The 288,358-nt window shown below is 39.9% G+C and overlaps 12 protein-coding genes and 3 long non-coding RNA genes across 64 annotated transcripts in view; 8 read left to right on the top strand and 7 right to left on the bottom strand.

The window, feature by feature from the left end:
* The window catches only part of LOC111252060 (tRNA methyltransferase 10 homolog B-like), a 3,384-nt gene extending 55 nt beyond the window's left edge, over positions 1-3,329 (top strand). Inside the window, exons 1-3 of the mRNA XM_022809423.2 lie at positions 1-955; positions 1,171-1,453; positions 2,387-3,329. The exon at positions 1-955 is cut by the window's left edge and continues 55 nt beyond it. Of these exons, the coding sequence (XP_022665158.1) occupies positions 561-955; positions 1,171-1,453; positions 2,387-2,911 (1,203 nt within the window). The 5' untranslated portion in view covers positions 1-560 and the 3' untranslated portion in view covers positions 2,912-3,329. The remainder of the gene's footprint in view (positions 956-1,170; positions 1,454-2,386) is intronic.
* A 15,050-nt stretch (positions 3,330-18,379) lies between these two features.
* On the top strand, positions 18,380-54,123 carry ChT (choline transporter). 8 transcript variants are annotated; one of them, XM_086990708.1, is made up of 11 exons: positions 18,381-18,509; positions 19,032-19,130; positions 37,171-38,179; positions 41,100-41,237; positions 42,995-43,150; positions 46,773-46,841; positions 49,181-49,329; positions 51,128-51,619; positions 52,116-52,314; positions 52,872-53,168; positions 53,315-54,123. In XM_086990708.1, exons 3-11 carry the CDS (start codon positions 38,032-38,034, stop codon positions 53,545-53,547), a joined length of 1,881 nt encoding a protein of 626 aa, XP_086846834.1. In that variant the 5' UTR covers positions 18,381-18,509; positions 19,032-19,130; positions 37,171-38,031; the 3' UTR covers positions 53,548-54,123. The 8 variants fall into 8 exon arrangements, with proteins under 8 accessions (XP_086846874.1, XP_086846834.1, XP_086847007.1 ...); XM_086990773.1 differs by lacking the exon at positions 18,381-18,509 and adding an exon at positions 18,667-18,684; XM_086990748.1 differs by lacking the exon at positions 19,032-19,130 and having other exon boundaries at positions 18,380-18,509.
* A 1,691-nt stretch (positions 54,124-55,814) lies between these two features.
* LOC111245199 (uncharacterized) lies at positions 55,815-97,221 on the bottom strand. 8 transcript variants are annotated; one of them, XM_086990959.1, is made up of 6 exons: positions 96,562-97,217; positions 78,427-78,475; positions 66,175-67,382; positions 64,942-65,079; positions 63,237-63,462; positions 55,815-62,991 (listed from the first exon to the last, which is right to left on the bottom strand). In XM_086990959.1, the coding sequence occupies exons 5-6, from the start codon at positions 63,460-63,462 to the stop codon at positions 62,102-62,104; spliced, it is 1,116 nt and encodes a 371-aa protein (XP_086847085.1). In that variant the 5' UTR covers positions 64,942-65,079; positions 66,175-67,382; positions 78,427-78,475; positions 96,562-97,217; the 3' UTR covers positions 55,815-62,101. The 8 variants fall into 8 exon arrangements, with proteins under 8 accessions (XP_086847085.1, XP_022648975.1, XP_022648954.1 ...); XM_022793240.2 differs by having other exon boundaries at positions 66,175-66,249; XM_022793219.2 differs by having other exon boundaries at positions 66,175-66,232.
* A 253-nt stretch (positions 97,222-97,474) lies between these two features.
* LOC147759004 (uncharacterized) lies at positions 97,475-100,458 on the top strand. Its single transcript, XR_015329270.1, has 2 exons — positions 97,475-98,958; positions 99,068-100,458. It is a non-coding gene; the product is annotated as an uncharacterized LOC147759004 (long non-coding RNA).
* A 1,381-nt stretch (positions 100,459-101,839) lies between these two features.
* On the bottom strand, positions 101,840-179,671 carry LOC111247163 (uncharacterized). 10 transcript variants are annotated; one of them, XM_022797835.2, is made up of 15 exons: positions 122,011-122,125; positions 121,426-121,520; positions 116,718-117,283; positions 116,045-116,277; positions 114,074-114,274; positions 112,555-112,717; positions 111,780-111,950; positions 110,352-110,599; positions 109,353-109,641; positions 107,902-108,155; positions 107,459-107,657; positions 106,755-106,901; positions 106,198-106,365; positions 105,566-105,728; positions 101,840-103,675 (listed from the first exon to the last, which is right to left on the bottom strand). In XM_022797835.2, the coding sequence occupies exons 3-15, from the start codon at positions 117,271-117,273 to the stop codon at positions 103,486-103,488; spliced, it is 2,982 nt and encodes a 993-aa protein (XP_022653570.1). In that variant the 5' UTR covers positions 117,274-117,283; positions 121,426-121,520; positions 122,011-122,125; the 3' UTR covers positions 101,840-103,485. The 10 variants fall into 10 exon arrangements, with proteins under 10 accessions (XP_022653570.1, XP_086840107.1, XP_086840106.1 ...); XM_086983981.1 differs by having other exon boundaries at positions 121,963-122,102; XM_086983980.1 differs by lacking the exon at positions 122,011-122,125 and adding an exon at positions 121,837-121,974.
* Positions 135,077-163,393, top strand: LOC147759003 (uncharacterized). Of its 2 annotated transcripts, none has more exons than XR_015324026.1 (5): positions 135,077-135,898; positions 136,731-136,868; positions 151,504-151,795; positions 158,520-158,782; positions 159,050-163,393. It is a non-coding gene; the product is annotated as an uncharacterized LOC147759003 (long non-coding RNA). The 2 variants fall into 2 exon arrangements; XR_015324027.1 differs by having other exon boundaries at positions 158,517-158,782.
* A 4,892-nt stretch (positions 179,672-184,563) lies between the features above and the next one.
* On the top strand, positions 184,564-194,157 carry LOC111250194 (armadillo-like helical domain-containing protein 3). Of its 3 annotated transcripts, none has more exons than XM_086977482.1 (19): positions 184,564-184,773; positions 185,374-185,648; positions 186,107-186,172; positions 186,608-186,746; positions 187,036-187,124; positions 187,349-187,396; positions 187,559-187,678; positions 187,820-187,918; positions 188,238-188,474; positions 189,010-189,102; positions 189,410-189,547; positions 189,730-189,844; positions 190,042-190,148; positions 190,535-190,686; positions 190,920-191,046; positions 191,478-191,652; positions 191,907-192,136; positions 192,455-192,528; positions 192,649-194,157. In XM_086977482.1, exons 2-19 carry the CDS (start codon positions 185,520-185,522, stop codon positions 192,782-192,784), a joined length of 2,274 nt encoding a protein of 757 aa, XP_086833608.1. In that variant the 5' UTR covers positions 184,564-184,773; positions 185,374-185,519; the 3' UTR covers positions 192,785-194,157. The 3 variants fall into 3 exon arrangements, with proteins under 3 accessions (XP_086833608.1, XP_022660788.1, XP_022660779.1); XM_022805053.2 differs by having other exon boundaries at positions 187,349-187,408; positions 191,907-192,150; positions 192,649-192,839; XM_022805044.2 differs by having other exon boundaries at positions 184,565-184,773; positions 187,349-187,408.
* A 214-nt stretch (positions 194,158-194,371) lies between these two features.
* RpL10Ab (ribosomal protein L10Ab) lies at positions 194,372-197,084 on the bottom strand. Its single transcript, XM_022805066.2, has 5 exons — positions 196,925-197,084; positions 196,248-196,406; positions 195,510-195,658; positions 195,093-195,265; positions 194,372-194,625 (listed from the first exon to the last, which is right to left on the bottom strand). Exons 1-5 carry the CDS (start codon positions 196,927-196,929, stop codon positions 194,455-194,457), a joined length of 657 nt encoding a protein of 218 aa, XP_022660801.1. The 5' UTR covers positions 196,930-197,084; the 3' UTR covers positions 194,372-194,454.
* Positions 197,085-199,562: 2,478 nt separating this feature from the next.
* Positions 199,563-203,813, bottom strand: Stip1 (Stress-induced phosphoprotein 1). Of its 2 annotated transcripts, none has more exons than XM_086977495.1 (4): positions 203,577-203,813; positions 201,254-201,400; positions 200,778-201,000; positions 199,563-200,388 (listed from the first exon to the last, which is right to left on the bottom strand). In XM_086977495.1, exons 2-4 carry the CDS (start codon positions 201,395-201,397, stop codon positions 199,799-199,801), a joined length of 957 nt encoding a protein of 318 aa, XP_086833621.1. In that variant the 5' UTR covers positions 201,398-201,400; positions 203,577-203,813; the 3' UTR covers positions 199,563-199,798. The 2 variants fall into 2 exon arrangements, with proteins under 2 accessions (XP_086833621.1, XP_022644280.1); XM_022788545.2 differs by having other exon boundaries at positions 203,612-203,808.
* A 615-nt stretch (positions 203,814-204,428) lies between these two features.
* On the top strand, positions 204,429-211,900 carry LOC111243271 (ankyrin repeat and SOCS box protein 8-like). 10 transcript variants are annotated; one of them, XM_086977505.1, is made up of 6 exons: positions 204,429-204,643; positions 206,927-207,021; positions 207,477-207,625; positions 207,998-208,409; positions 208,833-208,971; positions 209,147-211,900. In XM_086977505.1, the coding sequence occupies exons 2-6, from the start codon at positions 206,928-206,930 to the stop codon at positions 209,247-209,249; spliced, it is 897 nt and encodes a 298-aa protein (XP_086833631.1). In that variant the 5' UTR covers positions 204,429-204,643; position 206,927; the 3' UTR covers positions 209,250-211,900. The 10 variants fall into 10 exon arrangements, with proteins under 10 accessions (XP_086833631.1, XP_086833630.1, XP_022644286.1 ...); XM_086977504.1 differs by having other exon boundaries at positions 206,899-207,021; XM_022788551.2 differs by having other exon boundaries at positions 204,429-204,787; positions 206,912-207,021.
* LOC111245286 (1,5-anhydro-D-fructose reductase-like) lies at positions 210,313-217,966 on the bottom strand. Of its 4 annotated transcripts, none has more exons than XM_086977487.1 (8): positions 217,828-217,966; positions 216,761-217,076; positions 215,353-215,514; positions 214,280-214,480; positions 213,385-213,596; positions 212,892-213,054; positions 212,416-212,483; positions 210,313-212,082 (listed from the first exon to the last, which is right to left on the bottom strand). In XM_086977487.1, exons 2-8 carry the CDS (start codon positions 216,830-216,832, stop codon positions 211,845-211,847), a joined length of 1,116 nt encoding a protein of 371 aa, XP_086833613.1. In that variant the 5' UTR covers positions 216,833-217,076; positions 217,828-217,966; the 3' UTR covers positions 210,313-211,844. The 4 variants fall into 4 exon arrangements, with proteins under 4 accessions (XP_086833613.1, XP_086833614.1, XP_086833615.1 ...); XM_086977488.1 differs by having other exon boundaries at positions 216,761-216,896; positions 217,128-217,929; XM_086977489.1 differs by having other exon boundaries at positions 216,761-216,896; positions 217,828-217,846.
* Positions 217,967-224,077: 6,111 nt separating this feature from the next.
* LOC147759002 (aldo-keto reductase family 1 member B1-like) lies at positions 224,078-228,257 on the bottom strand. Of its 6 annotated transcripts, none has more exons than XM_086977496.1 (7): positions 228,135-228,257; positions 226,647-226,731; positions 226,357-226,412; positions 225,972-226,083; positions 225,325-225,531; positions 224,779-224,990; positions 224,078-224,558 (listed from the first exon to the last, which is right to left on the bottom strand). In XM_086977496.1, exons 2-7 carry the CDS (start codon positions 226,722-226,724, stop codon positions 224,267-224,269), a joined length of 957 nt encoding a protein of 318 aa, XP_086833622.1. In that variant the 5' UTR covers positions 226,725-226,731; positions 228,135-228,257; the 3' UTR covers positions 224,078-224,266. The 6 variants fall into 6 exon arrangements, with proteins under 6 accessions (XP_086833622.1, XP_086833624.1, XP_086833625.1 ...); XM_086977498.1 differs by lacking the exon at positions 228,135-228,257 and adding an exon at positions 227,830-227,985; XM_086977499.1 differs by lacking the exon at positions 228,135-228,257 and adding an exon at positions 227,563-227,618.
* Positions 228,258-239,462: 11,205 nt separating this feature from the next.
* Positions 239,463-241,163, top strand: LOC111255480 (uncharacterized). 2 transcript variants are annotated; one of them, XR_015328634.1, is made up of 3 exons: positions 239,463-239,697; positions 240,541-240,694; positions 241,082-241,163. It is a non-coding gene; the product is annotated as an uncharacterized LOC111255480 (long non-coding RNA). The 2 variants fall into 2 exon arrangements; XR_002675504.2 differs by having other exon boundaries at positions 240,947-241,161.
* Positions 241,164-248,271: 7,108 nt separating this feature from the next.
* LOC111243197 (uncharacterized) overlaps positions 248,272-288,358 on the top strand; it is a 144,160-nt gene continuing 104,073 nt past the window's right edge. The window contains exon 1 of the mRNA XM_086977492.1: positions 248,272-248,497. The gene's annotated coding sequence lies outside the window, so the exon portion shown is untranslated. The remainder of the gene's footprint in view (positions 248,498-288,358) is intronic.
* TkR99D (Tachykinin-like receptor at 99D) overlaps positions 272,133-288,358 on the bottom strand; it is a 63,261-nt gene continuing 47,035 nt past the window's right edge. For all 5 annotated transcript variants that reach the window (XM_086977484.1, XM_086977486.1, XM_022817782.2 and 2 more), the window contains 3 exons: positions 287,432-287,582; positions 276,191-276,387; positions 272,133-274,121 (listed from right to left, as the gene is read on the bottom strand). In XM_086977484.1, the coding sequence (XP_086833610.1) occupies positions 273,776-274,121; positions 276,191-276,387; positions 287,432-287,582 (694 nt within the window). In that variant the 3' untranslated portion in view covers positions 272,133-273,775. The remainder of the gene's footprint in view (positions 274,122-276,190; positions 276,388-287,431; positions 287,583-288,358) is intronic.

The raw sequence follows: 288,358 nt of genomic DNA, 5'->3' as shown, positions 1-288,358 counted from the left end.
ATGGTTTTTTTGTACTTAGTTCCAGCTCTAGAGGCTCACGGTGCACCAGACGATCTAACAGGTCTTTCAATAATGAACGACTTACTAAAGTGTCTTTGTTTTTGAAATTCAACTTTTGTGTCATTCAATGAAACTCAAAAATAGATAAAAGTGAAAAAAAAAGAAAGACGTTTATCTTCGTTCAACAACATTGCCGTCGCGTTGGCATACATTTATAATGAGTGTCTTTTACATTTTGATGTCTGTGTAACTATCACACGTTTGATTGACACTGAAAACAAACGATCTTCGTTGCCAAGTGCCAAGCCTAATACGCTCCTGCAGTTATTTGAATAGCTCCTACGAGTACGCCGAAAGAATTGCGTGTGCATGTCAGATCACCGTTACGCCAGTGCGTAGACAGAACATTCATTCTATCTAAACGTAGAAATTAATAGAAATTTAGTACCGTGTACTGTATACTTGTCTATTTGATTAGAAAAAAATTGCAAGTTATTATAACAGCTACTCTCGCGGGTGTACACCTAAGAAGATCTCTCGTTCGAATACCAACAGCATTAATGTTATCCGTAACGCAGTCGTTTATGGAAATCGTGCTCCGTGAGGTGCATCTTTTCGCACGTCAAAGTAGGTTCTTGTCAGCGTCAGCAGCACTATCACAGCCAGCGCAAAAACGCACACCGGACAGTCATCGGGAAAAACAACAACCGCAGAAACTACACAGTGACATTGAACAGATAGAAACTAAATACAGACTTCAACCTGTAACTTATGCCGTGGATGATTTTCGATCGATAATCAACACCGAAAAAGACGCAAAGAAAGTCCACATTATCCTCCTCGAGCTCGAATCACTGCGCATAAATGGGGACCTTGCACCCTGCTACCTAAATAAAAAGGATATGCTTATTCTCATGGATGAAGCATCCCTTTCGAACAGAGTAAAATACTTGAAGTGAGTTGTTACATAGTTGTTGCATGATCGAGTTTTAGAATTAGATATAATAGAATCTTTCTTTGAGTCGTTGAATAAATGACTCATTAATAAGGTGTTAAATTTTATACTCGCAAGCAGAGGCTCTCATAAGTTTGTTCTGTAGTTGTTAGAAATACAAGCACAACTTAATTAAGCAGGTGAGTTCTATATATATATATTTCTTGTCGTTACAGCTATATGTATAAGGCAGAGAAGAGAAAGTTTCGTATGAAAGTTGAAAAGGAGATAAACCGCTTGAAGCGCGACGCAAATCCGGCGAAGCCCATATTGATGGATCGTGGTATTTATCCGATTATCAGACCTCAACAAGAAGCCTTATTCTTCAATAGCCGATTAGCGACGGCGGCTCAATTTGGACAGAAACTCGTTCTTGACTGCTCCTTTGAAGCAAATATGAACCGAAAACAAATTGCATCCCTCGGCACGCTGTTACGGAACACCTATTCGTCGAATAGGGTTGGGAACATATGTCAAACTATCTGTGTGCTTTCGTATTAGGGGACCTAAGTCAAACAGAAATACAACCGACGGGCTTTCTCTTGTAGGGATTTACTTGAATGCGTTTGAGCGTCGTGTGATGTAGTCGCATGTACAAGATAGAGGAGATGGATGTATTGGGACCGATGGTAACTGTCGATAAAAACCAAAAGACTACTTTTCCAGTTACATATTATAGTTCTGTTAGAAATGTTGTTACCGAGAGGTTCTTCACTAAGAATAAATCCACCCAATCACTGCAAGCCACCCTCCACAACTGGACCATAAAACATGTTGATTCATAGAGAGCCTCAATGATAAGCAATATAGCGTATGGCTCTGAAGATTATTGAAGAAATCTGGCTTAAGGACACTTTTTATGTTGAGATGTTCAAACTTTAGAAAATTTGTTGAAATGTGTTTTCGTTTCGACGTAACAATTTCAAGTCTCAACAATGCTTCAGTGTTTTTATACTGTTTAGGTTGTTTGTATACCTTAATGGTGGAAATATTTTCAGTTACTCAAACAAACACAGAAACACTCAGGGGTTAATTCGGAGAGATGGACATAAAGCGCTCTCTTATAGTGATCCATTTAGGAAAAGTTATTATTTCTATCCAAGTTGCCCGGTGTTTCGGATTAAACCGTCTCAGAATTGCGGGAGCTCAATAGTTAACTTAATACATTAGACAGATGTTATTTGAAAAGGCCTCCTCCTTAGCTTTGTGTTCACAGGATTTCTGATACCTGGCATTGTCATTTACTATATTGGGGATATTATATTATGCCAAACTTGACCAGTTTCAAGACAGGCGTTTATAGTGAAGTATGCCGTTACATATATATAACAATCGTTTACATATATCCGAACGCATTTTATCCATATTTACGCTTAGTATTTCGTACTTCAGATTTCGCGAGAACCATTCGATATAATCCTGTCGGATATTCAACGAGGAGACGTGTTGGACAAAGTCCTCGACATGTGTCTGCCAAATCTGAACAGTCACAGCTGCCTCATCACGAAAAGCTACGCTACATATCTCGAGATGTTTCCGAAGGAACGGATCCTTTATCTGACACCTAATTCGAACAACGTAATTATGAAATGGGATCCGGAAGCGGTGATTGTCATCGGTGCACTGGTCGACAATGCAAGCGGAAGACCCCTCACATTCGCAAAAGCTTTACGACAGGGTGTTAGACATGGCAAACTGCCGGTCGGGCATTATCTGCCGATGTTTCGGATAAATACCTCAGTATCCTTGACGTTCCATGCCGTTGTCGATATCTTATTGGAGTTAAAGCAATCGAACGACTGGAAGCAAGCTTTCACCAAGATACCCAAGCGAATCATAACTAGTGTTGAGAAGGTGCGAGCTAGCCAGCATCCAATATCGCATAGGCCTGGTTGGAGTCTAAAAGAATATAATTAGTAATTTGTATATGATCCGAGTATAAATGAATAGACTTCAATTACAATGTTTTGGTGATAAAACTATTGTAGAGTTTTGCGTGCTGACTATCAGGGACATAACGGCTGGTATCTTCTTTTTATTAAATTGAATGTAGAGCATATTGATGAGCGAGATGAGACGCTGTGCATAATTTGTATAGTTGTTTATGTCACGTTTTGCATTAGGAGGTCGCTAAATGGGTAAAAGAAAAATGGTAGAAAATTTTAAGATAGTTGAACAAAGACAACTTTTAGAGAATGAAAAACATTGCAGGGCATTGCCAAATAGGATAAATTTGTGGAAGTGGATTGGCTTTTTTGTACTGTAGAATGAAGAAGGTAGATGGTAAGGTAAGCGTGTTGTGTTCTTAATAAAGATTTTGTTTTCCATTAAACAAGTTTGTGCGTTTTGATTCTATCTAGAGCTATTGTTTTATGTAAAGCCTCATAAATCCAAGATAAATTCATGAATTCAAGGCAATGGTCAAGAATTTTCTTGCTTTATGTTGTATCTTAATGAGGTAATCTCGGTTAATGTCGTCAATTCCAGGCTTGTACAGCCAGTATGACTGAATGGTATCTTAATTGTTTGTGAGTATATGCACCGATATGCAAAGCTATGATCTTCTACAAACAACCCGACTTTTGTTCCTTCATAGATCAAATAATAATTTGTCAGTGGGCGAAGTCCGTTACAGAAAACATCGTTAACTAGCGCGAAATGACGCGCAAAGTTGAGGTTTCTTATGCAGAGGGCTTAGTAATTAATTTACTTCCATAGCATACATTTTTGCTATGAATATATTGTCAGATTTGAAATAAGTTCTTGCTATAAATTGTGGTCTGAATATATGAAATTCAGAAATATCAATCGGTGCGTCCGAAAGCTTTTTTGACGCCTGCAAAGGTTGCAGATGTTGAGTGATAATACTGAGATAACTACAACGAATGATACAATAAGGGAAAATGGCAACAAAAGGCTTTGCGTTGTCAACGCAATTGTACACAGTAAAAGTCGATGATGATGAATGCGATTCGCGTTTGTCTACTTGACAGTTGGACAGTATCAGAGAAATTAACGAGAATGATGGAATTTAAGCGTCTATTCGGTACGTATTCTAAGCTTTAGTCCATTTGGCGGAATAGATCAGGGGAACGGTATGGGAAAGAGTAGAGAAGATCGTTTAAGCGAATAGTGTGATTGGATCAGAGACTATGTTTAGCGTGAACTGATTCACCAAGAATAGACAGCAGTCATCAAACTTGTCGTACATGTTATTTTTTTCATTTCTTATTTTTTGACGTCTTGGGTTATTTTTTCTATCTAAATAAGTTTTCGGAATCGCCGCTTGTCTATGGGATCAAAAACTTGCCCCCACCAGAATGCCCAGTTCGGATGAGTCTTGTTGGACTTATCTGGAATTGTTCTAGCAGACCTATAAAACGGTATGATAACCTTTTGTCTACGTTGAAATATAAACCAGCCTGATTGTATATTCATCGCTAATATGGCAATACACTTAAAAAGATGTGCATCAGCCACTCAGACAACGCCGTTTCAATGTATATTCCGTTTGCTTTATCACAAGTTTCGAAGAAAATTTTCTAAACATTTAGGTTCAAATGACCCGCAATTCTTTTTATATGAGACGGTCAGGTAGAAATAAATAGGTTGTACTTTGCAACAATACATCAAATATTCTGGGTTTATGATAAATTCGGAGGGTTAACAAATGATAAATTATCGATGAGATCCGAATCACATTACAATAAGGATCTATATATGTGTGACAACTGCTATTAATTGAAACAGATTGTTAAAGAAACGGCAGATTTTTTTAGAAGAAACCTTTAGAAAGAAAGATTAACTGAAACAGATTGTTAAAGAAATGGCGGTTTTTTTTGGAAGAAACCTTTAGAAAAAAAGGCAGAACGTTTCGTTCAGAATATCGTCCGTGTTTTTGGCATCAGGTAAATATTAACATTTTTAGCAAAAGATAAATCGTATTTTATTTTAGGGGGTTATAGGGTCAATTACGGTATATGCCCCGGGCAGGCTAATGTTTACTTCAACTACTCTCAGTTCCTGTCAACTAGAGCCCCGATTATTTAAAAAGCACCATAACTATTATGACGCGATAGCGCAACTACCTGTACCGTTCTGTCAAACTAGCCTTCTTATATGAATTAGTAAGTCAGTGTTGTTAAGAAAACAGTACCCATGAATGGAGCCTAGAGCACTCAGGTTAGCGGTGTATACCTTTTAGTTGTCGACGACCATTGTGAATATAAAACCGTTTGGAGCAGGTATGTTTTCGATGTAGTCTGAACACTTCCGTCATCAACATCCATACAAAATTTATGTAGTACTTTACAGAATTCGAGGGTAACCGTCCGAGCGATAGTTTGACAATAGTCAAGCATTCTCAAAGCGACTCAAGCATTGAAATCTAATGCAGTCCTCGTAACTGACAAATAGGCAAAACGATGGATAATTATCATGTTGTGCATAAAGCCGCTACACCGGCGTTGGAAGTTGTTTCAGCTCGAATCTTACAATTATATGTAGGTCAAATGCGTCGAAATTAGTGAAAGCACGTTTTTTTAGAATTCGTACGACTGCACGCAAGAAATCAGAACTATCAACAGCTTTTCCAATCATGGCTGAACAACTTGCTAACTGCTGCTTCGTTCTCGCCTTGATGAGCCCGATGAAGCTCGAACAGAGCCTTCATCAACACTGGACTTTGAATAAGGTCGACACTGTCCGGAGCGAAGAGATCCATCTATGCGAATAAACTACGAATAAACTACTGAAAGAACTAAAATAACTAATACTGAACTATATATATAAATATGCATCTAAATCGAATATGGTTCTACATTGATATTATGTAAAGAAAACGAAAATAGCCATCTTTATGCCAGTCTTTTGCTGCTTAGATTTGCCAGGGGGTAGTTTGCTTTTCACAGATGTCAAATCTCACCCTTGACATTGATCCCACATTAGCGATAACAATTGTATATATTTCTTTGATGATGATAATTTGAGACGAATAATGAAATGATATATTTACAAGAATGATAATAGTAATTGAACTAAGTTGAACAGAATAGTCACTACAGGAAAAACAACTTGCAGTAACAGTTAATCTACAAAAGCTATTATCCTCTCTCAAGATTGTTCTGCACCTTTATAAGCTCCGTTACAAATCCGGCTCGGTGTGATGCATCGTAAGGGCGTTGATCAGATCGAATGTTTACTTTACTAACGACTCAAATCTCACCTGAACATTTCAATGGTTCGCGCACGCCGAGATTTTAAGCTGTTGAAGAAAGATCGTGCCTCTGTATCTTAACTTCTTTGACTGCCAGCTCTTTTAGACGGACATCTTCGATGAAATTGAACTTACATCGAAATAGATTGCGCCGTAAATGACAAGCTTTCTTCGTAAATGATATGAAGATAGCCGAATAGGCGCGGCGGAAAGGTTTTGGCTGGAAATTCTTCTGGATTAGGGTAGCACTTGTTAAGAACGCCACGAACGTGTCTAAGTTCCGTGCCGTATGTGTCTAGCAACAGGAACTGCGGGGGATGCTGCAATGACACCTGGGCGTTGTTCAGCTTGGTAACGTGGATCATGCCCAATTCACATAGGCTGATCTGCAAATAAAATCAGACTAATAATCTTTAGTGTCAAATTGTTGTAATGATCGACAATATCTCCCCATGGTTTATCTTCATGGACCTCTGCGATCTTTAGCGTACTCTGCGGAAACACCGCCGCCAGTGAAAAACATCACCCAAAGTCTCAGACATGTATTCTATATAACGCGTATAACATCTTATAAGAGGTCACGTCTCTTCGTACTCCAAGACTCTTTGACGATTCTATGTTCACTAATTTCTTTATCACTTGTATAAAGATGACCAAATATCTCGATGATCACCCCGAAAAATATTAAAGTACCTCGGCTGATTGGCCGATCAAAAGCAACCCACGTTGCTGTAAGCATACAACTTAGACACTAAATAACTGAAATAGCTGGTAGAAGCTTATTTCTTTCAAGCTCTTTAAAGGAAAGATAGTACGGAGTCCGTAACAGTACATTTGAAGTAGCGTGAACAAATCGGGTAGGGTACCAAATTTTTAGGTGTTCTGCGAGGTGGCGCTGCAGTGGCAGCACCATGAGTGCCATCTTTTCGAGTTACAATGAAGATTTTCCTTCGCATAATACCGGTATTCGTCAACTGTGTGAACGAATCGCTTTAGTAATCCTTCTCGGGCTAGATATTGACTATTAGAAGAGATACCAACGGAAACAAAAAGAACTGAAAAATTAAAATGCAAAGGTTTCTATAAACACTTCAATCCAAGATGACTGGTTTCGAAACGGTGTTGGAAATATCCGATGATTCAAACGTTTCTTCCGCCACTTTTTCGAAATATTCTTGATTATTAACGTGTCTACAAGCTGGAACGTTCCTGATCGGTGTGAGTTGGTTTTCTAAACGCTCAAAAGAAAAAGGTTTTTAGATTTATATGTCTACTTAATCACGCATTTTGCTATTAAGTATTTAGAAGCGATACTGGCAAGTCTAGTGCGGTCAGTTAATTCATTTTACACGTTTTACTTAGTTTGTAGAACGCTTCGCTTTTGAAACGGCTTTTTGTGTCTGTCTCTTAGGTAGAGGCAATTTTAACAAGAGATTTACGTAGAAGAACGAGTGTCATCTTGAAGAGGCTCTGTGGATTAACAGACTTCGTCGGATCGGTCAATACAGTTGTAACGGTATCATGGACACACCTATCGTGCCCTCGAGCTAAGATTTACATATCGCTCCCTTACGCTTGGAACTCTCAATTTTAGTAGCAAATGAACGAGAAAGGCAAAACATCAACGGACACTCGCGTGTCACCTGTACGACTTATTTTTTCTAAGTGCTTTGACAGTCCGCGGCGAGGGATTGATCTTTATGTGGCGTGTTGACTTCGCTAAAAGCAGAAAAAGGCAGCCAAGTAGTTAGCAGCTACATAGAATTATATATCATACCCAATGAGTAACGCTCTAACTTTCTATGAAATATAGATTTTTTGAATGTCAAGTGAGGAGGTTCAGTGTCTAAAGGCTAAGTACACAGACGAACGAGCAGGTTTCTCTAGCTCAGTTTATAGTCGAGCTAATTTTTGATTGCACTATTCGTACTCCCCATATCTCTGTTAGTTCTTACATTCACAGTCTGTTCGCACATTCAGTCAGCTATTATTGTTTCTATCTGGCATATTTATTTATTGTGCTTCTGATTATACAAGGTATACAGGAGGTAGCTTATGCTTGTTTATAATTAATACACTTGGATCTGAGAGCGGTACGGCTGTGAGGTACCTGTTTTGTCCACATGGCTTAAAAAGTCCTGCAGAAACATCTTTCTTACATAACCTTACTGAAATCTTTATACAGTTCTGGAGCTGGGTGACCATTTTCAAAGTGTTAGCTTGTCTTGTATTGTGCTCTTATAAGAGGCCTCATCAGACGCACTACATAGGACGCTCATTACTGCAATAATTCCCTAATAATGCGCTATCAGGTACTTCACACTCAGTGAATGGGGTTTGTGCACCAAGAATTATTTTTCATTAAACAAATTAAATTGCTGTGAACTCATAGTCGGGCACGAGTATCTCCCACACTCGTTATTACTTTGTCTTTCACGTATTCCTGTATAAATTTTATCTCTGCTTGTATCTTATTTTAATGGTTCGCTCTCGTTTAAGCAATTATTATCTGTATTCTAACATATTTAAAAACAGAGGGCCAAGGAAGGTTTATTCTTAAAACCAACCTCTGATTTATGCTCATTAGCAGCTATGTTTATCAGCTCTGCAGAAAACTCGCCCGCGCGAGGTTGTGCACTTTTTTGAATCCGTTAACAATTGACTTACGTTGTGTGCATTTCTCGGCCTGTTTCAGAGCCTGTTTTAAAACGTTTCCTTTTCTGTGAATACACGTGCCGCATTAACATCATTCTTAGTGTGGTTAGCCTAACCCTCACCAATGGCTATTTTATGCGCGTCCATATTGTCAGGCAGCCGTTGTTGCACGTGCAAAGCGGCATTACTCCTCGCAGATATTTGCTGACAGTTGTTCGAATCCGTTTTTATTCAAATTCTAATCTTTAGTAGTGGCTGGGATCGAACCAACAGGTATCTTTGCTCCTTAACTACCTGTAATAGTCTGTGCATCTGTTTTTTATTTTGCCATCAGACCGTTTTCAGGTGCTATTGGATCTATTTATAACACTATGGAGGGCGATTCGGCGGATGAGCTACTATAAAATTGGTCGTTCATTTGCTGTCTGCCTCTAAACGTTCGTCCTCTACAATAACCCACTGAAGCATCCGGACGCAGTATAACACAAATTAGCAAACTAAATGTGGTATTTGTGCCTTACAAAATTGTCTTCATATTAAATAATTTTATTAAATAAAATAATAATTATTCATTGATATTAAGCTATGACGATATTCGTCACTTAGCAAGCTCTGCATGCGCTTAATACACAGTCGAAAAACTAAGTCTATCTGGCCTTGTTTAGTATCGAGTTCCTATTGGAAACGGATGGCTAAGAGCTCTCGGCATCATTCAATTACAATCATTCAACTCTCAATAGTCTTTGATCTTCGTCGTTCAAAATCTAAATACGTCTCTAGTTGAAGGACGTGTGTTCGGTGCTTCAAATCATGCCAACGATATTATATATATTCGCACCCTATATGTATATGTACATATAGGGTGCGAAACCTACTTTTTCCTATGCTTTGCTTTTAAGATTTAAAATAAAATGAATGAAATAAGATAAAGTAAAAATAGATATTTCAACGATTTTTTTATGTATGCTAAAAATGTCATCTTCAATAGCCATGCTTGTTCGATACAACCACTATTCACCGCAAGTACAGCTTCGATTCGAGATCTAAAGTTCAAAACGTAAAAAAAAAAGTGGAAGTTTCAAAAAGATTAATTGTGGCAGCTTATCTATTTGCGTAGCTTATTTTTGTGGACAATCCGATCGCCTAATGAAATTTGCCTTTCCGAAACGGCCGTTAATTTCTATACCTAGAATCCAGGTATTAAATATGGATTTCGAGCCATTTTGATGAATTTTATTGAGTTCGTTAAATCTAAGGCTTATTAGGATTTTCCTGAAAATCTTTTTTTTTTTTTATTTTTCAGCAACGTAGATTTTTCATTTCGAGGAAAAAATCAAGTTTTTTATTATGGTGGGGATTTCTCGGTGGGCATATGGTACGGAATACGTTATTCTCGCTGAGGAAACGACGCGTCGTTATGTACAATGACAAGTTTGTTGTCTTGTTAGAGAAAAAGTGGACTTTTTTTTTCCAACACTGACAATGATGGATGAATGTATAAACGGGTCGCCAAAGTTTAAGCACTATATATTTATCTATAACTCTGAATGAAAATTTTATTCTGGAAAAACTCGTTATCGTGCTTAAAGTTTAAGAGAACTCTTCGGTGCATCCGTGACACGCGTGCGCTGAAGGTCATAGCGCATTACGAAAAAATAAAAAAAAAAAAAAACGTCCGTTTGAATGGTTAAGATGTCATTTGGCCACTAAGATTAGTTGAGAGTCGGACTGCTAACAGGTATGTTACAAGGTGACTGCCATGATATACTCGTATATCGATGTAAGGTTTTTACCCTAGGCTTCATTCGAGGGTTCGACAAATAATTTCTTCCCGGCTTTCAGGAAGGGTGTAGCTAAAATGGTTACGCTCTAACGAAGTGTATATGTATACGCTTCTTTTTTTGACAACCCCTGGATTAAGGCTTTATCTGAAAGAGTCACAAAAATCATAGCTTGACTGTGTTGACAGATTGTAAAACAAAAGCAATTATTATTAAAATTGCTTCTCCAATGCGGTATTCAGACCTACTGGAAAACGATTGGGATATAACGTGATAATGCAGATATTATTTGCGTTCCTATTCTTTTCATAGTCAATTAAGTACTTAATCCTGTCAACAATCGGGAGTAGCTTTTACAAAACGTAATGTAAACACAAAGCAATATATAGCATTTATTTTTAGAAGGTATCTTTATACATTTAGTATCTCGTTGGGAGCGTAGCTAGCCATATTGTAAACGCCACACTCAAAGCCTTCGATCGAGAGTGTTCGATTATAATTGAATCAAATAACAATATGTTGTACATGTAATATTTTTTGGCACTTTGTTCTATGAAAGTTGCCCAGCCTATATCCAGGACTAGAAAAGGAACTGAAAAGCATTATTATAAATATCCTATAGAGAAAACGACAGGACACCTGAATGTACCTAGTGGTAAAGTGAAATCCCGGCTATAGCTTAGTGAAGAACGTATTTGCCTACTGCTCTTAGAGCTGAGAACACGTTGCTGTCTAGATTCGAACTCATCGGGCATAGACACACTTCGTTTCGTGCTGGGAGCCAGCCGTCTGATGGGATGGCTAACGGCGATTACCGGACTTATAACTCGAACAATAATACTTTTCCAATGCTTTTTTGGTCGGGCTTCGAGGGTCATATACTAAAAATGAATTTAGTTATATTGGCTTGTGCGGCTCCTTTTCCAAAGATGCGAAAAGTTAGGGTTATAACCAGAATGCTGTTTAAAAGTTGAACGTAAAAATGTGCAGGATAGGTGTACTATACATAGTTTGGCCGTAAGCATTGGATAGTGATATCATACTTTAGAATGTATCTGCTGAATTTTAGGCTAACATTAGGAGAAATATAAGATCGCAATCGTTGTTAGCAAGCCAAGTGTCATTGCACACGATGTACGACGTTAAGAAACACATGACGATGTTTGGAAACTGGTCATTGATACTGTCGCTTAGAAGTGTATGTTTTATTCAATAGCCCTTTATGCATAGTAAGATATTGGCAATTCAGTGGAAACATTTAAAGTCTAATGTTATCACTGCGTGTTGCTAAGATACCTGAAAAGTGGCGACGTTGGTAAAAAAAACTGGTGGCATCAAATTCGGTTCGATAATCTTTTGCTGTGGGAGTCCCTCTCGCGTAGCTCAAACGCAGCCCCAACGAGTACAGCGGCTGTAAACATATAAGGTACGCTTGCAGTTTAAATTGCATAAACTATAATGCAGCACTGCCGAGCTGGATATGATATCATTTTCACATGACTTTTATGTGCGACCGTCAAGCGAAGGTTTTACTTGTGGAAAAATATCGCCTCAAGTCGTCAGAACGACGAGCTATTCATCACGAAAAGCCTTCGTTGTCAACATCGACGAAGGGAAATTCCATGCTGCATAGTTAAGCCACCGCTGCATAAATTATCCGATTGTAAAAAAAAATCATTCGATGGTTCTCCCGATCTTCACTAAGCTGCTTCAGTGTTCCGTCACCGAGGCTATGCATAAACGCAGTATATCAGTAGCATATACACGACCCTAAAGGCATCTCGTTATTTTGAATTAAAAACGTTCAGAGAACAAGATTACGAAGATTTGACGTAACTCACGTAAGTGAACTTCCCTTCGATTACAGTCAGTGAACAGACTATGTTTTTTGTATGCGTTTCTAATACTTCGATACGAATTGTTGCAATCTTTTGATTGTAATGCACCTGCAGCGCGAAATGCAGCCTGTCCCTTCTCAAGCCTACGGATCTATGCATGAAGATGTAGGCATATTTCTTATATGAAACTTGCTCGCAATATAGCCCTTAGCATGACCTATTTCGATTAGTCCATAAAGTTGAAGTTTATCTTCTCAGAACTTTTCAAAGATAATAATGCAATTGGAGCTTTTTCCCAGTATATGACTGAAGGAAACTTTTGCTCTGAAATTTATAAATCGTGCTAAGTTATAGATGAACGAAAGTGTCGGAAGAACTCATCGACAGACTATAACTAGGTGTGTCTTATTCCGCTTGGTAGGTATTTATGTCGATTGTCTATTACTAGTGGTTCTGCTTTCAGATCTCGAAATTGTAGCTTTTACAGTAGAAGCGTGAGTTTAATCGAATTTAGCCTCTATGTATATATATAAACATATATACATGTTACAGAATGACTGATATAATAAACGAGCACATAAATCATTGACATTGATCTTTGTTACAACAACGTTGAACTGAATTTTTCATGGACAAAGGGGAAGAGAACAACCACGCCTGTCGTATAGTTTATCCGGAAACCAATCAATAGGTTATATCCGGCCAGTGCTTGACTTATCAATACGACGGAGTAATCTTATATTTTTTGTTGTGTGCAAATTATTAGTTGATTCGCATTTATATTTTAGTGGATCGATGAAAAAAGAACACTTATATATAGGCACACCAGAACCCTCACACGATTTAGTCAAGCTCAAGTAACCGTACAATGCGGCTTTTGGGCAAGAGATGTCACGGACGCTTCACTTACCCAAGCGTTGTTGGTTATTGTTACAAGGACATCTAAGACTTCCTGTCGCCGGGGCTGGATAAGTCTGACTAGGAGAATATCAGTACGTGGTTCCAAGAAACCGTCACTTTCTGCCGTTCCGTATTCGAAGCGGCCAAGTTAGCATTCTAATTATAACTAAACATTTTGCAGTTGTATCGGACGTAAAATTTGGACTTCCGCTATATGTAAACAGGCTATAATCATTGCGGTTTCGTCCTCTAAAAAAATCTAAGGTGATTGCTTTTGTGGTAAAGTACTTAAATTTGATGGAGAGGTGTTGTTATTTCCGATCTAATCTGAAAGTATTTAACGAACAGGTATGATATATTAACACTTGAAGTTGATACATTACCAATGGATGAATTTTTAGGACCTAATAATTAATCGTGTCCAAATTTCATGATTGGTATAGCGGGATAGGCCGGACCGTATTTTTTTGTTTTTCTTTCACAAAAATGTCTTAAAAAAAGTTAAAGTAACGGGAAGGAAACTAGATTCAACAGGTAAAAAAAAAGAAAAAATAAAGGGGTTCCACGTTAGGGACAGTAGAAAGTAACCAGAAACAATAGCATGAAAAAGTGACCGATTAGACGAAAAAGTCTGAAACATTTATTATAAGGTTTTAGCCATCCCCGGAAATGCTCTACAAAAAGAAAATGTCAAAAACTTCAAGATGACATCCTTCAGGTTACAAAAAGATAACCAAATGGCGCAATTCAAAATGTCGCAAGTTGCCAGATCGACCCAAGTGGGATGTTTCGACAACAAAATTTTAGGACCTAATAATTAATCGTGTCCAAATTTCATGATTGGTATAGGCAAAAAAAAAACAAAATCTTCACACTGCTGAAGCAACAATAAAGTGTGTCGCTTTTAGCAGCCTTCTTGATACCTATAGAAAACTAACCAAGCATTTGATGTGGCAACCGGAGAACCGTAGTACCATCTAGAAATAAAGTATTCTTAGCTAAGCCTCATTAGTTTGTCCGAATCTGTTAAAAGAAAAAAGCAAACCTGCCCGTTGTCCTATCAACCGCACAACTGCCTCTGAGAAGCTAAATAAAGCCATAAACTGACAACTAAATTTTTGTGGAAAGTGGATCACCTGTTTACACCGTTCTAAGTTTCGAGTTAATATGTCTGACACGCTTCTTTATATAGCTGATTTAATAATCGGTCAAACGGACGTGGACCAATAGATACCCAACTCTAAGTAAAAAGAACGTTGATTGACTGATCGAGTGGGCAGCTAATGCTACATTCCCGTTGTGTTTATGAATACCGATCAAAGTTTTGAACATCATTTGTGAAACATAGCGGTGAGTCTTGGGCACGATTCTCCAGTTCTATCGAGCAGATTAACTTCATGAAGATTCATACCTTTTTCGTTGTACTTAGCCTGAGGGCAAAATTAGGCCTTGCTTTTTCTTATTTCAAAGCAGCTTTTTTTTGTTGACGTAGCTTTAATTTCGGACATCGAAGTTTTCCGTCAAACATATTACGACAGAGTTAGAAGTAGTAGAAAAAAGTAAGAAGGGAGTGAAAAGTAATTGACGAAGGATTACATCAGTACTTTACGCATAGAGCGTAAACGAGCTTCCACTCCTTAGGGACTCTGTTTATCTTTGAGGGGCATGTACTTGTGCCTTTGTTATCATAGCTGATAGGTCTCGGCCCATCTGTAACTTGCGGAAAATATCAAATATAATCCCGGATCATTCATATACAATCACTATGCTTTTATATTTGCATAGGAAAACAAGTATCGTAGACGAAGTAAGAGGGTAGACGATATGCATCCTAATCGATGAGGAATTGTAGGAATGTTTATGACTTTGTCGAGCACGATTACGAAACTAAGGTGAAATTAGATAGCTTTTCTCTTTAGTGCGACGAACGTACGCTGATTTAAGTAAACGATTAATGTAGACATCTGTATAAAAATATCTAGTTACGTGTTACTCTATACTAAGCGAAGGCGCACATACAACACTTACACGTTTTACCATCTTCTTTTTAGAACAAATAGGTCAACACAGCAAGATTTTTAGTGGCCTTCAGTGTGTACATCCACTTGTTATATTAAGTGTGCAGATACGTAAAAGACACGCAGTCATCAGAAGCATGTCCAGCTTGTATAGTGCTAATAACGGGCCTGTTAAATCGTTTAAAAAGGAATTCGTTATTTGCACAATAACGAATAACTTGAGTAAGTGATGCGACTCCACAGAGATTGCTAGCCTTGAAAATAACTTTTCGTACAATTAAGTTTCTTTTTTTGTTTCGAGAAAAGGCAACGTCCAATTTAATTAAAATTCCGCTAACGTTTTCAAATTTCAAGTGACTTTTGACGTTCTTCTCAAGCTACTACCATTTTTAATTAGTTCCCCATAACAATGCAAATATTTCGATAGTAGGTAACAGATACTTGTCTTTTATATCGAATATCGTCAATGAAAAATATCTGTAACAGATTGCACATATAGATTTGTGAAGCCTAATAAAGCTTACGAAGATTTTTGGTAGTCTCTCAAGAGCTTTTCCGTAATAATGTACGCATCAGTTAAGATTTACGTGACTTATCAGCTTCCATAAGAATAGCTAAGGCTCAATCTGAGTTGGTCTTGATCACAATCGTAATAACTGCCCATTGCATTTCTAAACAAGCACAGTTCTTAGAACCAACTTTGTTCATTTCTTCAAAGTTTCATTATGAAACGAGAACGGACAAACGCTGTGACCTAGCATTGAAAAATCTCCCTAGATTTAGTTACGATTAGCATCGTTGATCCTGATACGAAAAATATGTAAGCTAAAGCATATATTTAGCATATATGTATACATTATTAGTAAAAGAGAAAAAAATAGCCACTAAGTAGGGTTGAAAAGGAAGAATTGACGAAACGTTATGTTTGCACGGCATGTATACTTGTGAAGGAACAACAACACGAGTTCAAGTAAGTAGTCTAATAAAGCAGGCAATATTGCTCTGAGCGAACGTTTTTTGCTAAACGCACCCTTGAAGAAATGGTAATTTGTAGCAAAGGATTGTAATAAAAAAAGGCAATAAGCTAAGCATCATCTAGTAGATAACCATGACTATGGCTCGGTATTGCAAATCCTACTCGAATAAAAGCACTTTATTGTGACCGACGATGAATACTCGTCACCTGTTTAATACAACAAACGTTCGAATGCAGATTGCCTATAGTGAATGTTCTAGAAGGGTTTTTTGATAAATCGATGAACTTAAGGGATCTTAAGGAACTTAAGGGGTAATTTTTTCAGTAAGAGACTCACGTTTTCAGCGGGATTTCCTTATTGTATTCCCTTATCGTGTTAAAATGAACCCACCAGCGCAATAAGAAAGGGGTCTGATTTTTAGTAACGCAAAAGTGCGGCAGATGTGCGTAATAACGTCAGTTCGCAGGTCTATAATGAAAAGAAATGATAGAACTTTAATGTTAGCTGAGTGTTACTCAAAATACTCGACCGTAACGCGAAGCAAAGCGCATGTGTTTGATATTGATTTTTCCCCCATTTTGTTTCGTTTTGAGCGCGTTAAGATTACGACGACTGGGGACTAGGTAGAGAATGTTCTTAAGCTCTTTATAGTTTACAGAATTTTTTAACAGAGCTAATACCTAATTGTAAAATTTAAATCAATGTAATTCTATATATTTTGAGACAAGCAGTGCAAAGCAATTGTCCTAATGGAGTTAGTAGTGCAACGAGTTCAATTTTCTTCCACCTTGAAAAGAGTGCGGCCATATCACTTTACTACTTCTGAGTGCCTATTCCTTCAGGAAGACAAAAATGTACCTTTAGATTATGAGAGGTACCTATAAAGTCGTAAATTGGGCTGCTGATGATGAAGGCTTCTTGTTGCATACTGTGAAGGGTGTGACATGGTAAGGAAAAGAAAAACGACACTTTCGTTAAATTTTGAAAATTATATCCATTGACCCAGACTAATCTTATTACGATGTATAACAAAAAATCGAGTAAAAATTAGCTAAACGGCTTAGGAAATCCGCTCTTTGGCGTTAGATTATTTGGGTCTTAATTAACTATATCAGAAGGTACCGGTAGTATTAGAGAAGAAACATAATTAAATATTGAACATAACGGCGCGGTTCCTACAAAGTTTGCCCTCGGAGAGAAAGGTCGAGAACAAGATTTATCTTATTGAGCATTCAGTAAACACCTATAGTCATAAATTGCCGCAGTTTGAGTTTAAGCTTTAGTAACAGCCTACTTTAATCTATTAGCTAAGCCAGAGCATCTTACAGTTATATTTCACAAAGTGGAATGCATTGCTGGGCAAGAAACTCGAAATCCAAAGATTTAAATTAAAAAGTAAGCGGCTGGAACATCCGTACATAGACCACATTAATTTCTTGAAATAAACTCGTCCTAATCTATTTCGCAATAGTGGAAGTTAACGTTTGAGGTACCCTAGAGTGTGTCCCACAGATGAACCCAACTAGAAATTAAATTTATGTCTAACTAATTGTTTTTTTTATATCCCATCCATAGCTGGCTTTGATATTTCATGGGTCATTATCCAACAGCACGAATATATATGGAAGGAACTGCTTGCCTCGTACCTGTCAACACACCTATGCTGTCAACCTTCATTTAAGATTATTAAAAGCAGATACCATACGTTCAATAAGCTTTATTTCCTTTCCTTGATTAGGTTGCGCAAACATTTCGGGTGCTTTCTTTCCCTAATTTATTCTACTATCCATATTTGAAATGCGCATACGTCAGAAACGCCCATTAAATTTGCTATTGAAGTCGAGAGCAGTGAGACCAGGACGTTAGTGGTAGGCTGGGGAATCCAGCGGGGCAATGCAAGTAAACCCTGGGGGTAATATTACTCTTCGTTGGCGTCTGCTGTAACGCCAAACCTCACGAACTAGCGGGTGCAAAAGCTGTCTGCTACGAACGCTCAGCGCCCCCTACATCAAAATGGACTCCTTCTCACTCCTGAGTGCAGTGGTGGCCGTGATTTTCATCTGACCTATATCCTCCTGAGCAACATGTGAGGCATTGCGTGAAGAAATGACTTCGGGCAACGCATGAGCCGGTGAGTAGAGGATACGACAAGTAGAGACTCTGACTGAATGTCCAACTATACGAAGCGATAAGAATTTTGATATGAATATTTCTCCATTGAGGAAACACTATGAAAGGACGGCGAATGAAACGTTGTTTCCGAAACGACAGCGGGGGAAATGGAGTACGTGTTTTGCGCTCGCCTGGTAGGTAAAGTTGCCAAAGGTTTTATTGTTTTATCAAGCACTTGAGATTTATGCGCGTTGAAGAGATGGTAAGGGAATATTATGTAGAGCCTTTAGACGCATAGATCTAGCCGGAAAAAGTTACGACTATTTCAAAACTAGAGTTCCACAAAAATTAAGTGTAGAAGCAGGGACATGTGTTGATGAATACAAATTTTTGTCGAAGCTGTAGGAGAATCGGGCAAAATCGGGACATCGCTGAGATGGTCGAAAGCGGTGCGGAATGGCGATTCGATATGAAATTAAAAATAAAAATATGAAATTATGATTACTTTGAGAATTAAGAAAAGATTATTTTTTTTTTACAGATGATGAACTTTGTTTAAATTCAAAGATCAGGCTCGAAAGACCAAAGAAACAATAAGAAAAATCGCCATTCACAAGTAAATCGAGTGAAATAGACGTGGGTAAGTTTGCGTGACAGCTAATGATACAGGCGTACGGAGATAACATACAATGGAAAACTTGTTATACGATCTGTTTCACTTATGACAATGGTTAGAGTGCGTCAAAGCAGTTCTTATGGGGACCCTCATCAGCAAAGATCAGAACGGGATTAAGTAAAAAGGGCCAGCATCGAAAGTTAGATTTTTTTTATGTGAAAAGCCTTTCTGGTAGACAGTAACTTCCGTTACATTCTTAACATAAGCAAGAGGATAAAATGTGCGATCACTTTCGAGCAACTGACTGTGAAACGAATTCATTCGTATACTTGCATACGTCGATCAATGGTAAAGTTGTATACAGTACAGTATATAGCATTTTCCTAGAATTTCGTAGAGTTATTTTAATACGTTCAAGTTGTACGCTTTTTAGAAAAAGAACACTGAAGTTGGCGCCATATCCGTTTTGAACCTGGTTGACCATAGTGCATTTATTATCTATTCAGCATTGCCTAAATTCATGTAGCCAAACACTGCCTACACTAAAATACTAGTACTGATTTATCATTTACGTACATTTTTTACATACGGGGCTAGTTCGTACATTGGGAGTTATAGCTCATCTTTCCACAGTGATAATTGCTACATAGCTACACTGCAAAGATCGAACAAAACATACGCAGGTGTCAAATGCTAATTTAGCTAAAACTTACGTATCATGTTATAGCCGGGAAGATAGTAGCAAAGCAGTGCTTTTCAGTAAGAAGCTTAGCCTAGCTTTCGCTAGAACACTTCGAGTTCGGTAAAGCTCTATAGAATCGTCGACTGTGCTTCATAAAGTATTATCAGCAGTTTCTACTCATATCAGCACTTGGACAATTTTCGCTACGGAAATTGTCAACCAGTATTTTATAAGTAAGGTGGTGCCAAACATAAAACCTTAAAAAATGTATTTAGACCGATAGTCTATTGATCATTCCTTCCGCAGGCTTTAAAACTATAATAAAAAAAAAGACTGGCTACGTGCCATAGCGCTTTATTTTGGTAACGCAAAATCAGATGTATCACTAATGCTTCTATTGGCTAATCGATTCCCCAGTATCTTGTTGTTTTTTCCGGGTCAGCAAGACCTTCGTAACCTGATGTAGCGCGGCAGGTTTCGCCGATCGCTAAGATCATACAATGTGCTTGGCTAATTTATGGTGGAATCTAAGGAGTGCGATGTTCTATATAAAACTGCTTCTAGTAAAAAAGGACGAAAGGTCAACGGATTCTCTTTATTAGTCTTGCCTTACGTACTCTAATATTGCATTTACGATTTTAGACATACTGTTTTTTTCGCCACTTTATTCATGCATTGTTATTACGAGTGTTTTGTTGTTCCACCTCAGAAAGAGCGACATGATTTATGCCTGTTTCTAAAACCAATTTTTGATCATGTTCCTTCAGTCGGGATCTGTGCAGTAGTGGTGAATTTTTGTCCTTCTAAGTGTTTGCCGATTTTCAAGAGCGAATAGGTTTGGAGCTGCCATGCGTGTAATTATATTACATTGGAACAGTTTCATATCAGTCGCTACCTATGGACACTAGGGTAACAGACGAGAAAATATTAAATACGTGGGTTTGGTTTGCTACAGCTGGAAAGCTGGACAGAGTCTACATGGTGACGGCTATCATTCACGGTATAAAACATGGCAACATACACAACGACTGGTTGGGCATATGCTCTAATAGTCCTATAATAAAATGTAGAATATTTAATAAGCGGTAGAAATCCATACGATGAATTAGTTAGATATATAATTGAAAGCATAAACCCTGGACGAAGGTTTCGACCAAAATGCAACCATCTCGCTGTTGAGTTCTAGAGGTACATAGTTCTAGAGGTAGAGAGAACATAAAAATGAAGAAGATTTACTTTATTATTATTAATCGTATTATTAATTATTCGTAGCCATGCATATTGTTGAAAGATCACTAGGAAAAAAATTCAACAAGCGTGCATGTGAATTTGTGGTCATAAATAAGAAACGTCATAGAAGCCAATGCAATATACAATGCTTGAACTTGTCATAGTATTCCCTATAGACCTAAGCATTGCATAGAAAAAAGCGCACTCATATTTGAATGCATCATATGTATCGTGGCGTTATACCTTGCTGATCTGGTTTTGTATAGACGTTGCACCAACATGGACTCGCTCTGGTCAATAAAGGCGAACAACATGGCCGTATCGTCGGCAGCACAAGTCCTACCGCGTACATTGTGGCTGGCTCGTGTCGTACTGGATTCGAAAGGAACCAAACAATGACAAAGTGCATCTCTTTTAACGTATGCAAACAATCGAAATGGGACTTGATCTTCTTCAATTTGCTCCTACAAGTGAATATCCGGGAACACAATAAGAGCGCCTCAAGGAGCTGCTGGCATTGTACGTTGCCTGAACATGACAAAAAAACGAATTTTCATTTTAAAGAATTGCATTGGTGCTGTTAGGCCTTGAGGTCACTTTTATCGACAGTAGACTCTTCAGCCTAACGAAAGCGCATAATGAGAACTAATAACAGCTGTCTTTCTGTTTTATGGTCTAACCTGGATGTCTGCCGAACGCAGATTGTAATTAAGTATATAGACCGACGGCAGACTGGAGAACTACTAGCACCGATTTATGTTGGTACGTTTTAACTAATTCGTAATAAGAGAGAGAGCAAAGAGATAAAGGAAGACAAATTTGCGCAAGTTTTGAAAATGACGTATTGTTGTTCGTACTGGTAAATGAGTTGTTCTATTCCAGAAAAAAAAAAGGGCCTTTCGCATAATATAAGAAGTAGCGCATGAACACATGACCCTTAAAACAAACAAAGTGTATCCTAAATTAGGCGCCGTCTATTTACCAATAATTGGTGTGCTAAAATTGTTGGGATGCTTTCATTCAGGCTTTAGATAGAGCATTTTGAACCTATGTGGAATTTCCAAAAAATTGCTTTCTATCTTATTGTGATAGAGACATAAATGTTGTCCAGGCCCATAAGGCATTGTGTAATTTCCATGCGAAAGATGTTCCTCGTTGACCAATTACGGAAAGAGTTGATGAAACTATTACGGCTCTTGATTAAAGACGACACGTGAGTAGCCGTGACATCTCCAGGGAACTAAATATAAACCACCAAACAGTTTTAAATGATTTGAAGGAAGCCAGATACAAAAAAAGCTCGATGTTTAAAGGCCCTATAAATTTATGCCACCTGCGAAACTTCATAGAAACACAATGAAATCGAGCCATTTTTAAAGCGGTTGATCACATGCGATGAAAACTGGGTAACATACGATAAAATATGCAAATAAAGAAAAACTAAGAAAAACCATGCTTTTATACGTTGTATGAAACACCAAACTGACGCCAGAGAAGGTGATGCCATGTTTGGTGGTATTGAAAGAGAATTGTGTGTTACTAGTTGGTGCCGCTTGTCGAAACGACTTAGTGTCCGGAACTCTAATGTCAACGATTGACAAGATTAAAACAAACCATTGGAAAAATAGACCAAAACGGAGAGGGCGTCATCTTCTGCTACGGCAATGCCGGACCATATACATCATTAGCTACCCGAAAAAAAACTCGGAGAATTCGGTAGGAAATTTTAACGCATCCAACGTATAGTCCAGATCTTGCGCCATCCAACTATCACATATTTCGGTGCCTGCAGAACTTCCTTAATCGTGTTCACTTAGTTTCAATAGAGGGACTGATGCAAAAATCACTTGTCACAATTTTTGCTAAAAAATTCTAGAGATTTCAGAGTGATGGCATTATAGTGTTACCAGAAAAGTCGCAAAAGACCATCGATTAAAATAGTCCATCTATATATCATTTTAAGTATAAAAAATATCTGTTTTAGTATTTTTCTATTTTATTTTAAGTATAAAAATTTTAGTTTAGAACGGTGAGTACTTTCTGACAGCCCTTTATATATAAATGTGGGTATTTGAGTATGTGTGTGTGTGTGTGTGTGTGTGGGTATGTAATTATATGTAGTATAGTAATAGGTCTGTGGGCAATTTATCGGCGGATCCCATGCAAATCGCTTAAAGCGTGGCCACCCATTCCATTACGCCACAGGTTCGTTCCAAATGCAAACTGTTAACTGTGTATAGGGTCGAAACAATTTTTGTCAAATATGTCGTATTTTTACTGGCAAACTTCAATCATTATTATTCAATCATTTGAGCCTTCCAATTCGATACTTACAATAAGTACTTACAAAAATATTCGGCTGACAATATGGATCTTTATTTGTGAATCTTTATTAGAGAGCATTGAAAATCAAAACAACTCTGATAATTTAATTTTGATTCCGTAATTATCGCCCTCAGCTTTGGTAAGCACATCGTATTGCCAAATTTTACCTTATAAGAATGGATTTCAGTTTGACTTTGCATTGCTTACATTAAAAACAGCCTTTCTTTGAAAGGACCTGTGTGCTACCTTATGCATAAATTGGAAGTATGTGACTTAATATGTGGCTAGATAGATATCGATTAGCTTGTAAGGTTTCTGGTATATAGCTACCCAAAAACTGATCCACTGACATAACTATCCAAAGAGGAGCGATATGCTCTATTCCCGGCGGCTGTGTCATCGTAATTCTGTCAGGAATATAATTACTTCACGGAAAAGCTCACATATCCCCAAAATATTCCTGAGAAAGCATATCGTTTCCTTTACGGCATGAAAAACCATTACGTGGGCATCATTCATTGCGTGAACGCCGAATTGCAGCAGTCGCACTTAGTGCGCAAACTAGCGTGAAGATTGAAGCTAATGATCTTTTCCAGATCCTGACAAACATGTATAGATAAAAAGTCTGTTGTTAAAGTTTGTTATTATATTGCGACTTGATACTTGGTATGTTTGCGGCATTAGTCGTTAGTCCCATCAGACTTGTGTTGTTCCTTCCACCAACATACTCCAATTATGGAACCGACAAAATGGAGGGGTGGGCTAAGCCTTTCCTTTGTACGTTGCAAATCAGAAGGTATACATCAAATAGATAGCATACTCTTACGAAGACTCAGAAAACGCATGAGTTTTCTGCTAACGAGTATTCTTTGCGAACCATGTCTGTTCATGTAGAGTATAACAGAAATAGTGTACTCATGTTTGTTGAAGGGCAAAACAACCGAGAAAGAATTACTTCATTTATGCCTGGGACGTGCGTTCTATTGCCCGAGTACGAAAAGGTTCGATAGGCAACTAATTTAAGCGTTTCCGTAAACCCATCTAGTAAGAGTACATAGCTAGTTTTGTTGGCAAAATCAATTCCAGAATAGATCGATAATCAAATACAATGATTGAAATAGAACGAATCTATCCGAAAGAGCTGAATCACGAGTCAGTCACGAGTGTTTCAGATGCATGAATGAAAATAACCGAAAAAACGTTTGCTCTTTCACCGGAGCTGACGCTCACCACCTGAAAATAACGCTGCCTCCCGTTACAGCTCTGGTTACAGCGGGGTACCCTTTAGAAATATGCCATTCTCCGTTGTTATAAAGGTTTCTCCATTTTATTCTGCCTTGACAGCTGAAAGGAAAAGTTTATGGGGCTGTGTGTCTAAAATTTCTTATACCTTCTGGATGGACGCACTTTTATGCTGATAGTTACAAACAGCGGTAGGCAACAGCTATTCAATCTAGTTATTTACATATCCCTTATGCGTAGTTTTATTGGCATTTTTAATTAGTGATGCACTTTAAGGACTTGAATGATCCATGGAACAATAGTTTATCAAAAATGATATTGCACACGGAATATTTCAATAAAAATAGCTTAGAGTTTATTTTTCTGGAAAAATACTGTAACCCTATCGGCGCCGATATCGGATGTCGATTTGGCTTTCCCTCGAAAAAACTCATCTTGTAGGTTCTTTTTGGTGCACTGACTGACTGACTTGCTTGATCTCAGCGGATCAGCAGATCCGTTGGGGGCCTATTCAAGTCGTCTTCTATTTCGAGATGGCATGACCGTACAGTATCTCCAGTGTACAAATATAATACGCATAGGGATGATATTCACGGTGCTTTTCCCCGACCATGATGAGAAAGACCTATAGTCCCTTATACCAGATTTGTGATATTCGTTGATCATTCGCAGTCATTTATTTTCGAAGGCCGTCGTTGTATCGGAGCAACAGTAGTCAATGTAAAGATATAGACGCAAATGTACGGACTCCGCGTGATTCTACAAGTTTAAAGAGGATGTAGATATTATCATATAGGAAAAGTAAGTTAATTGTCTCAATTTTTCATTCAGTCACGCGTGTCCTGTCGTTCGAGAGGCTCGAACCAGCGGTCGTTGGCTTTTTTCAGCAATAGTTCACAACGACTTACGCATTTTCCCTGGTCCTAATTATTCGACACGCCGATGTGGGATTGCAATGGCCCATAGATGCAGTAGAGCGCGATATATTACAAATAGAACTGCATCCTACTGATTCTGTGTAGCTCGCCTTAATTACATTACTAGATAAAATTCAACTATCCCCGTAAGAACCGTCTCAGCATCGGCTTAGATCTAGTGCTTTATATTGTTGCTTGCAATGAAAAATTGGCACAAATAGAACAACACTCGATCGATTAGTCCTGTTAGTTAGTTCTAGTTCACATAATTGTGCTGCTGAAAATTACGTAGCACTAACGTAAAACGTTGTGCGTTATACCATCGCTTGCCGTATATCGAAACTCAGGCTAGAAACTAGCTAGCTAGCTAGCTAGTGGATGCTATCTAGTATGCCATCTTTGTAGATAACACGAAATGCTGATAAATAATTCTAGAAGTATCAATTTGTTTCGAAACATACCATGATTCACTTTAATGGAATATTATATCTTATTTATTTAGCTATTTTCGGTTTGCGCGTTTCAATTTTCTAGTTCCCAAATGAATCTGCATATTTATTTTCCTCATGTTCCCACATTTTGAGGCTTCTCATTTTCGAAGTGATCTAAATAAAAAAAATTAGACTTGTATTTTCACGTACCGACCCATTAGCTCTATAAGAACTTTTGGCTGTGGTGCGCGTAAATGCTGTGATAAGAAAACGATCATGTTCTCTAGTGTGCTAAGTGTTATTTATCGACTTGACAAACTTTGTTGAGTTTGAAAAAACTTATTAGACAAGTTATTGTTTGTGATTCTGGCTACAGCACGGCCGTAGTCTCCGTTAGAAGATCAGCCAGAACGCAATTTCATTTGAATTTCACTCGAGCTAAACCGGCAGATGACAGTATTGCTTCTTGTATTTGAAGGGTTAGATCTCAAAGGCTGGATAAACGGGAGTCAAAAATAAAAAAATTTTAGAGTATTCAAATGAACCTACAAAGAGTGTTGCACGAGTGCTGAACGATACTTGATAACTTCCAAGACATAAAGGAGATTCACTATTCTCAATCTGTTATAACAGTTATTGTTATTATTATTACTGGCGATAACATTTTCATTAATGGCGATCGACGCCACTCCAAACTGCTCGTACGCGACTATTCAAGACTAAGGCAGACTATTTGCATTCACCGTGGCAGAGCTCATTTGTTTTCGTAGGTCATGAAACGCTGACCCTCTAGGTTAAAGGCTAAAAGGGTTAATAAGAATTTCTTCAAATGCTAACCTTGCCACCATACTAGAATATAGTACAAGGATAGTTAGTCATTAAAATTTGTTACGAGTTTATAGAGATTCTTCTAATGATCAGTATCTCGTACCTGGCAGCTCAACGCTTTCATGCCGTTTACCAGGCTAAGTCGAGACAAATTAACAAAGCACGACTCTGTAAGCTATTAACTCGCAACCTCATAGTAAAAAAAAACAACAGGCTAAGTCTATATGGTTAGAATATGTTGCTTTTGACAATGTCAGCTGTTAAATTTAACACAATATGTAGCATCTCACTCGAATCGTGATTCCAAATTAAAATATTGTGTATCGCTTGTTAAGAACGTCTCAATAAATTCAGTCGGCCAGAGACATCCAGATTTAACGCTGAAAGGCTCGTTCAGCGGATTGTTAAAGCCTCCTATATTGTCAGTATAATATTACGAACTATATTTTTCAACGACCGCAAAGGGTGGGATTCCGTTTACACAAGGTCTGGAAATTATAATGAATATAAAACAATTTCCCATGTAAATCGATTTTATCAACCTTTGTAATGTAGGCTATCGTCCTGCAGAATAGTGACTGCTTTGTCAAGAGGGTCTTTTTCGTCGAATAAGCTCGTTCACTTGGTGCAGCTGAGCCATATGCAGATCCTCGTAGGTTGTCCTGTTGGTTTGGGCATTGTTTAGAATGTAAGACTCAACTAAAACGAATCTTGGTCTTACTAGAATAGATATCTTTGGGCCTAGGCGTATCTTCGTCCATTGCTTTATGTGCTTCATAACGACGTAGAGACACCATTTCTAGTCGGTCAAAACGATTCTGTGTGTGAATCTGTCATTGAGGCAGCGTTTTGCTCGCCGGCCGTGTTCATTTAAAAAACCCTAGGGCGTTTCTCATTGACGTGCTATGTCCTATCGGGACGGACAAACAATTTTCCAGGGGTACCTTGAAGTAGGGAGTTCGCACCATATACAAAACGATTATCTCGGGCTGCTTCGACAACCTTTTAGTCGCGGCAAAAACGAAATAGAGAGTACATCTTTCTTACAAAGGCCACTGACTTTTGGAGCCAGAAATGGTCACTGACATTGCAAAGGCTATCAGAACGACAGCGTTTCCAAACGGTATACAGAGCTAAAGAAAAAACAAACATTAAAAAAATAGGTCTACCAATATTACAGCCTAATTAAGGAGATTTGAATTAGTTCCCTATCATTACAATCTGTGTACTCCATAGATTCACAAAACGAACCAGATAAAATGTTCAATTTTCTCCAGTTTAATGTAAATAGATTATTATAGTCTACGAACCCGATTACGCTATAAATAGTTTATAGTCTAGCTACAGAGACGCGAATCCTTTGAATCCTTGGCTATAAAAAGGCGATTTCAGCATGTGAATGTCCGTAGAAAGTACCAACTACTAAAATGATAATCAAGGACAATGGGTATTCAATAAATCGTTCAATAATGCATTGACACTTCCCCAGTGGATACTGTTTGATTTTAAAAGCGAATCCTGGCAATATTGTCAGGATTTATTGGCACAAATCCCAGCTTTAGGTTTGCGTCGTACTGTCAATGGGACTTTGTCAATGGGTGTGCGGTGCCTATCCGATTTCTCATTGGCCCGTAAGCATATGTAGATAGAGCGCAAACAAGACAAATCCTGTGGCTAGGATTTCTACGGAGGACACGAACAGCAGCCTATAGCTTTCCGTCGAGTCCCTCAACAGGGGATTCGCTCACTTGAAAAATAACAAACGTGGTAAGATTTATCAGCAAGACATTACGTTTCCTTAAGGTGTTACGCAGCGGGGAAGTCAGAAAAGTTATTTCGTTTATTAAAAATAGGTTTGAAATCGGCTGATGTCCATAAGTGAATATTTGCAAAAGTAACCCCTCATAAGGGCCGCATGGGACTTCATTTATCTTCCAGTTCTGGATTGAGTTTCGCCTTCATTCAAGAGTCACAAATACTAAAAGTATACAAGCAAATAAAGACATTTACGAAAATCTATCTAATGTCTGTCATTTGTGACAAATAAAGATCTTCTTCTATTTGCACAACTGTACCTATTTATTTTTTAAGACCAGTCACGGCACGGTATGTATTGGGCTATCTATTCGTCTCTAATGGCAGGCTGGGGACCTTTAGAATTTGCTCGCGTACAGTTTCTATTAAAAAATGGCCAATTGAAACGTTAAAGGGCGGGTTATGTTCTTTTTTGCTTGGAGACTTCACTTAATCACGAATAAAGATATATTGGCATCAATGCCATTGGCTACAATCAGCTATCGATTAACATGTAATATTTAGCTTTATTACCAATAATATTTAACTAGTTTGTTTAATTAGATGCCCCTAACATATACACCATGTATATATTGTCGTGCCGATAGTGTTAGGTGGACCTTAAAGTTAACATGGATAATTGTAAGGAGATGTAATGCTTTTCCTATATAACTAACAATGACTAGCCATGTGCCTTCCTGTCCCGTTTCTCTGTTTGTGCTCGAATTATCCCAGCGTAAATGGCAGTCAATAGCTTTACAAAAGACGATTGTTGCGGTCATCTGATGGCTTTGCTTAACAAACAATTATCTACTATATGTTATTTTGTGCTAGCGTAAAATAAAGTATTTACTGTAATTATTTACTGGCGAGCTTCGGTTGTTGCTGCTTAATTCAAAATGTTTCGTATGACACGCCCATCAATAAACTTTTTTAGACCTGCGATTCCGTCTGCTTGTCCTGCCGTTTTCGTGTACGTTTTTGTCAACTTCAGCGCCAGCGTTGCCTTCTAATCTCTCGGGTAAAAGTTTTATTGCATCGTTCCTTGGCTACGTCGGGCATAGAGAACCCGCATTACAGAATGCCCCTTCTATGGTTAAGGTATGCGTACTTCCTTGAATAGACAGGTTAAATGTTGTTTCCATTATAAACGACTCGATTATACTAGAGTGAACTATCCGTCGTCGCTTCATGCCCGCTCCGCCCGTACGTCCGTCCATTATGATAGAAAACGTATTATTCAGTCAAGCTATAACGCTGATTATCATTTACCGTTGGTCAAGCAGACTAATCTAGGTGTGGGTATAGTAACAGCTGAATATAAAATTAGTTTATAGAGCAAATAGATATGGAAATGCGTATATATAAAATGGTTTCGATTCAGATGTTACCAGCAATTGAATGCCAACAAATGGCCCATCCATTGAGGATTATAAAAGCAATGAACAACTATTTTCTGATGTGTTTAAATATATTATTATACTTTTAACGGTTTAAATATATATATATATATATATATATATATTATTCTTATAAATAAGTTGAATAATAGTAACAATCGATTATAATTTATTGATTAACTTATCCTATGGCGCTCGATAATTCTCCAGCTAGTTTCGGTCTAATTAGACTGAGATCTTTTTCTTCCATTACCAAGGTAAAATATGGGCGAAAAAAGAACTTATACATTAAAAGTTCAAGTAAAAAAGCATGAAGTTCTACTCAAGTTGATGTGCTGGATAACTAATAATAAGCTAATGTAAGCCCTAGCGGCGGTAGAGTTGAACACTAACGTAGGTGGTTGATGGAAGTAAGCTTTTTACGTTGCTCGCTGACTTACCGTAAATAGTTGGAAATATTAATGCAGTACACGAAGACATAATTGTGCGAAATATAAGCCTACATTTCGGCCTATATAATTCAAATTCGTTCTAAATCCGCCAATTAAAACCAGTTTGGGAAATATATAGCCTCCGATCATGTGTATAGATTTTCGCCTTTCTTGTGACTATGTACCACGAAACGAATAGAAAGTGAGAATCCATACATTAGTATATTAGAAATCTCGCAAGGGAAATATGTCCTTGTAAATGTGTAGCAATAGTGTCCTACTTAGAAAAATTAAGGTCCATTGAAAGAAGGATCACGACTGTTCGGCAGAGTTGCGCAACGGTAATGCCTTTCCGTGTTTCTCTTCTCTGAAGCGTTTTGTAGAATCGTTCAATCATCGCTTCTATAACTGCATAATACTCGTTTTGTACGTTAGCTTTGTAGAGCCAATCATGACTTTGGGGACAGACATACGACAGCAGCAGACATAATATTCGGGTCTGAAATGCGCGTAAATCGAATCATTGGGGCTCGTTATTGTCTGGAACTTTCTGTAGTTGAATTTATGATAATAATGTCGTATGATTACTACCTGGCAATGAGGCTACTTCAAAAAAAGGTAATCACGGTATCCCTCACATTCAGTCCATATATTAAGGAGATCTGAAGTTCGTTTAAATAAAAACTTTTTCTAGGGAGAAGGTTTACTCGCCTGTGCAAATTGCGCATCTCATGCCTTGTGCAGCTGCACGGTTTTGCACGAACCTGGAAAAGGCAGGAAAGTAGAAGCCATATGATAAAAAATTCCAGTAGCTTCTGTTGAAACTTCGGCCACCGAAGAGATTCCCTACTGCTTTAAATTGAGTAATCTTACTCAATACATAATTAATTATGCCATTTAGAAAAACTAAGAAAAATCACAAAATTCAATTATTTCGAAGAAAAATCTTGTGATCTTCTGTCGAAGCTGGAAACCTCGAATGAGGTTCAATAGAAACGGTTCTATAGAAAGAAATAAAGTTCAATAAATGTAGATGTGTAAAAACGAAGCCAGCTTCGTTTTCCCTCAAAGAAAGATTAAGGTAAGGTTTGTTATTGTAGTTATTCGCACTGAGATACGTTACACGCGGCTTAAGTCTTATGGCCTATATAAAAACACCTACTCTTGCTTAATAAAGGTTTGCGTTCCACTAGCCTTCTCATAAAAACAACACTCTGTCCAAACATGAGAACAACAGGATTTCGTCATCTTATCGAAGCCTCTAATTAATAAGGCGAGATGTTTTTAGCCGGCTAACCGTTTTTAACGTGTAAATCAATTCAACTGTGACGTGCTTCGTCAAAGCAGCAGATGTTGTTCTACAGTGATTTCGATCGCCGCTTGAGATATGACATATTAGTCAATTGCCTTAGCCATCGAAGAGTCTCTGCACACTATTTACATCGCACTTCACACTACCAATGACCCATAGCATAGACGCAAGCTGTACCACTGAAGCACGCTTGGACTACACTCGCTGCTCAAAACTCCTACGTTTCCTTTTTTTTTTTTTTACCTATAACCACCTAGGCATTGCTCGGGCTAAGGACGATCATTTGTCGAAGACAGATGGATCAGCATTTGCGCAAAGGGATTGGCAGTAAAAGGAAAGGGAGTAGGAAGGCACTGAGTAATTCTTTCATTTCGTCCGTCCTAAATATAGAGCTATTTTTCGCCAAACTGGTATTGCCTACGCTATGGTATACTATGGTGGCCTTCTTGACTCTGCAGAGGAAAGTTGGAAGAAAATGCCTGTAGTGAATCTACCAGGATAGAGAAAGGACGAAAAGGACATGGATGATGTCTGTTCAAGTTTATGTCCGCGGCTGCGCGTTTGTGCGTCTGCGCGCCGGCAGTTCGCCCCGTACCTCTCCAAGGGTTCTAGCAGTAAGAGCTGCAGCAAGAGTAGCAGCAGCACGCTACCCGTCCTTGCCCTCGTCTGAATTTCGACGACAGCCGCGGCCTGCGATACTCCATCCCTCTCCCACTCTCGCGCAACCGTGGTCGCCGTAATGTTCTAGCTGCGTCGTTACTGACAGGCGAACAGCAGTGGAGTAACTGTGAGGCAATCGACCTCTGTCTTGCTATCTTGCTCCGACTCTCTCCCTCGAAAAGTATTGATTGGGATCTTGGCCTTTCCATCGTGGCGGCGCCACCGTCCGCCTCCTGCGTCTTGCCACTTCTGTTACAACGGTCGGAGCTATGGACTGACAAGGACTCATTGTCCGATCCCCGGCCCCAATGACACCGTCATCGCTGCCACTACAAGCGGCAATTGAAGCATCCTACTTTGTCGCCAGTGCGGCAGCCCATGAACGCAAGGCGAATACAGAGGTCAACAGCCGCTGATTGCGGGTGGCTCCGGTTGAGGGGCCTTCGGGCAGCGCAAAAATTTTGTAAATGTTCAAATACCTGGCGTTGGGCTGTAATCGCGTTTCGCAATTGTGCCATGCTCAAACTTCATTATTGTAGATTGGCAGCGGTGGTCGACTGCCGGGCAGTGTAAATTGGATCGAACAATCAATGCTCGTCGTAAAGTGCTGTGGTTACAGAACAGTGCGTTAGTGCGTTGCATCCAAGCATGACGAATATTCTAGAGACAACAATTATTACCTGGAGATAATAGAAAGAACAAGAACGAACGAACAGTTATCGTTGTTATTATCGAAGTTTACGCCGAATATCCTGCCTCATTGGCCCGGACTCAAGTACCCGGCAAAAACACAATTGTCAGCAATCATCGGTAGAGGTATTCGGAGCTGTACTGCCCCCAAACGAGTGGTGAGGGCTTTTCCTGTCTCAATTGGAGGCGGGGTCTCGTTATCGAGGGCGACACATAACGCTGAAATAATCGGCGTCATTACTTTATCGGCTGTCTCGTCCGGGAGGTGTAACCATCGTATGCCATACATGAGTCCGGGCCAGAAAAGCAACGGCAATAACCTGGTTCGCCACCGGAACTTCCCTTCGAAGCGCACAAGCCTCAGATGGGGAGACAGTTGCCCCTCGGCTTATCCACAGCTGCCACCGCTGCACTGTGCCGCTAGCCTCCTCGGCCCCTTTCACTAATTGCGAGTGGGCTCTGAAGGCTGTTGCACACAAACCAGCAGTTAGCACTGATCAGCAAGCTCTAGTGCAGATTTTAATAACGGTATCGACAACTTACCGCAATAATAGCGACAAAAACTTCATAACAACGGCATTATACTTCAACACCCTCGGACTTTCGACATTTTTAGCGATTCACAATTGTTGTAGCTTTAAAGCAAAAAGAACGTTAGATGACAGCATTGATTTCCGTTGGAACAACTCCCCAAGCGACTGACAGTAAGTATCCCTCAAACACAACCAAATGAACCTCACGTGACGTATTCCGAGTATTTCATACGTGATCATTTCTGTATTGGGTATATGTCGCAGTATTATGTGTATATACGAATCTGTGTAAGAAAATGGGTTTCCAGTGCGAGATAGATTATGTAAATTCAATTAGAATTATTACTCATAATGTAAGCTCAAGCTTATATAGCTCCCGAAACTTGAATAGACACTTATTGTAGTGTCAAGTATCAGCAAACTTAAGTAGAATGACGCAAATCGTAACATTTCGATGAGAACAGCTTTGCTTTCTTACTGGGATAAACAAGCAAGGCTGTTCAAAAGGGATATGATTAGTGTTCGTAGTAGATTGATTACTTTGGTAAAACGTTTGCGCTCTTACTAAGGTCGTACGTATGTACACTGTATATTTTCGAACCGCAAAGATTTGATGCTCCGAGACTATCTGTCGAGGTGCTCAGGCACCTTCTGTGCGTGCAAGCCGACGCACTCTTTAGGGACACTCAGCTCATCTCTTTTCCCGCAATTCCCAATTAGCAGTCCCGTTAATTGGCTGGCCGTTGGAGGTAGTTATCTTTTTGCACTCTTGAATTCTTAGCGGGTGGCCCCTTTAGCGAATGAGCCTGTCCGTGGCTGAGACTCCCAGAATTGTTTCTTATGCGTCTAGAGAGAGTTTTCTCTCCCCCTTTCGTGTCCTCTATCGGTTTGGTTTAGATAAATTCCACGAATACACGAAGGAGCGTTATGACCCTTAGTTAGCAGCACTCGTTGAAGACAGCTTTCGTCAGATTAAACGGAGTTCCTATCAGAAGCAGTTCTTAATTGCTCAAATTAAGAGATTATAAAGTCCGCAAATCCGACTTTTTTCCAAAAAAAAAAAGCATGAAAATATAGGCCGGGGTTACGTAGCTCATTTTTACTTCTATAATGGCTATATTTGCTATTATTATTACACTGTATGTATTCAGTGGAGTATTCTATATTTCTTGTCCAATGTGTTCCTGAGATACAACAAATGTGCCGTAGATCACAAGGCTTAATTTTCCTTCAGTGACACCTACTGCAGCCATTTCTATACTATAAAATGCAAGTGAGACAGACATAGTTTCGGATATTGCAGCATGATACGTTTCCCTTTTAGGACAACGACAATGAGCTCCTGTAGAGATAGTTGTTAGTTGAATGGAGAGACATACAAACAGAAGATAAGCAAATCCCAAGGTTCTGCGAATCTTAGCAATCGTACGATAATTAGGGTCGCCTTTAGTAACTGACTTCGCGCAAAGCGAAGCACGGCCTTAATGCTAGCGTAGGGAGAAATAAAGGAAAGATCAGTAAATGTTCCTGCTTCAGGCTAGATTCTAGGTCTTGACGTTAAAAAATTAGATGGTTTGTATTCTCCCAGAGAAGGTACGCAGCCAGACGGATATCGGAGCAGGATGGGGGAAGCAGGATGAAAGAGAAGGTCAGCGCAGCTCTCATAGCAAAAACCCCTCTGCATTACCTTCATATACAGGGACGAATTAGAGCATTAATGATATAGCTTGTTCGCATTTGTATGACAAACTTTATCTAAACAGATGTTTAAACAAAGCTTTTGACATGTACCAACGAAGACATCTTTCATGGACGTCTTTATACAATACAACCGCTGCTCCCTGTAAATCGGAATGTAAACAGCTTAGAAATTATTTTTCAGAATTAATTTTTAAACTTGTGAATACTTTTAATAATAACTGTAAGCAAAAGAACATTAAGACTTGTTAACATATCGTTTGAACATGAAAAATCCGGAGCGGCCGAAAGGCTTTAAGGGTCTAAAGAGGCCCTTTACGCTTTTTTTTAGATATTAATTGTTAAAATTCACGGATTATCACGGATGATAGATATATTTTGCTCGAATGTAGCCGTAGTTTTGCATAAAGATTTCGGGATTTTTAGGCTTTTCGCTTTACGTTGATGAACTTTAGAGCTTTTTCTATCAAATATCTATTATGGATTTATCTCGTTCCGTTGTGAAAACCTTTCTTGAATTCTTTGCAATGAAGGCCGTCGAGATAAATCCGAAGTAAAATCTCGGTGGGGCTTCGTCCGATATGGAAACGTTGAGCAGTAGCTGATGTTGGCCAATATTCCGAGCGCAAGCCATCTGTTTTGGCTTTGATGAAGAGGTGCTGGTGTTCAAGACCGGTCCGGCAATTATGGTGGACAAAAACATAACTGCTATCACGCCTAATTTCCAGCCACCCGATATTTTATCGTGTATCAGCTTCATAGCTGGTTTTGTTCGAAAAACGTGTCCTCCGTTGCCCTTATTTGTTAGCCTAAAGCTAAGCTTTTTTCTGCCAGCACCCCTCTACTCAACGCGAAAAGATGACGGAAAGAAGAAACGATCCGCCAAAATTACAGACATGTGCTTCGGAAAATAACTTGGATAGACAGGCAAATGTGCAAGTCTTACTGCATGCATAATGTGCCACGTTGGCTGGTGCTTTCTCGAAAAAAAAAGGCCAGTTTATACTATCAACCTGATTTTATATGAAAAACACCACGGTAATCGTGCTGCCGTAATGTAGACATTATATATTTTCATCAGCGGTCACTACGGTTTCAAGTAAATCTGCCTGTGGTAACTTAGAAATGCTCTTAATAGACATATCGGTCTAAAAGGTTACCGTGTGGACGTGTGGTTTCATAGAAATCTACGAAGGCAGTAACGAGAAAGTTAGGCATAATTATTGAATGCTCTTTTTTACTAAAGCGGCCAAACAATATAAAGCTCGTTAATCTAGTGAGGTGCAACAAGTGCTTCGGTGCCCTAGTTACGAGCATCTATGGAACACTCTATTAGAATGAACAACCTTATTTCTGTATACCAGTAGGCAGTACAGGCCCATCATTTGGGTGTGCTTATTATAGCTGGGGGTTTATTCATTGAATTTCTTGGTTTGCCACTAATCACCCGGCCGTGTAAATTACTAATCGGCAGTACCCACTAGCAGATTACCTTGTTTTGCCCTAGCACAATTTCGAAATGCGTTTTTAGTTTGGAGTATGTAACAACATAGCACTAAATAACACACGAACGTACAGCAATATATCCCTTACCCTGGAATTGCCTGTCGATATTCATAGGTTTAGCAACTTTTTGCAGTTATTACTAGAAATGAGAGAAAAGGAAAAACATTGTTTTTTTGCTTTTCAAAAATAGCAAACGAGAAAGAAAACATCATAATTAAGTGTTAATGCTCCTTTACTTAAATATCCCTATGAATCTAGAATAATCATGTAAACATCATTGTCTCTCTATGTGAATTAGGTCAGCTTTAATACGGACGAGGATTGAGAGGAAAAAAAAATGTTAATTTCAATAAGTATGTTGTCAACTCTACTTGTTGGCTTTCAGGCTTGGTTAAATTCAACGTGGATGTATACGGCTGAGCGTTGAGCGAGCTCGACTCGGGTGACCTACTCTTGAGGGTGCCGATCTGCAAGTCTCCATACTATGCCCACACACACATATACCTATATAAACATACAAATGACGATTCCCTAAAAGCGACAATAATACTGTAACCGTAGCACGAAACAGAAGAAATAAAAGCGCGTTATAAAACAATTCATAGTCCAGTAGACAGGCATCTCTTTAGCATTTTATTAGGCAAAACGGAAGAACAACGATCTCGACCGCTATAGTCTTCTCTCCGCATTCCCTTCGCTCGTATCGGACTACCTAATAGCAAATGCACCGCTATTACACTTCTCTCTACTGTTCAGTATTTCGTTCGACGCTGTCCTTCTCTGAAATCTGATAAAAATAGAAGGCCGTCACAGTCCACTTGTGAATCGTGTCCTCATGCCAACAGGCCAACCATACGTGAACGGAGCAAACGAACAAAATAGGTAGAATCCGTTCACTTGCGTAGCAACACGCTGAGTGAGTAGACCGGTTTCAATTGCAGCTTGGAATCTTCAAACGATATTGTTCGGGATACGACTGGTAGAATCTACAACAAAAGAAGAGTATATCTCTATTGACCCTACCTAAGACGACATGCTAGGTGAGAAGTGGGAGCTTGCATTTGCTGTAACTGAAATCGCTTCTGGCACAATTTTGCCCTAAAATTACCACAGACAGAAAAAGCTCTTGGATTGAAAAGTTTTACGAGCGTAGAACGGCAGACGGAGGACGGAATAGCTAGAATACGAATACGATTAACAGAAGAAGACACAGTGTGAGACTGCAGCAGCACACGAAGACTGAACCATGACGGTGAACTTCGCTGGCATCATTTCGGTGGTGCTGTTCTATATCCTGATCCTTGCGGTTGGCATTTGGGCGGGCCGAAAGAGCGGCAAACGGACCGGCGAGGAAGGCGAGGCCGACGAAGTGATGCTCGCCGGGAGAAACATAGGTGTGTATCAAGTGTTATATACGCACGATATTTGCATTTCAAGCCTAGGCTCCATTTGAGACGTACATATGTTGATGGTCATGTTGCAGTTCCCATAAATGCTTTGCGAGTTACAATTAGTTGATTTCAAATATGGTGAGATAAGAGCCATATGAATGGATACAAGGTCAGGGTTTTGGCAATAGTTGGTTTGCAACGCTGCCTATTCGGCGCCACCGATTCACAGAGTTACGAGAATTCTAGTAGGTCTAGATTATTCTTTTCGCGCAGAGTATCCTCTCGTTAAACGATCTGGCTATAATAGGCCCGAACCACAGGTTGTAAGTGGGGGTACACGAAAGTTGCTACATCATAATAAACCCTCCCTCCTCCTCTTCCGCCACATTCTCTACCCCGCCCCCACCAGCACGTTTCTGCAACCGAACTCGTCCTTCTAAATATAGCGACTGTTGCGCTACTAATATTAAGTGCCCACTAGAATGTACCCATGTACAGCGTCGATGCGGAACTGTGTTCATTCGATGCACACGTGAGATTAATCGTAACGCCCGAACGCCGCTTCATAAGACTAACGGCTGACTAGAGCTACAGTTGAAGCGGCTGATGGTGCCCTTGGTGAGAAAAATTCAATAATAACTCAGTTTTCAAATGGGTAGTTGTATTTCTTAAAAGAGATGTAAAACCTATAAATTACTTGTGGCATTTGCCTATAATAACGGTCATATGGAATGTGTGGTACTTCATTTAGAAAAGTACCACACTATTCGTTATTATAAGCTGTTCTATCCTTTAGGACTACTACTATTGTTAAAAGTAGCCATTTCGGCTACTTATCAAAGTTGTTTTCGTTTTAAGCAAGGAACCTTACAAATTGGTTTCATCATCGTTACGCGTAGATACGGCTTCTGTTTGAACCAACTATACAGATTGCTAAGAGTGAAAAATTATCTACATCGAGCTGAGTGCACAACGAAACAGGCAGGCGAAATCGTTCGATCAATGAGCTTTCGACTCTTCGAAAAGTTACCAAGGAATCACTTTGTATTTTTTGAATTTTCACTGGATATATATTTGAAGTTGACTCTCTTTCGTTCGCCTTCTAAGCCTGTTTTGTTTTTGAGGCAACTGAAGTCACACGTCATTTTATAGACACATTCAAAGTCATGTGTATAATATGACAAATTATGTAAAATTATTAGAATGACAATGGCCTTTCACGTGGCGTACGAATCACAACGAATCAAAAAAAAAAAAACAAAAAAACAAAAGACATCGTGAAGAGTATTGTCGTAGTCAAGGGGGCAGCATAACTATGTGCTCATTGATTTTTCTTATACTGCAACCGTGAAAGCAGCCAAAAATTGCTACGAAAGTGTGATATTAGTATATTATATGTGCCACGGTGAATTTGCTGGTAGAAGGCTAAATGAGGTCCTTTAGTCCCTTCGCCTTCCCAGCCTGTCTCGATCAAGGTATTAGAAAACTGAGGCTATGCTTGGGCCTACGTAATCTATTGACATTGATTATTGCGACGACATAATTAAGCAACTGGGTGGCCATCGAGATTATCAGCCCAAATATCGTCCATTGCAGTAAATCGTTTTTCTCCGTTACTATCTCTCAACGAATCAGGCACGCCTTAAGTAGGTGAAATGAGAAGTGTTCTTAGCTTGTGAATAGAATATAGGTAGGGAGTCATCACCTAAAGAATATCATTTCCTCCTGTTCGAAACGTCTCGGATAGGTATGAATCGATAATATTATAATATTGTTACAAAGAATGTCACCTATATTGAATCCGTTTGAAGGCACGTCGCGCAAATATGTGAAATTTACTTAAATCTAAAGTTGAGCTTTAAATTAGGTCGCATTTTGGACACGTTCAATAAACCCCACGGGTAATGTTTCGAAAAAATGTTACCCTGTCTCCAGTATCAGTTCGGGTCATTCAGCCAGCCATACTCTACCAACGAGGTCCGTGCGTTTGTATTATTCTTGTATAAACTAAAATTTGAATTTATAACTAAAAATTCGAAGTTCCGCTCTGCTAGGATCGACTCCATTGCACAGTGGCGAATAAGACATTTTTGCGTTAACATCAAGCAGAAACCGCTTATTTTTTTATCGACGTGTATTCATACATGTGCCTCTACGCATATACACGTATAGGGGTGCGCGAACACGTAATTTAATAATGCAGATGGCAAACATTTTACGTAATGAGTGAAATTTCTTCCTTTGAAATAGATGTATATTTTCTACGTGAACATGCATAATGGAAGGCATTGTGGCAGACGTTTCCTAGGCATAACGTCGTTTTATATCGGTCTCTGAGTCACGTATATTGTCAAAATATATGTGCGAGCCGAAACTTGCATATATAAGAACACACACATGAACATATGTTTTTTTTATAGGCTTGCTTGTAATTCAGCTCGTTTTGGCTAAGTCCGTGTTTGTCGATATTACGACACGTGTCGAGTTGAGGAAAGTTACACAGTATAGTCATAGAAAAAGTTCTTTCAAGTATAAAGCTCAAAAAAAAACATAATTCATATTAAAAATGTTCGAATCTACAATCGCATACACCTATGCTTATATAATTTAGCTGTTTTTCATTATTATAGTAAAAATTAGTTATCAGTTCATAGTCGTTAGTTCATCGTTCGTTAGGCGTAACTGCAGAACAAAATTCGCTATAGAAATACTTATAAATAGGAATACTATATAATAACATAGCGAATTACTAAAAAAGGGAAAAGAGCATATTACGGTGATATTTTTGTGTGGCAAAGATAGTATAATGGGGCTTAATCTCAATGTGTATCGAGTAAGTGAGCTCTAAAGACACATACTGAAAGACCAACAACACTAGCGACGCTAATTTTCTGATTGTGGGCTTTGTGGGTTGCCATTTCAGGTTTATTCGTCGGAATTTTTACAATGACGGCAACATGGGTAGGCGGCGGTTACATCAACGGAACGGCCGAGTCCGTTTTCAAGGACGGCATTTTATGGACTCAGGCCCCCCTTGGATACGCGCTTTCTCTTGTATTTGGTTAGTTCACAATCAGTCTAGCAGAAAAAAGTGGCCCCGTTTTCTTTTTGTTTACTATTAAGGCAAAACGGTAGTATCGATTATTAATTAGGCAAAGAGAACAGCTGACTAATATGTCTTAAAGAGAAATACAGGATGACTGTATCGATGACGAGCAGATGGCCATCTTATTGCTCGCAAGGTCCCGCTCCTCTATCTTCGCTAAGTACAACTGAATTGTCCATATTCGCTCACGGTGCCCGATCGAATAACGTCCAGTGCTAGCATAGCTCAGACGGCTGGCAAGAAATATCATGTCTACGCCTGGTGTTCAACCCTGATTAGTTCATGTCTGTCTTGCATAGGTAGCAAAATCGTAGTCCTACCATGATCAAACTGGCAGCCTAAATGTGGTGAGGTCAGACCTGAACAGCTCCGAAACTTTGAGAATCTTTGGGAGATGCTGTCACTAGACACTTAAATACATAACTTGTCAAGGACCAACTACATAGGCAAAGTAACTTTGAGTTCCCCAGAACGGTAATCTGACAGCAAAACGAAATACTTTCTACTTGCTCAAAACATACTGGCAACCTCTAAAGCAACAACATTGACTTTACCTCTCAGAATGACTTTCGGCTAAACGATATAACCCTTTTAATTCTCTTGAATTACACTAGGGGGCGCTTTGAGAATTATTATACATTGTTCATTAGTTGCACCCAAATAACAGAATAACATTTACTCGAAACGTCGAATATGGTAATGTTATCATTGCTGCTGAAGTATACTGGATGATCTTATGTGGCAGACTGCCACACGAAATCATTCAGTATATGAACCTTTTCTTGAAAAATATGCAAAAAAAAATCCTGCATATACTATTTGGCTTAAAGATCGGCTTGACTGACTAAGTTCAACGTTAGTGCCGTCGCCAGTATATCGTAGGTAACTAAAGCCATTTTTTAGGATTCAATTAAATTAATCATTAATTTAATGCTCCTCGTGAAGGAAGGCTTTCCAATAAATGTTTCGAAAAATTGCAGTCGTGCGAGCTATTCGTGGGAGCGCTCCCTATATCATTGTTGAAATACTTTTTTTGACTCTTCTAACCGTTTTTCAAGACAAGGTGTTATCTTCGACAGTGGATGTTGAAAGAGCACTGTATATTTTCACTGGTACATATAATAGTCACTTACGTATCAAACGCATAACTAACTAATTAGAGTTTTGCTAACGGCTAGGTTTAATGCGTTTGAAACACACGCGATCATATTTAATAGTTACAGAGAAATATATGAGTTGCAGCGTTATTCGGATGATTGTTGACATAATTTAACAGGAACAACCTAGTAACTTGATAAGAATTTAGATTACAAAAAGGTTACTGAGGTGATATTCCGTCTGTGTTCCTATTAGGGCTGGTGCTGCAGACAGCTGACGCCAAATTAATGGAAATAAGGGCCAACTTCAAAGAGTGTAACACTACCCGTATAGTACAGATATACGTGCTTTGCTCTTCAGGATGTGAGCTGTCATTTGTGCGTCTAATTGTTTCATTGAGGTTTGGATCGAGGCTAAACTGTACATCCGGTGTTAGTTACCCTAACATTTTGAACAGAGTTTGTCTTCTCAGAAACTAACAAGGTTGAAGCTTTGACCGAGCGTTAATAGGATCTGCTTGAACTGGCGTAGCGAATACATCAAGTTAACTTGCACTTTTGTAGTTGATTCAATCAAGCTACGGTCTGACTGGGGTGTTTTTCTTCATTCATCAGGTGGGTACTTCTTCGCAAATAAAATGCGTGCGGAAGGCTACGTCACGATGTTGGATCCATTCCAGGAACTTTTTGGAGGTCGTATGGGCGGTCTGCTTTTTATACCAGCCCTGTGCGGGGAGGTCTTCTGGTCTGCAGCTATCCTTGCGGCACTTGGTAAGTCCGACAAGGTCGTTTTAAATCATTCGTAACTAACCGTACTTGATGCCTCGATGTATTCGATTTATCTATTTCATTTCCGTTTTGTTGTATATCACTGCTCTACAACAAGATCCATCCGCTAATTTTAGCGGGTAGCCAGGCTGTACATATGATTTGTATCATAGATTATTTCATACCTTTCAATCTACTGGCTTTGTTATATATGAGGCAAACAACGACACACTAAGTTTACAATTCATTGTTGACACTTAGCATAGTAACCTACATTCACTCAATATGAGCTGAAGCTCGCCACAGATTGTGGCTGTTGTCTACGCGTAAACGTTCCTAGAACGTTTCCGATTTGAGCACTTATGATATTATCGCGGACCTACAACATCTTGCTATGATATGATTTGCTTCACTGCTATCTGTTCAGACAGATCTTATTTAGTTTTCCGCTTGCCCCACTCGGTATCGTCGTCTGCGTTCGAATAGGTATCACTGCACAAAGCCGTTGCGGTGATCTGAGCTGGCCTATATACCATGGACTTGCTCGAAGCTGCTGTCTAACTACGACTATTAAAAATTAGCCAATTCAATCCAACGCAACGAGACAATTCCTGGAACACGTAAATAGAAAATAACTGCAAAAGAACAAAGTACTTACAAGAATGACCATGCTTCAGAGAATATTAGTGGTGAGCACGTCTTGCTTATGATACAATAGACGATCGGCCTTCCCGCGATCCTACTCTATACCAATAGGTCGTTTTTGCTTTTTATCGATAAAGCAGAGAACAAAGACGGGCATCCTTCTCATGGGAAAACTGTTTTCCAGACAAACTAACCCTATATTAGAAAAACATAATTAAACGTAAAAAGTAATGTCATAGCATAGAGATGCTTTGAAATAATATAACAGCCATGCCTCCGCTAAATATCCGCTCATTTAGTTTAGAAGCACCGATTTTTACATAGACACCATCCTGTGGGGTATTGCAACAATCATGTATTTTTTTATCCTTTATGGACGCTTTCAACGCAATGCAATGACGGTGCTGTGTTTTTTTTATCGATCCGTAAATTCATTATCTCTATGTATCAGGTATTATTCAGAATATGATTATTATGAACGGCGCTTAGCGTCGATTGTCGCAAAGGCTGTGTAGATCTGGTCAAATAGACGGTACCGCTCTTTATTTTGACCTTGATTGTAGAATGGGCACGCCCCGTTAAGAGCCAACTACTCAACTTAGTTTTTATAACTTCAACACATCTATAAACATCCCTGGTAGAGTAAAGAGAGAGAGATACTGTTAATAACATTGCTGACTCGTCTATTGCTAGAACCCGCTGGAGGGAATTTATTTACAGTAAATGTTTTTACTCAAGAACGAGCAACTAAAGGAGTGTGAAGTTTCTTATAAGAATTCGTAAATACGGTTCATGGAAATGAAAAACTTTTGCCCATGAACAAGTTACGTACTGAGACAGCTCCCGGTACGTAACGCAATTGCGTTTCATGCTGGGGGCTGTCTCGGTTGCGTGCTATACTTAATGATGCAATAACATTTGTAGCCTAAAAAAACTGTTCGGGACCGTATAATTTATAAAATAAATGACGAAAATAAACATTTCTTCTAGCAGATGCCTGTATACAACCCCCAAAGCTTTGTTTGACTACTATTAATAATAATATTAATGGTAATATACATTTATATATATTCTTTTAAAGGATAATTGCTAAGGCTCACAACTCAAATTGAGTAAGAAAAAAATCGTGTCAGACGTCGAAGACATCTAAATCTTCGTGTCTTTCAGCACTCGATTAATCACTTTCAACTTTTTTTTCCTATGATAATGATATGATGACGAATGATCCTGGAGAGCTCTGACTAAAGTTGCAGACACTTTAGCACAAATACGTCGTGTTATAACTCATCCTATAGACAAACAGTATGTTCTCTTATATTAAGCATTGTACATAAATGATGAAATTGGGGAATGAGGAAGCTTTTTCTATCCTTAGCCACTTTCTGTTTTCTGTGTGCAGTGACCCTTTACTGTTTTATGTGATTCAGGTCTCTTGTCATGTACCTTTTTAGCCTCTTCCAAGTCCACCCTATACAACTTGGGTCCCATAGCATTGTCATCTCAGTTCTGGTAGGTAAATAACCGGCTTAAAAACAGGCTTATGACACGACATTCTTTCTGACCCATTTAACACTAGCACACTGCTCAGTGGCGGTAATGGTAATAGAAATTACCTTTCTTTGTACGACACAACAGGATATCTATGTTTTTCTATCGACCACCTTCTTTGCTGCGCCTTCCTTCGTACCGTGTTGTGTTGGGCCTCACTTGTCGTAGACATACTAAGCTTTCTCAGTCGGCTTGTGGTATTCATATTGAATGGTAAAGATTTTTTCGATTTTGCCGCTCCTTCATTCTTCCCATAATACAAAATGACTCACCAACGGCGTCCGTCTCTATTGGCCGCCCACAAATATCGCTCAGTTGGTTGTTGTTATTGTTATACTTATCTTGTACCGCCGCTCCCAGGAGAACTGTCGATGTCTGACCAGTATATCCTAACGCCTGTCTTACTTTGTTCGATTCGTCTGTTTGAAACCAGAACACGTTGTTTTTATTTGTATCTCTACTTTCAAGCAAGCTTTTCTCTTAGTTTATGATAGTGGTGTTATGAACTGGTGTCTCCCATGGGTGCAGAGCCTCGCAGGATTGATCTCTAATGCACACAAACGATAGGCCCTTGTAGAATGACTGAGATTCACTGTTACTGTTGTTAGTTAACAGCAGATCGATTCAAACTAATATAATTAATGCTGGTGAAATGAAAAAATTAGTTCCTATCAAAAGAACATATATATTCTATTTTTTTCTTTTTAGATATATATATATATATATATATAAGTTTCTTATGATGAGAGGGAAGCTAAGGCGTCTAAGGCTGTGGATGATTTGAATAATCATTTCTATTGATAGACGGCAAGATTTTTTAAGCCTTTGCGTACTGAGGCCAAGGAGAGAAATAGGCTGTGCCTATTATACAGTTACTTCGTGATTGACTCCTGAGCTACCAAGTACTTCGCTCATTATATTCAAAATGTAACAGCGAAAACACTAGGTGAGGAGAATTTGCTCAGATGAGGAAAGTTGTGGCTTATTCGTTCCTATTCAGTTTCTATATTTGGAGTATTACGTCCGCCATTGCTGTCAGGCCTTCCATTAGATAGTTAGATCCCAGAACGAAACGAACCGTGTGTTTTTATGCCTATAGCCAATTTATAGCGAGACAGGTAATCTATTGAACCAAAGCATATTGATGTTTCATGGCGTAAGCTAAGCAATCTGGTATGAGCTATTTCTTATAAACAAAGCCACTATATGTAGCTGCAACTCGTCTTCCCTATTCTACATACGATTGACCGTCGCGACGCTTACTGCTTTGGAATTGTAAAATATCCGTTACGTTAAGGTAAATTATTAGCCACTTTCGATAGCCACTATATCGGATCTAAGGCTTGAGACGTAAAAGAAAATGGGTGGGCGTTTATTTCTGTGTGAGCTAATTCTTTTCTGTTCCCGTAATCATTGTACGTCCCCTGCACAGGTCGCCGTCCAGGTACACGAGAGAATCCGCGAAAAGGCCAATACAGGATTAACGACCTACATTTATCGGGTGGGCCTAAAGCTATAATACCGAATCGAAGAAAAATCTACTTAAAATTGATACCTTTTTTTGCATTCGTTTAAGGTTTAGATCGAATAAAAGCGTTCTTTAACTCTAAACTTTAAATAATAAAATATTCGGGTTGACTTCCAGCTAACTGTAAACGACATTAGATCAATTAAATAGAACATTTACATCAATTCAGTCAATGTAAGGATCACTTATTAAAGCTGTTTCACTTTTACTTAAACCTGATTAATTACCTACATATATAAGATTGCTGCAGTATATATGATTTAAGTAATTCTCATCGATAATTAAGTTTTGTTCTTTTCGGCAATTTTTAGCGACAACGTTTAGAGGCCTCTGGACATGAGTTTGACTGTTCCGTCTCTTCGACTGACTATATTTACAAATGGGTATATTGATTTGGTATGCCGCAGGTCTGTCACTGATTAGAAGAGCAAATCGAGCATAGACATGCTTTGTTTCGTGCTGGGAGTCCTAGCCGTCTGATAAAATGCCTAACGGCTACACCGGATGTAAAAATCGTGCTTTTCAGCCTGGGTCTGCTTTATTCTTCTCATTTCGCTTCACTTCGAGTAAGGGGCTGACCTCGCTTGCCCAGCCAGCATCCAAAACGAAATATTGTGCAGCTGGCGGTCAGCTCAGTATTCCTGGGCTTTCAACCTGCTTCACACGGTACCGTACTGTGATTGCTTTCATGGAACAGGACCATAAAAGGCCCCGAACTCACTCCTACCGCTTAATAGAAACGTCTGCACGAAAAGCCTTTGTGAATGTCAAATCGATGATGAATGTTGCTACCGTAATAGGTAGTATTCGTAGTCGATAGGTATTTTCGCAGAAAATAGCACGATATCTGATACTGATATTTTATTGATGCTTTTAAGTTCTATGGTTCCGATCGATTTTTAGCTTTGGCATGGCATGACAGTCAGCTGCTTAGAATGTAAGGAGCGTTTGTAAACTGGATATTGAAAATTATGCCAAACAACAGCTCTGTATAGTACGTACTACGGGTCTAGCCACTAGTCACCAGTCATCAGTCCCGAGCAGCTTTGAATTCGCCAAATGAAGAGCGCAATAATTTTAAATGTATCCGACTTATTTAACCTGGTCCGAGTTAGTCGATCTATTTTAGTAATTACCATCGAAGTGTATACTATCCTCAAATACATAAAACGGTCCGTTCTAAACTCGCCTCTAAATCTAATGTTCGAGTCGTGTTTTTGTGACAGCTCCCTCTCGATACGATGGATTGATTAGTGATTCAGTTTACCATCCATTAGTATGCCAGCTGAAACGATGGATCAAGTTTTCGAAAAGGTACAATGCACCAATCCTTTCCAAGACCAGCTAACGCACAGCGTCACCTTCCTTGGCGACAGTTCAGGTCTTGCCACAAATTGGAGAGCACTTTTTCCTTTTTTTTTTTTATCTGCTTGCACATTATTGTATTGTTCTGTTTTAGTCTTCTACCGCTGTTATCCTCCACTTTAGAACTGGTTCAGTTTCGTTGCCTCTGCAAAATTTCGCAGATTATATAGATTATCTCGCGTCAAATCATCTTAACTCTAGTAAAAAAAAAAATCAAGGCTTTTTCATAGCCAGCTTTCGTCGAGTGGTTTAAAACGGTTCAGTAGTGGTTATTTAGACCCTTGGAGTCTACTCACATATCGATCTTCCGCAGTGATTTCATAGTTGATCGATGACTATGAAGAGTATTGCCAAAATTTCCAGGACGTAATTGATTGGTTTTGGGTAGCGTTTTTGTATTTTTATCGTAACAAAATTGCAGCAAATTTACTGCTGTCAAAGGTCAACTTTTAATTGAGACCAACGCCATTCCGATATTTGTGACTCATACTAGTACATAACTTTATGGCCTAGTTATCTAACTAGAAAAAGGGTTAATATTATTTCGAAAACTCAATATATAAATTTAAGCTGAACGCCATGGGTGCGTGCGAATCGACACAGAATAGAGCAAGGCTTATTATTTTCTAGCGTCAATCATCGAAAGGTATCATATCGTCACGGCTATCTCCGCGGTGGCAACACTGCTGTTACAGTTATCACTGTTATAATTATCATTGTATTACGATCGATCGGCAGCTTGCAACGGGTACTAAGCCGATTCGTAAACTCGAAAATTGTCCCGCTGAAGCTTTCCAGTATTTGTATGAGCGAAATCCCTACATTTGAAACCCTATATGAACGAAGCTGATAACAAATAAAGATAACAAATTTAAGCAAGCATATTGCATAATTTAATAAGCAGTGATGTAGTTTATAGATGAACGTTTCGATGGTGACGCTTACAGGCGCGACGGTGGGCGTCATCATGGATCTCGATAACAACACCTCGATTATCTCGTCCGCGTGTATCGCTTTAATTTACACCCTTTTCGGAGGACTCTATTCTGTTGCGTACACGGATGTCATCCAGTTGTTCTGTATCTTCCTCGGACTGGTAAGTTCTAAGCCACGTGGCGCACCGTCGTCTGCTCAAGCTATCTTTATAAGTTCCTCGTATTCAGAGATGTAAAACGCAAAAAAACTACATACATTCAGTTTTACGCCTGTATTTTTTTTTTCTTGTGAAAAGTTAGCTTCATCGATATATCGTATTTAAATCGAACAGCTTCGGCATCTATAATTAGGAACCGTAGTAAACCGTACATTTTCAAGTTTTTGCTGTAAGTTAACATCCTCTATCTCTGAAGGATGAAGTTCGTCCACTACTTTGAAGGACTGCATATAAATTCGACGGCGAAGTATTGTGTTTTTCTAGTGCTGGTTTTGATATGCGTCTTAAATAATTGTATGACGATTTATTGCTGACGCGGTAGCTTTTACAGCCTTTCGTTGGAAAGAAGAAACTAGAGGAATTATCGCTCTAAGTTCTGCCAACGATACATACGTGACCCCAAACTTGTATTGAGAAAGAAAGTTGGTTTTCAGTTTTTTCCTCGTTCGAACGCCATTTGTATTTTTACTTAGAAGCATCCATTCAAATGAAAGCAACTTTCTTGCTTTTTTTTTGTTTGTACTAGAACATTTGTATTCTGATAAAGCGTTCCGAATTAATACTGACTCAACGTTGGTTGTAACTAGTCATTAGTTTTGATAACGATTGAACCTATGTGCGGGACCGGCGAAAGCAAGGTCCTTTCCTCGTCGTTACAACACTTTCAACCGAAGCTGGGAAGTCCTCAAATCCCGTCTGACCATTTTGATTTTGACTGTGATTTTCTTCATTGACAATAGTGACAAAATTTCCTATTAGCCCAATTTGATATCTTTTCGTGGTTCTTCAGCTGTTTTTTTGTCGTTTTTCGTTGATGCCCAAGCATCATGTGAGCAGCATTTGCACGTAGTGGATCATCGCACACAACGCTGTATTCTTACGTGTCTAGTACACACACTATTATTATAAATGTGTTATTAAATTAATATTTATTATATAAATATATATATATATAAAATAAAAAAAATACTAAAAATACGATGCTGTACTTATCTGAGAGCCGTGTTTAACTAACAAGACAACATAGAAGCGCCTATAGCCACCGTTATTTTCGACGATTGTAGCGCCGTACAAGTTTTTGCCGTAGGAGATCTAGTCATAAGAGATTTTACATGGACAGGTGGGTGTATATGGGAATGTGTGCAGCTATAAGCTTCCTAGCCAACTTTTAATGTCGATATTTTTTACGGATTGGGTTTTGACGAACGGAACGTGATTGACCATTGACAGTTTTGGTACTGCAGTTATCTAGTTGTGCCTGCTAGACTCACTGGCGTTAATGTTTCAAGAAAAACATCTCTTTACATTGTTAGGCGAGGCATAGGCAGCGAGATTTAGGACGACGAGAAACAACACACATAGTAAGCTGTTTGTAACAGGTTCATGAATTCAATTTCATATTTCTGCAAAAATATATTTTGTAGTAGTTTCGACTATGAGATAGAAGCATTTAAAATCACGCGGCGCTATTTTTATACTGGGTGAGTTCTTTATCAAAGGGTGAAGCGAATTTGTTAGCCAACATGTTCCCGCGTAGAAGCAGCCGTTAAATACTTCGAACACCATACCCTTCATCAAACGCAGTCTATTCCTTTTGGCTTTCATTGAGACTAGAAAAAAATTAAGCTGATAAATTTTAGTGGTAACTGTCTCAATGTAGGCTTTAACTTAGATCATTTGGAAGATGTGTATTTACCTTTGGTTCCCTCTGTTCTGCCTTTCTCGCCGTCTTCCATTCCAGTGGGTTTGCATCCCATTCTGTATACGTAATGAGGCTGTAGGTCCACTGACCTTCCCTGTCAACGATTGGGTTGGTACGGTCGACAGCAAATACTTTGGCCAGTGGATTGACTGCGGCCTGTTGCTCATGCTGGGCGGCATCCCATGGCAGGTATACTTCCAGCGGGTGCTTTCCTGCAGGAGCGCATTCAAAGCGCAGGTCCTAAGCTACGTGGCAGCGGTGGGCTGCATTGTCATGGCCATACCCGCGATGATTATGGGGGCAGTCGCAAAAGCGACTCATTGGAATGAGACCGCGCTCGAAAGGCCGCTCAAAGAGTCAGAGTCGGCTCTTGTCCTTCCGCTGGTGCTGCAGTACCTCACGCCGGGTTTCGTGTCCTGCTTGGGTCTGGGCGCCGTTTCGGCCGCCGTCATGTCGTCCTCTGACTCCTCTATACTTTCTGCCGCGTCCATGTTTGCTCGAAATGTCTATAAACTCATCTTTAGACAAAACGTAAGTACAGATATGTTACTGGGTGGACAGTAGAAGTAGCTGGTGGTAATTAACATTACTATTGTAAAAGCATTAAAGAAATCAGTATACTTCTGTCAGCTATCAGTCATCAGTCTCCGAAGTATTACAGATCACATCCTAAAAAGCTGCAATATTATATCTAATATATCATCTAAATTACAGTATTGAACTACATTATTATTATTATTATTATTATTATTATTATTATCATTATTATTGTCGTTGCTATTATTATTTTCATATTAAATTTTAACCTTACTGTTTTGGGATATGCTTACGCTGAAACACCTTTTATTAAGAAAATTGCATGTACAGCAGATACGGCGAAACATCTATCTACTGTGGGTCAGAATGGAATACATTTATCTATTAAATCATAACAGAAAATTTTCGATCGGGCGATTCCTGACTCGAAAATGATTGGAACGCTTGTTATTTTGTATATCTGCTCTGTATCTGCCCGCTGTATGCTCAGGCCTCTGAAAATGAAGTAATTTGGGTGATGAAAGTCTCGATTCTATTAGTTGGGATTATGGCCACTGCGATGGCACTCACGGTGAAGTCCGTCTACGGTCTCTGGTACCTCTCTTCGGACTTGGTTTACGTTATTCTGTTCCCGCAGCTCGTTTCGGTTGTTTACCTCAAAAAGACAGTCAACACGTATGGATCCTTAGGTGAGCATGGGCATAGATAGTTAGATAGATAGATAGAGAGATAGACGCGCAACAGTGATTTTAATAGATGTAAAGTTGGAAACAATATGTGATATACGTATAATTGCAAACCTTTAAGAAATTTTATATGATAAATTTATATTGACAGTGCCCTATCTACGTAGGTGAAGCAAAGGTCTTTCAAAAAGATTCAGCTTATTCGTGCGAAGGGCGTATTCCCTATAGTAGGAGACCGCTTTACCAATAAGGTCTCTTGCGATTTTCTATTGATTTTTCAAATAATCCTACCTCAAGTTTGTTGATATTAAAGTAACGGAGAGGTTGTTTTGCGCGAAATGCTCCTTTCACCTACATACTAGGTAGGATACATGTCCTTTAGTTATAGATACATAACTGGCTAGGGCTACCAAGGCTGAATTATGTTGATTCTATATCTAGATATTATATCTAGGTAGAATTATTATATCTACATGTATATGGAAAGGTTCCATAATACCTAGCACCGCCTTTGCCAGTACTGCGGTTTCAAATATTTTTTTTTTTCATTTTGTTTTTAGCCGCCTATATTGTGGGCCTTCTGTTACGGGGCCTTGGCGGCGAATCTATTCTAGGTCTCCCCGCTGTAATTAAGTACCCGTACTATTCCGAAGAGGACGGCCAGCTATTTCCTTTTCGAACATTGGCAATGCTGTGCAGCTTCGGCACTCTCGTCGCCGTTTCGAAGTTTTCGAAGGTCTTGTTTGAGGCAGGCCACCTCCCGCCGCATCTAGACGTGTTCAACTGCGTCGTCAATATACCAGAGGACATCGTCAAGGTTCAGGAACCTCAAGAGGAGCTTACTGTGCTCAACTCAAGTGAGTGCATATCGCTGAAGGTTGCGTATTTCGGATTCGGTACAAATCTAGTGAAACCAACTCGACTTGTTTGTGTCGGTGTGCGCTTCGCTTTTAGCTTCGAGTCACGTTCTGGATCTGTCTTTCTCATCTGTCTGTCATTACAGGCCTACATGGAGTCAAAACGTACCAGACCGAGATGAACGGTCGTGTAAACCCGGCGCTCAACCTCCACCCAGAGTTAATCGATAGGGGAGATCCCCAACTGGCGTCGAGCTGCATTTCTTCCTCCGCGGATCTTTCTGCTTCACAGGGTAGGAGTAGCCACTGTAATGCCACAGCAGTTCCCTTGCCCCACACTAGAGCTTCGACCGCAGAACAGGGCACAACTCACCTTTAGAAAACAACGCAGACAGGTGTCTACCTGAAAATCAAGTTACCAAATAACAGTTCTACGAATACTATTACAGCAAAGATGAGTACGACAATAAGAATCTCTACAGAACTTTCATCACGCTCATTGTCGGTGTACGCCGCTACTGCTTCCGCTGCTGCTGACGCTAGCGTTGACCGGTTAACTTCGCGAACTTCATCATCTTCAATGGTGATAGCAACAACGGAAGTAGCGACAATGACGGGCGGGACATATGAACAATCAGCTCGACGCGCCACCCGGAACTGTCCCGTGTTGCGTCGCGCAGCCAGGCGACTGCGAGGCACAACCTCAAACGTAAACTCAACAACGCCAGAAATCGCTCAATTGGAATCTTCCCTCTAGCTTCCTATTTCTGCTCGAGGGAATGCTGTAACAGAGACGAAACGAAGTACACTAACAACTGATCAATTATGACGACTGACAGCGGTAATGATGGTTGATGACGAAAATGATTGCGACATCTAAGCGGCAAACCCGAATGCTGAAGTGAGCTGCGACTGGGGACGGATCTAACTTCAATAATGTCGACTGGTCAATGCTACGAGAAAAGCGAAAGGTTACAGGCGGTGAAAGGAGATGCAGGAACGATTTAGCAACACCAACATGTACTGATGACGACAACAACAATAAGAATAAGAGTAATCGGACAATCGCAGCGAACCTAATAACGTAACCATCGGCCAGCAGCGAAACGCTCCTGGCCGATGGTTACTTGTAAAATGCTCACTAGGGGAGAGTCCAGCCGGCATCTCAGAATAGGAACCTATAACGAAACAGGGTGACACACTTCGTTAAACGTGAGGAATGCGAAGTCTATTACTGCACAACGGTTCATACTATAATAATGATAGCAATGCGTTTAAAAGGATTATTTATCAACCACGCCGACTATGACTTATGTCGTAAGCTTATGAATTAAAACAAATTACCATTTTATTCGTTTAATGTGGGTAAAATCGTACCCAGAATATTGGTCATGGTATAGATGACGCGACGAGAGCTGACTGGGCCGGACTGGCAAAGAAGTTCATAACTATACAAACAACATACAGTTATACCATCTTGCTGAATACAGAAAGTGTACATCATAGGTAGCCTGCTGCCCGATGTGGAGACTGATACAAAATTCGTTTCGACCACGAATTCAATCTGTTACTATCAATTTTAACTGACAAACACAGTGAAGAATCGTGTCCATGAAACACTGAAGGTGGCGATGTGCCCTAGTACGTCTCTTCCTGCCGAATCCCAGCTCTCCCATCCCATCCCATCCCATCCCATCGACTAGTTAATATTCACAGTTCGCCACATATCACTCACTAGAGCTTCGAGTAAAAATTTAAGAAAACTTTGAATTTTTCAAACTTGAAAAACGCCGAATTCAGAGGGATGTCGTTCAAGTGAACTTACGTCGGAGTTTAACCGTTCATTGAAATAAGACGGATGTACCTCGAGGAGGTCAGGGAGTGCGTATGTCAGTGTGTGCCAGTCGTCCCAATGGTAACGACATAATCAAAGTCTGAAAGCAATGCCGACTCCTGCTAACTATACGCTTCCTGTTCGTAATGTCAAATCATTTTACCTTGCAATAGACGCATTTCGACAGAAGAGTCACGTGTTGACTGAAGAGGCAAAACGAGATGATCAAATCAGAGCGTCTTTTCTCTATAGTGTTTCTCCAACTGAATGCAATAGACAGCGCGCGTTCAACTGGAAATAAACTCTCACGGCAAATGCTGGTCGCTCCTTTTACCGGAGGGTTATTCTGTAATAGCGCATCAATGGTGTCCCTCTACGTTCGGCCAGTTCCTATCCGTTCTTCTTCAATGAAAGAAACACTATGTCAACAAGTAGTAGTTGAGAACCTCATACATACATAACGAGTCCGAGACAAAAATCAGGTTATGAATCGTGATGCAATGCGAGCGACGGATTTACACAGGGAAATTGTTACGAACACACACACACACACACACAAAAATTGTTATTAATATTATCGCGATTATGATTGTTATAATAATGACAGTGCAGTGATCGGGACATGCTGGTGAGGCAAGCTGAAGTCGATAGCAGATGGCGATCGTATTGACACAGGGTGGGATCAGTCAATTCGAACGAACGAGAGTCAATCATTCCCGAACGAAGGAGGTAAAGCGACAATCACACAGCGGATTCTATGAAGGATGGAAGGTTCATGTATTCAAGTATTAGTAATTCAGGACACATATAAGGCAATATACAAGCAACCCTTTATTGCGTTAGCAGAACGACTCGCTTGATGTCCTGTTGCTGAGAGTAACGAGTTTCCTGATCTTAAGCGGAACATATAATCACATACATGATATATCTATGGCTAACGGCAACATAGACATGACATTACTTGTTTGAATAATAACGTTGCTTAGTAGTAGGTGCTTAATATACGAGCAGACTGGGAAAAGTCGTTCACAGCTTTGCGGTAGCACTTAATCGACAGATGGACGAACTCACCGATCATTTAACCTGTAATCTGGGTGGGCTACGTATAGCTATCGAAGGATATGAGCAAGTAACATTTGTTGCCGGAAGAGGACTATATACACGAGTAAATGCTAGATACATTGGAATCATCATAATACAATGAGGAGGGATACACTCCCTAGACGAAAAGTGAGATAAATAGTGAGATATTAAACGATATCACTATACCATTGAATCTCCCATCTGTTATCTCGTTCCCTGACCATTTTATCCGAGTAAAAATCTGCCCGTTTGTCTGCCCGCCTGGTCGAGGAGCATCGCACGAGACGGGATCGCTAGAAATGGCGTAAAAGTGTAATTTTAATGTAAAAGATCAATTCAATGAACATAATCGAGGTGACGGACACGTTCGATTAAATGGTCAGTGAATGGAATACAGTCTTGGTTACGAGCCCGGTGCGGTGCTTCTTACGACCGCCGAAAGACATTTACAATTAACAAGATCATGATCAAATCAAGGTTCATGTTATAGTGCAAATACATTCAATAGTGAGATATTGACAAATATATATATATATATATATATATATATACATATATATAAAATTACAAACTGAAACATAACCGCAGACGGTGTGGCAGCAGCAACATATATATTTATATATATAGCTGGCTATTTATCTGTGGGACTATCGTATATCAATATAGATATATATATATACACACACATGGAGAGATAATATATATATATATAAAATCATAGAACTATAAGAAGAAGCACAGATAACGATAGTGAGATTTTTCGATGTGGGGCGCAACAGTTGCGTCGGTCCATACCCCTCTATACAGCATGGTGAACGTGTTTCTTATGGCTGCAATGAAATCTGCAGATCATCTCTGATCCGAGGCTGATCTTCGCGAAGGTTCACAGCCTCAACTGACCACTGAAGGAAACCTAATTAGATCGCTTTTGGTTACAATCAAGATCAGTTCATTTCCAGTTTTCAGATCGATCGAAATCTGGCCAGATAGCAAAATGGTCGTTTATTTCATGCTCGTCTAATGTCTGAAGGGCGTTTGACACGCTGATGTGTGTGTTGTAAAATTCCAACTGGCCCTGGCGAGTTCCACTTAGCTCCCATCGACAATGTAAACCCCACGCTATATTACGGGAAGGCAAAGATCTTCCCGAATAGTTTCTACAGCCCCAAAATGTAACACACCGAGTCGCTAGGAAGACAATATTTCCGTTACCGTCAAAACTCAAGTTGAACGTTGCCTGTCCGCGCAGTACGATATGGCTACTGCCTTGTCTGGTGACAAAGTGGCACGTCACATTGTTACCAAGCATCAGTTCACATGAGCTTGTGCCTAATGTTACCATAATGAATTAACATTACGATTGTTGCTAGGACCGATTGTCAATGTATTATTGTTATTATTTATGAAAACGCTTAAAATATTATAGCACAAGATAATTACTGTGACAAATTATATTCCTCATATACTAATATAGTGATTGTATTATGAAAACACAATTCCTCGATGATTAGTTAACAAGAAGTATGGGTAGAAGCAGTGGGAAGCTAATTCATTTGTATCTTCCACTGCTATCACTGCTACTACGATGACAACCATCATTGTCTGTTGTTGTTGTCAGTAGGCGCACATAATCATTAGATTCTATCTGTGATATTATGCCTGGTTTTTATGTTTTGTTACAAACAAATCCAAACAATCAGCAAATAGCACACGACCGAAGGGGCTCGCGCCGCCAATGGGGGCTGATGACGCACCTTCAAAAAATCATGAAAATGATGGCGTTTAGCTTCAGGCTAGGTCGATCAAACATACGATTTTTAATTACCATTTATTAATTTGCTTTAAAGCACAATGTGTGAGGGGTAGAGCGAGCCTAGACAAATGCGATGTCGGTTACCCTCCGAACTTGGCATCGTCCTGTGTGTAGGCTAGTTGAACAGGAACGATAGTCGTGATTTCGCCATGACTACTATCGGCTATATATTTTGCAATCTTTACGATTGCAAAATCTCCAAGATTCCCCCTTTAGGGGTTAAACTTGTGGTGTAAACTAGTTCGCCGTAGGACGACCGAAACAAGCCACTGGAAAGGCGGCGCTAAAACTCTACAACAACCAACCTAAATACGCAATTGATTTCATCTTAGCGCCTGTCATGGTCGTAGATCCTACTACCCCTTAACCTGACTAATTCATTCACTGTTGTTATAGGCAGTGTCTATCTAAAATGTACAGCATAGTTTCAAAAAATTACATTAGGCTGTTGCTATTTTTCTAGTAAATCTTTGAAGACCAGTCTATTGAGTTATGTAACTGTTTTAGCTATTCGTAGCGTGGACCCCTTTGAATTCGAGTAGGTAGATGAAAAAGTAGAATATGTAATTTCGAAATTAATTGCGGGAAAGCGCCACCAGTACGATTTAGTTCACTGAGTTCCAAGAACGTTTTTAAAGTGACCTTTAAAATCATCTTTTCATTCCATGTCCAGGTCTTGGAGTTCATGAAAATTGTTGCAGAACACGATCGTATGTAGGGCGTCAATGCCTTTACGGCGATAGGAGACGATTTGGCATAGCACTTCAGGCGTTGAATTAATTCCTTGGGTGATCGGGCAACACTAAGCTATAGTGTCTCATAATCCTGTTAATAACAACATATATATAATTCATATTCACTTTAGCATGAAAACCTACTCGGGTAGTGTCCCGGTGACCGCACATCACTATTAGCAGCAGGCGCAGAGTGTCATCATACCTTCGATACATCAAAAGGTTTCCGAGAGGCGTTTTTACATTTTCCTTTCATCAGTGATTTAGTGAGCGGCCTTTGTTAATGTATTATAAAGGTTGTGCTGCCGGGCAATCTTCCTCCGACGGCCAACTGACTAAGTACATAGACGAAGTAAAACGTGTATACAATATGTAACAGGAAACACTATATATATATATATATATATATATATATATATATATATATATATATATACAGAAAAATGAAAATCATATCGGGCCAGAAGCGTAAGGGAAGCAAGAAAGGAAAGACAACAAAAACGAAACAAGTAAAAAAGAGGGAGGAAGAGCGAGAGAGAGAGATATATATATATATATATATAGAGAGAGAGAGAGAGAGAGAGAGAAAGCGAAATCTACCAATAAAATTTCCGTTATTGATGTTAAAGCAACGTAGCGATGTCATCATTGCTTCCGTTCGAGTATAGCAATAGTTAGCATTGAAAGTGTGATCATACCTTCATCTGTTTTCGGGCTAGCTACAGATCTTTCTCAGTAAGCAATGATCATCTTAGATTTTCCTAAATTGGAAATTTATTCGAAGATGTCTCTGGATAGACTTGATCAGAATTTTTACTCAAAATAGCCGTCGTAACGATCTAAAGTTAGATATTAATTGATACATATTAACTTAATGATCTTTATATTACGAATTAGTTAGATTTAATTTAGGGGAATAAATAAAAACACAATAAGATTTATATGGGATGGATACTTTTCGTATCTTTGTCCTTCATTTAACAAGGAATAGATTGATTGAATTAATAGTCATCATACGTTTTATATAGGTCCATTTCGCCGGCCAGTACAATCTCATTTTGATCAATCTCATCTATTAATTCACTGCTTTTCATTCTTTTTTTTTAAAATTTTTCCTTTAAAACGAAATTATCGATACATCCACTTCTATAATTATTGCCATAAGTATCTCTTTTCATTATTACGTTACTGACGCTCATTTCAGTTAGCCTATAACACTGAAATCGCCATTGTATCAGGATATATTTCGATTTGCCAAATTTATGGATAGTACTGATCAGACAAAATGCGGCGGCGCTGAAATTTGCTGTTATATTAAATGGCCGAACTCCCTGAATATCGTGTTTGCAAGATATATTGTCAATCTTTAATCAGCCTTCATTGTTGCCGATTTAGCCGCTTACAAAAAAAAAAAGAGCCGAAAGTACTACTTTTCACTGCCTAGGCACGGTCATCTAGAGTCGCTCTTCATTAATCGTTGCTGGTTCCGTCTATTCTCTATTGGACTGTTTTTTCTTTCAGTCATTTTTTTTTTTTAACTACGTTTGATTTTCGCATAGACATTTTCTGTATCTGTGAGCTTATCGCACTGTGAAAAATTTGTTTTCAGTATTTACGGTGACCAGGAACGGTATGATTCTGTTGTAGAAATGGACTGTAAAAGCTCGATTAATATAAACTCACAATTACACGTAATTGATTACTAATACTGTTTTTAAATCGTAGTAGTTCCTCGCTCTTGCCAAAATAGACGGTAGTGGTGGTGGTGATGATGATCTATTAGTTATCTGGTTAGGTATTGACCTTGTTTGTACACGAATGCTACTAGCAACAAAAACTCATTCCACCCCCTACTAAACAGACTCGGCACCTTCGCGCGTTTACCAATATTAACGTGATGTTGAGCATATCGTACTTCTAATAATGTGTAGATATATGTCATGTATTGTTTTTATTGCCTTTGATACGTTGTACACACATACATACATACACATGCACACGTACGTACGTACGTGTTGAGAATTAAATGTGTTTCGTCTATAATTGAGTTTCGGCGAGTCGCAGAGAAGCGGTGTTTCTTCCTAAGGCCTATAGCGAGTAACGTCTTTAAAGCAGATGGAACATCGCTCCTTCTAGCGACGAGGGTTGATTGATTGCACGCATGCTTTGTTCACGATTCCCATTGACGGGTTGGTGTACCTGCACGTTATAGCAATGATTGAAATGAACTCAGTTACGAAATAACAACGACCCGGATCGAGCCATCTTTTCCTCGGTCACAGTATCTTCTATGCTTACACATTTTTTATTTTATTACAACAGTCAACAAGCAATATATAAGGAATCATATCAATCATTCTGTAGTAATTATGACTGAACGACCTCCCTGTCGATTGTACCGGCGGCGGCAGCAGCAGCAGCAGCAGCAGCATCAAGATATCGAGTCCAAACGCGTACAAGACAAAACTCCTTTGCTAAACCATCAGATCTTTTTCTACATAAAGGATTAGAATTATATACACTTTAGGGGAGTCCAATTTTAATTAACTGTGCACCAGACATCTCTCTAGAACAGATCAAATAGCGGTTTCTTTTTTGCCCTTAGTTGTCCAGTATTATTCCAGCCGATAGGTGTTATCTCGGTACTGGATCGTCGATGACAAATTTCTTTTATCTAGAATTCATTATAGTAACATAAGATAAGAAAATTTGCAAAACATTGAGTATTCGTTTCCGGTAGACGCCAAATAAGATGAAACGTACTTGACAAATGATAGTTTTGCTTTTCTTTATTTTGCCTACTCACCAGTAGAATCTCGCGGGATATCATTTACTTCAAAGTGCGTAACTTATCTATACATTATTCACTTATCTGTGCTTGTGATTGTATTTGAGCGATCGCTCTATTGCACGCTAACGCCGAAGCGTCACTCGTCCAAACTGTTTCTACGTTCAACCGCTGATTGTATAATTTTCTCTATGGCTAAGAGCGTATTAAAACCATCATCGTTATCAGTATTCGATCAGTCCCGGCGTCGCTGATCGGACGCACTGACAGTTCAGCTTTATCCGTTAGTCGTTATTGCACATAGGGCGTAATATAGCTCACGTAGTTCAGTGATCGATTATTGGCATCCGTCTTCAGTGTTAGCCGAAGCACTCGTTTCGTCATTGCACGCTATTTGCAGCACTCAACAACGGGGGATGGCAAACGGAACAATAGTGTTTCGGTCTTATCGCCGAGAGGCCATAGTCGAGTAATGCCCAACCATCAGACCGCAGTATCTAGATGGCTAGCAACTGCTCCACAAACACTCTACGTCAAGACAAACAGTCACAGACGTCACAGTAACAACAACGCTGAATACCTAACCATCGTTACCGTCCTAGAGTTCCTCCTCGCCATAGACTCCATCTCTTAGGCCTTCAACAAGACGCCTATTTTGTCGGTGGTCAACTTCGGTTGGCCTTATAACCGATCTGGCTCTTCACAGTCAGACATGAGTATAGCTGGATCATTCAAACTTTCGTGGTACCCTGGATAGTCTTGAACTGGTAAGCTTCCGTTGACAGTTACATCTAGCCGATCAACATCGTGATCGAGGTCTAGGTCATCAATACCACTTTCCCGTACGTCTTCGCTACTCATATGTTCGATCTGAGTTTCGCCTTTAATCTCCAGTTCCTGACCATTGGACGCCGAATGATTATTGCTACCAGTGTGATGGTGGTGGTTAATAGTATTACTGTTGCTATTTTTGTTGCTGTTGCTGTTGTTGTTGCTGTTGCTGTTGTTGTTGCTGTTGCTGTTGTTGTTGCTGTTGCTGTTGTTCTGGTTGTTGCTGGTCGTGTTCTTTAAATTCCTCGCAACGCCGACCACATTTAGTGCCGGCACTTCATCATCGTTACCTTGCTGTTTTTTACAGAACTGATAGGGTTTCTCGTCACCTCGCATATCGCAGATGACATTTGTCAATGCCATGATGTAGTTCTTGGCCAAGGTCAAGGTTTCTATTTTACTGAGTTTTCGTTCCATTGCCACGTGAGGAATGACCTCGCGCAGTGCCTGAAACGCGTCGTTCAGCGAGTGCATCCGCATGCGTTCACGTTCGTTCGACTCAAGTCGGCGGAGGTTTCGTTCGCGTGATGAAAGGTTGGCTTTCCGACGGCGTCCGGCAGCAGCTTCATCGGTCGTCTTGTCTTCGTCATCTCGCACCCTCTCTTTTTCTCGCTCCCGCTCGCGTTCCCGTGTCGGCCGTAACGCGGTACCTTGCGTTGCGCCTCTGCGCGGCGACGACAGACGACCAGACATTTCGTGACTGTTACCCTGCAAACTAGAGCTTGAATCGCCATCTTCTTCTGTACATCGATATGACCGTCAGTTATCGAAGCCGCACGACGAACACAACGAAAGTAAAAAGACACGATGCAACCGTGATTAGAAATGGACACTGCGCACTATAAGGCATAGACGTAATGGTGTCTTTGTCACTGCCGAATGCAATGTTGGTTTCGGCGAATGAGATTTTGTTCATACTCACTAAAACAGCCTTACCAATCAAAGAGTGCATCGTACAAATGTGTCTAACAGAATTTTAGCTCACCTGTTAGTAAAGCTCTTTTTGACGCAGTGGGGCTAAGGTTACTTGCTGATGACGTTGCAGTGTCATCCGAAGAAATAGAGCTGACAGAACCCGCCTTGTGCGGTGCTGGGGGTCGCCCTGATGTCAACTGTGCTAACAACCGTGATAGGGGAGGCTGCGCTTCGCCGGAAGCCCACTCCCCACTGAGTGGATGCTCTGACGCCAGGTCATCGCGTGTCCGCACCATCTGGTCAAAAAAATTAACACCAAGTAGTTAACTACATGAATATATGGGCTTTGGCCTTTGAAGACAGTAAGATTGGCCACTGGTAAACCAGTTTCGTTCGATTTAGGGATACAACACAAGCACCAGGAATTCACCTGTGTGTTCAGATCAATATTCCTGATATCGTGACTTAGAAGGACGTTGTCTTCATTTAATCGTGCAACAAAACTTGCAATATAATTGAAGCTGACGTAATGGTGAATATAATCGTTGCAAAAGAACACTGTTAGAATACGCCGTGCACTAAGAATACGTGAAACATTGTCTGCCCGTTCTGGTAGAAAATTTACTAAGCAATCGTTTTCACAAGCCAAACATAAAATTTACTTCTACCGCTTCTGTCATTGTTACACGATTTGAATGTATTTAGTATCGTTCTTAGGCGAAACTTTGACGGCCACTCATATTAAAATATCATACTGGTTAGCCTATGCTAAAATATACAACTCATATATATATATATATACGTGTTACAACTTCTATTTTTCTTAATGGACGCCCCACTATTAACACCGTAGTTGTTTTCAATAGCCGCGCGCTTTTTTATCCGTTATAAACGGGTTCGCCATTACAATGCCAAAAAGCACAATAATCACTCGATTAGGTCGTAATAGTAAGCGGGTACACGTGTCGATTATATATCGGCCGTCGTAACGTTCTATATACCCACAGAATTTAGGGCGGCTTGAAACGACACCACTAGAGGATCATCTATTTGGGTATTCTTGCGGGTTGGTTCGTCCGCGCAGCGGATTGATATCTGCAAGAGCGCACTTGACGCCCGTAATTCAAGTGCTTATTATCGACTGCCATAGTGGTACATGGTCACCACGAGGCCACACAGCGATTTCAAGTCGGCATAAAACCCTGTTATCTGAACTAGTCAACTTCTGGGGGGGGCAACGGGCAGAGAGGGGCCGAGGACAACATTATAGTCACTAGACCCGCTAGCTAGCACAACGTGAGGCAGTGAGCAAAGGTAAAAAGTGCCGTTGATTGTTGCCAACGTGCATGGCTCGTGCAGTGCCAAACGCGTAATTTAACGATTGAACGAATTTTTACATAAGAAAATGGTTATTCAGGGCAGTAAATGTAAGTGAGATTAACGCGCTAATGAACGAAATCTTCTATGTTACGTACAAGGGTAGCTAAAGCTCAAACGCCTGAAACAGCCGTACTTTGATGCATTTTTTTCTTGTATTCGGTTCATATTTGATCGTACTGTCTGTTTATTCTGCCTCATTATTTAGCAATAATAATAATAATAATAGTAATACTAAACTTGTATAACAATAACCATCACAAAATTCGTATCTATAACGCTTCCCTATAATAGTGCCCGCTCTTATAATAGCGTCAAAGACTCGTCTAATACTTGACAGGGCGTGCTGGATTTATCGTAGTCTTTGTAATATTGGACTGTCTTTTTTTTGAACGTACCTTAAGCTTTTATGATTTTTTATACAAGGAAGTAGTTCTTTGACGAAAAACAGGGACGGTACTTTTAGCTGCAGTCACTGATCGCACCGGCGTGTTCCGCTCCTTGTGGCGCCCCTTAATTTTCACGCTCCATTTCGCCTAAAAAGACAAATATCTGAAATGATCAGATGCTTCCTACAAAATACAGTTGCCGGCCATGAAAGACAACGAACTTAGCACCAATGTTCACAAATACACAACATAGTCATATATGAATCGAAGCTTCATTTACTTTGTACTGGCATTCTATTCACGATCCGCAAGCGTAACATGATGGAGCGTTTATGGTGTGACTAGTAATTCGTTCTGTATTATGACACAGTGGACAGAACTTATATTCTGCCACTGCGTTAAATTTAAGTTCTGTAAAAAAAAATATATATATATAACACGTTTTTGTCCATATGTTAATATAAGAAATTCTGTGTTTAGATACAGCTTGTCGATGTACTAAAGCTAAACTGACTTCCGTACCGTTTACTACTTGATTTGTTGTTTCTATAACTTATGGAACTGGACCGCGTCAGTTACTGCGAACGCAAACAATATTTTACACAATTTTTTACAGAATCAGGTGGTACGTTCTCCATTAAATTAGTCATATAGCCAAGGTTTTTGGCCGGCGCAGGCGAAGCACAAACACAAGAGTATAAAAATCCTCAATGACAATACTCTTTTATCCAGTTTACAAACATACTTGCGCCACAATCGCGGTTCGCAGCGATAATCTTGTGAGGCCTCAGTGAGTACATACTTGTACTTATACGATATAGGGCGCGTGATCACGTACAACACGCGACAGTGTCATGAATTTGTTTGTTTTCCAAGAAACATTTGCAGGGATTTTTATCTAGATGTAACATACCGCTTGCCCCACCTGAGCTCGACCAAACGGTACTACGGGCAGCAATTGTATATATGTACATACATATGTGTGTCTATACGAAGCTGCTTTTGCTGCCTGGCACGAAAGGTGACCGTAGCAGTTAAGTTCAGTGCTCTTCCCTTAACTACCATTGAAGAAGGTTCGTGCTTGTTTATGCTAGATGAACGGGGCACTTTAATTGTTTTAAGTGAGCAAATATAGCGGCGATAATAGTATGTGTCAACCATAATAATAATAATAGTAATGATAAAAATGTTGTGGACTAACTACAATAGATACAATAATCTATATGAAACACCTCCACTTACGTCGACTTGCTATAGCGTGATGATTCACTGACGCTTCGCTTGGTTGACGCAGGATTAACTGAAGGATCTTGAAGGCTAGTATATATATGTATATGAGCACGTATCCCTTCATTCATACAATTCTAACGATATGGTTATTAGCAATTAGTTGTTTAGTATACATCAGGTTCTATGGCGACCAATTCAATGGCACAATATAATAAACGCGCTGCAATATCGAAGATCACGTATTGAGTCTTCTCTCACCGTACGTATGCTACTGCTTGCCACAACAATGAATAGTAAGCACAACGATTAGGGCGCATCGAGCACTCAGATTATTGATTTCTGTTGAAGTCAATTCAGGTTCGGATGTTTCAATCAAGCTGTTTCCTTTCCACACATCAATGCGAGTTTCGAAAGATCTGAGAATCCTATACATTTCTGTTATCATATATATCTCATTTACCGGATCTTAAACTTACGTTGCAGTTTCATCTGAATAAGTGAAGCTCGGATAATTTTTAGTGTCGATTAATTTCGATAGGACTCCCATTTTGGAGCACAATGTTCAGCGCTCGAATCGCGTAATTTCTTAAAAACTGTCTCTCTTTTGGACCCCTCGCGTACAATGATAATGATATATCCCAGAGTGAATACGCGCTCGCCATTGTTCCTCATCTACTAACTTTTATTTTCTCCTTTATTGTGATATTATTCGAATGAACGGTGCTTATCTTCCTGGCTCAAATAGGAGCTGTTCTGCTGTTCATACTTTGTTATGCCAATTTTGCAATTATCGACGACTAGGGTAAGAAGCGAGAATCGGGGGCATCCTCTCGGAAGCAGTCGCCCACAGCAACATCACCGTCACCACCAGCATCATCCGTACCATCAACGTCGGCACCTTGCGGGGCAATCATGCGGGGTGAGTGATCCCTTACCGATGCCGTTTGTTTTTATGCACTTGGTGGTCGCTTGTCTGACGCGGTGCGTAACGCTGCGACATTCATTGTGTTGTATGTGAATAGAGCGTGATTGCAGTCAATGGAAGACACGTGCCGGTTACCATACAATCGTTTCGCTGTGCCGGCGCTTTCCGCTGTACCGCATCTCTGACATCGATCGCGTTGCATCGCACCGTATCGCTTCTAGCTAGCTAGCTAGCATTTATATATGAAGAGGTTACATAGATCGAGCGACGCCGGCGGCAGGGCTTATTGCTACTGCTGCACACGAATGAAGATGACCGAAGGATAAAGAACGACGTAACAGACAAATAGAATGAAGAACGCAGTGGAAGAATGGCAAGCACGAGAAAATGAAGAAGGGTGAAAGTCAATTTTCGGTTCCACTCAATGGAAAATGATTTGTGTCAAGTGCCGTATTCACAGCACGCTCAAGTACACGAAGATGGATATTATATGTTATTCAATCATACAGATGGTTTTAAAAATGGATTTCAACAGCTTTAGTTATCGGACGCTAATCATTGGGGACAGGATGTCGTCGAATTTTTGTTTTCTCCAGACGGCTTGAATATAACTGAGCATTAGGTAAAACAAACACGCGCCATTAATACGTATATTTATAATTTTAACAAATTGCACATATGGATATGTGGTAATACTATTATTTTAGATTGTAGTGTCTGATACTACTTAAGCCCATAGAAATCATTATAGCATTGCTTTCTAGGTTATAACTTAGACTGTCAGGTCTTTAAAAAAACTGTCAAAGCAATTATGTTCTTTAGTGGCTAGCTAGTTAAGTTTGATTAAAACTTTCTGCTTATACTAATCAGCTCTGTTACTTGACGGACGCAAAACCTACCGCAGCATCAGCGACATCTATTAATAACAAATATCCATACTTCACAAGGCTGTGGAGCTGTTAAATCTACTTTACATTATTATACCCTTGTGAATTTCCGGCTACTCGGCCTATCGGCCTGGCGATTTGTGCACATCCCTGTGAATTTACGGGTCAATGTGGATTTAGCTTTATTTCTACCTTTTATACACTTATATATATATATATATATATATATGGGCTAGCTGATTTTGCGTCACTCGACCACAATGGCGGTAACCGTTATCTGCCCTATTTTCAGATAGCTACACCTTTGCTGGTCCAACCGGTGGTTTGTAAATGGCAGTTCATGATGAGTCTGCTTCGGACGCGTTAACCGCGTCTTGCAAGCGTCATAGCAACAAACGCTATGATGAACAATAAATACTTGTTCGTTTTTGATTCCGTATTGTAAACAGAACGGTTTCACGCGCAGAATATCTGCTATTTGTATGTGTGTCGTCGCATCCATTGGAACATTAATGCGCGAACGTGCACGTACAGACACAGATATACCGCCTGCAGGACGAAACGCTGGCTGAAGGGCTGGTTTAAATCAAAGGAATGTCGTTTATCGTCGCGGGTCCTAGATTTCTTAGTGTACGTTTCTACCACTACTGCCGCCCTTTCTGCCGACCACATCACTCCTTATTTTGTAAATCTGGCCGATGTTATTCTTTCTTTTCTTCTATACGAAGCTATATCTCTGCTCAGAGAAAAATTCGTTGCCATTGCTTGTTGGTCAAGCTATGGGTTCTCTGCGGCGGCCTGCCAAGGCATCGCTCAACTCTGACCCATCGGGCGTACCTGTTTTCGTGAACATGGCACGACCGTCGTCATAGATCTGAGATACCTACGCACGGGGTCTCCTCGCAGTCCGATCGATTTCAGAGAAGAAGCAGACGGATACGGATCATTTGGCTCTCCCGTTGTTTGACCAGTGATCGAAGTGCAAGACGGCTTAAGTTAGATGCGAAAGCGGGCGAGAGCCAAGCAGCGCAGCATCGGCTCTCAGCTCAGAAAAACGTCATCGTTTAGATACTATATATTCTATCATTACTATCGCATCATTCTCCGATGGTTGTTATTATTATTTAGTGGTTATTATTATGATATTGCTGCTATTCCTATTGCCGTTAAAGTCGGTCTGATCGGTGTGCTGATATAACATCGGCGTTCAGACGCAAGTCTGCAGTGACTTCTGAACACCGAATAAAATAACTCCTAGTTACGTCATGGACATAACGTGGAATAAATAAATCCGACTTTTGTTATTTGTTTATGTGGCACAGGCTTCAATAGCTTTTATCATCACAATAAGTAAATCAACCGATGTTCGATGCTGGTATCGTATTGTGCTCAGTAATAAACTAAGCCATTTATAGAAAAAAAACCAATAGTCCTGTTAATCGAACCTATTTGAATCCCGTTAGTGTTTGTTACTGAGTTTATCTGTCAGACGGCGCGATGACGTGTTCCGTTTTGATTTTTTCCATAAAGAATAACGAAAGCAATGCAACAGTTATATTATTATTCCACGTTATGTGGCTGGTTCGCCGTTTACTACCTGACGTCATCCCAACGCTGCATTTTACCACCCGACGCAATGCGTAAACGTAGATGACAGTGGGTTAACGCAAAATAGTCGATAGCTTTCATTGTCGGAAGTCGTCCTTACTCGCTTTTCGATTCCAGGTCAGATAACCACAAAACACCTAGGTAGATTAAATTGTTTGCCTCCTAATCGGCGCTTCTTACGTAGAAATGCTATAGGCATTTTTCGTTAACTACTCCTGAGTGACGGCTACATACTGCGTCCAAATCACGGTGCGCATCGATAGAAAAATTACCCTAGTACGCCTTGTAACCGGAAGTGCTCCTTATAAACGTAGAAGAGTAGGTCTCGCCATGCAAGTTCTGATTTAAGAAGCTCAGCTAGCAGAATGGACTTAAAAGATGTGTTCTCCTTTTTCCGAGCTTTCTTAAGAGAGAGTAATATATCGTCTACTTTATGCTACCGATACATATGTTTAGTCATCAAGTACCGGAAACTCCGTCCACTTTAATTCAGTTGCCACAAGAAAGGACTTTAGAAAAAAACACGAGCACTTACATCGTACAGGAACTTGAAATGGTCAGTCACGCTAATTTGTGACAGCTATTTTTAGATACTAGAGGAGTGAATATACAATGCAAGTCTATGACAGTTTTTGAGTTCTCAACACCCTTTGAGAAAATATACTTTTCAGGTCAAGCGTTGATTGAAATCGTTCGTACCAAAAAAAAAAAAATGAGACACGATCGTGCATTTATTGATGAAGTGCTTTGCTAGATTGCGGTTTAGGCTAAAAAAGGAGAACATCAGCGTGCAATAGACGTTGTCCGTCCACCTCCGGCCATAAAAGCGTATGACTTGAATGAAACGTTTATTCTATTTCGCATCATTTATTCATTTGAGCGAACGCTTCCTCCCAAGGACACCCTGACACTAAGCGATACCTTCGAGTTGCCCTCTTTTTTGAAATAGCTCACTTTAAAAGCTGCTCCACTTCACGAAGTACCCAGACAGGTGGCTACCAGTTGGCAAGACAGCGCCCCTACACTCGGTCATAACCGTGCTACTACTATACGCCGCAGCGACAGTACCATCAGCTACGTGAGGCCATAATGCAGGAACTATGAGAACATAATGGCAGAAAGACCGATGAATATCTATTCATCCGCATGGGTACTATAGCTACATGAGCTTGTAGACAATTGGACCCCAACGGCAGAATCGACAACGAGCAAGCCGAGTAGATCAACATGAGCGTAGCAGTTTTACCGACTCGTTATTACCATTATTAGTATTACTATGTCTCTAGAAGACCCTAGAAGCAATGATTGCGTCGACGTTGAAGGTCAAATCTGTCTCCCGTTAATATCCGTCGGCATAAGCAGGCTGCTCTCGTTCAGAAGCATACGAATTTGAACGAAACAAAACCGCAAAGAACCCGAACTATCGTTTTTCTAACATAAGTGAAAGATGATTTTTCAGCAAGCAAATATATACAGTGGAAAAGTTTGCCTTTGTTCTCTATATCTGCAGCCTAAAACAGCCAATTAAATACTCGATAATGAAGGGCGAATTAATCAGTAGTAGAAATACATTCCGACATAAACCATGTAGCTAATTGGCGTCCTTTCTCGTTTCCCAAAACATAATGCCTAGTTTCTAACTGGATCATTTTCCATGAATGAAAAAATGCCTCACATGGCGTTCTCCATGTGAGGCAATAGTATCATTAGCGTTACTTTATCTCTGCTGAGACACTTTGTGCAGATAAATGGGTACCGGCTTGTTACGGCAGAAGGAGCTCGCTCCATTTACCAATTCCCCTATCTGAATTACGAGTTGACAACTTCGAACTAACGCAGAGTACAGGCTAGGTTACTGAAGAACCCGCCCCAGTGCCACAATTAGCGGATAGGACAATTAGATCTAAGAAATTTCGTTAACAGAACGGTAACAGAACATTTGAGCAGGATGAATCATTGAACATTCATTGTTTATTAGCAACAATAACCGTTAAAGCATCTTAAAATAGGCTAGCCTATTCTCTCTAGCTCGAGGAAACTAGTTTCAAGGTTGACTTGTCGTTTATATCTGCCGCACACTTGACCTTCTCTAAAAGTCTAATTACCAAAGTTCCGATTCTAACCAAATACGTTTTGTGACAAACAAGCGAGACGCTAATTCGGTAAAGACGTACCTGTACGAAGAGGGAAATTCCTTTATCCATGGCGCGTATCCGAATGTATAACGGATGGCCATACCGTTCAAAAAAACAATTCATGAAAATTATAATATGAGATTTGCTGTCGTTTGTTGTTGTGGTTATCTTTCATTGTTGATGGCGTCGCTTTTAGACTGCGCTCGAAATCGATTGCCGTCAAGATACGGCTGGGTCGACGCGTTCGCAAAGTCCACGTCCATGTAGAAGGCGCGCACGACGCAGCGGCCGCAACTCTTGGAATATCGACAATTCGTTGGACGCACGTCCACAGAGCGTTTCTTCTACTAGATCTTCCCATTGGATTAACACTACATTCAACGTCCATGCTTCCATTTCCAACGTACGATTCTGAGTGACCTTGATGCTTTTCAACAACTATTAAGATAGGAAAGCGGACTGCCAGCAGATATTCGTGAATACCGTATTCGATAACTGGCGACATGATTACGTTTTTCGCCGCCGATTACAGCGGCAGTCAGGACGGAGGGAAGGGCCACTGGCTGAACTGAGCAAGAGATTCGAGTTCTTTACTTTGCCTCACTCGGCAAAGTATGTGTCTTTGCCCTATGGTTGACCTTTCGTTTCTCTTAATTGATGCTAATGTAATGTCTGTTCTAGTATTAATTTCATTACTAGACTGTTAATCGAATCGGTGAACGTACTTTAGCGAGAAAACCGTGGTTCTCAGCCACATCAGAGCTGTTTGGCAAGCGTTCAATGTAATAGCAGGCTTGCACGGGCTGAGAGCACCGAACGTTGAAATGCTGGCACACGTATTTTGGAATATATGCAAGTATGACAGACATCGTTTAACGGCGTGTCCGTTGGGCCCCCGAGGCTTCTGGGCAGGCCCAACGTCCTGGCGCCTCATTGCAAGCTGTGGCCCACTTGACCATAGGTTTACTAGAGGTGGTGTCAGGCGCTGACTGGAGGACTTGCCAGTCTGCGTCAGCTGGCGATCGATATAAGTCAATGTCTGATCTTAAACGTCACTAACTACATTATTAATCTACTGGGCATAGATTGGACTGTGTACGATAGAATGCAATGATACCGCAATAGGGTATTGTAGACAAACGCGGGTAGACTGCCCAGCAGACGAACATGCAGACAACAGAGATAAACAAGAGAACGTGAACGAGAAGAAGAGGCGTGAACGTTATGAAACGTTCGCGCCTTGCCATTCGCGCCTGCGCAGAAACGTTACGAGATGTTATTACATGTCTCAGACGCATCAAGCGCAAATTAAATTGTGCACGATAGATCTACAACAGTAACAATAATGACAACAACAACAACATCGAATCAAGCGTTTGCAGCCGTTGATCCAATCAACCCGGCATCATATATGCAAATCTGATGGCATACAAAACCATAGAATTAATATAGGCCAAAAAAAAGAGCTATATTGAAGGCAATGGAGTATTAAAGAACATTGAAAACCCACTTTGCTCACCGAATGCTGAGTCTTGATATCAGTCCAACGAGCTCACCGCAGATTATCGACTCGTGCTGTTTGATACAGTTTACTCATAGAACTTTTGGTACTATTACAGAATAAGAGACTTTTACGAATAGAAACAGGCAGATTCTTATGTCGTATAGCTTCATTGTTATCAGATATCGTCCCAAGCAGAAACACGAGGGACGATGGCTAGACAGAAATAAAATCGCAAACCTGATTTACAAAAGAACCAATCGGAGGAAAGCGTACATTTTTCCCTTATTTCGACACAGGCGTCCTAAACGGTTTTAATGATTTAGCTTTCAACGTAAAATAATTGTCGAATTTGTGAAGATAAAGATACCAAGGCAATGCAGCCACAGCGTGTCAGATAGCGGGGCAGATAACTTTTAATGCCCTTTGAAAATCAATCTCAAATTTTCTTTTCTATCAAATCTATCAAGTTTTCTGATAAAATGCATTTCGTAAAGGGCACACAGGCATATTCACGTTGGTTAGATATCACTGCACCGTAGATATTCATTATAGACACAATAGAAACTCAGTTAGCTTGAGCATTTCAACAGGAAACCGAGCCCGAAAGTCTCTAGCGTCACAGTATCCAAACCAATCTACCACTACGCCATACGCTAATCACATGCTACATGTAGCAATAATCTTATCATGGAAATAAGTTTTTTTTTCAGTTTTTACAACATTTTGCACATTAATTTAAGCTTAAGACAACGAGGCAATGAACGTTACAATTTCTAGCATCTTTGATAACTATGTGATCAACTTTATCCTCATTATTCTTATAATCTTCATCATCGGATGCATCTTATCATCTTCAGGTTTTACCTCTCGTGCTGTCGCTTCTTGCCAAGTTCGGCCGAAGCTCTCCAAAGCGTTGGCTATGCATCTTTTCGTTATTTGGTGAAGATCCGTGACGCCGCTGCTACCGCTGCCATTGTCCGCAGTATCATGCCATGATCAACTGCAGTGATCAGCGATGCGCCCATTGTAGCTATCGTTATCATATTTGTAGTAATTATCATTACCAGCATTGTTATCGGGAGCATACATTACAAACGCCCCTAATCTAGCTTACTTAATAATAAGCTTGACCAGTAATAACATAAAAAAAAATTAATGACTCGCGAGCGGACGGCCCCATGTGCTACGTGTTTTCATATTAATACGGCTGTCGTTAGCGCCAACACGACAATGCGTATTCCTCATTGGATGAGAACAGTACCAAGATATGAAGTAACTGAAGATGTATTAGAAGTAATCACAGCCGCGGCAATGGTGGCCATCGGTTAATGTGGACGTAAGGCATATGCTGCACAAATAACACTCAGCAGAGTCATGATCTCTACCGGAAGCAAGAGTATTGATGCCGGCCATTAATTACACCGTAATGCTGCTCATGTTTACTATTAATTCTGAGGGTGACAATGACAGTAAAGTGGTTGGCCTTGTAGGACTAGGACCGAGTAAAGGCGCGTATATTTCGATATTACCGTAGCAAAGATTCAATTATTAACGCCATAAATGTTGTTATTGTGCGCGATGGCGTTGCATAGCGGTAGTAAGGGCCCGCAATGGTTTCACTTCAAAAGTATATACACTTTGTTTCACATTAGGAACCAACCGGCTGAGGCAATGGCCAATATCTTAATTACTAGACGCAAAGCTTCATTCTAGCATATCTCTGATAACGCGATTGATAGTTGCGGTAGATTAAATTGCACTGCGCACTGAAAGAAGCAACGAAATCGTGCACACGTGTTTTTTATACATATATATATAGATCATAAGAGTTTTTTCATCAAAGTATATACGTAATTGGGAGACACACTATTTTGTTTTGTAATCTGCAAGATAAAACGTAGACGATGTATATTGGACAGGTTTTCTTGTCAGTCCGAGATATGCGGAAGACCGCCGCATTACCAGTTGTACCAATATACATGTATATACATTGTAAAACTAAACAAAATGAAACAACGATACACCAGTTACCAACCAACCAGTCATAGTTCAGACACGGTGGTTCTTGGACCAGGTTATGGGCCCATTTACTGGCTGGGCCAGGCTCCCCTATGGGCCGATCGGTTTGGCTGCTTAGATTGAAGTTGCAAGGCATTCCTGTGGAGCATCGTCCGGTTTACCCATTAGATGACGTTTGCTCGTTGTCCTGGTGCCACTGACGTTTTCCCTAGCGGCATCAGACAGTTAGAGCCCGCAATACCCAGTGTCCTTCGGCTTCGGTTTTTTGTCGATGGTAATCACTTTGTTGTTGTTCTTGTTGTTGCCGTGTGCGAAGGAATTAACCAGTCAGTGTTTAAGCTATTCGAAGAACAGCAGCAATTGGTAGACATAGGCTCGTTGTTGTGCCAATGGCTAACGGCACCCAACAAAGACAACAAACCCAACTACGCCAGTGTGACAATGGCAATAGCTGCAGCGACGAAACAACAACGACCAGTTACCACCACTCGATGTCTCGACATAAATCATATGTTCGACGAGACAATAGCGACGATGCTGTTGTTGCCGTTGCCCTGTCGCTGGACTGGTCGTCCCGTACTGCTGCTTCGCCTTCTAAGACAAAATTTAGAGACGATGAGCGTGACAAAACAGGTCGTGTCGTTGCTGTTATAGTTACCATTGCATTAGTGACGAGCGTGCACCGTTTGCAATCACTCGTAAGCTATAGGCTTAGCCTTGTAGAAGTAACACGCTGGTGCTAACGGTGATAGTCACGATGCGGATCGAGGGAGGGAGTCGACTCAGAAAGTTCCTTCTATTCCTTCCTCGAAAGCCGTCAAAGTTTCGTATGGGGACGAGTTTGCGACCAGCGAACAATCGTTTTAGATGATCACGACGAAAATCGACGCTAAATCCAGCCAATGTATCGCAGGATTGCTGATGTACCGGGCAAACTATCGATCGGTAACGGTAAATCTTGTTGTTGTCATGCGTCGAGTGGATTTCTCGTCGGTTAACGATAACAGGGAACACGAAAACAGGTTCCAAATAACAGACTGCAGAATGAGAGAAGTTGTGCCATTCAAATGATGAAGCCGTCGTCAGGTTTTACTCGTCAGCTGTTGATCTTCTAGTGAGCTTAAAGTCACCACTTGTCCGACTGCGTCGATATTGGGTGGTATTTTTTGCCGCCACTGAGAGTACGCACCTGCACGAAAAAGTGGGTGCAGGTACCGTGTTTCTAACAATGTTGTCCAGAGTTACTTGTTGTCCGGCCAGTTCGTATAGACACAGCAAGCATCTTGAAGCACACTTGCAATAAAGATGTATGGTGACTACTTACTTCGGCAGGAATTGAAGTCGTTTGCGACGCTCACCGAAGTGAATCGCTTGCGTTGGGTCAAGCGGACGCATTAGCGTTGGCAATGATGTGCCCAATTTCACGTTTCCGAATGGTCCCGACACTGCCGCTGGCATTGAGATGTTCAACGCTATGCGTCCTCTAGTGTCAATTTAGATCTTATGTTATGGCAAAAAAAGTTTTCTACTCTACTGATTAAAGATGTTTCTTTAAGCTTTGCTTGTTCTGCCATCTTCAAGATTTCAATAATGCAGACTATTTATCCTCTATAGCAAAAATACATTGTGCTGCACGTGGCTTTGGTACTACGGTCGAGATATTACCAAGAGTTTATAAATCGCAGCAAGCCTGAGTAATAATAACTCTCGATATTGCAAAAGCTGAAATTGTTGGTAAGGTAAAGTATAATTTCGAACTTCATCAAGTTGAAAACTCCCTATCTGAATATGCATCCTCTGTCAATACAAGTTACTCTAGGTAAACTTTCGTTCCCGACGCAGACCGCTCTGTCTGAAAGCGGCATTGTATATTTCCCTGTAATCAGATACGTGCTTAGCTGATTACATTGGTGGACTGAAGCACTTTTCGTTAGATGAAAAAATAAACGATAATGAAAAGAAATTTACAACTGCTGCACCAATGCAGTCATTTGGTCGTCCAACGCCACTTGTCAGTGTACTGCAACCTGGGTCAGGCTGAGCGTTTTGCAGGCCGCTCAGAGCGAAAATGCTGACAATTTGGCTGGGCCTGGCTGCAGTCAATCGTCTTACTGCTGATGCTGCTTTTAATTTCAATGATAGCTATACGAGCAGGGCTACTGCACTACAGCCGTTCATACGCATTTACAGCCATTTTTTTTTTATCCTTCTTCAACGCCGCGCTTCGACATTCCGTATATAGGGCTGGACACCGCTATCAGGCTGGGGAAAAAAGTTGCGGTCGAAGGAATAGCCGCGAAAATGGAGCATCACAATGGACGATGAGCAGTGGCGGACATCTCGGCGGCAATAGCAGAAATGGTAACGAGCACCGTTGGCAAGACAGCACATCAGTACGATCAACGGCATGAGAGGTTTTTTCGTAGATCGTTCTTCCGCACCTTTTGCCTGGCTAAAGAGCAGCTGCAGAAGTATCCCAACTAATACTGCTGACTTTTTATTCTATCACAAAAACTGATGTTGTGTTAATTTACGAGTCAGCAAATTACTTTAGCTACATCTTCATTATATATATATATATATATATATAATATCTTACTTCTAAACAGCGTGATGTGAGTTTGTATAGGCGCGTACGCATCTTCGTAGGTGCCAAATAATGCTACAATATTAACTTTCGACTTATACATTCGTATCCTAAGATAGTAATGAAAGAAGATAGTTCGAATTAAATTTGACTCTTTCCTTGACTTGACATTTAGAACCGCTACAGACCAGCCAGTTCAGAGAAAATATAGCCTAAGCTATAAACAGCGGCGTTTTTCGAAGAACTGTGGTACCTCTAGCCAGCAACCGAAACGAAAATAGTCGACATTTGGTAGAGTTGTATAAATGAACGATTTGAAATTGGTTGCATCATAAACTGCATACGAAAAACGTCAATGGGATCTATCAATAGGCCAGCTCTTGTGGCGTACGAATGTTCAGTGAGTGATCGGTACGCAGCTAAACCTTACAAGAAATTGAACTTCATCCAAGTTCTGCGCCCTTAGCATCGACAGCTAAAATGTTCTGTATTCTTTTCAGCTAACCTTAGAGCTATCTGGTACGTACTAGACTTATGAAGCAATGCCCAATTAAGGTAGTGGCAGGCGGAAAAGCTAAAGAATATTGCTTTAGACTTACGAAGAAGCGCATTAGGCGAATCAGGTCCACACTTGCCTGAAACTCAGATCTAGACAAACAAAATACATACAAAGTTGAATACTAGATAAAACTGTTTCTTGCTAGTAAATAAACGTTCTTCTATGGAACTTTTCGGAGTGATTGGAATAATTTTTGTCAGCCAAATATATTCCATATTTCCTCACTTCGTAACCGTACTTACGAACATCTGTGTTAGTAAATAGAAATATTATAATAATAAAGTAGAAGAACTTGAGTCAGTTTCGTGCAACACACATCTCGCAAGCTGTTTTTCGCTACCTTACGTTATATATTGAAGGGTAGAAATTATATTCCCTTTAACTAGATCAATGTAGCTCGACAGTTATTATCAATGGTATTTGAAATCTTTAACATTTTTGCAGGATATCAAAAATACGAATCCGATACTATGAACGAAAAATTTTTATTTGCGCCTCTAGGTATAAGCAGTAGGAAACCGTGGCTGTTGGGCAGATGACCCAGCGCATAGTTGTTCAGACGCAGCTGCTATGGCACTGCAATTGAACTGTGGTCGGATACAATTATGTGTCGGCTAGTTCATGGCTGAAGTTTCAGCAGCACCTTGGGGTGACAGCGGCTTCAGTTTTACCCGAACTCAATGCCATTCTTTCAAACAAGTAAAAGTTGCAGTGGCGCATGTACGACGAAAAAAACGCGTGGCCTTGCAAAAATATAACAGGAGCATAATGGCGTTAGCATGTCAGATAGGCTAGGAGTTATCGTTATTCAGGATGTATCGATTTGATTCGAATGTTTACGTTACAACTGAGTCGGCGATACCGCTAAGAAGAACACGTACAGAATGCGACCCCACCGTGCGCTTGAATCATCGAAAGAACCGGTTGCCTGCGCCGGTGCCATATACTTAGGCGCAATAGGCGTGCTTGGGTTTTCGACCCTACTGTACCATTAGGTCCTGCACCGTAAGGGCTCATGCGAACTCGTTAATGCGGCAGTCGAGGACATGGTAGGCTATCCGAAAGCCTGTATTTCTCGCCATGCGGAAGAATTGTCTGTTGCCAAAACTGGATGAGTTTCACTCGTACAATATGTGATGCCAATCTTTCTATTGCCATTTGGATATGATCTAGGTGTCAGTGGTCTAGGGTATACGCACGTAAATTACTAAGGAAAACTCTATTAGTAGGCTATACCGGTTCGCAGGTTTCTAGAGTAATCTATCTGGATCAATATACGTCTGATGAAAATAAGATGAACTCTCTGCATTCGCAGGTTCAATAGAACTGCTTTCAACAATGTATACTTATGTTTCAAATGCATCTTTAAACTGATAAGACTGCCTTCTCATTTAAGCTCTATTGTTACTTGACTTCGATTTGCGCAGTTGCTCACTAGCCCCCGTCAGCCCCTTCAATCGCACGTTCATTTCGTTTGGCAAACGTTTTCACTGATATTGCAAAACCAAGCACTCGCTATTTTTTGCTTTGCCCCCACACCCATACAAAAATCAGACTCTCTGCGGAGCCAATATTACCACCACCGGGGCCGCAATCTTGTTGGTGCCATTCATCATTCTTCTATTCTTGTTTGTTTATTATTGTCGTTGTTGTTTGTTGTTTTTGCTGCTGCTGCTGCTGTTGTTGTATATTATTATGGTCCATTTCGTGCCAGCCATGGCCATTTGCCATTCATTGTTCTCAATGGTAGCCACCGCCAATGTTCACGCTGTCGTTTCATCTTTCTATCTATAATAGAACATGACCAGCGTCTTACGTCTACGGGAATTTCCCTGGCTTTAGTGATTTCTTCTCGCTAGCAGCCTTTCCGCACTCCTGTATTCCTTTTTCTTTTAGCCGGAATATCAATAAGCGCGTGCTGGCTTTGTTGGAACACGCTATAACCTGATAACATGCGCACACGCACTGACGCACGGCGACGAGTAAGGGGCAAGCCCACACGACAAAGGGAAGATGTTTAGATTCTTGTGCGCTTTCCCTCACTTCGACATTGTCCGTGCCAGCCAACGTGCTAAAAGGCAGCCCATTAGGTCACTAGGGTGGCATATTTCCGTTGAAGAAGCCAAGCTAGATGACTAGTTATTCAGCAAACAGCAGTGATCTCGTCGAGCTGCAACAGCAAGTCGGACAGATAAACAAATAAATTAAATAGTTAGTAATTTGACAAATCAAGCACTCAAGCGGATAAATAAATAGTCACCGATCAACCTCGAACAGTTCGTTCTCCCGGAGCTGTTACGGTCGGAATGTATCGCGAGCTACTGAACAAAACAGGTCCTTGATTTCGATGAAGACTGAGATAATTTACACGTCACGCGAACTGTAGCCGCAGCGAATATTGACACATTTTGTCTTCACACAGGCATACACAGAGGCAGCAGGACCGACATGTAGCAATGAAGATAGGCTGGATGGCAACGCTAAATCCTAAATCCGATAAAGCTTTGGCTCGAGCTAACTTTTCTGATGCGTTGTCCCTGCGGCTAGCCTACCTTTCTGCCATTTACTGTTCAGCCTTCATTGCTACGAGGTAGATGAGGGATAACAATGATCCGAGGAGTACTCTATAAAATACGTAGTAAGAACTTTGACCCGTAGAAAAAATAAAAGCTAATATTAATTGGTTTATTTTAGCAATTTAAAATAAAATAGGAGAACAGCTAGAAAAAGGAAAAGCTTAAAGTAGTTTGAACCGGATTCTTACACCAGCTTTCGCCGGTTGACTATAGTATATAGAATTAACGATGAGTAACACAGTAGTAGTAGTAGTAGTAGTAGTAAGCCACGAAGTACGTTGTGCGTATAGCATGGGTCCCTATTAATCATCGCACAAAATTAGCAGCCGAACCTATTTAGGCTATTGAAACTATACAGGCGGTCTAGAATAAGTATGACGGACGAATCTTTTAAAGGCATTCTCATCATAAACCCCTAATAATTTTCTGTTTAAATGCATCAGATACTTACACACAAGTTAACTCCAACGCAAAAGAAAAGATGACTCAAACAATGCCTTTTGATTCCGATTTTTGGGTCGCTCATGTGTCCTGTCTTGAGATACCTTCCGGGTTACTGTGCTTCTACAGTAGCTAAAGTCTTGAATTATACTGAAATGATTTCCCTGCGTTTTTAAATAAATTCGTAGAAAAAAGAAAATAACGGTAGTTGCCGCAATGAAAAATAATTCGCTGTCCAGCAGACGATCAGGTTATGCCGACAACGTAACAATAATTTTTCATTGGTGAACTAAGTCATTACTCTAGCCTGAGAAATATCAATCTATGATCTATACGCTGTCATAGTTTTTGCCACGTGGTCAACTTCGTTTAGGTAGAACCTGATGCGCGGCGCGCTAGGGGAAGACAGTCCCTACAGTGTATCCCTGATCTGTATACTTGCGTAACAGTTCCACGTTTTTATGAAGTGGGTGGAGTTCCGACGTCGAGACTAAATATGTCCGTCGATGAAGAAAAATAGATAGTTCGTTACTAAGCTGTTCTTGGGTTTAACCCACTACGATATACATACTACCGGCAAGTTAATTATAGCAGGCAGTATATAAATAGTGTAACAGCAATATGAATATCGGTTGTACTATCAGGCTATAAATTAATTCAACTGCACGTAGACTCCCTGTCGTGATGTGTCCTAGTTTTATCTAGGTGGGAATTTTCGCCCTCGTTACACTAACGATGCAGGCCTCCTTTCTCCATATTCTTGCAGCTGATTGTTATGTGCTTTCGTCGATTTTGCCGACGCTGTCGTTGGCTCCATTATGCTGCCTTCTATTACATTCTAGCCCACCTGCTTCCCGCCGTCGTGGTTGACATCAGTAAAACGCTTTTTTCTAGTCTGCTTCGTATACTTCTCCGTTTATCGGCACCCGCCTCTTTCATCCTAATAGGGTTCTGCAGTGTTTTTGTTGTCGCTGCTTCTACTGTTGCCGAAACGCGCATCGCAAACTGATTTGAATATCGTGCTACGGACGAGCCCCAGGCTTAATGCCGGCCTGTCTGCCTGCCTGCCTGCCCGAAGTCTTCGCCTGTTTATTCCAGGCTCCATATTTTTCTTTTTAGATTAATGTGAAGTCAGATTGCTGCATAATACTGTCATACACTGGGTAATCTGGATAGCTTTGATGACAATCATGACATGGATGGACAAGCTGGATTTTACTGATTCTCGTACATCTGTTGGATGTTTTCAGAAGTTGGGTAGCTAAGTTATATGTTGTACCGAAAGGTCCCTTGCGCGCTTCGTTGTTATATCTTTCCGTATCATTGTTAAAGTAATGAGTCAGTTATTCTCGTTCTAAACGAATACCTATTTTTTTTGCTAATAAATATAGATGTCGCGTTTGAATCAGTGCTTAAAATATGACTATATCGGCTTTCCTTCTACTTTCATGAAGATCGAAGTAAATGTATCAAGGAAATATCACATTTACAACAATTTATAAACCGCAATCTAGCTCTGGCACATTTGCGGGTAGCGATATTGACTGTGAGCGATAGGCCTTCCTGGTGCTCGAAGAACAGTTTGTTCTCGATTTCAGTTGGACAGAGGTTTTATTCACCCCTGGTAGTTTGGGGAGGAAATAGCCGAACTTTTCCAGCTGCCACCTGCTTAATCCCGAACAAATTGGCAATAATTCGAGTGGTAGTTCAAAGCATCGCGAGCAACAACGCAAGTGACGCAGATAAGCGAGGTAATCACAAAACAATGGCGTCCGTCGTTCCGGTCTAGATAGGACCCATCTTTTTAATTGAAGTTTCGATCGTCGTATTATCTGAGTTACGCAGTTGTTTGATTGCTGACACGATGCACTATCGTCCGCTCAGCATCTCCTCGATGATTTGTGCCCAAACTGTTAGTCTGCTACAGTCGGATTAAGGTTCCAACCCGATCAATTAGGTAAGTTCCTGACGCTACAGGATATAGCTGAATAAGTATTACTTCCGACCGGGATATTTTTGCGTCCGCGCTGATCAGCTGAATATAGAATGAATGTCCTTCGAAACCAATCTCTGATGCCTAACATAAGTATTAATATCAATACTAAGCGTTGTTCATGATCCGGCGTGCTCACCGGCACGTGCCCATTTTTCAATGGAACCATTACAACAGATGCGCATCGTCAATCCTATAGAGAATATTATTACAATACTATCACTGGCGAATTGGACATTTCGCAAATAGAAAATTCGACTGGGAACATTTGCTGATCCGTACGCATACATGGACATATATCCCGTGCGTAAACCGAACTATTTTGTGGAAGATTATGCCATAAATTGGACCGTCCATCAGCTGGCTCTCTGTCAGCGCAGCTTTGTTATGGCATCTTGTGTGACCGTTAGCCGACCTTGATAGAAATTTCCTATGTCGAAAATCGTGACCTCTAGCGCTTCGACCGGCCGAATCAACTTGCCCCTGTTACTTCGGCTTAGTAAAAGAAGCCAACGCGCACTTAGCTGCCGCTGGTGCGATTCTGCTATACTTTACTGAAAACCCAACCTCCGCTGCCCACATTTTGGGTACAAAGGCGTCATGTCAGGGTTAAACGAAAGTGCCTCACTTCGAATTGCGTTTACGAATATAAGACTTTTAACAACAAAGCTGCGCAAAAGCTATTAATGGCGAAAAGAAAACAAAAATAAAGGGGACTATTGTGTTCTATACTATAGATTTGCTGCTTTTGTTCGCATTGTTTTGTACAATATACGTATAGTTTGTTACGCCAATTTAACTTGGTGTGACAGCTGATCATACAGATCGCAAGCAGAACTTCCGTTTGCTTAGATTATGTTTATTAACATACCAATACTTTATTACGGTGCCGTGTTTTTAAGGGGGCTATTAAGAGCATGCTGAGGTTATCTTGCACGAAAGCTAAGGTCTTCTTCGGATGACCTTTTTTTTTATTAGAAATATGGTTCAGGTTCCCGATCACAGACGTTTGAAGTTCTTATGAATTCCTGCAACCTTCATATTCCATAAGAAAATATTCACAGATACTGACGAAGGTCGTAGCCACAGGGCCGTACACGTCGTCGTTCTATGCATATGTGTATGATAAACTGATATATATATACACATGTGTGTGTGTGTGTATATACATCAATTCAAGGGAAACATGGCTTTTCTCAATGCAAACCATTTGTTTAGCGTCGCACGCCCCAGCGAAGGTGATATAGAATAACGTTACTTAAAGTATACATCTACGTTTGTTCAATATAGCGTTTTATAGCTCGGATAAATTATCTAAGAACATGTTTCTCGTGGCCAATTAACGACCTGTACGCGTATATATATATATATATATATATATATATATATATATATACAAGACGTGTAGAAACTTCGACTCGACATCAGTAATGGGCGCTGTATCCAGTAGAGGGTCGTTTAGTGAGCGCGTCTTATGCGAACGTGTGCCGCTCTGTCTAGGTTCTGTCCGTTATGTACTTGCAGGAGTCTAACAACCATTCACCCGATCTAGCCGAAAATGATGGCTTGCGATCTGATCCAGAAGACATTCGTTTGTCACCCCTAATCATTGATTGCTTTAATAATGGCGACGATAAGAACCTTTAAAACGTTATAGTATTATATGCTAGATCAATCATTCAGCTATTATTGATCGAGTAGGCCTTACAACCGTCGATGTACTGCGGTTCTTATATCAACTTCTTATACTATTTCGTATGGCTCTAACTTTTCTCTGTCCTTCATTTCTTTATGGCTTTCTATGTAGCAGCATTAGACATAGACGTGAAAAGGCTCACTACTGTTCAATTGAAGCCTGCTTTTTCCAGGGGATGGAGACAAGGTAGTGGGGGCAGATCGAGGCGTAAAATTAGCGAGAAGGGGCAACTGCGAAGTGGAAGGCTGACGTAGTAGCAATGATAATCACCACAACTATTTCAAGGATAACGCTAGACAACAGCTTAAAAGTAAGGTAGAGCAAAGTGGCATATTGGCAGCAACAGTGGAGGGCGTCTGCGGGGCGGTAGATGACGACTGGTTACTTTTTTTTTTACAGTAGATACACACTTTATTATGACGTCGACGGCCGAGCTGCGGCAACGGCGCTGTTAGGCGAAAATATTAAGAAGTGGGTTGTTTTCGGCTTCAGCGGCCATTTTGATCGTCATAGTTCTCATTGTCGCAAAAGCGTACTGTTATTGGCAACAGATCATGCGACGCAACACGGCGTGGCACCAGCTAATGAAGGCCCACTGGCTGGTCCACGACCCACCTGGGCGTCGGTTCGACCATTTTTATCAATCAACTAGCACCAACAAGGTAAAAGCAGAGGATATATTGGAACGTTGGCGTCGAACCGACGCCGCGTTTCGTTCGTGGCGTCCCGAATTCAATTAGCGATCGTGTTTTATGTAGATCGCCAGGAGAGGTTCCCGCGACAAGGTGAACCCGGTAGCTGGTTAACAATTATCTACTGGCTAATAACCATAACAGCAGTTGGTTCGAACTTTGCAGGGATCACTTGAAGCAGCAGAAGAGGTAGCACTGGAACAAACAAAATTTTCGTCAGTCTTCTATAGATGTACGTAACTATACGATAGTGCTAGTGCATAAATAGAAAACACTGGTATCTAATAAATATATGGTGATAGCGGTAGTGGCGTCAAACGAGTTAGCCATTATGTCTCACATTATAGTACGTGACGAGACGGCAACCAACCCGCGGAGGGAGCAGGAGGCAAGGAGAAGAGACGAATATATGCGCGCTTCTGGTATATGAGAAAAAAATAGTGACAGAAGTAGGCTTTTTTGCTATTGTGGTATGTACGTTGTTGCTGTCCTGGGGGATATCGGACAACGCCGATATCAACAACGTCAAGGACAACCGGCCCAAGGGTGGCATTAGCGCGGCAATACTGCTACAGCTGCTACCGCTGCAGATGTTTCATTCCGTGTATACGTTGCCTTATGTTGCCCCCGTCTAATTAATATTAATAACAATAGTAACAGCGTAGCGATAACAATAACAACAGCTGCATCACGAATACAGGTTGTTGGATTATGTCGTTAATCAGTGAAGTGGTTGTGCTTATAAAGATTATACGATGTATCGGCATATTGCTTACAGCACCCGTTGGTTCTTGTCTGACATGTCACAAAATACAAAAATAAGATTACTTTTTGTGTTGGTATTGGGTGCTTGTTTTACTCGATTTTATAAACAGGGACAAAGCAAAGTTCACTTGATAATATTGTATCATTATGCCGACCATTTATCCAATGTACTCTTACGTATTTAATCGATGCGTGCAGTGCACTTATCACCACTTTGCTACTGGAGGGATTAGAGTTGATCTAGTCAGCTTTAAAAGAGATTAGAGGAGGGTCCTGAGAATGGGTCGAAGATGTCCTGTTGACGTAGAGTAAATGAACTAGTTTATTTGTCGAAACGCTGTTGGCGCAGCCCCAGCTTTAGCTGCCGTCGAATCAGACAGAGATATTCTGTCTGGGGCGCTAACTGGGCCGCTCCATATATCCAGTGCATCCCGTTTAATCGCGTGACCACAAATACACACTGGCATATATACTGTTTTGTCAAGATTGACAAAATCTATACATTCTTGTTTCATCAATACCCGCTTTCGTTCAGGTTTTGCCTCATATCTGGAGATATATTTCATTATACTGTTTGCATTATACATTGTTCAAGGGCGGCTGTGTTGCGAAAACTTTGGGCAATAGAATAACGCCAAAGATTAATGATAAGTTTTCTATAATTTGAACTATGGCCCAAAACTATGTTTCATTAAAATGTTGTCTTATTTAACTAAGTTCAACTTATACCTATAGCGTGTGTAGGGAGTACCACTTGTGCGCCGTCGCCTAAAAAAGCTAACTAGTTCTACGACAGTCTAGACAAGAACTGAAGCATCTACGGTAATTGACGCTTCTGCGCCCTGCTGATACTTCCAATCGTCACACGGCGACCAATGTAAACATTTCACGATGACCATTAATTATTTTATATGGTCCAAATCATTCTACCGTTATTTTAGTCGTATATATGCGCGAAACATTGGTGTACAGTTAGCAGCGCTTTGCCTTTCTACACGGAGCCTATTCAAGATACAAAAACAGCGAAACCGCGGGACGACAATAAGAAAGTGGGCTTTATATTCCGACTGTGACGATAAGGGTTTCACAGTTCTATCATAGTCTCACCATTGAATTGAAACGCTTACCACCCAACATCCCCTCCATTGTCTCGGAGCATACAAGTTCCTGACAGTCTGTCTATGTTCTAAACGTACGAGAGTACCTGACAAGTCAACTTAATTTACTGGAGTAATTTGCAAGTAAAGAAAAAAAAATAGCTATCTTTATTATCGCGGCCAATCTGCGAATATAAAGCAAGATCCATTGCTGACCCGTCACATGTGTGTTTGTGCTTGTCATTCTATGGCTAGATAAACATATGCATACGTTGCAAGTTATAATGAAATACGTTCGCAAACTTCACGTTCCACTATATAACACGAGCTGATTGGTTACAACTACATACAATATTCACACCGGCAGTTAAGAGACTCTCAAATATGATTCATAACACCTCCATTGACAATGTAAAAGACGGAGCACATCTTTTGACAGACACAGACTGTTGAAACCTAAGCTACAACCTAAATGTCGCCTCTAAATTTACACCATTATATTCGTATATTATTTGTCCGTAAATGTCCTTGACAGACGGTTCATTTCGAGTTCGTTTGTACCTAAAATTTCAGTTATATAATCTGCTCACGTGGAAGGGGCAGTCTGTAGACGTAGATGTTATTTTAACAATTATTTCTGCTTCGAGGATGTCTAGGTAAAATTAAGGCAGGTATCACAAAAAAGGTCAGTTGGATCTTTCTAGGTGTTTCTCTTTTATTTAAAGCCCTTGTTAGAAGGCACTGACGTTCTTGGCCACTGTTCTATGATCTGAAATCATTGGAATTCGTTGAACACTTGAATCGTTCGCCGCAACCATTTCTAGTACCATGTTTAGGATTAGAGAAAAAAACATTGCCATTGTAGGTTAATGAATAATCTTGAAAATGCATCCGCGTTTAAAATTATTGCAATTCTAGTAGAGTCTTCAAACAGTATTGTCACGTTGCATAGGATAGAAAAATAGGATTATTGTTCTTGGCGTTAGGATACCTTACTTGCCAGCTAATAGATTCTCCAAGTTCAGAGGAAAATGACGAGGTCAGCCGTGTCCCTTCTATACCTTCCTTTATCGAGAGCAACTGGGGGGCGAAGTCTGTCCCACTTAAGCCTCACTGACAATCACTACGTCCTAGCGTACCACTATCGATGGCAGGAATTAACGCACGGTATCATTACCTTTAGTCAGCACATGGCTATAGCATGGGTTAAGCGGTTTTGTGTGACGACTGTACTTTTTGTTACAAGAGCTTCCCTCTGGAATATTGAGCAGACAGATCCCGCTATCTTCTTTGCATCTTTTTTCACTAACCTATTGATACGTTTGTTATACCCTATACTACTTCGGTTGATTGATTGGTGCGTCATTTACTTATCATCAGCACAATGATACCGTTATTATCGACGTAAGCAGAATCGTCGCAGTCACTAATAATGTCATTGCAGAATCAGTAGTTGCATCACAACAAGCCCACGACAGGGCTGTCTGCTGTGACGGGACTTCTGATTTAGACACTGCTGTTGTTGTTGTCGTAGGGGAAGCACTTAAGTCATCTTGATGATGGAACACATGGCGCCTATTCACAGTGTTCAAGGCTGTGGCGCCGTTATTAAAGGTGCCAGTCCTGAAGCGGCAGTCTACCCGAAAACAACGTCCTAGCGCTGTTCAACACATGTCTTGTCGATGTTGAATCTCGCTGCCTGTCAGCCTGAAATTTACTACGTACGCATGTCCAGTTAGAAAATCAAGCAAGACTAACCTAATTCTTGCTGTGCAAAAAGTGTTCACCCTAGATTTTCGATGTGCGTATGTAATTATCATTTTTAGTCAATGTGATGGTATTTCATTTGGTTGAAAAACTGAAGACATTAAATAAGCTGATGGACAGAAGAAAACCAGGGTAGCAATGCTGTACGAACCCTAGTTCTGTAAACCTTTCTTTTAAGATCTTCACTCCCTCCACGAATATAGTGCCTCTTTTCAGGTAATTGCCAAGGTAGTAACGTTTTGTAACTCTAGTTGTATGCACAAAATCGCCAATGCCCGACCGACCCAAGCCGGGGCCGGTACCTGTCCCAATACTAAATAAGTGTTTTACGTTCGAGACTGCATTCTATGCACCAATCCAGACGGAAGGCTGGCTTGTTTTTGGCACGGAACGAAGTGGGTCTACGCTCGGTTTCGATCCGAAGCCATCTCACGTATTTAATGGGCAAAGGTATAGCTAATAAACCATCATTGCGTCTTGCCTTGATACTATTTCGACCCGCTAGATGGAAGTAAGGTTTCGGAAATAATGGTTTTAATTATATGGTAGGCAATACGTATTGCATACAACCACTTCCGGCAAACGTATTACAACGGCATCTGTATTACATGTAACTCTCCTTTGCCAGCATCATGAATAAGAACCGTTAGCATGTTGGTGTATTTGTTACTGACTGGAAGATAAACACCATATTTCAGTTGGATTTCTGGGTTCTGATGGAAGTTTTTTCGAATGTTTTTATGACGATTCGCTTATAGATCCGACAAGTTCTGACAACTATTCTTATGACATTTCCGAGAAGGACCAAATAATATATCCATATAAGTTATCGCTGTGAGAGTACCTCGCAGAACTTTCCTGCCCCTCCGTCACCGAATCGTCGATTTCACGTTCACAATTTCGATGCCTTTCTCACTTAAACTCCTGTTTTATTTGGCTAACTGTATTCGTTTCCGATTCTACTGTTACCAGAGCAGACTAACTATCGTCTTAGAGTGAGCTAACGATATAATGCCAGCCATCAACTCCGATTTTTCGCAGAGACAAAATCTCCAGTCACCTAAAGCGTCACGTCATACATTTTCCTTTTTGACGGCGGGCAACAGTGATGCTTAAAAACATGTCATCTACCCCCTCCCCCCACCACGTCCGTTTTTTTGGCTCTCCTCATTATAGTCAGCTTTGGAGCGATCACGAACACTCTGGACAATCGTTAGTCGGTCCCCATTTCCAGCCACCTCAAGGACAAAGGTCAGATTTTCCCATACCGCTATCACAGTACCGTGAAGTGCTTCTTTTCAAACCAGTAGCCAAATAAATCTATATGACCGAAACACTTCAGAGGACTCCGTCACCCGTGTGAATTTTTCTTGTCTTCATAACAGTTTTGCAACAGTGTGCGCCGTTTGTTTTCAAAAACAATGGCCAACTTCACAAATTGAAGCCCCTTGTCTCCAGCGCAATCTAAACCAATAGTTATGTTTTTGGTACTCTGTCTATTCGACCGTCTGCGGCCTGGGACAGGTCAAGCCTTTTGCTGTAAGGGCTGCTTAGTACATAGACAGTGCCTTACAAATCGGTGATTGACGATCTCGTCCGTTTTGGGTCGAGGGATAGTTTGATTAATGAATAAACGCCTTCGGTGAAATACAGCCATCTAAGCACAACAACGGTGGAACTAGAAATCGAAGTGATATTGCAGGACTTCTTCGACACAGATTTCAAAACAGTTGCAGGAAGCGCCCATTCTGGCAGCTGAGCCACTTTTGCGCTATTGCACGATCAGCAAGAAGAACGTTGTTTTCCTCCTATGATAAACTGATTGTACGACTATACAGGTCCTAGTCATAAGACAACAAAACGATATCTTCAAACGAGGGACATTGCAAAACCATTACACATTGAATCCAAACGTTCAAGATATGATTACATGTCTACTAACAGCACAAAATAGTATCACATGCGAGCCTGAGAGAAGGATGCTCTCCATCAAAAGAAAAATTATACAATTTTCAAAAAGCGTTTTCTATTCTTACAGCTTAAATCTCGCTTGACAATGAATTCCTGTTTACATATCTATACCTGTTGAATGCCTGCAGCCCAACGGGAGCTCATAATCTAGGAGTTAGTCAGTTTTAGCCATATGAATACAGCTCAGGTCGGATAAATTCATGTCTGAGCTCCTCTTGGTAAAGCTTTCTTCGGTACGGTCTAGAGTCACAAATCAGCACCGCGATTACTGATACTTGAATTGCTCTATCTTCCAACTAATCGATATATATATATATATATATATATATATATATATATATATATAATTCAAAATAATGGATAGCAACGAATCCTTTGCTGCCAATGTATGTCTGAACGTGCTCGTGTATTTATAGTATAAACAGATAAATTTTTTGACCGAATACGCTAATATCTATTTGTGATATCTAAGCACTACTGGAAAGATACGGACATATATGCCATAACAAACACAATAGCAATAGCTAATTGATCTTAGTTACCTTTGAGCGGAACGGGCATCTCGTACATCCGTATATTTCAACCAGTGGTTTTGTATGGTGACCACGGAAGGAAAATGCAGTGAAAGATAAAATAAGGCTTGAAGACATTTAGTGCATAACGTTTGCACTAACGGCATATGAAGTGCTTCCTTACATTTATATTATACTTACAGGTAGACAAAAGTTAACAACTGCCGTTTTCCAGGACCGTCTGTGTATTTGTGGCCGGTAGTCCCCTTGCAGACCATGCAAATAGATAATTCGTACCAGGCGTGGTAACTATATATTCACATTGTACAAGAACATGTTAGTTGAAAACAAGAGCTGCACCACGAGCAAGCATCTTTTCGACCTGATGGGGCGTAATAAAAAAAGGGGCGCATTTCTTTGTCGCTGTCATTTACTTTGCCGAAGAATATGACTCTCTAAACGACACGCGACAATATAATGAAATAGCTATAGAAAGATAGCATCAAGACTCGGAACTTGTTAAATTCTCAAAGTACTTGGAACAAACTATGCTTATTCTTGACCAAATTACAAAATCCTCAAGTACCCGTATATAAACATAATGTTTACCCAATGAAACTGTATAAATTGATTGAATATTTATTCAGCTGTTTTTGGTTTGTAATACTTTTATTATGAGCGCCTAACACATTTAGAGCGACATATCAAACACGTCGACGGCAAAATAACTTTTCATTCAGATCGGTACACGCACGGACTGTATATATCCATCCATTGACGATCCATTGACTTTGCCTAAATATCTGCGCTGAAATCATGGCACGACTGGTCGAGGCACAGGAACTAGTGAACAATGCCATTCTTTTGAAGATCTTAGTCGTAGGGCCTAATATTTATATCAAAATGTTATCGTGCTTTGCAAGATAGACATGCCACCTCTTCCCAGACTTTTGCGCCGTACTGAACAATGTGTTACTTACCAACTCATTGGGATGTGTCCATTTCTTCGTGTTTTGGACGCTCGCCAACAGCACGAGCAAGAAAGTTGTTAGTGGGGTAGCTGAGGACATGGCACGGGTTCGAAAAACCTTTGTTTGTTATCGATCGAAACAGTCGGGTTTGTTGTACGATACTACTTGACGTGTGGTGCAGGAAGATCTAGGCATTATGTCCTAGAAAATACAGTTAACTTAGGAACTTAAGCCTACAAACTATGTTAAACGTCGTATATTTGCTTAGTGTCGAAAATAATGTGTTTAATTGATTTTATGTCTATGTTCAATATGTAGTTTCAACGAAATGTTGCCACCCGTAATTACGCATTGAAAAATATTGACTGCCTAGTTTAATGAAGACGTAATCTCCCACTGCGTGCTCACAGCGTAACCTCGTTTCTCAAGCGGCTTCATGCCGCTGGATTTTCCCTTATGCGGTTTTTGGAAAGGCAAAATCTACAAGTTTAAGCCTTCTACAACTGAGAAGTTGAAAGGGTCTAACCAATATGTTTACAACTGGGTCGGAGACAACTACTGGAATTTGCGCATTTTATGCTTGAGAAGAGGCTTTTAGACAATCGTCTGAACGATATGCTAGCATATCAACTTCATAGCAACAAAATATTGCTATTTGTAATGCTCGGTCGACACTGTGCATATTCGACTAAGCTATATAATAGATCACAGTTCGAAATACAAACACTGAAAATAGATCATCGTTTATATATGTGTGTATATATATATCACTCTTGCAACCCACACGCTCAAAGACTTGGATCAATGCGCTGGTTAGAGCGATTGATACAATGGAAACTAAAACCTACGTTTAGAGCATACTATCAAACGACGACCAATGTATAGAAATATGAGCAAGTTTTTCGTCCTTATTACGTCATTCTTCCGCACCTTCAATAGCGGTTTTGGCTGCGGCTTCAATGCACCGAATGGATGGATATCTAGGACCCATAATAAGGTCATGAAGACAAACGTAGTGTTTTTCAGTCGTTTCTTTTTTAGTAACCTATTGCTGGCCTAGGCGTATGGTGCCACTGTCCACAGGTCAATGAATATTGTCACGCCATCCTTACTACTCGGGTACGGTTTAGCCAATAGAATCCTGACGAAACTCATACCAAACCAGTAGCTAGATAACGTGAATATAATGGAGTTCTTCTTTATTTACCCTTTTAAGCGTTTACTATAATGTTGATTCGAGTAAATGGCAATGTAGACAGTAATCGGATAATTGTAAGTTGAAGTAAGCTGACTGGCCTATCCGTGATGGAGTAGCACCTGCAGAAATGAGGCAAACACTTCAGCTGACCTGCGTGGTGGAACAGATTTACAGCTGCTGTTGTTGTTGTTGTTGTTGTTGTTGTTGCGCCTGCTAACGACGGCCAGTCATAGCAAAGACGTTCGCGCACCGGTGCGAGGAAGGACTGACAGATCTACTACAAAACCAATAACGTCGACTGAAATTGTTCAAAGTCGACAATGGTAACGATAGCCATGTGGACGCGGCCTCACTGTATTGACTACGTGAGTCATTAAGCTTAGCGTCCGGAAGTTTCGTAAGTAGAAAATAAACAGTAAGTAGATAGGGGTGTACAGCAATTTAGGCGCAGGTCATGTAGATGGGAAGCATCGCAAAATTATGTAGTTTACACTCTTGTCCCGCTCGTTTCATCAAGCAGACCGAATGTATCGGCCTTCTCTGAGCGACAGGTTATGCAACGTAGGGCAAAATTCACACTAGCAGCGTATTTAGCATATGACACTACACCTTGCAGTATAATTGCAAAAATACGCCCCAAATTGATCACAATCAACAGTAAAAAATCATATTCTGATAATATCCCTAGCAATCCATTATGCCTATTAAGGTTGGTACAAAGGAGAGACCTTAATATCACTACCATCCTAATAATGCTACACTCCAACCCCACCAGCTACGACTACCCGCAGTAGCGATACTGTTATTTGTAGCCGCCTGCGTGCGCAGCTTTTCTGCCATCAACCTGAAACACGTCGGTCAGGAGCTTTCCTTCGTTTCCGTTCGATATTTATGTCCTCAGCGGGTTGCGTTGCCTGTCGGAACGCTAATGTGAAAAAAACGATACGTCGCTATGATTTCGTTTCAGCGAAAACTGGAGTTCCAGCGGCGGTGGTGGCGGTGACAGCAACGTTAGCAGTGAAAGAACCGGCTGACCCGCCTAACAGGCAGTCAACCAGCCAGCAAACAACGATTAACCGCAGTCGCTTGTCCGCTAGCGTCAGAGGCGTTCGCTGACACGAAGGAAAAAATGGCCTCGAAACGCCCTTCACTGCGCCTGCCCCAGAGCTATGTCTTCATCGCTTCTGCTCTGCTTGAACAACAACTCTTGCCATGTCAGATTGCGCTTTGTCGGATCAGAATGGTGATATCTTTATCAACCAATCGAATGCGAAGAGTTCTTGGGCTATGTAGAACACTTTACACATACCAAGAGCTGTCAATGTGTACTATAGGCCAGAATAATCGGATTAAATTGTGTTACATGTTCGAACGTTGCATAGTAACAGAGAGTCTGAATTTCAAACTGAGATTTCGGTGTCCACCGTGGACGGCATGTAAAAGAGCTTAATGAGCCTAAACCAGCGAGGGAGGAATTCTAGTCGGCCTAGGTACGGCTACACAATAATGATTATTTGCGTGGCGCACGTTCGTTTTACCGAAAATTAGTATCAAGCATTGAAGTTTCTACTTCAACCGTACCTGTAACAACGAGCAAGTTCAGATATATCGCTGATTCGTTGCCTATTCCCTAGTATTGGGATTTTGATGTTTGATTTGCTAGAATATATGCCTGTCCATAGTTTAGCACTTCCCGTCCTTTTTCTCGATCGACTGTGACGTTTTGTATCATTTGCGTCTTCTCATGACGACGAATGTGTGCGTATCAAACAAGTGCGGTATGCATTGGTGTGCTTCGAAGTGGCATTGACACTATACATTGATTGATTGAAGCTATCATTTTTGTATATCAGATTGTTGTTGAAAACCAGTGTACTGATTCGATGTCTTTGAGGCATCGACCTCTTAATTTCCATCAGTGAATCACAGTTCGGAAACACAACAGCCTGACTGGTCGAAGTCCAGGGAACATGGCATTGACGAGTTCAGTCACGCGATTTGCCAGTTTTTCGCTGGCACCCATTAGGTTTTAGCTGTTTTTTTTTACTCCATTGGTGGGGTATTTGCACGCCTTAGATGGCGCTACGCTACACGGGCACGTATAGCATAGCGTCACGCATATGCCCAGACCTGCTCTACACTAAGCTATCAACCGATATACATTGATTAACAGCTAAAAAGTTTACTAAATGAACGCCAAACAAATTTTCTGCTCCTGTAAAAATATAAAACAATTACAACCGTCCTACTTTTCGCACGCATTTCGTTATAGATATCATCGCACGGCTGAATCTGAACTTGTCATTACACAAATCAAAGTTTGGCTAACTAGAGCCGGCAAAATAACATCAGTGGTCAGTCATGCTACAATAACTTATAATTAGGAACGGTGCTATTAGATTATAGAAAGAGCTGCACGTGGAATGAAGTTGCGCACTAGTTTTGTAGGACCTAGGACATGATAGAAATCAATCTCGAAAGCTGTATGTTACTTACCTTAACATTCAGTTATATCCCAGCGCGTTCCCAGCAAATCACACGATCTTATCGATATAAAAGAGTTCCGGTAATGGTCACTTGATTTGTTTGAAACTGTGTTCACAGCTCGGTACGCCTGATGCTGCTACTGCTGCTCCCACCGCTTCATTGGCCTTTTTTACTCGATTTCATATACTAGCTATGTTTTTTATTGTCGTGATAGAAATTGCACTTCGATACTCAGATGTCAACAATGGCACTAACGATTTCGGCAAGCTCCTGATTAATTAGAGAACTAACACTGCACTTTCTTCAGGAAACTCCTGCTGGTTGTTGATTTGTATGCCGTTCGAACCCTGTACGTAAATGCACGTAAATTTCTATTTGTGTTCGTTACTGTGCGTGTATATTCCTGTGATTACGTGTACAACGATTGGTAGGTTTGTTTTTCTCCCTTAGACTAATCGATCAAGAGACAATTAATTTATCGACGTTCGATTTTACAGATCTTTTATCGTTTCGTTGTTTCATTTGCTCACACAACATTTTCCAATGGCGTTCGGCAACACGATGGCATTTACGTCAGGACGGATGGAGTGTCTGCCCTCACCAGAACCTCTCCACCAGATCACTCCGAAGGCTCACTGACTGTTTGTTTGCCTGCTTGCTTGGCTATCCGATTGTCTGTCTGACTGACTGTCTGTCTATCTGGCGCCCCGGCAGTTAAGTCGCTCCTCTCACTCCTGTCTCTCCTCTCTCGCCCAGATCACCGCAAAGAGCAGCAGCAGCAGCAGCAGTAGCAGCAGAATAGAAGCGCGAAAGATCGGCAAATGCCAATGCAATCCGGGAAAGACCCCAATACCAACTATACTCCTCACTGCTGCTACCTATTTCTCGCTCCCCCAACAACTTTCGTTCTCTAATCTCTTACTTCGTTCCCTTTCTTCTTTTTCATATGCTTTTTAATTTGAGCGTGTGTGTGTGTGTGTGTGTGTGTGTGTGTGTGTGTGTGTGTGTGAATGTCTGAGTGTTGCTGCCTGAGTGTCTAGCTATACGTCCCTGGGTCTGACAGCAAGTGTGCAAGATCGCCGAAGACTTCAGCTTGTTTCGGTAGTGACAGCTCCATTGCCACCGATCTGCACCGTCACTCAGGCCTACTCGACTCTGCATCGAGTCGGACGAACTGCCTCTGCTATCATGGTCGGCTGACGCCAGGAAGGAGAAGACAAATGAAAAGGCCGCCGATCGTTGACGGTGAACCTTTGCAGGAACTGCAGGTGGTGCTTGAGCCAGCAATGGCTGGCTCTATCACTCTCAACCAGACCCAACCAAGATATGGATTCCCTGCCATTATCACCCGCCAAAGCGACTAAAGAATGTGCGTTGAGCAGAACGGCGGCGGCAGCGGACGAAGGAGGAACCAACGAAGTTCGCCAGGTTAACCGCGCGACAGCAACTGCTAATACAACCACTTCTGTCGTTCTTATTGCCGTTACGGCAAAAGTAACCGGCCACCGGTGGCTAGCTATAACGACGACAATGCTGAAGACGACGACGACGGAATAGGCCTGCCCGTCTGACTGCCTCCTACTTGGTGCTTCCGCAGGCGAACAGTTTGAAATTTGCTAGCAGCAAAGCCGTCAGTTCGTAAGCAAACGGCGAATGAGCAGGAACAACTACAGCGACGACAGCAGAAGGCAAAACAGTGCCGCTGTCCAATCAAAGTCTACCAGGCCAAAGCGTGTGAAGCACATTTCCAACATACCCGTTGTGTCTCTCCTTCGCGAAGCCGCTGAGCCGCGAGGCATGTACTTCTACAGCAGCTCGACCGTTTCAGTAACAGCGTTGGTTGTGTGTCGGGATCCGCTTCTTGTTACGCTGTTATCGCTGCCGTCGTTACCGCCCATGCTGGCTCTACTGCGGCAGGAGAAATAGGTCAGTCAGAGGCAGCGGCCGCAGCTGCCCCAACGGCCGGATGGTTGATTTTGCAGCTTGAGGAAGGGACCTTCAATTCAGGCTGACTTCAAGCTTCGAACGATCGGACACACTAACAAAGAGACGAACGGACACGCACAGGCATGGGGACGATGAAGCGGTTTGTCGGACAAAAAAACGTAAACGCCGATAGACATATGGACAGATACCGACGCGCAGAGTCGGTGACGTGAAAGACGAAAACAAGTTTGGTTGATTACTTTACTTTTTTTGCTTACCTTGTGCTACTGCGTCGCAGACGCTGATTTGTTCCTGTTGCAGATACCGCTCCTGGCGCTACACTTACTTTTTTTGCATTATCTCGCTAACTGCCGCGAACAGCTGAGCTCGCGGCTTACGGTTTATAGACCACAAAGCTCGTTTGGTCCTGTACGATCCACAACGAAGCTCCTATTGCATGGCACAACCCCCTGCCACTAGGTAAGCATTTGCCCGCTTCTTAGAAACATCCCCTAACGAATAGGCCTTAGCATCATTCGAAGCTACTTAGCATTATTACTGAACTGCTCCAACGAACTTGCCTACCTAGCACGAACAAATGCGCGATCTGCCCGAGCCGACGTCATTTAGACCGACCTGCTGTTATTATCATCGCCACGATCATCATTGTCGCCGTTGGCGCCGTCATTCTAATCATCATCATCATCATTCGCCCTTTTCCACCGGAATATCCACATCATTATTAGTGAGTGCACAGCAAATTTGACAGCCGATGTGTTTGTATTTCACAGATTATATACCCCATCGATACGCACCGTAAAAACAGTCGATCGACGACTGAATCGTTTCTATTCGGAGACACATTTTTGTTACAACCTGCGGGTTGCACGTGAACGCTATTTGCATGCCTAACGGGAGCGGGACTATACGAATAGATAGTTTGGCCGACCAAACGTGCAAAGTAATTATCTTCATTTGGTGTTAGTGTCCTTTTTATCCGTACATGGAGTTGCTCGGGGAAAAACATCTGCTGTACATAGTGCCATGCCGATAAAACCACTTCAATGGGACAAAGATGTTTGTTAGTTGCTATTAAATTAAAATTTGATTTTGTTTAACAATAATAATAATAGTAAAAGTATACGCTGCCAATGTTAGCTAAACCAACGACATTTATGATTTTCTTCAACCGAAACTTCTGCCGGGAGTGAGTGTTTCAGGTCAGTTAACGCCATGCTAGCCAAGCTTCAGACATGGAACTCACAGCGTTCGCTTAGTAAACATTCCACGTCAGATTGCAGTCGCTGCCCTCATTGTTGCAACGACGCTCGAAGGATTACACGTCACTGGGAGATGCCGCCATATGATTTCCTGTTATGCATTCACCTCGTAAAAGCATAATTTGTTGGCTGTCAGAGTTACAAATCTACACACGCCCGTGATAGATTTCTGAGTAAATAAGTTGGTCAGATAAAAGATGTGGAACATTTATTTCATGGACTTTATTTCATCTTTTGATGATCTGCCAGCGTACGAATATAATAAAACGCAAGACGTGCCTGTCCACGTTCAGATCAAAGTGCTGACGTAAGCGCTGACGCTGTCAAAGACGTACGCTTATGTGATACAGATCGGGCCTATGAAGAGACGCCCGTTTTTGATAATAGCGCCCGAGATTTATAGTGCGCTTTCCATAAAATCCACAATGGTAAAAATAGGAGCTGTTTAGGTTGATACAGACGACTCTCAGGTTGGACCTTCCACTTAAAGCCCGCGTAATCTAGTTCCTTTTACCCTTTAAGCCTTTAACGATACTCATTCTTATGTACCATTTACTAATTATAAGCTACCGAGTCAACCGGAGTCTAAAAAATCATCGCCTTGTAATATATCTGCCTTATTTGAGCAAAGCTCCACATACTTATGCTAATTAATTCACTTTAATGAGCCATCATACATAATAAATAGAGTTATAACCGATCGGTTGCTTGTTTATTACATATATATATAGAAAATGTTCAATTATATTGTTTTCAAAGTTACAACTTTACTAACTTTATTATGTTTTGTATTTAAGGCCCGATCCACCCACTAACCATTTAAAATGAAAAATCTTCATCCCCGATGATAATAATCGTCAACTGTACATTTGTTGAAGCGTAGGCTGGATGTAGACTCGAAGCATTTCGCTCTGACTATTGTTAAGGATATTTTAGCCTGTCTGAGCTTCTTCAGGAACCACATAGAAACGCGTTGAGCATGACGTACATACACCGTTGATTTCGGTCAAACAAAATAAACAAATCTTAAATCGTAATGTGATTTGTCGTTCCATAGCTGATTCTCACTCTTATCCAAAGACGAATTTCTTGCCTTGGCCATGCTGAGTCCACGGCTTTGTTTTACAAAAACTGCTTTTCTCCTAGTACTAAGGTAGGGAACTGAAGAACACCTGTTAATAGTTTGGCAAAGTTAGTCTTATTTTAAAGCTAGCGGCGTTTATAGCTAAAGCAAGTGTTCGGATGGTTTCCTTCCTCGTCATTGCATCCTAGCCGACGGTAACGTAGCGTGCCCTGCACACATGCAACCCACATTGACCGAAATCGATACTCCGTCAACCCAACGTAAACAACTTCTTTTTCAATTATTATTCTACAATTTAGTTTCAAAATAAATGATTGTAAAGTGAAATGAAAAATAAAAACCTGCTTAATCTGCAATCGGAAATATTTAGAAATTACTTGCCAAAAGTTATATGGTATAAACGTACGTACAATATGCGCGCCAAAAGCGAAAGATCATTATACAGTGATTGTGTTTTGTAATTTCAAAACGTTTCCTCCCGTCAGGCTAATTTGTCTACTAAAAGTAATGAAAATAAAGCTAGCCACCTTGAGATTTCCTATATACATATATAAATTGTAGAGCGGGCTTATGAGTCGTCTCCCGCCTGAAAATATACATACAATGATTCACCTGAAAAGCTAGTACATCATTAAAGAACCGATAATCTATCGAAGAAATTGTTCCGCGACTGTCTACTAATGGACCCAATTTCCGATTTTGTTGTTCGAGAACTCGGATCGATATTGTTATTATTACTATTGTTGTACTTGTACAGGTACAATAAATATCAGATCAGATGCAACGGCTTAACCTAACGAAGAAATTCATATTGTACCCAACGCAAAACACATTATCTATTGTCAACGACGTAGCAACCAGATATTAAATAGTTATTTTCTATATTTAATATATATTTAATTTATTTCTGGGTGACGAGAATTCAACAGGACGGCCAGTTGCGGTTTCACCGCAACTGGCCGTCCTGTTGAATCCACAGAAACTTAATACTCGTTAGTTTTCGCTTTACACGTAGAATTCTTTATTTACATCGTTCGCTATTAATATTACTTATTATTTTGTCTAGCTTGCTGAAGTCATATACGATCCAGCTTTCCCTACTGAATAGGCTTCGACAGGGAAAATATGTACGCAGGTGGCGCTTTGCCAGAGACCAAAGCAAGCTTTTGGCGCGCCACACTTTGTTCTCTACAGCGGTCTTCTGCGTATCAGTAAACCCTTTAAGACGCCTTGATGATCAGCGTCCTCAATATCAGTTATATCACTACTATTAGTAAACAGCAGGCTTATTTTCTCCATGATCATAAATATAATAACAGAAGCAAAGATACATACGGCAAGTGATAGACAGATCAAGGTAGATCTGACTCATCTAGTTCAAGGCTCAAGGATGAGCTCGTATAATCGTAATGGTTTGAGGTAATAAGTGGTGGTGGTGGTGGTGCCTTATGTACATCATAATCATATAATATCTGTTAGCAATACCGTTATTCTCAATTACTATCAAACTTTCCGACAGTGGACTAGTGTTTGAATTGCCGCGGCATTGGCCGACTGGCTTTTTATCGATGGTTAGGCACATTCATCGGCAATCCTGCACTTCACTAGGATGGTATCAACTTATACTATTGCATGGGTCAAGCAGAGGCACCGTAACTCTGCCATGACGTCCCAGCCCACTTTTTCAGTGTCCTGACCTGGGCGGGACATGATGTCCCTGCTAGCTAAATATACTATTGTTATCATTTCTCTTACTGACGCAGACAACGGCACTTAGCTGTTTGATATAATAGAGTACAACATGAAATTGTGTAGACCTATTAAATGTATATACACATTATGTACAATATCGAAAAAAAAAAAAAAAGTTGAAAATGTCGGCAGTCAACTTCGAGGGGTAAACATGCTTGCAAAAAAATCCAACTCTTGTTAACCGCGTAATATTGGCATTGGCGCGCATGTTAGTGTAGGGAGAAAAAAAAGTACCTTCGTAAGAATACTCGTTCCAATTGAGAGCTTAATTTTAAATTATAATTAGATTGTGATTAGACAATAATACCAGGATAGAAACAAAGAAAGGATGGCGCATATCGAAAGCTTGCCGAGTAAACAGACATCGATTATAAAAACAAACAGTCATGGGTTATAGTCATATCACAATAGTTAGAGTATGATATTATGGGCAAGCAGTCGGGCATTTTATGCGTGATATTATCGCTACTGTTTATACGAACGTCAGCTCGATGCTTAGCGTACAGTCTCCAGCAGTAGAATATTTGGGGGCATTGTATGTACATACTAATAGAGAATTTGTCGTGCTCACTCACCCACTTCAGGATAAAACGAGCCTTGGCATGGTAATACAAAGTTCAGCCTGCCGCTACAGAGACTGTACGTGCTTTTTGGTCTCGTCATCGCAAGCTGGATAGCTTTACATTATTGCAATCTTTTTTTAACGTGGCTAAAAATACTACTGATAAATTTTATCTGGAGTCCGTCGTTCATTAAGTACGTTTTCATTGCGATGGAACTGCGCCGAATCCGATTGCCGCTTCTGACGCCATGGGCAGTGATGGAACGGTGGAGCGGTGCGCGCATACTGGAGAAGAAATTTAAATTTGAAAGAGGGGCTCCTGCGTCATCTCAGTACATATCTAGCTTATTGTTCCCGCCGTAGATGAGATAAGGGGCTGTATGTCGATAGTTAACAGACGATCGAGGTGATGATCTCCGAGATAATGCTGAATGCTGCGTGGAGCCGCTTGAATGGCCTCCGCCACTGCTCGACGAATGGGACGACACGGAAGACCTGAAACAAGGCAGCACGAAAAGCCTAGATGATGTTTACTATAGTTTTGCATCATCTCGCTGATACTGAAACATGAAAGGAAAGCAGCGCATACTCCTGTATCTGTCGATCTGTTCCAATTCGAAACTAGGATGTTTTGAATCAGAACAGACTATTTCCACGTGGAGGTATTAGGATGAGCCGCGATGCTAGATCATAAGTGGCAGTGTAACGTTTACTTCAGTTAACACAGTTAAACATACGACTAACGAACGAAACAAATCGCATTTCGTTAAAACGAATGGATTGGAGTTACTGACGAGGAACAAACTGATTTTTCATTTTGAAATTTGAATTTCGCGGGTTCAGAGGAACGTTCGGTTTGGGGAAATCGTGCATGCTGAAAAAACCGCTTGGCAAACCTACGGTGTTCATATGTTCTCCTCATCACTCATTTAGCTCGTGGCAAGTGAGAAGGATCACAGAAGCCCATCTAAAACGGTTGGTTTCTCGTAATGATTTTCACCTTTTTAACGCAGCTCATCAGGAAGCAATGACCGTCAATCGAGTCCGACAAAAAGACAGGGCGAGTGAAACGAGAAAGGCACAATAGGCTATCGATGGTTTTAATAAGAGCGTTCATGAATCGCTGTGAAAGGACCCGTGCAAGGTGGATATAAAGGACGCTATAGTACAGCATATCAACATGCTTTTTCTTATTGAAATTGCTTAGCATCAAATCATTTAGTACCCTGACACTCCATTACGCCCCGCCTTCCTTACTATTGATGCTGCGGGTTGAGCATAGGTTTGCAAAGTGATTCATCGGTTGAAGTTCTCATTGATTAGCCAGCTTCGCTCTTCCGGTCTAGTTGTTTACGTTTTTCGTGTTCTACAGTGTTTCTGTTGGTAAGTAACTTCATGATGATACAAAGACGTTACGCGACGATAGCGTAACGAAAAGTTAGCCGGAGTGGCTTCGGCGGTTGGAGTAACTTTCGTAGCTGAAGAAACTTTCGTTGTCTCGATCGGCAAATCTTTCTATACCGCCGAGTAACTACAAGTTGTTGGATAATGTCGAAGCCGTTGTCGAGCTTGAGGCACGGGACCAGAAGCTGTTTCATACGTATAAACATGTCGAAAGTTTACACATGTAATAATAGAATATGCAAAACTACACTATTGAAGGTATTGAGAAAGTTTTGCAAATTGTAAACCGTAAATTCTATAAACTCTAATGATTCATTGCAGCATTCGGGCAACTTAAGTTTTCTTCAGCTATATTTGGGTAATACGAGCAATCTTTTATGGTCAAACCGCTTTGCAAAACCCCGTAATGCCAGCACTTTATTTGCTTGTTAGCTCTCAAAGTTATGCGAAGACAGAGCCAATTGATTACCAGAGCTTTGTTCAGGTTTGTTCGATCTCCTGTCACCTCCTTCTTCTATCTATCGAAAAAAAGTCATTCGAATTATTTATTCGGTCCTTGAGTTAACAGGTTCCTTTGGTTTTTATTCTTCTTAATAAGTCAATTGTCAAATCTAGAGATTCATAACAATCCCTATAATACTAGCGAGTTCTTAACAGGGCAGGTTAAAGCTTATCATCAACATGCTAAAAAAAATACTTAAATAAGAACTTACTTAATTAGTTCACTTTAAGATGTCGAAAAAACAATTATTTATACATGTTATTGTAGCGATCGAGTATATCTCATTATAATCATTTTTGTACAGTCCTCGCGAAACAGTAGAAGTAAAAAAATCCATTATAAATCTAGTTTGTAACTGGATAAACTGAAGTGTAAAGCACGTATATGTTGGGAAAGATTTCATTTTTCAAGATGTCGATGAAATCTCGATATAATAATAGCGGTAATAATAGGGAGCATTATATATATATATATATATATGTCCATTTCGACTATTTACGTACCTGTAAATTGAAGGTTTGAGGAAATCTGGCAATCGTTCCTTGCAGTACCACATAACTTTCTTGGTGCATGAAAATGCAATAAAGATAAATAACCCCTGGAGCGTATTAAGTACAATAAATATATACCAAAGAACCTCGTTGTTTAAGTATCCAGCGAAGAAACCTGAAGAGTAAATTTAATGCAAAATCGTTCTCGTTAAGGTAAAGTAGGTGACGAAGCGTGTAAAATACACAACCATATTCTACTTCATGAAGATTACACATAAAATCATCCCATTTCTGAAATTTTTTTCTTCTTCTTCTTCTTTGCATATTTTTCCATTACCTTCGAGATGTTTATACGTGTAATATACATTGATTTATATCTATTGGTGGCATAGCGTTACCTCTATAGATGTCTCCGCGCAAAATTGTTTTTCCCCTAATGTTACCTCAATTGAAATGATCTACTTTTTGGTCAGAGACATCTGTTGATGACTATGTAAAATGTTTGCTTTTGCAATTAGGAGTCATTGTATTGAGCATCAGGGTCAAAACCCATGCTTTCTACATGCGCAATAAACATCAATAAAAAACATAAGCTAAAAAAGAATAGATAGTTTATATCTGATAGTGAGACTTGAGTTTCTTACCAGTACTCCAGACAAGGCCGAGCATTATCGCCAAGCGACTATAGAGACGATAATTAGTTCGCACGGAACTCGAAGGGTCCTTTACGATTGAGGCAGATGCCGAGGAGGACGATATAATCATGAGAGCAGTCAGAAGAAAAAACAGGAAATTAAGCATCATGATAGTGCCTGAAATGCATGATACATAATACAGGCGTTAATAATAGCATCACACATGAAGCACGGACAGAAAAAAAATTTGTTTAATTTTATTTGGATTATAAGACAGCTTTTAATATAAAGGTCATTAAAGCAAATTTACATAAGACTAATAATAAACGTTCAAACATGAATCTTGTGCTCCTTCAAAACAAAACCCATTGCGAAATTTCACATTATCGTCTTACTAATATGCTAATATAATTATGTAAATTCGTAATGAAGTAGACGTCTATCGAATTAGACGGTCCAGCTTGTCAGGCCCGAGCTGTACCGGAAACTACATATATTGTATTAGGCCTATACGAATCTCTCTCATTTAAAAACGAATGAAAAAATCCGCCACAAATGTTGCATACCTGTCGGTGCAACAAAGAATATTAGTAATGCTTTCCGATGGCCGAACCAACATGTATATTTGCCGAACGCAGGCCGATATTCCGGTGGTAGGAAATCGGGGTCGTGTTCGAGCACAATTGAAAGACCCACGATGAAGGCTGTCATTCCTGTAATAAATTGGTGACAGTAAAACAAGTAAAAACAACACTTAACTACTTAACATATAGCAAAACAGAGTGATAACTGGATTAATTTTCTTATACGGGTAAATATTTGGATGCTGATAATCCGCTGTTTTATGAACGTTTTGCCTCCCATACTCAAGGCATTGATTGCCTCAGATGACTGGCTCGCAGCGTGAAACACACGTTCCCTACACCCCAATTCGCATCTACATCGCTTAGGTGCTTTTAAGTTTAGTAGGCAAACGGGGTAGCGCTGCACGCGTTATCCTTCAGATGGCGATACCTAACACTATTTGCCAACGATACAAGCAAAGTCAACGAAGATGTGGTCCTGGGCCGATGTATTGATTCGACTCCCTTACAAGTAGCTCATAGGCCAATGGCCAAGTAATAAACTTGGATGAGTCAGTCGACATCCCAGCAGACATGCGTAAATCAAAACAAGCTCTTCACTATACAAACTAATATATTTAAAACAAACCAAATGTGTATAATTGCTAGATAAACGATATCTAATTTGGCATGATAGAAAGGCTCACCCCAGGAGTAAATACTATAGAAAGTGAATCTTTTCCATTGCGGTCCTGTGGTGACGCGCAGCTCCTTTGTGGCCATCCGTAAGGTCCGCCAGACATCAAAAGCCATTGAGTTCATCCAGAAGAACGCCGCTAAGAACGACGAGTAGGTCAACAGAGCAATTGCACGACAAAAGACTGTGCCAGCGGTCGAGTTGTCTACCTGCAATCGAAATGGCAATAAAAAATGTAACTAAGTGAACTTTATTGCCATCTAATCAGCGAACACGCTGACATATATATATATTTTTGCCAGCATTCGAAAATGTTCTGCAAGTATTTGCATGCTCGATGCTTAAAGCCAGTGCTAAATAAAATCGAAGAATGTTTGCTTTGGAGCCCAGGTTATATATGACAAATTTCATGTTAGAACCCTTCATACATTTAGAAAAAGAATATCTACCCACCTGTCCGGCTATGAAGGAGAGATAAGCAACGAGTAGCGATATGGAAAGGCATGCGAGGTTCTTCCCAGAAAGATTTCGCATTTCCGGCAGGAGGAAGAACACGGCTAAGTGAAGTAGTAGGCATGCTATTGAGACGCCAAGCCCAACTGCCGAAATATAGCCCATGGACTGCGAGAACTTGGCGAGCTCATTCGATGACATGTTCACTGCGTGGAGGCAAATGTATGCGCCCAACTTCGTTGGCAGATAATTCACTAAAGACAAACGTAATCGAAATTAAGTACTTTTTACGAGCTTGATAGAAGCCTGCATTCTATTATTTATGTATCGGAGTTCAAGACCTTGCTCAATAACCAGACGCTATGCATCGAAGCTCTCGGATTTGCTAAAGCTGGAGGGCCTCTAGCTGAGCAAACACGCACAATGGACCAGTAAATGAAATTGTTTGCTTTTAGTTGCGTCTCAAACTACAGCTTGTCGCGTTAAAATGCTCTAAAGAAATCTCGACCTAGCATCTCTGGATTTGCTGACAAATACCCTACGAGCAACCGCGATCAGACTCCTACGTTGTTTCAACAGATGGAAATTTCAAGATGATGTTTCATTAGTAGACATACATTTTACTAGCAGAATAAGAACTGTCTTAAAATCGCAATTTTTACAATCCAAGTGAAAACAGGACAGAATATTTCTCATTGCGTAGCCTAATCCCACCGCTCAGGGCCTATAGCTTGTGGAGCACATGGAATCGGCTTGAAAATGTCTGAACAGATTGATTGTTAGTGTTACATGATGCTCAAGGGAGTCGGTCTAGTGAAGTGATATCCAGAGCTTCAATGATATGTGAACGTTCAATGTTCTAGCTGTAAACACAGAAGCAGCTTGTATCCTCTACATTCGTGTTATGATTTAAGTTTAAGAGATCCCATATTCATGTACAACAGTAACATTGCTGGTTCCTCAATAGGAAGCTGGAAAAAATCTGATCGGATCTTGCAGATAGAATTGCTTACGAGTACACACAGATTATCTAGACAAACCACAAGCCATTTCAGTGGTTGCCCAATAGTACACCCCTTATGATGATCACTAGTTGAACTGTCATTGACCTTAGCTTCCGTGTGTCCCATACCCAATTGTGATTTCAACGTTGTTATCGGTGCTCGTTCAGATCACTCAGATCCTATAGAGCCTTTTCCTAATCACAGCAATTAGCTCAGATCACCCATAAGCACACTAAATAAACCATCTTATTGCTTTTTAAAGCCTCACAATAGATATTGTGCCTGGAGATTATATCGGAAGGTACAAAAATTCGGTCAAAATTTATTTGAGGCTAAATATTTGTAGCAATAAGTATTCAGCCAAATTTTTTTGTATTTGAGCACAAAATATCGCCTGCAAATAGGACAACAATGTATCAGTAAGGGCTACGTTCAAAGAAATCTAACCTTTAGTATATGTGGTATTATATTTCTCCACGAATATGGATTCGTTACTGAGGTATGTAAATTCATCCTTGTTAAGGAATGTCCTAGGACACTTCAGGAATTCTTCACTGAACACCGACCGTTCGCTGGTGTTATTGTTTCTATAGGGTGACTTCATATTATCGATCGATGCAGGAGAAGTGTCTTCGATTAAGCCCTGATTTACAGACACGCACTCCCGGTTTCGATAGACCTTGTCTGGTTGCGCACAGAAGATATCCCGACACTTAGCATAAAAATAGTCATACTCCTGTAAAGTGGCATAGTTTATCATTTTATATAGTGATGTATATACTGGAAAGAAGTTAATGCCATTAATTTAGATGAGATTCTCGGTCCTCAAGTAATACACAGCATTGTATGACAATGCTTAATATAGGCAGCAGTAGATGTCTGTCGTAAAATTTGTATATAATTAACTTAAACAGGTTATTAATTATGTTAATGACAAACCGACACACCGTAATGTTTCAATCATCTTTCCTCGTATAGATTTAATGCAGGTAAGTAAGTTATGGGTTTCTTTCAATATAATTTTTTGTTGGAAATATGAACCCATCTAATTCAATGACAAGAATAACATATCAAAATTAGAACAATACGTAGCTTGACATTCATATTATGACGGCAGTGGCGTTCTCTCATTGAATCTATACATTTCGACGCCTACGCGAAAGCCTTCTATCTACCCCCAGTCGACCAAACTTGCTCCGAGAAGTCTTCGAAACGCTCTGGGACATTCTGCGAGGCAGCCGTTTGCCTGAGATTTTCCATGCGACAAATTATTCATTTGTCCTAGTACCGAAAACTGCGATTCACCTCTTACATATAAGGCCACCCTTGTATGAAACACTGCAGAAGTATTGCTTGTCTTCGTTCCTCGAGTACGTTTTGGCCCCCGTGTATATACATATATACAAACAATCAGTGTTTTAGTTACTCCGCGACAACTAGCATTACCTGGTGTTCACCGGGGCACATCAGCTTTTTCCCGACATGACCTGAGCCCGTGAAATCCAATAAAAGTCCAAATGCAAAATTTCTTGCATTTACTGTATAGAAACCCTGAGGGGGTGCGAATCCACAATTCAAATTGTCAACAGGCACGTCGTTACATAATGCACAGTCGAAGTTCCGATAATTTAATCTGTTTCTGGGGTCGTGAACAACAGACTGGTAGCTTCCGCAACGTTCCTCGAGCTCGGTTCCTGGAAAATATCATAAAATTATTTATGATTTTCTGCTATGAATATGTAATCCCTATGGCAAATTGTAAAGCACATCATAAACATAATTAAGTTCACGCACAGTTTTACAACAGGTACGCTAAAGCGGTTTTGGGAGGATTAGTATAATTGTAAACGGCCATGAACGTTTGTCAGATAGTGATTGATTGCTAAGAAGCTTTGCAGCCGAGGAAATTCTCAATTTAAGGTAGTTCTTTTAGACTATCATGTGTTAATAAGATTCCGATGAAAACTTCCAAGAATTCGTACAATACGAATCTGATGTCAGCCACGTGCGGTATGAACAGCATCCCAGACGTCCGAATGAGTGAGAACAACATTTTCAATAGACATTGCGCCCTCCTGCCGATACTCGACACAAACCCATCTATCGGATATGCCGACTCGTCAATGGTGCACCTAAGCATATTGGTCCCTCACGATACAGTCAACCCATCAAACAGCACTAGGTGAAGAAGACCTACTTTGGCAGTAAAACGTGTTGCGTGGAAAGGATCCTACCAGGCCTCAAATCACCTCTCGGCCAGCTATACTGCCTGTCGATTCACATGTGAAGACCAGATGAACCCCATCGTGCCCTATATGAACTACGACCGTATATAAAAACTGGCTCTATGGCGAACGATAGCTGAAAGTGTATTTGAAATGCTGACGACGCCATCTTACATATATGTTCCTGCTGATGATCATATATTTCCGTAACAACTTCGAAGGGAAAGAGGTAAGTTAACTGAACCATTATCGTTTGCACACCTGATATGAACCTGCAAATGACTATGAATAAAGAAGCTTCCAAACATGTTAAAACTCTACTTGGTATATCCATCGACTACATAATACGTTGGTCCTTTAACAAGCCATCTCAATATTATGTAGCAATATTATGAAGTAAAGCATTGCCAACGCGAAGTTAAGGGAAGTTGACTAGGTTGTCCAACGAATTAAAAATACAACTTTTGTTATCTTGCGCATACCAACTTGATTAGCGAGTACAAACATAATATGAAGCTATAAACTTGTAAATTTTATTCTATTGCATGTTCGTATTAAAAATCTGACGCGGTTTAACGCAAAAATTCCGATACATTTCAGTATCGGGGCCATTTCAACATCATTTGGAACGTAACCAAAGACCACTCACCGTTGTACTGCGGAAGGCAGCGTCCTACAATGGCATTACATTGCGGCGGTGCAAATAATATCTTTTCGAGCGGGATCGACAACGAGAGGACGACCTGCCGATTGTTCATCAGCCAAACACCACGTTCGTGTGAAAAGTGTAGCGTATCCAGATCAGTTTCGTTGATTCCGTCTTTGGTAAGATTGCGAGCAACAAATATATGCAAAGTTAAATATAAGAGCTGATCCATAAGATTGTACGAGTGTCGACCTAGTATAATTACGTCAAACATTATTAGCAACAATAACAATATTATTTGGAAGAGTTCTTTGACAAATTTGCGATCCCGACTATGAAAATTTTTAACTCAGAGGTTATTGTCGCCACCTAGGATCATGGGTTGTTCTAACCTGTAACCTCACGGAAATCGAACGATCGATTGGCATAGATTATTTTTTTTACTTACTGCACGCTTTTTTGCATGTAAGCATCATGGACGTATCCGAAGGATACAGCCTTATTGAGTAGTCTACTCCTAAGTGCCGTTTCATCTGCCTAAACATATTGCGAGAGCCTGGCCGAAAGCTATGCGAACCGATCGTCCACTATAGAAGCGGTCCCGATGTCCATAGTAAATTATGATCGGGACTATTAGCGTTTATTCCTTCCAATGAAAAAGAATGACGTGGTCTCCGTGGTAAAAGCATCAGCAGAAGAAGAAGCAAACGAGATTGTTTCAGTCCCTAGACATTTTAAAGTACTGTCATCGATTTCTAGCTGACACCCCAATACATACAAATCGTATCCTCCGGAGGCTGAAGTTTGATCCTCCAATGAGTGTAATTTTCGACGTCGTCATTGCAGATAGCGCACATTATATTCTTGTAGGAGATATTTGTCACATGCGAAGATACGGGCCTCGAACGAAATGGATCTTTCAAGAGCGCGTCTGCCTCTTGCTGGAAACCCAAACGCAAAAGCACCAACAACTGTGGTAATACGCTACTAATGTTTACCATTACTAATACTAAGGTTTAATTATTACCGAAATGAAATCTGTTCTGTTTAATATTTGTTAGTATTTGTGCACTACTCATCGACGACGATTATAGGACTTTGTTGTAGTTCTATTGTGACAAATGGTCGTAGCAAAAAAAAAAAAAAAAAAACCACCACACGGCAATAAATATGGTCAAAAACAATACATAACATAAAAACATCGCAGGAAATACGCATCGCTGTATCACATCGTTAAGTTTTGGCCTTTGACCCTGCTAAAGCGGTTTTGAATTAAAGCGAACGGGTCGCACGGCAGGTAAGCGGACAAGTCCTTTCGTAGGCCACCCGTATTTGCCTGTCTGCATTGGGCCAACTCAGTAATGAACAAGTCATCTGGCAAGACGGTAACAACAGCACTTTCTGCAGTTTAAGCTTGGCAAAATTACTTCATCAAATCAATTACTTCATACGGTCTCTTTCTGTCTCCGCATATCGCTTGTTGTCTGATCGCCATTGAGGAAACCTATCGCCTGACGCCGAGACAAGACAGCTTGCTTGCATCCCGGGCGGAACTAGAATGTCTCTAGTTCCTTCGGAGATCAGATCAGTTGCCATCACCTACCAAATGCATACGGTTAAAACCGACTGGCTATGCGACGTATATGGCAACGTGTCTCTCTATCTTAGCGAGAATGAAGGCCAGTCACCTAATGCTGTTACTTTCACTCTCTTTTTCGATGTGAGTCGCGGTTATGATCCAGAAAAACAAGATAAGAATAGAGGAAAAGGAAGCAGCGGCTACGTTGTTTTCCCATCTTCTTCCTCTTTTTATACTTCTCGTTTAAGGTTAAATAGAGACGATTCTAGGTTGTGGGCTGCACGTAAGTATGCGAACAAACAAGAATAAAAGGTACCTTCGTAGTCTAAGTAAAACCATCGCCCTATGTTGCGCTATAGATAGCAATAGTAAATAACATTATTTCAGTTATTCAGCTTTTAAAAACTGCTTTATTTAGTCGTTAGTTCTAAAATTTAACACTCGATAGGGCAATTTTGCAAACATCTTGAGGCCACCGACTTGCTGCCGAAGACATTATTCCAGTGTTGTATTGTGCATTTTCTGTTACGTATGTACGTACGTGCCGTGTCTGATAACTGTGCGTGCAAAGACAACAATAGTATTAACTAGCTGAGCGATATCAACTAGCTTGTCAAAACACTATAGGGGCAACAGCTACGTGCAACCATCGTAAACAATAGGTGCGTTAAACAATGTTCTTCCGATTGCCGTCGCTTACAATACACGTCAAGCTTACCTCTTCACATTCGTGCACGATATTCGGATGTCCTCGCCAGCCTCGTCGGCACGTTTGTTTCACCCAAAAGTTCTGTTTTTCAGTAGCGGAAATGCAGTACCAATCGGGCGTGCTTTGGGCACTCAGGACGTCAGGACAGCAATCACCAAATAAGGCGCAATCATGATCGCAGTGACATGTCTGGGTACGGTTGAATTTATTCTTGAATAGCATAAGAGAAATGTATAGGACGTTATATCGTGATGCTCGATCTAGTGCTTGAATCTAAGAGGCATTCCTGTACGCTGGACCTGCCAAATCTCATTATCTACGAGCGACATTTTATTCTTCAATACCGGCAATAGAGAATACCCATCAGCAGTTAGATGTTTGTGTGTCTGTTTGTCTGTCCGTGGAAAAACGCGTTCGAACTTGGTAGCGTGCCTGTTAAGCTGATAACAAAATAGACTACAGTCAATATATCGGTAACCCTAAAATAAGAGAGACTGAACAAGGTGTGTTCGGTTGTTTATATGCAGAATAACATAATGTATTGAGACGACTCATTGTCGATGTCATTTTCCCTAGTGATTAATAGATTTATGGCGGCTAGGAACAAAGGGAACAAGCCAGCAAGTGAAACTCGGTCGGATCCAGTGAGTCAGACAGAGTAGCTGAACGGAAACGGTCTGGTAATATGTAATTCATTTGGAATGTCTTATACGACCTATGTTAACTATTGCATTTGACCGTATCTTGAAATGATGCCTTTCTAAATATATCCCAGAAGAAGAAAAGGCGAAACAACTAATTCATATGAAACATGGCAACATATACCACTGTACTTTGTCGTTCAGACTGGTCCTATAAATGCTACAGGTATGGTCGTCTGAATTGATTTTTTAAATTAATAGGCAGCTTGTACCCAAGAAAGGTGCATGAGTCATTCATGTGAAGTCGGCGAAACAAGGTCGTGCACGGAGTTGATAGTCTGCCACTTCCTGCAATCGCTGCTGCTGTTTCTATTAGGAAGTGCACTGAACGACGGCAATTCAGGTAGAGACAGGCACGCTCAATCCAAACACTGGACAAGCAATCTGATTTGTTCCTGAGAGTTTATTTGGGCCCACGTTAGCCTTATATTTTATAAAGACGTCTCTGGAGGGACAGGGGGCAGAGGAGGCAACAGACTTGAGATTGAAGCCGTAAACATATTTTAGTCATTCGAAATAGTGCGATCGCCAACTAATTTAGAGGAGATGCTAACTGACATGTAGAATTCTACCTTAATGCCTTGTAAAACCCGCTGCAAAATGATAAACTCCAGCAATAAGCTAAAGCTGCACACCCGGCTTAACTGCACTTTATGGCTATCGTTTGACGTAACTGGTGTAGAACTTTAAGGAATAATATAATTCGACAACTGGCTTTGCCACCATTGCGCGCATTGGTCTCTTTCGAGACGTCTAGCTAATGCTACCCGTCTACGGTCAAGAGATCCAGCATAGATGCCCCTCGCTTTCTATGTCAATGGAGTACTTCCTGCCCGTCCGATTGCAGAATTTACGATTGTATGCATCAGGACAAACTATCAGCCGATGTGTGCAGTACATAGAAATATGGAAGTTGTTCAGTGGTAGACACGTACTGTCGGAGTTTGATATCTATTCAGTTGGCACACTAAAATATATGTTCCCATATTCTGCCCTGTTTCTGCCAGCTGTTTACCGCACTGTGCGCTTGCGAGAACGGTCGTACCTAACACGTTGTTTTTCGTAATCTTGCCATACTTTTAAGCACTGGCTCCAGGTTCTGTTCAGCCAATCCGGCTTACCCTAGAAGTAGTTAACAGTGATATTTTTTAAATGATTATCATGAAAATCCTGGCCTCTACTCAACGAAAGGTCTTAACGGTTAATTCTTTTACTTAAGTCGGTTATTTTACGAAGAAAATCTAGCAAAAAAAGAGGTGTTGTGAAGTGTTAATCTTACCTCAAGATTCTTTAGGCTTTTACCCTCCTTTTTAGGCTTATAGCAGGTATCATTGCAATTGATAGGTTTGGCGTCGGGTTTAACATTATTATGCAAGCTGCCTCCGTGCCGGCCTACGAGGGACTCTGGAATAATGTCCGAGCTCTTTGCTCGATCGTCGCTTAGGGGCGGCTCGAGTTCTTTGGATATCAATGGCGATACAGTAGGGGCAACCTTTGAAAGAGTGCGTTCTTCTGCAATCGCGAAAATCTGAGCTTAATCGACCAACGCGTGGACTCACTCACTCACTCATATGACATCTGCCAGGTAATACTTATCCAAGAATATAGTTTAGCTAGTTTTTCATCGTATCAATTACGAGATTCGTTTAAACACTCGTGTGTGCGAATGACCCATAAACGAGATTCGTTAAAACGAAGATTCTTTAAACAAGGGGCCCTCTGTTAGAGATGAAAATGGTAAACTAGGTTCAATACATGCTGCATAAGCCCAGCTGAAAACCTTTTTTTTTCGTAGGTTAATATTTAATTCGATAGGGTACAATATGCTGATTCTAATAACATCTTCTAGTTTCTGTTTTCGCCAGTTCAGCACAAATTTCGACGGACATTTTTTTTGGTACCAAATGATTGTTCTTCGTTGATCTGAGATTGCTCTACATCTAATCACTTACGAGTAAAAACAATCGTTCCTGACTGACCAGCCTCTAGCTGTTCCACGGGTTGTAACGCTGGCTGAGCTGGCGGTCTGTACACCGGATTTAGCGGTGTTGGATCCTGGTTATTCCAGCCAATCAGCGATCGACGAGTGACAGCTGTTGGCAACACGGTTTGAAGCGCCTGCCGAAAATATGGCCCGTGTGGTGCCAGCAGCGCCTGAGGAGGCCTAATTAATGGCGGCTTATGGAATGAATGCTGAAAAAATTGTCGTTGTTGTTGTTGTTGTTGTGCTAATTGATTTATGTAGGCAGAAATCGGTGTTGACGATGGGAAGACTACGGACGAAGGTGCTATGAAGTCATTTAAAAGGGACGTCGGTAAGGGTTGTGGGGTAATCGGACCCGGTAGATTTGGCGTGCGTAAACCACTCGAAGGTGCAGGACAATACGCTAGGGTAGCTAGCGCCAAAACGGTGACTCCAGAGATGGTCCACAGCAACACCGAAGAGGCGACGCACCGAGCAGCACTCGGCGCAGACGGATAACTTTTGAGACGGCAGCGCGATCTCATCGCGCACCACCTGAAATCATTTTTTGGCAATGTAAAACACGGTAGGAAAAATGGTACGTTAGAATAGAAAACTGGACATGTAAACGTTGGTTTATATGCTATAGTTATTTCGAATTTACTTGATGTACAGATTAAACTGGGTTCATGTTTATCATACGGCATGCAGGCCTCTTCTTTTGTAGAAGCTTCAAAGTTTTCGCTTAAATTAACGATCTATCATTCGAGTCTGTGTATTCGTCTGTTATTAGCAGCAGATCGTCGAAAGCCTATTTAGTACAAGTGTTTTTCAAAACACCCAGCGATAGCAATTGACTAATGGTAAAGCGTGCAATGATTGTCCCGTAGAACGGTTTTTTTAGTTCAAGCCCAACACGATACGCGATTTAGAACGGCTAGGAGAGAGCCGCTGAGAGATGATACCACAGCTAAGTAGATTGTACGTGGCGCACGAAAAGGTAGGAAATAAGTATAAACGTTTTCTGATTTGTGCTTGGCGTACCCAAATGAATCAATGAATATGATCCTATCCGAATATAATATATAGAATGATGCTTCTCAATTCATTCTACAGAACAATTCTACTTTGTCCCTCTAGTTAAATATTGAGTTAAAATAAAGCCGTCAACTTATTGGATTACTCTGCAGCTCAATACAGAAGTGCTTCGGAGCGTCATTATTTAAAAAAAGGGCATCCATTATAAAAAATCAAATAATGGTAGACGCCCCGTCGAGAAGCAGACAAAGTCGAAAGAATTAATCACTAAAATCATTATAATAATCATATCTAAGAGCTAATCATTTCTAAGCGCTGGTACGAGACCGGTGATGGAGAAGGACACACGGACGTTACAAATTCAATCCACGAAGGCTTGCTTCCACTCTGAAGGGGTGCAAATCTTGGCGTGTCTATCCTAGGCCATATAACATGGGAATGCGTCAAATGTTTATGTAGATCTATCTATAGTGTTACTTTTATACGTTTCGCTAGAGTAGTCTACGTGCAAAAGCTATACTGTATTCTCCCGCATTTTCTCATCCAAGTTATAAACGAGAACGCTGTTATTGTATTTAAGCATGTTCAATAGCTCAACGTAGATACCCTTAATACATTATATTTTTTTTTTTTGCTTTTTTATTGATTATTTAAACAATATTTTATATTCCCATATATTGGGAAAAATTGATCTGGCTACGAGTTAAGTTTTTCAATTAACAAAAATATCTACAGAATATAACAATTAATATCCAAAAAAGACTAGGACGGACCTCTCTTAGATACATGCTTTAAATTTAGAAAAGCTCCGTCCCTCTTCTCTTTAGTCAAAGTTACAATGAAGTCTCGCGAAAGGTGTCGTGAAAAATATTAAAATTCAGGTTCATGCGCCGGTGGAGCACGTCATAGCGCTTCACGGACTTCCGCGAATGCTGACACGTCTGAATAAAATGTTGTAACGCGTAACACTGTGTCCTGTTCCCAGTACAGCAAGTGGAACACGTATTACGCAACCCGTAGACGGCCGTCTGGTCGCTCGAGATCAAGATAACGATTCTTTTGAAAGAATCAGCTTCGCATAACAAGAAGATCATCCCATCGACTCCATATAAATTGGCTAGGCATTGTTTTGGCAGCCATTAAATAGGTAGCGTAATTGAGCACCCAGTCACGGAAAGATCTTCGTAGGCTTCACTTCGAAAATGTAATACCATTCAGTAAAACGGATACTATCGGTGCTGAACTGGTACTTATACTCTAAAGACTTAAAGTAACATTTTGGAAGTTTCAGTTTTTAAACAGAGCTCATCCGCAAAAAAAATTGAACTTACAATACACACGAACATTCTTAATGCGTTGAGACGTATTTGTGGTACAGTAAAAGCCAGACAACCCATTAAATATTTTTTTTTCTTTTCTATTTTTTTCTAATTTGGTTTTCATATAGTATACGAATAGTACGAACTTATCGTTAGGTTGCTTTTAATTTTCAGAAGATAAATGTCAGTAATACTAAAATCTGTTTTAGACAGCGTTACTGATATGCGTCAGTATCAATTATCCGCACAAGCGGGTCTGTAGCTCAGTTGGGATTATTGATTACTAATTCGTTACGTGTTTTTGGCACAAATGTTGATTAAAATCTTATTGTTTTTTTTTTTTCTATTTGCTGTAATTGCCGTGTATGGCGACTACCTGAAAACTTATAAGCGTTTACAGTTGTCCGTTACCATCTAAACGGCAATGTTGACGTTATTTACGCTAGAATTAACCGATATAAACCATGCTGCACCCTATTACCCCACCGCATCTTCGTATAATGATATTTGCAATTGATGATTTTACATCGTGAGAAAGTATGCAGGTCGGCACACCGAAAGCCGTCATTGGTGTTAAACGTATGTCCGTTAAGGTTTTTGCCTGTTGCTGGTAATGTGCGTTAGGCATCAGGTATAAAACACTTCGACACTTAGTAATATCAATAAACGCCGTCTATTTGAATAAGGAACGGCGCGGTATACGATATAAGCAAAATAAAACCTTAGCTTTCTTAACGCTGGACGACCCGAGTCAGCTGGATGCTTGTCGGCACAACGAGCTCGTAAACGACGAAACGTTTTACAGAACTTCTTTCGTCTACAGCGCAGCCGGTCTGCAACAGCTATAGCCAAAAAAGTTCCATCGATCGGCCTTGGTCTCTTGCTCATACATACATGTGTAATAGCAGCAATCGGCGTAACAGATTGACATTTTCTCTTGAAATCTATGATGGCAGTGAGAACATAGCGAATGTTTGATGCCGCCTCCAGACGAATATAGCTAATCCAGTGCCAGTGCCTAAACCCAACGCCTAAAGGAGAAGGTATCCTTTTGCCTTCTTTACCTGTGGCATTATTCCTGCCTTTAGTCCAGTATGATATTAGCTAAAAATGATAGTAAAGCTAGGAAAAACGCGCAAAAATACTAGTTCTGAGTCATCATATTTTGCTGGAGTCACAGTTATATTAGCCGTTTCGTTACGATGACAACGACTGAATTATCGGCTTGATAGCAGCGTAAGTACTGCGGCCGTTCAGCTACTGCTACACATCCGAATTCAGTTTGAAAGTGAAACGTATGAAGCAATAGCAGGAAAATAAACAGCAACTTAAGTCGCTCCTAAGTTTGCCAAATTAACTAAACTATCATATGCGAAGCTACCTAAAGGGGCTTGTGTGAAAAAAAAAGTAACCTGAATAACTTCAAATTCAAAGTAGTCTAACTCTAGCAATGGCTTAGAGATTGTGTATGCCGTTCAACTTCGTCAGGTGAGGTTAGCAGGAACAATGCTGAGGTGAGACAGTGCATGACTAAGAATTTCACTAGATACTATTATTTTGTAATATCACAAAACGTCTCGTTGGCTCAAAGGGATTTTTTTTACGAGGGATAGTGTTGCAATCGCAGCTATTGCTTTCAATATTAACAGCTTGGTAACTAGTTACAGGTAATTGTTTCCCTTAGAGAGCTGCTCGTTTTGGTACCTTATTTAAAAAATGTTTGGTACTATTTACTACTATAGATGCTTTCGACATGGTCACACCTTCTCTAAGTGACGTATTAGGTGCTTTTTTAGCGCCTGCGACCCTTCCCGACGTGAATCAACCTTAAAACTAGGCGCAAATTAGAAATTCGATGCTTTCTTCAGGCCAGGCTCTTTGAAAATGTCCAGGAAGAAATTACGATGAAGGGGTTATCTTGTTCTTAGAGATTTGTTAGCGGGACTTGTTTGTTGGACTGGGGTAATTAGCGTGTTTGGACGTTCCAAATTCTATAAAATGCGTCTGACATAAAAATTTTCATTAAACAGAAAGCAGTTACGGTTCGTATATGCGACCCACGGCCAATAGCCGCTTCGTTGATCTTTGGCAGTAAACCGGTCGGTCGGTCGGTCTGTCTGTCTGTAATTAGATTTGCAGCATTTATATTGAGTGAATTCTGTTGCTGCATAGCGTCCGCCTTTGATGCCCTCGAAAGTGCAAAAATAGAGAGAAAATTATGGCGGGATGTCAGTTAGCCTTGTTTTATATAGTTCTTTCATTCAGTTGTTTTTTGCATAGTTTCAATAGGCCAGCGTTTCTGCCTTCAATCCGGATCGCCAAAGAAACAGATCTACTTACAAAACAACGAGCGCTCTACGTCCCTTTGCGCGCAACGTATTGCATAAATGCTAACAGATGCCGAGATTTTGCCGGCTGTTACGATACAACGTTTCCTTAAATAAGGATACAAATAGAATCACGTTATGTTAGCGTTCAAACGTTTATCTAGGTAGTCCTGACTCGTGGTCAAGAACCGACCACGACATAGTTCAGATGAACAAAAGCAAACGATGATACGGTTAATACATTCGAGCAAATCTGCAATCAATTTGATATTTTAACAGTAATTAATAATACTTTAGAATAAGTCGAGGAAAAACGATACGGACTAGATAGAAAAAATTAGAGTAATATAAGTCAATAGGACAATAATAAGGTAATAAATCTATAAAGTGAAATAAATGGCAATAACTTCTCTATGAGACTCACGTATCGTCTGTATTCCAGCCATAAGGCGAAGCTAACATATCACATACGCTATATTTACGTTTCTATTTCGTTCTAACAGCCACTTAAACGTCTGGATATATTCGGTACGTAATGGAGAGAACATACACGGTATTGTACTCAGAGGCGTGTACAAAACAGCGCAGAAACACGTACGATTGCCAAGTTGGTTCAATTCTTCGCTTGCGTCGGACGTAGTCGGCGCTCTGTGCACGACAACAACGAACAACTCGCGCGGCGCGAACACTCATTCCACCATTGTCCGTTACCGTTGGCTTCTTTCGCATGCTCTCAGCTTGATTCAGCGGCGTCGCTGCCACTGCGGGGAAAGGGTGAAGCTAAATATGTCACTGATGACATCATCACGACCAGCTACGACCAGAATAATGGGGCACCGTGAGAGGAACTAAACGAGCGGACAAGGGGAACGAGAGAGAGAAAGAGAAAGGGAGGACAAATTCCCTAGTCCAGAACTGCCCCCACACGCCGGGGGGCTACGTTAGCGCCTGTTTACGTGTCATGATCATGCCCTGCACGAACCTGTACGAACATACGCTGTCTAGCCCGCTGTATATGATTAACCATAATAACGCTACGGCCATTTTAAAGCTTCCAATGCCTCATTGACCGCTCTTAACATCCCAGAGTGAAGATGCAATTCCCCTTCCATTAGAGGAATATCCTCATGGCCATTGCTATTTGACATTCGACGGTTTAGCTTCACATTACAGTGCATGATAAAATGTTTCTATTATGCATGCATACGCAAGAGTATGCGCTCCGAAATCAGATTAGAGTGGCCCAGAATTTATCGCGGACCGATGAAGATTAAACAACTGAGGATAAAAGTGATGATATGATCGGTCTTTGACAGGCGTGGGGTGACTGTACCCTTATCAAGTTGTAAGGAAATACCTTATCAAGTTGTGCGACAATATTCGGAGAGTAACTTGAATACTGTCTCAAAGACGAGCTCTGAAGAATCTGCACTCTACAAAGCATGAAAACTGCACAGAAAATCTGAGTTGAAGTAGGACAATTTGTGTGCGGCATATTCTAAGATAATTGTCAGTATGTAAAATACCTAATGTGCACACACCAAAGCCAAACAATCGTGTACAATGTGCGCTATTGCTAAATGCATTTCTGGAAATGGAATTGAAGCACAAACCTGTACAGTGATATGTTATATATCTAATGTCAAAGTCTATTGGTTAGCCGTATTCGTCAACTTCTATTAAGTCAGTAAGGAGGAAACAGCGCGTACATTTAGCAGATTTCCATTCCAAATTATTGAAAAGTCTTGAGTAATGGATTCGGGTGACATCACGTTACTTACGACCATAAACAACAGCTACAGAGATATAAAAGCTATTAGCAAAATCCAATGGTATTGAATTGTTCTTCATCCCTAACCATGGAAGCGATTCAACTACCCTAAGGAAAGTAAGTTCAAAAATGAAAAATCAATTTCTAACTGACTGACATCATGTTTTACATAACAAAAGACTTACCTATTCACAGACCGAGCGAGCGTACTATGTTTGAGCTCACCAACAATAACTTACATTCACGTGAAGTACAAGATAAGAATAAGATCTAGAAAATCTACAAATACGATTACTTAAGCGCTCTGGGTAGGATAATTCCATTGCAAAATGTTGGTCTACAAACAGATACACACACGGTCTATCCATTCAGTCGCTCATGAACATAAAACGTTCGGAATTCCCAGCGTACACATTCACAGATAAGGAAGCTCGTTTCGTCGCTTCTGCCACTCGCTCTTCTATCCCGGCTGCAATTTTCATAGGTGGCTGTAGCAGTAGCAGGGAGGAGCTCTGTGTGCCGCCAGTAGCAACCCATCGCCAACAAAGAACGATAATAACTATGGCAACAATGGTAACCAATAGCAACTATCGTCACTTCTTCATGGCCATTTTTTCGCCCCCACTTAATCGTCGTGTACCTGTCCGTGCTTTCCTGCGACCCCCGCCCCTTCCAACATAATATCCATCAGGGCGACCACATTAGGTATCTGCAAACCACAGGTGTTCCATCTTCATCTAATGGAATACTAAATGGTCGTTTGCCATCGCTGATTTTGTTGGTTAGCAGGAACTGCTGTGTCGTCAGCCAGTGAAATAGTCAACCAAGCAATAGCCAGTTGTCCGTAATTTTTTTGGGCAAAGAATTTTTCTTTTCCACATCCACTCAACAACGGGGTAAACTGGCCGTTCTCTAATCTGGGCGCAAAACCCGCATGCCGGTCGACGCTTTCTCTCAACATCAACCAGCAACCCCTTCCTCCCTCTCCTCCCCCAAAGCTGCTGGAAGAAACGCGATTCACGCACCCCATGCATAAGATGACGGCGTTTTCGACGCACTAGCGGCAGTGGCAGCAGCAGCAGCAGCAGCAGCGTTAGACGTTAAAGGACTGCTAGTGATGCGGTGGATAGGCTAGTTCCAGTAGCGACTCAAGCAACGGAAGGTAGAAAGCCAATAGGATATCGTGGAAGCGGTTATGAAAAGCAAAGGCAAACATTCGCTCGCAAGCGTAAAGGGATAGCAGCGTTCCAAAAGCGAGCTGAAATGAAATCAGTATGCTGTCCAAGGTGACCCTTGACGAGATAGAATCCGGTAGAGATATGTATTTTCCATAGATTACTTCGGACTACTCACGCTTTTTGGAACTTCGACGTTACGGGGGTACGTATGTTTATCGAATATATAATCCGTGAATAAGATTTGGATTTCTCTTCTGCTATTAAATGCGACACAGAAGAGTCGCTTTAGTAAATAACCACTCTAATTGGATGACGTGGATTCATGTATACACTACAACGTATTGTCGTAATTTTATTTATCCATCTAGTGATTTGTAACTAAGCTAACGGGCAGAAAATAATTTATTAAGAAATAAAGAAGCTTTATTCAGAAAGCTGAAAGCACTCTTGCTTGGCTTAGATTGACAAACTGAATAGTAATAGTCCCTAATCATGCGCAGGAGAACTATCTAGCTGGGCGATTAAAAACTGCAGAAAAAAGTGGTAGGCCTTACCTCCATGTAAAAAATGATGCTACTAAGGTAGTACCTAACATCATAAGTATACAAGATAATTTAAAGACGATGACTTCGGCTTCTGTGGCTGCATATATGTATGGAGACGAAAATTATCTTTGCTTCTCAGAATCACATAAACAAAAACCAGTAAATGTTTTTGGGACACGCCCGGGTTCCCAGGCAATAAATAGTGCAGTCGGTACGTCGTAGGTATGTTCATTTTAGATTATTATTTTTGATAGTCCAGCACAAAAAAACCGAATTATTTTCGCGCATTTTAGGTCTTTATGCAGGACGTATTTTCTAGCTACAGCCAATGAACGCTGGCGCGTATTGTGACAGCTTCAAGACGTACAAACATTCTCCGATGAACTTTTTAACTTACGTTTTTAGCTCATACTAGCTGAGATAAGTATAAATATAATATAAAAAAACAGAGGCTATATAGAACCCACAAAAAATATATTGTTGTGATAAATCATGAACAACCCGCTTTGCTTACTAACGCCGTGTTTTTACGCTGGTCGAAAGATTTACAGATGTGGGAAGCAATATGCGTAAAAGCTGCATTAAAGGAACACCATAAATGATTATTTAGATTCTTCTGTCAATGTCTGTTCTGTTTTTTCATCGATCTCGAGCCGAGATAAGTATTGTTATATTTCAACCGAACAGAAAGAGAAGTATTTGAAAAGGGCCGAGTGGGTTAATCGTTCAGGTAGCGGGCCTAATGCACCATTACGATAGAATTACACAAGCAAAAATACTCATCGCTACTTTTCAAACAGGTTTTATATATATAATAGTTGAAACTTGAATATATTATACCAATAATAATATATGATGTGATGTTTTTATTGGTCTAAGAGGTGTGAGGCGGGTACCTTTCTAGTGACACTCTTTATAGGTATGAACTCGAGATTTTTTAGTTGGTCAAAAGGAATATTGAACACGAAATTCAACATTTTACCACGAACAAGTAAAATTTTATGGCTGACGGAAAATTTTATTCAGTCGTATTGGGTTAGCATTGGCGGCCACATTGGTGTAGATAGACGCATCAAAGGACACGGCCTATAGTCCTAAATTAAGATATATAGATATTTTTCTTAACGGTGAGTCATTGGATAATATCAACAGACTTCAGAGCTATGTAGGTACGTATATACTGTTGAAAGTGAGCTAAATATAGAGAGACACTACCACCATTGCTGAGTTCTGATGTTAGACTCAGCTATTGTACATGTTTAAGCTTACCACAAAGAATTAACGGAATAACGGAAAACTGATTTGTCGAGATTGAAGTCGACGAAGCGAAATGGTTTCACCATGGGCAAATAACTGTAATTCAGTATGATCAAAAAGATAATTTGAATTTGAAGCTCTAGTTCAATACGTGTAGTAGTAGTAGTAGTAGTAGTAGTTGAACTTCAAATCCGCATTTTATGTAAAGGAAACTTTAGAACTGTCTGTGTTTCTCATCGCAAATTGGTTTACTTCTTACCCAGAAATCTACAAAAGAAGAAATCAAGATTAGTTCCTTACTTCATTCAACAACGAAAAGAACTTCAGTCGATAAGTAACAGCAAAAAACTTAATAAAGTTTAACGTTCCGCCATTAGTTTTACGAATGAATTTTTTTTCGATGGCATCCATATATACATGGCTTCAAGTTGCGCATCTGATGTCTAGCAGTGCTTTAGATGACTGGCTTTCAGCACGAAACGAGGTGTGTCTACGGCCCGATTTTCAACCTAGATTGTCTCACGAAGAATTTTTAACCCTAGCAGAGACATAGGTTAGCACTGCAGCACCGTAAGGATGAAGTTCATACATGGTCGACCGTTCACATAAGCTTCATCTAACTTGTACTTCTACCTTCAGGCGGCAATTTAAGATGCATCAACCTTCCGTTAAAATGTCTGATTCGATTATTAATATCTACCTCTATCGTCATTCTATCCTCATTTCCCGCTACAACTTTTCCACAACGAGGCTTTTGACCCGAATGAATTTCTTTTTTACCACTAAATACGATAAAGCCACGGCTTTTATTGTTACCACATGCTACAATAAATTACGTTTTCGTCAATATTTCATATTTCGCCGAAACCGAGTTGAAAAAGCAAGGACAGGGACGGTAATGGCATCGCGAATACTCACACAAAGTACAAATGTAACAATAGCGCCTGCGGCCGCAGGACAGGAACACGAAAAAGGCGAACACGTAAAGGGAGAGTGAAGGAACGGAGAGGAAATCATAAGCGACGGAAGTGAAATACAGTCGTCGCTTCACCTATCGTTTCTTCTAATAAACAACGCACAATTGTCTTTTTTGAAAGTACACATTTCCGGTTTTTTTTTCTTTAACACGTCGTATCTCCCTGATCCCTCGATCACCCCCCAAGTCGGTGCTTGCGTCAGCATTCAACGGCATTCTTTATGCCTACCCAGTTTCTGTTGTCTAAGAAGCAGCCTTACACTGGCAGTATATCCGCATACATGTATATGTCTATGCTGCCTTTTTTGATACCAATGAATCTGAAACGAAGAATGTATTGCGGTGACGAGAGACTTAAGCGGCCGATGTTCTATCTGTTTATCTGTGCGTAGGTGATCTTTTGTAGTGTGAACGATAGCAAACTCGCTCACATAAACCCATTCCGTTCGAGTTCTCTAGCGTTCACATGGTCTTTTTATAAGTAAACGTTGCTCGAGCGAAAATTTGGAGAGATTGGTGAGAGTTGAACACATGGACACACAAACACGAAGGATTACCTCACTTCTTTAGTGCTACCTATCTGTGTCACAGATCAAAGCATAATAACATGTACGAAGCGTTCGTGAAGTACCAAGGAATTGCCGCTATCGTTATTGAACAAAGTAGATCGTGTGTTCTATGGTTCATACTTCTTTGTTTTATAATGCTCCATAGATGGAGCAGCTGCCGGTGAACAGAGAGTATCTTCGTCAATATTAAACTAGAAGAACAAATTCATTTGCTTGCCTATAGTGCTTAAACAATTCTGAACGTGAACAAACATGTACTTCCACAAATGTCCAGGAGGTTGCGTCTAGGGATTTTCGTTGTTCCATCATCATCATTGTTGTGTTTCGTTGCTTCGTTTCGCATATAGTCAAGATATTTTTACTGTCGTCCAGAAATAAAAAACACAGAGCACTTTAGACCATAGTGTTGCCATCTCGTATCCGCATTACATCAATGAGTGACGGGCTTCACTTATCCGAAGTTAATAATGTATCTCTGTAGCCAACAGTATATATTGGGAGTAGAGAATGGAACATAGGTTTACGTTATCGATCCTTACAGTTTTTCTAAGAGCGTTACAAAATAGATAATGCTTAGAAAGCAAAATAAATGTTGCTGCTATAGACAAGCGAAAAATCCTAATAAAGAACACCTTGAACCTGAGATGCTTTAAGATAAATAGCATATCTACTTCGTTTTTGTAATTAGTCAGCATTGCTGTCGCTTGTTAATGGTGGATAACGCTTCATCCAGGATAGAGTACAAGGATGTCCTTATACGATAATAATACTGTTCGATGCTTATATTTCTGGCTTTCAGGTGAACTTTTTTTAATACCCCGCACCACGGGCTTCGCTGTTCGTTCATCAGTGATCGTAAACGAAGCGAGGCTCACAATTCGAAGCGTCTCTCTGGCGTCGAGAAGTAATAATCATCGTCAACAAAATATCCCTTATCATGGTTATTAACCTTTTATATCTAGCATGCCTCTGCTTGGAAGACGACCATTTCGCGGTCTCTTCATTGGCAGTAATGATGGACAGATAGACCCATAGGGATTTCACCAGCAGCGACGTCTAAACGATGAACACGAACGATTGCCCTGTATATAGCGTTGGAATTTTCTGTTAATTAATTACCATTCATTTCGTTACTCTACTCGGCTTGATAGCACACTCTCGTCAATTCCTTTCTCAGTTGTTGGTTCACTTTACCAGAATCGATTTTTTTAAATTAAATATTAAGTAAGTAAGTATTCAAGACGAAGCCAACTTCTAGAAATAAAGTCTAACTCAAATTTTCGGTTAAGTGATTGCCACGCTGTCGTTTATTTGTTTCGTTTCTTTTTGGCGGGCAATATGAACGTCGAATGTGAGGAGATATAACGTCCATCAAGGGACGATATATTAAGAGTACCTTAGTGCAGTTGATATTATTGCGATGAACACGACTAGCGAGTCATACGGATTACGGTATAGCACCAATCTGGATGTAACGCAAGAAAGACACATATATAAACCATATATTTCCGGTAAATATCGCTGAATTCGGCTCAGGCTGCTGTCTTTACCACCATGTCATTTTCGACCGATGCCAGCGCCACTTTTGCTCATCTACTTAACGCACACGGGAAAGCAAAGGCAAATCCTCTCTGTCGCATCTCCCCCCTCAATTAGAATGCGAAGTTGAAGCGACGGCAGCTGAAAAAAGTATTGACTCGATGGCGGGCGACTCCGTCGCATACGGCTCATTTCGATGAATAGTAGTTCCTCATGATAAGTTCTGTCGATGCAGAAGCAGCATCGGCCCTGTGATGGTGCGTTGACATGCTTGCATCGCTTTACTTTCGGAAGTACCGACTCCCACCGGTGTCGAAAGTGCACCAAGAGCTCTGTAAGTGTTTAAAAGAGCCTGACACGCAGTCGCGGTAAGGAGTCGAGCACCGCACAGAGTGACTGAATGATGACGAGGCTGCTGGCATCGGCGGTGTGTCCTGGACCCGTTGTGCTTTGTTAACCTCGTTGCTATTGCTGATGGCCTCGCGTGATTTGCCGCCCTACGATTGCTAATTACGTGGCATCTTCGGTCGACAACGAGACAGACGCTGCATATGGCTGCAGTGGTCTAGAACCAGTAATCTTTCAGCTGCCGCTGACGCCATTAATCGGCGATTTGAGCCAAGCGGACAGCAGCTGGCGTTGTCACCGCTCTGTTCCTGTTATACTTCAGTAACTTCTCCTCGACGCAATCAGCTAAGGCTGCTAGCTAATTTAACACAATAGCTTCTATTTAAAATGAATTTCTTACTGCGTAACGAATCGTTATTCTAGCTTTACATAGTAAAAAGACGTTGTAACGGACGCCTAATGTTTATAGCAACTTGCTTGTAGGACGCAATTGTCCTTTTTTATGCAAGTTCTATTCAAATGCCAGCTTAATATTGTGCTGTCTTGCGTGATCCTAGGTCTGTGAAATATAAGCCTCTCAAGAGGGACTTCTTAGTAAACCAGTGCTCCTTTCTTGGGTTAACTACTTCATATATGAGTCATTCGAACTACTAACAGGCTCTCAACGCCACTTTGGTATTCAATTAGCCTATTTTAAGATATTTCCAGATGGCCGTTCTGGAAATAGATATATGTACCATATATTTCTTTCGAAAGCACAACGTTCTGTCGCCAGATAGAGCTGCATGATACAAACGGGCGGCTGTAGTAACGGCAGCGGCGTTCGTTCGACCCGAGTTCTCCGTAGTACGACGATATATACCACGCAACATAAAACAGTACCAGGCAGTATCATAATAACAGCGTTGCCTAATCGTCACCATTTGATTGTCCACACCTCTGTCGGCCCCGCTCCATCGAATAAACACACACGAAGCGTTTCAGAGAACGGCCATTGTTCTTGAAGCTGCTTCGGCTCAACAGTCTATCACCTCACTGCCCTAGCAAACTCTTTGTGAGGCCGATCTATTACACGACGCAGATGACATATTACGACCGGTTGTTAGTATTCACTATGCTCTGTTTCCGTAAAGAATACAAAACAAAACGAAAAATAGAATTGCCAAGATCAGCTATTCATGTTTGTGCGTAGGATCACACTTAGACGCCCTGGTTGACAACACGACTTCATGCCATCAAAGTCAACTATTCGATATGGGGAGAGCAGATAAAAGTTGTAACTGTCGTCGCGTTCACGTACACTTGCTCTTGGTTCGCGTTCGCGTCGTCGCTTTGGGCTATGACCCCGCCAACTGAACCAGCTCAGTGTTTTCGGCGTAACTGGTTGCCTGCCGCCTGGTCATCGCGTTGACGCTGTGATGACGCAATGTTAATGAACTGAGTGAAAAATTGTACCGTACCAATGACGCAGTTAAACGTAAGAAGCAGAAACGTATGCGCCAGAAAGGAGCATCTGTACAGACTAATCTGACCTACGTGAGCCAGCGACGTGAAAGAGTCCGCGTCAACGGTCACACATTGCACCAGTAGACAGAATATTGGTTAAGATGGTTCGGTCGTCTAAGCTAGCAGCTTGTCTGCGGATAGATCTCTTGCGACAGTTCACAATAACATGCATGAAAGCTATACTCGAGCGCATACTAGCTTGTGGTAATAAGCTTAAGGACACACTCGCGTCCGAAAAGGCGCGTCCAAGCACGCGAAGAAATATAGGGTCAACAAATGCTCCATATATGATGTAATCGCAAGTGCGCGCGGATCGCTAACGGTACTTCTCAGTATGACTACTTTTAATCTCTGTGTCCATTATCAATATATAAATCAATCACTGCCAATACAATTTAAGTCAATAGACAATGCAGCCACAGAGAGTTTTTTTTTAAGTTACTTGTGCGTTGAATTAATTGCTATCCTTTCAGCTTCGTAGTCATTTTGCACAAAGGCTGCATCGAAGCCTTTAGAAGAAAGCTCGAACACAACTAGCCAAGTCAAAGTTAATACTACTGTAGAACTTTTAACTAATCCTTCATTTGATAGTTGTCTAACAGTGTAAATAAAGGAGCACTCAAGGAAGCCGTGGTGAAAGGAACAAACGAAAGGATAGCGTGTTTATTTGGGAGAGCTGAAATAGGCATTAAGTATCGATCGAAAATCATTGCTCTACACCTCTGGAACGAGCCGCAGTCCAATGAAAGCACTGCGGTAATCGCAAATTAACACGACCTAACCGAATTCACCTGATGCAACTTAAAGTTTCCCGCTCTAAGAGTCCTTTTGGCAAGGGTTTTCCCACGCCAATCGACGCTCAACGACTTCATCCAAAAATATTTTAAAAAAGCTGTCTAACGCCTTCATATTTCAGGAGGTGATACCACTTTACAGGGCATTTACTTGTCGTTTTATATCGCACTAAAAGCAAACAGAACAAAGATACCCGTGTGGAATAAAGGACTAACTTGGTTTATCCATATGCCTCTCTAGAAGCGACAGCATATACCGCAGTGATTAGAAAACAATTACTGCACGCTAGCAACACGAAGGAATAGTTGAATGCTCCTGTACTAGGTTGAAGCCTTTCTCGTGGCACAAGGTTTACATTGCTGGTACAGCGAGATAGATCCCTTCTTCAAATGTTGTCGGGACAATTCCAACAGAGCTTTTACGATTGATATGTACTACGCTGAGACAGAGACGTAGGAAGATAGGAAGGCTTTGATTTGACGATATTTTATAACTATTCGAAATAGCCCCCATAACAGCTAGAAGCTCAACGCTTCGATAAACAGTGTTCGATCGATATCGGCTTTCAGAAAGCGAACAGTAAACAATACAATAGAAGGGACTCACCGAACCGTGTCACCGTCTCAAAATGCAGAGAATATTTAAATAGTTAGGGCCTTCAATAGGTACAGAAGGAAAGTAGCAGAAGTCTACGGTCCTGTCACAAGCTAAGCAGTTCTAGGTCACTTTTGATGTAATGGACAGAGTTTCATGGATTCACGGTACACGGAAACATAAGGAACATTGATTACATCGTCTCATAGATTTATTTACTCTAGAAATCACGATCAATTTTGCATAGACAGTCCGAGGTGTAGGAAGTAGCTTACACATGACTGTAAAAAAAGGGCAACGATATCATCTAACGACAGACTGAGCGTAAACATCCGCTCCCTGTGTTGAACTTCGTGCTTAATTCATCTAGGCAAATTGAACTTGTGTAAATGCACATAATCATAACAAATCGTATTTTACATTGTATTATAATTAAACAGGCTACGTTAATATGCTGTATGATGCACAGCTTAAATGTGCACCACAACTTATCATTATGAACTTAAAACAGTATTTTGGTACAGGGAAACGTTCGTGGACATATTAACTTCAGTATATTATATTCTCCCGAGAATAAATACAACATGAGCGAAATCATTTGGATCGACGATAGAACTTGATGTAATTCTATTCAAATGTTCTTACCTGGATGTCTTCGTCTTCCGGCTCGCTGCTTTCCATTCAGGTGTTTAAGTCCACGATTTAATAGAATCAAAAAATCCTGCCTCCAAGTTTTCTGTTTCGAATTTTTTATATTGGTAGAAACTGTAAGATTTAGCCTCGAGTACGTGATGGTTATGTTATTATCAGGTACGCTTAGTGTAGAGCCTTAACTGACCGACTGCTTCATTGATACAAGAAGTTATTTGGCTTCTACTTGATGCCTGCTTCAGTCGCACGGTATTCTGTCAACGGGAAGCGACAAACGACAGATCGCAACCAAGAATATCGATATTTTATGATCGAAGTGTATATCTAACCAAAAATCATAGGTGTTTCCTATGATTCTCCTTATTCTTGTATGTCTGCTCAAGATTCTATATGATAGCCATTGTTGCCAATTCTTGGCATTCGTCGCCCCGATGTCGACAATTCCTAGATGTGGACCCAGAAAGAGTCGTCATAATACACCCTATCATAGACGCTTGTAAAGTATATCTACATGAGGCTCTTTTCCCGTTCCGCTTTCTCTGCTCTTCAACGCTTCACCGTCGACCGACAAATGCACCATCTTGCTTTTGTCACTAGACTTGGTCTATCACTACAATATGTAACATTTAACATGACCACATGTGTAGCTGTGTGTAGCGTAGTAAGACGACGTTTGCCTCGGGAGCGAAGTTACTCCTCAGCCTTGGCACGAAACACGAACACGAACTTGTAAAAGACTAGGAACTTCTTGTGCGACATAATATCTGTTCCCCTGTCGACAGCCCATCTAATTGGAGTGCCAATGCCGCTTCTCGTTCCTACGGTCACGAAAGTGATTCATTTCTCGCATCTTTACTGCCTCTTTCTACTATTACATGCGGCATAGTGACTCCATCCTTCTACGACGCCCCCTTTCGTTTTGGATAACGACGCCCGCCTCGCGTCTATTACCGCGGGTCGAATGTTTCCTTTTGTCTAAGGCTACTTTAGTCTTTTTTTTTAGTCTCTGAAAAACTTCTGAAATTTTAGCAGGGGCCGTTAAAACAACCGTTACGTTTTCACTTTTATTTAAACTGTTGAATGCACGAGCCACACTAGCAACGACAGCCATATTGCCTTCGGCGAGCTGGCAGGTTATGTGGCAGCTAGTGGCGCTGACAGCAGCAGGCATAGCGTAAAACATAGAAGAAAAAACAGCCAACAAGGGCGAGAAGCAAGCAGACACATGGAAATAAAGAAGAAAGCAGACCGATAGACTGACGGACAAAAGCTTAACTGCTGATAGCCAAGCACTGGGCATGATTTGGCTGGCTTTAGGAGCTGCCTGTCGAGACCTTAATTTCTGGCCACCCAGCCACAATTATCATTATAACAACGAATGGTGGACCAGGCAACATTTTGGCAAGGCAACGTTCTCAAGTAGCAACACGGCCATTGCTATCGTCGAGCCGCAATCGCTGCTTTGATCGAGACAAACGCGTAACTGTGGTGCGACGCAGAAGAATACTGCATCGTGGTATTACGATTAGCTACAACTACTGCTACAGCGAATTACTGTGACTGTTACTGTTTCCGCAACAACAGCGACGGCGGCAGCACTAGCATTTTCACTGCTCTTCCGCGAAGATTCGAAAGAAGCAACAAATAAAACGACTGGAGCAGCGACAAAATCTTCAGGCAGACCAAGCAGCTACCGGGTTGAATGACGTTGGCTCGAGCCCGAACGAAGACGATAGCAAAATGTCAAAACTGCCGCCTTCAGTGTACAGCGTTTTCAGATTAAGGGGACTATTCACGCAGAAACGTATCGATTGATACCTCCATAAGTTGATCCCGCAAATGAACAACTGGCAGAACATCGAACTTGAACAGTGTAGCATACGATAGCTATATGTAAAAAGGTACAAACGCGATTGGATATTAGCTACTGTTAACAGAATATGCCTACGCGGCAAGTTCAGCTCGAATCTTTGACGCTGTTGTCGAAAAATAAACACAGCTCCATAACGAACATCGCCATTGGTTCCTGAAGTTGTTGTCCGTCGTTACGGCCCTTATCCAAAATTGTTTCGATGAAGCCGAAGCGTTGGGATATGCCAAATTCGAGATAAATGCTCCCACTGAGACCGGGCATTGGTACAAATCTACGATTTTATTTAGTATCACGCCAGAATACTAGCTCCGTTTATTAGAAGAAAGAGTATGCGCATTTCATTCTAAGTTCTGAAATTCTGAAGTTCTTGCTTGCGTGTACTTTCAAAGAAGGTAACTGATCGGTAAAATTGCACAATGTCATACCGCAGCCGGAGCGGATAGCAGGCTGTCATCAGTTGAAAACTGATTATTTCAGGCATGATTCGTTCAGCCGCTTCAGGTTATCCGTCTGATTTCGTCAGTGGATGCTTTGTTGTTGAAGATACCCGATAACTTTGTCTTGTTCTGTTCACACAGATATCATGCGACGTACGAAGTAATGTCTGATAGCTTATACACCAAACGTAAAACGCACTAAAAAATATATATATCATTGAATGAGGAAGCGCCATCTGTTAAAGAACGGACAGATATCCTATCTAGCATACGTATGTTTGTCATTGCATAAGGACAAGGAAGAAGACATCGGGCTCGACAAGCCACCAGAATGTGTGCACGCTCAGCCTTATTTAAGGCAAAGGCGTTAATAGAACGAGAGCAAAATGCCATACAAGAATATCGAACAGATATATGAAATCTTCCATCGCACAACGTATCAGTAGGGTTTGTTAGCTATGAAATTTTACATGTCTTAATACTGCTAATCTTCTTATGTGCCTTCTTAATTTATTGGTTTTCCCTCTACCTTACTTCTCCTCGTGAGATCTCCCAGAATCTTCAAAAATCTTTCAGCAATTTCTGACTGCTTGCTATTTGGTCGTTATCTACAATCGAGGGGTAAACAAACGAGCCTTTTCCAACCAACCTAAAAGGTATAATCCAGAATAACGTAATTTATTGTCTGACACGATCGGCTTATCTCGTTATGGTGGCCCTGTTCGATTCAGACCCATCTACCTATCGGTTGTATGAAACGACGGGCGCCGAAACAACATAAGAAGCGCTACTTTCTATACTATGATCGACAAAACCCAATTTCCGCTAAAATGTCGGCCGTAACAAAGCAGAAGTCATCGCCGTACGGATGATCATTAATTCTTTCATTAGTTTTCTCATTTTTTCCAGATGAACCTTTAACCTTTAGAAAAAGCGTCATCTCAATTTGACCCGGTACTGAAAATCATACTGAACTCATAGCTAATTTTTGTCAATATAGCTCATCGAAGGATACAGCGCAAAAATACTTTGGGACATTCGCTTTACTAACGATAATCTATATTTGATTTATTATTTTATTTATTTTTTTCTCATACTTATTTTACTCTATGTATTTTAACTTATCAGCTACGGACTCTCTAACATACCCCACTTCAACTTCACAATTGGCAAGTAGCTACTTACGAGCTATCTAGCCCGTTAATTTTACAAATACGCAAATGGAACTTGGTTCGCAAACATAATAAAAACTGGCCAATTTTTCGTTGCGCTGTTTCAGAGGGCACAGGGAGGTCTACTTGTCACATGCTGCATCACCATGCGACACAGACCAAGGCTGTCTCACATGTTATAGGAGCCACAAAAAATTCTTTATAGCATGCTGATGAGTATTCAGATTATACAACAAACATTGTAGGTAAGTTTTACTACGTGAATTTATAACTTACTCGACTAGAATTTCTCTCTAACGCACGCATTGAGATAAAGCTGTAAATCTTCGCTGTCGTAGAATCACCTTTGTTTTTCCTATTCAGCGGCATGATAGCAACTTTTCCGGGTCTCATATAATCAAATACGAATACGGCCATGTTTATTCACACCCATCGCGCATAGATATAATCTTCGAACCCAGGCCTTTGTGGGTGTAGGTTGCTGGCTATTGCAAGACGACTGTGATGTATATCACTGCTAAAATGGGAGCCCTATAAGAGCCGTATAATTCGCTGAATTTTTACTGAACTCACGAATTATTCAATTATATTTTCCTTTTTCTTGATCGTTTCTTCCTATACGACAAGAAGCTTGAACCACTCCATCGTCTTAAACAAAATCGTATTTATCATTAAGCTGTTCCTTTGTAAAGTCCATTCCAACTACGAAATACGCTTTAGAGCACGAACGTGTTTACATACTAATTAACGGTAAACGATGTGTGCCATATTCACACAAACGCAGCCGGAGTCAGAATGTGCTCTTTCATTATATTCCTTTGGGGCAGTTATAATTACACTGCTATCTATACGGTCTATGTGATATTTAGTAGTTCCTATGATAGGCTTTTTTTCGCACACACGGAGTTTATTGACATAGAAAGAAAGATGTCTGCCGAGCTGAATGTCTGCTTGTCTGGCTAAACGCCCCTAGCTTATTCCGCATCCCCAATTCCCACTCACCTGAGAAAGACGTTCCTTTGAAAATTTTCCCGCTAGTCAAAATCTTCCCTGTCATGGCGTCATACGCGAGATATGAAGATATTCTAAATCTCTGTCTTTCTTAATGCGCCCCATTTCTATGGATTTTCCGATCTATTTAAAGGGCCTTCACTCAAGTGACACGCTCGAAGCTGCTTCACCTCGTTTCATTTGTAGGTAAAAGAAATACTATTTAGCTTAGAAGTATTCATGTGAAGTAGCAAGGAGCGAGGAATCCCTTCTGTCAGTGGCATCGAAAAATTACCGTCCAGCCTATATCCTTATATCTAAAGCAAGTGAACTTTATATATATATATATATGTGGAGCGGTACAATTTGATTATTTTTGGTGTGCTGACCGACGAGAAGGTTCTCCACTGAAAAACACATGTTAAAAATAACAAAAAAAAGCTGGCTTAAATTAGTGCCGATATCTGGTAATGCATATGTCTAGTAAATAGGGACCGGTCGTGGGTGGTACAATTTTCAGTCGTCTGCCGCTCAACGAACAACGGCAAGTGACGAAAACTAGTACGTCAATACGAGTACAATCCTGTCAGTCTTGTAACCCGAATCACAGAAGAACGTTTTCTCCGAATTTGAAGAGGTGAGGTGAAATCAAAAGTAAAAGATGGAAAAGTGTTCGAACCTGGCAAGCGTGAATAGCAATATGTATTCATTACGAGTTTCCCTGTTCTTCAGAAGGTGTCTCTCCGAATCGTGTTCAGATCTGTGGTGAAGATAATCTTCCCCATTATACTGAATACTAAAAAAGTAAAGATGTCTCCATTCTTTGTCGATTAAAAGGGGTCGTCAGACCTAGATCCGTATCAACACAAAATAATGAAGCCCTTAGCTAAAAATGTTATTTGAATACTTTTACCTGACTTTTTTCTGTTGATTCAGCAAAAAAAAATGAAATTAAAATTTAAGCTTACCTATGTAATCGTGACCTCCGTTGATAGGTCAGCTATATCGCCTTGATCCGAATTGAAGTGGTTAAAAAATAGGTTTCTATTTGAGAAGCTACGCAAAAACTGCCTAGTACGCAGGCTTGGATTTTGTAAACATTTTCCCCATCTGTATCACTAAACTATCCTATGTGCGCAATCATCCATTTTTTCCAAACAAAAATTATAGCGTACATTACCGTTTCGTGCACGCATGTTTCGATACATCCGCGTTCTATTGATCTATCGCATCAATCCTGTTTGATTGATCTTAAGCTAATCCGAGTTAATCTTTCAATAAGCAAATGAATACAACAAAAAGAAAAAAAAAATTCCCAATAAACGTCAAGCTATCAATATTATGATACAATCTTTTCGTTTCGAATCCTATTTCGCTTTTAACCGTTAACAATTTATGAACTAGTATGTTTCAGTATACAGAGCAGATGGCAAACTAACTAGAGAAAAAAATATAAACCATATATCAAGAATAGAAGAGATGCTGTCTTCCACTACAGACGCAGCGTCTCGGTATACGTCACTGCCGACACTCTCTTCCCTAATTGTTTTCCTACGAAAATCTGCATATGTGTAGATAGTGTCTACAAGGCTGTTTAACAATGGCGAAATATCCACTTCAACAATATTAGTGTTAGAGAAGGTCGAGTCTATCAATATATGGCATCTATTGACGTCTGATAGCATCGTTAATTTGCCTTATCAATCATACACACACATGTATAGAGCAGAATAAACATCTATCTATCAATGCATTACTAGAGTCTGAAATATCGCGAAACATACGAAGAGTAACGGACTAGAGAAGTCAGGACGTAGTGAACGTTCTTTATATACACCCAGGTCGAGATTTCACTGGACATTTATATACTGATAAATAAGCACGTGTACAAATCTATCTAATAGGATGGTCCATGTTTGAATATATGACTAGATCTCGAAAGAAAAAAACGATAGATAAATCATCTCGTATATTCTAGATAATATAGGAGGTGGCCATCTTGCAATGTCAGGTTAGCATCAGAAACAGCTTTGTAATACACAGAGTATCTATCGAATTAGTAGAGAGATAAAATTGCATAGAGGATGTACACGAGAGCTTCGTACGTATACGACGTATGTCAGGCACCCGAAAACAGCTAAAAGAACACCTTTTTTGCTATATTGACTTGAGCGTATGTTAACTTTTAGCAAACTAGTAGTATTATGACAATTACAATGCCAGCTCAAATTTAATATAGCCATTATGTTTTCTTTTGTCTATAGCAACTACCTTAGTACATTTTGCCGAATTGCTTAATGCTCGACGTGGGGAGGCTTATCATATTTCCACGGCCACGCTAGCCATAGTTGTACAGCTGTTACGGGCAAACTCTTTTAAACGCCGATTTGACTTCTGCTCACTGGCGGCTAAATGGCCCGCAGTTCTCCATAGCGATTTTTACGTGGGATAAGAACGGCGAAATTATTTTTTAATACTTGCGGGAGCTCGCGTTACCTAAAGCGACGTGTTGCGCTTACAAACTAGAATTTAAAATCGTGCATATTCTATTGATACTAGCGCCTTTACCTTATTCGTGGTAAACTATCACGCCCCGCTCACAACGGCAAGATGTGACGCCTACTTATACTATAATCATAAATTTCGAGCTAAAAAGCAGACATTTTAAGTACATTAAAAAGGTCAGCTAGACAGTATTGCTCGATCCGACCGACCGGTTAGCGGGTAAGTTGGCAATTGGCCCCCTACACTTCGTCTCCTAGTTATAGTCGTCGACTAATCCGAGTTTCCCACAATAGAAACAACAATAGGCCGACAAAATACAGAAAAAGAGTAGTCAACTTTAAGTGGCGGCAAAGACGAGCAAGTCGTGTAGAAGGCCGTTGTAGATAAACCGAAAGGGGGCATAAGCTGTCCCCAAGGGTTATGTTTTGATCTATAAAGGCTTAAAGAAATTGTTACATTTGACGCGTTCGAATGTTTACAGAAATAATGAAAACCAACTGTCAAAGATGGGTGTCATATAAGAATATCTAGCTGTTATGCAAGATCTTCAATAGGAATGTTTACTGTTGTATGATATAAGCCGTGCTTCGTTTGATCAGTTAGAAGCATTTAGGCTTGAAACAAGCCATCCACAAGCTATCAGAGTCTCTTCAGCAAACCGGTTCCCTAGATTATCCCTATGTAAACCTCTACTGTAATTTCCACGCCAATATCAAATAAATCATAGTTCCCAACACTGTAAATTACTACAAACGTAAAAAAAATCAATTTCAATGATGCACACCCTATTCCCAAATAACTTCACTGCTGCCTCAGGTCCAAATCTTAAGAGATGTCAAGGGCAAGTTTTCTTATGTACCCCATGTTGAAAGTTCAATAGGATTTTAATATAGCAATCTTATAAAATAGTATGGTATTATGCAATCGTCAAGACGCTGCACAACAATACTTTCTGGACCGGTCTAAAATTAATAAAACTTTATCTTTAAACCAAAGCCATTCTGCCTTACGCGGATATTGACTTAGAAAATGGGTTTAAGACTTGCATCGTTCACAGATCGATCGATCGAACTAATTCTTGATTACTTTAAATTATATTTATCGAAAACACAACTGACCAGTAAAGATACCTACAGGCTCGATTGTCTTTAAATTGCTGACTTCATGATACATTATTCATGCAAGACCACATATGCTATCGGAACTTGACAAGCGAAGAGCGCGCCCTACGCGGCCACTCAGGACACACGATGTGTCATTACTAGCACTGCACGCCTTGTGGTTGTTAGGTCCGTACTGGAGGATGCTGTCCAGACGAGTCTTTATGAAGATTACTAGTTGCTTTCTGACGCTTTCTTAGAGAACGCGATCAGCTGTGACCAAAAAAACTTAGCACTGATTAACGATGGTCCAACTTGAATATTCTAATAACTTCTAACGCATTTTCGTTAGAAGTTTTCATTAGAAATCTCGTTAGAAGCAGACAGTATTTATGGTTTCTACCATGAACAAAGACGAACCTATTTGACGACATGTAATTCGGCAATCAGTCGGATCTTCGATGAGGACCCAGTAATGTCCATTTAAACCTTGGGTGAGTCTGCGTATATGTCAGCAATTGCGGAATTTAGACTACCTAAAACGTTCAACCTTAAAGGTGGATGTCTCCATACGCATAACAGATCTATACTCACTAGAATGGAAAGGTATGGGCAATGTCATTATGAGTACGAACCGTAACGTGTTTGTTTGCTCACTTCCATAGTTGTCTGCACGTCTAAATGGTCATTTCGTATTTATACAATGATATCAGGTCGTCTCATGCGTGATGTTCTTAAGGTTCATCAGTAATTCCCAGTCGGTCCTATGGTGGGGCAGGGGCAAAGTATCCATGAATTCTTTTTGCCACTACTGCACAACTTAGAGCAGCAGCTAAAATTAACCTCAATAGTAATCGAAAAAAAGAAAACAGGCTGTCTCGCCAAGAGCTTTGTATTCGACCGGGCGGACGACTAAGTGTCCTTAGAAAAGGTTTTGCAAACCGCAGCAGGGATTATTTTTCTTGAGCGGCACTCCGGCCAGTTCGTTAAACGAAATGATATTATCTAGCTATTGCGTCAGTGCTTAATGCGTTGCGGGGTTCGCACAGTCTGAGCAGCTATGACCACTGCCAAAGCTATGCTTCGCGGGGGTGGTGATAATGAACGGCTGGGGAAGGACATGTTGTACTGGGGCAATTCTCTTACGAATAGCGTGCAGGGGTTCGGCACACGGCCACAGATGGAGGCGTTTGTGTTCCCCTGGTCGGCTAGATTTTACCATGCAGGGTTAACGCCAGTACGCTAAAATATATAAACTTGAATTAATATTATTGTTAAACAATACTTTCATCCAGTATAACTTAGTAACTTAGATAACTGGGGCCACTTGTATATCCTTGCCGTGGGGTGTTTCTGAGCTAAATCAATTTCGGTTCGTGTGTGAAGTATTCTATTTTTAGCCTACTCAATGGTAGCTGGTTAATGGCAGTTAGAGGATAGTTTGATATATACTGGCAGATCACAAATATTTGAGCGCTGTATTCAAATGGAAACCTGTGACTTTTGCCGATCTTTTCTTTTATACAAATCTACTTCTGGGAGTGGCTCATGTCGTTGTTAACGGGTGACAACGTATGGGTAGCTCGTGCTGTCATTATCAGTCCCAGGACGCAAAAATAAATTTAACGGTGATCAGTGTTTTATTGGAAACTACTTATCGATGGCATCGACACGTGTTAACCCACGTAATAGTTTTGTATCACTTCTACGTCTTGTATGCGCTATACATATATGGTAGTAGATAACACTATATATATATATATATATATATATATATATATATATATATAAGCAAAGAGCTTTATGCGTATCGATATATGTGTACATGTGTGCATATTTACAAATGCACCTCTTTAGTAAGATGCTGACGACGCTTAATCGGGACTCGATGTACTACTAACAGTGATTGAAATAGAGTTCGTCTAATTTCATTTATCGATTTTGAGTGCTAAGAAGATGTCTCGTGTCAGAGTTGCACGAGGTTACTGCGCGTCTCGTTCGAGTTCCAGCTTTGGAAGCTTTGATGAATCCCGATTGGCATCGTTTGTTGGCCCTCACTTGCTTCTGTCGGTTGCCAGTTGTCTAATAATGGAAGGTTAAATGTTCTGTTTCTACACTGGCCGAATTAAATTGGCCGAAGCGCTGTTACTATCGCTTCGATCTCCACTACTGCAGTGTTACCTCGATAGTGCTTCCTATAAACTCTTCTAATTTTTTTTCCACTACTGCAGTACAAATGATGAACGATCCACTAACAGCAACCCGTGCAAATTCAATCAAATGTCAAATTAAATCAAATTTATTGTGGCGGAAAATACTAAATAAAATACGTTATCATTGTGTTAATCATTCTAACAGGGCAATAATAATAGGGCAACATTTACGGGATAGATGACTAGCAAGTCCATCTTCGTTCTAAGAAAACGTATTGCTAGACGCGGTCACGATTGGTTAAGATCAGCTGGTAACTGACACTCTCTTCTTTGTTTTCTTCCGATAGCTCATGGTGATCGAGAAAATATATTCTCATACGATTCAAATGTTCCCAAAAGTCAATAGATTTTGATGACCTAGGTTGTTGAGGTTATTATGTGCTGTTGCCACTAACAGCTGCCAACACTGCGAGAGAACGATGTAAGTCCTGTGACCCCTGACTGTATAGCGCTCTGTATGGTCGCTTGGGTGTAATTTGGTAAAAAGTCGCTTTTTCCTTTCATCGTTCTCCCGTTTCGAATTTTTCGAAATTATGTCATACCCTGGATATCTTCGATTAACGCGGCTGGGTATCTCCACGTTGTGACTATATAAATGTCTCCTGCCGTTGATGCAATGCTCGACGACGACGACGATGATTTTCAGTTTACATGTCTGCATCGTGCATAGCCAGATTTCTGGAACGCCAGGTTTGCGCACGCAGATAGACCGTTGCGTTAAACGATAGTGACTTAGAAGAAGTGATGGTTACGGAACGAATCGCCTACTACTAGCAAATGAAACTAATGATTAATTAGATCATCAACTAGTATGATATACTCTAACGGGGGAAAGTTACTTCGTGCTGGAAAGTATCGTGTGCTATACGCCGCCTTTACCAAGCAACAGGTCAACCAGATGCATGTCGAAATAGGTCTGCCCCACTTCTAGCATGTGTCAAGATTAAACCCTTAAATAGCTAAACGCTGAATTTAAGAAGCTAATGGGCTAGTGATATGGGATCTAATCACTTTATATAACCCCTTCGTACAGAGCTGATTCAGTATGGATTGTTGTGGCACATTTCGCATAGCAACTATAAACGCATGCGCTTTATTCTGGGTAGCTTTTTACATTTTGTGAACTACGTCAACAATGACAGTTATCAGAACTAGGCGTTAGGCTAATTAGCGTTTACCTTCAACTCGACTTCTTGGCATCTGTTCGGCTCTCGTTGCTGGGAACACACTCTATAGTTCGTTGATTCAGTTTCGTAAACGTATTTTCATCATGTTTGTCTCCGGTTCGATGGTAAACGCTTAAATAATAGAATGGTCGTATCTCTTCGAAAGTTTCACCTTTTATATCGCAGTGCTAAAAAACATCGTCGTACCGTTTAAGCGAACTGTCCTTAGTGCAGTGTATCGCTAAATACCCATCCATTCCAAACACAGTCGTAATAGGTAGAAGCTTAAGAGATCATATTCACCGAGCCCGGTAGGTGGTCTGTCGTCTATAAATGGATTATCAATCCAGTAGATGATTATATTATGTTAGTCGGCTTCCTAAAAACGACACTATGAAGCTATGTACCGAATTACTCCGCACTACTTAAAGATTTTTAATAAAACAATTAGCTTGAAAGAACAAAGTAAACGACGGGGACGATAATTTGGCCAAGACAACAACGTGTGCCAGCTACATAGATCTATAAGCAGAATTGTTTTAGCTGTAGAAATATAGATAGCATAGGCTTTATGTTGGAGTTGGACCGACCTGCTTAGCTTCAAAGGCGTAAAAAGCATTTATGAATAATAGCAAAACGAGCCTATTATAGCAATTAAACCTAAAAAAAAGTCTATCAAAGGACGCAATGAGGCGCCTAATTGTAGACTGTGCGCATGGTTTTACGACACGACGGGTTATCAGCCATAAACTTGCAATGAATAATAATAATGCATAAACTTAAAATGTCTTAGCTCCTAAGAAATGACACGATGCCGAGTTCGCAAATTATGGACGTGCAGATTTAACATGCAGAACTGTCTTTGGGCTCGAATCAGTAGAGGCTCAATCGAACCACACTCGCGTTACCGGAATCAGAATCGTGTGCTGAAATGTATATTGGCGAAAGTGTAATACGACATAAAAATCATTTTCTATCTCAATTGACAGAAAAGTTCAGTGGGTTATATACAGAAGTGACACAATTGACGGGACCAAGATTCGGTCCTTTATGTTGCAGCTGCCGAAGCATAACTATATTATGCTACGCGATAACACTACGCCTTGGAATATCGGCGGTCAAAAAAAGAGTCGGATAATTATCATTATCCGAACTGAATTGATCAGACGCGCGGACTAGCGGCCGACTTACCACGTCAGGTTACCAATGGGCAGTGCTAAACCGCTGCCAGACTAGACAGTTCCTTCCATCTCGAGACCATCTACGCGCGCAACCTGCCCAAAATAAATTCCGCTTCTAGATACTAAAGAAGAACGTATTTCTATTAGCACATACTAACACGCGAAAAATGTGTGTAGTGATGTAGCTAGGAGGAATAAGTGACGCAGACCATCTGAGAACGATCGGTATTCCATTTCGGACAGCCACCAGCTATTGAATTAGTACGTATAATAGCACCAGATCTGCCAATTCACCAGATATGGATATCATCGTAAGTCAAGCTGAGCATGTTTCATACTGTCAGCATATGCGTGGCACCGAATGTCGTAATCTTGATCGGGCAGCGAACAAGCTGCGTTCACAAGTAGGCCCCTATTTAGACTATGTATATGAAGACTCGTTTACGAGTCACTACAACAAGAAGAAAACATGTATCGTCGAAGACGCGCGCAACGGAGTAGGGTTCCCGAATGAATTAATAATCATGTTAGCAACAATGTAATTCTTACATAAGCTTATAATTATCGTTACAATCTTTATATGTTGGAACTGAAGACTTTACAGTAGAAGGAACTGAGAACTACAGGATAAGAGAGCTGTTACCAGCGATTAGTCAGCCAACGTTGACCGTGATCTCAGATACAGGTCAGGGCTTTATTTTGTTATGAAAAGCTTAGTTCTAACATCTTCGCGACACGCTTATCCAAACGAAGCTGGGCCACCAGGCGTGAATAGAGTGAGAAAGAAAGAAAAACAATATCCACCCTGTTACCATTTCAAAAACTCAACGCGTATTCTCACTCAACAATCATAAAACTCAATAATATTATTTTTCGATCCTGCTATACTGGCCATCTATTTGGACATCGCCCCATTTCAGTGTACTTCCCTTGTTCCAAAGTACTTAAGATTAACCAATCTTATAAGTTTGCTTTTATTTTTCTTATGAATTTATTTTTATTTGCTTGGTCTGTGCTAAATATGAAACACGATTGGCCTCAGATCAACACCGAGTCTTTCCGAGGCCTATTTTTTTTTTCAGTTGTGAGTGCACGGTCATTCTGATATCTGCTCCGTACGCAGCGAACGAAGAGCGGTCGCTGTACGCTGCCGTAGGAGCATTGATCTATTTTGGGCCTCTATAACCCAAGGGCAACTTGATTCACCCCTGCGGCATTTCATTTACTTTTTTCGCTCTCCCTTTCGGTGAAGTAAAAAGTCAGGCATTGGGTGGAAAACATTTGAGGTCGCTGCATATCATATGTAAGTCAGCTGCGTTGTGCGAAGACGAAAGGAGCGACAAAAGAAACCTGGGAAATTCAAGCTACTCAGGTACACTACGATTGCCGACGCTCCGATGACGCTACAAAACAGAATCGAACAAGAGCAGGGCGCCGAAAAGACAAAAGTTTCGCGTCTTTGGTCCGCATCAGTGATCTACTTCTGGGCAATTTTGCTTTGTATTCATTTTCTGTTGAGGTTTGAAATTAGCAATCGGAATCTTAACGTGAACAGTGACCGAGCGGGGTAGGTCGATTGCCCATCGTTGATTAAGAATCTATCGGCGTACCTGTTTCTTAAGTACGAATCCAATAAGCGTCGGCTCTCTGTCGATCGACTGTCTCTGCACTCGATGATTTAATAGTGACGTTTCGTACTACTTACATGCATTGATGTCGATACCGTTTTTTGTTATTGTGGTTCGCCAGTGGGCATCTATTGAGCCAGATCGAATATGGATTGACAATAAATTCGTTTTTGTCTATCTGTCTTATTTGGCGTCTTTAGTTCCCCAGAGTTATATTTGTGGTCAGGCAAACGAAAATGTCGACCGAGAAAAAAAAATATTCATATAGTAGCAGCCCCGAAACTACTTTGACACCTAAGTTATTTTGAAGTTTCGTAGATCGTCAATTCAATTGGCCTACAGGAACTCGTTTGTGTAACAATTGTTGACTATTTGTTTACGCAAAATGTATACGTAGCTTCAAGTTTTAAACACTGGTTCAGGCGGCTAGCTCCGAACTGGCCCGATTTCGAATTTTTTTAGGAAGGTTTGAGTAATAGTTTTACGTACGATCGGACGCCAACGGTACAGGCGTATATACTTGTGAGGCCCGACCGCGTCATTAATAGTCAATTGCTTCTTTATGCCCCATTCTAAACCAACCCGAACTTCCATTAGCAAGCACTACAAGTAATTAAGGGAGAATGAAGGGTGATGAATCGGACGAATTCCCGCTGACCGAGTTTTTTGCGTTCCGAGACAAGCCTCGTTTCGACCCTAAGCCACCTCACGTGCCTCTGTTTGTACGCAATACTATGTGCAGTCGAACCGCTGCTGAGTGTATGCAGAATAGGTCGGTTGTCGCGTTCGAGACAGATCGCGATCATAGGAGAGATTGGATGGTGACACAACGCGGAATACACTTGATGATTTTATAGAAGAAAAAAAGGGACGATTGAAGCAAGACAAGCTGCATATGTGCAATCACGAGCAGAAAAATAAATAACAACTAAAGCAATTTCTATCCTCATGATCTCACGATCCTAATCTCGTCGACAATTTAGTCGAGCCTAACGGGAATTAGAGGTAGCTGGTGGTACCAAAAGATCAGCCTCATGTGTGGATTTAAAGTTACCTTCATATGTACATGTCTAAACATAAAACGGTTGGTGACTTTCGCAACTGGCTGTATCGCATTGTCTGATAACGTTATCGCCATTTGTAAACGAACAATGACAAATAATAGTTAGAAATAAGTGCGGTGATGCACTTAAAGTTTCTTGTTTTCAGGTAGAATCTTGTAGCGTAAAAATTAGCTACTGATCCCGTTTATAATACGTCATGTACCTAGAGCTAAGATTGTTGTGGGTAATCTTTCAGCAGTCCGTCCAAGACGGCATCCATCCAAAGCTAAACTAAATTATAATGGCCAGTCAAGCTAGATGTGGAGATTTCTAAGTTATTGAAATATTACTACGACTGACAATGAAGAAAGTAAAATCCGCCTTATGTACCGAGTGTTTTCATCGTGGACGCTTTTTCCTTCCGTTACCTTGCCTCCTATCAATGGCCGTCCCGTTATCTTGTCATCGTTATTATTTTTATTAGCTATACATGTAGCTAACAAACTGCTATATTATATAGTACGACATCAACAACAGCAGCTTCGTCCGATCACATTTGCCTCCCTAATGAATGCCTCGGTAATAACCATTATACAAAGAAATATCTACATATTGCATGTTTGCAGAATGACACAAGCGAGGCGACCATGTACGGCACATTGTAGCTGATGTTACCGCAGCTGGGATCCTATGCATGTATATATATACGTACGAGGAAAAAAGAGCTACACTACGAGTACTGCGACTAGTAGTAGTCTTCTTGATCAGCTTGAGCATGAGCTACCCATCATTGTCAATAAGAAAGAACAGATCCAAAAACAATGTAAAATCCGCACTCCCTTCGCGCCTCCAGAGGGTGACGCTTGTTTTCGTGATTGTGCTTGTTACTGGCCGGAGTTCGCAGCTCTTCTTGTTCCAGTTGTCGAAAACCTACCTGCGGGCTATACAGTGTTCTGCAGCGCCAAAACGTCGGCAGTCCTTGACGTTGTCGTCGCCTAACACACCTAGCCACACTACATCCGCCTTGCCAAATTCCTGCCCATGGGTGTTAACGAAAATCGCTATTAGGACTACAGCGGTCAGACGGCGCAGCTGTGCATACATAGAGGCATAGTAAACGCCACACAGCTCTCAATCTGCATGCCTTTCTTTGCCTTCTGTCCCGGAAGCTCGTATTGGTTATGAGGCGTTCATCGCTGGCGCTTGAGGACTGGACTGTGGTCGTCTCCCTAGGCCGGTTGAATTTATACGCAGATCGTAATAATGCTTATTATAGAAGTAATAATAATGGGAATGGTGAATCCCCACTGGCTGGTTGCCTTGCGGCCGCCATTGTTGGTTTAGACTTTAGGGACGATTTGCGCATTGACGACACCACTTCTGACTCTGGTGGAAGCGTACATTAGCGTTTCAATGGCTAGAAGACGAACATTCCTTGGCTGGACGATTGTCGCTCAATGGCGAAACGATAGAGGTCTAAGCTGGATCCTGGAAAGCGTAACGGTGAGCAGCTAGTAGTAGTGGTAGTAAAAAAACAATCCAATTCAATGAAGCGAATAAACGATCGACGAGAAGTAATTTAACTATTCTGACGTACATAGTAATGTACAAATCGGATTTATCCGCCCGTGTGTATCCGTCTGAGCCAAAAAGACGATCATGCGTAGAGGAAGAAGATCATTTTTGAAATGTTACTAGTCAGATATTGAGGTACTATAAATTCTTGAAGTTAAAAATTCAATGTGCAAGTTATATTATAGCTTTTTACAGTATCTACTGTTTTAAGCCGATTTTTTTTTAATAATAACACAACATGCGTTTTTATGCGATCAATACGATTGACTTAGGTAAAAAAAATATTATTAATGCACTTCAGGAAGCCGAACATTACGTGCTTTGTATTTGTTATATGGCATTTGGAATAGACATCTATTCAATGGCAATAAAAAAAAATGTACAAAAAATAAATCAAGAAGCGATCAACAAGCTGGGCGGATGAGTCGTAACCAACGACCGTTGAAACTGACTATCTAGAACAAATTTCATGAATAAGAAATTCGTGCTAAATTCAACGACGCGACCAATGTTTCGACACCCAACGGTGATATTCCCATAGCGCTTTGGAGTTTGGCCCCTTTCCGCTGATTGTTGAATCAGGGAATAAGCTGAATTTTGTTGAAATTGAAAGTAGGACACACTATTGTTATTTTCGGTAGTTGACAGAAACGTATGTGTTGAAGGAACATGTTGGATCCATTCACAGCGAAAGCAGCAACAATTAATGACAATACGCAACAAAGTGACAGAAGGAACCGGAAAAATCAGTCGCTTCGGAAGAACCTGGAACGATTTTTTTATGGATAGGCCCTATATATACAGAATTTTTTGTGCACGTATTTTGCGTACGTACTATACTTTGAAGGGGGCGCTGCAAATGAAGGTTTTTAGAATGCAAAGGCCACTTATGCTTACATTTTTTATATAGTCTGCATATAACAGCGAATATCTATCTACATGATGTTTTAAGCTTGAGATGCTCTGTAGAATAACAGAGTCTGTTAGTAACGGCTTAAAATAACATAAAGAATAAGTCAACTGGAAAACGGTCTCCTTAGACGATGCTACTATTTTAGGTATTTGAGCATATTTCACTAAAGTTCAACAATATATATATTATTGTAGTATATTTTCTCGTGAGATCGAAATGGGCTGGTTATTTTTTACATATTGAAATGACTATCCATCTATTAAAACATTGGCCATTTATGAGTAACCTCTAGTTATACGTTGGTTAAAAACAAGCTGATTCGGGTTATAATGTCATGTGGGTTGGAAAACTCAGACCAGCGTCAGACGTAACCATCTCTTAATTAGTTGAATTACAAATTGTGCTAAATAGAATCAGAAAGTATATCCTCTATATAGATATAATTCATATGATGTATATCGCTTAATTTATTGTTTTACTACAGAGACAAACAAGAATTAACACGAATTAGGTTTATGTACGCGCCAAATTTTGAGCTTTACTTTCGACTATTCCCCTTTTTCCAGACAGTTTCCCTTTAGGTTGCGGACGTTCAACGGATATCTACAATTGGAACTCGTTTCTTCTTTATGAAGTATATTCATTATCATTCTGCCATCGCGGTACGGAACAAAGACTCATTGGCGTATTCTATGTCGGATAGCAGAACCAATATGAAATGTAGGTGTGATGAATTGGGATCGTCGTACAAGGCTGATCATGCTAAAATTTTGCTTGCGATAACTTCCTTCGAGTATCGATAGAGTAGACGGCCAAAGATGTGCAGGAACTACATGGTAGAACTCGAGACGTCAATCAGTAAGTCAGCTTTTTCTCGCGTCACGCGAGTTTTTTTTTCTTGCCTGATAATGCGAAGATCGGTAGAAAAACATTGACTTGGAAATAACGATAGCACTGGTGCTAATGATAATTTAGTGGTCCGTGGTTGAACTAACGCGTTTGAAAAAAAATAGTGTTTCGATGATGTCAGACATACTTGCCTAGCTCCTCTATCCCGCTTCTGTTTTTTACATCTTTGATTCCCTAGATTTTACCAGTTGTATTCGGAGCTTCGGTCCCCAAGATTCTTCAATCGACTCTTTCTTGCAGCGACATCTTTTCGTTGTATTCACCGCTTCGTCCAGCAGAATAATTTGTAGTAGTTTGAGCTCGCACACGATGATGCCACGCTCATACACTCCCCTATAAAATGAACGAACGCACATCTTCAAACCGATGCGCCTGTCTGTGCGCATGCATACTTACATATGCCCCATAAAATCTTCTAGCCCCTATTTATCCATTGCTACTGCATAAGATGACTCCTGCTGCTGCTGGTCGGCAATTATCAAAAAAAGCTACATGAAATATCATATAGTAGTACATCGTAGGTGCCATCATAGGGGAGCAGATGATGGGTGCAAATACACAATAACATAATATTGCCCGGTGTCATTCATGTCCCGTACTAATTTCCGTTTTACGTTGATGATAGACCGGGTTGGCTTTGCATAAAAGTACACATATTATATAAGCAAATTAACGGTTCACCGGAGACCAAGTAGATATGCAGGCCTTCGAAAACGCGCTAATGGGAGAAATATGCAGCTGTTCGTGGCAATATTGGCAGCTCAGGCCATACTTTATTGAAAAAATGTGTTTTTCTGAACGAATGATGTAACTCCAGGGTGATTATCGTTTCCCTGTTACGCATGTGTATATTTGCATGCGTATTTCAAGCACTGATACCGAGCTGTGAAACGTACGAATCAAAATAACATTTGTGGGCTTGTCCTACTGCACCTCAGCAGTTTTTGGCTTCATCGTAATTCTTATTTATCTATGTTTGTTTGTTAACTTGTTGCTATAATCAATCATTTATCTGGCATGTTAGTAGTCATTATATAGACTTTGTTCAAAAATTGTAAAAAATGAATTTATTTCTTCTCTCGGTTGTCAATTAAAAGTACTCCCTGCGCGCACGTGCATGCTTAGTGCGTGCAAACTGAATACGAGGCAGCTAGCTATTTATTTTGGGTATATTATTTAGATAGAGTTTTGCTGAGACTCTGTTGACAATGAGTCTATATGTTAGCAAATAGAATCAAGCATAGTTTTTTTCCAGCTTGAAATCAGATTTACTGTCAGTACACTGACGCTATAGGCTATGGCACCATCGTCGTATATGTAGCCGTAACAATGTTTCTCGTCTCCTCTGTAGCAACGTCAGGAACATAGTTTTGCCGTTACAACGATCCTATATTGTTACCCTAGCAGGTGCACAGTATGCGAGCGAGCGGATTACTTATAGAAGGATGCTCGTGTTGGCAGCTTTGTTGGGTCCAGTACGTAAAAATAGGCCCCTGGTCAAGCAAGAACAGCAGGAACAAGCTCAATTAATGTGCCATATATCCAACACACGTACCTCAGCGGCAGCGCGTATCGGACGCCGGTCTCTCAGCCAGCCAACCTCAAAATGACAGAGATCAAAGTAAATACCGCCAGTGTGGAAGGTCGGTCGATTTCACTGAACAACTCTGCGATCGATGCAATTATATAGCAATACGGCACTGACGACTTGCGTGGTCTCCTTTCCAGCACACACCCCCAGTTCATTTTGTGCTAAGGGTCAGGCCAGTCTAGAAGCAACGCTCAACTGGGATATCAGACGTTGAACTAAAACCATTTTCTCTAGTATGTGGTCCGCGCTACGTGCTTTTCACACATCGAAGATATTTTCAATCAAGCTCTTTGTGCTTGGGAACTGCTCGAACTCTGACGCTTGAGCTATTTCTATATGACGTAAGGATGCAAGCAATTAACTCGGTCCTACTTTCGCATTAGCCTATGCTGGCTGTTCTCCTACGTGGAGAAAATAGCGGTCAGATGATGTACTATTATCGTCTAAGCATACAGCATTGACAGTTCACACTTGTAGCTATTTTTCTTTTAAGGGGCGGTGATGTATGACGGTCTGCAATCGCAAGACCGACGCAACGAAATCATAGTCATAAAAGCCGAGGAAATGGTTACGCTTCATCGTTCGAATAAAATATTCATTCGCAAACATGAAACAGCCGTTCCGTGACAGTTCAGACGTTTAGCTGCCGATGACGTGGAGGAACAAATTTACGAATAAATCAATCAAGGCTATTACGAGTCCATAAAAATTGTTATTGCTCAATAAAATATTAGGCGGCAGTCGTTCGTTCATCTGAACGATGAAGATACCTTTCTAGTATAATTCAACGCTTCATGGTAATATCTCTTCTAGTCTTTGGAAATGAATTCCCTCGATCAATGAAATTACAAAACAACTCACTGGCTTGGGGACCATCGATTCCCGAGCTGTCCTTCATCGTTCCCCCTTAGGCTATCGTTATCAACAGCTGTTTGCTATCTTTTGCAAGTGAACTTGTTAGCGAATCGGCAGGTTTTAAGAAGCAAATTCTGTACCTGTTGGCAGCGCTCTATTTTCGCGTGCTTGATGCGACGCTGTCGGCGTACGTGTTACCACACGCATAGCCGTAAGTTTGCGCCCCCATTGTCATTGCTCTAGATCAGTCGGCAGCGATCATCTATATCTCGCTCAGCAACGTACATCCCCTTTTTTGATTTATGCTACACAATGGAGGAATCGGTGTATGGTACACGTTCGTTTTACTTGAACGCAAATGCGAACGGAGTGTCAAAGCTACGCAAAATTGAAATGACATAAATTCAATACACGGGCCTATAACGATCAGTGCATGTTTTCGGCATCAATCCTTGTCGTCGTTGCCCCCGGTGATCAAGCACAAAAGCCACTGGTCTGAACGGACATGCACTGCGTACACGACGAATAAGAGTAGCTTAGCGGTAAGTTTAACAGAAACTTCAAAATGCATTAAGTTGGTGTATGTAGATTAATGCGCGTAACATCGTGGGTTATATCCGCCAATAGTACGTTTGCTTGAAACCTGTCACTTAGTCCGTGTGTGTTAAACTATACATTTTCTATTCGAGGGTGAATTATTCTTGCACAGACAAAGGTTTCGGTAGTGCGGCTGAGTTTCGTCAACAGAAACGGAATTACGTTAGTAACGAGATCTATTTTTTTTTTTTTTTTGAACAAATCCTTTTTTCGAGTTCGCTCGAAAAGTATAACGAAAAAACATGATATCACGAATTTTCTCAGACTGACATCGCCTCCATTCCAGGCGTCCATCCAAGTCATTCGGACATTGCACAACACAATACTTTAGATGTTGTTGGCCTTAGGAGAGTAGCAAAGAGCTCCTCTTGTTGTACGTTTTGGCTTTTCAAGCGCCACAATAAATTGGTATGATTTTCACAAATACGTTTCAGTAGACAACAAAATCATTAGCACTATACATTAGCAGCTGTTTTCGGCCTGTGCCAAAAAAATAACAATATAAACTAATTTCATTGCTATTTTCCAGGTGGAGGTATCATAGCTCCTGGAAAGTTAGCTTGTTGACTTCCGATGTGAGGATAAGCCATAATAAGATTTCCAATACAATCTTTTGAATAATGTTCATCTAGAAAGATCGCATCGTACTTCTGACCAAAACTTCCTCATAAAAACAGGTGTTCACACTGCAGTATCACTTCCGATCGAAGCGTTTATGAATTCAGTATGTGGCTAGGTTTAATATGCCCCGTTATCAGTCTCATCTACTTTCCCTGCATCTTCTGCGTTTAGCAGATCACATCGATAGTGTGAATATTCAGGCCCGCGCGTCTCGTTTCCGTAAGAACCAGACGGATAACGAGCGGCATAGGACGGCAGAAAGATAGCCATGGTTCTAGCTATTATCAAGCCTTCTTTACTAGTCCTGCCACGGTCCTGAACATGACGAGTGCGGCCGCAAGATCGCTTACGAAAATATTTGAAGTGTTCCGTTTACGTTATAGTAAACACGATACAGTGTAAGTTTTCATTGATTCAGGTGAGGTACCGTCGGCAGGTCATATTCACTCGTCTCACCGGTAGTCGACCCGCTAATAACTATACAGCAGTGAGGGCTGTGGGAGAAACGAAAATATAAAGCGAGTCACGTTCATATCAATGGGTAGCGGAAATGACCACATGGCCGTAATAGCAGTTGGAGCTCAATGCTTTCTTTTGACGGATCAGCTTACCCCTGTACAAGTAAGGGTCAAAGCGTACGTAGAGGTTTATAGCGGCTGCATGTAATGCAATGTACCTACTCGAATGTAGCCCATGTGTGCATCTGATGCTGCAGCGCGTTAATGCATTTGCAGGACTATTCATTCGGTGTGCCGCTGTGCATGGTACCATGTTAAGCACACGATCTGACTAACGCTAAATGAAAGCTAATACAACTGGTTACGAAATGGGGATGACAATTAGGGTAAATAAATAAATGTGCTTCGTGCCTGTTTCGCTTGCAGACAAATAGTCGTCAAATAGACTGATTCCCTTGTGAAGAGGATGCGCTGGATAATGCGTGTTTCAAATAATTAGAATAATTTGTTTGTTTGTTTCTATAAAAAGTGTTCGTATTATCCCTATCCCACTTAAATCTTCCTATTCAAAATTATATTTGATCTAAACGCGCGCTGTAACTCTGAATTCAGCGCATTATACTATATGCAATGACCCTATAAATAGTTGGCTTTTGACGCCCTAACTGTTATAATAATATATGTAGGGGTAATGTAACGTTTTTCGCGTCGCCCCACACGCCCACCGCGTTCATCCTATGCTACGACTGCATTAATCTGTTTTCGCGTGTTCATCGTTCGCTGTTGGCAATTTCTCAAGACGTCTGTTTGATCATACAGGTCTGAAATAGCCCTGTACCTCTGCCCTTTTCAGCCGAAAGTAGCTAAAATCTACGACATCCTGCCGCCGGTCGGCTATTATAATTTGATTTAGATCACTCGCTTTGTTGTGTGATCTAGTAGTTTTATTTCTTTCAATTTCATAGCTAACGCTAGTACGATTTCTTAAATATCTATAACAATTTTCATTTTGAATCGTACGGATCGTCTTCGCCACTTTATACCATGCGCCCTGTTCCATAATTTTTAGTAAGTGATTGATGCCGTGTATTCGTCCACTGACTCATCGTTTCCGTTACACTAGAACCTACTGGCTGTGATTTTTCCGTATAACGTACATGTATATATGGAACCTGTCTATGTCAGACCGTACGGTATAAAAGAAGCGTCCTGGGCCAGCAAAAAAGCTTTGTTATTTTTGGCAGCTTCCTGCTTCTCTCCATCTGTTCCATGTTCGCTGTCGTCGAAGAGCTGCGCTATGGGCTCCGCAAGCTGAACGTAGTTCATCGGAGCATTATCCATGGTCTCGTCGTGTAATTTGTGCCCCTTATTTGAGAATTGCGTGACATTATCTGATAAACTGCTATTTGGATGTAGGTGTATATACTCTAGTAATTTTTGAATATCTTCTTGAGATAGCTGGAGCGATATTGTGTAGGTTGGCGTGCCCCTCAGTACCTGGGCCGAAGTTACGATGAATATGGCCATTGTGGGTGGGTCTTGTTTGGGCTCAGGGGGCGCTGTCAACATTGGCATATAGCCAGGCATATAGGCCGAGTGGAGGCTTCCTGTCGTATACACTGAACTTGGCGGTTTTCTGAGAGCCTCCGTCCAATCGTTCGAGTGTCTGCTGTCATTCAAACTCGGATAAGATGCTAACAAACCGCTCCTGTACTTTCGAATCACATTTAATGATAGCAGGATAGCTACACCAATGCTTATTGAGCCTATTATTATAAGCCACGAAAGTTTATTACTGCAATTTCGGCTCAGAAATGATTGAATATGGTTCACAGCATTCATATTTGATGGGTGCACACAGATCGTCCAAATACGACGAAGAAACGTGTCTAGAACATGTATGTTACTAACCATTTGAAATCACTCATATTTTGGATGGCCCGCTTCGTTTTTGGCCAGGTCGACTCAGCCTCTTGAAATGCGTCAATATTTACAACCCGCCTCAGTTTACTAGCCTATAAAATAGTCAGCTTAATTATGATATCGTAGATCACTGAATAGACACATGATCGTTTACCGACCGGCGTTAGTTGATTCAAACTAGAGAACATTTCGAGCAAAAAAAGCCTATGACATAGCTACTCTGAGAATTTGTAATCTATGATCCAATAAATTCTGCATAATTTGCCAAATTATACATTACGCAAGATATGCCAAGGAGTCATGAACACATTTTTTTGAGCCTAAGGATTAAATTATGCCTTGCTTAAGTTTATTAGATGATTAAGATCCAATGTAGGCACTTTTCATCAATCTGCTCTAAAGCCTACATAGTAGCACGCGCACCTAGGCAAACACAATACGCCACAGGGTGCATCCGCAATAGGGCCAACTACCTACTTGGCTAGTAGTGCTGCCCACCTATTATGTATACACCTGTATTTAATAGCCATGGTATAACGCACTGAATAGCTAAATTATATCAACTAACTAACAAAAATAGACAAAGTAACAGGACTCTTCATTTTTTCATCTTCCTATTAATCAGCAGCGTTTGAAAAGTGCCGGCTTTGAATTTACGACATGTCCAACAAAATTCAGGAAGTTTAGCCAACGACAGCAGAGAAAACGACGACAGCGGTCACATCAACAATAAGCAATTATTCAAGCAGTGTCATCGCCCCATCTCATGACGTTCATTCCCGTCATCCCCCGCTCGGGCAGACAACCCCCAACAGCAGCGGCGCTCGGCGCCACTCGAAGTCTCGTACTTTGCCATTGCCGCTGCTGCGGTTGTTATGGCCGCTGTTTAAGGTAATACCGAGTCCGTCTGTAGCGGTAGCTACGACAGTCGCTAGCTACAATTTTTGTTAACGTTTAAAATCATTGTAGAACTATCCTTCTTGCATTGTAGTTGTTTATGCTCGTCACTTACTTACAACTTGCCGTCGTCACTGTATCTGCTATGAACATTGCGGTCGTCTTTGGTGTGTACTTCCCATAATGAAGTCGACGACAATCCCCGTTGATTTTCTACGCAGATGGCTATCAACGTTAACAGGGCTGTTGTCTTTTTTCCAGCTGTTCAAACGATTATGTCAAGTTCCTCAGATTCGCTGTTGCCGCGTGCTGAATTAGGCTAAGGAAACGGGTAAAATGAAAAAAGCATTCGCTAGAACTTCTTCGTGGACGTCAGTTTCAGCTGCAGCAGCACCAGCACCAGCTAAGACCGTACCAATGCGAAGCCTGATCGCTGCACAGGAGCCATTACGTCGAAACTTGAGGACCCGTTTCCCGCGAATAGTGGACAACGACAATATATGACTAATGCTGTCAATTGCAGTTCATTAGTAATTAGTGAAGTTACGAAGATGAAAAATGTCAAGGGCCAGTGGTGAGGTGATAAAGATGCAGAAAATTTTTATATATACGTAAGACAAGAGAAACAGGAAGATAGCAAAACCCCGTTTATAAGAATAAATGCATCAGTGTGCTGCTATTGTTGGTGGTGGTGGTGGTGGTGGTGGTGGTGATGATGGTCTATTGAACGGCGGCGTATCTTCGCTGGATCAAGCAGGCGGGTGGACCCCACGTGAAGTCAAGCGATGTATCATTTCGGCACAAACAAGCGCAGAAAGTTACGTTTTACGGTCGTTCGACAACTAGTTGGAAACTAGTGCCGTTTCTAAACACGGTTAAAATTAAGTCCAACATAAACAGGCAACTTTGATACAAATAATAGCCATTGTGGTATAAATAGTTTGATAACTATCATCAGTTCGTCGTCGACGTTCTTCTTGATTGTCATGGTATAGCAACAATAGAAATATGGATACGCATTTCAAGCGTATGCGCAAATAAAGTTACGTCTAGTTCGAAACAGGCCGCAACGATTGCTGCCTAATGAGTCTGTACTAATAGAATCGAATCTGGTTACACCCGGCGGAAAGGTAGACAGGTATAGATTTTAGCGACGCCGTTCACGGTTTGTCGCCTGTTTGCGATAGTTTAGTTACGTGGCCAGTGCGCGTTTGCCTGGCGTAAAAAGACGGACGACAGGTATCCTATCGACAATCGTATGGATATGATTATAGTAGAGCTGCATGTATCCAATACAACAATGGATTGCCTTGCTCCACTGTAACTATCCGTTATCGAAGTTAACGGTCAGGGCAAGATTCGATTGTGGATGATGCCTCAGATACGAGTGCAGATCGAAGCTGAAGTTCGAATACCTACCGAGCTCAGCAATACATACTAATTGTTGTAAGATTCGTTATCATCATTATGATCTTAATAGTCATCAAGATCAAGTCTTCTATGCGCACCAAATTCGCCTATGACGAGAAATCAACTTCAGCAATGCGTGCGTTAAACTTAAATGTAGCCTATGTATAGTTTGAAAAAGTCTCCGTAGGAGATAATGGCATGTTGGACTGAAAAATCTTGGACCTGCACGCCGACGAATAGCGCGTATGAGAAACCATAAACCAAGCACCCATTCAATAACAGTGGTATTTAACTAATGTTACATGTCAATAAACGGTATTCTCAGCCCAGCAGTATAAATCATAGACATACATTGTGTATATGGATATAAAAGTATCTATCCAATTCAGATTAAGCCATAGTTCTTGTTTGCAAAGCTACAACTCAGGAACTTTGAACTTACTTACTTACTTACTTACTATCAGAAAGTGATCTCTGTTCATTCGCTTGCGACCAGAGGTTAACCTTGTAAGAGTTTGGATGTTTTTTCTTAAATTTTTTTACTAAATTGGTACCTGTTAAAAAAAAAAAAGAGCAAAAGAAATGTGTCCTTTCTAAAAGTTGCGGATATCACACGTCATCGATGGAAAGCTAAAATTAATTAAAAATATACTGTGCAACGTAGTCAAGTTGGATCGATAAGTATCTGAACGGTAAACATACATATCATAAACATAAAAAATCGATATGGTTGTGTATTATATATGCAGTTCACAAGACTTTCATTCAAGAATGGCTGCAGACGCAGACTGTCAGCTGCCGACGTATCTCACGATCATTATGATCGTTTGGTATCATCATCGTCGTCGTCATTGCAGATTATGCAATCTATAAAGCCCCCTAGGTTCACATTGGTCAACGTTATAACTCGACTTTTTTTGCCCGTTATTAACGCCAGCACAGACATTGGCCATACTACCTTTTACAATACTGTCACTCATTCTGTTGTCAAATCGCGGATGCTGTTCTGCTGATGTGTCACAGACAATAGCTTGAATCTTTCCCATTTGTACAGAGAGTAGCTGCAGGCGCGAAACACGCGACTCTGGACAGATAAGATGATGCCACAGAGCCAATGTCAATATCGTCGTGCAGCGGCGCTTCCGCCGATACAAAACGACTAGATGCGCCTAGAGAGGGGATTTCGTTCGGGAACAGTGACGGATCCGAAGGCCAAAACTAGGCGTTGGCAAAACCTGCCACCATAGCGGAAATATCACGAGCCGTAGTTAGAGCTGAACGTCTCTACGCATACGATGATCCGACAGGGAAGACCCATTCTTTTTACGTCAAAGACACACGTCTAGGTGAATGTCCCTTGCGACGAAAACCGCACAACTCTCAAACCCGTTTTGGAGACTTTATGACAATGCCAAACGCAATGTAGTGGCATAATTAGATAAATATGTTAGTGCGTAGGCCAAAGCAGTTTAAACGGTTGACGTTTTATTGACGCATCGCTCATTCTCGCAGATTAATGATATATCAATAGAAGCGTTCCATATCTTTAGAAAGATTATTAGACAGAATTTAACGGACACGCTATAGAAGATGTCAAGGGAACGCGCATATCTATTCACATTGTGGGCGCCAAAGCAAATCAGCGATCCGCTTGTTACTGTACTAAATGTTGCGATATGATTCATTAAATCCTATAACGTAAGGCCTATGTATGTACGCCATTTTCTCGCACGACTTCATCATTCGTTGACCTAGAATCAGACCCAATACAGGCCTTTCACACTTGATCGAATTGAGCGGGCATCAAAGTCCGCTAGTGATGTAGGTTCGATACGTTTCTTTGTGACAAAACTGTGTTTTTATGGGGGAAAAAAAAAAAAAAAAAAGTCAGATTAAAATATATTTTGGTTTAATGACTCTGGAAATAGTCGATTCTCTAGTAATTTTTTCCTTTCTTGTCAAGGGACGCTGCTAGACTAGTAGATGATACAATACGATGGCCTATGAAGCCGTGAATGAAATAAGGCGTTCACCCACGTGATGGTAGAATCGCTTGAGGACCAATTGGCTCCAGGCACCGTTCCAAGATTGCGCCAATAATGGAAGTGGTACGACTAAATGTTCGTGCCAGATCGGCGATAACTTTTAAAGGAACTACTGATAAACCCTGCTGCACTTTCGCCTCCCTCGTTTAACTTCGATCCGCCGTGCCCCTTCATTAGAACATTTGAGGACTTCCTTCACGGACGGCTCTGACAGAAGATCCGCTTTTGTCCGAAGCTTAGTCTAGCTCATACCACTTTCTACTGTTGAAACGTCTAATGGCAAGTATATTTAACGTTACCGGCCAATGTTTTTGTGATGCGGGACATTTTAGCAAAAAAAATGCCATATACTAGGACCACTTCTACATCTACACATGAAATTACGAAAAGCCAAAAAGTTCAAACTTATCGTATTTTCCCACAAAAGTTCCACTGCGATAGGTACAATAAATAAACGAAACAAATCTGCTCGGCTCCGTAGTCGCAACGTCGTAAAAGTTGTCAAGTTACTTGACAAAATAGAGAATATCAAACTAAATGTTCGAGGCGTAGAATTTATACGAGGCTGTACCAAGCTAAATGCAATGCGACAAGAGAACAGCCCGAAAGCACTAGTGCGAAGTAAGAAGCTGATCAGGCAGATTGCAGGTAATGACGCTGTTCAAAGTTTAAATTCAGCGCGGCTGTTTTTTCATTGACCGTTTGTTTAAAATTCGGCTATTATTATTGTTTATACTCGATGTTTATATATTGAGCTAATATTTACTGTCTGTCCGACTCACAAGAACGTTCGAAAGATGTCGTTTCCTTAAGAAGTTCTTTAGCTACGAGTCCACCTAGAAACTCGTATATTAGCCTATGAGCTAAAAAAACTAGTAACTCTTAAGTTGAACCAGGCTTTGTACTTTAGCTATGTACTTGTGAGCTGTAGAAATTTCTCAGAGTGATTTGTTGCTAGACGCGAACTGCTCATAGACAAGAGCGTAGATTCAACGCCGGACTATAACATATCAATAATGGGTATTTCAATACGTTGGTCACCTAATCTATGTTAGCCATTCTTTTCAGCACTGATTTTTAACATAACTTCATGTGTTTTCGTGTCGTAATAAATATCTGTGTATAGACATGAGCATTGATATTAGTTGTGTTTTTATTGATTGTTAATTTTACTTTATGTAGTGATGCGTTTCGTCTCTAATTTTACCATAAAGCCCGTTGTAATTTTTTCAAGCACACAATGATTTATTTCGAGGTAATGCACTTGCGTGATTGCTTAGCAAGTACATCTCGGCGTATAAACTTTATTAGCACACTTGACAGGATCTATATACTTCAATGCCAAGTTCCAGGTGCAGGCCATTTCGTATTAAGGTCTAACTGTCGGAAGCAAACCCTTTAATAGCATCTCTAACGCAAAACTCAACCCAGCAGCAGAGTAGCAAATAATAATAAAGCGAAACGCTATTATTTAAGGTTGATTCATATTCAGCTAATCAGATTCAAAGTTTAACACATCTATATGCCCCACATAATGTAACAGAAGTTAGAAATCATTTATGAGGGCGTGTATAAATATCCCGCTTACCAAAACGTGTCCCCACTCGCCATTCGATGTTAAGGTCGCTATTGCCAACGAAGAAGCGAAAGGGCCTATTGCCCTGAATCCACGAACATATCTGCACTCGTCTCAGTCCTCCCTTGCGCCCATGTGGCGGCTTTCAGCATCCGCGCCTCCCCTCATTTACTGGGGTGGCACTATCCCATAGCTTTACGCCCGTTTGTTGTACCAGAACGTGCAAGTATAGAACTGTTTCGTCATTGTACGTGTTCGTCAAGTTACATTCGTGCAGATCTTACCGGAATTGAATCGTGTCTTACGTACCGACGTTTGATAATGAGTCGGGACGCGCTGGAAATTGACTTCGAGTATGTTTCGCACGAACTGTCTTAAGCAGGTGTGTTTCAGCGGATATATAAGCGGAGCGATCAGAGGTATCACAGTTCCTCCGGGGACACATATCGTCGGCCGCGGCTGTCGATAACATGAAGCATACTGAGCGCTGGCTCCTTCAATAAAGAAGATCGCGGTAAATAAAAAGCAGATGTCTTAAACTTCGTTCAACTGAACAGCAAAGCGCTGATAAAGTTTAAAAGGCTGCGTGGTGCAGCTAGAACCCACGATGGGTTCAATTTTAGTTGGGTCTCGAACTGTAGCGTGATTACTGTATTTGCTCGATAAGTTACAATAACTAACACTTACAAATTAATGCACCATAGCACCGAATGAAGTGATCTGGCTACTCGCACACAAGACAATTGTTGGAGATAGCCGAGATCATTTTGGATACGAGAACTTGGTTGTTCCCTTATATGAGTTCGAGTATGTTCGCAGTATAGAATCGTAAACCTCGACTATAAACAAACTGCCAGAGAACCTGAAGAAAAACGTGCTAGTATAAAAGCTGAATTAAATGATACACAGATAACTTAATAAGTGGGTAGCTTCGTTCTACCGCACAGAAGAGTGCTGATAAACTTGAAAAGCCAATTGATAAGCCAAATTTTATTACTGACAGACGCCAAGACCAACAAGAGCTCGGCACATTGCCGTCCTTTCGGCAAATAAAAAGGTGTTGTCGATTTCGTTATAGTGCAATGTCCACTGACATTCTGCCATTTTGTCCTTCCATGGTTGATTCTATAAGAAGTTACGTTGCTTCGCCATTACTACAACTCTGACTCTTCTCTAGTTGTCTTTCAGTTGCCAGACACGGTAAGGGCACTCACATTGCCGGTTCTCGACTCCGCAGTCGGAGATGGCGCTGGCCAAGCTACGAGAGCAGAAGGGTCAAGCACTACTTCGTCCAAGCAATCTAGCAACATTCCTATAAGCAACAGTAATACAGCTGAGAAGCTTTTACGGTTCATCAAACTGAGGTGGCATCAAGGTCTGCTAGTGATGAAGCTCTGACACGCTTCTTTGTGACAAAATGTTGTGTGCTTGTACAGAGAAGCAGCTAAGACTGATGAACGAAGATTTTTGCTTAATGACTCTGAACATAGTCGATTCTCCGGTAATTTTCTGCCTGCCTATTTGGGGGCACTGTTGAATGAAATTGAGAATAAAATGAAGCGTTCGCCTGCATTAAGATAGAATGGCTAGACAGTGAATTGGCTCCAGAAGCTTGGTGCTAGATCGGCAATAGGCTTCAAAGGAATTGCTAATCGATTTTGATGGATCTAGGTTCCCTTTCATTCGCTGTACCCTTTTACTGGGATACTTAAGGACTTTACGGAACTCATGGACGGGTCTGACGGAGGATACGCTTTTGTGCGAAGCCTAAATCAGACTAGCACATACCACCTCCTACTATTGTATCGTCTATTAGCAAGTATATTTAGCGTCAACGGCCAATGCTTTTGTGATGCGGGACATTTTAGCGGCAAAATGTCATCTATTAGGATCGTATCGATATCTACATATGAAATTACAAAAAGCCAAAAAGTTCAAACTTATTGTCTTTTCCCACAGAAGTCCTACTACAGTAGGTACAATAATTAAACGAAACAAAGCTATTCGGCTTCGTAGTCGCAACTTCATAGAAGTTATCAAGTTGCTTGGCAAGATAGAGAACATCGAACAAAATTTTCGAGGCGCATAATTTACTCGAGGTTGTACCAAGGTAAATGCAATGCGACAAGAGAAAGCACTAGTGCGAAGTAAGAAGTTGATCAGGCAGATTGCAGGTAATGACGCTGTTCAAAGTTTAAATTCAGCGCGGCTGTTTTTTCATTGACCGTTTGTTTAAAATTCTGCTATTATGATTGTTTATACTCGATGCTTATATATTGAGCTAATATTTACTGTCTGTCCGACTCACAAGAATGTTGGAAAAATATCGTTTTCTTAAGAAGCTCTTTAGTTGAGTATGGGTAAACCTAGAAACTTGTATATGAGCTAAAAAACCGGAGTTCTCAAGATTTTGCGTGACTACACTATATGTAGCGCTGGGCAAGAACGTTCTACGAAAACCCTTCGGCCTCATGGCATGGACTAGAACTCTCAAATTTCTCCAACTAATTTTTTTCCAGTACTAGAAAATGGAGCCATGTCTCATATATATATATATATATATAGGCTCGAAAGTAATTAAACACTTCAGATAAGATATAAAAAATGACCATTGCGTACCATGTCCCCATCAATTGTCATTTCGATGAACTGGTTATTAATAAATGAGCCGAGGACACATGGTGCAATGCCGCCAGCGTCTTACATTATCGCAGGATAACAGCGAAACACAGACGCGAAAAACAACAGACCTAAAATGTACTTCTAAATGATTTTGAAATGATCGCCAAATCTGCCATAATCGCGAAAAGTCTAACGGCTGAGAATATGCTAGAACTACTTTTAACCTAAAGCAAACTGCTTTAGTGTTGTTAAGAAAAAGGGCGTGATAAATGCTCAACTTAATCCTCTGCAAGAATGGCTCTCACCTAATAAGTTCAAAGTAAAATAAAGACTGGTCGAACAGCGACAGCTCGAACTACGTATCTTGAAGCTTTCCTTTTGCAGAAAAAGGCTAACAACGATTGGCCTGGCGGGGGGGAAGGCGAGGGGGATGAATATGCTAATATAAAAGCTGCTACAGAGCAGACGTGTGTCGTCATCTGACAACCACAGGCAAGGAACAAACAAAAATGAACAACCTCATCTATATTGTTAGAATTTATCGGCGTTCACGTTCGGCAGTTTAATCTCTCAACTCACCGTTGCCGCTGATTTCCTGCCAGCAGTCCCATAAATTTTTTTAAGCGAGTCCCAGTTGGTTAATTCGCTATCTGTTGGTGTTCAGGAGGCGTATAGGCGTTGCTCGCCTGCACTTGCTTGGGAGCCTCTCTCCATTATGATTCACCAGTAAAACCATTATGAAAATGTCATGAGAGCATGTTGTGTCGACACAGGTTGAACCGCGTCGACCTATTCTATCTTGCAGCATCTATTTCTCTCTCTTTTTGATTATAATATAGCATTCATCACGAAGTTAGTGTTATTTAGAGTTAATTTATTTAGCTTCCTTACACTCTAATCCAATAAAGAGTCCGCTACAAATAGACTCCTGCATAAACAAGTAAGTTCAGGCAGAACAGAAACTTATAGGAGTTAATTCATTCAGTTAGCAAATTTAGTTCGTCTTTACTTTACGTATCGTGCAGTAAGCATCTATAACAATAGTCCCCCTTTGACAACGTCACTTGTTTTTCTCACTGAGATTTAGTGATGGATATCTATCTGTACAAGCGCCTATAGCTGCTCATTCCAAAGATGGACTGACCGAACATTAATGGTCAAATTGGCGTTTCGCTTGGCTCCGTTACTATTGCGATCAAAGCATAGCCGATTGTTTCTAATATTAATGAAAGGATTAGCCATGTTTTCTCTCTTCTTCTAGCTGTCAAGTGTACCGATCGAATCCGTGTGTGTATGTCACGAAGCGTGTATATGTATGCGTACGTTCGTGACGTGCGATGTTTTCCGTTAGCAATCCGTCCGTTGTTATAGGCTAATGAATGCGATCACAAACGCAATAAAAATGAAGGAAAAAAACTACTACAATGCCCAAATGAATATAATTTGGTATTACTGATTGGCTTATTCATAGTGTGACGCCGACCACTGCCAGCGAATTATGATAGCCTGTGCCGAACTTCGTTGGCAATCAACTGTAATTTTTTTTTTTACTAAATTTCGAATGATATAACAATAATATTTTGTGTATAAGCAAGATTTCGCAATGGCACATATAATATCGCTGAAGAGAAAATAATATTTGGCATCATAACAATCGTGTTTTTTAAGGCGTCAAGATGGATAAAGTGTCGCCGTGACTAAAGCTCTTAGTTCGTCTATTTGTCATCGTACAATTATCTAGCAATTACCACTTACGTTACCTATTGGAACAGGGATTGTTGTCCTTTCATGTCTGCGTGCAATCAAAATTGCGCCGACATTATGATACTACAATGGCAAATGTTATCGACTTGAAGAGACGCACACATATATGCATAGCTAGTCTAGCCCAGAAACTGCTGGTATGTCGAAGGCAAATTTTGCCCGCCACTTACCGATGTGGACCACGCAATGGCAGTCAGTCGTTCAGAAAGATCCATCGATACGTCGTATGTCTTAGTCTACCGCCCACGCTCAGCAATTATGTTTACTTGGCAAATCAGTCGGCAAACTTATCTCGCCAAACCAATATCCCTTAGTTTCATTTCAGACTATCCATACCTGTATTCAGTGCAGTCTCGTCTTCCTTCCTTAAACGTGAGTGTTTGCCCGTAAGTAAACTCAAACGCAACGATGAAAGGCAAAGACCAGAGTCAATTCGGCTGAAGTAATTCTTCAGTTGCCAGTGCTTCTTCGAAGCTCGTGAAGCAGCTTTATTCGACGAGACGGGCAACAAATGAAGAAAGCACGCTGACAACTAATCAGTGTACATGTGTAACTTGGCAATTTCACAATGTTTTATGGTTCAGATCGCGTCAAATTAACTTGATATCTACATATTGATTGATTTGTTTTCCTTTATTAAAAATGCCACGGTCAAGTATGCCAGTAGCAACAAGCACAGATGCTGTATGGGCAACATAGTGAACACAGGTCAGTAACAGCTTGAAATTATGAAAACAACAATAATGATAGCAATCATAAATGGCCGTCATAATAAGTATACAGTTGATGAAAGTGTCCATGTTTATGCTGCAAGCATATCTCGCGCAGCGTAACTAAAGTATGGTACATACGACTTATCAACAATAGGTAACGATAGGTGGCTTGGACAGATTAGTTATACAGAGTCCTCAGTTTAAAAATGAAAATGTTCATTATTAACTAAAATATTTAATTAATAACGCCGAAGATCAACACATTTATACAACACAAACAGGTCTGATATCTGGTTCAAATAACGACATTATTTCAAAACAAGAGTGCATTTACCGGCAATGCATATCTCTTTTTTTTTTTCTAATTTTAATTTTTTTATTTAAATTTTAGATATTTTTGTTACTCCGGACGCCTCAAATCGTGTAATCAATTCATTGATAAAATGACACTTAGTTTATAGAATTTCGTTGTAAATTAATTTCTGTTGTTGTTATCAGATCAGTGAAAAATATTAATAGTTATCGTTATGCACAGAAAAGCAGCTCGTCGCATACGCACACTTGTGACGCCCAAGACATTTGGATTATTGTACTGCTCAAACAAGGGCTGTTCTACACGTAACGCATAACAACTATACAACAGCAGTGATAAAAAAAAAAAAACGCAAAAATGGAAGGTAGATTCATCAATCGGCTGTGCTAAGAAGAAGCGTGTGTCAGCGTCGAGTTTGTACGCTGCTGTTTAGCGAAGCTAGTCTCGTTCCCAGCAAGCGTTCGCTTTCTGCTCGCCTGATAACGTGGCTGCTTGCAGCTGATAACGACAGCAGGTGATTCACTTGTCTTCCAAATTTCTATCAATATTCAATTGACCGTCGAATACGATCATAGAAAGAGAGCTACTGAAACAAAAAAAAAAAAAAAATAGTTAAGTAACTACGTAATTAGATCCAGTCGACAAATGAATCCGCAATAAATATGCAGTACACCCAATTAGCATTATAAGTTATGGGCTTAGCCAGAGAAAACTAGTGTTTGCCTTGGGACTAAATAAATAAATCTAATTTTGCGATCAGAACTGCTGTTAATCACTGCTACGAACAGATGTCCCTAACACAAAACAAAATGTATCTATTGTCAGATCTCAAACATAGAGCCCGTTAGCTGTTACCAGCGGGAACGTTTCGGCAGAATTGGTTGTTTCATTGACCCTTTATCGTTGCTCATCACCGACTGACCAGAGAATATAGTCTATCCTTTTGAATGTGGATCACAATATCATTCTACTCGTATCTGATCTGAACAATTGTCCATGTTTTTATTGATTTTGAAATAAATTAAACATATAGAATTTACCGAAAAAAAAAAAAAGAAAACTCGCGGCAGAAATAAAATATAGAGTTATAGTTGTTTCTAATGAAAGTGAGGTCTCGTAATGGGGTGCTCAAGTGTATCGATACGGCATGTGCCGTATATCTAACTGCTCTCTGCAAGCAACGTGTCAATCATCGATCGGCGTCGAGCGAATTTCCACCACCGTAAAGGTGAGGTAGTAAGGAGATCGACCGCTGCGCTAGTTAAATGTCTTCGGATAAACCGAAGTGGTTTCTCGATCTTCATTTCGTTAAATGATCGTGAAGAAGGGACGAAGGCTGAATTTAGAAACGCGTAGGGTTTTTAGTGAAGCTGACACCGTCTAAAACTGCAACATTGCTTATTTAGAGAGTCTGCCCGAGGTTTTCCCATCGGTTTGAGCCTTGCCTCGGGCATTTGCCTTGGACGGGGTGAATCATGGCATCGGACAATCAATCGCACGATGAACTCTCAATTATTGACAACCCATAGTATTCGGCACAGCTGCCCACTTTTGCTAACAGTTCGAATGCTTAGCCAGCTTCGCGATGATGATTCACGCTCTGTCGTATATTTATGCTGGAATTGGCGTTAATAATTGGCGAAAATAGTTGTTGCAACAATAACGATCTCACTAAAATCACCAGTAACACGAAATATAGTTTGAGCAAGCGATTCTTACACACAAACTCTAGGTAAATGGAGCAAACAGGATACACGATCATAGAATAAAAAAAAAAAAAGATTCATGATTTGCAATAGATTAAAACTGCTACAACGGCATCGTCCGTGTAGGCGGATCACAACCAAATTTCATAATTTCGTAACGCACGAGAAACCGATGCATACGTAAGTGTCTATTGAAGTTTCACGTATTCTCTCAATCATATAGACCGTCGTAAGTGTTGTATACGATAGCCACTCAGAAAATTCAAAACAAATCTATTCTGTAGCCTGTAGCTTCATTTTTAAACACTTAGAATTCAATCTACGTGCAGCATTTAAGGCAGCAACCAAGCTATACGGGGTCGCGTTATAGCTCTGTTCTCACGGGAGCAGATGCGCGAAAGGTCTCTTTTTGCCATACCGACATGGACAAAAATGATAAGCTAGGGAGCTACGAAGACCGCGAGGAGAAGGTGAAAAATATTAAATGTTTAGTAAACACATTTTGGGGAATCTATTCACGACGTCCGCGATAGCAAAGACTTATCATAAGGCGTCTATCATTCACGAGTTCAAACGAAACCTTATGACAATGGTGCGACCGGTTGCTGCTCCTCAGTTCTAATGAAAGAAGTTTCTGTTGTTGTCGTTCCAGCAATAAACCACTATCGTTCTGTGGCAACTGGACTTTGAAGCATGCGTAGCTGACAGAAGGTCCGGTCATGCCTACCCGAACACGTTGATCAATTTAGGCGCGGCACAACCTAAAAAAAATATAGATATAATATGGGCCGACGCTGTTGTGTCGGCAGCATTTAGCTACAGGCAGCATTCAACGGCGTATCTAAACCTTCCCTGCTATAAGCGTTTTTAGCAGTTACGTATAGACAATGCTCATAACACAAACTCCCGAGCGCCTCACCAACTATTCGAATCATATTGACGAGTCAATGACATGTGTCTTTCCTAGCTTAGCCAGTAACAGCGGTAAACAAAAGTTTAGTCAGCAACGAAAAAACTGAGAAAAACGTTCGACTTAGTTCCACATTATTTCCATGCATTTTCATATACTGCAGAAACGTGAAGGAAATTTCATCGTTCGCTAGCATAAGTGAATAGATTCTATTTTCTGGGGTTAAACTACCATACCCACATACTATGGATAATAGCTTCCATGGAAACTGCGAGTCGGCAGGCTCGTTAGCTGCTGACATGTTGGGACATTGAAAGTTATTGAAAGCAAGATGCCCGGTGTGGCAATCGAGCAATACATCGCTGTTGTTTACTGCGTGGGAGCCGCCGGACCCGTTTGGGTTCGGGGACAGGCAGTGATCCCTCTTGCTCATCTGTGGTTGCTATGCACGGCTTATGGGACCAGGAACAGAATTCCTATATATATATATATGTGTGTGGGATTCTCCTCGGATATTTCCTATCTACTAACTGATACCTTCCCCATACTTTTGCTTTTTATACTGTGCAAGATATGTTTACAAGATTTGTGCTGGCTATAATATGAGAGATGTGTGCGAACACTTAGATATATCATCTAACAGCGTTTGAATTATCTTCCTTAATCTACTTTGCTTTTGTTAAAAGCATGATTCACAATAGTATGCGCAGAAGCCACTTATACCATGTTCAAGAGCCGATTAATGGTACCGTAGGATGCCTGAGGCCCTAGCCAATTACGCATTAAATGGAGAATTGAAAACGTTGTAACCATAACAACATAAGTATTCGACGATTAAAAAAATAAGAGTCGAAGGGACGACTCCCGCCTTTCCAAAAAAAGAAAAATATTGCATTTACATTCTGAACTTCATAGGAACCTGCTAGTCAAACAATTGCGAAGGTCTTAACATACAGTGTTTAGATTTGTAGTAACTAGATATCGCTTATCCATCTTATGTCCTTTCACATCTCAAACTGTGACTTGGGTAGCGCAGGCAATGAGTTGACCAGTGGGATCGGTTTTTGTCCATATAAATGTAAGGACACACCGCCTAAAACTCCGACCAGCATTTTCGAAGCAAAATTCGTGTTTCCTTTTTTGCTAGAAGTTCTTCACAGTCCCGGCGCCGTTCAACTGCTAGACTATTTACAACACGTTTTCGAAGTCGTAATCATTGAAGACTCAAATATAATTTATTCAACCATGCAAGCAGAGCTGACGTCAGTTTATACGAATCTCGTTGGGAAGTATTGTTGCATGTTTTGTAGTATGTAACTTTTATTGAATATAAGAAAGAGTTAGCTTTCTGCCCTGTGTAAGCTGACGAAGTATTTAAGACCCTAAGTGCGCGTAAAAAGTTTTTGTTAAGTAAGCCGACATTTAACCTTGGCCATTTTAGCAATAGACCACTTTTTTCTTTTTTAAGAAAAGACTGAAATAACCGCTCCTAAACAAGGCATCTATCAGTTTTAGTTAAGAAAGGGTTAGTGAAAAAGAGAAAGGGTGGCCTATTTCATACATTTGAAATCAAACAATCTAATACCAAAAAATGAAATGAGACGTAGGACGAAACGCTGCGTTGGACGCTAATAAAGATAATGAAGATTTTTTGTATAAAAAAATAGCGTTCGATATTGACGCAGGACGTTGCACTCTTCTCTTTTCACTGAGGTTTCTATTGAATTTTTCTCGGTAACAAGAACACTTTCTATCTGGCGCGTTCTATGATGTAGATTCAACGACATTTCTTCGTGTGTATGAAAATTCTGGGTAGAACAAGTTCCGCTTAGTGGAATGGGACGGCCATCCCGAATGTTAAATGGCGTCAGACAGCCAGCGTCTGCTGTTATCACTTAAATCCGAACGGCTGCTCCCTTGAAGCGGGGACTCAGTTTGGGGGTCCGTTCAGCTCACTTCGGTTTCGAAGCTGCAAGAAGAGCTGAGATGCGCTTGGCGCGAACGCGAGCCTCTAAGTCTTGCCAAAGCGCTATTGTGCTCGACAAATTACAAAGCATCGGAGCGTGCTGATCAGGGTCCAAGGCTTAGTTTTACCTTAAACTAAAACACACGCACACGCTAAGGCACATTCAGTGATTCGAAGTGAGTGCAACAGATAAAACACCTACAATAAAGCCGGCATCAGTCGCCCGGAGAAATCGTCGGTGAAACGCCAGCCTGCTTCGGTGCGAAACCTAATTATTCTACGTACAATCCCGCAAAGTGTCAGAGTTTCGAAATAGGTTTATTAAATGAATCATCCCATGTTCCGTGTGACGTTCATTCCTCTAAGATCTATGTGTGCTGCGAAGTCCGACATAAATGAAACGAATGCAACACTACGTAGAAAAAGGTACAAAGCTATTTGAGACAAATTAACTAAAATTTCGTTGTATACACAGGTTCTTATAATACAGACTCGATAAACGATGAATTAGTTATAGAGGGCTCGAAACACGAAGATATGTCTATGTAGGATAACAGCGTATGTGGACGTAAAAAATGGTCGCGTGTTTCGTCGCGTGTGGAGCAGCATCTGCGACACTCGGTTGAAAGCAATCGGAGCAATGATAACTACTCTCCAGCTTAAGCCATAGCGATGCGTGTTCTGTGTTCCAAAAAAGTAATCTCGCATTCGGCTGGAATCGTGTTTTTACCTGAAGGGTCTTCCGTAAAGTGAGGACGCATGCTTGACTCTAAAGGAAGGAATTCAAGTGTACACGCGGGTCAAAGTTCAGAAGTCTATACATGCGTCGTCGGAAGAAGTGCACAGCGGTAATGGATTGCCCCATATCTAGTCGGCATTCGATATGGATTGGCCGCCGGTCTTCGCTCTTGCCATTTTTCGAAGATCTCTACATGGAACGAGTATTCGCTAGTTTGAATGCAACGTAACGGTTTTTTTTTGCCGGCTGTGGCGCTGATTGTTATGCGAGTCTATAACGAATTTTTATTGGAATATCAGACGGGAAGGGATAATAGCTGGCTCGAAAAAAAGAAAATTATGATATTCTAACTGTGAAATTCAGATGGACCTTTTAACGAGCGCATCATGACTGTTTCGGCCGTTTGTCGTATAGCAAAATTCTCGCGTTGGAAAAATAGAAAAATCTCGGAGAGAATAAGTACGTTTATTCGCTTTCTGTTTGGCCATAGCTGAAACGTTCCGTTAAATGCGCGAATCTCATCAGAATATGTTGAGATAATATAACGTGACAAACGAAATGAACACGCACGGCGGACAATTTTTTTTGACGGACGTTAAGCAAGAACAGTGTGGTAACGCTTAGCGGTTTCCGAAGGTTAGATATCTCTTACATATCTACATAACGTACTTGTTTTTTTATCCGAGCAATAACGGATACGAGCAAGTATCCGTTATTGGTCTGTTATATTACGTTTGATCGATAGTTAAATCTACATTACGTATCAGTTACGTTCAAATGGCTGAAAGGAATGCGTATGGGAAATGTACGCATCCTGAATTATCTCGTTGCAGATACCGAAAGGTTGGCAATTCAAAATGGCCTATTAAATCAGAGACTAAGATAGTCTGTCCAGTGCTCACTTTATACATCTAAAAAATATAAACAACGGGACCTTGAGTAGTCTCTAGCAATGTCAGAAAGAGTGCAGTACTAGTAGACGTTACCCTCTTCTTTCCGATAGCGAATTTCGTCAATAGCAAAGTAAGTAGTCTACCATCGTATTGACACGAAATCTTACGGGATTCTGGTCAACTCAGTTTTTGGGTAACGGATTAAATGCGGAGACACGTATAGATTAAGGGTAGAACTGAACGTTTTCCCATTACGTTCTCTTGAGAATCGATTGTTTCTCTCTCATGATGGTATATGTGAATTTCTTTCAGAAGTATATTTAAGATATATTCACTGCACCTGCGTGCAATTTTCCGACTTGTTCGTGCTTCATTTAATGTATAGAGGCGTATGATAAGCCCAGTCGTATGTGTATGCTTAAAAAAAAACGTATGCGTATGCACAAATTTATGCGACGGTTGAAGATTCGAAAAGCCGTAGTGATTGTTTTGAAAGGAAGCACTGCTCCTAGCATCTTGAGTATAGCGTACTATTATGTGTGTGTATTATTATTCTACATGCAGGCGAGTAAATAAATGATATTATAATGCATGCGGTCATGCTGTCGAAAATTCTGTGTTACATTGAATACCGTATTCAGCCGAGCACGACGATACGTCTGCAACGGTACCGTTCCTATATTCACTATATGCCGTATCGTTAACTCAAATTGCGAAAAAGGTCTTTCATGATGCATCAGTTAATCTCCTGTTAGCTTTCAGAAGTGACCTGCTATCACATGATGACCATCGACATACCGATTAGCACGCCAAACTTCAATACCGACTCAGTCTTCCCTTTCTTATCAAAAAGTAATGATGTGATAATGGGAAATAACCGATCAAGTACCTCACTCAATTAGATTGTATTGGCAAACATTTCACCTCACTCTCGGTTTTTCTGTCCATTTTTAGTGCAATTAATGGCAAAGTTCAGTCAATAAGGGACAAGCATGTAGAATGTACTTTCTTAGCACTCAGGGTCGGACTTCATCGTTGTCCTTTACCGTCTGCAAAAACCCTCTTCTGGGGGTAATCTCGTTTGCATATCACAATCAGTCGAGATAAAGACAACATTAGAACAACCGGAAACATCATTCGCTTCTTCATTAGTCACGAAGCTTTCTTGACTGCGTGAATAGCACAGGCATTTTTAGTCTATTTTAACGCTGTTTTCCATTTGCTGAGAAGGTATATTATTTAAATTTTAATCAGTATCGATTGTAAATAGCTCAGGCCGGAATTCTGTCAGACCATTGGGCCATTTGGACATTACGCTGGCCGTGCAGCCCAGTTCCCATGCTGGCATAATTGTTTCTCCGTACGAACATCCCTACTACGCTCGCATATGCGGGTGAGACTCGTTAAGGAGGTGTCTAAAAATCATAATTATGGCGGTAATGCGATTAAAAAGTGTAATACGTGACGTAGTAGCAACAGAATATCCGTTTTCATTAAAAAAAAAATTGCCCGACTGCCGCCTCTTAGAAACTAGGTCGGCGCTAAAATTCATCCTCTTCGTAAAAAAAAAAGGGGCAAAAAGGATGAATAGAAGAGCTACTTCCGTTCTGAAAATACAAGCTGTACTGCCATAATACCCTCTCCGTAAGTAACTTCAGAACAAACAGATCCCAATTGATCGTGAACATGAGTAACAACCGATAAAAAGCTGGTTATTTGTGTTGTTTGCTCCAATTGCAATTCAGCTTTATTTATCTACACAAAAATATGGCCTCCCCGTGAAAACTATAATATATGCGTTAGGCTTTAGCTTTGAATTGCCTTATGGGTGTTTAGCTCATATCTGAGATACATTTCTATGGCGTGGTGTAAACAGAACTTGCAGGTGATGACTTCGTTCTTGTAGAGCAATAAAACGTGTGTCTACGGACAAACTTTACCATGAGACTTAAGCTCAAATAAGTGGGCGAAAAAGCCCACTCACTGCCATAACCTAAACTGTGCTTGTCCAAGAAAGTACTTGTATGTTGGTAAATGCCGGCCTACTGACAACGTATAAACTTTTTACTTAATAAAAGATACATTTCAGGGAAATGGTATCTCGAGTTTTGTAAGTGGAAATGTATATATTGTATAAGACGTGCGGAGAAAAACAGAAGAACCGTACTGGTGGTGATAAATGTCTCAAACATAAAAAACAAATAAGTGTCAACGCGTATTTGGGGCTCGGTAGGCAAAATAATGATAGAAAATTAACTCTTTTTTATCAATACTAGTGGGCTTCCCAATGTCAATTTCCATCAACATAAATTAGTTTCTATTTAGTAGTTACTATAGTATTGATGAAGCTTGACTCGTAGTATTGAACATAACGCTTTAATTATCAAACACAGTTTTCATCTCATAACACCATAGAATATGCTCATGTGTTTCTTTTTAAATCAAACAGCACAACAATGTCTGGTAATAAGTATCTCTCTGAAAAGAAACCAGTGAGTATGTAATAAAATTAGTGCTTTCATCTTATAATAATAAAGTGCTGAACACACAGGGCTGAAAAAAGCATACTTCGGTTAAATACGTATTTTCGGGTAGCATTTCCTGTTGTACTGTTCGTAGTCGACGCGTTGTTGCCTAGCAAAATTTTCTGTTTGGATTGAAAAGGAAATCATCAACAACAGCAGCAGAGTCCCACACTATCCGACACTATCAAGTTGGTTCCTCCTTAATCCATGACGCTTCTTTCGGATCATGGCAGTCCATTATCACGGCAATAATTCGAGAGGAATGCAGGGTATATTCTGTCGAAGGAGCCATGCAAGAGGAGCACGGTCTTTTTTTAGAGCGGGAACAGTATATGACAAAGCTGCCCGTCAACAACTTCGTTTTGTAAAATTTTACCTGCCGTAGATGTTGCTGTTAGGCCTGTAGCTCTTTGAACAGACCTACCTAGGGGGTCTTACCTAGGGGGAACAATGCATTAGCGAGAGGTAACGCAGAACTATTTTTTTTTCGAGCTTTTTCCTCTACAGTCAAAAGTTTTGAAAGACGATTTGAATTAATTTGTGGTGTATAAAATATCGAATGTTGAAAAATATTCGAATATACATAGAACTTTCCAAACGTAAGCAAACACTTCGAATCTGTTTGTCACGACCTAGTCAATCCGTTCACGTAACTTTAATAGTCTTTTACGAATTACTACAGTTTCGTAGACAACAGGGTCAACTCGAAGTGTTGGCCATAATGTGTCAATGATTAACATTTGTTTTTATTATACAAGCAACGAACGATTCAAGAGAACTTTATTTTTTTTTGCGTCTGTTCATCGAAATGCTTTTTCATCTCGTTCCTTGCTTCAACCTGCGTTGACTACTATGAGCTTTCTAAAAACAATAAGAAAAAAGACAAAAATATTCTTGCACGAGAGCGAGGTACCTGTGACGTTACATTCATCAGATTACTGTAACTAAGCTTTTTTTGCTAGAATAGAATACCCCTTCTTCTAGTACTTTGAGATAGAATATGCGTCGATTTTACAGATGAAATAACTGATAGAACTGCTTTGAACAATGAGACAGACAAAAACTCTCCTTAGAGAATAAACAAACGAAATAGTGAAACGATAGTGTTTCATGAATATTTGTGTGTATATAAAGAACTTGTCGTTCACTGAACAGCACCGTAATCGATCACATATGATGAAATTGCTTCTGGCCGAAACTATTCCATTTCAACTATGCATTGCTTTTCCTAGAACCTTGACTTACATTGCTAAGGCGCGCAATCTGCCCCCTTGTGTTCTTCTATCCAGAGAGCGTATACGGGGAACGTTTAGAATGGACGTACAACTATAGTATCCGATTAGGGGTCTAAAAATACACAATTAAATGTCCCTTATCTACTATCTCCATTCTAGAACAATAACAGTAAAGTCGTCGCAGCTATCGTTCGGCCTCAATTGCACAAGCAGGTTTTTGTTCTATTCTCCGTTGTGGGCACTACGTTCCTCCTTTATTGATAAGCGTTATACAATTTTATCCAAAGGGCAATCACCACTTCACCTGTTGCACACCGAATCTCTCGTTTGTCGAAAAAGATTTTTCCTTCGGGTCAGTTCACCGCTATAAATGCCCGAACCGAATTTTTGCACTTGTGAAGAGCACAAACAACGCTTGCGGCACCTGGTCTTGTCGAAACCTTGTCTATTCGGGTTAGTGTTTGCCGTCGACCGATATCCGTCATAAAGACGGCGAAGATCCGACCGCGAACAAGTGCGGGAGAGGGCATTTTGTGGGAAAGATTATCGCGCTGCGAGGAGCAAATGAGCCGCCGCGGTGAACCAACACGTGAAGATCGCTGCCGGTATAGAGCAGTTCGCTTATTCTTGTTTCGTTGTTATTGCGGGAAGTTATGCTATCGTTATATCACCGTCGTTTCCATCGGTGTTACCACCCATCTACTGTGCGAGTTATTCCGGAATGATTCTGGCGCAATGATCCCGAAGAGCCTACTACCTATTTCCCACGAATCGGTTGTTATCACAACGTGTTCTTGTATCATCGAGCGACCAATTAGTACATTATTAACATAACGGTATCCTTACCCCCCGGAAATGACACAGCTAATTTCAGAATGTCACTTCAGTTTTCGTCACCCCTTCTATAAGACTTGGTTCAATGTCGTGACGTTTAAGAGAAAATGTGATTTTGTAACTTTTAGACTCACCTCTTGACTGACAAATACTGGCACTTGTAGGACATTTTTATGTTAAGTTTACAAAACCTAATAGCCAAGATCACTTGAAAATATTTAGTTGCCAATAAAAGTTAATGCAGAAATACTATCCTAGAAAGTGAAAGAAGAATTTTAGGATGATCTTTCGTAATCTACGCCATGTGCAAAAATGAGCATTTGATATCCACAGCATTTGATAACTGCAAAATTGAAGTATTATGCCCGTTCATCGGCGATGAATGATACGATCCGTTGCAACTAGGCAGCAATATAGCTTGACACGGAAATCTCTTAGAAATGGCGTAAGAGTAGCGTGACCGCTCACCATTCAAGTGATCAGGGTTCAGTACCGCGAATTTCAGAATCTTCAAGTAGGTTGCTCATGTTTATTAACTAAACTAACGGAAATGGTTAAGTTTACCAGACATTAGTTCAATCCTGTGTACCAAAATTAATCTTCACATATACGCGATAAAGACTAAAATGACGTGCCTTCTCCTCATGCCACACCGAAACGAGGAATACCCTAACAATGAAAATCATAGTAATGGATAGGCCTCACATTGCTAACCGTTGTAAATAGCAGGATGAAGCAAAGCTACGTATCCCAATTTGCTACCGCCTTTCCCGACCTTTAAACATGATTATCTCCTTAAAATACGGCCACACTGTCCAAAACGCGGCTAGGACACCATACCCTTCCAACACTTAGATCGATAGGACTCCCTAAATAGGACAGCGCTAAATGGAACAACTTAAAGCAGAAAGCATATTAATCGCCTTAATTTTAGAATAGCAATACAATAATAGAATTCAGTAGGAACCAGAAAAAACTCAAACGAAAAAAAAATGCACGATATGACGAATTAAATAGACAGATCTAGCTACACCTTGCGTTCGCTCAATATACAGTCTGTAAATCCTAAGTGAAAAATGTTTGTGATTTTAAAACTAAAGTGTAACGGAAAAGGCCCTAAGTTACAAATTCGCTATCAGCGTTATGTGGAATAAAAGTGATTTAATTACTAGGGAAAAACAGCTGCAACCAAAGCTTAATTATACGTGATTCGTTCGAGTGTATAAAGGAAATGAACTAATTTTATATTCAAATGCCATAGAACCCTAGATAAACTTAGATTACGATCATAAAGAGTGATTTTATCAAAAACCTGAGACCCTAGGTAAGAAAGCCACGTATTGCTGGTTCAGGCTCCACCAACGGTATACAACGCAGTAGGAATGACGAAATAATAAAACATACTTATCTAAAACCACCTAAAACTGTATCGCAACAGTGATCCAAATAAGTCCAAAACGAATTTAGATCATATGTTTAAAGAAAACAAGCTAAAGCGAAATATTAGTAGGGTTAATGTAACAGTGAGATAAATAGCATCAAATTTTTAGAAGAAATATTGTTTTTCACTGCGTTAACGTTACTTTTTCTTGTCAAAAAGAGCCGATAGTTGTGACTATTTTGTCTAGTTACACATAAAGCAATTGACGTAAACAGGATGGATCAGATTTGTCGGCACTTTTTGACAGTAAATTCGGCGGGCAGCACAAAAGAAAATTAAAACATTACATAACCTGTAGACGGAGGCGCTTTATCTACGTACCAACATAAGGACGATTTAAACTATGAGTCATGTGTGTTGGCCCGAGTGCCCCGATTGTCTCGAAGTCAAGAGGACGTATTAATTGTCTTTAGCGGTACCACTTTATTGCCGAAACTCGTTTTAACTGCAAATCAGCGGATAAAAAAAAGTGACTCAGAAAACCTTTTCAAATAATCCGCAGCGCAAAAAAATGTAATCTAAAAAAGATTTCCATAACGTTGAAAACGATTGACACTTTTGAAATGTGCTGAGAATGAAACGCGAAGTTTGCAGGAATCATCATTGGTTGGCAAGTGCTAGTGGACGTAATTTAAGTAACAAATTCTACGTTAAGCAAACGGGGATTACATCTAAGACTTGTGAAGAACGAGTCAGTTGTGCTTACTTGGAATCCACAATTAACTGGTTATACGGTAAACAATTGTGTAAATGGTTATAGCCATGCGATAGATTTAAACGCACAATATGGGATAGGTCGTTAGACCATAGTTTTAAAGCAGGTGCTTGTTGTTGTAATGGACAGAATTTATTTGTCCGTACGGGCAACAATATATAATCATGATATTGACGGAATATCTAAAAGCAGTGGCTCATATGCAATACGGCCAATTTATGGGTCTTTGCGATGGTGTAGTAGACACGCACCGCTTTATGATGCAATGCTCAATGGCAGTACCGAAAAAGTGGAACTCAGCACGTTTTAAGAATCGTCTAAAGATCAGCGAAGTAACTGCAAGATCAATGCAATCTATTTGTCAGCTGAAGGCATTTTATCTTCATTAGAAAAAACCTATTCGGCAAAAAACACGCTGAAGCGAATGACAAAAAGAGCGTGAAAGTGCTGACGTAAAAGACAAAAACAAAGAATAACAGAAGAGCATAATTATCTACAGTGTTAGAGAACCAAGCCTCTATCTGGACATTGGAGGTGAAGCAAATGTATTACGAAAGGCAAAGTATCTAGGCAAGGCTGACTGGTAACATAGTTGAATAGGTAATAAAGAAAAACAATAGTAAAGGGAAATAAATCTATGCAGATCTTGAAATGGGAAATTCTGCAACAATGCCGTAGGTTTTAATCAGTCTTGTAATGGATTAGCGATTGAAACCGAAATTGCCCCGTAGTTGACATCATTCGCGGGGCAGCAACGCGTTTAAATCATTCAGTCTATCCGAAACGCAATTTTTGTTATCAACAAGAAGTTTTATAGAATATCTTTACGAAATTACTTAAGCCTTTAGTTGTATATGGAATGAGACTTTCCTATGAGTGTTTCGCGTCGCTTTAACCACGGGGCACTACAGAATCATATCAAACGTACGCGCAGAGAAAATAAATAAACTGATTGCATTGATATACATCGTAGTTGTCTCTGAAAAACTCATAAGGTGGATTTTCGTTTATTACGATAGTGCTGGAATTCTGATGCGCAGGAAAATCTTACGAAAACGTGTGAGATAGGATTTTTGTATCAAACAGCTGTTCAATCAGGAAATAATTAGTAGTAATGAAACTTGAAGTAGCGAATGTGTACCAGCCAGTCTCAGTTTGGAGATATAACAGTTGCCTATCCATCTTATTATTGGCATATGTTTCTTTAGAGCACGTTTACGAGCTGCTGATGGAATTGAAAAAGTTCTTATTCTACAAATGATGATATTTATCTAAATGCGGTAGTTAGCACAACAAGCGTAATTCGTCCTGTCTAAGACGTGCACACCCACACAAAGAAGTGTATGACAAAACAAACGCAATCGATATGGTCGAAAAAGTTCAGTCTAACTTTATTTACATTCAACGTATATTGAATCTACTCTAAATTATATTAAGAAAACGGATTGCTGACTAGTCCTGTTCCGCATAAACACCAAACAGCATAACCAGATGCTCAAATACAAATATTCAGTTTCTCAAAGGTATGGTTCTCATTACTGGTATAAAATTCAAGTCTCGAAGAGGAAACATTTTTTAAGTTGCTGATGGCTCATTTTTAATTTCGCTCTGTATTTGCTCTAACTCTAAATTAGGTTTACGGTTCGAGAAGTACATCGAACATCCATCCATGATGATGAACAGCAGCCGAAATTAGAAGCTTTGATCTCTCAGAGTTTTTCATATTAAGGCAACCAATAAAAAACAGGGATATTCGTTAGCCAATTCTCTTTAACAGCGTTTTTAAACACACTTAGAGCTGAGGCCGAACCTGTCGAAGTAGTGCTCAGAATTACAAATTGACTGGTCTAGATCAAAGGTAATAATCACTTGAACTGTATTAAAAAAGGATATTTACACGGCAATATTGAACGCTGCTTTTAGTAATCCATATTTTGAGAATCTGGGTCGCTTGAAATTACTGTGAGTTAAGGGAGGGCAATATTGCATTTAAAAGACAGATATGAAACCTGTGGGGTTATGCGGTCACGCGCACCTCTCACTGCTTCCGTAATAGCGAAATCTAAAAATACTCCAAAGCCCAAAGTCATGAAGCACCTCAAACCAAGTGTCAATCAAATCGAAGTCATATTTGAGATAAAAATCCCATCCATTTCTTATTCCAATAAGCTATAACACGTGAGCGCAGAACTGACTGCCATGCTCGTCTTATGCTTGAAGCATATCTATCTTGTCAAGTTTTGTTTTTAGAATTATTTTCTTGACGAGAAATATCTTCCTTTTAGGCTTTAATCAGATAAATGAAGAGCCACGCTCGCCAACATTTGTCCACGAACTTCAGTCATAGATCACAGTCAGCAAGAATGTAAACAAATCAACGTCATATGGCCCTCGCAAGGCTACTGGACAGTGAACTTGGAACCTCTCTTAATATAAGAATACCAGCGTTCTAGTATTTACGCACTCGTGAAGTAGTGTGATATATCAAAAAATTTGCCTTCAGTACATTACGGCGAGGTGAACAGCGTACTTAATTCAGAAGTTGCCACTTAAATATACGGCGGAAGCATTATAAAAAGTAAATCAAAGTATTAAATTTCTATTTAACCAGCTGACCAATATGGATTTGTTATATGTGCTTCTCGATGCTTCAAGGCACAAAGTGAAAACTACTTCGGAATGTCTAATACCCTATAAGTCTTGAAACCTTACAATTAAGTGAAATCATTATAAATTGTGAACATTTTAGAACTAGTGTGGGTAGACTCGTAATGCATGCCCGAGCTGGTATCCTTTATACATTATTGTTCATTTCTTCAAATCTAAGTCCAGTCATTTGGTATATGTCACGATACTTCTAGTTTCAATTAATTTAGGAAGTTCATGCAACTAATCACGACACGTACTTCAATGACAACCACTAAAACACCGAACTTTTTCAATTATCTATTATTAAGTTATCCTTACGTGATCTTTCTACCTTTCAAATTTGAAAAAGTAGGAAGTTCCATGTGCACACTCAATAGTATAATATCGTAACGAATAATGATCGTGACCAGAGAAAAATTAAGTCAGTATTATTAATTCATTGGCTAATCGAACTCTCACAAACTCTAAAATCGACATAATTTATATTTCTGGGCGACTTATTAACGTCTTTTTATTTATTTTGTTTCAGTTATCTCGCTTATTACAGTAATTCTCAGCCGGAATTATCTTTACTACTTGAATATCGCCGCCACATTCATGACTCAAGTTGCGACATTTCGTTCTGGATGGAAAAACGGCGCTTGTGTCACCCGCTGAGTATTGAGTTAAACCAAAATGTCGATAAAAGGCACGAGGCTTCCTCTGAAGGAAAAATTCGTCCAAATCTATGAAAGTATACTCCTCGAAGGAGACGAGCCATGGAAAACCAACGACAACTTTTGGGATGAGCTCTTTCTTCTTAAGGTAACTTTAGATACTGAAATATATGCACGCGTCAGTGAAGTTACCAAGAAAGTAAAACGTATCTTCGACACAACAGTAGTGCGATAATGGGAACTGAAAAGAAATTAATTGGATCCTGTAAAGCTCGTGGCAATGCATATTTCATGGTGACTGATAATTAGGTAGTTATAATCAGTCTTTTTAAAAAAATATTATAAAAAATGCAACTTATTATAGCATGTGTTATTAAATGTAAATGTTTTTCTGGTTTAAATATAGGAACATTGCTTTTACGTGTAAAGGAGTATTATTTCTTCACGGGTAGCCCTATCATAATAAGTATAGTATTCCTATTCCAGCAACTGTCGTTAGGGTAGAACGAACATTCTTTCAGATAGTTGAATATTAACAATAGTCGTACAACACAAAGTGTAACATAAGTGTAACAACACAAAGTGTAAGTAAACATGTAATTACAGGTCAACGTTGACTACATTGTACGTGAATTCGATTCCATGAAACCGGAAAAATTGCTTCAGCTTAAGGTAATCGTTTCAAATAATTACTAAAATAATATTTGCTCATAGTTATTATTTTTATCATTATTATCTACTGAACGTTAAATTTTTGACATTGTCAAATTCTCATTATTTTGTTTATTAATTACTGTAGCAGACACAGAGGTATCTGGTATGGCAGTAATAATTAAGTACACTATGTGTGTCTTGCTGGCCGTTGTTGTATGTTTATCATTTATAGATATGAGGCAAATATATTCTGTAGATTCTTATAGGTGGGCCGGCTAATTTCGGACAAGATATATTCTATCCTTTTCATGTATTAGGTACTAGCATTCGTAATTAGTAACCAAAATCAATATACCTTAATACCTGAAGCGGGCCACTTAATGGTAACGCCTACTGAAAAGGACCAGACATGGTTCTTAATGGTTTTCGCATCGGTATTTCCTTTTGTAACAGCCTGTACTAAACCGCGTATTTTCCGAGTGCGTGTCAGCTCTACTTCGCTCAGATATCCGGCTGCGCATCGTGCACGCGTACCAGACGTTAGCTGCATTCGTTCAAGGCGTTTATTCCAAAGCACGCACCCTTGATCTTGGTGAGTACATTATGGCATCCGCTATTCCCAAACTATTAGGATCACAAAATTGTAGTTCGTTTAACACACACAATTATTCTTGTATTGTTACAACTGTTATAAGCCCTTTTTTCGTGTAAATCACAAGTTTGAATTTATATATGGTTTGGCATTTAATTGCCATGCTTGGCTACTGCCTACATTCGTGAAGTCTTGTTAACAGGTTGTACATATTTCATTTTTTCGTCATTACGCGTAGTTGCTCAATTTGTGTTGATTTTCCGCATTTTCATTTTGCTATCGCCTTTAGGTATCGATGGGTTGGATCTGCTAGTTGGTGTGGACGTTGCCGAAAACGTGATGAAAGATCTTCTTGAAATATCCGTTTCTCTACTTGAGGTAAACACCAATATTAAATAAGCGTTTTAGTTTATATATGTTTTAACTAGGCATTTTAGTTTATTTTGTAGAAGTGATAAAAGAGAGACCAGACAGCCTACAATATGACAATTTAATAAAATGTCAGTCTATAATATTCTCGCGAATTCACTGTCTGATTCATAAATTTGGCTCTCCTTTTTGCTACTCTATTTAACGAACGATAATTTTATTTACAATTGCAGGTTGCGATTCCACACAGTCTAAAACTGCTCGTCCTAAAATTCCTGTTGGTACTAGTCACGGTAGAGTAAATTTTTACGCGGTAAATCGTAGTTACATTAAAAGCTTATAAACATATACTATATATTTTTTACGTTTTTACGACCTGAAATAGTGTATACCTAGATGCAAGAAATGATAAAAATGAGTTTCCTTTCACTTCTTTATTGCAGGCTGCTGAAACAGTATCGAGCAATACACTGGTTGAGTACCTTATGATGACTTCATTATTTGAACCCTTGCTAGCTATTCTTGCCGACGGACCTTCGAGACAGCAATGTGGTTATCACGCGGTAAACGCTTTTTATAACAACTACGTTACATTTGTTAGCCTATTCTCTATACATTTAATTTTATGATATTTATTTGCACTGTGTAGTTTTGTGGCCTAGTATTCACATAACACCACGTTGACTTTACTATTTTGCTAACAGGTTCTACTGCTGATGTTGGTTGTGAACTACCGCAAGTACGAGAGTACCAACCCTTACATTATGCGACTCTCCATTGCTGATAACGAGCTGGCATTGAATGTAGGAAAAGCGTTTGTTATTAAAATAGTTTTTGTAAAACGCACATTTGTCCCTGTATTATCTTCTTTTTTTTTGTATTAATTAATTTGTATTACTCCTCGAAACACTAGTTCTAAGATAAAATTACAACTACGTGAAATTTTTTGGTTATGTATTGATACCATATCATTTTTTCAATTGAAAACAATATATTCTCAACCAGACGCTACTAGTATGTTATTGAAACAGGACATATGAGTTATTGTTGTGTACGTTACGTTTTTGAAATGAATAGTCAAAAGACAACTGAGTATAATAAATATTTCTTGCTGCCTTTTAGGGCTTCGGTCAGGTAGTGTCGTCAACTTTAGCAGATTCAAATCGGCATTTTCTTGCAACAAATGGTGGACTTAGCGGTGCATCAGACTCCCTGCCTGCTGGCGGAAAACGGAGTACGACAACGTCGGCTTCATCAGGTGGCAGAGGTCTTTTAGCAGGGCTACTTCCAACGTGGCTTGGAGGGACCCCTGCTCTGCAGATAGAGGAGCAAGTTGACCCACGTGCTCTTGCTCATGAGGTCTCATAACCATTTCATACAAAAGTGATTTTTAGGCAATTAAATAATTAGGAACTCTAATCTTGTTTTGTGTTTGGGAAGGTGGAGCCAAATTTAAATGGCCAATGAACATCATAATTGTAACTAATAAGCATGCTGCAATGCTGATTTAGATCCCAACGTTGGCAAAAAGAAGAGATTAACTGAAATTCATAATTAGGAGAATGTGGCATTAAGAAAATAAGAATTTAATATTTAAGCTAATAGCTGCTTGTATGACAGCCAAGCCGTTTCATAGGTCTGTTGTAGGAACTTTATTAGCAAAACCCGCAAGCCCTAAATGTTATACTTGAAAAAGATGATTCCAAGAACTTTTCCGCGTTGAGGAGGTAACTGAGTGTATCAAAAGTAAAGGAAATCAAACGACAATTAGAGTTCATAAGATCTTGCAATAATTAATTTGTTTTCTTTTTCAAGTCTATCTTAAGGTGAAACGAGGAAGGGTAGGCGTGGGATGTCTAACGGCTATTATTTTGTTTTATCCTTATTATTTTAGATTGCTGGCGGAAATATCCGATCGGATGCAGCTCTTTTAGCCATGTATGAAGCGGTTCATCTCAACCGTAACTTTCTCGCTATTCTCACCAACGTAAGCCGCCAAATGTGCTTTAACTGAAATGAAACACAGATATTGTTGTAGAAACATAGCTGAGCCTAAAAAGACGAATTCATTGAGCTTTTTACAGCCAGAAGCTTCATTAGCCAGTCAAATCAACATCAAGTAATATAAACGAAAATTCAGATTTAGATATTTAACCATAAATCGTACATATTCCAAAATGCTTAACTTTTGTATGAAGTAAAAAGGTAACGGTGACGAAAGCAGCAGAAAATAAGTCTTATGCTTGACGATCCGCATTCATTAATTTCCATTCAATTTTATTTGCATCTCGCAGACGCAAGCGGAGAGTCTTGAAATAAGGCCGCATCGATTACAAAGTCCATCGTCGTCCGCACCCTCATCACCCTCATCTCCAACTGGGCCATCACTCCATTTAAATCCAGCGAGCAACGGTAGTCTAGATAGTAGTAAAGTAAGTAGTTGAGTAACATAAACATTTATATTAACAAAATGGATTTGATCGCTCAATAGAAGCTCATGCCGACGAATAAAGGGATGAATAATGATATTTAACGTATGCTAATGTATTTCATTAATCCATTCGAATTAATATGATGACAAACAAGATCTTAAAAAAATTCCACTTTTGCGTAGTCGAAGCTGGGAGGCGGTGAGCCCCTTCCTTTGGACGCGGACCTTCTAGAGCCTCCGACAAACCTGTTTGTCACATTTATCGAATTTACTTCAATTGTAATGCAGAACACCAAAGGTTAGTCCAGTATGTTTGAATACACCTAAATACACGACTCATTTACGACGAGCTTCAATCTAAATTGAATTTTTGACAGATATAGTTTCTAGACACTATGTGACGTTATATATATATATATATATATTTTTTTTTTTTTTTTATATATACTCATATACGAAAACTAATGGAATTATGTGGTCTAATCGGGTCTGCAGACGGGACGTCACTGAATACAACGAGGTTGTGCTTTATAATTCTAACCTGTATCGCCGAAGATCAATACGCCAACTCGATTATGCATGATGTCAATATGCAGTATAAGGTAGTAAACCATGAAGTCAACTCCACTCAGCTAAGCACACAAAGACAGAGATCTGTTCATTCTATCCTAGTTCATTTAACTTCACAACCAGCACAGAGACAGAAAATACATTTGTTTTACTGGGATAAGAATTGGCACGCATGTATACAATAAGGAACGTTGACTTAGTACTGGACGATTTCTATGAAAAGTTAGGTAACCTGAAAGCAGTCAATTATTATATTAATGACGTATTTATTAACCTATTATTTGTTAAGCTTTATTATCAACACATATCTTGTCAACGTATTGCATGCCGTACAAACTGCACCTGAAATCGCATTAAAAAATAAGTGTATTTATGCTGTGCATATTCACAATAAGATGTAGTTTCACTTATACAACAGGTATTCATTCAACATGCACCGATGCGACATCGAAAACTGCCATCGAGTCGAGATGCTCCGTTTCGTCCTTTGGCAGCTGCCGTTTTAGACCTTCAGGTCGAATTCATCTTAAGTCACATGATTAAGAATAATTTCCACATCGATCTCTACATGTAAGTTGTTTGAAAAGAAATTCACAAAAATTGCAAAGACGATTATACAAAAATATGGTTTTACTAATATCTATTTGCTGTTTGAAAACGATTTCACATTCAAATTAACAAAACAAGTCAGAGTCAATCAATTATTAAATCAAGTAAGGGGATTATGCGGCAAATTTCCCCTTTTCGGCAGGTTTCCTTGACAATTTTTACCAGTAGACTGACTGTATTTTTCTCCCATCTAGACGAAGCTTGGGTATTGTGCATCGACTTCTCTGCTACCAAAAGCGCTGCCGCGTGAGACTGTCATATCCTTGGAAGGATCTTTGGACGTCGTTAATTAGCCTCCTGAAATTTATCCTAGCCAATGAGGTTCGTTTCATGCATATTAATCATGATAGACGCTATGTTGCCTAGGGCATTGTTAAACATGCATCTGTTTTGTAATAACCATTACATGCATGAAAGAGAATGCAGGTTACCCATGTTAGCATGAAAGAAAATGCAGGTTACCCATTATCATCTGTTATCAACTGTTCCATCAGGTCACTTATGATACCTAATAAAACGCTTCATTCAATTCATGGAGCTCGGTATATTCTTAGACTTCATAAAGTTAGCTACCTTTTTGTAAATCTTGAAAGCAGCCCTGGCAATACAAGTCGAGTAGTCATGTGAATCGCACATGTTCTTATTTTATTGATGACCAGATGCCAAAATCATACTTAAATAAATGCTGGCACTTTAGATATACAATAAACGACAATAAACATATTTGCCATATAAATCTATTATATTTTCAGGTGAATCTGGCGAAACGTGGTCACAATGTTTTCGCAGTTTGCTCCCTCGTAGTGAATGTAATAAATTTATTCATCACTTATGGAGACACGTTTTTGGCGACACCATCGTCCTACGATGAACTATACTATGAGATCATTCGTTGTAGCGAAGTTTTCGAAAATCTGTATTCTACCGGTACGCGAAATTTAGTGTAAAATTAATTCTTTAATTAGAATACATTTTGTACCAAAATGCCAACATGACAAGTTGCACTGTTAATTGACGTTATATGAAGTCAATACGATTAACATTTTCAAATATTTCGCAGAATCCACCTTGTATATTCAGTGTCTACTGGGATGAAGTGGACAAAAGATTTAAGCTGATTTTTCTGTTATTGGCACATACTATTGAAAATATTTTGCCTATGTTTCCCCCCATGTGGTTAGCTCTCAGGTACACGTCAGGGGATGGAACACCAGCTGGTATCAGCCCAGCAGGCTCAAATGCAACCACGACCTCTTCAAGCTTTACGAGCTCTGCAGTATCCCCCTGGAGGGATCCCGCAGCCCGATTGGCTAGTCATCTTGTCAATATTCGCGCTATTGTGAACCATTTTACAGCAAAGATTAACGCTTGGGCGACCGCCCATTGTCTTGCTTCACTTACCGAAGAACAGGTAAAGATAAAAATGTGAGCATGTTTATTAAAAAGGTGACGCATCCATGTATCGCATATTCTAATGTTTTATGTTGTCAATTGCAAATCATTGCCTCAACTTATTTTCTCTATTCATTTGTTCATTCAAAACATTAACTACAATAAATAATCTCTTGGATCAAATTTCTGGTTAGAGTATGACTGTCCGAGTCAGGCTAGAACTTCATCCTTTCAAAAAAAATATACCCCTTCTAGCCACTAAGCTACTTGCAAAAGGTTATGTACGCTTGAAATTTTAGATTAATCGTTCCTGTATATGGCGATTCATTTGTGTCAGGTATTGGACGTCGTACGAAGTAACTACGATTCACTAACGCTAAAGCTGCATGACAATCTCGATCAGTTTGAACGGTAAGTGATTAGTGGTGATTGAGTAACCAAGTTTGATGTTCTTGAATTATATATCGCCATACAAATGTATTATTCGTACGTAATTCTGACAATATAATACGTCAATGACTACTTTTTCAGATATTCGGAAAAGCCCCGAGAATCACCGTTTTTTACAGCAATGCTCCGCCATCTTGTCAGCGACGTGCGAAAGCACCTTGACTATGCTGACCGAGCCCAACAGAACGTCCTCGCCGAATTCGCCACTATTCGATGAAATTGCACTTTTCTATTTGGAACAGCAAAAACGGGAATTAGGCTCATTAGAGATATGGGGAACACTTTTGGGACCTCCCCAACATATATATGTTATGATTTGAATTTTATCGGAATCTATAAAAATACTTCACACATAATGGAAGAGGTCTTTTAATGAGTTACTTAACTAGGTATCAAAAAATATCCGCATAAAACGTCCGTTCGACTTTTCAACGTAGCAGTAAAAGAAAGCAGGAGCTCTATTGTAAGCTGCTCATACTTAACTTTTGTATTGGATCTTACTGCTAAAAATCAAACAAAGTTATGAAATGCTTGTAGACAACAGGGCAGATAGGTGAACAAAAGGCACGACAAAGTAGTAAGGCGTGACGATTGCAATGACGACTCGTACATAAAAGTTACAGCAACACCAGATCTACTAAAAAACCTGTTAGCTGTTATAACTATCTATTATTTTTACTGTTAATGGCATAACATCGTTCGTCGCTCTAGTTTATACAAATACGTTTCCATCATTACGTTACCTACATAATTATGATAAGCAGGAGATCGGATATGCTGGTTCGTGTGTCGTTTAGTAATACAATGAGGTATATTTGTGAGTAAATGCACAGGATGCTTCAAGATGAAAATTTAATTTAGGGATAGGGGAGGCTAAAATAGAAAGGGATACTAACTAAAGAGTTGTGCTGGTGATTGTGATATGTGACGATTTATGCTTTAGTATGCTTCGAGCAGAAATTTCCCGAAAATCACTGTTTCTTTAAGTGAGCTCCAAGGACATATACAAATTACTGGCCATGTGGCATGTGTTTGGAGCATTAGATATTTAACAATTAGACAGGGGAGATATTAGCGTACTGCAGTGTGATATCGTTTCAAACTGCTTGTATGATCATGGCACAGATATCCTAAGGTGGTTAGGTTCAATTATCTTTTTCCTTTACATTCGTATGGTGTAGGCCGTTTAAAGTCGGTGTACACATCAGCTTGAAGTAGCTTTGCGATAGATACAACAGGAAGTGTGTCACGTATCACTGAAATTTATGAGACTCTACCATTGAACCATTTTCTTTCTTCTTCATTTTTTATTAATCATCACTTTTTGCGGAATCATTTACACACGCGAGATGAAGGTGCATAACGCGTATGCACTAGATATCATTAACGGGCTGCATTGTTCATGCGTTCAGATGTGGAAGATCTAGAGTCAACGAGAAGCTCAACAAGCATGTACAGCAATTAGTATTAGAACTAGTTCACTCAGAACAACGCAATACCATTCATTCCTCTAAACCTACATAATAACTACTAAATACGCAATACTATTGTATACAGTTAGAGGAACTAAATAAAAGCAAATACTTTGGAGCAATGTGGGTTATAATTGCAGAAATGCACAATTATATTATGAATAAATAAAAGCAGGTATTTTCGAGCAATGTGGGTTTTAATTACAATATAACTCAATTCTATCAAAGTTCAGAATTATGTGTCACAAAATTTTTCGCATTCGGCAGTTACATATTGTTTAGGAGGTTGTTGCGCTTTCAGATAATATATAATTAACCGCAAATGAGAAGACTTTATTAGCTATGAACCGATTTTTATTGTCGTTGGTCTACGAAGCGTCAAAAAACATTAAGCGGAAGCTCCAGACCCAGGCATTTAGTAAAGGCGTTGGGGCGGACCCATAGTGCTTTTAATGTGCAGAGAACGAATGTTCTGCCAGTTCTTCTTCAGCAGAGACACCAGGTAGTTGATGGCCAGCGAGATATTGGAAGCGAGCTCATCCTGGTTCATGCCAACGTTACCCACGGCCACCGAAAGGCACAACACCTAAACAAGATACAGATCAATAAATAGTTTGGGTATTGGGTTAACTAGTCGAAACAGCTTTGATTACTGTATACATCAATATATATGATATACGACGATACAATGCCTACCTCTCAAAGTGACCAATTAATTTCAATATAAATGGCCGCCATGACGACCACGAAAGCTCAATTTAACCCGATATAATACTATACTTGTAAGTAGAAACCAAATGTGAGTGAAACTACCATGAGGATAGAGATGAGCTTCTTGCCTCAAACTATGTCCAACACATTCGTATTGCGTCTCATTTCGAACACAGCGCCCTCTAACGGCGGTGCCGTGCAGATACCAAAAACGCAAATAATTAACGATTTACACCACACGTATTTACGCACGAGTTTTTCACGATTCGGACATTTTAAACCATAAAAGCTATGTTCTTACGCGCGCAGAACACATCATTGTAAAAATAAGAATGGACATACCTTCTTCATCTGGAACTTGATGGTAGACTTGACCTCGTCGACTTTACTGATCATAGACTCATTGTGCGACAAAAGAGTAGGGAACTTGCCGGCCTTGTTAAGTCCAGGACCCAGAAGACGAGGGATCTGCTTGATTAGTGACTCGGATGCAAGGAAAGCGTCATAGCCCTTCGCTGTGAACATAGCGGATGTAGAAATACCATCTTAAAAAGAGCTTTGCAGTCCAAAAGCGCCAATCAAATACCTTCATACGAACCTTGATAGACTTGAATAAGAATTGATCAGTATTGCACACTTGAATCACCAGCGTCATAGCCCAGTGCAAAAATCATCATAAGCATAGCTTTCTTCGTCAAAAGCTTCGTAGCGTGTGATAAAGCAATGCATGGCCCATGCATTTCATCGTTATTTACTCACCAAGCTTCTTCACGAGCTTCTTGTTTTTGTTGAGCTTTTTCAGGGCTTCGGCATCCATGCATTGAATATTGTTGGACTTGGCCTCATCGCAATGCTGTTGGTCTCCAAGTACGCATACGGTAAACTTGGGACGGGGGATGTTACGCAGCCTGTAAAATAAAGTCTACAGTCAGTGGTCAACTATGCCTTTAATGCGTTCAGAAACGAACCTGCGTTCAGAAACGAACCCGTTGCACAGAGAGCTACATTCAACCTTGCACAACTTATTAAAATCAGTTTCGAATCATGTATTTGATGGACCACTAACATATGTTTATGATTCCAAATGTTATGATTCCAATTACTAACGGACTAAGCACTGTTCAGCAAGTACCTGACTGCAAGTTTGAGCACTGTTCAGCAAGTACCTGACTGTAAGTATTTTACGAACAATCTCAGTTTATACAAATTACGTATAAATAAGAAAATAAGAAGAAATCTACCCTTAAGGAACTTTAATTTTTTTTATTTAAGAAAGATTAATTTCCTTTGAACCAAAACGCAAAGTGAAGTCTACATATTCTGTTTTAATACATTATTACCACCCTAGATATGCCTATCTAGCGGCCAGCGAGGCCTCCCCACATTTTTTAAGACCCTGGGTCGAGGGTCGCTGACGAGGGCGCTCGGTTCAAAATTCACAAGTCAATGGCCTTTACAACGACGCGATTTGCGCCGGCTGATAATCATGTTGCGTACTTGACAGTGCCAGAGAAACGTTTATCCTTTTGCGGGTCGTAGTTCTTCAGTCCAACCTGAAGTTCCACAGTCTCGAGGAACTTCCTTTTCTTGGTGGTTGAGTGTTCTAGCACCTGGCTGATGCACTCGTACAGAGTGTCACGGGAAACCTTCGATCCACTACAACAGACACGCAAAGCAGTTAAAACGCTAGATTGAAAACCTTAAAAGCACGCAGAGTACAGCAACTGCAAGTTAAACTACGTTATTCCATTTACAATGAAGCTGGAAAGCGGTACGCTTTTTATATCTGATTTTTATGGCAACGCGAATCTGAATTTCAAAGTCATGATAATTCGAACACATCTTGCGATACATAGCCAACTAATAAGCAAAGCAGAGTTAAAAACCCAACAGTTTAAAAAATAGTTTCAAAAGCAGCTATAATCATACATCTGTCCCAGAGGAGATGGGCACAGCTAGTAATGTCTGAATTCCAATATCAAATTTTTCACTATGAAGATAAAGGCACATGTTAAAACAAAATTTGTAAGTACAATAAATCACAAATTAGAGGGAAATTTCACATCTGATTTGCTTCAAGCACATTTGAAGTACCCGCTAGTTAATCATATTTCAAGATGTGCGCATTTAACTTCCACGTTTCAAGATTTCAAGAGATTTAACACATCACGAACCTCATCGCGGCGTTCTTCGAGTCAAAAAGGATCCGTTCACGAATACGATACCGGAAATAGACCTGTGGCGGACCGATACGGCTGGCTAGATGAAGAGGCCTATTTATATAACAATATTGCTATCTCGTAACCTACCTTAAATATAAAAATATTTAGGTAATTCATGTAATGAAAGGTTATTTTCGTGTGAGAAATGTTATAGCTTAGAGTAGCTAGACACATCGTTATAATTCCTATGAATTCAAATGTATCCTCCTATTAGCGCCTTCCGTCAAATAACATCTGCAAATTTGTTAACAAACGGGTGCGAATGTTTCCGATACATAACGAATTCCACGAGTAATGTCTGAATAGGTTGAATAGGCTATAACTGAATCATACATCAATCCTCAGTTCCACTAATGAACAGTGTTTACTGTGTATGTATAGTTGAAATCAGCGCCTCCTCTTTGTAACAAGTGTGTCTTGGGGAGTATTTCTCGGGGCGTATAACACATTATTAAACAGAAACGAGATATTTCGTTCAAATTTCTCAGAGGCAGGCACCTACAAAAGAATGTACATGAACATGGAACACAGTAACGACTGTTATTTACGCCAGTCACATCTATTACTATTTGTTGTATTTTCGCGTATTACTTTTATAGTGTTGAACAAGGAACGTTTCAGGCGAGCAAAGCATAACATGCACTTAAACTGCAAGAATGAATTGAATCAAACTTACACGATCGTTGGGCGGGCTAAAAGCTAATAACACTTTAAAAAATAGACTGAAACTTTAATGGTGTTTTTCAATGTTTTCCCGGCAGCTTCACTTGACTGATAATTTACCCATAATAATGAAAATTAATAGTACGTCCCCTTTAAGCATCATCATCAACTAATAAGCATGCGAGTTCTCGCTTATTTAACATCTCACACGCAACAAAACAGTCATTTAACTTAATATAATTCCTCGGGCATGTATATTAGTGTACGGTTTATTTGTACTTTAACGGATATATACTTGAAATACGACGTTCACAGTTCAAAAAAAAACACGTTTCGATTTACAAAAAAACAGTGAAGCTTTTCCCTTAAAGCACACGCTGTTCAAAGTATGAGCCGGCTTTTTTTGAGCTCTGGGTCTAATTCTTAGGTAGGGTACTCTAGGGTAGAGTTGCCTTAATCTACGAACTTGTAAACCAACCAGAAAATCATTAAAAAATAGATCATTTTTTATTGTGGAGTATTTCCCTTTATGTATTCTTTATTCACAATAGTTGAATGCAGTGACTCCTGGTTCAGTTGAACCAGAAAGTCAGCCGCCCTATAGGATATTTGTCTGTTTGTTATTGTTTATGTATAATCATTTGTTTCATGATTCCCACGATTGTCCCACGATTCCGGATGACAACGGTACCTCAATAGCCATATGAAGCACCGATCAGCAGATAAAAAATAGTGCAATGATAGCACTTATGACGATAAAAGTAAAATCATAAAACTAAGTATATTACCGTAGCGTGCTTTATGGTTTTGGATGATGCCGTAACGCTGTCAATAAAGTATGTGATCTTATTTATGCAATAAGTGCAGATCTTTAAAAAGCAATAAAGGCAGCAAATAATTTTAGACGCGTGAATGGAAATACTAAAATAGAGACAGATAAAATTAAGAGCTGAATGCAAAAAGGTTTTCATGGAAGAGCCTTCAGATAATTTTGGCGATTCCATTGGTGTCATATCTATTCAGTCGTTATTGAGTTCGACACTCTCCTTATTGAGCAGAAGTTAGCACATAGTGTAAGCGAGCCACACAGAATATCAAAGCGTACGACTTTAATAGGTAAAAATAAACGGAACAAAATAGTTTCGGTTTTTAATGATTTTAGCCGATGACCAGGAGCTGATTGGCCCTACTTATCGGCACTAAAAAAAAATTGCTTCCAAGTTAACCCATTCGCTCTAGTTGACTTGTGAATTGTGTACACATCAGTACGACTTTGTTTTGAGGCCAGCAAGTGCATTACTTTGCTTATTTACGCAAATAGAGTAGTACTAGGTGTCATACAAGCCAAGGCAAAAAGTTATAAATGGATATTTTATAGCTTAATTACATCATGCAGAGTGAAATTGCATAGAGTCGTCGATTGAAGTTGACTGCACCATGCCCTAGAACTACGCCATCCTAATGTACCCAAGTGGTCAAACAAATGAAGATCAACAGGCTCTATAACAATGGCTCACAACATTAACATGTTATAAAGCCTTAATAACATTTAATCTACTACAATTAACTTCTTTGTCATGTATGTCAGACGATCAAGCAACCAAGTACGACTAAACAGAACAGATCTCACATACTTGGAATGTGCATTTGTTGTCGAAAAAAATCTTATTTTACACTATATTTTACAAGTAGGAGATGCTAATGTAACCAAACTATCAATTGAAGATGAATAACTACGGGCTGTATAACATTGACCAACAGCATTACGAGATTATCTAATAACTCTAATGACAGCTTTTTGCCATTAATTTCAAACGATTAAGCAACCATGAAAACATTATATATATATATATATATATATATATATATATATATTATATATATATAAAGAAAAAGAATAAATCACATCTACTTAAAAAAATACGCATTTCTTGTGAAGAAAAATTTCTTATTTTATGGCATTTAGCTTGAATCATCCACACCCTCTTAATTGATGCAGACTTTGTTTTCTTAGTTGCTGTTTATTTCCTGGTGCGAGTGACATAGCTGTTCTCATCTCCGCTCTTCAGCGGCTTAACGTCAAAACGTCTCTTGGCCATCTGTCGATCGCAACTTTGTGTTCTCGACAATGCCTTTTTTTTATTTTAAACTCCTGCAGTTGTCCTAACGGTGTCCGACCTGAATAATTCCGCACTCAATCAGTCTCTGGATTTTTGCTGCTACATCTGGGTTTTGCATGTGTTCGCGGAACGCTGATGGATCCTGGTTCATCTGCTCAAGAATCATTCTCATGATGGGGTCGGCCAGGATTTTTTGAACTTCGGGGTCAGCCATCGCTCGCTGGCGAGCCTCTTCGGGATCAACATTGCTAAAACTCATTGAGCATTTCTTGAACCCTTCTAATGCCTCAGTTGAATTCGGATCCAGTTCAAGTGCTTTTTCAAATGCAGATCGCGCCTTTGCTGTGTCGCGCATTGCCAACAATGCGAAACCTTTGCGTATGTGGCCTTTAGTGAATGTCGGATCTAGCCTGATACACTCGTTGCAATCCGTTAGAGCTAAATGAGGCTCAGCTAACTTCTGGTAGCATGCGGCACGATTCGAAAACACCTTAGCGTCTTCGGGATTGCGCTTGATTGCTTCCGTGTAATGCTTAATCGCTCCCGGATAATCGCCTTTCTGGAACAGAGTGTTGCCTTTCGATTTCTCCTCGAGTGCGAGCTCCGGGTTGATGTATGCTTTCCTAGCTTGTTCTGAAAACATGGCACGCGAAACATGAGCTCTACGATATGCATGAAATATCTAAATTTTATATATTCGAAGCAGTGCCTGTACAAAGCTTATGAGTTTTTAGAATTTTCACAACAAAACCTGAGCGTTGAGTTTAGTGCATCTACCGAGTGTGGCAAAGGACTTCTCTTCCCCTATTGTTTGAAAACGTCATTGGCTTCCCATAGACGTGACGGTACACGATGTAGAACGATGACGAAAAATGTGTGAATTTCATAGGCAGCCAAAGCAACCTCAACAGGGCAGCCCGTCTACCAGTAAGAGCTCCACCCATTCCTCTGCGCAGTACCAATATTTGTAATATCACAGTTGTTACGCGATTTAAATGAATTATAATACCTGAAAAACATACCTTTAAGAATCTTCTCTACTTCGCTAAGCTTGGTTAGAGTGTCAGGCGTTCGGTGCTCCGTAAGACTTTTCTCAAAGAAAAGCTTGGCATTGTCGTAATCCTCCTTTTTCGTGTATGCAGAGGCCATACGCGAAAGCGCTTTAGCGATCAACTTGAAATCCGCTTTATTCTCACGACCAATTTCGATCGCTTTTTGACACTGATCAATACACTTTTCCCACTCCTAACAGAAGAAAATGAATCCAAAAACAAAATGTTAATATTCAGATAATACAGTTAGAGGCAATAGGGCAAGCACAATATGGTTCACATTAGATCCACAGTCGAATATTATTAACGTCGTTGCAATGAAACGACGCTGTAAAACTCAAATCATTCAATCAAACTAGAACCCAAGAACCCATAGATAGCAAAATCTGGTACGCATTTATAGGAAGTGACTTAACGCGCACTTTTAGACGCAGTAGCTATTTTACCTTTTGCTCGAAGAAGACAGCGGCTTTGTTATTAAGAAATGACATTTCTTTGGGGTCCAATTCGATGGCTTTATCATAGTGGGAAATGGCAACGTCGAACTTCTTCTGTTTGTAGGCCGCATTTCCTAACTCCTTCTCGGCCATAGCCTGAAATATGAACCGAAAGGAAAAAGGGTAATTTCTATAATATATTGACTCAGAGCAGTTAATAGCAACCACTTTCTGTGCGCTGAAAATAGAAATAAGACTCCACTTATCTAGAAGTCATAGCTATTTGTGTAAGGTTAGCTACTTGGCGGCGATATGAGTAACCACTAAGATACCGCTGTCGCGTTATAAAATATAACATGAACCGCGTGGATTTAGTCATTAGACAAAAGTTACAGCTTGAACATGTTGTTCTAACGTCACAAAATTCGACTTCGTCAAAGTTTTCATTTTCTGTCAGATTTTGTCTAACTTACATACTATAACGAATAACATCTAACTATAAAACCTTATAATATTAACGTTGGTTAGTAATTCACCGTGGCGTCATGCAAACAATAATTCAGAACTCGGTAGTTCTATTCAAACTGACTGGGGTTATTTTCTCCATTCTTCTTGAAATTCTGGATAAATTTCCTTAATCTGTCTGCTTATGAAATCAACTATGCGATAATATAACAATAATGAGATTTTCACACTATTGGTAAGTATTATTAGTGTAAACTTTTTAAGTTAAAGTAGCATTTAACAACCATTAGCATCATCCGATTCACTCTATTTTATAAATTATTGCATGGAAAGCGTGTCGCGCATGAACTAATTTCCATGCTATAACGGGCAGATTCTGACATATCGATACAAGTATTTTGCAGATAAACGCTCCTAGCACATCTTGTTGAATATTTACTGCAGTAGCTTTTAGAAAGTACAATCAGTCATTGGGAGTAAATTACTTTGGTCTTGTACAAAGTAACGCAAATGTAGTATTGCCAAAAAGAATTATTACATTTTGGCGTCCCATAAATAAAACACCAATCGGAAAATACGGAAAATTTCTTTGTATACTTATTGATATTTTAAGATGTACCATGTTTTTGGAGAAGTCTAGATGAACGGAATCGTATAAAGAGTATTCGCCATTAATGATGAAAAGTGGTATAAGTCGGGAGGCTTAACGATAGTTTCATGCTGAACTGTTTGACTAAACATTAATTATTTGTGTTCACAGAATAATTTCAATACAACTTAGCAATAATTATCAGTAAAAATTCGGTGAAAAGTGCCTATATTCACCTTGGGAAACTCAAAAGGCAAAGCATTTATGCCCACAAACCCGGCATCGAAGATGATCAAAGCAAACCCACCAAACTTTTTGATAAATTGAATGAACCTTTGAGTTTTTTTTAGCAATACAGCGAAAAAGAAAAAAGCAGAAAAAAGATAAGCATCGGCATACATTTCGTAGTATTTCTTAAGTCATGTATTTTCTAAACACTGGTTTCTAACCTAACCACATGTCATCGATAGAAGCTATTTTGAGCATTAGTTTGATATGAGGTTGCCTCCATTTTAACACTAGTTAATTCTGCTATCGTCGACGACCTAATTTCAAATTCCTAAAACGGAAAATTTCGAAGCAAGGTATAGAGATTCTTTATGATTATCTTAGAATTTAATCAACTTGAGCTAGTTATAACGTAACACTATAATGCTATCATTCAAGAATTCTATTTTAGAAGTTCTGTATATAACCTCTATTATTACGTAAATATTACGTAAGAAAATAATCAGCCTGTGTCAACTAGTGAAAGGCGGTACGCAAGAACAAGCCTTATTTACCTGTGATCAAAATAACACTGATATTCATAGTTTTGTTTAACGGCCGCCTGATACAGGGTCTTTGTCAAAGCCATTATCATTGATTAAGATAAATCGTGCTTATCTACTGCATCTATCTGAAAGTAATTACGATACAAAGAGGTTACCAGGAATAATGTGGCAACGCGGTATGTTTTATTTAGCTTGTCTTTCAAATTTTCGTGAAACTAAAGTAGACCACTAACCGGCATATTAATTATATCACAGTTCTAAACAGTTTGACAGCATTTTTATCATAACAACATACACCTAACTATATTTGAAGTCTAATGACGTCCACTATGTCCTTCATTACAATTAAGCCTTTTCGATTGTACCAAAAAGCCGAATTTTCTTCCTTTAAATCCACAAAATGACATCAAACTACCACTACTATAAACTAGTGCAGCTCACACACACATTGTTGAATTTCTATTTTTTCAAATGTTTCCATTCAACATTTCCATCACAAACTTACTTTATTTCATAATCTGTCCCATTACGAGAACTTACCGCCTGGTTAGTGCTTTCACCACTCATGATTACACCAGTTGCAGCGCGAAAAAAGAATAATTCGTTGGTGTATTAAAAATAGCAGTCGAGAGTCTTGTATCGTTACACGAACTCGCACCACACACCGCTCGCAGAATGATTATTCTGCGGAGCTGTACGGTTAATTGCTCGAGATGTTTAGCCTGTGAATCGAAGCCACCCGCTGATTCGAGAAGGTTCGCTTCTTTACTAGCCAAATGCTGCGGCGGCGGGCTCGATGTCGAAATTTGAATTCGTATTTGATTGTCGACATTAGCGTTCGGCGTTATATGTATATATACATCATGTTCCAGTAGATCTTATGCCTAAACATGTTCAACAAGTATACGGACCCTTTAGGACTACTAATCAGAATATGTATTGAAAAACCTTTGCTCATATGCCTTTCCTGGCTTCATAACAAGCCGCATAGTTAAGCTTACGCTAAGTGCGTCGCCTATAGTTTTAATTGTTAATGAAACAGATTAAAATGTTACACCGTAGCACGTTTTAATTTTTGTCGATTATATATTCTTCAAGATACTGAATTCTATATTGTATGCTATAGAACCTGACACTGTGTATATTCGCGCAAGCATTTATCCCGATATTATAGTCTCGTTCTCGCAGCACGCCTTCCTTATATTATGAGATACATTTTTGTGGATCTTGATCGTTACTCAATGATTAGATATTTGCCGTAAGATGTTAATATCGCTAGAAAGAAGTTTGCATGAATATCATAATTAGGTATAAATTTTTAACTTGCCTCTTTTGTGGCTTTGTGCTGTTGCCATCGGCCGCAACCGGTATTCATGTCGCCCCATCTCTTTCATAGCATGCACAAAAAAATTCAAGATGGCGGCTGCCAGCTGACCATCATCTGGAAGCGCATCGCGCGCTGGAAAATTGTCCGTTTCTGTGAATAGGTGCGCGGGAAACTCTTTACGTGCTGAATTCAAGCTTCCTCAGACTCTGCAGCTGTCCAGGGCGTATAAACAGTGTCTCGCTCTGGTATGTGACAATTAATGATGTTCCAACAACGCGACCGACCCGTAATCCCTGTTCACTCAAAATACAACGAAACCCAGCTTAACCAACCAGTCGGTAGAAAATACAGCTGAGGCAACTGTGCCGGCGTAAATTGACAACTTATAGGTCGGTCCAATCGGAAGATTTGAAATTGCAGATTTTCGAAGGAGCAATGTTACAGGAAAACATAAAAAGTTGGTAGACATTGATATATAGTGGAGGACGATAGCAAAAACACATGCTATGGCGAAAATGCAGTTATAAGATTCACACTCCGTGTAAGAAACAAGAGCTTGGTATTAAGACATGACTCTAAGGGTAGCTTGTTTTATTTCGCATATATATACTTATACGAGACTTGTTGGATCGTGCAATGTGTACAAATTGCATAAGATTATTCCTCTGAAATGGTAGCACAAGTCATTTAATCAAATACACTACCAATAAAATGAACACCACGAGCTGCTGATGAAAAAAAATACAGCAGAATGTTACATATAAGGATATAATACTAAGTTAAGGATCATTGAAGCACTCTTTCATATGGTTTCTGATGTTGCCGATGGCAGTACCGTAGCACAGTTTGTATAAATATTCACAAAATCTGTAAAAATAAACCGATAATCGACCGTTATTGATTAACTACTAAAAGGCGTACAAATAGAAGGTGACGGTCTGTGGCTATATTTTATGAGCTAAACGACAAAAACTCGTACACTGCAAATTTAAAATTGCAACCAATGGTATCACTTTGAAGAAACATATCAATCGTTTTTGGTGAGGAATATACTGGTTCGACACGTCTACAACCGTTTTTAAGGCAACTTCTTTTTAGAGAACTTAACTACAAGCAGCATAAGTTCAAGCAAACAGTTGCCCTGTCGTGTGAGACTTGTTCCCATATATTTACTGCGGGATATGGTTGTGTTATGAACTGAGAAGCGAATGTCATATTTGAAAGTGTGTATCAGGATAAATAGGTAAACACATCAAAAGAGGTCTCATACGAACAAGCTTGAAAAAATTATACAGAGCTCTACTTACAATCTTGTCTCGCGGCGAAGTATAAATGTTCGTTTAACAGATTATTCCAGTACAACGAACTTTATCGGGAACGTAGGTAAACATTCAATATGTAATGCTGTTGTAGTAGCAAAAACATTTATTAAGATTTGGTTGATTAGTTCTACGTAGAAGATGAACAATGATGCCTTACTGGATATGCTCTATTGAAGTCTTACATGGGAAATAGACATTCTAACAAGAATAACTGCTCTCTCGTCATGAAAAGAATTTTATGAAAGCTGACTTGTCCACCGAGGTTCAGTAGCTATCCTCGAAAAATTCTTTCGAAAACTTGTTTTTCAGCCGTGGTATGGCAGAGAGCCGAACCGAAGCTATAGCGAAGCGACCTGCATTATGCCAGCTGCTATTAAAAATACGATATCTAGCGCGTTGCTGTTCGTCACGTTTTAAGCTTTGCTATTGCCTAATTGGCCCATCCACCCAAAGATGGCGAAAAATTTATTTAGTAGCCAGCTATCCAATTCTACTACAGTAAAGTGATCCTTTTTTGAAATTGTTCTATTTGAGAACAAGTAGTTGTGCCATGGCTACTAGTACGATGTTAGAAGTCAAAAATTACCTTTGTTTTGCCATCGTTATTCCTAGTTTGTTATCGTGAGGATGATAGTATGTAATAGAGGCATGATATTGATTTTGGTAAATATGTTTCCATCATCTTTATGAGCCGCCTGTAGGAACTGGTAGTATTTTATGGCATCATTTGTTTAAAGTAGAAGGTTTATCCAGCTGCCTTTATACAGCTCTGCATCGTCATAATATGTCTATCCGGAAATGACCATACCCTACAAATTCGGGACCACTAGCAGTTTTTGAACAGGCTTTAGGCATTTTTAAGATCTCAATCAGTTATATAACAAGTCTTAATGATCAATAGTACGTTTTACAGATCGAACGATTTTTGCAGTTAGCTTTGCTTCTGCTGCGCCATAACGCAATTCTGTTATTTTGGTTTGGTCATTTGTGAGTGCGTGCTGTGCAGAAGATAATAAGTACGTTATAGGATACTTCGCCTGTTGTCTACTTGGCTGGTGGGTGTGCTAGGGTTACTTAGAATAGAACAGACTAGATCCAGCGCAAGATCACGAGGGAGAAAAAGCTCTAAGGTGAACTATTTCAACGAGATAATTCGTGCCAATCAATTGCTGATTGAGGTTTTTACGATAGGCTAACGTAATTTAGTATGTGGTACCTGATGGAGAACGTTCAAAGATCGTACACGCTCTCAGAAAGACTGCTCGACGCTATTGGAGTAACCGCCCCAACATCGTGCCTAGGTTAGTTCACGTACATCTATTTTGTTCTTCACTTTAGGTCGATAAACAATAAATACTACTTGCCATTATTTTTTTTATAGAAATCGTTGATACGATCATATTTGATCATGTTCTGTAGACAAACTATTCTATTGAGTTATCGGAAATAATTGTTTTGCTATAATGTTACTATTTGTTCATATGGTTGAATATGTTTTCCATTTATCTTTAAAGCGCTTCAGACTCTTTTAGTTACCATCAACACACAGTACGCATTGAATTTTTTTTTTATTAGAATGGTAATAAAACTTACTGTGCATGGCTTCTAATATGAATTGAGCAGTATAAAATGACAAAACAGCTCCGGTCGTTTTATGCCATGGTTTTATATGAGCATTAAGGTTTAAAGCTTGGTAAATCTTCGTAGTCTAATCATCAATTTTTTTTAAGTTATTAATATTACCAATTGTTCACAGGAGGCAAAGATGAAAAACTAATCGTTGAAAATCTTCTACGTGAAGGGGCTGATGTAAATCAGGCACACGGAACGTTTGTGCCGATTCATTCGGCCTGCATGATGGGAAGCGTTGAAATTGTCGCCGTTCTTCTTAAATGGGGAGCCGATGTAAGTCAGATTTATTGAAAGCTTGTACAGCTGTTATAATCGCTCTTGCTGTTAGAATTGGTTGTTTGGAGTATTATATTGTGTGGGGCGCTGAATTCTCTGTAGGTGCCTTGCCGCACGTAAGCACTCATTCAAATATGTTTTTTTATGTTCTCTTTTGCCAACATTTCGTGTGCATATATCTACAACGTTTTTCTGTGTAGCCCATTTGTTTCCAGTGAGCTTTGCTCTTTCAAGATATATGATCAATAATATACACTAATAGAAAGTAAATTTCAAGTGTGAGAAACTCATGTTTATGTGAAAACGGAGCGTAAACCATTATCAACCTGTACTCTCGGCGCTAAATTCTGACGTCTCTATTTTGTTTAGGTAAACCAGCTAGACGGCTTCCATAGGTCGGCGTTACATTACGCCGTTGAGAAGAGTGGTGAGTGTACACAGATGTTGCTGCAGGCGGGCGCTGAAACCGAGAGCCGTGACCTAAACCGAAATACACCTCTCCATTGGGCCGCGTTCCGAAATCGAGCCGACTGTTGTCGACTTTTATTGCAGTATCACGCAGATGTCAATGCGCGCGATCGCAACGATGACACGCCGTTAAGTTGGGCTGCGATGAAAGGAAATCTTGAGAGTGTTCGGGTCCTTTTCGAGTATAATGCACCGCCGAACGTTATGTCTCATGCGCGAATGCTGCCCTTAACACGGGTCGGCATCCTACTTGACGGTGGACTGCATACAGAGGAAGATGAAACCTGCTTTGAACTTCTTACTCGAGGAATGGGTAAGTTAGGAAGGAAAGCGTGGCATACGGAGTTTTGTTTGTTGTGTTTTAAGAGTTATGGCGTGTGTCTAAACCGAAAGGTCTATGAATAGGCTCTCGGCAGGTTTAAACCGAGATAACGTAGTAAGAACGTTCTAGCGTTTTGATAATCAACTCATAAACAAATTCAGCGTGACATTTGTAAGCTGGACAAACTATTCGTACGTTCTTGCGCGTGCAGCTCTCGTGATCTTGTAACTTTATTTACTGTCAAATAATAAGGATAAAAAGTGGCCTACCTCTTAATGAAAAGGTTTATATGTTTGATATATATTTGTTTTATTAATTCCTTTGTATTGATGGATTGTTGGTTTAACGAAAACTAACTATTTCCAACATATTTGCAATGTAATACTGTGATAAATTATCACTGCTAATTCGCAGGTCGTATTGAGCTGCGCGTAAGGCGTGCAGAGAATCCGGATGCGCTTTTACTGCCATTTTTATTGTCGAGAGATGTAAAGCTTTCATTCCGATTGTTGGACTTATGCTCAGCCCCGCGACCACTTAAAGCTCTAGCTAGGTAAGATATCTAGACTATTATTTACAACGTTTTGGGCGACCGGGCATTTTTTTGTTCTTTAACTTTTGGCAATAACTCAGCCGATTTACCTGTTATGCCCTGGAAGCGACAATCATTTATGTGTTTTATTTATGGGGAGTCGTTCTAGTACCGCTAAATAGTCTTTTGCTTACAGATTCGCGGTCAGACAGGCCTTGGGTCCCACACATCTTCCAAGCGTGATACCTCTTTTGCGGTTACCACCAAGTCTTTGCGACTACCTTCTTCTCGAGTACTAATAGGACAGGTGTTGCGCTAATTATAAAGATGATTTGTAGTTTTGTGTGGCGGCACTCCCATTTTGCCAATCAGTTCCGTACACTTCAAAGTAGTGCTGTATACAAGCGGAAAAATCATCAGTGAGTAAACAGCAGAATGTCGTTGGCGTAAGATCTAGCAAGCTGATGAAGTGCTGCTTCCTGACAATTAGTTGATGGCGAATAGAATCTCCAAGTGTTCTGTGATAGGGAATAGTCGTTGGTTCTCTTCCATTTGATACAGCGTTCACAGCGCTATGCACAAGCAACGTGCAAGCATTTGACAAACCCATTACGCGAACGTTATGGGTGTTTTAATAACAACTGTTTGAATCAAACCATCGTAACAAAATGCAGTTGACGTGAAAATGATTGAAAGGTAATTATTGCAGTCTTGAAGTTAGTTTAACAGGCAACAAGAAAAGCCATACCCGGTGGAGTGTGTGATAGCGATGGAGCAGCGATTATTGTCCTACTATTGTCGTCACAAAGGCAGGCTTATTAATCACATCGTATATTATGGTGTTATTGTTAAGATATTGTGCAAAGTGGGCCCAATCAACGTATTACGACATACATTTTAGCGATTGGAACACTAGAAATGACATGAATACAGATTGTGAGTTCACAGAGTTATCTGGCGAAAGTTTTCTAAAGACTAACATATGCTCGCGTCGTTACAGTTCAACTTAAAAAGTACCCAAGAAAAGGCAAGCAAAATAAGGCAGATTTAACTTAATTTAATAGCTCGAATTAAGTACAATACAATTTTATACAGTTATATTATCACACTTTCTAAGGGGCCGTGTAACTGGGTCAAATAATTACATATTTTTTTTCTGGCGATCGTACAAGCTGCGTCGTCGTAGTTTGTTTAATACAGTTACATATGACTGAATATGCCCCATGCAATCGGTCATCAGCGGAATTAGAGAATTGTCCCTGAATGCAATGAAATTGAGTCGTCAATTGCATAGCTCTCGCAAATGTGTAAGAGTCAATTGTTCGCTAGATGCACTGGACGTTATTTTAGGTTTTAGTTAGATGTTAGTACAAGTTAATTTCCTATATGAAAGTTGCTAATAACAAAGACAAAGAGCAAGTGATAACAATCAGTAACAACTAGAAAATTTCAGATGAATTTTATGAAATTAACTCTGTTATTCGCTGTGTTCCCGGTGAGGATTAGAGGAACTGCTAATTATTTTATGCACCAAGATAATATACGACTTTCCTTCTGTTCGCCAACGTCCCTAATATTTAAACAGCATGAACATGTGTGAGATTTTTTCAACTCGAAAAAGTACCTGCCTGACGTTTGAAATTGTTTGCAGTTCTATTTTCATTCATATTTATAGTAAGAACTAGGTAGTGCTAAACAAATATTTCATTTTTTACCATTTTACCGATTATTCACGAATACATTTAAGAGATAATAACAATAATAGCTTTTAGCAAAAGTTCCTTGTGTAATAATATTCATAATTTCTAGAAGCTTGGTATGTACATGTAGTAGCGTAAAAGACTTGATAATAATAAAAATGAACAATGCCTTTTTTAGAAGACGGTGAGTTTGAATTGTAGATCCTGATGAATATTGACAAGAATAATGAAAACCGTGTGAAAACCAGAATTTGCTGTAAAGTACTTTATAGTAGAGTGTTGTTGTTGTTTGACCATATATAACAGTATGCTTGTTTATTTCAACCATTTTAGGCAATAGTTGATAAACTATTTCCATGCTAGCAAAGCAAAGATACGACAGTAATAGTAATAATAAATCAATCTTCAAGGTTAAACTAATCCGAACAATCTAAATATCAGTAAACATTTAACAAAAAGGCACATGCATAGTCGTATTGTTGCTCATTGAGCAAACAAGCTTCCCACGCGCAATGAAAATATATAACGTAATGGTTCATCTTGACACGTTATAGATATGTACAAATCCAATGTCACTGATGGATACGCAGAATTAGAGATGACAGATAGAAGAACAAAAATCATTAGAAGGATAGCTGCGTTATTACAACAATAAATAATGAAAATAACAGAAGAAGTCTGAGTAATTAGGATTATAAAGACACCGAAGGGCAGATCTGTCGATGTAGTGACTTGTGCGAGAAAAAAATTTGTGTGTATTAAATGGACGTCGAATTCTTTCTGTATCGAAAAAAGACAGTGTAGTTAGTAAGCTGTCTTACTCGGAGGATGTCATGTACACTTTACTTTTGGTAGAGCTTCCGCACAGGTCAGTGTCTGAGAAAGGCTCGTTTGCAAATAGGGTAACTATCGTTAAATATCGATATCCAATAAACACGAACCATTAGCGGTGCCTGTTTGTGCAATAAAAAGTATGATACATACGTTTTCATTGTGTGTCTCGACCACCGAGATGAGCAACGAGCGTGAATATGTATTGTTCTTATATACAAGGAGCATTGCTAAGAAGTGACAGTAAATTAAAGGAAAGCAACAACAAAATGCAAAAAAATATCATCCGAATAACAATCCAACTGATTAGTGGCAGCAACCGCGATTTAAATTAAGGAAAACACTTTATATGCATATATACAGTTATTTAAAAACTAGAGCCAACTTAATAAAGACAAAAAGATTTTGTTTTATCTCGATTTTACGAGTTTTTCTTTCTCCTTTTCCATCGTAAGCACCTACGCATGAAAATTTTCTTTCAACATAAAATATGAGTAAAGGGTAAAAGTTTCCGATTTTAATATTCAATGAAGGAGATGTGATTAGACGGAACTCGCTCTTTCGAAACAGCAAATGTCCTTGTTTGACGCCAGAGTTACTCCTGTTGCCCAACAAACAGCAGTTTATGTATACATATATAAATTGGCTTTGAGCATTTTGCAAGGTCTTGTGAGCTCATATACGTTTTATTATCATAACTTAATGGGCACGACAGATCCACTGAATATGTTTGACAAAATGGTCAAGCCGTTATAACGATGGTACGTAATTAGTCAAAATCAATGCATTAAGAAATGACCTTTTACCTATTTCTAACTCAATGATTTAATTTAGGGTTTATGCGGGATTCGCACTTTCCCTTATTATATCATTTACTTAAAATTCGATATTGAACGGGAAAAATTTGTGATTCTTAAAATTGTCGGCCTTAAACCTTCTATATCCTCTGTCAAGTGCCATTAGTAAGGCCATCTCTTCCGGATCCAAATTGAAGTCAAATACCTGTTGAAAAAAGTAACGAATTGATTCTTCAATAATTGTTCTCGCCACTCGAGGTTATTCAACACTCTCGGGTTTCACTGTATTAATAAGTCGTTGAAATAATCTCTTCCATATAGCATTAAGAAGCTGTCACACTAGACAGCCTAGCCGAACTGGGGCTTGTTGGGCTTGTCCGCGCTTTTTTCAGCAAACCTATGAAGCAGCATTGTAACCTTATGCCAACGCTGAGATCTGAACCATCGATGGTAGTATGCTTATAGTTACTCTGGCCACGCGCTTAGAGATGCGCTTCAGCCACCCTGAGCATGCCGCCCCATAGCCTTTTTTAAAGATAAGGTTTTTAAAACATCCTATCAATTTTAAAATCTATGTACGGATTCTCCTATCTGGACCAGGTAAATGACAAACCTCAATATTTTCACGAATACGACGCGAGTCAGAGCTCTTTGGAATAACCGCGATACCTCGTTGTATCAGGAAACGTAGTAAAACTTGGGCCGCAGTTTTATTGTGTTTCTTTGCGAGAGCAATTACGACAGGGTCCTCGAGAGGGATGGGTGCGTCGGGGTATCTGAAATGTCACTCTCAACTTACTATCATACGTGAGTAAGGTCTAATTTTCCTTGGCACCTATTTCTTGATTAAAATTGCAACGCAATTTCATAAACCACCGCATAACAAGTTACAAAGCTTATTTATTGTACGGTCTAGATCGACTGCGCGTAGAAATAGCAACACAAATACCTAGGTTGTTTTGCGTAAGCCTGAAATTTGAGCTCTATCTGGGAAACGAACTCGAGATCCACATAACCTAACTATTTATTTTTACAATCCCTAACTCTCGATCAGACTGCAATTCTAGTGTTCCAGGTTATAATTCGCTAAAATTACCGTAACCCACCTTTTATTTCCAGGTGATCCTAGAGGACTATACGCAATGAGTGTGATGCCTCTTTGTGCACAAAAGGCTCGCAACTTCTCTTGGTTAAGGTAAATATTTGTTTCAACTTGGTTTACCAATGGCTTAATCGTACAATTCGCCAAAAGGCGAGTCATCTGCTCGCTGTTGAAGTTTGACACACCTATATTGCGCACTCGCCCTTCTATGTAGAGCTTGTCATGAAAGCATGAAACCAGGAAAAGTAAGTTCCATTACAAACTGACAAGTATGTAAGATACTAAAGCCATTGAAATTCCCAGGATAGAAACCAGAAGACTGCACTTCATGCAATTGATTTTCAAATGTACCAATAATCTACAATATGACAAACTAACGTCGATTGGTGTAAAGTACACAGTTCTTGATTAAGGTCTTTCACTGAACGTGCCGGCATATATCTATGTCGGTTCACATATTTCTACATGTTATATGCATATCCCTTCACCATTATTTACTGTTTGTCGATTTCAGCAAATAGAAGCGTTTTGAACTGCTATTACGTATAAAAAATGGAGCGAACAATGATGCCAAGCAAAAGCAATACAGATATAGGCACGCCTACTGCGTGTTGACACGACAGTGCTACAAATCCGCATTAGGATTTAACACGGTTTTATTTTTACTCACTGCCATAATTAAGCGACCGGTTATAATTTGATCTACCATGCATTTGTCACCGCTCAATCAAACCTAATGGTGAATACAGGACGGTCTTTTTAGCCCATAAAGAATAAAGCTTTTAGCATTGACAAACAATTGCTTTTGGATGGCTTACATTTTGTTCACTTCCCTGTATCATCATGATCCAGACGGCCTACTACTCGTTATGTTGATGTAACAGTAGTCGTTTACACACCTCTTCCATACCGCGCCAACATTCGAGAAAATCAACATCAGTTGTGGAAGGCACTCCGTCTTCTGCACGTCCTTCATGGCCCTCGCGGAAAGCGAAAGGCCAATGCATAAGATAGAGATCGACATAGTCAACCCCTAATGCTATGGCCGAACGTTGGAAGCATTCTTCTACCTGCTGGACTCGATGGTACGAGTTCCACACCTGCAGATTTATTAAAATCATCGTCAACGACTGATGTCGGTAAAAAAAAATAGACCCATCGACCACATCGGTGACCTACAATGGATACTAAAAAAGGACTAAACACCTTTAAGTGAACTGCGAACGCCCTGGGTCATTATATTGCCACAAAAAAATATTTAAAACAAACATACGATTTTCGCTTAAAAAGGATTACAGCTGATTCAGGCGCTAAATACATACCGATCAATAATACAAGCACACGTCAATAGTTTGGGCGGTTTGCTAAAACAAAAACGTTTTAACTTGTGTTGTTTATATTCCGTCGTGTTCAGCTATCAAGCATTTTGACTCGACTCTCTGCATGGGTTATTCGATTGCACCAGTTTTTTAATATTTTTTTTTTCAAAGTTTTTCGCCCTTTACAGCTTATAACAGCCAGGTACTAAAGTGCGCTGCCGGTTGGCTTCGGTCCAAACTGAAATGAACGCTTTTTGATTACGACAAACATTTCTAGTGCATATGTTACCCCTCTGTTGTGAAATGAAGTGTGTTACAGTTATTACTGCCAACGATTTGCTGTCCATAGCCGCAGCCAACAGCGTCTCGCACAACCGGTGGTTACCGAGTTATAATACATCATCTTCTAAATATTTTAGATTATAGTACCTCTTAAACCATGGAAACGAATACCAAATATTATTGTCGCTGACAGAATTAACAAGGATCAGACCCTGATACGCTTTGTAGACGATCGTGTCGAAGTGTCGATTGACGCGTATATATTTAGTATTTCTTGAACTTGAAAAGGAAATTGGTGACTAAAGACTCACAAAAAAAAAGTTCTGGATCAGGGCAAGGTTAGGACAGACTGAATGAGAGCTCGCACGAACCTTGGTCGTGATCCATAGATGCTCTCGAGCCACGCGCCCTGTGCGGATTTTGTCTCGGAGAGCTCGGCCAAGCTCCGTCTCATTGTGGTACGCATACGCTGTGTCAAAGTGCGTGTATCCGACATCGACAGCTGTGCATACAGCTGAGTAAACATCTTCACACTGAAATTTTCAACGGGCATCTGATTATATACATACATACATATCGTGTGTGTGTGTGTGTGTGAGTGATCTTTCTCATTACGCGTATTAACCACGTTCGTTACGCTGACAGGCGTCGCTGTATTTAGCTGAAAACAGCTAGCAGATCCTGTAGAGGACAAGCTGAAAGATTTCGAATGGTGCAACCGTAACTAGAAAAAATAGTTATTACAGGTGTATTCAGGCAGGCGACGGAATATACCGGAGGATCTCGTGACATATTACTGCAGTAGGCCCGTCTATTCTTCAATTCGTCTAGAGTAACACAAATCCATGCGGAAAATTATAGGTGCAGCCGTTAGTCATTAACTATTTATAACAGTAATCTATACATAATGTAAACAATCATCTCTCTTGCATTGTTTTCCGTAAAAAGATATGTTTGATCGCTGAAAATATATGCCGCTAACAGTTTTGTTTAGTTCATTTAGGTGATGTTTAAATTACCTTTAGATCCAGCCTTAGGAAAACGTCTACGTTTGAAAAAACTTAGCTTTACTGATATCGCGTCTTAGAAAAGCGAATTTTTTTACAGCAATTTTTTGATGAAGCCAGCAAGATTTTTTTCAAGAGAATTGCTCATAGCTAAATAATAAAATTACATAGATCAAGTTGACATATCAAAGGAGTATAAAATGGAATTAATCACGCCAGTTCCAATTTTCTTGTTTGATAATACCTGCAGTGATGTTGATAGTTCACAGTTTGATGCCTAGTATAAGTAAGTTATTCGGCATTCGATGTTTAGAACGTTGTGAAATTGATTAGAAGTAAATTCTTTTAAATAAAAATTTCATCAAGACACATTTTTAGTGGAAACGTGCTGTCCCATGGATGCCCCTAATTGTACTAATTAGCTTCGATTCGCGCAGTAGATACCGCATGGATTGTAAAGCATAATAAGGAGATAAAGGGATGTTAACTTATGTCTGCTTGAAATAAGAATTTTAAAGGGAGGAGGACATAAAGGATTTTAATGCCTCCTCAGATCGCATGCATAAAAGTTGCTTACAGTTGTGATATATGTATGTAAATTATGAGTAACGAGTATCGGCTGTTGTTCGTGTTTTAATTATCAGATAGTCATGACTATTTCGATTAACAATACAATTTATAAATTCTATAAATATTTTCTATAAACTTCTATCATAGTGGAAGCCTTAATATATATAGCATGATATGGACATATTTGCTTAGTTCAGTATACCTTGGCTGTGCCCAAACCCAGGACGGGTATTTCGGCTCCGTTACAAAGAGACATAGTCTTTGCACGCGGCATCTTCGCAGCGCTGTCAAACGATTTTGTTAGCGAACGAATAGTAACTGCCCTTCCGGAGCAAAACCTTCGGTGGTAGTAAAAGTATTGTTGTTAATTGCATAGGTGCCCTTCGATCAGCAAAATGGACGGTTAGGTAATGCAACGCCAGCGATCAGTCGTAAAATAGCAATGACACTACTTTCCAACGACGGAATACGTACAACACTCACAACTCGCAGCTGCACGTCATCTGCTGCCGACAGATCTAGGAAGAACGCCAGCGACAATGTTTACGACAGTCAAGTTATATACTCACGGCGGAAGCGGACTGATTGACTTGTAGCATTCGTTAACGACGATGCCGTTAGCCACGAAAAATCAAACTGTAGCTTATGCCATAAAACAAATTTTTCGGTAGTTGTAAAGCTAGATTAGTAGATAGATACGCAGCGGGTCGCGTTCGACGTTTTCCTTTGTAAACATCTTCACCTCTAAAGTAACCCATTCAGATATTTATTCTTTTACCTGAACGAGCTAGCTTTTTAATCGCTATCATATTGCGAAAAATTTGTGATTCAAGTGGTGTTAGTATTGCCTGCTTATGATATGCACTTAAGCCACCGATAGCAAGTGGTCACTCCATCCGTGAAACGTAATCTACAATAGTAGACGGCCGCGTGCGATAAACAGTGACAGTTAAGCGGCTGTATAATCACGTATAGTCATCACTAATACGTAATTCTCACGCAATAGTATACACATTCACACACACACTCACACATCCACACACACACGCGCACACACACACACTTCACTGCATCAAGCCATCACCGAGACTCATCATGCCAGTCTCATTGTATTAATACAATTGCTAACAATATTGCACTACTCTATTAACACTGGTGCAATGTTACAGGAGTAACTGCCGCTTAAAGGAGTATTAGTTTTAGTGCAGCTCGATTGCTAACTAACTAGCTCCTGTTTCCTTTGCAGCTGTTACAGTGATTGGTATATGCCTTGTTATTGACGAGAAAAACGCTACGGCAACCACGGCCGCAGCGCAGCACTCAGTTAGCGGTAGTCGGACTGACTGAGAGGAAATCAGTGCGTCGGTAACGCTGGTCAACAGTCACGTGGATGGACGCAGAATTGCGAGGAGAATATCTGGCGGAACAAAACCCCTTCTTTCTCGCGAAAGATAGGAGAAAAGGTATATAGGGGGACAGAGAGAGGAGGTGAAATAGAGCAGGCAGCAGGATGGCATATCGCCAAACAAGGTCATCGTTGTTGCTGCACCTAGTGTACTTCCAGCTCACCGTCGCATCGCTCCGACTTTCAGCTCTCGCTTGCGTCTAGTCCACCTAAGTTAGTAGCTGCAGCTTGATGTCCTCTTGTTGCCCGGCCACCGCTGCCCTCTGTCCTAGATGTTGTAACACTGCAACAATATGATACAGCCTGCGATGAACTTATGTTCAGGCTAGCTGCTACTGCAATTACTACGATTGTAGAAAGGCGTCTGTTCCAGTCCACTAGCCTTTGACAACAATATACTGTTAGCACCTCTAGCCCCTTTATCTTGTTTGTGCTGTGGCTCGCTTACCGTATGGGTATTTAAAAGCACAACTGATCAGTGTCACGGTATGTGCTAGCCGTACTCTAAATAAGAAGAAAAGGCAACACCGCAATGCTGATCGTGGAAAAAATAAGGAAAAAAGGCGAATACTTAGGTATGTTAGCGGATAAACGAAACAAACAGACTTAATGTCTTTTTAGAAAATCAAAAAACAAACACAATTCACGTATCTTGTTCTTACTACGGGGATATCCTCTCGTTGGCTGGCTTCGGCTTCAGTCAACAGTATCCAAGCATGCGTAAGATACAACAAGTGCGAGGTGTCTTACAACGTTAATGTTTCGAAATATCTTTCCTTTGTGCTCTCTTCTTCCTCTCGCCAGCAAACTCCCGTGCCTTCAACGTCCTTAGTTTCTACATATATGTACAGCACAGGGCCTCTCGTACGTAGCATATAGAAAAAAAACTAGGGTTACATGGAGCAAGGGCTATGTGGATCACTTTTTTTCCAATGAAAAAAGCGGTATTTTAATATTTAATGTTATCACATTTTAACATCTTTCCGATGTTTGCGGGTGAAAAATTTGGTTTCATTTATGCTTTTGTGATCATATCCGAAAGAGTGGGGCTACATAGGATAGCTACGTATTTTACTGCACTTTATAAAATATTTGTTTAACGATAAATATACAAAATAACCATCGTTTTACTAGGTTTTTTTTTCTACTAGTTTCACGTATCTTAAAGCTACGCCTTTAGATACGAACTGAATGTAAGTTACCTTCTCTAAAAACGGTTACATTGGGTTGCATGATCATGCTAAAGGTTATATGTGCCAGGATGAGATATTGCTGTTAAGTCATTGAGGAAGTATATGACTCCGATACGAATTTTGCAGACAAATCTAAACAACTAAGTAGCTTCAATGTAGAACCCAACGGATAATCATGATCATGCGTCCGATGTGCTAGGAGTTGGGCCACTCAAAGCCCGACAACACACTGCGCATTACAACTTCTGGTAGACCTATGGCACACGGACCATAACCTTTGACCTAATTTGGCAATGAATGGTCCTGGCTTTCCTAGCCATAACCACAACTCTTAAATTCTAAATATATAATCAACATACAAACATAAGAAACAACACAATTCAGTCAGTAATTGAGACTTGGATCGACGAGTCCCTTAATGAAAGTCTAGGCTGCCCGACGACGCTGTTTCATCTTTAATATAGTCGTAATGCTGTTTTGGATTCCGCTCTTCGAGTAGCAATAGCACTCATCCGCTCATTCTCATTTCTCTCCTTGTTGTTTTTCAAGGACGGAGCCTATTTAAGAAATGGGAAGACAGAGACAAGCAACTGCATAAATAATTATAGCTATTCCGCTTGCATAGGCAAATCGAACATTTCAAACAAAACAAAACGGGAGTATTGCACAGTTGGAAAAACAACAGTAATTCAAGTAGATCTGTATATACATATATCCTGTATATATATATGGGATATAGTTCTATACGAAGCAGTAAATCGTTAATGCAAGCGGGCTGACAAATGAATGAAAGTGCTCAACGAAAGTTCGACTAGCAGAATGGTAATGCATAGAACGACCACAGTGGTAAATCGTCGGTATTGCCGACAAGCGGAGGGCGATCGGTCTTGGTGATCCTATACCTCAATAAGATCGTGATGAAGTTCCCTATCAGCGGCATCGATTAGAAGGATTTTCATTGTTACGAATGCGACGCGTAACTGCGTTCCCGGCTTTGCATCGCTCACATCGTTAGTTCCACGTTTCACACGTGTTTATGAGGGCTGCGTATAATTTTATCAATCGTAATAACAGAAGCATTGTGAATGTTTCCAAAAAAAGCTTTTGGTTCAGACCAAAGATTTTATATGGGCGTAATATGCGAAGTAATGTGAACTATATTACTAACCAACAGGATCTACGAATAAATGATTGGACCAACATTTCCGGATTAGACGGCGATAGCGAGTAAATGTGCACTAACTATAACTGTTTAATTTAACGTCTTTTGGCGGTCGCGCGTAACTCGAATGACGCTGTCGGCTATATTCATTAGCCGTGTCGAAGTCCAACTGATCTTAATGCCCTCATGCAGTTGTAGCTTGAATGCAGTATAACCTGCATGAAAGTACAACTTTTGTTGAACCTGTTGGACGATGCTAACTTAGCACCATTGGCCAGTTTTACGAAGACTTTAAATGTCAGAACCAGTCAAATGGCTATATGTAGTTTAGATAAGTTGGAACAATGCTCGTCTGTACCATCGATTCTTAATAATTTTAGTGTAAACGTTACGGTGAACCGTAGTTTGGTTCAAGCAATCAGATTTTATTTGTTGACGAATTATATAGATAAAGAACGTGCGTCCTTCCGAACAGTGTTTCTAACAGTGTTACTTTAGAATATGCCTACTTAGAGAATTTCGTGCCATGCACTTAAAACAGATTACTAATAATTACCAATTAAATTACCTTTTGCACATATTTTGGCTAAGAAAAATGTATGAATCCCGTGGGTACCATTGCAGTAAAAAGATGCTAGCCAAAACGCTGCAGTACCATGACAGATTATTAAAGGGAGGCCCGGTATTCGTAAATAAAATTTACATATGGGTTTCTTATATAAAAGAAGAAACCTCGAGGATGATGATTTCACGACACTTCAATGAAGAATATCGACATCTAATGACACACCCTTTGACTTATAGAGAGGAAGTTGCCAGTCGATTTAACCGTGCACACTAGGCCGCAAGGATTCACATTCCTTTTCTTATTATTTTTTTGAGAATCTAGTCCTGCCATGACAAAAGTTACATCAATAAATGATATATGCATAATCAGCTAAGAACGAATACACAACCTATTAGTGGTGCATATGTTAGACCTGCATATATAGGCTACGAGTCTTTTTTAAAAAACCGGTAGCAAATTGTTCAGTATAGAATGTTGAATCGGTAATAAGGGTGATCTGTACCATTGTCAGAGGAGCAAAAGAGGTAGCCGAGGTTAAATGCTTTAAGTTTGTCCCTGTAGCTTGGAATTGGAAATATTGGGTTAGCCTTAATTTACTTGGGTGTCACCGATTTTGGTTGCACCGCAGTCGATCTGGAATCGCGCAAGAACAACAGCTGATGTTTTGCCATGCTTGTCAGCAGTCTCTTTAATCGTCGGATGCTGATGAAGTGGACATCCGTGCGTCCGCCTGAGACCTACTGAGGCAAAAAAATCAGGCCGGCCGTAATATAACAACAAAAATGAGTATGAACGTATGAAACGTGCAGTCAACTTCTATTAACTTGATATTCAGTGAAAATAATTTCGTACATAAATTGTCAAACGTAAACTGTGCCGAAATCAAAAAAATTTGCTGGGTCGGACAAATCGATGACGTTAGAATATTATAATTACCAAGGCCTGCATCGGGCGCGGCTAAAGACACCATATGCGGTAAACTGAATGGCATGTTCTTCGCAGAAATTTTGTAGTCTTGTAAAGATAGTTTGAGGGATGTCTTATAATTTTGCAACGTATTCTCAGATGTCTGTAAGCAAGAGCGAATACATAATATAGAAAAGCAGTCCTGCAACGCAAAATATGTTGCATCGGTAACTAGGAATACGGTGTATGCGTTGTGTTTTATACAATACGTAAATTTCAAGTCCGACATGACAGGCCTACATGAAATTCACGAGGTCATAAGAGCGTAAAACAAATGATTCGAAAAATGTAGTTTAAGCCAACCGCAGTTCATTATTTTAAAAATAAGCTAAAGGTTTTCTATGAACTGATCTTAACTCATTCCAGAGCTCGCTTTACTATTTTATGCTCTCCCTATACCTTTTTGAGGATAACGTTTCTTACCCATGCACGAAATTTGCATCTTCCATTCTTAGTAGGTCTCAATATCCAGTACGAAAATATTTCGCAACAATGTTGAATGCTTTACGAGTGACAAAGTTTGCTAGCGGATGTCAAGATCTTCTAATTTTATTAAATGACTCCTTGACGAGATCCAGTAAACGGTACTGTGCCAACATTGAAATAATCAGTTATTAAAGATTAACACGGTAGATGGGTATGAAATCTGCACTGGCCTAGATTATTCCCGCTTCCAAATTATTACAATCCATTGTGAGATAAATTTCATTCATCCGGGTTTGTACTTATTTAGCCTGTTTATGGCAGCGTTTCTGCAGGTTCGAAAGTAGTTACATTAAATAGTTATCGCATTTTCATATATTTATTTTAACATATATTGATACAATTGGTATTTAACCTCACTAGTAATGCCTTCATATGAATGTATTGCATAAAAAGAGGAAACCTTTCACCAATACATTCAGTAACTACCCATATTTAGCCTGTTTATTAGTGCCGTGCTACTAATAACCCAGAAACTGTTGAGAAGTGCGAAGCAAAAGTCAATAGGTTCGTGGAGATAAGTTGATATTCCGTTTAACTTCCAATCAAACTGCTATAAATGAGAAACAGCAGTTTTCTTTTTGCAAAGATGACTTTAGTTATTCAGTTAAGGTTTTTTGCTACAGTGCATTATCATGCCGGCTACGACGAAATAGATATAATAAAAGGAGACCGCGAAACGAACAATCAGGCAAAGGCACAATCTCCAAATAATTTCTTTATTGCAGAATCCGAAAATGCATAGAATTTTTCCATCTGACAACTTCATCTTGAGAACTTGTTAAGTGGCATCTAGATCAATAAAGAAAAGATAATACAGGCAGCAACGGTATTGCGGGAAAACGTAGCGGTGTTCATTTTAACATCGAAGCTAAGACGTCAGCAATGTAAACCTTCAGAGACGAAAGTCTTTCTGCATCAACAAAAGTTAGTTTGAGGTTCAAGGAAGTGGATTCTTCCGGACAAAGTAGTATCGAATCAACATAGAATATTTTCCTGACAAATTAGATAAAGCGCCTTCGCAAACTTTGAACTAAGCAAAATTTCCCATATCATTGTTGACAACATTTGCCATACAGATTATATTTGTAAGCAGCAAGTGGGTAAAAAGAAAAGCAAAAAAGCATTGCTCGAGATTATAATGAAAAGAGCAGCTGTCGACGATTCCAGGTGTATGAATGATTCCGATAGAAAGTTCATCTGTTTCATCATTGACTGCTTCTGCAACTTTTTCGAGGAAATCCCTTTTAATAGCAGATTGCGTCACTTCCTTTGAGATGCCGTAAGGCCCTTGCGAGCACCCTAACATGTTGACATTCATCAAAAAGCATTGATACGACAATATTTTATGATTGCGGAACCAAGCGCTAAGGGAACGTTCTAGGTAAAATATTTCAGATTTTAGGTTGCACGTAGATTTGCATATTAATATAGTAAGGGAAGTCTGTTAAAACATAAGCTAAAGCTGCCTGACAGTAAAATGATCACAAACGGGAAGAAATAAATATTGTATAATGAACTGTCTGATCTGGTCCATGTAAAAATAACAACAGAACGACACAGCAGCAGAAGTAGCTAAAAAAAAAGAATTAGTAAAACAATAATTAAAATGTAGAAAACACTTGATTTCTCTAATCATTCTAATTCTAAAAATAATTTCCCGATTGATGCTGAAATTACGCTTGCTCATTACGTGTAATCGATCAACTTTAATTGTCTTAGGAAAAAAGGAAAATACGTACTTCTGATTAGTCTATCTTTGTTTATTAACGAACCATGGAAACCCTACTGGAAGTCCCGTAAGACGTAATAGTTTCGAAAGTGGATAACGTATATCAACAAACAGTGAAATTATATTATGGCGTATTAAATGCTTTCTCTATCTTGCAGTTTTTTAGGCGCAACAATTGCCGCTCATTGCTTTTTTCTTATTAAAATGGAATATTGAATGGATAGTAAATGTGGTTCTTAAAACTTTCAAGTTTGCAGAAGCGGTAGCCCCGATCAAACGTCTCGATTTCTTTAATATCTTCAGGGCTGAGTTTGAAGTCAAAGACGTTTAGGTTAGCCTCGATTCGCTCGGGTGTTACCGATTTCGGAATAACGATTACACCACGATCGATCTGGAATCGCAGGAGAACAGCAGCTGCTGTCTTGCCGTACTTAGAGCCAATTTCTTTAAGTCTTGGATGGTGGAGAAGAGGAGGCTCGTCAGCACTAGCCCTGTTAAGAAGATCAGCGACAGTATTGCAAAAATGGTAGCAATAATCGGGTTAGGGTCAGTCCACGCGAATCGGTAAAGTCATAAGGAATTCGCGAATATTTGTTTCCAAACTAATGGTGTTTACCAAAATTTACACTGAATACGTACAAATAGATTAAAACTAGATTTATATAACTGTTCACTTTGGCACCGATGACGAGATCGGCAATTCTTACTAACCAGGGCCGGTCGGGTGAGCCGAGTGGACAGTATGCGGTTAGCTTAATTCCACGTGCTTCACAGAACTCCCGCAACTTGTTTTGAATTAGATAGGGATGTCCTTCAACTTGATTCATCACCGGCTTAACCTTGCAAATCTCCAAAATGCGTGCGACCTGTTCAGAGTTGAAGTTCGAAAGTCCCAGGCTACGGATTTTGCCTTCAGCAAACAACTGACACAGAATAGAAATTACATTATTCCTTCAATTAAACATCGCCGTGTAATCGAATGAAACAGCTCCAACTGAACAACGAAAACGCATACATATATATACTACACTGACTAAAACAAATCATATGGTTTGAAATTATAATGTGGCACCAATTTAGTCAAATGGGTTAGAGCCACCAAGTAATGTATGCAGAGTCTTGCGGTCAGTTTTATTTTTCGGCCTACGAATTTGGGCTTTGCATAATATTTTATCTTAAATGCTCTTTACGCTGTATTACTCTACAAATAATTGGACATCACAGAAGGAACTGCTTGTATTTTCTAATTAAACTTACATCCTCCATTCCCTTCCAGGTTTCTACGAAGTCCACGTCGCTGGTAATAATATTTCCATCTTTATCTTTGGGGAAAGTCTCACCGCCGTGCTGATAGCTCATAGGCCAGTGAATCAAATACAAATCGAGATAACCGATATCCAGATCAGTCATCGTTTTCTTGAAGGACTCCTTAACCAACTCTCGAGGATGGAAAGTGTTCCAACACTAAAATGTTAAAGATAAACATCAACTGTTAAACGCTGTATATTCTTTTCGACCACAGACTGACTTTAAGTTTGAATTCCGATCAATTATTCTACATGGTTACTTGTGAGCAGAAAACAAAGTACTCTAGAAGCCTTCAATAAATTCACATTTTATAACATATCATATTTTATATTAAATAATTTTAATTATTATTATAATATATATATATATATATATATATATATAATTAATAATTTTAACTATTTTATAACCACAGCTCGCCTTTTGTTGAAACTTTACAGTTTGCTTAATGCCTTCTTTAGTGGTTTGGATCCCTACTCTGGAAATTTGTAATGCGACAATAGCTCAACCAACCAAAAGATCTAATCTTCTTGTGCGAATTGTGAAAAAAATTATGATTGGCTAAATAAAGATCCGTTACGAGAACGGTATCTAACCTTGCTAGTAACATAAAGGTCCTCCCTCTTAACGCGTCCGGCGGCAATTTTATCCCGAATAGCTTTACCGACTTCATGTTCGTTTTGGTAAGCCAACGCGCAATCAAAGTGCCTGAGAATAGAATCAAATATCTTTCAATATATACGGTACATAAAAAAATAATGGTATTTTGGTTGTCACTGCCTCGATGGCAACAAAATTGCGCACAATAACCTTAACTTTGCAATAAGTAAAATATTTAAAAAACCTTCGGTTAATGTTATACTATGTTATTAATTGTACATGACCCTTTCTAGTTGGATTTGTTCCGTTTGCCTAATTTGTCTGTCCAGCCCTATTTCAGTCTTAGCGACACGCTAATTTTCGTTAAATCAAATATGTTACCTGTATCCAACATCGATGGCATGGCACACTGCCTTGTATACATCTCCAGGAGCCGACTGAAAAAGAATTTTCATTGGAGCACAGTGCTTTTAATGGTGAATACTACTGTGGGCATGCTAATGCTGGCCAATATTAAAAAAATACTTTGAACAGTTATCCTTAATTAGCTGACCGTTGAATGCAAATTTTATTCATTGTCTTTTGTGGGAGGAAGTCACAGGAACTTCGTGGCTACGTTAGAGATATCTGTAAAATTCCAAACTAAAGCAAAAACATTAGGCTTTTTTTACCTTCCAGGTTCCAAGTCCAAGGATGGGGATTTCATGTCCGTCGGACAGTTTCACCTTCGGAGCTTGCTGCAGCTGCATCTTGATTCTAGTTCCAGTACATTTTAGTAGAAAAAAAAAATTATTTAGTCCAATAATATAGATCATAACAACGTTTTTGTGACAAAATGTAAATACACTTTCTATTATAAATGAAAAAAAATAGATTTGAAATGATGGCTCCAAAAAAAACGGAGATCACGGACCATCCTACTACAAAACGCAACAAACCAAAATATTTTCATAACTATAAGCTTAATGAAAAATACGACATTCTCACATTCTTTTCATTTCTGTCATTTTGTATGCCGCTATATCCTTAGAGCTCGAGAAACGGGGTCGAGAGAAGCAAACGGCAGCACATAGTAACCCATCAACCACTAAGTACTATGAAACTTACCCAAGCTGACAACACTCTCAAGCTGAGAAAACTAACAACTGAATAGTAGGCACAATTCACAATTCACTCGAAGACAAGACGTTAATCATACAGAACGATTTTGATGGCTTATAATTATACCTTGCAGAGGGTTCGATTTACAGGCGATACGCTATCCAGCTATATACTCCTTCCTTTGCAATCTCAAGCTATTTGAATAGTTGCCAAGAACCCATTATGCCAGGTCAGAGTAGCCACTGATCAAAAGATGGCCTGCTCTACTGAGTACATATCATATCTAATCAACTTTCATTCTCCGCGCTTGTGACCCTCCTTGATAATCCTCATGGCGGGATCACAAGCGCCGACAAGGGCCATCACTGATTTATTTAACAGTACCACGACAACTTGCATATTTTTTTAGCAGGAATCCATAACGGCAAGGCGGTAAAACAATCACACTCGCTTATATGTTATTAGCATTAGAGCTGCCCAAATTACCGCGCCGCCAATGTGTGAGCAGTATAGACAACGACTTAGAGAATTCCACACACACACACAAATGCGGCAGCCTATTTCTGTAAGAGTTATACAAAAAATAGTTCGAATTTTAGAGCCATGTTATATAGGTCAATGAAGTAATGCGTTATAATTATTACATAAAACATATATAAAATAAAAACATCAACACGGTGCGGACACCGCTGCGCGTCAGGACACATATGCACTGAAAGTAAAAAAAAACACAAAATCCCTTAACAGTCTTACCGCGTTTCAGTCTGTTTGAGATGAATAAGCTACAAAATACACTAATAGATTCTTATGTTCTCTCACGTACTCAATGTAACTAAATCTCATCAATTATGCAGCTAAACAGTTTTTACTGGGCATTTCCATATCAGTAGCAATGGCGCACAAATAGGTAAATACAAAAACGAGTTTTTGCGCGTAAAACATATTTCACCTGCTACTAACGAATGACTGTGAAACTATATCATTTCGTTGTTTGTTTGACATACGCTACAAGCACCTGAGACACAAATCTGTTCCGAAAGTGTTCGACGCAAGCTTACCAGTAGAGATTTGCGCAATATGACGGCAGCACTGTCAACTACCAACACACAAGTTCTACAATGATGCGAGCGATTAAGCCAACGCAACTAAACACACAGTGAAGGTGTTCGGTGGAGCTGTAACGAAAAGATGGGTTAATCGTATGTCCGCGCTACTGACATGTCTATAGATAGAAGCGCGAGTATTTTCACTATCTAAAAGCACAGCATTGTCTTGTAATTGTTCAAAACACATTAATTATATAGTCGATAAACATTTTACTAATTATCCTCGTTATAAGTGTGATGCCTTCATTGAATAAATTGATTTTCATTATCGAGCATTATTTACTTTAAAATTGAGTACCTTTTTCTCGCGTGGCATCGATTGAACGTCACGCTTAAGTAAATTGTCAAGGTCAGCGTTTGGCTCTATACGCCTTTCAAACCTTGTTTTCTGTAAGGTTAGATAGAGACACACTAGCTGACTGTTTCTTTACCTTCGCTTTTTTCTACTATATTTTTAAGCTGATTTTCTAAAAATAATTTTGCTACATTCTTTTGGACAGAAAGCAATCGTGTCACAACTAAACAAGATTTCGGCAAACCGAAACAATCACTTCATAAACGATCCCGGCGAATTGGTCTACTTGTACGTTTGTACTGCAGGTTCAGGTTAAATAAAGGAGCTATATATTAGCTAAATGATTACACCGTTGGCGAGATAACAAAGGCATAAGATAAATAGTTTTCGATCTTTTTTTTTTTACTTTTGTGAAATCGTATTATGTCATGTCACCCCCTTTGTCATTGCGTGATTACACATGAATCATGATGATGAAACGTGAATTACACACGACTGCGTGTATATTTGGAGCAGAGTGCGGAAGGAATTGTAGGTGCGAATCTTGGAGTGGAGCCACCGTTGAATAACGCTAACCCCGATCAGACCAGTGACGCATTTGATGGCCCTAGAGCTGAGTTTCAATACTCTTTTTTTTAGAATATGTTATTTTTGCAGGCTACTTGTTGATTACAGAAAAAGTCGATGTGTTACGATTTATTTCGCCAGCTACGGCTTTCTTCAAGCCTGTTATTTGTACTTAAAGCTATAGGTTTCAATTAACTGTCTCACTTGGCACCACCTGTATCTGACGCCTATAACGCAGCAAATCATTTTAAAGACGTAAATCACCTCGGAGCAGCTAAAAAAAGCTTAGTGAACTCTAGAATAAATATATACAATAAACTCTAGAAAGCTCTTCGGTCTATTGTAACTGGCCAGATTGGCTTCAAAAGGAAACTGACGCCAGTTTGAGTACATTAGCAACAAATTAGAAATTAATATTGCAGAAAAAGCAACATCATTCCGGTATCTAGTTACGCTTAGTAACTACGTAATTACGTCCTCAATAAAACAAGGCGACGTAAACACACGATCTCAGTTATCGATCAGTTTAAACAATATATTATCATTTCAGATAATTATTTTACTATCGGCTTTAGCCTACATTGCAAGTCCCCAGTCCAACTATACGCATCTCGTGACTACTGAACAGTTCATTTTAAGTTAACGTGGCATCTCGCTCTTTGATGTACGCCTTCACGATTATGTTTTTTGGTACCAACTAACTACTTTTGAATTACGTACAGTGGGAAGCACTCTCTTAATGCTCACACGAACCAACAAAGGACCTTATGCCAAGACCCATTCACAACAAGAGACATCATAACTCCTCTTGCTTGCCTATTACGACCTTATTTTTTAATACTTTAGATGCTTAGTAATGACTTTCTATAATAATTACAACATTTCGAATGGTTGGTTATACGAGGATTTTAGGTATGCTGTCGAGAGCTAAAAAAGAGAAAGGTAAATCTATGCTATGATGTACTCAAGCTATTGACGCATAATTCGAAATTAAGCGAGCTCGTTTAAAGCAGACAATAATATTGACTGAATAATCAGTCACATACCGCTATACGAAATGTCCGTTAAATCCGCGCTGTGTACATCAACCAAGTACAACGATATAACTCATAAAGAAGATTTCATTTATATAGTAGAATCCATAATAGGCTATAACAATAGAAGAAGCATAAAAACCTATCGATATTGTTTTCTATATATAATAAGTTAAGCATGCGTCCGCTATAAGTATGTTATGCAAGTGCTAACATGTACTGCTTTATGGGGCACGTGAGTGGTACTACGTAAAAACATTTATTCGACTGGGGGCCTTATGTTCTGTTCGTAGCAGGGAGGGAATATCGTCAGCTGTTAAACACACCGCTATTTAGATGTTCCTTATAGATAGTAACGAGATTATCTTATCACAAAATGTCTATTTGTTTTTTATCGTATTATTTGATTGAGCGTGAGCGTTAGTTGGAGGGGTGTTGTTGCATGAACTCGCGGATTTGCTTTTATGTTTACATAATATGTTTTTGCGTCAGTCCTCCCCTGTTAGCCTCCAGATTTTTATTCAGGAATCACTAATGGACATTTCATCAAGTGCTGCTAAATCATCGAAATAATGCAAAACAATAGTTTGATTTTATTTTACTATATTGCAATCGTTTGCTAATACAGCATTTTTTAATTTTTTATAAGTTTTCGTTCAACCTCTGAAGTCTGTGAATTTTCTGATACTCGGTTTGGAAACGTGGGGCTGAGTACTAAAATGCCAACTTTGTGCGGCTTTACGGATTCCAAACAATACACCCATCTGCATTATGTCGGCCTTTATCAGATCATGATCGGTAAGCGGCTGAATTCGTGCCAATCTTAAGATGGAAAATTAAAAGGTCTGGAGTGAATTATAGCCTATTCAAAGGAAGGATTGACGACAAGCACACGCCTGTCTGTTCTTTGATAAAGTGCTTGTAGGCCAGCGAATTTGCATCATCCCATTGTCTCATTTTATCTGGATTTCCTGATATGTTCTGTTTCCTCAATTCATAGTTACCGTAACCTATTTTTTGGTAGATTGACGCTAGTACATTAAGCCAAAACTGAAGTCGAATGAAAGTACAGGACTGAAGAAGGATGCTAAAAATCTGCCACACATATTGACGATTGATCCCGGCTTGAACAAGATTTTTAGTCCTTACACATATTTTGCGTTAATATAAACAGTTTCACTTATCTATGAACGGCGCAGCCATGCACGTATTGACGTTCTCACGCGTAAGCCGTCTGTAACTCCTCTAGTTGAGACAAAGAGGATGTCAACTCCGCGGAAGCCCCGTTTGGCAACGTTAAAAAGGTTTGATTTGCTGTCGCTGTCCTTGCTGAGCTCTTGCGACTTGTTTTTCTTGACAAAAACAATGCCCCTTACCTTATATAGGACGACACGCCTGGCAGAGTTATATTTTTCAGAAATTCACAGTTAAATGTCTTCAATGATAGACACAACGCATTGTTTAAGCTATTGTTTTACTGGTTAGAGCTGTTTATTTAATGAATAGCTTACATATATATATATATATATATATAGTGTGCCATACAGCTTAGCACATCCTACTGGCATGTCACTAATCAGAGTGTGTCAAGCCTCAATAATGAAGCATATAGTTCATGCAGTATGACTGCTACGCAATATATTGCATCTGAAATAGTTAACAAACACTGGAAAATTAAAATGTGTTTTTTTGTTTGGAGACAAATAGATTTTTACAATTCAAATTGCTTGTGGAATTATGCAACCATGTCCAAATTAAGTGGTAGCTGATATATGCCATCCCCTGACGAAGTTCCCTTGACGCATACTTTTCGCTTCTTTTGTTTTACCTGCACGTAAGTCTTCTGCTTTGCAATTGCCAGAAGATGTATTCCATACTATCAGGCAGAGGCTAATTTTACATGAAGGAGAGTGCCAATACAGAGTGAAAGTGTTGTCTGGGATACGCATTGCCGGCTCGTTAGTGTGGTGTTGATTGCGTAGCTCGACATATTTGTTCCAGGCGGAGAAAACGCCGGATAATAATCGGCTTCATCCTAGCAAGTCGTTGTAGACTAAGCGAGAACCTCAAATGCCCTTGTCCCGATTAAGCTCGGCTAACTTCGAGATAGCTAGCTAGCTACTTTCTAATTGTTTCGAAAAGCATTCTATATGGAGAACACTTGGAGTTGGTTCTGAAACTTAGCAGGAAATATTAAAGAGCAATATTGTTCGCGTTTAGTGTTTTTTTCTTGGCTGTCGCAGTGAGAAATGCAAGTATTTTGCTTAAATAAAACTATGCAATTTGTTGGCCCAGTTAGCAAAACAAAGACTATTAATAAAGGCGGGCCTTGAAAATGCTAGCGATTACTCTGCTATTAAACAACATTTATCAAGTTCGTATATGCGTTTGGAGCGCATGAAATTATAGATTTTGATAGTGACGAGTAAAATTAACGCGGAAGTTTACTTGGCGTACGATTCATAGACGAAAAAACAATTCCAATAGAGTTCATAGACCGACACGGCAATAAGGATAAGTAATAGCAACGTGCAGATGGAAGCCGGTTGGTGTGTACGGAAGTTTCCAGTCAGAGCAGACGGCCGGCCCGCAAGTGAAACTTCGAAAACGAACGAGTCATGAGAGGATATTTGTTGCTATTTTGCATCTAACCCATGTGGTTAATTCAGCTACTGCCGAAATTCAGGCCACTAATATATAACTATTGCTTAGCCTTTTCAATGATTATTTCTGCGTCAGCAAATTGTAGGGATCATTTTTTTTTTTGCTATAGTATCAAAACCTGCCTCCATCTATCTGGAAGGCATCGGTTGCCAACGCTGAATTTGAACTATACATATAAAACTTACAATGTGTTATGTACCAGTGAGGTACGCGTTTCTTCCTCTCTCCTGTCTACCTTGTATAGGCTTTTAAGATCAACCCTGTCATTAGAGCGTTGTTCTAATAGAAAGTAGCATGGGACGATTCTGGTGATAACGTGTTATTTTTTTCTATTGGGCTCCTTAAGCATCGAACAAATGGGGGTGACTAGTTATTTGTCCAAGGCAGGGTGTCAACCTCTAACTAGTGTGTATATAGCGACGAGCCGGCAGTGACACGCCTATTCAATCGACGACGATTTGGCCAAATCGATCAGACCGTTCCGTGAATGGCCTATTTGTCAGGATCAAGGTAACGAAAATAATTGACATCGAGTTTCTACTACACACGACAGAATATTATAAAATGTGCTAAGGCTTAAACCGCTTTAATGGGCAAACCATTTACCAAGTTGTCGTTAATTGTGCAATTTGGCTAACTTATTAAGGTAGCCATTATATGTACGCTGCTCACGGATGATGTCTCTGGATGGATTATCGGATTGGAAGGATGGATTGAGTTTTGTAGTTGTGTATTGATGCACGAACGTTGTTTGCTCTTACACCCAAACGGCAGTTAGGGTTGATTGAATCGCTTTTCAACCATATACCCAGTGCCTCATCTAGATTTCCATGACTCTACAAAATATCGAATGAACGCTTGTGATCTTGAACGAAAACTGTGTTTTTTGCAGTCTGTTTTTCTCAACTGAATTGTGCGAGCAGCTGGATTTGTTTGGGGTGTTTATCGAACGAAGCCAGCCTCCTGAAGAACAATTACATCTCTACGTTACTTATGGTTAACAGTTAATATTTGTTAAGGCAGAAGCAGTGTAAACGTAATCATTTTATTTTACGAAGAGGTCTGGCTGGTTGAGGGAAAAAGGACGTATCTGTGCATGACAGATACGTATACACTAGCATGAATTCGTTCCCGGTCGCTCAAGTTAACGGTACCACCTATTATTCGCTTTCCGTTTCTAGCCTCTTTTATATCTCTATGTTTCGAGCTTTACGTCCGGTATCGCCGTTAGGCATTCCATGAGACGACTGGCTACCAGCACGAAACGAACCGTGCGTTTATACCAGGATCCCAGCCTAGACCACAACGTGTCCCTCCGTAGGATTAGTAGACGGACACGTTACCCAGTAAACTATCACGAAGATCCTTCCTGTCTGCTTTTGGAAGAGATGGGTGCCACTGATATGCAAGCCGCAGTAATCGGTTAAGCGGAAGGTAGAGATTACGTAAGATAAGCAAATTGCGTTAAATATAGTTAACTGGAACTTAGCCTAGGTGCGGTCCGCACTGTAGTATATTCCTAGTTGGCCTTATGGCAAAAGGCTGCTTTGTGAATAAATTAAATTCAGGCGCTAGTGGAAAACGGCAGGTTGCGAAAGTACCGTTTAGTACAGCAGATCAAAGCCTCATTTCTGCTAGCCTTTCAAAAGCGCTAGTTATCTTCGAGCTGGTAAAGGATTCGACTTAAATCGTTCATGAGAATTTATTTTGCTTGCAAACTGCAATGCCCCTCACCGCCCGATTCGGCTGGGTACGGAGACAACGCCCTCATCCTTGTCAGCGCCAGACGGCAGTCTGTTTTGAATTAAATGTGTCGTGAGCCCTTCTGGACGAAAAGTGCCGAAAAAGTCTCAAGAGCCATTTTATCTCTTTTCATGCTAGCGAAGTAAACACAGGGGGGTGAAAATGTAATAATGACTTATTTTTTTATTTTGGGAAATTTTCATGATATGATAGATGGAGGATAGTGTTAGGGAATTAGTCAATTCACATAATTAACCGTAACAAAAATGACAGTACTGTTTCTGAAAAGGCCAACGAAAACTAGTTAGGGATTTGACACAACAAAGCTTAGATTTGCACCTAACTATTGACAGCATAGCTATTAAACACCTTTAAATTTTTAAAAGGTCAGCAGACTTATACCTGTCAAGAATAATAATAAACAGTCGGTATCTAAAATATTCTTTTTTGAAGGGTGACATAAAGATTACCACACGACCTTTAAATATATAGTTAGAACCTATAACCAAAGTAGATACAGACATATTCACCTTCGATTTAGCGCGAAACTTTTTGGTTAATTCATACCGTATAGACAAATAACGTTAACATTTTCTGTGCAGTTCTATTATATTGACTTTATTATAAAGTCTAGATCAGATTCACTAAAATAACGAGAGTTTTGTCTTACAGACGGCACCTTCGATAACATTTAGAGAAGGAGTTCACGAGGACAATTTTCCGAGAACTTCTAGAGCTCGATTCGTTGAAATCACTACTGACTACTCACTGATGCTAACGAGCACATTTCTTTAAGCCGTGTTAATTTACCCCCTATAATATCATTTCTTTTTTTACGCCCCTGGGTTTTCTCGTCTATAAGATGAGGCAGATGGACAACAGTGGCAGGCTTGAAAGCGCTATAATTACAAATTAAGCGAAAACGACGGATATGAAGGAAGCTTTAGAAAAAATTTCGTAAAATAAGCCTAGGAACAGATTGAAGGACGACTGAGTGTCATCCGTTTGTTTTATAAATATACAAATTATGTCTTTTAACTTCCATTGTATAGATGTTTTGTTTGGATTAGAAATTATAAAAAAAGAGTAAAAATAAACAATGTCACAATTTAATTCAGATCTTAAACAGGAGGTGCTCATAGTGTGATCATTGATGTTAAAAGATAATAAAGTAGTGATTTTTTAAAAAATTATACACTTTATTAGGTTGTTGCTGTTCTTTCAATTGAATAGGAAAAAACATTCTTTATGAAGTTCATCAATGAAGTAGCCTCATTGTAAAACCCTAATTTAGCTAATAACCCTAGCTAATTTAAAACAGCCCACCGCGCAAAAAAGGCTTATGAGGCTCGGGCGTTATAAACGGAGTTTAAGCCGGAGACGTAGCATTCTCAAATGCATCATTTCTTCACTCAGGTCATTCTGTTTTTTTTTTCTGATTTAAATACATTGTCCTTTATTTCAAAGAAAGATCTGAATTTATGCGCGAAAGCATTGATTTCTGCCTATTGCTCCGGCCCCTTTTTTTCCTACAGGTAGCTCAGCTGGCCGATCAAGCGCATTTAGCTTATGTCACTATCTTTACAGCCCACAAAAGTGCATCTGTTGACATCTTTCTTTTACATGAGTCTGCACTCCACGGGCTCTCCTGTTGTGCCCGTACACAGACATCCATACTGGCCCATTAAGACTTAACACATTTTTGCACAGCAGTAGCGATTCGCTTATCATTTTTTACTGTACGCGCTCGATAGTATTGAACTTATATGCTAGCTTAAGTCCAAATGCCCCACGACACAACATTCTACTTATAGGAGTCTAGAACGCTGAGTAAACCTTAATAAAATTGTCCGCACCGGTTCAATGTGACCATACTGTATTGAAATGGAAACCGCACGTAAAGGCAGAACACATCCGATAGTCTTCCGCCTGTCTGATTCTAATTGCTCTGTTGTTCGGAAGAACTTTCGGTATGGTAGAAGGAGGACAACCGATGATTTGATTAAGGAGATGTTCGAACCGAAAAAAGCTGCTACCAGCACACACAAAAGGCAGACTGCCAACTACTGAGATGCTTCACTTGTACTATAGTTAAGGGAACCGGCTTCCGGCCCACTGCGAAACTAGCAGCTTTACAAGAAGAGTACAAGAGCCACATGAGCGATTAGGCCTCACGATGGCCAGGGAACTTCTCCCATTACGCTCGGTTATATTGTGTGTTTTGGTCGATACTAGGAGGTAACCACTCAGTCGCGAAAATCGCGGTACTAATAGGGAAAACAAAAAAGTTCTAGGCAGGCGATGACGCGCAAAGACCTGCCGTCAGAGAATACGAAACGCACTCAGTTGTCGACCGACAGAGACGGGAAATACGGTTGCTGAGCAGAGAGACTGGTGTACTTTCAAGTATGCCTCTTTTTAAAAAGAGGCATACCTGAAGTCGTTTGCATATATGTCCTAAATAATGAATATGCCTGGCTTGAGTTTACTGTGTAATCATCATTGTGGGTTAGTAATTATTGCTAGCATATTATTTTGTTCAAGCCGTTAATTCTTCAACATCGCATGTGTCTAACCTTCTGGCCTATGGAAGACTGGAAACAAAACGAACGGTGGGACACCAATTTTTCGGTTAAAAAAGGTACTAATAGACATTCTTTTGTGATAGAGCTCAAAATTGCTTCAATTCTTCGTGTTCGGTTCCATAAGAACGAAATGTCAGTCGGTTGTTATGTTCGAACGGCGATGTGACGGCAAATGAACACTTAATTTGCTTAATTTGTACTTCAGTATCCAATACGATGTATTTTGTCATAAAAAAAACTTGGAGGCACGTCACCAGGTGGACTTTTTTTAAAAGTTTTTTATATCTTAATACAAAAAGTTTCCTTATAGGAAGAACGATAAGGCTTGTAGCAAGAGTATTGAATACATCTTTTGGATATGAGGATTTTGAAAACATTTTGTTGATTCCTATCGTACTAACTTTAGTGGACCGATTATGTATAATGAATAAACACCTTTTGTTTTACTTTCTTTGCTTTACGTAAACGTGGATACGTTACTTCTTGTTACCAGTCGCAGTTCTGTGCAGAAGCCTGTCATTGTGGCTGCGTATTTTGCGTATTGCTAGGCAAAATGAGAGTCATGGTAAACCTTATTTCCTCGTCCACTTCACCCAGTCTGTGATGCACCCAGCCTTCCTAATTCCTGATAGAGTTCCATAAATTAACCCGGGGTTTTCATCGATCGATCTTGAATGGCTGAGCGGAATTGGGTGCATTCTGTAGGTAAGAGGTTCCATCTACGAATTTAGCAAACCCTTTCTAGCAGTCCCCGCTAAAGCTCTCGCTATATACGGCATAAGTATCTCTCTCGCTGCTTTGGCAGCTGTTCAACTCAGAAACAGGCGAAGCGAAGTAGGTGTTACAGCTGTATGTAGTTTGGCGTTGTCATGGTGGAAGACGGCGCTTTTTTTTTCTTGTCACTAATCCTTGTCGATTTTTTCAATGGTCTATCGAGACCTTGTTAGTTGCTGACAGTACTGGACAAAATCAATCGCTTCGCCAGGCAACAGAAACCTAAAACGCACAGTTCCTTCTCAACCTTACCATAGCATTACCTTCTTTCGCGTCCGTCTAAATTGTTCCACGTACTGCGGAGTACACGTTCCTACTTTTTTCTTCTGTTTACACATTTCTTGCGTATGGGATCTACGTTCGTAATTAGGTTTTTTTTTTTTTTTTTTTTTTTTTTATAGAAAAAGGCTAAAAAATGGCCACATTTTGGTAAAATTTCATCGATCTACTAAATTACTTTGCGCTAATATATGTAGCACCTACAGTTTTTTTTTTTTTTTTATCATAGACAGCTCTTTTCAAATAGTTTAAAACTGTTTGGTAGTGGATTTTTTGGCTCCTTGGCGATGTTATAGCTACTCACACGTGGATCTTTCGCAACAATTGTATCATTTTTTTTACACAATTTTTCTATTACTAGGCAGAGGAAGGCAGGACATTGAAATGTCCAGAACGAAAAAGACAAAACCATTTATGGGCCGTTTGGTGTTAGGAGACATTTTGGCGATAAAAAAACACAAAAATTCACATATCTGGGCAGCATTATGATAAACGTGACAGGGTAATGGGATTTATTCACCTCCAAGCCACTCTATCCTAAGTCTAAATACAGTCATTCAGAAAACCTTAGCACACCTACTGCCGTAAAATCTTAACTTTGAACTTACACCAACACTGACCCGATGCGATTTATGTTGACCGAACGATGTGACTGACATCTAGTTAAACAAACAGTCGACGCTTTTTGGTAACTCAATAGAGACGGATAAAATTCATTTTAGGGAGTATCGAGTGTCTCCTATCCGACTTGCTATTGTTGTCCGAGGACCTGCGCCGTCGCTGTGAGTTCCCCATTAACGGAAGTCCTTAGAACCAACCTTGAAAATTGTGAGTGAAGATCGGTGGAAGTTTTTTACATCGGATCCGATGAGGAACCAGTGAACCGGCTAAAGACTCGCCTTACCATACATGGGTTTTAGTATTAACTCTGCAGGAAACCGAGCTTCCACGAGCCTGACTATATATATATATACATATATATAGGTATTTCAAATACCGGGCGGATTGTTGATAAATATCAGCCGCTCATTTCGGGACACTTAACGAATCTCTTAAATTAGTTTTATTCATTCAAAGGAACTCGTGTGACCTACACGCCGAAGAGTTTTTTAAAGATGCTAGTTGCTCACCCCTATATTGGTATACTGTATCGTTGACCTTTATGTATGAAGTTTTAGACTGCTACCAGCGAAGGTAAATGAATGAACTTTGATAAAATCCGTTTTTGTGCTGTATCAACTGAGTTAATTATGTATTATACAGCTTTTCCATAATAGCGGGTCTATTGGTAAGCCGGCAACGAGTTCATCTCGAAGTTAGGCCATTTTTTCTGCGACCAACGATAAAACCTTGCATGAATTAGCGTGCGATCCTGTTGTGGCAGTTATAGTGTCAGCTGGATTCCTGTATTCTCTAGCAATGTGAGCAAAATAAGTACTTCGTTTTATGGTTTCCATACAATAACGAAATGGAAAATCAAAAACATAAAAAGTCAAGCTTAATATTGAGACCGAATTAGAAGTGTGTCACGGTAATGACTCTGGCGAGCACATCGCTTCAAGTCTATGCCTATCGTAAGTCTGAAAGTTATTCAACTCTAAAATGATTTCCAGCCCATTAAATTTTTGGCATATGCAGGAACCGCTTCTAACAAGGTATAATTGGACCTGCAGTAATGTGTAATGGATAAGTTGCAAAGCCAGCATTTAACAGTAGTACAAAGTATCCAGAATTAACATACACATAGTGAAATGGATCTAGTTAGTAAATTAGATAAGTTACTCATTGTTATTTCACACCATGTGGAACCTGTGTCTAAAGATCATTGGACGCCAATTATAATATTAGTTAGTTAATGATCAAAGACAATTACTAGGCCCAGTTTTTGCCTGGAGTAAAGCTTTTATCCACCCGTTTATTGCTTTATTATGAAGAGTTTGAAAGAAGCGTGTACTGAATAAGTAAACAAATCTTGTTTGTCCGCTTCTGAACTCCGCGAGGAAAGTCACTAGAGGTGTCATTAAATGCTCTTCTGTCTAATACCGTGTAAAATTATATACTTGTCATCTTAGCCGTATTCATTAAACATATATAGTTGGAAACAATGTACATTAGTTACCGCTTTTCCTCTTCCGTGGACTATTTAAGTTACGAGGCCTATACGCAGATTAATGTGAATTATAATAGCGTCAGTGTTATCCTGCAGTGCTCTAAAGATAGAAGAGTAACTAAAGCTAACTCAACCTACCAGGGTAGTAGCGTGGGCTGCTACCCCCGAGAGCTAAACCATAGTGCCGTTCCCGGATTCAATAGCGCGAAAACACAATTTGACGCAAGAGTTGCCAATAAAGTATGTTTTCATTTTGTTTAGCGGTTACTCTTCAATGTTGATTATGTAGACTTCCTTTTTTTTTTAGATTTGTCGTGCTTAAAATAGCTTCTTGGCACTACGTCGTGTGTGTATTTCAAATCAACATGGAAGTACAGAACGCGGTGCACTGCGAAGCAAGACATACGGAAGTCGCTCATGACAAAATGTATAAATGCGTATATCAACTTGAAAAGACAAAGGTATTGGCTAGCAGTCGAAAGTACTCCCTGAGATCTCTCGTTGATTTGTTGGAATTACGATGTCTATAATTTATTTATTTAATACAGTATTAGGTACAGCCAATTTCCAAAGCGTGGGACTTACTCTGAGTATGCGTATCTTACGTTCATCGATTAGTAATTTAAGCTACAATGGTGGACGATAGAAGTCTACAAACATATTCCGCATTAAGTCTTTGTCCCTTTTTCACTGATTCAAACAAACTTTCTCAGAAGGAGCACGTCAAAGCTATCCATTCGCAACGCCATCTTTCGTTGGGACCGACGTGGTAACTAGACCCAGAGAACTTTGACTAATGATTGATGATAACGATTCGCGTACCTTGATTATTCTCGTTTTCGAACTAGGCTGCTGTATCACGGAGTGGCCTTCTTCAGCACAGAGTTTAGTATTAGGACTATTTTGTGAATGATTTCAACTGGTGATGGCTACAAACAATATTTGACTACTAAACAAGACTGCCAAAGTACGACCGTAATCACTTTCAAAATGAGGTTGATTCACGCAATTTGCTCTGGGAGTAGTCGAAGGGCTCGCATTTACCACTTTCTAGCAGCCCAAGTTGGTTTTTCAAGGTTTAACTAGTAAGGAGGGTGCATTCTGTTAACGAAAATTTCACCCGGTTAGCCTGGTATAACATACGTCATGCTGATACATTAGTAGTTCTACGCTCGTACAAGTACCATGGATCTTCACGAGAATGAACAGGGCATCCGTTCACTGGTACATAATAGGACGTAATAATAACAATACCCGATATCCAAGTATACTTCTTGTCTACCGAAGCAGCGTGATACATTTATCTTCCTGATTTCTTCCGTACTGGTGAATTCCGTTTCCCTGCACGTCGCGCTAACAATAATAAAAAGCTTGGTCTACTACTATTTAGCTCAAATAAAAAAGATTCTCCGACACTTAGTATTGTTTTCTATTTCTCATTAATCATGTCCATTAGGTGTCCATGCCCACGCTTTCAAAATAAAGTTTTCTGTCTCCTTGTCCTCTCAGTTGTTGCTTTTAATAGTGCTGTATTATGAATGCAATGTCAAGTTGAAAAAAAAACGCCTCCAAAATGGACGCCTAAGGTAAAGGAAGAGGGCATTTAAACACCTCCTATGTTATACCCTATTGAAGTTAAAACGCTGCGGAAACAGATCAGGGCATTTGTCTTATGTGCGCTAGCGACGCTACCCCTAAATGGCCTGCCAAGGTTGGAAACGGTATAAAGATTGCTCCTACGTTGGCCGACTATCTGAGTTTGACGGTACGCGTTTGTAGGCATCTTTGAACGAACGCGGCCGACAAATAAGATGGGCATTGGCCGAAAAGATAGGCTGCAGCCACACCACGGTTGCTAAACCTATTAAATCTCTTGCGTTCACACAGAGACTTCAAGACTGGGCAGTTCATGACATCTATGAATCCAGCAAGGAGTCACAGCTTAATGCTAGAAGCGCTACGAGGACATAATAACCGATTTTGCACAGAACTGCCGCCTGTGATGAGTAGTGGTTTCTGCATGCTAACATGAAACACTAATTCGAATGCGTGACTTTAGAAAAGAAGTGAGGGTTTAGGGCTTAATCAGCTCCTCGTTCGAGGAAGGCTATTTTTTTACGTTTGGTGAAACTGCAAGGGGCTGATTCACTAGGAATAATTTTTCACGACTTGATCGACATGTTTATTTGACCCAATTTTATAGAGTCAACCAGCCTATTCAAAGGGGAAGACCTGACAACAGAGATCAGGTCATATTGCTTCATGACAACGCGAAGCCATATAAACATCATCTAAAATGTGTTCATCGACCTCGAGTGAATAGACGTCTTGCGTACCCCATATTCTACGGAGCTAACGTTGTCTAACGTACTGGCATATTAGCGTCTCCGTGACGGAGCCGTAAAATAGAATCTATAGCATAAATATATTAAGCGGTACATGAAGCCCAGTCAACACAAGTTGACGGATCGCAAATATCTGCTCACACAATCTCTTAACGCGTACAAAAACTGGTGGGCAGAAACGACGACCTTCACTATTACATCGGCGACAATCATTTCAAGTAGGCATTAAATTCAACCTTAGCCACCCTCTATTTTATATTTCTGATATTGGTAGAGCCATAATAATCATACATTAGTGATCTCGCATAAAACTTCTTGAGTTTTTATTTTTTTCTTTTTGAGACAAATGAGTGTCGTATTTTCAATTCTTATCTATATGTGTGGATTGGTCTAATGTGGATTGCTACTGAAGATCCTTCTGATAGTTACTCAGTGCCTATTAAGAATCTACGTTAAATTAATGTTAAATACGCGGAAGGGCTGACGGTTTTAGCAATAAGTGATAAAAATGTGGCACTTCGTGTAGCGGGACGTCTGTGACGCTAATAAATGCCCCAGTGCGAACGGCGGCTACCGACATCCTGACGTATTGAGAAAGCGTGAACGAAAATCTTAGTTACATGCTGCTAGAAAAAAAGTTAGCAAGGGGACTGCACGTGACCTATTTTTCAGTCATTTTAAGAGGTGAACTTTTTATGTGTGTTCCGAAAGGCATTCTCGTATTCCGGTAGCCTACGTAGTAGACAGCTAAGTTGAGGCTGTAAATAACCTAAATTCGATGGCTGTAAACATGCTGACCAAGTGTAAGAATTTATATAAAGTATATCAATTTTTTCACATTATATAAATAAGCAAAAGAAAAATAATAGTAATTATAATGCCAAGACAAAGCTCTATAAAAATGGTAAGCGCGTCAAGTGGGTAACCCATTAGATCAATAGACCAAGGAGCAAAAGCGATGGGACGAAGTTATATACCGCTATCTGCTCGACCCTTCAAGCAACTAGTGAATCCGATTTAGTAACTATTCGGCTGAAGACGATTTGTTTGGCATCGCAACTGTGTGACCTGACAGATTTGGCCTGATCTTCCCTGAGGAATATCTGGTTCCAAGCAACGCCGGCCACTTAACGGACTTATACCGGCCATCTTTGAGGGAAAGCCAGTACGGCGACGGACTGGAGATAAATTTTATCGACAGTGACCAGGTCGCATGAAGCTGATTGAGGGTCGACGTAACCCATCCATAACACCTCGGGCAACGGATTTAAAGCGATCGGTATAAAGTTACATTTATCTGTCCACAGCCGCTCTTTGGCGAAGCCAATTTTTAGTGTTTAAAATCCTTTCAAGGTTTAACATCGTACACCATGATATCAACTATGTTTTTCGTTTGCCTACAAGTTAAATATGTTTAAAAGACAAAAAAAAAAAGTTTTAGAAGCATAGATGTTTGCACGAGATTGCTAAATATCGCCGTAATGTGCCGAGAGGAGAGGTCACTTGTTTGATAGATTTCTTCGTAAACACCCATAGTAGACGTTTGCTAAGAGTCTGAATTCTTAAGGATGCCAAGAAATTAGGGCTTTGACAAATTATGTTAATTAGAAACTAATTTTCCGCATTACGAGAATAGGGCTCCACGTTGTTTGTCGTTCTGTATGCCTCCCTTCTTATTTCTTTTGGATATTAAATTAAAGCGTGCAGCACGACGCTTGTCGACACTGGTAGGAAGACACAGCTATTACCTGGACGTCACGGCACTGGTAATGGATGATACTCTGCAGGAAGTCGTAAACAGCTAGCGTGAATTTTAGCACGTTCGCATGTCCTAATCCAAAACAATTCCGAATCTCATTATTACAGGGGGGAGTAATGTAACTGCGTGAATCATTTGAGGGAGCGGTCGACGCTCGATCAACAAGTTACTAACTGTTGATTCTTCACTACGCTTTCTAAATAGCTATGAAAAATAGACGTATCCTATAGATAGAAATTAGGATTGGACGCAGAAGACTATCTGATTACGCCCAATCGGTGGCTGTTATTATTGGCTTGTCATGCAAACAATAGTCCTCTAAGCATCAATGATAATTACGTTTTTTTTTTATTTACTGATAATTGTACGAATACGATTGTTATTCTAGCGATACGAGCTGCGAACATTTTTATAGCATTGATGATTATTATTTCTACGATGTAATTGTTGCGCATGTATTCTGAATGCACCGTACAATTTTTCGTCAAGATGGAGCCAACACACGTGTTTTTTTTTTTTCTTTCACAGGCCAGTCCTGTAAGAGCCACTGCTTCCGATTGGCCTTACTTACATCAGTTTTGACCTTTATGTGACTCTGAACAGTCGGTTTTAAATGAATTAATTAGCAGATATATAAGAAGACTAACCCTTTGGTTAACAGTGTTCGACATAAATTTTCCGTATACTTTGTGCTCGATTTATGTCAATATTATTTGTTCCATGTTGAACGGTTGTACCATTCTACTTCACTTGCTTGAACGCATGGTTAGCATAGAATTTGATTTCTCGATGCGCAGACAATATTAGCTAACAGGTCTCTGGATCCTTTATATTATGTAAATCGGTTTCAGAAGGGCATATTTATGCAGACCAATGTGTGTCCGGTTAAATGATCGACATCGTCTAAGCGAAAAACAAAACATGCAAGTACACAAAAACACTATAATTAACATGTATAGCCTACAGTAATCAAAAACTACATCGCCGGGGTCGGCGGTTATAAATAGACGTCAACTGCGACATCTCTAGTTCTGTCTCGCTAATGATATGGAATGTCGCTATTTAGCCTCTAAAAATTTTCAAAGCCGATAGTTCTCAACCTAGTTATTTTTATCGCCGCGCAAATTTGAATGTCAAGTCGCAGTTCGAAGATAGATGGCAATCTAAACTTCAAAACGAGACTTTTTCCAGGTTGACCCTTCTAGATCAGATGATGTAAAAACAACGCGTATATAATACGCCAACATTTCTCTGTTCAGTCACAAAGGATCGTAATTTACACATCCACAAATTGTTCGAAGTAATAATAGTACCTCCGATTAAGAATAATTCAGGAACAGTATAAGGTTCGTTTGGTGGCGTGCTTCTTCGAAAGTATTATCTTGCAACAACATGAACCCCTAAAACAATACTTAAAAGTAACAAAGAAAAAGCATACAATTTTCGACTGATTACGACGTACCGTATCGCATAGTTAAAGTTGTAAGGAACGACGAGTTTGCTTTCAAAGCATTTTGGTTCTGCTCTTTTTTTGAGACAACCGGTGCCTGCTAAATAGGCTTTCCTGTTTTTGTTTTTTTAGCATGCCACATTTGAGTGAACTGCTTTCAAAGCCATATCTAGGACGTCATCACAGCTTGCTTTTCTCAATTAAGCCTAATTATAGCTGAAAAGAGCTAAACAGCTCAAAATTTGACAAAAACATGTGTCGCTCCTGTCCGAGTAACTGGTATCTTGAAGACAACTAAATCCACTCTTATCGTTAAAACATTAATCACAGTTATTTTTATGATGCCATTTGGATTTCATACTGTTAAATATGATACAACACATTGGGTCACTAATCAAAAACTTTTTCCGTTTGTAAATCCCTTCTAGTATTATGCCTACGCTTAAATTATCTATAGTGTACAATAGTTTTACTGTAATAGAAACTAACTGATAACGATGAACATCCAGTCATCGTTGGTTTGTGTTATATTGTTGGCAAGCGGTTGTTATCGCATTTCATGGATTTGTTGGAGCAACCTTTATAAGTCCAGCACTCTAAACCTACACTATGTAAACCTTTAACTAATGATTAGTTGTATCGATCAGGTGATTCCGAGGGCTTGTTAACAAAGTAAGCACTAAGCTTAAACGAGTTACTTTCCGAGTCTCCTCCCTCCACGAAGCACTATATAATTATAAAAATTCAAATCGATCGACCAAGTATAATCCACAGATAATAGTAATCCATAATTAATATTAAAACCTTATTTGGATCACAATACTTTATTTAATCCCAAGTGGTTTGGAGCATGTCTACAACAGACGCGAACAAAGTCATGACTTTCTTAAGCTCACGTATAGCGTGACAATGATTGAATCACACGAAAGAACAAATTACGCTTAAAAATTGCCTATGTAAATAGTCCATTTAAACTTACCCTTGAATAAATCTCAAGCGTTTGCTTGGGCGTAACTTTCTCAGCACCACTGAAGTCCTTTTACTACTTGCTTTGAGGTCAATGTAGATTATTATTCTCTGCTTGCATAGTTTGGCATAACTAACAGTTAAGAATACCCAATTAGAAAGGACTAATTGAAAAACTTGGTTGATTCATGCTGACTATTATTGATAAATCCATCATGTTTTCTAGGAAATCTCTTTCATCTGGAAGTAGGTGAGCCTATGCATAGCAGTTTGCAGAATCTAACTTTCAGGACTATAAATTACCACTTTTGTTTGTAAACCTTCGGCTAGTTTAGGTTAGATCACTTCTGTTTAGTGATCCGTATTGAAGTTGCTTTGGACACGGTCAATGCCCGGGATTAATACCGCCAATTTGAGAGCCTTTTTCGATAGATAGAAATGGCAGAGATCAATAGGTGTACTAGATTAATACAAACGAATTCGACGAACTCGAAAGACGCGGCGCTAGCAGAGGAAATTTAGTTGATAAATGCTCCACGTTTCCAAAAACTTGTAAAAATTGGTTGAATTCACTCCAGAAGTTATGAGACCAAAGTAAAAAAAAAAACGCCTTTTAGTTTCAAAAAATCGACATATATGAATGTATGTATGTATATACATATATATATTCTCCCCTTGATTGAAAATAAAATGTCAGAAACCCGTGTTCCATAACCTCGCGCCATATCCCGCCCGCAAACCAGGCCATCCTTAAGGAGACATAATATTAATATTCACTTTCTCAGGGCCATCGTGAGTCCTCTGATCCATACTGATGCTGTCAAACTTAAGTACCTCGTTTCACAAACCGATATGTCGACAGCCTCCGACGACTGCCTCGAGCTTTCGACGCTGTCTATTAGAAGTTTCATTCCCTCGAACACCAGGCGGTTAGGCACACTTTCTTTTTACGATCTCCGTTCCTAATATAGGTTCCCCATTTTTTCTTGCCAACCTGTGGTTTTACAAATACTAACAGCCAACTGGTGTCCCTTTTGCCTTTCTTTCGCTGGCAAACATTGCAGTTGCTGATGTAATTCTTTGCTTGCGCCGGTACTTTCCTCTCGGTACAAAGGTTTGCGCTTCTGGTAGCCCTCGTACAGTTTTGTTAAGATGTCGATAACGCCAATGCCTCACCCTGCTAGAGAAACGTATGACACAAACATTTCGATCCGGAAATGTAAGCCATTTGACCTTATATCCACTTAAGGCATAGTTATGACCTAGCAGCAACGATTCGACAATTGGTGTGCCTAAATCGATGCTTTTTCTTCTCGAAGAAATGCCTGGGAAGCTTTCTTTTGAAGACCTTTCACGCGTCATTTCCCGTTATTTCGAGGCCGCACCATGTGCAATCCGCCACGTTTGGATATCTGCGCGTTTATCTATCCTATCACCTGTTCGTGGAAAGAAGCTCATATTCCTTTCCTAACATCGCTGGCATCGAATGGAGTAGTCAAATTATTCCTCTATGACTGATGGTCAACTCTATTCATTCGTGTGGCATTCTTTTTACACTGGTTCATAAATCGTATACAAAATTCGCACTTTAGACGCAGTTATAAACTCACAGGCAGTGCCTGCTGTGTTTGTTGATAATCGGCCTTTCCTCGCGTGAAGGACGGTGCTAACAAGGCCTATGCTGCGGTCCTTCTTGTGGTTGAGGAAGCGATACTTTGAAGGACGCTATTTGTGTAATATGAAAGTACGTTACTTCTCTTCTTACTTCTCACGATAGAGGGAAAAGAAAGAATTCTGTGAGTTAGCAGATACAGTGTACAGCTCTGAATGTGAAAGGTTCACATCATTGGGGTGTAAATAAAAGTTAGTTCAGCTGCAGCATTTAATAGGGACACTGCTCTTACATGTAACGGTATAGTATTGACTAGTTACATACACAGTGGTATTTATTAAAATTATTAAAAAAAATGTTTATATATAAAATAATGCTAGAGAAATATAAAAAAAAAACGCTACCCAGGCTTCGTCGATGTAGTCCCTTATGATAAGTATATTTCGGGAATTCTATTTTTCCATGGTTTGCTTGTTTTTTTATCTAACGATTAGGGATCTCCGACCGTTATCGAGCGACCTTGACCTTAAAATATAATATAGGAACGCAGACCGGTCGTATGATAAATTGTACAGAACTCTAAAAGTTACCATACGCCTTGGATTTCCCAATTATAACCGATGTAATCGCCATATAAGGTGGCACAGAATTTCACTTGTAATTCTGATAGCTTAAAGTTTAAGGTTTTAAAGGTTCTGTCATTGCCTCAAAGTGAAACTCCAGGCAAACTTCTTGGCTTCGTTTTCTCTTTTAAGACGACGTCTATAATGCTATTATTAATGAGTTAACAAATTTAACTCTACGGGACGATAGCAAATGATTAACTACTAAGTCACACTACTCCAAACGACAAAAGGCCTGACTGGGTTCAAGTGCATTTTATTTTATCACTGTTACTATAGGCACTTGATAAAGATGAGAGTCCTGATTACCGCTGGCCATGCTCATATTTTTCACAGTCGCTGTTATTTTTTCTGTCTTAGTCATCAGCCCGTTATTGGTCGTTTGTTCTCTTTCGCCCACCCCATTTGCTTTTCTAGTTCTTTGGAAGCAGTGGCGTCAGATACAGTCTTGGCAAAACTGGAAATGTGACCCTGTGCTTAAGTAGCGCATGGATCGACATTTCTCACTGACATTCAAATGGCCATCGATTGACGGTACCTCTCCAAGAGTACAAATTGATGTTATCCGTTTCCGCTTAGCCGGGATGGGAAAACAAGTCGCAGCGCTGAAGACGGCAGATCGGGTATGATGAAGTGCTTAGATATTTGTGAATCCTGCAAAGAAGGGAAAATTGATTCTAAACGGGTAGCTGTCTCTTTGATTTTTTGGGAGGTGTACTTGAGTTGAGTGTGGACTATTGCTTCTATTGATCGTAATGGAACGAAACTGCAGCTTATAGCGGATAAAAAGGTGACAGGCCCGTCGGAATTCGTCATATTAGGGGAAAGCCAACTCTAGCTGCTGAAGAGGGTGTAAGTTTGCATTTAGAGCAAGAATAAGTACATGCGCAATAGACGATTTGAGAAAGAGGCAACTTAGAGTTACCTTTATCTCATCAAGATTGCAAGTTATATTTTGCTCCTATCCATTAACAGGCAGACTAATATTTTTCAGTCAGTACAAAGAACTGACGCCGTTGCGTCGATTCACACTGTATGAATGTTTGCTCTATTTGTGCCTAAAAAACTGTGCTATAATAACAGGACATTTTGTCTTACTATGAGTCTAGTATATTATTACGAGTCTTATTATGTGCTTTCGCTTGTGCCTACCTGGCCTTGACATAGAGGAGAATCATCTGATCAGAACTGTACCACAATCATTTTTTATTCATTAGCCCCGTATATGACGTCTGTCCAGCATATCGTACGTTTTTATCGAAGGTTGCATTTGACTTAAAGGCAGTTTTAGCCTAAACTGAGAGTATACACGATTTTCTATTAATTTTCTAAGATAAACTGTTAGTTGAGGTTGACAACGATTCAGCCTAGTACTAGATACATACGATGACACTGAAAGCCATGTTTGAACAACAAAATGAAAGTAGAACAAGGCAGCACTTACTGCGATTCATTTCATCGTTCAACTTGTTCCATGTTTTGTATCGGAACAATTAATCTATCAATCAATTACCGTCAGCTCTCAAAGACAACGTCCTTTTTTCCCCTGTTCGTTCCAGTCTGTCAGAAACATCGCTCGAAAGCCGACATCTTAGCCCTGTCCGTACCCTGTCTATCTACCAGAAAGCTACCAAATGGTCGGGCAAATAAATTAGTTAGTGGAGCAGACTTGGCCATTTTATCCTAGCCAGCCTATCCAACAAACTGGCCACGATTTTTGTTTCTCTATCTACAAGCGTGTAACGATAATTAAAGTATATAATGTTATTTTTAATCGGGAGTTAAGTAGAATGACTTGTTGTACCATAGAATTAATTAAGTATGCAATATAGCATAACGTGACATTAACGCTTGGCAATTTACCTTTTTTTTTACCTGTTGATTTATATGGTAATAACGAGACGATAGTATTACGCTTGTTGCGGTAACTTCAGAGCGCATGGCCCATACTGGGAGCTTCGAAGTGTGACCCGACGATGCCTGAATCGAATCTGTCTTTTATAGATCGGCAGTGTTTTTAATCACATCTGTCATGTGGGCGTATCTGATTGTCAAGGCTTAAAGCAACGGCTTTGCGGCCTTACAGTCCAGAAGATCAGTGGCCCGAACCACCGAACCGCTTGTGCATAATGAATATAATGGCAGAATTAACTATCTATCAGGATCTGAAAATGTACCTCAGACGATTAGAGGACCCCCACTTGATGCTACTAACTAGGATGAACGGAGGCAATCAGGAATTGGAAAAAATATGTTTATCATTATGTGGCTGCGATCAAGTCATCATGCGAGGTAAGCCACAGTCGTTCTCTTTGGATGACAAATTTTTTCTTTTGAATTTATGATTTGAACAAGCATTTCGTTTCGTTCAAAACAGGAACGTTTCGCGTATGCATAGGCTTTGCTAAAACGTTACATTTGTGCGCATACGTCGGTAGTAGTTCACGCAAACTGGATAAAAACGCTTACGAGAGAGTATTGTTACGGAACGAATCACTGTGGTTTATTGTCGGAGTGAGGCGAATGCATCAAAGTAATAAGGATATGTTGTTATGAAAGGAAAAATCAAAGTTTCGGCTTGGGCAAAAATTTTAAATGATTTTCTAACGTGAATCGATATCTGTGTAGCAAAGGACTCATACGAAAGATGCTCTAGTAAGCTTTTGTACAGGGTCGGTGCGCCAAAAACTCATCAAGCTAGTGAAAGTAAGAGAGATCCGGACTTCCTCGCAACCATAAGGTGCGTACGCGGGTCCGCATAAAGGGTATATTTTGGTGCATACTGGGTAGGTAAAGCAGCCTTTGTCTTCTACGAAAGTCATCTCTAACTAGCTTGGATGCGAAAAATTAGGAAAAATAAACTGCTGAAGTCTCAGTGCACTTATGTATTAATATAAACTCTTGCACGATCGTTTATCAATTCAAAACAGACTTGACGCGTTGATTTTGTACACACGCGAATTATGATAATAAATGTTGTTTACCATATATTCTAATATATTGATCGCCCTTTACATGTCTTTTGTCTCTCAACATTATTGGGCTCAGGCGGTAATGCCATATATATCCTGTAGCAAAACTTTAGTCTTCATTTATTTTAAGAACGACAGCGAAAGGACAGAAGATTAAAATCAATAATAAACTGTTCAATGGAGAAGATCATGTGAATAGAACTTGCTCATCTTCACGGACATCTCGTGTCTGTTCGCAGATACCATATGTGTCTGGTAAGAATCAAAATTAAAATGCAGATAGAAAAAAACCCGCCACATGCATCATGAGCTATTGGCAAGGCCAATAGCAGCGAGAAGCTCTAGCTTGTATTAAACGCATACACCGGTATGTAAGTTGCTCCCGGAGAATCTTCAACAAAGGAGCTTTTAATGATATGAGACTATGTCAGCCTTTAGAAGGATGTAGGTTAAAATGTGGGCGAAGACATGCTTCGTTTTGTACTGGGAGCCAGCCGTCTTAATGTTTACCGGGCATAGAACTGGAAACACCAGCTTAGCTTATTTCGGTGACGCTGTTTTTTATGGTGATGTTTGATTAGCTTGTGGGACATGTGATATAAAATGCCTAACGGCAATATTAGACGTAAAACTCGAAACTATCTTAGCTTAAATGTGATTTTAAAAAGCAAAAACGTGATACCGTTATACTCTAAATTAATGTTTATTTTTTCTACGTTGTATTCCCACGGCACGTCTTCTTGTATACGAGGCTATATTTTTCCTTAAGTTTAAAAACTTGTTACTATTCATTTTGAGAGCATATCGAACGCCGCGAATTAGAATAAACGCAAAAAATATTTGATGGCAACGGGAAGCTAACGCAGTAAGGCTAGGTAGCTAAGGGACTAGCTAATATCAGTATGAACAAGATGGTCGACCCAGCTGCGAGGCTAGAGTACTGGGGCACTTGACAGAGAGTGTGCAAGACTTTGCCGTCGAATCTATTATCTAACTGCTTGAGGCCTGGATAATAGATTAGGATGCTGGAGATAGCGGCAGGTTTCTACGGCTGAACACATAGGCCCCCGCTTGGACTTGCTTATGGACTTCTATCAGGCCAACCCAATACTGGCCCGAACTCATGATGCGCAACGCCGAGGCGTGGGAAGGGTTCGAGGCTTGTCTACTCTAACGATTTCCACGAGAAGCACTAATTCATAAATTTTTATGCTACGGTTGGGTCGGAAAACATGATAAGGTCTGCGCGTTCGCCCAACAGGAACACTTTGTGTTCGTGCTGTTGAACTTTAAGTAGCCTTCCTAGGTGACATCAAGGGATCATACCCGTGATATTGTAGTGTCGCTGCCTGACTTCAGGGCCTTGTCAAAACTTGCACATGGTTACCGAATGCACCCAGATGTAGCTGAAGTCGAACCGTTAGCAGAGTTAGCTAATTTGCTTTTCAAGTTTTTATCAGCTGTAACTTCTGTGTCGTTTCCAAACTAAGCATCTTCCCAGCTCTAACAGCAGCCTAATTATTAGACTGGCGAACAATAATCTCAAGTCGGACACAAAGCTTCTAGGGATGCCCATTATGGAGTCTCGGCCACTTCAAGATGGGAAGTCTTGAAGTGGCCGATATCAGAAGGTTGTAAAAGGCGGACCGTCGTTTTAATGAGATAATCCAGAAATTGTACGAGAACGCTGTGAATAATAGGAAAACCTTATTACAGCAAGTCTTGGCCGACTTTTAAGCGGGTGCCATAACATATGTGGAGGTTTTGCAAGCAACCCAAAACGTGGAGTGTTGAAAACCGTATGTGGGTCGCACCGCTGAATATTACGGCACGTATCAACGAGATATTAAGTCCTACGTATTTACGTCGCTATTGCTACAGAAAGACGAAGAGCAGAACAAATAAATTGCAATTGTGGCAGTACTGGTACAAGTACTCATACAGCTTTGAAGCACTCCCTTGTTCTCATCGTAGGAATTATTTCATGATTCCAGCAAATCAGTTTGATTAGCGTCGAGGAAAGCCCGCCAAGCAGAATATATTAAGATCAGCTCCGTTGTCGCCGCTCTCGACTAACTGCAATGTTTCTGCTCACTCCTTTATGGGCTTCGCAGATTCGTCCCGTTTGATCGATTTCAGTCAGCACCACTGGTGACTCGCAGCTAGGGAAGACGACTCTTAAAAAATCAGTTCAGCTTTTAGCGAAATTCAATTTTCACACGGTTAGATATCACATGCTAAACACATTTGCGTGCCGCGTTTTATATAGCGATCGAAGAACGACGATGTACCTGCTGATGCCACTAGGAAAGGATTAGAGTTTGCTTACTACTGGATCTTTAACAGCAGTCGTATCGCAGTGGGCATTTCCTAGTTGTATGCAGTCAATGTGCCGTCAGTTTCCTTTCTAGTCAGCAAAGCACTAGAATAGATATCAGCTTTGATTATTAGATGCCTGGCTGCTATTATCCAACGTTTTTCTTCTCCGGGTTCCGTGTTGCGGGAAGCCTATACGAAATGAGAAATTTCGAGTGACCATGCACGAGCGACTTTATCGTCATTTCTTCCCACAATGTGCCTCCGTTTTTTTCAAATTCGGTATCTCTGAGGTTTTAGGTCGAACAAACCTAGTCGTTTACTCTGTCCGAGGGCATCTGTTACAAATGAGGTGGTTTTCGATGTTCGTCTCAGATTTTTGTCCACGTAACCTCGTTCAACCCTAGCTTTTTCGTTCAACGACGAGAGGTGCCAACTTTTACGTGATACTTTGAACTCACTCAAGGAAATGGAAGTCTCTTAGCCAACTGAACTACTGGACAAAAGTTGCCTGGACAGCATCTTATTAAGGAGCGCGGACCTGCATTCAAATAAGGCAGCACAAAGATAAAAGGGCATTTAGAACTGGCAATATTGTATCAAGTAGCTATACGACTGAAAGAATCAAAGAGCAGTTCCTTTTTCTGAATACATTTAGGTAGTTATTATTGTTCTTCGATAAAAGTTTTTATACTAGAAACGTTTTTTTTTTTTTATTTACGTATATAGTCTAGAAAAGTGTGCCGCCGAAACCACTCTATCTGCGGTTGTTTGAAAAAACGCCGTAAAAAATATCATATAGTCTATAGCTGGCATAAATATGCCTTAAACAGATCGAAAACTGATAAAATCCCACTTTGAAAAACTCCACCTGTATATCCGCCCAATAATATTTTACGCTAGTATTATATTATATCTTGCTTCAAGTGAAAGTAATTTTCATTTACTGATTCTGTTAAACAATAGCTCTTCAATTATGAAGAGAATAAAATATGACAACAGTAATTAGGGAACAAGCAATATAAGTCTAAATGTCTACCAGACACGCTTGTTCACTGCCAGAGTCAACCCGGTCTGCTCAGACCCATTAAATTCAGAATACGTCGAAACACGCGCGCCGGTGACGATTTCAACTGTAGTTCATATCGGTACTCGTATATTCACTCTGACGACAGGCATCACGATGAAGGCGCCGGAAGAGCAACAGCATGCAAAAAACGGGCCCTCCAGAAACCTGACAAGTTAAAATCTGTGCAAACCCAATTATAGTTTCGCCGATAACAGTTAACCTGAATTAAATAATAAATGACCCACTCGATTTAGCTAGGGCTTAAGTTAAGGATCTTCATTCAGAGGCTTCGAGATAAATTTAGTAAAAGTCGAGTGGTCTAGGATTAGTTTTATCCTATATTAGAGACATGCAAATTCGTTGCTTATACAAACTATATATATATAGAGGTTGTATGATATGTTTTTTGCTAATAATCTTCTTCTCCCAATGAAGGTAGCTTATTTTTTAGGACAGGCGAAAGGCTAAGATTAGGCCTCATATTGAGAATTTCTGTCAGGGTTAGTTCCGACATTATTGGATAACTTGGAAGATGTTGTTGTAAGAGTTAAGATTCAACTATTGATGCCTATTTGTTCCAGGTCGCTAATCGAAGTGAAAGTATGGATGATCCAAAACAGAAGCGAAGACCGTTCTTTTTCTAAGTATGTTTTTAACTTCTCAGGTCTTCCCTAGCTTGTTATTTGACCTGTTGGAGCTTGCATTGCATAATAGAACAGCTGACTGGGTCCTTGGCTTTTTATTGTTGTATGTAAAAATTAATACATTATCTTTCGTAAGCACACATAGATCTACAGGTTTTACATTTTCTTTTTTAATAGCTGTTAATTAAGCTAAAGTTAGGAACGGATAGGTATTCGTCACCTCATGAAGAATGCTCAAAACATTTAAGACAGCTCTTCTTATGCATAATTTATGCAGAGAATTCAACTTAGTTAGCAATATACGTGTGAAAATAGAGGCGAATTTGTTTTGAATTGTAGGAATCGCGGTATCCTTATCATTAAAGCACAGATCTGCTAACGATACGAAAGCTTGAAGAGGTATCAATGCAGATACGTCCACAGCTCTAGTTTCGGTCGTCTGACGCACCTAGCTTACGTTCAAAAGCCTTTGGTATGCTTAAAGATCCTACTATGCACAAAAAAATACCCTGATTTAGCGACGTTTCTCGGAAATAAATTTAAGCCAATAAAGAACAAGATTTCTGAACTTTTACAAGATAAAATAAATATTGTACAATCTAATGGTAAAAACGGAAGTCTTTTTTTGAAGCAACATCAGCTTCTTAATGCTGCATCGATTATGTTACAAAACTCATAACAATCCCACTAAGGAGCGAAACGGCCCACTTCTACTTTTCTTCTAACTATCGCACCTATAGATCCTAGGACACGGGACCAAGGAGCTAGTACAACGGCTGAATTATATGATGTCTTATATGACTGAAACCTGAATGAAGACATGAACTATTATTAGAAGATTAGGCTTGAAAGATAGATTCTTCCGCAAGCCTCGTCATTGGAAGTTTGCTTATGTAAATAAATAGGTTGACTTAAACTTGAATGGTAAGTCTATATTTTACGTTAGGTTCGATCAGATATTATTATCTTTGACGCACGATATCCTCATGTCTCAACGATCACGAATTACTGTGTTTATATTTCGTTCGATACCTGGAAAATAGTGACATAAATCCGTAGTCTGAATACTGATCAGGAGTAATCGAAAACGGGATTATACACAAAGCCAGAAGCATCTCTTTTCTCTGGCACTTCCCAGTTTACAAATTCTACGGTTTCTGTTATAAAGCGGATTACAGATCGGGCGCATGGCTGAATCTGTCAAGCAATTTCATATCGTATACTCTAAAATGTTTCCCAGCATGGGTATCTAAACATAGCATAGCAGAAGCTTTTAGAATGACTCGATTCTTGCTTTGTCGGGGGAGAAGTCTGCTATAGAAAGAAAGGTCGCCTGGAAAGAGATAACTTGAGCTCTTGCTATAATTTACCAAGCTCACTCATTTGCTGGCAGCAAGTTCGTTTTTCATTTAACTTTTCTTTACTAAAGCGCATATAGACTCGTCTCTTAACTCAAATAACCAGGGTGGATTGGATGCATAAAAAAAATATGTTGCCATTGATCCCGTTCATCATGTCGAGCGCCCGTAAGCGAACTCTATTCTCATCGAATAGCAGCTAAATTTGCTTTGAAAGCCACTCAGTGTGTCGCTTCTGATTATCGACTAACGAAGTATTAATCGCAAAAATATAGAAAGGCCCAGGGTTTCAGGCAAACTAAGTATTACGTCTTGTGCATATAGACTTCAGCCTCACGGGAGACAATTAAAGCCTGTAGAAGGTTTTGCTTTATGATTTGTCATTAGGTACAGATACGTCTGTTCCTCTGACAATCGGACATGCTCTCCGGAGACGCGTATCTGTAATATATAGTTATCATTTGAATTATTAGAGAATGAAAGCTATTAACTAATGTTTGGTTATATGCTTATTACTTTACTCTTTGGTGGAAACTGGCGATCACGATAGAAGATGTAGATATCTATTATGCTAGGAAGTCAAATGATTAAGATTCGTTCTTTCGTGTTGGAAGCCCGCCAGCCAGCCAGCCAGTCAGCCAGCCAGTCGTATGATGGATTGCCTAACGGCGATACCGGACGTACCACTTGAAACGTAGAGGCGTCCAAATGACACCCCCTTGAAGTCTTCATATCACATGAAGAGGCCATCTACATATATATATACGCTGTGATACACACAAGAGGAGTGTGCCGCTTCTAACAAGTTTCTATTAAATCTTCCCCTAAAATTTAGGAAATTTACAGAATTATGTTCTTCATAATCTGGAAAAACGCGAAAAGCTAATACGACACGCCGTAGCTTCGAGCATTATCTGCAAGCATATCTCAACAAACGTTCTCTTCCCTCCACTTATCTTCGATTAAGTACAATCCCTGACCGTTTCATCTCTGCTGGAAATACCGCGCGTATTCTTTCCAGATAGTAACGACACAGGCGGCGCTGAGTCTCCAACAATAGTGTTCACATCCGTTAACGTTTCCAAATTCGTGTCCGAAACCTGCTCAAGAATAGGCCAATTAGCTATTAGTCGCGTCACCCAAACCTGCAGTTCCGGTACCGTTTGCCTTTGGTAGTGCCTTTGTGTGAAAATGGTCAGCGTGGGGTTTAATTTAACAGATTTGCAAACGTAATTGACAACTGATAAAGTACAAAGTTAGCATATATTTTAGCAAAACATATGAATTCATAAAGCTCGACTGATTTTTTTTGAGTTCGACGCTGATAAGCCTCTTAGGAAACGGCAGTTCGACATTTGCGCACGTTTGAAAATGAGCTGCGCGCTGGAGACTTGATTCTGCCATTGCTGTTAAAAAAAAAAAACTGTAGAACTTAATAGTCTATCATGTGAGCGACCAAACGTGTGTTTCGCGACTGTTATAGGCATTTTTTATGATGACTGAGCATTGAAGAAACGGATAAAGAGCAGGATCCATGCAGCGTCGCCGGCTAAGCGATAGGTTACTCTTACCTAGCACCCCAACGCGGTACATAGCATCCCTTTGGTGCATGATGATCCAACCAATACACTAACGTTCAGCAACTGCAACTTACAATTCAGCTACGCTGGTCTCGAAACGAATGCTGAACTTAAACGTTATTTTTATTAGCTAGCAACATGGAAACGAAACATTTTCTCATTAATAAGTGAAATAAAGTCAACAACAACTAATGTGAAAATTACTTTCATGTCAATGTATCTTTTATTAGATAATCACCTTGCTGGGGTATATTGTGCAGAGATAGTATTACGTAGCTTATGAATACGTGTCGAAACTTGTCCTTAATTTAATATATATTTAATAATGAGCTATTAAGATTCAAATTTTGCCGCCAATTGTTGAGCCTTTATGCTTTGGCAATCGCATCCGATCAATGGATAAAACTGTATCATCTCTTTGTCCTTTGTAACGGCTTCATCGGTTAAAAACCTTTTTTGCAAAACAGGACTCTTTCATTCGTAAATTATAAGCTGTTATGAAGCTTAAATTAACCAAACGACCCATATACGACACAAACGCCATCGAATACGATATGTAATGCTTCTATTCATCTGTTATTAGTAAGCAAGAACAGCTCAGGCTTGAAGCCAAACTGGTCAAAATATTAACAGTAGTTCGAAATAAGAAAGAAAAACTGACAATTTAAAAATAGCTCAATCTTATACTCTATACACACCTTATCGGTATGGGAAATATTATCATTTTAATATACTATATTACATTATTATTTCAATTGATAACTTAATAAATTGGCTAACGATCAGGACGAACACAAGTGTTGAACGAGTGATTCGCTCAAATGTTAGAGCGCGAACGCCGGCCTGAGAGGCTATATCAATGGACATTACCTATTCAAGGTTTTTGCGAGTGCGAAGAAAGGGCTGACTTCCTCACATGACTCTCTCCGCGCTCAACACAATAGCTACGACTACAAGAACTTTCAAACGTCCTTAACGATTAGGGTGGTCACAGTCCGTCGGAGAAAAACTGTATGTAGCGCAGCCTTAGATCAGGAATAAGAGAGCCTGTCTAGTTGAATGCAATTGATTTGAACAAACGATGAGACCAAAGTCCTTTGTAACATCACCTGTAGTAATAATGTCAGACCCCGAAAAGGAAACGAATACAAATTATGCCTCATTCAAAATTCCTAACTGAAGATTAAACATGTAAATGCGATTACTACCTTCATCTACTCAATTCAGGCACGATGGAAAAACTTCAAATGAATCTAAGCAGCCGAACTTTAATTGTTGGCGGATCCAGTTAGACAACCGGCGAGAACTTTTTTGTAACCACTTCTAACGGCACGTACAGATCTATATCTCTGTACGTCTGGCCTTTTGTGCACGCTGTAAAAACGACCCCTTTCAATGAAGCTTACTAATTATTAACCGAACAAAAACTAGTAAAGTGGTGAAAAAAATTAAAAACACGGTTCGAGCAGTGCCCGAAAGTAAACGTTATTCATTCATTGCGAAAGTATTGTACAACGAAGCAACAATGTTGCAACGAAGCCTGAAGTGGCTTGTGTTTGTCGGACTGAAACGTCAGGTAAAATCGTCTATTTTGATAAAAACGTCAACACTAGCGTGCTTCGATATTTAACATGTAGAAGAACTCGAATCATTTAAACCTAAACTTTCTATAGGAGGCGATAATGTAATGGGTTTTGAAGCTGTCTCCTTCTAGCAGAGATTGTCTGACAGTCTGAATTGTAGTGTTTGCTCGAAGTGTTTCAGTGTTTTTCCTGTATGCGCCAATGTTACTATTACCAGCAAAATTATCGAGAAAAAAAAAAGACAAACTGTGGCCAGATTATTTCAATAAAAGCAACTGAAGTTCGCTTTCAACGTGACTGCTTAATCCTCAATAACGTCGTTGCTTATTGCAAGTCGGCGGCCAAATCGTCCGACCAGTGGCATATTGCGAAATTCACACAAAAAAGTACGAAGTTTCTTTAATAGCAGTTGACTAGCAGTAGAGGCCGGTAAGCTATCTATATAACGCGGCCCACTCTAGGAACGCACGAACCTAGCGTCGTTTTATGTCTGCTTCTACAACAAATATCCTATACCGGTGACATCGCGTAAAAACTCAGTCGATGCAATTATAGGAACTGTCTTTTTTTTTTCTGTTTTTCCCTTTTTTCGCTTCTTTGAAATGCAAAGTCAAGCGCGACAGCAGTGAGTCGGAAGTCGGCGATCGGCGTCCATGCCTCGGTTAAAGTAGTATGTATTTTACAAAAATGCTTATATACTGGCATGAACTAGGGTGTTTCCTTAGACTATGAGTTGAAATGGGAAAGGTAACGAACTCGTCGAGTTTGTACAGGCCTATGTATGAGGCTAAATGTATTTACACCATTTAACTAAGAGCTTCTTTTCCTATCGAAAAAAGCAGCCGATATGCAAGTATGCCCATGTCTACAGGGCAAAAACCTTGCCGAGAACAAGGTCTCTCTGTCCATCGAGCGTAAAGTTAATAACGTCAAAGGACCATACTACACACTATGGCAAATTATCATTATAAAAACTACATTTGGCAAATACATTACGGTTAGCTCGCATGTGGGCGCACGGCTATTTCACGCGCGCAGAAAACCAATTAACTATAACACATAACAAATCGTTGTTTCCAGAACATGCCTTCCTTATAAAGTAGGACTATGTGTATACAGGGGCTTTGCGTTTTTGTCTTTGCCTTGTATAAAGCAAACTTTATCGCATTGGTGACAGCCGTCAAGGTGTGTATCTTCTGTTCTTTTATCAAGGCATACTTCCAGGAGATGCTAAGGTATAGTAGCAGATATATAAAAACATACTATTTGTGAAACCCACTAAGGGTTAGCAAATTATTTGTGTTTTAGGCTCAAACAGGTTAAAAGAGCTGTGCAGATTTAAAAAAAAAACACTGGAAAAGAAAATTGGAGCTCATAAATTGTGAATTAGGTGGCTGGGAGCAGAAATTGCAAACTTGAGAGAAACCTACGACTTCCAGCACAGAAAATAATTCAACTCTTACAGTTATCTGTGGTCACAAATGTAAAATAACGACAAATAGGGCAGATTCTCTCTTGTGACTAGTCGATATGAAATTTTTTTTAAGTGCTTTCTACTGCTGATTATGCCTTACGGAGGCCTACGTGTAGGCATGAAAAGAGAGCCATAGCTGAATCGATTATCATGCCAGGTAGCCAAGTGTAAGTGCTGTGCCTTAAGTTAGTACGTCTGCCTATCTAAAACCTTTGTGGATACAGCCTAGTCCACAATACCATGACAATTCGCACGATCAAGCTACATAAGGAACTCCGTACCCATATGGATAAAATTGCAGATTTTGAAATGACGACAAGTAGGTGTGATAAAACTCAGAAAGGGTCTACACACGGGGATTCGAACGGCGACGCCTAACTGGAAGCGGCAATTATAAACAATGAATGAAAATGACAGTAAATACACATATATACAAAGTGGCTTATCTAAATTTAGATCTTTTCTTATTCCTTATTTCTAAGGCTGTACTAAAACGAAAGCAGATATTTCTGCACACGCTAGAAGTGTCATTCCCGGCGATCGCTTTTATTCAGTATAACCACCAATGATTACGGTTGCATATTTAATTCGAGACCTCAGCTAATAATTAGTTGTTCTTAAAATATCCCTTCTTTAATTTGCAAGAATTTTTTTATTAGCAAGCGTGCATGGCAAGTATAAATTTGTTAAAATGTCTCTCAAATGCATTACATACAAAAATTCGAGTAGAATTAAACTTTAGGCCGAGAGCAGACCAAGACCCAAAAAATAGTTTAAGCCAATCGATGTTCTTCTCTCTAAAACGGCTACTAATTTCTGTGTCAGAAACCCAACTGTAACAAAAATGGCATTTTGAGTCGCTTTGATGAATCTCCCTGTTATGGATCTTCCGGTTTGATTTATGAAGGTCTTTCTCGGATTTTTTAGAAACCGCATAAAATTGGCTATAATATAGACCGTCGACTTCGGAGCAAACAATGAAGTTCGTAATCCTAGCGGGGGCTTGTCCAGTACGGAAAGGCTAGATAATAGCTGATATTCAAGGCAATTCACTGCATTTCGCCATAATTTTAGTCTAGAAAAAACTAAGGATTGTCTAATATTGAATGGCGGATGAACGCATGCTCGTTACGACAAGCAACCTGCTAAAGTCCTCTGATTTGAGTGCACCTTTCAATATGAGTAAAGTGTGAGCTTGTTATGGAGGATTTGGTCCTCATAGAAGATCTTCAGTGCTTTAACTGCGAATATCGTGATAAGAACCCTTTCAACCAGTTTTGAAACAAATATATAGGCTCTTGAAGTTTAAAAAGGTTATTTAAGGCAAAGACGTTTGTTTCGTTGAATTGTTCGTGAACACTACAGAGAGGTTTAGGCTTGTCTCTTGCTACTTGTTTCTGTAAGCAAAGATAAACAGACATGCCTAAAACGCAAAGGTTTCGAAAACTTCACTTAGAATCATTTAGCCTAGTTTTTGACCGTTGCCTTTGCCTGTTTCACAAGAGGCACGGTAGATCTTGACGGAATAAGCATCTAGAAGCATTTCCGCCTTTCCGGTCATTTGGGCAGAAGTATTTATTCGTATGATATAGGCAAAAGTTCGTGCTTGGAAAAGAGAACAGCGGAGCATGAATGGATGAACATCTAACGGCAAAATAGCCAGGTAGCAAGATATGCTCTCAGCTATCTAGCTATTTTGCTGTACGGTCGTTAACAGAACTATGTACCTGAAGATGCATGCTGTAACTCTGCTTAAGGCAACACATAATATATCTCACGGACTAAATAGGACCGGCTTACAAGAATCACTGCAGTTAATGAAAAGGGGCATGTTTCTACCGTCATAATCGACATCTAGCACGTTGATGGGTAGAATTTTTTGTGCATGGCACCTATTTTCGCACACCCTTTCATTAAGAAGTGTGCCCATTGAGGGTTCATTAGCCGTTTTATTAGATAGAATTCGCCGTTTACGAAAACAGTGGGCAGACACACACGGAGGCCGATGAAGGTAACTTTTTAAGATAATCTTAAATGTTAGGCTAAGCTGGTAACTTAACTCAAAAGTTATTTCTCATTTATCAGATATAAAATTCTGAAGACAATCGCTATATAAGAAAAACGAACATTTAGTTTTCCGCGTTGACAGCACTTCTAAGAAATACCTTGTTAATGGGGTAGGCTGTGTTAGCCAGGTACATATATAGTTATACGGTTGCTGTTGGCTTGTTTCGTCTGTCTCATAGCTCGCTTACGTTATGCAAAAGTATAAAGTTATAAAAATCCACGGTGATCAGTGAAAAAATTAATGATATTAGATAAACAGTCGTTATATCGCATTGGCAATATGGTACGTCTTCTTAGTATCTCATTAAAATATTTACTTGAGGAATAATGGCAGTCTACCATTTTGCAACTTTTTTTCCGCTAGGTCGAATTTACAAAGGCAAGCGCATCCCCACACTTGCGTCTAATGTACACGAACGTACAGTTTCGTGAAAAGACGGATATTGACTGGAAGTCAGTTTCCCGTGAAAGTAGATGTTTTAAATATTAGTCATATATGCGGCGTTAATTGTTAGTAAAAGGGCCAAGGAGGAAGGAACTTACATGGTACTTCACGACGCTGAGTTGTTTCAGCCAGCATTTACCATTAGTGCAAGATTTTAAACGAACATTATCGTGTCGCAATTGCTATTGTAGTTATGGCACTAAATAATTCAACGCTCTACCCGTCGTACATCACCGTATCAATAGCCATTATTTCTTTCAGAATCCCTATGCTGCTTTAGTTGGTGGCTTTAAAGCCATTAAATGTACCGTAAACGATAAAGAATGTTTGTCACGATAAAATCAGACGTGCTTAGAATATCACGGCACAGACTCCTGGATCACCCAGTTGTGCTCAGGAAACTACCTTGTTAGGTGGGTAACACGAATCAAACCCGTGGCTACTCGGTGTGCAGTACTTCTGCTTGCTCTCGGTCTGATGTTTTTCAAATTCATGGTCACGCCGGTAAATGGTTTTTCCAGTTCACTAAGACACGAGCAGCGCATTCAGTGGTCAAAAACTATGATAATGAAACAACTGATTGTACAACAAAGATAATGAATGCCAACATATGACAGGGGGAAAGGGGCAACAACTTAGCCTGGACAAGTAAGCTTACGCTGAAAAGCTTTGGCGCCCCCTGAAAAGGGACTTATAGCCGAGGCTTACAGCCCAACATTATTTCATTAAGGTACCTAGACATTTCGTTATCAATCCCTGCTAGGGGTCAGTATGTTTTTCAGGTATGTTTAGATCGTTGCCGATACGCTTTCATCCGCGTAACTGACTGAAGTATTCTCCGGTAGCAGCAGGAAGAATCTTGCACAAAAATAGTCTTTTCCTGCCCCGCTTTCAATGGGTTGGCCTATAATTAACACGCGCTTTCGCTTTTGACCATTTTCACTTTACGCAACAGCAAACACGGGTTCATTTTTACCGAATAAGCTTGTTTAGCTTCCCCGCTAAAAGCTAGACATGGTAGCTAAATTGTTTATTGTCACAAATATAACACCATACAAAGCTGACTCAACTGGAGACTTTGTATATCGATACGAAGGTTGAAATTATATACGTCGAATAACCTATATTTCCCCAAATATTCTAGTATACTCTTTAGACGTCTGGCTGAATCTAATAGAGACCATTGAAAGATATGTTTATAACAGTTCTTACAATCAAATCGGTTGAAATTAATAAATGGGGAAAAACAAAACAGGATAATATACAGTAGCGAATATAACACAATATAACGTAGAGGAAAAATTATTATCATCATGTCGGATGACTGGCAAATAACGTAAATAGAATAATAGAAGATTCCGTGTAAAGCATTCAAGTAAGAACCAGATCTAAGGAACTTTGAATCTTAATTGCGAGACATTCTAAGTGAAAGTAGAATTTCGCTTTAACTACTATCTGCATGGAATTTATTTTTACCTTAATTTAATATGGTAAAAAATGTATTATTACGTAATTAGTATTTTAGCTAAAATAACAACTTTTTTTCCCTATTTTCTTTGAATTTGTTCCCACTGTACGTGTCTCACCTCTGTCTGCCACAGAGTCCAAGTCAACTTTTGCAAAAGCAGGAAGATAAACTGACTTTATGTTAAGAATAATATTAATAATTGGCTTTCCTTGCTTTTCTCTCAACTGTTATAACACATTTTTGGCCAAGTCTGCTATACGTGCCTAGCCTGTAGTCTCCAAGGTAGCACTATATATACGGTACTGGATTTTTGCCTTCCGAGCTCTAAACTTGCTTACGCATATTATCCTCTTAATAAATTTATCTAGTGTTTCTGTTGGGAACTTTTGAGATAGGTTTTCCTATTGTAGAGGACATCAAGCATGTTCAGAAAGTATACAAAACGGTAGAAAAAAGTTCACCTAAGGCCTCCTGCACATACTTAAGCCGTTCCTATACTGCGTACAGGAAGAAGGTCTATGTCAGAATACGTGTCGTCTCTGGTCTAACTATTTGAATGTCTCGCTGAAAATCATGCTCTCAGAATGGGTTTTATATCAAAGACTCTAATGTTTTGAGTCTTCGCGTACTCCAATCGTCGTCGATGATATCCATAGCATTTGGTATCCGCACAGTAGGTAACATACCCGTGTGGAACCCGTTTCCACTGTGAGGGAAAATACAATCACTTATGCGCACATACGAACACATAATGCACCCTATTAAAAAAGAACCAAAGTCGATTATTTGCTTGCTTAAAAATGCCGATCCTAGCTGCAGCTTCTTCTTGCAGAACCTACCATTTTACCGAAATGTTTATTGATTCCAAATTGCTTTAACATGTCGTAGGAGTCGTAATTCAAAGGATTAATGACACCTGCAAGGAACATCTGCAGTAACTAGCAAGACAAACTACTGCGTCAGGATCCATGAAGTACTCGCTCTCATTGTCAAAACACTAGCTAGAGATTACAATCACATTCTGTTTTTGCTCGAGATTGGATGTTTGCAAAACGGAAGAACGCCGATGTCCGTAAAATGACGCTTTATTAAGCAATGATATATTCAACTCTAGATTAGGATTTTTGCAAATATTGCAAAATTGGTGGCATTGAAATTTAAGATTGACAAGCCAACATAGTAGGTTTCCACTCTTATTTGCGTCGATAACACGCAAACGTGTTGAAGCTAACTGTCTACACGTACTCTCGTTAGAGTACTACCTGTACGCTACTAGTGAAGGCAAAAATATAGAGATGATGTTGAATGAAGCGAATACGTTTGTCAGTTGAACGTAATTGTCTAAGCTTCGTATGGATCTTTCACAAGGTTGAAACATAGCCATTGTCCTGACTGACCAATTGACTATATGCTGAGGTAATCCGCAGGTCCGTCGCGCATTGATTCGGTGCACATCTTCATGATCGACGATACAACAAAATCGAGTGAAGCATCCTTAATGTACTCTTTACTAGACGTAACGTAGTAAATATTGGACATATAGTTGTGTTTCTCTCAAAAATGCAAAAAAGAAGGGTAGCTTCTATAACGATGAACTATTTAGATGTACGTAGAAAAGAACAGTTACAAAATAGATATAATGCTTTTTGTCATCGAAAAGTACACCACAACGATGGTTACTGAACTATGGCTAGGACCTTTTGGAAGCTCCGTGCGCTATTGAAGGTAGTAGTTATTTTTTAAGCTCGTTTAGGAGCGGATCCCGAAGTACTTCTCTGCTTTTAAAAAATCCCTCCTCCTATCAAAAAAGATAATGAAATAGCAAACAAGTGCGGTACCCACAAGATTGGCACCTTGAATAATTTCGCTGTAAAAACTAAATTTGATTGATGTCACATATATACACATATATACATATATTGATAGAGTGGATGGGTCGCTCTTTAGTTAACATTACATGCCAGCAATAATATTTAGCGACTGTCGAAACAAGACGCGCGGTTACTGTGGATCCTTCTCTCAATATTTTAAATTAATATTTCGATACCCTTGAGAGAAAATACATAACTTCTGAAAACCGTGTCCTGGCTCGTATTGCTTTTGGCCTACTATCGGAAATGCTTTCTAATAGAGCCCGCATATCTATTATGAATGACGTGCGGATGCCAGCAATTAGGTTGCCAGCATACCCGGGCTCTCACTGCACGTCTGACTTCAGCGGCCGCTGGCTGTATAGATTTGATAATAATCAATGATTTCATTCCGTTAGGGTAGTCAACTAAGCGAACCCGGTAAATTCTTACCGTTCAAGTCATGCAAACGAGAGCCAACAAGTCTAGCAGTCTGGCCGTTACCTGCTTTTCTGCTTAACGACTATCATCATCGAAACTCAAAGAGACTACACGCGAAAAACAGTTGAACGAGTCAAATCGTGGATTACACATAGGAATCCTTAGAGTGAGTGCTAAGCACAGGGAATGTTTTCAACTCTTCTTTTTCTTATAACGATCATAATCGTTCGTGGAAAGTTGTCGCATCGCATTCGAATTATATGTAAAATGCTTGGATTTGCTTGAATCAAGGTACATTGTTAAATGACTCTAATTGAAAGAACTATATGACTATGAAGTACAAACGCTAAGAGGAATCAAGCGGAAAAGGCCTTCCTCGCCTATCTGATCTGATGATTGCCGGTGAGCGTATAGATTGAAGCGATACGTTTTCGCTAAGTAATACATTTTTTTGACGTAGACAATTTCTGAAGACAGAATAAATACTATGCATTTCTAAATGTTCTACTCTCGTGGACGTCGTTAGGCTGTACATGAAATATCACCAGAATTATTTTTCTGCCCCGTCCGTAGATTTTGGAAGGTATCCAAGCGATGGTCACGGAGCGCTTCCACAATGCTGTGCCATATTGATTCGTTTTTGGAAACAATCTCTCTAGCTAGGGAATAAAACTTAGGAGCTGTGCTTCAATGCGGCATTGACCTGGTTTCTTTCGGGATGCCCATCCTTTGTGCCTTTCAAGCAAATCGCGGTAGTTCCAATATTCTGAGACCTCTAGTTACAACTGAAGTTAAATATTAAACTAGGATTGTACGCTTTCAGGCAACTACGACAATATACGAAATGTCTGATATCGGAACCCAGACCAAACTCACACAAGGTTGGCCTCTTGGTCAATTTATACAAAGGATCTGGGAGAGTTTTGTGCACGTGTACAGATGTCTTAGAAGATGTGTACACAATTTTAATGACTATAACTTCAGTTTTTATCTACATATAGTTAATGCTCAAACTGCAAGAGAATATAAACAAAATGTATAACTTTTTCCGTACAAAATTATTATCATCGCTTCGCTGACGTTACGGTGGACTTACATACATCTTCTTATTCGGCTTTGTAGCCTATGCGTGCTTTACAAATCATTCCGTTCACTGGCTCATCACAAGGTTCACTGGCGTAGCCTAGTTTGGGGGGTCAGACAAGCCACTGGGATGTCTTCGTCGTACTTGGAAGATTCTCACCAAGCTATACGTTTATATCACGAGTATTCGGTACAAGTGCTGTATAATGTTAAAAATGAAATTTGCCGTTTTCATTTTTAACATTTTACTAAATACGTGGCAAAATATATCCTTAGGGTAAATTCGTCTCACATACCCATGTCGGACAATGGCTAATCGATGCTTAAATTGCGAAAAAGACGTACTGTTATCCGCCATATTTGTCGGAATTTGAATGCCCCATTCCTTATTCGACTGCTGTCTCAAAATTCGGGCAGATGCATTTAAAAAAGCTCAGTGGAAAAAAAAGCAGCCTTCATGTTCTTTTTGGGAATAAAGAAGGTAATACAATTGATATAATGCACTCCGGAATGTTCAGTGCTATACGTTATCCTGAGGCCAGAAAAGGCCAGTTGTCTGAAGCCACAAAAATAGGACAAAAAAAGCACCTCTAAACTTACATTTACCTGCAATCAGACCAGCAAACTTTGGTCTAAACTGGAAGACCTAAACATATTGCCGACTTCATGGACTAACACCATTTAATAAGCAAGGGAACATCATGAGGGATTTAGGAAGGTTCCTAATCGTTAAGTAATTTACTTATATGTAAGGCCAGTTGGACAGGGAAGATATAGTGGGTCGCCATTCATTTTAGAAAGCAAATAAGGTAGATCACAATTACATATAGACGTGTCATAACAACTGCAATACCCTAATGATTCTAGAAAGGCATAGTAATAATCAAAATGGAAACAAATCTTCGACCTTAAAAAATTGTCCTGAGGAACCCCGTAACGAACTTGTTTGTCATTTGGGATAAAACGTGTTATCGACCACAAATGAGAAAATAAGGCCACAGCTTCAGAGAAAGTACATGCCCCAAATAGAATAGGATAAGAAACGAATGTTTTCCAAGTTTTTAGAGGTCCTAGCTTTCCATAACGAGTAAGAAAAATGCCGGATCAGAAGAGTGGAGTATTGCATTGTCAGACCATACTGCTAAAACCATGCAGATCTTTTTCGTACAGCTGAAGACAATAACAGCGTACAAGGCGTGTGGACTGATTTGGCTAAATCTTCTCACCAGCGCTATCCTAAAGCAGCGCTGTCGTTCATTTCACACGATACGACGAAAAACGAGCTTGAGGAAAAGGTGGCGCCAGCAGTAACAGTAGCTCCAGCCAGCAGAAATGAATAAAAGGGAGCATTATCATTGAAAATGGCCACTGTTTCTGCTTTGCTTAAATGTACGTTTGTATGGGTGCTACGAAAGAACATGTGCCTACCTTAACAATCACTTTTCTCAATGCAGTAAGTGATGAGCACTTCTTTACTACCCTTTGGATCGCGAGGTCCATTATAAGACATGTCCCTTTCGTCCCAGAAAGGAATATTAACGCACATAAGGGTCCTTATGTATGTAAATGGACGTTCCTGACTAACCTGGTAAATGACTGGCATTCCGAATTGGAGAAAAACTGCCCATCCTCTCTGTTTACAAAGACCCGCATCTCTCGAGTTCAGCTGAAGTACGCCTCCGTTCGAAGGCTCGAATAACGCTACCAGAATTTGATTTCAAATAATACCACCTTATTATTATTATTATTATTAAGTAAATAAATAAAGGATTATGTAAGATATCTTACGTGTTATCTTTAAGTCTAAAACGGAGCTCAAAAATGAGCCTTGACTGTCGTGCTGATGCATGTCATAGAGGAAAATATCCCATTCTAGTTTTGCGTCTACATTAAGCACAGAACATTCACGCACATAGATGGACGTTTTTGGAATTCTGTAATCTATAAGTAATTTTAAGTGAATTTTTCTGACCCATCCAGTTCGCAACTCATAAGAAAAATTACTCAAATATACATATATACCCGGTCGAATGGCTTGCCGTTTTTCTACGCAACCCAAATACATAATACGTTTACAATATTGACACTGAACAACTAGTAATAATACTAATTATAAATACTATTATACGTTGTACGTAAAAATTAGCGAGTTTTTTACGTCCGTGACTAACTCCCGACTCGTTTCACCTGGCCGTTCGGCTGACGTACATGGCTGTTCGTAGGCAAAGAGTCTCAGTCATTTCGGAGCAGCGTGTCTGTAATCGGAATCATCATCTTTCAGTCAAAATTTTTCTACCGTATTTTTCATGCCTCGCTACCTATTAGAGATACGCAACCTAGTGGCACAATTAACTCGGTAGCGTTATTTACGATATTTAACGTATTTAAGTGCCTGATGTTTTTTTGTTTCTTGTTTCTATTTCTGGCTGTCAGCGTAACTGCAGATAACTCTCTCCATTTCTGCGACGCTGTTTTGTTGTGCCCGTAACCGCATATGCGATCTTCTAGTTCGACCTTACTCGTTTTTTTTACTGCTTTAGATAAATGCCCGTTACCTAGCATCCTATATAGTTATTTTCAATATGAGGAACCATACAGAACACGTTCTTCGTTCCGGAATTGTCGATAAAGCCCAGCCATATTGTAGATAGCACGTATTAATACATCTGCACTTGTAAATGAATGATAAACAATAGCTGAAAGCAGACGATGCCGAGACAACATATTTACATCGTCGTCATCACCATTAAAACCTTTCCGATGAATCTTCTTAGCGACTCTAATAAGTACGTAGTTTTGAAATCTGTTATTATAAATTTATTTATTTCGCTGTTTGCTTTATGGCTCATAGGACGACGATGATGAAAATTGATGCATCTGAAAAGTTCTTACTATAGCAGCGTGTGTGTTCTTTCCGCCAGAAATCACTGCGTTTCTCGTGCCACTCGAACAGCTCACATGTGCTCTTCTAATTCCGCACGGGGAGTACATGCATCGACTACATCATGTATCGCTAGTACATACCTAAGTATCTAGACGAATGGTGTATAAATTATAATCGATTAAAACGCACATTCATACAAACGCATACGTGCATATATATACATATAAAGTGGCGCAAAAGTTTCTCAGGGGTTGCTTACTATATAAATAGTGTACAGATATAGAATGAAGATGCTCAAACTGTAAAAAGAGTCTTGCCCCACCCTATATATGTATATATATATGCATCTATCGTAAAATTATTTGGGCGCTATTTACAATATTATCGCTGGCATTATATGTACAAACAACATCCTATAGTTCAATCAAATCGTCATCAATCTGCTACTTCAAGTCGAATTTTCATCCTTTTTCCTAATAGCTAGTAGTCGATATTTGGTGCAGACGGTATTTGAAGTCTCGTACTGTTACGTCTCTTGCTATATGGGGAAATATCATGATTTTATGATAATTTATAGATAGTAACGTTCTCAGCTCGATCAACACTTCAATGGTCAATCGTCACTTAGATATCAATCAAGTTTCGGGGCGTACAGCCATTCCCACATAGGCGATAGAGGTGCTTCTTTAATTAGCCTTCTTTCGATTTATTTGGACAGACGATCAATAGCTATGCGATATTTCATATTCAGCTAACATCACCAAACCGTAATTGTTATTAGCAAAAAACACCTCCCAAATTGGTCGTAGTAAACAACAAAGTTTGTTCCCGCTCCTCTTGTTATTTATTTTTCTGTTTTTGTATTACAACGTTCAGGCTAACAGTTCGCTGCTTCGGATGCCTATTGAAAGCGGCTGAGCATTCGTGCATTGAGGGGTGTCTAGACAAATCATGTCGAGATATCCAAAAAGAAACTGTGCCTGTCATGGAACATTGCATCCTGTGTACCCGTATTTTGCGGTACCACATCGCTCTTTCGATGTCAACAATAATGAGTTCATACTGTACGACGTAAGCATCGACATTTCCGGTGCGTTTTTCTTGGCACCCGTGTTATCAGATATAGACATGTTCATTCGATATATCTGTTATGTTGTAGACAACATACTTATAGCCAACTATTACATACGTAGAAAAGTGTGGCAGGTATTTCATTTATATTATCTGCTAGAGCTATTATATTCAGTGGTAATAACAGTGTTATTATTGCTACTGGCGTTACTGCGTTGAGGTAAAGCCGATGCGTTCTTCATACTGCTCGCCTATCATTGTGCCTACCAGAGTGTATTATGCCAGTTGCTACAATAGTTGACGATATAACTATACGAGTAGTCTAGCAATAAACGTACTGGTTACTCTCCTTTCTGTTTCATTAAATATATTGTTGTTATTACTTAATCAAATACGAACTCCGCGCGTACAAGGGGGCCACGAACTAATCAGAAACTTTTGTAGAAGCTACAGTGTAGTCTAACCCTTCTATGGTATTATGATTATACTTCAGTGTGTCCGTTAGCAAAGGGTAACTGGCTGTTGCGCTGTATTCGGATTTGTTGGCTTCGCAAGAGTCGGTGAATACCGTTTTCACCAGTTCCAGGTTCTGTAGAAGCTGACCCATCGGGCTGATGCTGCAGATCGATGTCGGCTTGATTCGAGATTAGCTGATGATTGTTAATGTTTTGGGTGGTGTGTAGATGATTTAGCGTGACACGGGTGGTTGAATATGGTTCGGACGCACACGAATACCGCGCAAACTTCCGGTTGTTCTTGGCGAATGCGCTCAATTGTTTGCCAGTCAATGCATAGCAGCAGAACACCGCTTTAAAGCCCTCGCGGAACCTGATCAACCCATTTATTCAGCGTCAACAAACATCGAATGAGAAGTAACAGATGAGTCAACGTTATTACGTTATGCGAACTCGGCAGACCGCATATTACGCATCGCATGCAAAAATCCGCTACGAATCTATTTCTCGTTCTAGATTGACTTTGTTGTGAGTGGAAAAGTCAAGCGGTTCTAGCTGAGGAGAATATTTGATAGGGGGAACGAGGCCTTTGACTCACATCCTTCTAAGATCTTTCACAACTTGAGATGGGTTGTCTTGTTTGCTACAAGTTTGTTTGATTGATTAATCTAAGCTCACTGAATCTGTGAGGATGAGAGCATGCGTGATATTGAGATTGCCACCTAAATGCCTCTAGCAGGAGGACAATAAGTTTATTCACTCGCAATCACCCCAAAAACAACTTAATCAAACATGTCATTCCGCTACATAGAGTAATGGGGTCGAACCTTGACATGCTAAGCCAATAAAAGAGAAGATCCGCTGAGGGTCCTCGAAGCGTGGACGCGGGAACCTCGAAGAGGCCATTTGCCAAATGCAGGCTGTTATTATTATGTATTAGAGTTTTCTGTTCATGGTTCGCCATATGGCATTTGACAGGTAAGGTATCGTAAGCAATGCCAATGAGTCTCTATGAGCGCGATAGTTTCATGCCAAATGAAAATAAAATGTATATACAGTAGATCATGCGCTATCCATTTATATAGAAAACTCGCTTAAAAAGCAACAAAAAGGTTGAACTTCCACTTTCGATAGTAATTTACTAAAAGTAAAGAAAAAGAAATACGCTTGTAATTGAGGACACCGTTACTCTAGCACATGAAATGTTATTTATTACGACTGAATAATAATAATAATACATTTCGATGCGTACTTATCTAGTAGGAAGCCAAGAAGATTAGGAGAATTTGTATAAATTGTCATACGCTTTATTTTATAGTCAGCGTTTGAAGCTTACATTCCAGACGTACCATATTTAGCTTGCAGTGTTGTTCAAAAGCTCCCGTGTTAGCAGCATTAGCTACCAGTGGTAATGGGTGCATTTAAATCTGACAAGTTCATCAGCTTTCAGAGGACGAGCTACTTACCATTGAGGCGGGCAGCAGATCCTTTCAGCGTTCCGATATCGTGATCTGGCATTCCGCAAGCATTTCTGGTTCTCTGAATTTCTACTTGCTTTTTAATCGTGTCAGGATTGTTTTATGCAAATAGTGGTGGCGTTCGTGACAGGGGCATAATTTTGATTGCTGTCAAGCGAGTGACGATTGAAGGCAACCGCGTCACGGGCATTCGTTGTTGTATTGGGGTTTTGCCACGTGCTGTATTTCTCTTTCATGCACTAGCAATCACGTGCGAGCTTTCCTTTTTATTTAAGGCAAATAGCGAGAAGCGTCACATGTCGCAACTGGCTGACAGGATGTGCGTATGCAAGTTAGATCTATGGTACCAGCTAACGTCGATGGGATACGATCTGACTGTTCGACGCAAATAAATTATGGCTATTAGATATCCATAGCATCGTAATAGAAATATGGAGTTAAATTTCGAGAACGATTTGTTTGAAGGAAGGGAAAAGATCTAGAGGCGTGAAGTTATTGCAGTGAGAACGTGTTTGCCACTATAGGCTTGGCCTATACGATTTGTATAATATGAAAAACGTTTAGTTAGTCTTAAATGAGAAAAACCCAGTATCGTAAAACTCGTCAAGAAACAGCTAACAGAAAAATTAGACCACAAGTTTGGGAATCTGCATTAAACCAATATCAGTTATATTAAGAACTTTATCCTACGAAGACATCGAAGTCTGCGATAACTGAATTAGCCCAAACATAAGTCAATGTATACGTTTTTAGCGAATGCTTTTAACCTATATAGAGCCGAAAAAAAAATACGCTGATATCTTCCAGAACCATAATCGCATGCGAGTCAGCTGGGGCAGCTGACTTGGTCGCTTCGAACAGCGCCAGACGGTCGAAGAACGAATGCCAATTTCGATGCAAAAATAGTATCACAGCTTTGTCAAATCTGCATTACTTCTAGTTAAACTGGTTTAGAAAAACTTACCTGCTGTTCATCCAGCAGTAAATGACAGGGTTGTACATCGAATTCGACATGGCTAGAAAGTAGATGGTTAAGTAGATATTTTGGATGTAGACAGAGTTGCGCATGTCAGGGTAATGATGCACCAGCAAAAAGTAGAGATGATAGGGCAGCCAACACACACCGAAAATGGCGACAATCACAATCATCATTTTAACGATCTGCAAATTTAACAGATCGAATTCGAGATCAAGCTTGAACATATGCAACCTATGAATATAGTATTGAGAACTTACACGTTTAAATATAATACCATATATCAGTATATAATGGAAGTGAAGTGGTGACGCATATAAACTCTGACACGATTTGAACAAGGCAAGTAGAACGACTTCAAGAACGGATACGGAAGATCCTGACATTTTTCAAATATGAGCTATTTCGACGTATGAATTACTTTTTTTTTTCCGTAAATGTAAACCTGCTAGTAACGTGATTTCCGGTTTTGTTTCTATGAAAAGAATTTCGAACACTGAGGCTATCTATCTCCTATTGATTTAGGTTAAATCATAGGCAGAACACTAATATAGGTTATTTGTCATCACGTAGACGCTAAGCTAACGTCGAGAACTATTGCTAGATTATATAAATCCATACATATATAGATGGCATGCACTGTGTATACTCAGTCGCCTCGAGTTCTATTGAGGTCGTCTCATAAGGTTGCTCCGGAATTATACCTAATTTCGAATGAGGGTTATTTTTGCTCAGAGCACTTCAATCAATGTCATATTGGCTGTTGTTAATTATGAACCTCAAACATCTTTTAAACAGCGTTTCAATTCAACTTTTTCCAAAATTAATCAGTGTGATTTTTTACGCCTTCTAGAGATACTAAGTTCTTCCCATAAAAGCCCAAGGTTGGCAAAAAGGTAATAATCGGTAGGAACAAGGTTGGGACGATGACGCTGGTAAATGAAAACATACCATTCAAAAATGTGCAGTTTTTAACGAATTTACTAGAAATATGTGTTAGAGACCTGGCGCGGTCATGATGGAACATCATTGTTTTCCTATCCGCCATGGTTAGATGCATTTCTAGAACCCTGAGCCTCGAACGGTCGAGTTGTTCACAGTATCTAGCAGAGTCTGGGTTTTAGTTGTTTTACGTCTGCAATTTAGCATGATCCTCTTCCTTCATAAGGCCCAACTTCAGCTCTCATTTGAAGAGCATTATCATACTTCGGTCGTGATCTCCGTTGAGTGAAGCTATTGTTTACTATCCACCTTTCGTTGTTCGTCATCATCCCTACCAAAAAAAGCTTGCTTTCGTTCCGTTTTGAAGTATGTTAGGCTATGCATATACGCATCATCCGTTAATCGTGGTCAAATTATGAGCCGTCCAGAATTATGCTCGATTAATCTATTCATTGCGTGTTAGGGATGCTTGAACAATTGATTTGGAGAAGGCTCACACGTGAGTTTTGATCGAATAAAGTAGGAATCTGCAATTGTCCTGTTTTCGATGTAGAGGTGACCGGTTCGAAGGGGAACGAAGTACTGTTTGACCGTGCGATCGATGACAGCATTAAGTTCACATATCCCAAAAGCCTTTTGAGGAACAAAACCTCGCAAGTGACCAAAAATACACTTTCGGTATTATCGGCTTGTGCAACTTAATTGAACTGTGCAATGGAACTGAACATGGCTCTATAAGGGAATCGAAGAACACTTGTACAAATATAGTAAACGGTCGTTTCTTAGACAACCTTAATTATGGCATCAACATGTAAACCGCTTTAAAATTTCGAACGGATTTACCTAATAGATAACATTTGCATCGCATTCTAAACTCGACCCGGAAAGGCCCACAGCACGAAACCCCGCACTGCCCAGATTTTTTCTATTTTGTGGTGCGCAGGAGTACCTTGTATCTCGATAGCGTACCCAACATAACATATATCGCCCGACATTTTTATGAAATAATACTCTTTAATACTAATAGAAATAATAACAATAACAGCGTTTTCCAATTATCTGTCCTTGCACACTGCCAACATTTATCTCAACATTTACTCAAAATATTTTGTCTAAAGTAGCATCAAATCGCTTCTAATACTCTAAGATACTTCGTCTGATAAGGCTATCAATCAATGCAGCTTTGCAGGGATGCAGCAGAAACGGAAGTATTCCATATTAGCATTTTTTCCCCTACGCTAATTCCTGACAAGGAACCCTAGACTCAATAGACCAACACTAAGGGGCCACCAGAATCGGTGTTTCTATCGAATTCGAGCATAGTACTTCCATATGCTCCAAGTGATTCTCGTTTCATGTTTAAAACAAATGTGTGCAATAAGAATAACGTACGCAAATTCCTTTTACAAGAAAGAAAACATATTGTTTCATTTTATTTGTACATCTGTTTGCATTCTAAATAGTAGCGAAGTGCTTTTGATATTGCTAAGCTATCCTTTCTGATGGACGTGGCGACCGACCGGCAGGTTTCAGTTGTTGCATAGCTCCGATGGCCCGTACTTTTTGTCGAAGGAAGCTACTCGTGCTCTCAGTTGACCGTTTCGAATCTTGCAGCATATGCCACACGTAGTCAGCGCTTCAGTCAGAGAGCTGTCGCTACGCAACATTCACTCTAGATGCACACAGCAGAGGCCTGCCACAAATAAAAGAGTTCTAATTTTTTGCTTTGTTCGATTCTTCTGTTGACGATGTCTATAGGTAAACGGTTTCGAACTTACCCCATGACGGGTAAGGACAAAAGAAGGGTGTCAAGGCATTTGTGACCCTATTCGAAAACGAGAGATGTGACATCGAACGATAAGAACATGTGATTTTGATGTGAGAACTTTCTTCTAACTCTTTTAATGCCGTTCTCGTTTTTGATTTCGTGTTTCGTTTGGCACAATCGTTCGACCTTAAGAGTAAGCAAAGATAAGCAGTTATTTATCATTATATAGCCAAAAGGATGGCTAAATCTATAAATGCTGAAGTCTCTCAGCGCTCTACCTCGTCAAACGCACAACACGATAAGTTCACTCTAACTGCGCAAACCTTCAATTCCTCACAGCACTTCTATAATTGCTATAATATAGCAGATGTAAATATAAAAGTGTTTTACCTCAGCGACTCGACTCGTTAAGTTTTTATATCACGATAGACGATTTAAGGAGGAAACGGCGTGTATAGTGGTTATTCAAAATGTTCAATAAGAGATATTTCCTATAATTGCTATCATTTAACCAATAATCGAATAAATAAAGCCAGCGCGAAAAAAAGAGAAGAAAACTGTTGAGCGTTCCTATTTTTCTCCTGGCAAATGCTCTCCACCGCTAACAAATATTCACATTTGTAACAACGCTTATAGCTCTCCTACGTACACGCGGCTGAGCTGAGATCAGGCTTGACTTTATACAGCAGTCACGTGGCAAAGCATTAACCTGGGGGGTAACGCAGAGCCACTGGGGCCAACAGACAAAGGTGGCTGACAGACGAGGTGGCAATAAACAAGCATGAGGTGTCAGACATAATCGCTGCGCAACTCGAAAAAACGTAATGTCCGTGATGATCATTCCAACACGAAGGGGAGAACTATAAACGACTGCATTTGACCGTTTGCATGTGGCTACGTATTCGCCTTCCATTGTTTATTTTGCATACCAAGCAGAGATTTTGTGCGCGACTGAGGGGCCATTCTCAGACGGACTGGGAATCGGAGTAAGTTCTCCGAACGACGACGCTATTTGTTTGACGCTAGAGGGAGAACGACGACTATCTACACAACGATTTGCCTTTCTCCAGATTCAATGTATGTTTTTATATCTTTTGTATGTTTTTAAGTCAACTACTAAACACTCAGCATGACGTTAACTAGTTGAAAAACATACAGACCTGGCGAAGCTTATGCAATAATATCCATGCTAGACATATCAGAAAAATGTTTTCAGTAACATTTTTCTTGGCTCTACTAACTTATCTTACACAAAAAATATTGAATTTTCATTAACGTTAAGCAAGAAGTCAAAAGCCGGAAAAACATTTGTTTCCATATATGTGCGGTTCATAAGTTTGCAGAATATGCACGGCCGCGCAGACTTTTTTGGCGCTTACTTAAATCTCCTCCAAATGAGACACAATACAATATCGAAAACCAAAAACGGATTTCATGTCAAGGCTGTATAAAAAAATTTAGATTATTAATTGTAGTCTAAATCTTAGTAACGACTGCGAAAGAGCACAAAAAATCGAGTCTAAGTAAATTCTGGCAAAATATCAGTCTAGCTTTCATATATAGGCAGTATGATATTTAACACGAGGTCAAGCAATTTTTGTTTATCAAAAGTTGTATTACTTACACGTTTATGTACCTCTTCTAGCTATGTTCCCATATTTTTTGACATATTCAGCTATTAATTGACGCCTTGGGCTGCAAAATACACGTTTTTAAATATGATGTTATTTTCCTCATCCATGAGAATCTTCGTCCTTCGAGCGAAAACCCTGTGCCTCGAGGTCAGTGGCTTACAGCGGATGAAACTTCGATCAAGATTCGTAATTCTTTTGCCCTGGGGACAGTGCGGAGTAAGATTTTCTTTATCTTTGGCTAAATGTAACTGTCTTTTTTTTCACAGCTTTACCTTCAGCTTGTCAAGTAAGTAACGATGTGTACGATACATCTGATAATGAATTTCTTTTTCTGAGATAGTCGGTAAACTCCACGTTACGATTAAATTTTAATTACGATTACAAGTAACACGCACGTAATTTCTCCGCCTTTCTATTGGCTTGATTCATCCTTCGGAATCCATTGTTGCATCTGTACCTGATTGTCAGAATAGCTGTGATGTATCCTCGTTCTACTTCCAGTTATTAACTGACGTCAGAACCTCGACTGATCCGGATTGCACTGACTCAAAAAGAGCTTTGGAAAAAATCTTATTATTCATTAATATTTATATGAATATTATAACAAAACTTGCACTGTTATACACTCATTAACTATAATTTAATTTCCCATATATATACATATATATATATATATATATATATATATATAATTTGTTTTTAGCTTTTATTTATTTCATGCCCAAGATTTCGATGGCCTTTGTAATCTTTTTCACTAACTTGGCAGTCGTCTAACACTGCTGGCTGAAGTCTCTTTAATGTTATTAAAAAATGTTGCGATTTCTAGCCTTCCTTCACACGTTTATCGTTAATCAATTGAACACGACGACGTTAAAGTTAGTTTTCGAAAATTTTATGGCGGCAATCATCCGGGTTCCTGGGGACCGTATCCATCTTGTGTTTCATTTGTGCAGCGTATTACTGTTCAAACGCTAGAATTTAGTAACAGTTATATACACATCTATTGTAAGAATAAGGACTGGGTGTTCGATTTGACACGAGTTTCCGTAAATATATTTTTCAATGCACATCTAATTATACTAGAATACTTTTGGCCTTTATGTTAAAACTTTTTCAGATCATCTTTGTGGACCATAGTTAACTAGTTTTTTCTCTTTATCTGGTCAAAGAGGCTATTAGTTTTAAGCGGGCTGCTGGGGCAATATGCCATTTCTACATGTTGAAGAAAAGTTATAGAGGTCTGGCTCTATCTCATATTAAATACTGAACAGCTATTACTGCCGTAAGCATTTGCTTGATTTTTGATCAGTTAGTGAGACACGTTGCTCTGTGGGGCAGGTTTCACTTCAGTGAACACCATAGACAGAAAATATGCATTCGCGTTGAACTATAGGAACCGTACAAGCAAAAGCAATACACCATGGATGCCATTTGTCTTTTGCCACGTGATTTCTGCTCAAGCGTTGTACGAAGTCCGTTATGTACATTAGGTAAAGCACGTGCTTTTCGTTCGTAAGTAATAGCGTCAACAAGGCTCAAAAAGCAAAGTTAGTGAAAGCCAAATACTTTTATTTGCTATAACGGCCTTTCTCTGCTGAGGCCATCAAGCCCTCCATGATGTGACACAGTTCTTTTCTATCGTATGCATTATTTTTATATATCTCGAAGTCAGAACCATCATCGAAGATCGAAAACGGTTGGAAAATTGCATTCTATGAGACTACTCTCGACAGCAAGTGATCATCGACAGTGTAGTAACTTCAGCATCATTATCACCATGATTGCCGGCACCAACGTTGCGGTTAGCACCGTCATCGTCGGTCATCATCGTAGCCATCGTGATCATCATCGGCAGCATCAACCATGATGTGGGCTTCTGGAAATTTTTTGAGAGGCCGGCTGGAGCGAAGGCCGGTCAGCCAACATAGACGAACGCCAGAGAGACAATGTCCTAACGCCCCTCAGTCTGTCACTTTTATTGCGGCCTTCGTTGTCCAAAAAGGTTCCAAAAAGCGTCAAAGGAAGCACACAGTTAATTCTCCAAAGCAAAAACAATGCCATGCCACTCTCACGAGTAGTAGCAGTAGCGATCAAAGCAATCAAAAACTATCATACGAAATTTGACTATCGGTAAAATGATATATCGGCAAAGATCCTGTGAACATACAAGTGTCCCTAAATGCCGCGGCAGACCGGACTAACTATAGCGTATTGTGTACACACACCGTGACCCTTTAACCTTCTGGGCAAAATTTCTATGTTTCGTCCGCACTCGGGATAACGAGGCCCATGGCCAAAATGGTTCATAGGCTAATTAGGCGTTCCGGGTCTTACGTCCGGTAGCACCGTTAGGCAGTTCATCAGACGGACGTGAAACTTGAAACATAGAGGCTGATTAGGTGCAGTTGCTTAACGCCATAATCGTGTGCAATCGTGATCTACCACCTAATCTGGGTCGTCAATAAGCTGGAAGCATTCATAGAACAGTACGTCCCAAGTGCAAATGATACTAATGTATGGTCAGAGTTGGATTAAGGTAAACATTTATAGGATATGAATGCGTCTCACGTAGTCAGGCCTTTGCCTAGGATATTGATCCTCCGTTGCATTTATGCAGGAAGCATAGTGCCTGGCCAACTCGTGCAAGAGTCAACCCCGTAAGACACATAATCTCCTATCGACAATGTAAAGTTGTCGAAGATATTTTCGGTCTCAATAAAAACGATAAGTGCCCTATAGAAGAAGGATGGCTCATTCTCGATAGCGCTTCCTTTCGCATTTGTCTGTCGCTTGTTACCTTGATTTTCAAGATACCTCTGCATCCAATAGAAGGTCCATGAAAGCTTACTGATTTGGTTCTTAGCGAAAATTGCTGCACCGACCTGTTGCGGCATCTTTTTGACCTTCTACATTTAATCACACATCTTGCGCACTCTTTGCCGATGGGTTTAAACACAACCACTTGGACATCTTTTTTTTTTTGACCATCCTTAGGTCCACATCGTTTATGCGTCTCTATATCATAATAGGAATTATCTATTCTATAACTATTTTGTATCGTGTGAATTTAGATATATTCACTAGTGATACTTTACCTAACGCAAAGCCACCTAGAAAGTCAGTGGTTAAAATGATCAATGATGGTAATGGTGCAATTTCAAATGTAGGCGAACAACTTTCAAACCTCCGGACCTCTTTAGGAGGTTACTTTAGCAATTAAGCTTCTTGTCACCGAACCTGAGGTGTCTGCCGATGGATAATAAAAATAGTTGAGGTTTGAGTTGTTTGCTAAAAAAATTCTGCTAAAAAACTGTACATACGTCCGCTTGCCAATTTGCTTTTATCATTATCACCTCAGCTGATTTGTTCTATTCTCGTCACCGTTATCCACGGCCTAATGATGCCCGTATAGAGCCTCGGAGTATCGGGACCTTTATGAGAAAATCCGTAGCTCACTCAAAGGCTATTTCACATTAGTTGAAGAAAATACCTGTCAGCAACTCATTTATCTTCAGTTCCACATGCTTTTGAAATATTTACTTTAAATGGGCCGTGTCATATTGGCCGCCGTACAGGTATCTGCATAAGTAGATGCTAATATTGAACATCCTGGCTAAACCACGGCTGAAAGTATGAAGTTCTTTAGCTTGCAAGAAGATCCCATGACATTACGTCATAAAGCCGGCCGAAATGCAATATTTGGCCCTACAGAAACACGTTAATTTACCAGACTAACACCGAATCCTCCGGGTAGCTTCTCCGAGATTTTCATTGGTTCATGCATTACCTTGGAATAGACATCTTCATTGTGGCTGTCTATAAATGTATATATTTATTTACCCGTCTATTTGTGTAAGCATGTGTTTATTTCCATATCATGTTTCGGGTGTTTTCTTTGGCTCTTAACAAGGCGTAATGGCAGAACGTTAGTCGGAGAAGCTAATACATTTAGTAAGCTTTACTAATGAAGACTTTCTTACGACAGCAAGGATAGTTCGGCTTCAGCCATCAGTTACAAGAGAAAACCTACACATGCCACACATGACCAATTGTGCGGTTAAATGCCTTTTATGTCCAGATTGATAGGGCAATAATGGGACATACATCTGTGATACGTTCCTGTCTGAGTGAGACAAGTACGATCTCTTCGATAAACCTACCCTTCGAAACCAATAATGCGATCATTTATGTTGCCAGTAATAGATCAGCTAGCAAATCGATATTATCAATTGTTGGCATAACTTGGTTCCAAGTTGGTGCAAAAGACGTGGGCCCCGGGCGATACAGTGGAGAGCGGCCTTCAGCCTAAATGCATTTTTCTAGGCCTTTCTAGGAAGGATGTCTTCGTAATAGACCTGAGAATCATTGCTTTTGATATGTCACTACGACAGAGTTGCACGAAAAAGACTATCTCAAATGTGGGATTTACGGCGCCTAATATTGACCTTGAGTGTTGACTGTGCCTGAATTTATTCTGTATTCTGAACTCATCGTTGCTTGAAAATGGTTACTGCAACCTTTTCTCGAACCATTACTCGAAACCAATGAAAACATGTGCATATTGTAACATCCTGTCGCAAACAAAACCGGACTTAGTGATTATATTATGTTCGCCGTGTTGCAAGTATATATATTATATAAGGTCAATCTGGAGACATGTTCAACATTTCCAGAGTTGCGGTACGGCACCTCGAATCGTCGTCGAAGCTTCATACCAAAACAGCTTCATGTTCACATAAACGAAGTTGTTATTAACAAGTTATGACAAAATGTACGTTTAACCTGCTATCTGTTGCATTCAATGGCAACCGTTCGGTAAGTAAGGTCTTGTTATATATGGTCCATACGACTTTAATAACTATTTAAGTTCTTTTCTAAAATTGTTCCCACGAATAAATAATCCGATGTTTTTTTGCACCTACTAACTTTATTATATTGATGCTAAAAATAAAGTTCAGTCAAACATCAAGTACACGGGGACCTTGAGTCCCTGGAGGACTCAAGGATTTAAATCAGCTAGAATGTAAACAAAGTGGAATCGACATGATGCATGGATGCAAATGCTTCAGTAGCCTCGTGCATTACGGTCACGACAATGGTCCAACGAATCCTTGTAACGAAAACAATACAGTCTCCAAGTTTATCTGGATGACAATCAAAGACGTCGCTTTCCCTGATCGACGAAAATACTTCTGTCTAGCAATCAGTACGTAGTAAACAGGATAACTAAGTTGTCCACTCATGACAGAATACAAACAGTGCAAAGATAGCGATAGCACTCGTTGACACTTTCGTTTATCTCAGTGAAAAGCACTACTGTTTGGGAAATTGAATATGCCTTTCGAAGCACTCGCTAAAGCCATTGAAATAATAGATAATCATTTACCACCATTTAGTAACAGCGGTTAAATTATATCACATTTATTATTGATTCGAAGTGTATTTACCAGTAGTCTGTCAAATTATCGAAAGCGACCCATTAGAACGGCGGCGAGAACGTAGTAACAACAAATTCAACAATAGCAACGCACAATGACCACCCTGCAATTTTTTTTCTTCAAGTTTCTTTGGCGGAAAATGTAACAGTAGCAATGGATCTAACGCATAAGCGCGAAGGCAAGCGGTGGAGGCGTAAGCGCCGGTCATTTTCTTGTCGTATGTATTTCTCTGGGCAGACGTATCTGTCACGCGACGTCAAAACCAACGGGAAACAACAGGGGGCAAATAATAATGATTTTAGCAGTGACAATTCAACGCTGCTCTGTGGATGTCGCTCGGATGGAGCGTTTGAAGCAAACGTGACATGCTTATCGCATGCCTTGTTCAATGTGTGTCCCAAACCAAAATTATAGTGACCTTCTAACTGGCACAATCTCTGAGCGCACTTGCTGCTTCTCAAAAAGACGTGGCAAAAAGTCTGCGATATCTCGGATTATGAGAAGCACAAGGGATGCAAAAGATTGGACATTATGCGATCACACTAGTTCTCTTCGTCAAACAAGACGCATTTCCAACTTTCAAGTGCCTCTAAAGTAGTACCTTAACTAGGCAGCTCTGTAACTCTCGAGCAGTTAAATGAGTATGAATAGTTCCTCTGGCTGAAAGTAGTTAGTTAGTACCTATTTTTGTCAGTGGTGCTCGTAGTACACTAGCACTATCCTTTGAGGCAAATGGGAAAGTAGAAACAAGTGACGCCCAATAGTCTTTCAAACCAGCTTATTCAATGATATAATGTAGGATGTCGTTTGTACATAGATCCAACTACGCATGCGCTAAGCACGAGAATTAGTGTATATGACAGACCCGACTACCTAGGATACTGCAAATTACAGTGTGAACAGCATTTTCATTTGACACACTTCTAAGGGGTTCTAACCTTTGCCTCTGATTCTCACAGGAGAATATTAAGCAAGTTTGCCGACGGGAACCCCGCAGAAATATTTAGACCTTCTTAACATATTCAATAAGGCAGCTTGTCTTCCTGCTACGGCTGCAGATAAAAATGTATACGTATGTATACGAATACCGCGCTATACTTATTAGTAAGTCACTTATTATATAAGTGACTTACAGTGGCAACGATGAGTATTAACCAAGTACAAACTTTTTCAACTTTTTCACCAATTCAATATTTCAACAATTGTACAAATTATACGTTCTGTCGAATTTTTCGTCCCAAGCAACCGAACAGATCCGTCAAACCTTCTACTACCATGGATGCAAAAATCACTATTTCTGAGCATCGTTAGGTTCTTTTGTTTCACAAGGATTTGCTACGTGAAAGCTGTGGTATCAACGAGCTAGATGAAAGCTTATCTCTTTTCTTAATTATTACTTCATAATTCGGCTCTTATTAATTTGCCTGCCTAATCTGGTATAACTTACCTTTCGTTTAGAATTAATTGCCTCGGTTTGTTTTCGAGTGACTTCACCGATGCTTTGCTGTCCCCAAAGCTCACGGCCAACACGAAAATACGTAAAAGCCATAGCCTGCATAGGGATGATATAAGTTACTATCAGGACCACGAGGTTGTATCTGAAGAAAAGAGTAGAAACAAACGATTCACAAATGAATGCTTTATCTTTAAAATCATTTGATAACACTAGGCCAACAAAGCATGACCTACCTGAACAGCCAAGCAGCTCAGTTTCACCTACGTTTTATTACACCTGATTTATTTTGGGAAGGAAATATTTTTTACTTTGATTCATTAGATCGCTAGTATCTGGCGAGCTCCTAGTTGCACCAGACAAGCGCCATCTGGTGATCACATGAACACCACCACCAATTTCTCCGACGTTTGCTCTCTGTATTTCTGATGTAAGAAGCCTGGAAATGCCATGCGTATATAGCACCGTGCAGTTTTGAAATTTACCTACGAATACTTTGTTAATAGTCAACGTGATTTATATAACTTATAATAACTGTCGAAGTTAAAGTGAAAATAAAGTATGATTTTGCCCCTAACAGCTAACTTGAGATCGTAGCGGTAAAAAAGTTGAAAATACTAAAGCGCATATAAATGGCATCAAGTAAACCATGCTGCTGTACGTTCGCGATATTACTTGCGTTGAAGATGTCAGCGTCTGCACCGTGGACACCCTATCGTATTAGCGTCTCCGCCCATCAAAAATAGTGCCGTAGCAACGCTTATAGTTGACTTTTCTAAGCCAATATAACATAACGACACGTCCAAAGCCCTTAGAGAGTGAGACGTCGAGTGTTAGATGGAAAATTGCTCTCTACTTTAACCGCAACGTGCTATATAATTCTGCGAACTTCGCCCCCCCCCCCTCTTCCCGGAGCCAACT

Source organism: Varroa destructor, unplaced genomic scaffold (genome assembly GCF_002443255.2).
Source record: "Varroa destructor unplaced genomic scaffold, Vdes_3.0 BEIS01000001.1, whole genome shotgun sequence".
NCBI lineage: Eukaryota > Metazoa > Arthropoda > Arachnida > Mesostigmata > Varroidae > Varroa > Varroa destructor.
Note: the sequence above shows the minus strand (reverse complement) of the source record. Positions and strands in the feature narration are given on the sequence as shown.

What these genes read in the sequence shown, in the direction of transcription:
- LOC111243271 (XM_086977505.1), top strand. Translation starts at nt 206,928, where the DNA reads ATGTGGTACCTGATGGAGAACGTTCAAAGATCGTACACGCTCTCAGAA. An exon ending in CGCCCCAACATCGTGCCTAG is followed by an intron (nt 207,022 to 207,476) that starts GTTAGTTCACGT and finishes AATTGTTCACAG; the next exon opens with GAGGCAAAGATGAAAAACTA. An exon ending in TTCTTAAATGGGGAGCCGAT is followed by an intron (nt 207,626 to 207,997) that starts GTAAGTCAGATT and finishes TATTTTGTTTAG; the next exon opens with GTAAACCAGCTAGACGGCTT.
- ChT (XM_086990748.1), top strand. Translation starts at nt 38,032, where the DNA reads ATGACGGTGAACTTCGCTGGCATCATTTCGGTGGTGCTGTTCTATATC. An exon ending in GCTCGCCGGGAGAAACATAG is followed by an intron (nt 38,180 to 41,099) that starts GTGTGTATCAAG and finishes TTGCCATTTCAG; the next exon opens with GTTTATTCGTCGGAATTTTT. An exon ending in TCTGTATCTTCCTCGGACTG is followed by an intron (nt 49,330 to 51,127) that starts GTAAGTTCTAAG and finishes CTTCCATTCCAG; the next exon opens with TGGGTTTGCATCCCATTCTG.
- LOC111250194 (XM_022805044.2), top strand. Translation starts at nt 185,520, where the DNA reads ATGTCGATAAAAGGCACGAGGCTTCCTCTGAAGGAAAAATTCGTCCAA. An exon ending in TATCCGTTTCTCTACTTGAG is followed by an intron (nt 187,125 to 187,348) that starts GTAAACACCAAT and finishes TTACAATTGCAG; the next exon opens with GTTGCGATTCCACACAGTCT. An exon ending in CTTCACTTACCGAAGAACAG is followed by an intron (nt 192,137 to 192,454) that starts GTAAAGATAAAA and finishes CATTTGTGTCAG; the next exon opens with GTATTGGACGTCGTACGAAG.
- LOC111245286 (XM_086977487.1), bottom strand. Translation starts at nt 216,832, where the DNA reads ATGCCGCGTGCAAAGACTATGTCTCTTTGTAACGGAGCCGAAATACCC. An exon ending in GTTGGCGCGGTATGGAAGAG is followed by an intron (nt 213,597 to 214,279) that starts GTGTGTAAACGA and finishes TTTCATGACAAG; the next exon opens with CTCTACATAGAAGGGCGAGT. An exon ending in CTTGACAGAGGATATAGAAG is followed by an intron (nt 212,083 to 212,415) that starts GTTTAAGGCCGA and finishes GTTGGGCAACAG; the next exon opens with GAGTAACTCTGGCGTCAAAC.
- RpL10Ab (XM_022805066.2), bottom strand. An exon ending in GAAGCTCGTGAAGAAGCTTG is followed by an intron (nt 195,266 to 195,509) that starts GTGAGTAAATAA and finishes CTATGTTCACAG; the next exon opens with CGAAGGGCTATGACGCTTTC. An exon ending in TCAAGTTCCAGATGAAGAAG is followed by an intron (nt 194,626 to 195,092) that starts GTATGTCCATTC and finishes TATCTTGTTTAG; the next exon opens with GTGTTGTGCCTTTCGGTGGC.
- Stip1 (XM_022788545.2), bottom strand. Translation starts at nt 203,638, where the DNA reads ATGAGTGGTGAAAGCACTAACCAGGCG. An exon ending in CTGTCTTCTTCGAGCAAAAG is followed by an intron (nt 201,001 to 201,253) that starts GTAAAATAGCTA and finishes TTCTTCTGTTAG; the next exon opens with GAGTGGGAAAAGTGTATTGA. An exon ending in AGTAGAGAAGATTCTTAAAG is followed by an intron (nt 200,389 to 200,777) that starts GTATGTTTTTCA and finishes CCATGTTTTCAG; the next exon opens with AACAAGCTAGGAAAGCATAC.
- LOC111245199 (XM_086991272.1), bottom strand. Translation starts at nt 63,462, where the DNA reads ATGGTGCGGACACGCGATGACCTGGCGTCAGAGCATCCACTCAGTGGG. An exon ending in AAAAAGAGCTTTACTAACAG is followed by an intron (nt 62,992 to 63,236) that starts GTGAGCTAAAAT and finishes ATCGATGTACAG; the next exon opens with AAGAAGATGGCGATTCAAGC.
- LOC147759002 (XM_022793493.2), bottom strand. Translation starts at nt 226,982, where the DNA reads ATGACAGAAATGAAAAGAAT. An exon ending in GCCATCGATGTTGGATACAG is followed by an intron (nt 226,084 to 226,356) that starts GTAACATATTTG and finishes TTCTATTCTCAG; the next exon opens with GCACTTTGATTGCGCGTTGG. An exon ending in ACCTTTATGTTACTAGCAAG is followed by an intron (nt 225,532 to 225,971) that starts GTTAGATACCGT and finishes TTAACATTTTAG; the next exon opens with TGTTGGAACACTTTCCATCC.
- LOC111247163 (XM_022797792.2), bottom strand. Translation starts at nt 122,141, where the DNA reads ATGCGAAAGAAGCCAACGGTAACGGACAATGGTGGAATGAGTGTTCGC. An exon ending in TGTGCCCCGGTGAACACCAG is followed by an intron (nt 109,642 to 110,351) that starts GTAATGCTAGTT and finishes GCCACTTTACAG; the next exon opens with GAGTATGACTATTTTTATGC. An exon ending in CTATAGTATTTACTCCTGGG is followed by an intron (nt 106,902 to 107,458) that starts GTGAGCCTTTCT and finishes AATTTATTACAG; the next exon opens with GAATGACAGCCTTCATCGTG.